Here is a 280,831-nt window from a genome sequence, read left to right on the forward strand (position 1 = left end):
CACTGGCCATCCACGACATCCCTGTACCCACTGGCCATCCACTACAGCTCCATCCCTGTACCCACTGGCCATCCACGACATCCCTGTACCCACTGGCCATCCACGACATCCCTGTACCCACTGGCCATCCACTACAGCTCCATCCCTGTACCCACTGGCCATCCACGACATCCCTCTACCCACTGGCCATCCACGACATTCCTGTACCCACTGGCCAATCCACTACAGCTCCATCCCTGTACCCACTGGCCATCCACGACATCCCTGTACCCACTGGCCATCCACGACATCCATGTACCCACTGGCCTTCCACGACATCCCTGTACCCACTGGCCATCCACTACAGCTCCATCCCTGTACCCACTGGCCATCCACGACATCCCTGTACCCACTGGCCATCCACGACATCCCTCTACCCACTGGCCATCCACGACATCCCTCTACCCACTGGCCATCCACGACATCCCTCTACCCACTGGCCATCCACGACATCCCTGTACCCACTGGCCATCCACTACAGCTCCATCCCTGTACCCACTGGCCATCCACTACAGCTCCATCCCTGTACCCACTGGCCATCCACGACATCCCTCTACCCACTGGCCATCCACGACATCCCTCTACCCACTGGCCATCCACGACATCCCTGTACCCACTGGCCATCCACGATATCCCTGTACCCACTGGCCTTCCACGACATCCCTGTACCCACTGGCCATCCACTACATCTCCATCCCTGTACCCACTGGCCATCCACGACATCCCTGTACCCACTGGCCATCCACGACATCCCTCTACCCACTGGCCATCCACGACATCCCTGTACTCACTGGCCATCCACGACATCCCTCTACCCACTGGCCATCCACGACATCCCTCTACCCACTGGCCATCCACGACATCCCTGTACCCACTGGCCATCCACTACAGCTCCATCCCTGTACCCACTGGCCATCCACTACAGCTCCATCCCTGTACCCACTGGCCATCCACGACATCCCTCTACCCACTGGCCATCCACGACATCCCTCTACCCACTGGCCATCCACGACATCCTCTACCCACTGGCCATCCACTACATCCCTCTACCCACTGGCCATCCACGACATCCCTCTACCCACTGGCCATCCACGACGTCCCTCTACCCACTGGCCATCCACGACATCCCTGTACCCACTGGCCATCCACTACAGCTCCATCCCTGTACCCACTGGCCAATCACGACATCCCTCTACCCACTGGCCATCCACTACAGCTCCATCCCTGTACCCACTGGCCATCCACTACAGCTCCATCCCTGTACCCACTGGCCATCCACTACAGCTCCATTCCTGTACCCACTGGCCATCCACTACAGCTCCATCCCTGTACCCACTGGCCATCCACTACAGCTCCATCCCTCTACCCACTGGCCATCCACGACATCCCTGTACCCACTGGCCATCCACGACATCCCTCTACCCACTGGCCATCCACGACATCCCTGTACCCACTGGCCATCCACGACATCCCTGTACCCACTGGCCATCCACGACATCCCTGTACCCACTGGCCATCCACGACATCCCTGTACCCACTGGCCATCCACGACATCCCTGTACCCACTGGCCATCCACGACATCCCTCTACCCCCTGGCCATCTACGACATCCCTCTACCCCCTGGCCTTCCCTGTATATTCACCAGGGATGTAGAGATATAAAAAATATAAAAAAACCTAATACAAAAAAAATACGTATTAAGTGGGAAACTGCTATTCACAAAATAAAATGTGATTAATCTGAGTTAACTTGACTTTACAGTCCACTATACATACCACTGATTTCCACATGGGAGTATCTTCACGGACAGGTAAAGCCGACAGAGAGATGGATAGAGCCAGAATATAGACATACCACCTTTCTACCACCACTCAAAAATGAAATTTGCTAAAGTCACTACGACGAGGAGAATAGCAGGCATTTATCAAATCTGCACTAGCAGAAAAAGACATACATAGAATTGATATTCACTGAGCGCTGCTATGGAGTTAATCTCAGAAATAACGAGAGGCTAGCTGCTTCTCTCCTGCTCCTCTCCCTCTCCGCTGTGGCCCAACTGTATATTTGATGAAAAACCTGCCAGAGCCAAGAGGTCCTTGTAGCAGTAGGCGAAAAGCAGACCTGACCCGGCACTTAAACAATCTATTCCAGCACTTTAGCCTCTTTATCTGCTTGGAAAGAAGGGGTCTCTCACCACAGTATGACCACCCATGGCACAACTAAACTAGGGGCACCGAGGGGAAACACACACACACACACACACACACACACACACACACACACACACACACACACACACACACACACACACACACACACACACACACACACACACACACACACACACACACACACACACACACACACACACACACACACACACACACAGCGTCGTTCAGCAGGATGAACCATGGCTGGCTACTGCTTTTCACTGCAGCTTTGTGGAGAGAAGTAGGTACTTGTAGGAGCCCCTCAGTGGTAACATCAATTCCTCTCCTCCTTCCCAATTGGAGGAGACCTGGAGCTGGTCTGGGTGTACTTTTAGCTGCGGTGCCAGAGGCAGCAGGTGCACTCTTTATTTGCACTTATGGCATCAATATAAATGACAGATAATTAATTTTGTGACAATGTGCCAATTAAATCAGTCTCAGTAAAACAACATAATGGCGATTTGTTATGCTCTAGAGAGCAATAACAAACCAATCATAATCAGCAGCTATGGCTGCACAGAAATCTGCATGTTGTTCCAAACCCAATTCAATTCCTCATTTAAACTTTCCGCCCACGCAAACTATATCTAACTGGTTAAACATGTTACGTGGTTAGAGAGAGGGGAGGGCTAGTTGGAACTGTGTGAATAAATGATGATGTTGTTGTGTATGAGGGGAGAGCTAGTCATTGAGAAATAAAGCAGTACATGTTAAGATCTGTATAACCTTTATCTCTCTTTATCAAGAATGAGACAGAACAAAAACTGTGCTTTTGGCTTTGAAATGGTTACAGCTCTGAACAATCAGCAATTACCTGACTAGGGAGGATGTGATGTTATCCAAACTGAAAACATACACGCATAACTTTCCAAAGCCTTCCATTAAAATGAATGCCTGTGTCTCTGTATAAAGCTTGGCACACAGTACAGTCTGACAAAGAGAACAAAGAGCCCAGTGGTGTATTGTTAAAGAAATGTCAACATTGAGTCTGGCAGCAACATACTGTAACAGTTCCCTTAAAAACAATCCTTCTCTGGTGCTGCTTATTAGCTCATTACTGCATCCAGCTCCCATTCTTCCCACCACGCTGTCTCTTGCTTATAGCCTGCAGTAAGCTGCAGCTACAGTCAAAGGCTCTTGCTGCTACAGTCTGGTTTCTTACTTATTCTTTTCCCCAAGTTTGCTGTTTGCAAATGTGGTGGCAGTTCGCTAATGGATGAACAGGGAGGGGAGGGGCTCTGGATTCTGTGGTTTTGAGAGATGTGTGTGTGTTACGTCCTGACCTTAGTTCCTTTTTTATGTCTCTATTTTGGTTTGGTCGGGGCGTGACTTGGGGTGGGCATTCTATGTTGTTTTTCTATGTTTTCTTTTCTATGTGTTTGGCCTGGTATGGTTCCCAATCAGGGGCACCTGTCTATCGTTGTCTCTGATTGAAAACCATACTTAGGTAGCCTTTTCTCACCTGGTGTTTGTGGGTAGTTGTTTCCTGTTTTGTGTTTTCACCTTTCAGGACTGTTTCGATTTTCATCTCTTACATTCACTTTGTTATTTTGTATTTTTGTGTTCTGGAATAATAAACAATCATGGACACCACGCTGCACTGCTTACCTTGGTCCGATCCTTCCTGCTCCTCCTCCAAAGAAGACGAAGATCATTACTTTGTGTGTGTGTGTGTGTGTGTGTGTGTGTGTGTGTGTGTGTGTGTGTGTGTGTGTGTGTGTGTGTGTGTGTGTGTGTGTGTGTGTGTGTGTGTGTGTGTGTGTGTGTGTGTGTGTGTGTGTGTGTGTGTGTGTGTGTGTGTGTGTGTGTGTGTGTGTGTGTGTGTGTGTACCGTGGCACTCCAGCTCTCCAGGATGTGATGATACCCCAGGTTAGAGTGTCTCAGAGCCCCAGACATGGTGCTACACTACACTCACAGAAGAAAAGGTGCTATCAAGACCCTAAAAGGGTTCTGCTGTCCCCATAGGAGAACCCATTCAATAACCCTTTTAGTTCCAGGTAGAACCCTTTTGAGTTGCATGTACAGTAGAACCCTTTAAACAGAGAGTTCTATATGGAATCCAAAAGAGTTCTACCTGGAACCAAAAAGGTTCTCCAATGGGGACAGCCGAAGAACCCTTTTTTCCTGAGTGTATACCCAAGCTGCCCTCTCTCCACCACCAGGCATGGTGCTACAGTATATAGTGGGGCGGCCAGTAGCCTAGTGGTTAGAGCGTTGGACTAGTAACCGTTGGACTAGCGAAATAAAGGTAAAAAAAAACAAAACAAAAAAATATACACCCAAGCCGCCCTCTCTCCACCACCAGGCATGGTGCTACAGTGTATACCCAAGCTGCCATCTCTCCGCCACCAGGCATGAACTAAAGTAAATACCCAAGCCGCCCTCTCTTCACCACCAGGCATGGTGCTACAGTGTATACCCAAGCTGCCATCTCTCCACCACCAGTCATGTTACTACAGTATTATACCCAAGCTGCCATCTCTTCACCACCAGGCATGTTACTACAGTATTATACCCAAGCTGCCATCTCTTCACCACCAGTCATGTTACTACAGTATATACCACAAGCTACCATCTCTTCACCACCAGTCATGTTACTACAGTATATACCCAAGCTACCATCTCTTCACCACCAGTCATGTTACTACAGTATATACCCAAGCTACCATCTCTTCACCACCAGTCATGTTACTACAGTATATACCCAAGCTACCATCTCTTCACCACCAGTCATGTTACTACAGTATATACCCAAGCTGCCATCTCTTCACCACCAGTCATGTTACTACAGTATATACCACAAGCTACCATCTCTTCACCACCAGGCATGTTACTACAGTATATACCACAAGCTACCATCTCTTCACCACCAGGCATGTTACTACAGTATATACCACAAGCTACCATCTCTTCACCACCAGTCATGTTACTAGAGTATATACCACAAGCTACCATCTCTTCACCACCAGTCATGTTACTACAGTATATACCCAAGCTGCCATCTCTTCACCACCAGGCATGTTGCTAGAGTATATACCCAAGCTGCCATCTCTTCACCACCAGTCATGTTACTAGAGTATATACCACAAGCTACCATCTCTTCACCACCAGTCATGTTACTACAGTATATACCCAAGCTGCCATCTCTTCACCACCAGGCATGTTGCTAGAGTATATACCCAAGCTGCCATCTCTTCACCACCAGTCATGTTACTACAGTATATACCCAAGCTACCATCTCTTCACCACCAGTCATGTTACTACAGTATATACCCAAGCTGCCATCTCTTCACCACCAGGCATGTTGCTAGAGTATATACCCAAGCTACCATCTCTTCACCACCAGTCATGTTACTACAGTATATACCCAAGCTGCCATCTCTTCACCACCAGGCATGTTGCTAGAGTATATACCCAAGCTACCATCTCTTCACCACCAGTCATGTTACTACAGTATATACCCAAGCTGCCATCTCTTCACCACCAGGCATGTTGCTAGAGTATATACCCAAGCTACCATCTCTTCACCACCAGTCATGTTACTACAGTATATACCCAAGCTGCCCTCTCTTCACCACCAGTCATGTTGCTAGAGTATATACCCAAGCTGCCCTCTCTTCACCACCAGTCATGTTACTACAGTATATACCCAAGCTGCCCTCTCTTCACCACCAGTCATGTTGCTAGAGTATATACCCAAGCTACCATCTCTTCACCACCAGGCATGTTGCTAGAGTATATACCACAAGCTGCCATCTCTTCACCACCAGTCATGTTGCTAGAGTATATACCCAAGCTACCATCTCTTCACCACCAGGCATGTTGCTAGAGTATATACCCAAGCTACCATCTCTTCACCACCAGGCATGTTGCTAGAGTATATACCACAAGCTGCCATCTCTTCACCACCAGTCATGTTACTACAGTATATACCACAAGCTACCATCTCTTCACCACCAGTCATGTTACTACAGTATATACCCAAGCTACCATCTCTTCACCACCAGTCATGTTACTACAGTATATACCCAAGCTGCCATCTCTTCACCACCAGTCATGTTACTACAGTATATACCACAAGCTACCATCTCTTCACCACCAGTCATGTTACTACAGTATATACCCAAGCTACCATCTCTTCACCACCAGTCATGTTACTACAGTATATACCCAAGCTGCCATCTCTTCACCACCAGGCATGTTGCTAGAGTATATACCCAAGCTACCATCTCTTCACCACCAGGCATGTTGCTAGAGTATATACCACAAGCTGCCATCTCTTCACCACCAGGCATGTTGCTAGAGTATATACCTAAGCGACCATCTCTTCACCACCAGGCATGTTGCTAGAGTATATACCCAAGCTGCCCTCTCTTCACCACCAGGCATGTTGCTAGAGTATATACCACAAGCTGCCCTCTCTTCACCACCAGGCATGTTGCTAGAGTATATACCACAAGCTGCCATCTCTTCACCACCAGGCATGTTGCTAGAGTATATACCACAAGCTGCCCTCTCTTCACCACCAGGCATGTTGCTAGAGTATATACCACAAGCTGCCCTCTCTTCACCACCAGGCATGTTGCTAGAGTATATACCACAAGCTGCCATCTCTTCACCACCAGGCATGTTGCTAGAGTATATACCACAAGCTGCCATCTCTTCACCACCAGGCATGTTGCTAGAGTATATACCACAAGCTGCCCTCTCTTCACCACCAGGCATGTTGCTAGAGTATATACCTAAGCTGCCATCTCTTCACCACCAGGCATGTTGCTAGAGACAAAACCACAAGCTGCCATCTCTTCACCACCAGGCATGTTGCTAGAGTATATGTTCTTTACCACCAGGCATGTTGCTAGAGTATATACCACAAGCTGCCATCTCTTCACCACCAGGCATGTTGCTAGAGTATATACCACAAGCTGCCATCTCTTCACCACCAGGCATGTTGCTAGAGTATATACCACAAGCTGCCATCTCTTCACCACCAGGCATGTTGCTAGAGTATATACCACAAGCTGCCCTCTCTTCACCACCAGGCATGTTGCTAGAGTATATACCCAAGCTACCATCTCTTCACCACGAGGCATGTTGCTAGAGACAAAACCACAAGCTGCCATCTCTTCACCACCAGGCATGTTGCTAGAGTATATACCCAAGCTACCATCTCTTCACCACCAGGCATGTTGCTAGAGTATATACCCAAGCTACCATCTCTTCACCACCAGGCATGTTGCTAGAGTATATACCACAAGCTGCCATCTCTTCACCACCAGTCATGTTACTACAGTATATACCCAAGCTGCCCTCTCTTCACCACCAGTCATGTTGCTAGAGTATATACCACAAGCTGCCCTCTCTTCACCACCAGGCATGTTGCTAGAGTATATACCACAAGCTGCCATCTCTTCACCACCAGGCATGTTGCTAGAGTATATACCACAAGCTGCCATCTCTTCACCACCAGGCATGTTGCTAGAGTATATACCACAAGCTGCCCTCTCTTCACCACCAGGCATGTTGCTAGAGTATATACCCAAGCTACCATCTCTTCACCACGAGGCATGTTGCTAGAGACAAAACCACAAGCTGCCATCTCTTCACCACCAGGCATGTTGCTAGAGTATATACCCAAGCTACCATCTCTTTACCACCAGGCATGTTGCTAGAGTATATACCACAAGCTGCCCTCTCTTCACCACCAGGCATGTTGCTAGAGTATATACCACAAGCTGCCATCTCTTCACCACCAGGCATGTTGCTAGAGTATATACCACAAGCTGCCATCTCTTCACCACCAGGCATGTTGCTAGAGTATATACCACAAGCTGCCATCTCTTCACCACCAGGCATGTTGCTAGAGTATATACCACAAGCTGCCCTCTCTTCACCACCAGGCATGTTGCTAGAGTATATACCACAAGCTGCCCTCTCTTCACCACCAGGCATGTTGCTAGAGTATATACCCAAGCTACCATCTCTTCACCACGAGGCATGTTGCTAGAGACAAAACCACAAGCTGCCATCTCTTCACCACCAGGCATGTTGCTAGAGTATATACCCAAGCTACCATCTCTTTACCACCAGGCATGTTGCTAGAGTATATACCACAAGCTGCCCTCTCTTCACCACCAGGCATGTTGCTAGAGTATATACCACAAGCTTCCCTCTCTCCACAACCTCATGCCTGCTCCATCTGTCAAGAGCCCCTTTTCTATCATTATTTAGAAATAAAGATTTTGGTGGAAGTTAGGCACAGAGAGAGGCTAAATGAGAGACTTTAATGTGCTGCCTGGGCCTTGAGAGCTCTCCAGGCCCGGTCCTTTTCAAGCTTAATCGTGAGCTCTGATGAGATTTTAAAAAGCGAGCATAAGCCACTGTATGCAATTTACGCTCATTAGGACGCCATTTCACAAGGATTCATTATCAGGCCAATTATTTTGAATTGTATCATGCGAAAGGTTAGCTGTAGGTGACAGGGGAGAGGGAACAGCCTGGGGGGGAGCAGAGGGATGCAATGCAGCCCAGAGCGAGCCTGTGCATTTTAATGCCGTCTGAAATGAACTAGCCTGCAGAGCAAATTACATTGACCTGGATCACACACGTCGACAGTGAGGAGGCAGAACCCAGCAGGAAACCTTTTAACCCTTTACCCAGTCATGGACACAGTCAGCCTGCCAATTCTACTTGCAGACAGACATGAATAGAGAGACAGCCTACCAACACCACTACATGAGTTTTTAGAATAATCCGAAAATCGTGCGAAATGCATCATTAAATGTCTAGATGGCACAATGCTGCTCATTTAAGCTTCTGACGAAGTTCTCCAATGAAAAAGATGCACAAGCCACGGGGAAATAGAACTGCGGAGAGATTGTACTATAAGACCAGCAGTACAAGAAACATGACCTTATTTGTTTGGAGCTTGTCCTCGAGTTATGGAGATTTGGTCTCACGCTTAGACTCCCAGCACAGATAAATAAATAAACAATAAACAAACAGACAAGCAGGTTCCAATCAATACCCTGACCAGTACACACACTGGTCTAACAGTCTTTCTTCCAAGCTGCCTGAGCTGCTTGCGGAGGAGTAAGACAAACACGGTTTGTGAAAAGGGCTCTAACCCCCAGAGGAGCCAACCTGCCATTGATTATGGTGATGTCCTTTACTGTCCGGGTGACAGAGACGAACCAGAACCAGCGGTCCTCTTTGTTTTGTCTTCAGACACTGCATGCTTGCAGAATGATATAAATAAGCGTTCAACATTTTATTCAAGGGACACTTCACCCAAATGACAAAATGTATCTTACCATAGTTAGGGTTATTGGTTTCAAACCACAGACAAACAACCTCCGTTACACATGTACTGTAGGCCTGGTGTTGTGAACACATACAGTACCTTCAGGAAGTATTCACACCCCTTCACACTTTCCACATTTTGTTGTGTTACAGCTTTGAATTTAGCCTGAGCTTAACAAGTCACATATAGCATTGCATGGGCTCACTGTGTGTGCAATAATAGTGTTTAACAATATTTGTAAATGCCTACCTCATCTCTGTACCCCACACATACAATTATCTGTAAAGTACCTCAGTCAAGCAGTGAATTTCAAACACAAATTCAACCACAAAGACTAGGGAGTTTTTTAATGCCTCACAAAGAAGGGCACCTATTGGTAGATGGGTAAAAAAAGAAAAGAAAAGCAGACATCAACTATCCCTTTGACAATGGGGAATTATTACACTTTGGATGGTGTATCAATACAACCAGTCACTACAAAGATACAGGCGTCCTTCCTAACTCAGTTACGGGAGAGGAAGGAAACCGCTCAGGGATTTCACCATGAGGCCAATGGTGACTTTAAAACAGTTACAGAGTTTAATGGATGTGATAGGAGAAAACCTTGTAGTTACTCCACATTACTAACTTCATTGACAGAGTGAAAATAAGGAAGCCTGTACAGAATAAAAATATTCCAAACACATGCATCCTGTTTGCAATAAGGCACTAAAGTAAAACTGCAAAAAAACGTGGCAAAGAAATATGTCCTGAATACAAAGCATTATGTTTGGGGCAAATCCAACAAAACACATCACTCTTCATATTTTCAATCATGGTGGTGGCTCTATCATATTATAATTGTCATCGGCATGGACTGGAGATTTTTTTTATGATACAAAGAAACAGAATAGCACAGGCAAAATCCTAGAGGAAAACCTGGTTAAGTCTTCTTTTTTCAAATTCATCTTTCAGCAGGAAAATAACCTAAAACACAAGGCCAAATATACACTGGAGGTGCTTACCAAGATGACATTGAATGTTCCTGAGTGGCCTAGTTACAGTTTTGACTTTAAATCGGCTTGAAAATCTATGTCAAGACTTGAAAATGGCAGTCTAGCAATGGCCAACCAACTTGACAGATACATTTAAAAAATATATATAATATGCAAATAATGTACAATCCTGGTGTGCAAAGCTCCACCTCCGTTACACATGCATGCTTGCAGAATGAGATTTACCCAGAAAGACTCACAGCTGTAATCTCTGCTAAAGTTAACTCAGGGGGTGTCATGTTCGTCATAAGGAGTAGACCAAGATGCAGCGTGGTATGTTTCCATCCTTTATTTTGGAATAGAAAACTTCAAAGAACAAAACAACAAAGCAAACAAACGAAACGTGCCACTATAATAATGCTCACATACATAGACAAGATCCCACAAAGCACAATGGGGAAATGGCTACCTAAATATGATCCCCAATCAGTGACAACGATAAACAGTTGCCTCTGATTGGGAACCATACCAGGCCAACATAGATATACAATTCCCCTAGATAACCCACCCTTAATCACACCCTGACCTAACCAACATAGAGAATTGTCACGTTCGTCGTAAGGATCGGACCAAGGCGCGGCGTGGTATGCGTACATTCTTTATATTATAAGAATGAACACTGAACAAACTAACCAAAATGACAAAATTACACGTGAAGCTATAAAAAATTAGTGCTGACAGGCAACTACACATAGACAAGATCCCACAAACACCAAAGGGAAATGGTTACCTAAATATGATCTCCAATCAGAGACAACGATAAACAGCTGCCTCTGATTGGAAACCATCACCCTAGTCACACCCTGACCTAACCAAAATATAAAGAAAACAGAGATATCTCAGGTCAGGGCGTGACAAGAATAAACAGCTCTCTATGGTCAGGGCGTGACAGGGGGTTGAATAATCAATATATATTAGTGTTTTATTTGTCATTAGCTTTTTACAAATGTTATACTTTTTCTTCCACTTTGACAGAGTATTTTGTGTAGATTGTTGTCAAAAAAAATACAATTAAATACATTTTAATCCTACTTTGTAACATAACAAATTATGGAAAAAGTCAAGGGGTGTATATACTATCTGAAGGCACTGTAAGGTCTAACGCAAGACAGTTAAAATACTTTAAGGTATTTATCAATGATCAGATGGAAATTTCCCAGATTGTATTTTTAATATATCAATAACCAGAGGTGTGGACTAAAGTCACATGACTTGGACTCGAATTCAGATGGAGCCCTTGGAAAGATGATACCCAAAATTATTATTTTTGGATATAAAGACGACACTGTACCCATCAAAAAACGGATTGCAACTTGCAAAACATGCGGTAAGAAAATTACAGACTGAGGCACAACAACTTCCAACTTTGTTCCACATTTGAAGCTGCTTAAAGAACGGTCATGGCTAATATACCCGACAGCTATATATAACTTTGCTAGTGTAGCATGTAGGCTAATGTAACGTTAAATCAATGAGCCTCCACAGTCAGTCAGTGCGGGAACGTGATCATTGCACCCAAGTTTGTGCTACAACTGGCCAGGCAGTTGGAAGCCTAAATCCTGCCCGATGTTACTGCTGTTCCTAAAACCATTGACATATGTTGGCCTAGTGTAATACACAGAGGGGTGTGTGTGTATGTGTGTGTGTATGTATGTGTGTATGTGTGTGTGTGTGTGTGTGTGTGTGTGTGTGTGTGTGTGTGTGTGTGTGTGTGTGTGTGTGTGTGTGTGTGTGTGTGTGTGTGTGTGTGTGTGTGTGTGTGTGTGTGTGTGTGTGTGTGTGTGTGTGTGTGTGTGTGTGTGTGTGTGTGTGTGTGTGTGTGAGAGAGAGAGAGAGAATGTTGGACGATATCGTCCGATTGTGATCCTCGATAGTCAATTGCAATGGGGAGGGGGGGCATTCATGATTTGCGTAAATGTAATATACTAACTATTACTCTTGTTATTGAAATGGGATTACATTTGGTGAAGAGCACATTATGACTTGTTTAGGACTCGAAACTCAAAGTTTAGGACTTGAGCCTCAACTTGAGTTGATTTGAGACTTGACTCGGACTTGCCAGTCTTGACTTGGGACTTGACTTGGGACTTGAGTGCTAAGAATTGAGACTTACTTGTGAGTTGAAAAACAATGGCTTGGTCCCATCTCTGTCAACAACCCAGGTGGACAATAACCCAGATGTCTAAAACTTCACCACAGCCAGCCACAGAGTTGAGGCTCTGAATTGAACATCTCAGCTCTTTGAATGGCTGGCTCTCTGGGTTGGAGTGTATGTGACTACTGTATTTGCATAATACATCCTGTGGCATTTGTCGCAGTAAATGGGGATGAAAGGAGCAGGCGGCATTTGTTCCTCTTCAGTTGTCATGGGTACTCGGCTGATGTGTTCACTCTCCCGTTTTATCTGGGTTTTGTTTGGAGGGGGCAAGACACCGCAAATCCAACCCCTTAAAATGTTCTAATTTAACCTGATCTCCCTCCTTCTTCCTCCCTCTCCCTCCCCCTCTCCCTCCTTGTCGCCCTCCCTCTCCCTCTCTTTGAGCGACCGTTCCGCTCCTCTGAATTTACTACTTTCACGCCTCTTATTGTCTGTCTGCACCTGGGCCTCTGCGATGAAGGACTTCAGCCCTGATGCTAGCCAACCTCACACACTACCAGCAACTTAACTTTCATTCTAAGACAAGGGTCTAAATATGAGGACAGAGACATATTTACAAATGCACCCACAAACACAGACATACACAGACAGACATACACACCGGTACAGAGTTAATTGAAGTATGTCCCTCATATGTCGAATTAAAGAAAGCTGCCATTCAGACCCATTTTTCACTGGTGAAAATACACATTCATTAAATTGCAATCAACATACAATTTGTTACTCTCCACCCATTCCACTATTGGATTAGTGCTTGCTTGAACAACTAGACTGATGTGAACAAGGGTGGTATTGGACATGTCAAAGATGAATGCTTCCCAGTTGCCCGGTAGGAGATGGTTGTTGCACTCAATCAACATGATGTGTGCACATAGAACCAGGGCAGTAGCACTAAGGAAGAGAGAATGCTCTCCACACACTGAAAAAACAAGTCTTTGAACTTAATTCATATTCTTTTACATATCGCATAGTGGTTTTGTCGAAAAATAACAATACAATTCAGGTGCAGGTTTAAGAGCCAGGTCAAGCAAACTGTTCAGTGTGACAGACAGGGTTGTCATCCAAGCCCACCCAGTTTCCCAGTTGGTCTAATGTAACCTAGTTAATGGAACACCGAACATTACTGTGCTAAGGGACTGTGTCGGTCTTTATTATAATTAGAAACTCAGTGGCTAATGCCAGAATCTAGTCCTTTTGCACGTTCATATACGGTATGTGGCCTCATACTGTATGTAGTCTCGTACTGTTTTGCATGTTATATTGGCATTAATACGTGTCACATATCAGTTTGCAAACAATGTAATATATATATATATCATCGAGTTAATAAAGCTGCATACATACATGGTCTCTTTTCTGTTTTCTTGAGTAAGTGCTTTCTGTGGTGGGGCAAGCCAGCAGAAAATAAGGAGCGTTGTGCCATGATTGGCTCAGTGTTCTGTCACTCATGGGGACCCTACCTCACTGCCAAGTCTAAGGGTAGAAGCTCTAAAATTCTAGCACCTTGGGTGCTGCCATAGAGTTACATTACAAGTGCCCATCCAAGAAGGTTCAAGGTCATTGGCCACAGATAAAATTATGTCAAATCACATCATAAACTCAGCAAAAAAAGAAAATTCCCACTTTCAGGACCCTGTCTTTCAAAGATAATTTGTAAAAATCCAAATAACTTCACAGATCTTCATTGTAAAGGGTTTAAACACTGTTTTCCCATGCTTGTTCAATGAACCATAAACAATTAATGAACATGCACATGTGGAATGGTCGTTAAGACACTAACAGCTTATAGACGGTAGGCAATTAAGGTCACAGTTATGAAAACTTAGGACACTAAAGAGGCCTTTCTACTGACTATGAAAACACCAAAAGAAAGATGACCTGGGTCCCTGCTCATCTCCGTGAATGTGTCTTAGGCATGCTGCAAGGATGCATGAAGATTGCAGATGTGGCCAGGGCAATAAATTGCAATGTCCGTACTGTGAGACGCCTAAGAGGACACTATTCCCAAGATGGCGTAGCAGTAAGTCGTCCTGTCGTATCGTGTCCCTTGTATATATCGTTTCTTTTTCGTTTTTACATATTTTTCTTCGCATATCTTTAAAAACATTTAGCTAAACCTAAGCTTCCAAATACTCTCCTGCAACCCGCCTCACCCAATGTAGCTACTTTTTCCTAAAGTATTTATATTTACTTCGGAACCGGAACCCCTCAACTGAAGCTAGCCAGCTAACCACCAGCTATGCTAGCGGTCTTCAGCTAACCGGTCATCAGCTAACCTTTAGCTCGGAAATCTCTCGCCAGTTCAAACAACGCGACGCTAACCAGAGCATGGACCTATTTATTTTTTATCCCCGGATTCCCAACACAAACAGAAAATTTTTCATCTGGATCTTCACAACTAGCTATCTAGCTAAACCGCAACCCCGGATGATTACTCCTGGCTAGCGTTTCCACCCACTTAGCTTGAAGCTAGCCCGGCCAGAGCACCTGTGCCTACCACCGTAGCATACTCCTGGGCTACAATACCCGGGCCCACTACCGGTCTATCGATGTCACCGCATGAAGAGGAATCGTCCCCCAATCATCGTGACGTCCCCCAAAGGCTAACTCTCTAGCCCTTGCTATCTCCTTGCTTGCTAATTTGGCCTGCTAACTGCTAGCTTGTTAGCCCTGGTCCGCTAACTGCTACCTTGTTTACCCCGGCCTGATAACTGTTAGCTTGTTAGCACAGGCCTGCTAACCGTCTGCATCGCCGCGTCCCAAGCACTCACTGGACCCATATGTACTTTCTATCTCTTTCCGATTTTTAATTTGTTTATACCTTCCGGAAACCTGCCTCACCCAATGTGATACGGAATCGCTATTATTTTATATTTTTAGAACACACTCAAGAAACTCCAGAAGCTAACCAGCTAACTAGCTACAAGCTATTTAGTCATTGTTAATTTTTTAACCTGGATAACACTCGCCAGTCCAGCTTCCCTGCCCCATCCACCGCTGCCCCCTGGACACTGATCACTTGGCTACATAGCTGATGCACGCTGGACTGTCCATTAATCACGGTAATCCATTCTGCTTGTTTGTTTTATCTGTCGGCCCCGTTGCCTAGTCAACGCCATTTTACCAACTGTTGTTGTGCTAGCTGATTAGCTGTTGTTGTCTCACCTACTGTTTTAGCTAGCTTTCCCAATTCAAAACCTGTGATTACTGTATGCCTCGCTGTATGTCTCTCTCAAATGTCAATATGCCTTGTATACTGTTGCTCCGGTTAGTTATCATTGTTTTAGTTCACAATGGAGCCCCTAGTTCCACTCTTTATACCCCTGATACCTCCTTTGTCCCACCTCCCACACATGCGGTGACCTCACCCATTACAACCAGCATGTCCAGAGATACAACTTCTCTCATCATCACCTCCGCTGTACCCGCACCCCATCATACCCCTGTCTGCGCATTATGCCCTGAATATATTCTACCATGCCCAGAAACCTGCTCCTCTTATTGTCTGTCCCCAAAGCTCTAGGCGACCAGTTTTGATTGCCTTTAGCCGCACCCTCATACTACTCCTTCTCTGTTCCGCGGGTGATGTGGAGGTAAACCCAGGCCCTGCATGTCCCCAGGCACCCTCATTTGTTGACTTCTGTGATCGAAAAAGCCTTGGTTTCATGCATGTCAACATCAGAAGCCTCCTCCCTAAGTTTGTTTTACTCACTGCTTTAGCACACTCTGCTAAGCCTGATGTCCTTGCCGTGTCTGAATCCTGGCTCAGGAAGGCCACCAAAAATTCAGAGTTTTCCATACCCAACTATAACATCTTCCGTCAAGATAGAACTGCTAAAGGGGGAGGAGTTTCAGTCTACTGCAGAGATAGCCTGCAAAGTAATGTCATACTTTCCAGGTCCATACCCAAACAGTTCGAACTACTAATTTTGAAAATCACTCTCTCCAGAAATAAGTCTCTCACTCTTGCCGCCTGCTACCGACCCCCCTCAGCTCCCAGCTGTGCCCTGGACACCATTTGTGAATTGATCACCCCCCATCTAGCTTCAGAGTTTGTTCTGTTAGGTGACCTAAACTGGGATATGCTTAACACCCCGGCAGTCCTACAATCTAAGCTAGATGCCCTCAATCTCACACAAATCATCAAGGAACCCACCAGGTACAACCCCAACTCTGTAAGCAAGGGCACCCTCATAGACGTCATCCTGACCAACTGGCCCTCCAAATACACCTCCGCTGTCTTCAACCAGGATCTCAGCGATCACTGCCTCATTGCCTGTATCCGCTACGAAGCCGCAGTCAAACGACCACCCCTCATCACTGTCAAACGCTCCCTAAAACACTTCTGTCAGCAGGCCTTTCTAATCGACCTGGCCCGGGTATCCTGGAAGGACATTGACCTCATCCCGTCAGTTGAGGATGCCTGGTCATTCTTTAAAAGTAACTTCCTCACCATTTTAGATAAGCATGCGCCGTTCAAAAAATGCAGAACTAAGAACAGATACAGCCCTTGGTTCACTCCAGACAATGACTGCCCTCGACCAGCACAAAAACACCCTGTGGCGGACTGCAATAGCATCGAATAGTCCCCGCGATATGCAACTGTTCAGGGAAGTCAGGAACCAATACACGCAGTCAGTCAGGAAAGCTAAGGCCAGCTTCTTCAGGCAGAAGTTTGCATCCTATTGCTCCAACTCCAAAAAGTTCTGGGACACTGTGAAGTCCATGGAGAACAAGAGCACCTCCTCCCAGCTGCCCACTGCACTGAGGCTAGATAAAACGGTCACCACCGATAAATCCATGATTATCGAAAACTCCAACAAGCATTTCTCAACGGCTGGCCATGCCTTCCGCCTGGCTACTCCAACCTCGGCCAACTGCTCCGCCCCCCCCCCCGCAGCTCCTCGCCCAAGCCTCTCCAGGTTCTCCTTTACCCAAATCCGGATAGCAGATGTTCTGAAAGAGCTGCAAAACCTGGACCCGTATAAATCAGCTGGGCTTGACAATCTGGACCCTCTATTTCTGAAACTATCCGCCGCCATTGTCGTAACCCCTATTACCAGCCTGTTCAACCTCTCTTTCATATCGTCTGAGATCCCCAAGGATTGGGAAAGCTGCCGCAGTCATCCCACTCTTCAAAGGGGGAGACACCCTGGACCCAAACTGTTACAGACTTATATCCATCCTGCCCTGCCTATCTAAGGTCTTCGAAAGCCAAGTCAACAAACAGGTCACTGGCCATCTCGAATCCCACCGTACTTTCTCCGCTGTGCAATCTGTTTTCCGAGCCGGTATCATAACCGCCATCGATAACAGACAGTAAGTACTGTGCAGCCATCTTCATCGACCTAGCCAAGGCTTTCGACTCTGTTGGCAGACTCAGTAGCCTCGGTTTTTCGGATGACTGCCTTGCCTGGTTCACCAGTTTACTTTTCAGTGTGTCAAATCGGAGGGCATGCTGTCCGGTCCTCTGGCAGTCTCTATGGGGGTGCCACAGGGTTCAATTCTCGGGCCGACTCTTTTCTCTGTATATATCAATGATGTTGCTCTTGCTGCGGGCGATTCCCCGATCCACCTCTACGCAGATGACACCATTCTATCTAACCTCCAAACGAGCTTCAATGCCATACAACACTCCTTCCGTGGCCTCCAACTGCTCTTAAACGCTAGTAAAACCAAATGCATGCTTTTCAACCAATCGCTGCCTGCACTCGCATGCCCAACTAGCATCACCACCCTGGATGGTTCCGACCTTGAATATGTGGACATCTATAAGTACCTAGGTGTCTGGCTAGACTGCAAACTCTCCTTCCAGACTCATATCAAACATCTCCAATCGAAAATCAAATCAAGAGTCGGCTTTCTATTCCGCAACAAAGCCTCCTTCACTCACGCCGCCAAGCTTACCCTAGTAAAACTGACTATCCTACCGATCCTCGACTTCGGCGATGTCATCTACAACACTCTACTCAGCAAACTGGATGCAGTTTATCACAGTGCCATCCGTTTTGTCACTAAAGCACCTTATACCACCCACCACTGCGACGTGTATGCTCTAGTCGGCTGGCCCTCGCTACATACTCGTCGCCAGACCCAATGGCTCCAGGTCATCTAAAGCTCCGCCTTATCTCAGTTCACTGGTCACGATGGCAACACCCATCCGTAGCACGCGCTCCAGCAGGTGTATCTCACTGATCATCCCTAAAGCCAACACCTCATTTGGCCGCCTTTCGTTCCAGTACTCTGCTGCCTGTGACTGGAATGAATTGCAAAAATCGCTGAAGTTGAAGACTTTCATCTCCCTCACCAACTTCAAACAACAGCTATCTGAGCAGCTAACCGATCGCTGCAGCTGTACATAGTCTATTGGTAAATAGCCCACCCATTTTCACCTACCTCATCCCCACACTGTTTTTATTTATGTACTTTTCTGCTCTTTTGCACACCAATATCTCTACCTGTACATGATCATCTGATCATTTATCACTCCAGTGTTAATCTGCAAAATTGTAATTATTCTCCTACCTCCTCATGCCTTTTGCACACATTGTATATAGACTCCCCTTTTTTTCTACTGTGTTATTGACTTGTTAATTGTTTACTCCATGTGTAACTCTGTGTTGTCTGTTCACACTGCTATGCCTTATCTTGGCCAGGTCGCAGTTGCAAATGAGAACTTGTTCTCAACTAGCCTACCTGGTTAAATAAAGGTGAAATAAATTACAAATTTAAAAATTTAAAAAAGAGATAGCTACAGGGAGACAGGACAGACAGCTGATCGTCCTCACAGTGGCAGACCACGTGTAACAACACCTGCACAGGATCAGTACATATGAACATCACACCTGGGGATAGGTGCAGGATGGCAACAACAACTTACCAAGTTACACCAGTAACGCACAATCCCTCCATCAGTGCTCAGACTGTCCGCAATAGGCTGAGAGAGGCTGTACTGAGGGCTTGTAGGCCTGTTGTAAGGCAGGTCCTCATCAGACATCACGGGCAACAACGTCGCCTATGGGCACAAACCCACCTTTGCTGGACTGATAAGTCGCGGTTTTGTCTCACCAGGGGTGATGGTCGGTTTTGTGTTTATCTTCAAAGGAATGAGCGTTACACCAAGGCCTGTACTCTGGAGCGGGATCGATTTGGAGGTGAAGGGTCCGTCATGGTCTGGACGGTGTGTCACAGCATCATTGGACTGAGCTTGTTGTCATCGCAGGCAATCTCAATGCTTTGCGTTACAGGGAAGACATCCTCCTCCTTCATGTGGTACCCTTCCTGCAGGCTCATCCTGACATGACCCTCCAGCATGACAATGCCACCAGCCATACTGCTCGTTCTGTGCATGATTTCTTGCAAGACAGGAATGTCAGTGTTCTGCCATGGCCAGCGAAGAGCCCAGATCTCAATCCCATTAAGCACGTCTGGGACCTGTTGGATCGGAGGGTGAGGGCTAGGGCCACTCCCCCCAGAAATGTCCGGGAACTTGCAGGTGCCTTGGTGGACGAGTGGGGTAACATCTCACAGCAAGAACTGCCAAATCTGGTGCATCCAGCTGGTGGCCAGACCAGATACTGACTGTTACTTTTGATTTTGACCCCCCCCCTTTGTTCAGGGACACATTAATCCATTTCTATTAGTCACATGTCTGTGGAACTTGTTCAGTTTATGTCTCAGTTGTTAAATATTGTTATGTTCATACAAATATTTACACGTTAAGTTTGCTGAAAATAAACGCAGTTAACAGAGAGAGGACGTTTCTTTTTTTGTCTAGTTTATCTACAGTAGCTTTGACTGGACTGATCATGTCAACATCATACTTTCAAAATCTTAGCTAGCAGTCATCATCATGAATCAAGTTGACAATCTACTGGCAAATCCTTTTCAACCCTTGTCATATGAAGAGAAATAATGAAGAGAAAGTATAGATAAAACGTATCGGTGCTCATCATCCATTGAACATAAACATTACACAACAAGTTGGAAATCGCAAATTCAACAATGAGTGGTTCGGAAGGAATCAGTGGCTAACTGCAAGCATTGCAAAGCAATCATTAGCCTGCTATTCATTGGAGTGGGTGTGTGGTCCCAAGTGAAAGATGAATGTTCTCTTTTCCTAGTTTAAAATTATAAACATTCAACATTGGCCATGCTGTCAATGAAGCATGATTGTGTCGCGCTCAAAACAATTGTTAACTCGGATCTGCAAAATCTGACTTTAGTGAGTTCTAGGAACTTGGGGAAAACGATATACGACTGAGAAAATAGGTATTGAACTTTCATCTAACTCGGAATTGTAAATCGGGAACTCGGGCATCTTTCTAGAGCTACGACCTGAAGATCACTGAAGTCATCATGATTTAAAAAATGGAGTTCCCAGTTGTCTTGAAAGCAACACAAATCCAGAGAAGACTAAATTTACCCACGAAGGACCACCTCACCACCTTCCTGTTCAAGTGAGCACAGCACAACAAGGTGAGTCCAAACATGTATTGTATGCTGCTGTATAAATGACGTAATATGACAGGGAGATATGTATACTGTAGCTAAGAAAGTAATACTAAGTGTATGTTGTGTAGTAAGCTGTTAGTAGCCCTTGTGCCTCACCCTAATAATTTGGTCCATTTTCACCTTTTAATTTCCTACTGTTCTGACTTGGTGCAGCCTATAGCCTATAGCCTTTTTTTGAGAAATGTAATCATCGAATATTGAAAGAGCTTTCATTGTCTGCTTAGATGCCCCCTTTATTTATCCTACGGTTATGACATGTTGTACAGGGAGAACACTGTAAAAATGGCCCATGTTCTGAATTCTGTCGCAATACATTTCAAAAGTGCTGGACGAATAGCTACATCGACTACGTCTGTCCTAGCTCGCTCACTAATGTCTTAATCACATTTACGGATTGCCTGTTATCTGCTTGTTGTTCCCTTATGCCATAGTTTGCACATCTCAATTGTCATTAGAAACCACATTTGTTTAAGCAAGTCAGCCATATTATCTATGTTTTTTTAAAGGCAGTAAATGAGGCTGAATGAACTGTTTCGCTGCAAGACAAGGCTCCGCTGATAGCCAGGTGTAGCAGTGTTATAGTGCAATTAATGTATTGTTTAGTGTTGTGTTGTGGCTTTGCTGGCATGCATCCCACTTTTTTCTTGTTTTTGCCCCATTAAGATTTACATACTAAAATCGCCCTGGCTGGGTATTGCCAGGAAATAACCTCTCCCTCAATTTCAACTAAATGAAGAAGCTGATTGTGGACTACAGAAGACAGCAGAAAGAGCACCCCCCATCCACATCGACGGGGCCTTAGTGGAGAGGGTGAAAAGCTTCATGTTCCTTGGTGTACACATCACTGACAACCTAAAATGACCCCTTCACAGACAGCGTGGCAAAGAAGGCGCAACAGCGCATCTTCAAGCTCAGGAGGCTGAATAAATGTGGATTGCATGGTATGGCAATTGCACCGTCTGCAACTGTAAGGCACTCCAGAGGGTGTTGCGGTCAGCCCAACACATTACCGGGGGCACAGTGCCTGCCCTCCAGGACAACTACAGCACCTTGTGTCACAGGAAGGCCAAGAAGATCATCAAGGACCTCAGCCACCTGAGCCACAGCCTGTTAAACCTGCTACCATCTAGAAGGTGGAGACAGTACAGGTGCATCACAGCTGGGACAGAGAAACAGCTTCTATCTCCAGGCCAACAGACTGTTAAAACAGTCACCACTAGCCGGCCTCCATCCAGTACCCTGCCCTGAACCTTAGTGAGTGCTGAGGAGATTTTTTGTGGCAAAGTTTTTTAAATTCATCTTATACATTAGTAATAAAGGCCCAGTTCATTAATTTGTTGGATTTTTTATTTATTCTCAGTTTTTTTTATTGATTTATCAGGGGATGCCGTAGCACCTTCAGCAACCCTACATCCCATGGCTATGCTCTCTGGCAGAGGAGTTATGGTGCCTTGGGGAATGAAATATAGATGGCTGTCTATTGATGGATAACTGGAGAAAATGACCTTAAAAAGGATGCTGCGACTGAAGTAAACTGAGAAAAGGCAGTATTTCCAAGGAGGATGTCTTAAAATGCCTGCTATACATACACAAATGACAGGCATGCTCTCCCACATTAGACATTTTGTGAACCCTTCTCCCTTGCAAAGTACTTATACTGTGAATAATGCAACAAAAGATCAATCAGGTGTCTTCATTTTTCTCATATTCATTATATATTCACTAAATCCAAACCCAGTCACAGGTAGGGGGAGGAAAACCAAGGCCTCGTAAAAAAATATTGACGAGATAATTTAAATAGAAAGTATGGTGGAACAAGCATCTGCCCTTCAATTTGCCACAGATGACAATTACTCACTGAACTGTGTTTTGTGTGTGTGTGTGTGTGTGTGTGTGTGTGTGTGTGTGTGTGTGTGTGTGTGTGTGTGTGTGTGTGTGTGCGTGTGCGTGTGCGTGTGCGTGTGCGTGTGCGTGTGTGTGTGTGTGTGTGTGTGTGTGTGTGTGTGTGTGTGTGTGTGTGTGTGTGTGTGTGTGTGTGTGTGTGTGTATATGAGGTAGACCCCAAAAACAAATAAATACTTGGGATGCCACCCAGTGGCTGAGGAGAAAGCTATCTCTCTCTCTCTCTCTCTCTCTCTCTCTCTCTCTCTCTCTCTCTCTCTCTCTCTCTCTCTCCTCTCTCTCTCTACAGTTGGTGAAATCCTCATAACCCTGGGTTATTATTCAACAATGACACTTCTCAGCCAATCAATATCTCATCATTGGAGTCTACACAGCTCTAGGGGTATACTACGAAGCAAGCTAGATCTACTGAGGGTTTTCTAACGCTAGCCAGCTCCAGGTAGTTTCCCATTCCAGCTCAGGCTTCATCCGTAGCCTATTACAATGGCGGATATTGCTCATCAGCTTGCCGCTAACTCTAGCCAATAGGGTCCAGCTGCGACGTCATCTCTCAGAGCAGTCTTTCCTCTGGAAAAGTAGGGGTGTCAAAAGGAACCGTATAAGGAGAAATTGGGGTTTCAAAATGAACCATATGAGAAGTAGGGATTTCGAAAGGAACCGTAGGAGAAGTGGGGATTTTGAAAGGAGTCTTTTAACTTGGGGCGGCAGGTAGCCTAGTGGTTAGAGTGTTGGGCCCATAACCGGAAGGTTGCTAGATTGACTCCCGAGCTGACAAGGTGAAAATCTGTTGTTCTGCCCCTGAACAAGGGGCACTGTTCCTAGGCAGTCATTGTAAATAAGAATTTGTTCTTAAATTACTTGCCTAGTTAAAAAATACAAAAAACCACTAGAACCGCCATGACGTGATATTATTATTTGAAATTGTATTAATAAATAATACATTGTAAAATGAATGCCTTTTTTTTATAAGTTATGGTAGCTAATGTTATCTACCATTTACATTATGAAAAACTTCACAGTGAGTTAATATACTGTTTTTTGCATTACTGACATTTCTTACCGTTATCTTTGCATCCATGAAATGTCTTACCATGACTACTGTTCGAAAATCCAAACCATGTCTTGAATAGCACCTTTTGAAACCCCACTTCTAATTATATAGTTCCTTTCGAAACCCCCACTTCTCCTTATATGGTTCCTTTCGAAACCCCCACTTCTACTTATATGGTGCTGTTAACCCCCACTATTCCTGGGGGCTGATTGCTGAGAGATGATTTCGCAGCTGGACCCATCTCACTCCAAGATTGTAACTGCACATGCATGTCGCATGTGGCTAGTCGAACGCTGAACTCGTTATTGAGATGATGCTAAAACATCAATACACATGGGTAAATCAGTGCCACATTTTAATTTGTGCCGAAATCAAATTTAAAGAAAAGTTATCCTGCAAATGAAGTAGGCTTTAGTATTAAATAGACTTTTAAACGTGCGGTCTCTATTTTACTACTTTGGTGTGGTTATCAATGCGCAAAATATTTTTTGCCCACTCCCATTGATAAAATAATAGTATTAATACTGTAGCGACCCGCACAGACAGCTGTGTGTTATGTGTTAGGCTAGGAGGTGGTTGTGTTGTACTGACCAGTACACGGTGTTCGCGGGGTCCAACCTGTCAATCAACCTGCTATCTGCCAATCACGGGAATGCCTGGAATGTTCTGATGCCGGGCATCCTGGTGGTTGGTGGAGTGGCGTGGAGGGGGGTTGGGCAGGGGGGTGGAGCATTGGAAGTTAAGACCAGGTTCAGCTTTTGTTCTCTCTCTCTTACGTCTGGGCTTCACAAGAGAAGGTCACGATTGGCTTGTGTCATCTATTTGGCGTGTGCTACGGCCCAAACAGTAGCCTGTGTAAAGTTGGTGTAATAAACTGTCAATTCGTAAACTCAAGCCTCTGTCTGGACAATTGTTCCTTTATGATCTAGTCGGGTCATTACATTGGTGTCAGAAGTAAAAACGTTGATACAAGTTAGCCAGCTAGCTAGCTGACTTATGTGGCTAGCTACCGTAGGTGAGAACGGAGATGGAAAATGCTTCGAGGAATCCGAAAGTGAAGGTGGAGGTAGGGGACGATTATGGCCAAGGAACTGCATGTGAATGGACGTCGGGGCTCTGTCTGAGGAGATCGCCAGGGCGTCGGAGCGCAGAGGCCGCTTGAGGGAGGACGTTAGAGCGATGGCGGCTGAAGCGGGCATGAGTGCTTCGTCGAATGTATTTGCGCGGATTCTGGTGGGCGGACCGAAGTGGTGACGTCGACGCGGCGTGATGAGGAATCTGGGGCTCAGGATGTAAACAAACATGGCGGCGCCCAGTTCCCGGCTGCGTCCGTATCTGTTAAGACCCCGAAGTATTCCGGTAAGGCGGATTGGGAAGCTTTTCATGCTCAGTTTGAACTGTTAGCTCATTTTAGGGGGTGGTCGGATGAAGAAAGGGCACTGCAGTTGGCTTTATGCCTCACGGATGAAGCTCTGGCCTGTTTGATATTGATTAGCCCCGAGGACAGGCATGATTATGGGGCTTTAGTGGGAGCACTGAGGAGGCGCTATGGACAGTGTGTACAGCCCGGGCTACTGCGCTCCGAACTGAGTAATAGACGCAGGCAGCCTGGAGAGCCTCTACGGGTGCTAGCTAATGACATTGAGAGCCTCTCTCTGCGGGCATATGCTCACATGCCCCCCCTCCGTGCAGAGCGAGCTAGCACGGGACCAGTTCATACAGGCGCTCTCTCCTACGGAGCTGCGCATACAGACCCAGCTGGCTCATCCTGAGTCATTGCAGACAGCCTTGGAGATGGCTTTGGAGAGGGAGCTGGTGTGGGCTGGGGCTTCAGCTGGGGCTTTGGTGGGGGTGCAGGGAGACACACCCTCTGTGCGAGCTGGGGGGGCAGAGCAGCCCGGAGCCGGAAAAGCCTGCTTGGGTGGCCGAAATGACAAAACTCATTCGTGCTGTGTCGCTACAGGCGGAACGAAACACACGCCCTGGTCACCGGGTCTGCTGGGGTTGTGGCCAGCCAGGCCATCTGCGCCGAGTTTGCCCCATGTCCCCCAGAGCTCAGGGAAACGGCTCGGGGTCCGCATAGACCGGGTAGTGCGGACCCCTGGCTTTCTATCCCAACCACCATCATCTTCTGGAGGAGCCCACCGGCACAGACGGGGAAGCAAGGCTCCACTTCCCCCAGAAGCAGACGAGGGCAAGCGGATGGAGCCTGTTGTTGTGGTGGGCCGGACCTGTGTTGGGGACTTTTGTCATGTCCCTGTCACTGTGGAGGGGGTGCCCTGCTCCGCCCTGGTGGACACTGGTTCCACAGTAACCCTGGTGAGGCCAGATATTGTGCCAGGTTGGACTCAGTGTGAGCCTACAACTGTGCAGCTCCGCACAGTCACAGGTGAGCTGGCACCCATGAAAGGGAAGGGAATAATGACTCTGACAGTAGGGGGCAGGACTGTGCGTCATCCTGTGTGGGTGGCGGCTGTGCAGGACCCTTGTATCCTGGGGTTGGACTTTCTTAGGAGCACAGGCTGCCAGTTAGACCTAAATAGGGGCACACTGAGCTTCCAGGGAGGGACGGAAGTCACCATGGCCCCCCTAATGTCACATTCACTCAACCCAACAAACCCTTTACTCCAACAGTTAAAGCAGCAGAGACTCATGGCTGCGCCCCTCCCCCACAGCTGTGTGTGACTTTTCCCCAGTCCCCCTGTCACCTACAGCGGTGTGTTACATTCCCCCAGCTACCTCCATGACACAGCCCTCTGTGAGCCCGGGTCGCATCCCCCAGCCCAGCTACCCCAGATGGGAGAGGAGAGGACACTGTCTGCAGTGAGGGAGATATGGGGAGGAACTGTGTTGGTCTTGACCCTGAGCAGCAGGAACGGTTGTGGCAGTTGCTGTTTGAATTCAGAGACAGCTTTGCGTTGAGTGAGGAAGAGGTGGGTCAGACTCATCTGGTGCAGCATGAGATCGACACAGGTGATGCTCGACCCATCAAGATGCGTCCCCGCCGTATCCCGCTGGCACGCCAGGAGGCGGCAGACAAGGCTGTGTTGGAGATGCAGCGGGCAGACTTCATTGAGCCCTCAGACAGCCCCTGGGCGGCGCCAGTTGTCATGGTTCCGAAGAAGGGGGCAAGCTGAGGTTCTGTGCGGACTACAGGCGGCTGAATGAGGTAACCAGGAAGGACTCATACCCCATACCACGTATCGATGAGTCGCTGGACCTGGTTAGGGGTCCTCCTGGTTCTCCTCACTAGACCTCCGCAGTGGCTACTGGCAGGTGCCCCTCTCCCCAGAGGCCAGAGCCAAAACTGCGTTCTCCACTAACAGAGGACACTGGCAGTTCAAGGTCCTGTGCTTTGGCCTGTGCAACGCTCCAGCTACTTTTGAGCGTTTGATGGACAGGGTGCTGGATGGCATCCCCCGACAGCAGTGTCTGGTATACCTCGATGACATCCTGGCCCATGGCAGCTCCTTCCAGTCAGCCCTGGGGGCGCTACGGCGTGTGCTGGAGAGGGTGGCTGCCGCAGGTCTGAAGCTCCACCCCGAGAAGTGCCACTTCATGAGGAGAGAGGTGTCCTTCTTGGGCCACCGAGTGGGGAAGGAGGGGATCAGCACCATGGAGGACAAGGTAGGGGCTGTCAGAGACTGGCCCACCCCCACCGACCAGCGTCAGCTGAAGAGCTTCCTGGGCCTGGCCTCGTACTACAGGAGGTTTGTACGGGGCTTCTCAAGCGTTGCTGCTCCACTGAACCGCCTGCTGCCGAAGGACAAGGCTTTCACTTGGACAGTGGAGTGTGAGGAGGCGTTCAACACCCTCAAACGTGCACTGATCGGGCCCCCGTGCTCGCCCCCTGACCTCACCTTGCCCTTTATCCTGGACACAGACGCGAGCAATGTGGGCATGGGTGGGGTGCTGGCCCAGGTGGGGCCAGAGGGGGAGAGAGTGGTGGCGTACTTCAGCAAAACATTTGACAAACATGAGCGCCGCTACTGTGTCACCCGGCGGGAGCTCTTGGCTGTTGTGGCTTCCGTCAAACACTTCAAGTACTACCTGGGTGGTCTGCCCTTTACTGTAAGGACTGACCACTCTGCTCTCCAGTGGCTCATGTCTTTCAGAGAGCCAGAGGGGCAGGTGGCACGCTGGTTGGAGGAGCTTCAGCCGTATGACTTCACGGTGGTGCACAGGGCAGGGGCACGCCACTCCAACGCCGACGCCATGTCCCGTCGGCCCTGTACTGCAGACGGCTGCCGCCACTGTGAACGGAGAGAGGGACGGGAGAGAGAGCTGCGGGCAGAGGAGGGTGTCTGTGCCACAGTGTGTCGGGCGAGCGGGCCTGTCTGCTGTGAGCTGCAGACTGTCGACGTGGCTGAATGGCGGCAGCAGCAGGGACGGGACACAGACCTACAGCCAGTGCTACAGTGGGTAGAGGCGCAGGTGAGGCCACCATGGGAAGAGGTGACAGCGCTCTCACTCGCGACCAAAGGGTTGTGGTCGAAGTTTGAGAGACTGCGGCTGGCTGATGGCGTGCTACAGCGGGCATGGAAGGAGTCAGCTACGGGAGAGGAGAGGTGGCAGGTGGTGGTCCCAAAAGCATTGCGGGAGGCTGTGCTCCAGAGTACTCATGGGGGGTTGGGGACTGGACACTTTGGGGTCACAAAAACACTGCGCCGTCTCCGTCAGGGCTTCTACTGGGGGCAGCACAAGAGGGATGTGGAGGACTTTTGTCACCGCTGTGACAACTGCACAGCGAGAAAGGGCCCCCCAGGCCGCTCTCATGCTCAGCTACAACAGTTCCCAGTGGGGGCTCCCATGGAGAGGGTGGGAGTGGATGTAGTTGGGCCGTTCCCCACCACAGACAGTGGAAACCGCTGGGTGCTCACGGCCATGGACTATTTCACAAAATGGCCCGAGGCCTATGCTCTGCCTGACCAGGAGGCAGAGACCATCGTCGACGCCCTGACAGCGGGGATGTTCAGCAGGTTTGGAGCTGCAGAGTCCATCCACAGCGACCAAGGCAGAAACTTTGAGTCCCGTGTGTTCGCCACCATGTGTGAGAGGCTGGGTATGCACAAGACCCGCACTACTCCTCTCCATCCTCAAAGTGATGGCCTTGTGGAGCGCTTCAACAAAACGCTTGGACAGCAGCTGGCCATCGTCTCTTCCAAACACCAGCGTGACTGGGACAAGCACCTGCCTATGGTCCTCATGGCATGCCGCTCCGCTGTCCAAGACTCCACTTCCTGCACGCCTGCCCTCCTCATGCTGGGGAGAGAGATCCGCACCCCTGCGGAGATGGCGTTTGGTCGGCCCCTGGATAGCCCTCATGTTCCTCCGGGGCCGGAGTATGCCCGGAGACTCCAGGACCGCCTGGAGACAGCCCACACCTTCGCCAGAGAGCAGCTGGTGAATGCAGGTGTGAGGCAGAAAAGGAACTATGACGTGCACACCCGGGAAGGCACTTTGTGGCTGGGGAGCTGGTCTGGGTCTACAGCCCCCTAAGGAAAAAAAGGCAGATGCCCCAAGTTGGACAGTCACTGGGTGGGACCCTGCAGTGTCCTGGAGAGGGTAGGGGAGGTTGTGTACCGGGTGCAGCTTCCTCCCAGGGGAGAAAGGTGGCACTGCACCGGGACAGGTTAGCCCCATACAGAGGGGCCTCTTCTCCTCAAACCCCAGGAACCCCCACAATTCCCCTCTCTGGCAATGACATTCTCCAGGCACCCACCCTCAGGTGCCGCAGACAAGGCTCCAGACAGCCCACTCCCCCTGTCTCCCCCCCTGTGTCACCGCGTGGTTCCCCAGAGCCACGGACTGTATTACCCGTTCCCGCTTCCTTGTCACCCATACCCCTGCCTTCATCCCCTGGGTCCCAGAGGGGCACTCTGCGACCATCACGACCACGCAGGCAAAGGAGACCTCCGGGTCGCTTCAGAGACTTTGTTTGTTCCCTCGGGGACGAGGGACTTTGTGGTGGGGGGGCTGTGTAGCGACCCGCACAGACAGCTGTGTGTTATGTGTTAGGCTAGGAGGTGGTTGTGTTGTACTGACCAGTACACGGTGTTCGCGGGGTCCAACCTGTCAATCAACCTGCTATCTGCCAATCACGGGAATGCCTGGAATGTTCTGATGCCGGGCATCCTGGTGGTTGGTGGAGTGGCGTGGAGGGGGGTTGGGCAGGGGGGTGGAGCATTGGAAGTTAAGACCAGGTTCAGCTTTTGTTCTCTCTCTCTTACGTCTGGGCTTCACAAGAGAAGGTCACGATTGGCTTGTGTCATCTATTTGGCGTGTGCTACGGCCCAAACAGTAGCCTGTGTAAAGTTGGTGTAATAAACCGTCAATTCGTAAACTCAAGCCTCTGTCTGGACAATTGTTCCTTTATGATCTAGTCGGGTCATTACAATACTAAAGTTTTACTGACGTAAATGTGTAATGTATTTTAACACCCAAAACATATTTGATTAAGGATGTAATAAGTTATCTTCCTCAAATGAAGTGGATGATGATGCAATCTTTGCTAGAGGAATGGAATCTGATTTAGGCTAATTGGTCCTCAACTCAAGGCTCAGACACTAAATTCAGGATAAACATATACTGAACAAAAATACTAACACCAAGATGTTACTGAGTTACGGTTGATAGAAGGAAATCAGTCAATTGAAATAAATTTGGCTCAAATTTAGGGATTTTACATGACTGGGCAGGGGCACAGCCATGGGTTGGCCTGGGAGGGCAGAGGCCCACACATTGGGGAGTCAGGCCCAGCCGATCAGAATGAGTTTTTCCCCACAAAAGGGCTTTATTACAGACAGAAATAGTCAGCCCCCCCCCCTCCTCAGATGATCCCGCAGGTGAAGAAACCGAATGTGGAAGTCCTGGGCTGGTGTGTGGTTACACATGGTCTGCGGTTGTGAGGCCGATTGGACGTATTGCCAAATTCTCTAAAACAAGCCTGGTGGAGAAATTAACATTAAAATATCTGGCAACAGCTCTGTTGGACATTCCTACAGTCAGCCTGCCAATTGCATGCTCCCTCAAAAGTTGAGACATTTGTGTCATTGTGTTGTGTGACAAAACGACATTTTAGAGTGGCCTTTTAGTGTCCCCAGCACAAGGTGCACCTTTGTAATGGTCATACTGTTTAATCAGCTTCTTGATATACCACACCTGTCAGGTTGATTAATTATATTGCCAAAGGATATGAGCACTAGCAGGGATGTAAACAAATTTGTGCACAAAATTTGAGAGAAATAAGCTTTTTGTGAGTATGGAACATTTCTGGACTCTTTTATTTCAGGTCATGAAACAAGGGACCAACACTATACATGTTGTGTTTATATTTTTATTCAGTATAGATAGCCCTGAGTTAACCTGTCCCGGATCAAGTTAGCTCTTAAGGATTCATTGCCATAGAAATGTACCTGGCTACAAGGTGAGCCACTTTCATGCTACCGGTTATCCCAAGTTTAGCCAAAGTTACCTGCTAACTCTTCAAACTACATTCATAGTATAGGGCTCTGATTCTTGGTCCTAGAAAAAGTGAGTGTGAGCTACCGACATGCTCCAGTGTGTTTTATACATGCAGCTGTCAATCTGCCGGTCCACAAACAGAAGCAAAGTACATTTATTACGCTTGCTGTCCGAGTCCATTTAAATTTGATGACCACTGAAATTGCATTGCCGATTTGAATTCTGGATGTTTGTACACCTATTCTTAAATGTTTACATACCCTTCATATGCAAGATGAACATATGAATGCATTATGAGTATGAACTGTTGTAGTGTTAATTGTCCAGCCCAAATCAATAGCTCTTCCATGTAAAACTACACATCAGCTGAAAAACTGTAAAACTTTCATCCAAGCTCAAGAGGGATTTTTCCTAGCATAGGCTAGGCTGTTTAAAGGTGGAAAATGATTGTATGATAAGGACATCATAATGGCTACTGGGTATGCAGGATATCAAATTGAAAAATAAAACATGACATAAAAAAAAAAAACTCCCTCACCCACTGTGATTGACAAGCCTGGCTTTATTGTAAGCAATAGAAAGGCAAAAACAATTAAGGCTCTTTCAGACACTGACTGTATAATGCCAAAGAGATTAGATATCTTTGTGACAGCACTGCCATAGAGCAGGAAGACAAAGACAGAGTGGGATAAAGAATTGAAGAGAAAGACATTTCCATTTCGATCCATTTATGAATATGGAAAATGTTAAATACAGACATTGAATGGCTTCTTGAATGTTCCATTGTATATAGGCTATGGTGCAGTATGTACATTGACTATATACATTCTACAGCCTCTTACAAACCAGAATTAAAACACAATCAGTTTTATATTTTACTGATCTACACAACATTTCAAGGAGAGAATACTTTACTACATATTTCATTAATTCAGTTTTATTTTCTATCACTGACCATATTGACAACCAGCCAGGTGTACATATACACAGAATATACAAATACACAGAACACTGCCCTAACACAGCACACTCAACCCAAACATTTTTCACATACAGAATTCACCCTTAAATGCTGTTGCTGGCATCTAGTCTCTCCTCCACAGCCCAAAAATGGTGCTTCTTTAGAAATCTATGCCAGAAGCAGTAAAATGTTATCCACGCTCACACTCCAGTGACAGAGAGAATGGCATTTTGATCAATTAAATTCCAGCCCATGCTCAATTGGAATCATTTGTATCCAGAGATCCTTGCCAGGAAAAAAGTTAATTACCTGCCTGAAAATACACTTTGAAAGAAAGAGAAATCTTGGGGGTGCTGCCAAGAAGTCATTTACGCAGACAGTGTTTCTCCAGTCTTTAAAGGCCTCCATCGTAAAGTTCATTGTATTAATTCAATCTTAAAACGAAGATTGCTCTTCACATTTCTCCACCTGGAACTTACAAACACAAGCATGCAACACATACAAAAAGCATGTCAGAATATTAAGCAGGCTACATGCTCACCCACCCCTATACAGAAACTATACTTAACAAAAATATAAAGGCAACATGTAGTGTCGGTCCCATGTTTCATGAGCTGAAATAAAAGATTACAGAAAACTTTCAAACGCACAAAACATTTTTTTTTTTTTTTACATCCGTTAGTGAGCAATTCTCCTTCGCCTAAGAGAATTCATCCACCTGACAGGTGTGGCATATCAAGAAGCTGATTGAACAGCATGATCATTACAGGTGCACCTTGTACTGGGGGACAATATAAGGCCACTAAAATGTGCAGTTTTGTCACAACACAATGCCACATATGTCTCAAGTTGAGGGAGCATGCAATTGGCATGCTGACTGCAGGAATGTCCAACAGAGCTGTGGCCAGAAAATGTAAGCCTCCAACATCATTTTAGAGAATTCAGCAGTACATCCAACCTGCCTCACAAACACAGACCACGTGCAACCTCACCTGCCGAGGACCTCCACATCCGTCTTTTTCACCTACGGGATCATCTGAGGGGGTGGGGGTGCTGAAGGTATTTATGTGTGTAAAAAAGCGCTTTGTGGGGAAAAACCCATTCTGATTGGCTGGGCCTGGCTCCGAAGTGGCCATTGCCCATTCATGTGAAATCCATAAATTAGGGCCTAATGAATTTATTTCAATTGATTTCTTTCTATGAACTGTAACAGTAAAATACTTGAAATAGTTTACATTTTTGTTCAGTATATATGATTTAACACTTAAAATAAGATAAAGGAACACAGTGCAAAATCACCACCTTTAAGGATTGCGTCAAGCCACAGGTTTTGCCAACACACCCCACTGAGTGTCCGTTTCTCCCCTCAGACTGTGGACACGGCAGACAAAGATTGTTTGTCTGATTCCAAACTTGACTCTCTCCCTCCTCCCCAATTCTTTCCCTCCTCTACATCTCTCCCCAATTCTATCCCACCCTCCTGTTCATTAGGCCCTCAGACAGTCTTGCCAACCATCCACCAAAGAATTGCTTTCGCTTTGACTGTGTCCAATCACCCATTCCATTATGGTGTTGATATCATTTCTCCTCTGTGCGAGCGCAGAATAGACTGTGAGACGGACAGTTTTCCCTTTCGATAAACAGAAAGACAGCTGATAATGAGAAACACCGCCAAGGTCATCTTTTTGAAAAGACGATGGAGGAAAGAGAAGGGGGAACTGTGGTACTGTGAAAATGCTCATGGATGCTAGCTTTTTCCAGAGCAAATAACCCCGACCAGTGCTGTTCCACATCAAAGCCAAGGCTCTAGATATAAGCCCTCTTTAGATTTATTTTCAAATGGCAGTTGAACTGCAGGGCTGCTAGGTCATATAGTGAAGCAATGCCCCTACAAGTGGTGAGAACAGGAAGAATGATGATTATCCTGATTAGAGAGAAAAGAAAGGGTAACCTGCAGAAGTTATAACTGGTTACTGTTTAATGTTATTCTGGTAGTTTGAGATACGTATTGAAAAATACATATATATGCCAAGATTATGTTCAGAACAGGATGCAATGTTGGTGCGGTGCTTATTTGAATTGTGGCAGTAGACACTAACATAAAATATAGTTTTGTACAGTTGAATTATTAATCATTCAGTGTATAGGTGTTGTCAAAACTTTCCTATCTGGTGGAATACCTTCCACAGATGTTACCCTGCATTTCTTTTAATATGGCACCTGTGATGCTTCTTTACTCACATTCTCATCTCCAGTCGGCTGATGTGGTTATGTGATCAGTGGTATTTCTCTGTGAAGCAATACGCCATTAATATCTCCATTTCATCCCAGATGCTCAGGCAAGCAGGCACTACCGAATTACACCGTCACAGCAGCAAATGGAGAATGCAATATCAACTTTCACTCACAGCCTGCTTGTCTTGCATGAATGTTCTGCAGCGCGATGGAAACATAGAGGATGAGCGGAAAAAGAGGCCTCATTCTAGAATATAGAGTTACTTTACCCATCACTCACAATGCTAATTGATCATATCAACAGGGATGGCCTGTCGTAAGTCTGAAAACAGACTGCAACGTAACCAGTTGGATATACAGTGCTTGTATGTACACACACACAATATACATTTACAGCCTTATGCAGAACACCAATCTTAGAAGTTTCCAGCCCAAAAATGTACAATAACTTGGACTCCTACACACCACCACACAAAACCCTGCAGTCAAGACGGACGGTCGTGAAAGCTGCCCAGGTACACCCATAACAAGTAGTCTTTCTTGTTAATCCACATTGTTCAGAAAGTCTGGACTGAGGAGTATGTCTTGTGTTGGACAGATACTGAAAGTCCTCTTTTTAGTCGGTGGAGATGGATGATTGGTTCCATCTAGGTGAAGAGTGTGGTTGAAGCCATGCTGCAGAGGCCTACTGTGGATTCAATGGTGCTTGTGTTGGCTTCTCTTTTCCCGGTGCCCGTGTTCCACCAGGTGCATCTGCCTGCTGTTCTGCCAGCATGTCTGTCAGCTTCATGCCCAACACTGGATTCCTGGTCTATGCCGCCACCTGCAGGTCAAGCGGCAAATGTGCAGCCAGTCAGTTTAACAGAAGGTCCCATGATTGTAAGTGATTAGTACATATCTGTCTATACAGTATTTGGGAAAAGGGCAGCCAGCATTACAATTAATAAGTTGATCATTTAAACAGTCTACTCACCGCAGGAATACCCCTCCTCCTCAACCCCAAGCCCTCAGCAAGGAGAGCCTTCCCAGTCTCCTCAAACAGAGACTGTTTCTCCAGTTCTCCCTGGCTCTCAAACTCCCGTGTACTTCTCCACAAACCTACAAAAAGGAAAAAAAAAGAGAAACAATAACCCACATACTTGTGTGTAATTATTTATATTTATATATATAATTTTCACAAGTAATCACATTGTTGGTTTGTTAAGTTTTGAGATTCCACATGTCTGTAATGCTGGATCCTAACTACTGCAATTCTATTCTTATGAATAGGATCCGGCATTACAGACATGTGGAATCCCCAAAACTTAACAAACCAACAATGTGATTACTTGTGAAAATTTGCCCATACCGTTGGCATGTTGAAACAAAGCTGGATTTGGAGAGATCAAAAGCTCTGGGCCCTGTTCCATACACCTCATAAAATTTCCTGGAAGAGAGACTGGTGCTGATCAACAAATTGACATTTCCATTCCTAACAGCTTTTGAATGACAGTAAAAAGTTTAAGGCAAACCGTTTAATTAGCTTACGCTCTGATTTCATCCTCTCTGTAGAAGACAGCCTCTTCTTTCTTCCCATATCTCTTGGCCACTGGTCTGACATAAAGTGGGTCCTTCATGGGTGGAAAGGTATTGTAGACATCATACCAAATGGGCTTGTCAAATGCATCCCATGCACTCTCAATGTCTCAATTGCAAAGAGCTAGCTAACGTTAGCATTCATTTATATTATGCGGAACCATAGGCTAGATAACATTGGCTACAAGTTGCAGAAAAGTCACTCAACCATCAAAGAAAATTGTTTCTACCGAACATTAGCTAGATAGCGAACTCTAAAGGGTCTACAAAACTAGATAGTATCCTCCAGTAATCTTGACAACAAAATGATGCTAGCTAACATTAGCAACATGACATTTGAACCTACCGCGTGAACACGGTCCCGAATTTTTCAAGTCGACTTCCAGCCATAATGGACTTGAATTTAACTACACTATGCGTGTAAAATGCAGCTAGGTATTTATACAGTAAACTCAAAGATCATAGTCAGCAACCACCAACAACAGAGCCTATTTTCACCAGTATGGACGACCACCACTTCCCTTTGTCATTTCTGCAGGGACAAACTGCACCGAAAGCGCACTGTAAAAACATGGGCCGGGTTCCAGATCGTCTGCATTTTAAGCGCTGCGGTCACTGACACTGAACAAGAGGCTTTCAATAAGGCATCAACGACAATCCGTGGCGACCCGTCATTCAGGGCAGGTGGACCTGTTTAGCAACATTATTATGCCCGTTTTGCATGTTATTTTGGCATTAATACGTGTCACATATCAGTTTGCAAAAAAACATGTTTATAAAGTCGCATTGAAACAAGGTCTCTTTTTTGCTTTCTTGAGTAAGACAGATCCAAAATGCAGGTGTTTTAGCCGAGCTCAGTGCTTTCTATGGAGATGGGGCGGCCAGCAGAAAATAGTGTTGGGGTTGGTAATGGTCTCTCGTTGTACTGTGATTGGCTCAGTGTTCTGTCACTCATGGGGAAACTAGTCACCCCAAAATCTACTGTACAAGGAGAGCTCGAAAACTCAAGCCCCATGGGTGCTGCCATATAGTTACATTAGAAGTGCCCATCCAAGAAGGGTCAAGGTCATTGGCAAGAGAATAAATTGAAATCATGTTATATCTTGATTGGACTGATCATGTCAACATCATATTTTCAAAATCTTAGCTAGCAAGAAAGCTGTCTTCATCCGTGAATCAAGTCGACAATCTACTGGCAAATCCTTTTCAATCCTTGTGAAGAGAAATTGTGAAAATAGATGACAGATAAAACGTATCGGTGCTCAAGGGCCATTAGACATAAACATTACACAACAAGTTGGAAATCTCAAATTCAACAATGAGTGATTTTGAAGGAATCAGTGGCTAACTGCAACCACTAGCCTGCTATTCAGTGGAGTGGGTGTGTGGTCCAAGTCTATGTTTAAGGGTCTTTTTTCCAAGCTTAAATGGATAAACATTCAACATTGGCCATGATTTCAATCCAGCATGACATTTGCCACGTTCAAAACAACTGGAAACTTAGAACGGGGAAATATCAGACTTCAGTGAGGTCAAGACAACTGGGAACTCTGACAACAAGCTCCGACCGGGCAAATACGTTTTGAACGGTCATCCAACTCGGAATTCCGAGTCGGAAACTTGGACCTCTTTCTAGAGCTCTGACCTGAAGATCACTGACGTCATGATTCAACCGTGTTTTTTTTAGAGTTCCCAGTTGTCATGGAAGCACCATAAATCCAGAGAACGCCAGACTTGATGACAGAGTTTGATGACAAAATTTGTCTATGAAGGACTGCCGCACCACATTCCTGTTCAAGTGAACACAGCACAAGGTGAGTACAAAAATGTATTGTATGCTGCTGGATAAATGATGTAATATTATTATTATTATTATATTATAGATATGTATACTGTAGCTAAGACAGTAATACGAAGTGTATGTTGTGAAGTAAGCTGCTAGTAGCCCACGTGTTTCGCCCTAATAATTTAGTCCTTTTTCAGCCTACTCTTCTGACTTGGTGTACAGGGAGTTTTACTGTACAGGGAGTTTATTATCCAATAGGGCCCCCTAGGCCCTGTCCTATCCAAGGCCACTACTACCCAACAACTACCCATCCCCCCTTTGATACCTGACTCTGCCCAGGTAACAACCTTGCCGCATCTCTAAACAATGACTTAGGTAAGATTAGTAAATGATCCTTATGTCTGACATTATCATGTAGGAGCGCCCCTTTCGTTCTCCACATGTCCAATTCTCCCTTGGGCGTCCGTTCATGTCTATCCTGTATCAATTCTCTGTCAAGTGTCTTATCTACTTTAAGAGTTATCTGTGCTGCTTTGTATGTTCTTAGATGTATATGTGCTTGCCTATTTAAACAGTAACCTTTCTCTCCTTTCTTATTTCACAGGCACTAGTCAATGCTACTCTTTCGACCTGATTGTGCAGAATCATTTCTGGGCAATGTTTCCGTGTTTAACACCTTAGTTCCTGAAACCAACTAAGCTTTCATTCCCCTTTTTACTCCAAAATTTAAACGTACCATTGCACTTTGCTAAATGTATAACGTATGTCAGTCAATCCATAAGAATAATAACATTTCGATGGGCACAACTCTATCGTAATTATCTCTTCGTTATTATTTAGAATTCATTAGATTTAGGTAACTGTCTCTTCTATGATTCAGCATTTTGAATACGACTCCCAAAACTTTATTCCAGAGGACTATGTAAGTCGCTCTGGATAAGAGCGTCTGCTAAATGACTTAAATGTAATGTAAATATTTAGGCAAGACAGCGTATTCCAACGACATCGCCCCGCTATTATTTAGAATGGATTGGTCTTTCAATTTAACCTAAACAAGCTATTAAAACATTCAGTTTCTATCCTAAACAAACACTAACTAACCGTATCTCTCCCGGCAAAACATATCAGTATTTGAATTACATTCAGTTTATATCCTAAACAAACACTAACTAACCGTATCTCTCCCGGCAAAACATATCAGCATTTCAATTATAATCAGAATACATTTTAGTCTATCGGTGCCGTGGCTGAGATACAAACCCTAGTCTCCCGAGTTGTAGGCAAAAGTTTTACTGCTGAACCACCAACGCTATTGGAATGATTGAGAAAAAAATTGCCCGTTATTTAACCCTCGACCTGCTGTTTTCCTTGACTATCTACACCTTTCTTTTGACTGTCTCTATACACTTTTCTTGACTTTCTCCCTTTCTCTACCTCTATTCACTTTCTCAATAAGTTTGCTAAATCCTGTCCTAGTTTCGATTAAATCTTCCCTGACTTTCCCTAGGGCAGCTAGCCCTATCCTTTCCTCCTCCTGCAGCTTGCTACTTACATCTTCCTTCTTTTTGACTTCCTTTTTCTTTCTCTCTGCTCTTTATCTACAGCCCACTGTAAAACAACCGCTGCCCCCTGTCCTGGGGTTCCCCTTTTCCTTTTACAGCCGCCCAAACCGTCTCATCTTATTCTATGTGTATGTGCTTTTTACCTTCTATGTATGTGTTCTTTTCTACCGCTATCCAATTACTATAGTTATCTTCTACAGTATATTTTTACAATCTAGGTGTATGTATTTCTATGATCTATATATGTGCTGTTTACCATTACCTAATTACTATAGTTGCTCTCCTGACTGACTGTGTGTGTCTCTTTAATGCTCACAATCTATGGGTATCTCTTTAACCTATGTGTATCTATAGTTCTGTTCTAGGGTATATTTACACAATATATGTGTATGTGATGTTTAACTTTTTATGGCTGCAGGGGCAGTATTGAGTAGCTTGGATGAAAAGGTCCCCGTTGTAAACGGCCAGCTCCTCAGTTGCTAATATATGCATATTATTATTAGTATTGGATAGAAAACACTTTAAAGTTTCCAAAACTGTCAAAATATTGTCTGTGAGTATAACAGAACCGAGATTGCAGGCAAAACCCTGAAGAAAATCAAAACAGGAAGTGGCTTCTATTTTGAAAACTTCATGTTCCATAACCTCCCTTTGTTGGATTTAAAGGCATATGAACCAGATTCCTTTTCCTATCGCTTCCTCAAGGTGTCACCAGTCTTCAGACATAGTTTCAGGCTTTTATTTTGAAAAATGAGCCAAAACAATAACATCGCGTCAAGTGGTCACATGAGTTTTGCTCGCGCAACAGACTTTGGATAGTTATTGCTTTTCCCTCTCCTACTGTGAAAGACATTTGCGGTTGATATATTAGAGATTATATATTTTTAAAACAACCTGAGGATTGATTATAAAAATAGTTTGACATGTTTCTGTGGACATTATGGAAACTATTTGGAATTTTCGTCTGCGTTGACGTGACCGCTTTTTCCTGTGGATTTCTGAACATAACGCGGCAAAGAAACGAAGGTATTTTGGATATAAATATAATCTTTATGTAACAAAAGGAACATTTGTTGTGTAACTTGGAGTCTCGTGAGTGAAAACATCTGAAGATCATCAAAGGTAAATGATTAATTTGATTGCTTTTCTGATTTTTGTGACCAAGCTACCTGATGCTAAGTGTACTTAATGTTTTATCCTGCGATCGATAAATTTACACAAACGCTTGGATTGCTTTCGCTCTAAAGCATAATTTCAAACAACAAAAGGCTAAGCTGTGTTTTCCTATATTGCACTTGTGATTTCATGAATATAAATATTTATAGTAATATTTATTGAATGTAGCGCTATGCTATTCAGCGATTGTTGATGACACTTATCCCATTAGTGGGATTGCAGCCATAACAAGTTAATGTGTGTTTCTCCTTTCTGGAAACGTTATCTATAGAGTTGAATGTCAATCGGACATTAGGTCTCACCCAGACAACTATAAGCTATTACCCAGGGGTCGTAAATCCCTAGTTAACCTTCTATTTCATGTTGCGTCAGAGGACTTTTAAAGTTAACATCTCGTATCTCACTCCGCTATATTAGGCTTCCCTCTCCTACTTTTTGGACCCTATCCATGTGTTGAATAGGTTTAAGTTATCCTGTCACTTACTGTTTGTACAAAATGACCGTCCTATCTAACAACACCTATTTAGTATCCCTGTCAGGATTTGGCCAGGGTTGTTCCGGTTTTTGGTCACTAGATGCCCCCATTGTGCCTTTTGACCTTTTGTTTTCCTTGATCCCCATTATTATTTGCACTTGTGCCTCGTTTCCCCTGATTGTATTTAAACCCTTTGTTTTCCTCAGTTCTTTGCTCTGTGTTTGTATGTTAGCACCCAGCCCTAGTACTATGTGAACTCTTGTTGATCCCGGTGGACTCTCTTGTGGAATTCTGTTTTTTATTCTTGTTTGTTTGTTTTTGAGTATCTTTTGAGGCTTTTTGTGCTTTACCTTCCACCTTGTGGATTTACCTTTTTGTCTTGGAGGATTACCTTTGTTCTTGTGGAATTCCTTTTGAGGTTGTGGAGTTACATGTTTTCCTGAAGAACTTCACTTTTTACTTCATTAAATACACCGTCTCAAGTACTGCTGTGTCTGCCTCATCTTCTGGGTTCTGCCGACTATTCGTGGCTCAGTTGGTTAAGTGACTGTTTCTCACTCCGGAGACCCGGGTTCGTAACCAGGCCCTGACAATCCCTGCTTACTCTCGGGTATTCGGACCTCTGTTATTAAGTTTAGTTTTATTTATGGCAGTGCACCTTACCTCAGGTCATCGGGGACCTGCTTGCCTGTCTACAAAGTAGAATTCCTGTGTGAATCTCTTTGGAATACTCAAGCTCCTATTATTGAGCAATTCTAAGCATTTTAGAACATCAAATCAAAGATATCTTCAATTATTCCCCCCAAATCCAAGAATAAAGACTACTGACCTTGTCTTGCAGACTGGGAAAATCAATGTAGGTTGGATCTCGTCATCTCTGTCATGTACCAGTTCACCACTGGCCTGAAATAAACCCTCAATTCAGAGGTCAGCTCTTTGTCTTACGGATCCTAGATCGCCCGTGCACGGTTTTCAGCAGTTCCTTGGGACGACAGAGGCAGATTTTGAGATCCGGCTCGAAGGACCAATTGTCAAGAGAATTTTGTTCTTATGTTCATTTTCCAATGCAATTAATACACTCTGTCTGTTTCTAATAATTTGTAAGGTTCTTATTTAAATGAAACGGACAGAGATCAGTCAGTTTAGCCAATAGCGTTTATTCACGAGAGCTCTGCTCATAATACCATGTACATTGGTTTATATACCTCACATTTCGTCAAAAATGTCCCTCCTCTCAGATACAATGGCAATATAGTTCACAAGCCTTCTCACATTGTCTGCCACCTGTTAAACAATCTACTACAAGCCCAAGGTCTCTCCCCTCCCTGGGTGGGGACAGAATGTCCGGTAAGGAACACAGTATTCTAGCCGGTCTGACGATAGCTCCATTCGTTTCTAACAAGGAACAGAAAGTCCTTGTTCTAATTCTTGACTAAAACTACACACATTATATTCAGTATTTTGATTATAATAAGATTCATACATTCATACAGCGACAGGGTAGTATTCCGTTTAGTTATAGTTCTACATTAAATGTATACATCATTTAGTCATTATTCATAACAATGGGGAGCTTTGCGGCACAGCTATTTTCAGGTCTCACCAGAGACGTTTGATCGGGTTCAGGCTCTGGCTGGGCTACTCAAGGACATTCAGAGACTTGTTCCGAAGCCAACTCTTGCCTTGTCTTGGCTGTGTGCTTAGGGTTGTTGTCCTGTTGCAAGGTGAACCTTCACCCCAGCCTGAGGTCCTGAACACTCTGGAGCAGGTTTTCATCATGGATCGCTCTGTACTTTGCTCCGTTCTTTGCCTCTATCCTGACTAGTCTCTCAGTCCATGCCGCTGAAAAACATCCTCACAACATGATGCTGCCTCCACCATGTTTCACCGTAGTGATGGTGCCAGATTTCCTGCAGATGTGATGCTTGGCATTCATGAAAAATAGTTCAATCTTGGTTTCATTAGACCAGAGAATCTTGATTCTCATGGTCTGAGAGTCTTTATGGGACTTTTGTCAAACTCCAAGTGGGCTGTCATGTGCTTTTTACTGAGAAGTGGATTTCGTCTGGCCACTCTACCATAAAGGCCTGATTGGTGGGATTGTGTCGAGGCACAGATCTGGGGAAGGGTCCCAAAGCATTTCTGCAGCATTGAAAGTCCCCAAGAACACAGTGGCCTGGTCTCCATCATTCTTAAATGGAAGAATTTGGAACCACCAATACTCTTCCTAGAGCTGGCCGCCTGGCTAAACTGATCAATCAGGAGAGAAGGGCTTTGGCAAGGCTGGTTTCCAAGATTCCGATGGTCACTCTCCCAGAGCTCTATAGTTACTCTGTGGAAATGGGAGAACCTGCCAGAAGGACAACAATCTCTGCAACCCTGTCTCGGAGCACTACGGACACTTCCTTCGACCCCATGGCCTGGTTTTTGCTCTAATATGAACTGTCAACTGTGGGACCTTATATAGACAGGTGAGTGCTTTTCAAATCATATCCAATCAATTGAAACATCTCAAGGATGATCAATGGAAACAGGATGCACCTGAGCTCAATCTCAAGTCTCATAGAAAGGGTCTGAATACTTATGTAAATAAGGTATTTCTGTTTTTTATTTTGCATAAATTTGCAAACATTTCTAAAAGCCTGTTTTACTTTGTCATTATGGGGTATTGTGTTGTGCTGTAGATTGCTGAGGAGTTTTATTATTTAATACATTTTGGAATAAGGCTGTAATGTAACTGTTAGATTAATTTAGTAACTATGTGTTCATTAACCAATTCAATTAAACTTCTCCGTCTGCTACATCATAATTTGTAGGATACTGATTGAAATGAAGACAGACAGAGGCCCAGTCTACAATAGTACAATAGTGAAATGTTTATTCTCGGGAACGTTGTGGTCATAATACTATGTACATTGGTTTATATACCTCACATTTCGTAAAAAATGTCCCTCTTCCTCTCAGATACAATGGCAATATAGTTCACAAGCCTTCTCACATTGTCTGCCACCTGTTAAACAATCTACTACAAGCCCAAGGTCTCTCCCCTCCCTGGGTAGAGACAGAATGTCCTGTAAGGAACACAGTATTCCAGCCGGTCTGACGATAGCTCCATTAGTTTCTAACAAGGAACAGAAAGTTCTTGTTCTAATTCTTGACTAAAACTACACCTTATTTTCAGTATTATGATTATAATAAGATTCATACATTCATACAGTAACAGAGTAGTATTCTGTTTAGTTATAATGTATACATAATTTAGTCATTATTCATAAAAATCCCATAACAGTAACAAAATGTGGAAAAGTGAAGGGGTACATGCTAAAATCACCTCTGACTACAATGATTATGTAATGTGATTTTTAAAAATTAATGTTCACAACATGTAAAACACATTCTGATTACAAGCATATTAAACATTTTCATAATACAGATTCAACAATCCCACATTCCGTTATATTGTACAAACACTACATAGACTTAAAACCTATGCATCTGTAATCAATCTTTAATATCATCATGTGAATATAAATGTTATAATCATCTCTTTGAAATATACTTAAAGTGACATTTTTCAGGCAGAGGGCCAAAGGATGGCTAGGTGGTATGCTCGGGACCACCAACAGCTACAAACATTTTCCAAAGTGACAATCCTAATCTATCACCAAAAACAAAAACAGGGCATCTTTCTCCATCCATTGAGTTTATTCCCACAAGCCAGCAGAGCCCGACCACCTCACTTCTGAAACTGGGCTCCGAAAATGTCCTCATGGTACCTTTTCTGGATCTGCAAATAAAGAAACAAACAAACCATAAAAGCTTGGTAAAGCACTGTCCGCTTACTACAGTATTGGAACTAGATTAAGAGGCATCATGGCATTCATATTAGTTTTCATATTAATGATTGAGAGGAAAGTGAACTAACCTTTAGTTGGGTCAGGTATTCTCCTGCCTGGGTGAGGGTGATGCCAAGCCGGCTGCTCAGAATCTCCTGTACTGCTAGAGTAACTCCCTGGGCCATGTTCACACCCCCACACACATAGAAGTGACCCTCCTTCTGGTGCAACACACTCAGCACCTCCTCTGCCATCCTCTCCCTCAGGACATCCTGGACATAGACCTGCTCACACACAGAGGCTAAAAGTTAGGAATAGGAGGCACAGTACAGGGAAATAGGAACAATTTTAAGCTTCAATCTTCCATTGAATCTCAAGCCAATCTGATTCAATCAAGCTTTTCAAACGATCACTAAGTACATGATTTGTTTCAAAATGATGCAACAGTACCTTTGGGAGACCTGGCTGGCGGGAATATGCGTTGGTAACGCTCTTCAGAACCCCTCGCCTTCTCATCTCCAGTGTCTCCTCTTTGTATAAATGGTCGGTCTCCGAACTCTGGCAGCCAAACACCAGGCTCATAGGACTTCCAGAGAACTCTGTCAAGACAAAACCATAGCCCTTAAGGTTAGAGAGCTTGTATCAACAGACACAGAAAGGCACACAGACAGGCACACACACACTACCTGGGTGTTTCATGTCGTGTAGCCGTTGTTGCCAGAAGCTTCGAAAAGGCGCGATGCCACTGCCAGCCCCCACCAGAATGACTGGAGTGCTGGGCTCTGCTGGGAGGTGGAACCCACCTGAACTGTAAACAATAACACAATCAGTTAGCTTCACTTTAAATAATAATCTCAATTAATTTGACTGGGGATAGGCTACAACCTAGCATTTTGTGCAATTGAAGAGTGTACCAGCCTAGTCACATACAGTATGTTACAATATGTTCTATACCTGTAGATAAAACATGGTACCAGGTCTCCTTTCTTAATGGTATCCAGCCAGGTGCTGCAGACCCCGTGGTGAAGAGGACCCTGTCCATCTAGTGTAAGACCATTACAGAAAAATACAGTACAGTTACATTCCCAGCCAAGAGATAGCAGTTCAAATTCCTTTCAAAGCATTTGATAAGTTTACTAAGTTGATTTGCCCTGTCCTGTACCTTGGATGAGAGTGTTTACTGAATGTAAAATAATGTCAAAACTAATGTTCTGTACCTTGTGTGTGATAGTTGAGCACTGTCAGAGTGAGATGTAGCTCGTTGGGGTGGAGCTGAGGGGAGGAGCTGATGGAGTAGAGGCGGGGCTTGAGCAGAGGCAGCTGGCTGAGGAGGAAGGCTGCAGAGGGTTCTAAAGACGGGAACTCCTCCAGGACTTCCAGGAAGTTGGGAACACGGAACATCTTCCAGGTCGTGTACTCCTGAGAGTCCTGACGGCAAATGAAGACAGAAGCTAAATAACTTGCAAAATATCTGTTGATATAATTTTTTGGAAAGAGCATAGGCTTACACAATGATTTTTACATTTTCTTCAATTCCAATAGGTGGTACGTCAAAACCTCTTCTTTCATGATATATTTAATTTTTATTTCAAAGACAATAATGAACACCAGTCCTGGAGACAAACAGAAGTTACCTTTGCCAAGGTCAGTAGACGCTGTCGGTGCTCTTCCTGTTTCGCCAACTGAGAGAGCTTGTGGAGGAGGTTCTGAGAGGGGGGCGTGTTCACATCTAGGAAGTAGGTGAGTGCCTGAGACAAAGGGCATGCTGGGATGCGTCCAACAGTCTGCCAGTTTTTCTCATCATCTTTTGGGAAATAGAAATGCAGAGTACTCTTAATAGCGGCAATCTTTCGAAGACGTGCCTTCCTCACAAAAATCAGATTTTACCGTGGTTACCTCAATCAGCACCATTATTAATGAATAGTGTTGTACCTCGGCAGGTGTCAGAACGGTATTCCAGTCGTAGGCACTGGTTTGTTGGGGGCATATGGGGAAGGAACTTTAGGATGCCAGCCACCAGTTGAGGGAGATTCCCTGGGAAAACCCCAACATGGTCTCCTGGAGCAAAGTTCATGACCTCTGCACTTCTCTCCCTCTCCAACTCCACCAAAATGGTGGACCGGCTAGAAACAAGAATGACAATGCTGAATTAAACCCTGTCAAAATTGAGTCCTGTAAAAAACATTGAAAGAATTGCAATAATAACATGCTAGATGACAAGAACTGAAACCTTGAATGGGGGCTCTGTAGATTATGTTTGCTCTTCAGTTTCATAGGGAAGACAGTTTTAGAGTGAATGGCTGAAAGTGCTGTGAAAGAGACAATGAAAATCATCACATACAACTGGCTGACTGAAATACAAGACAAGTTTATAATGCTTTATATTGCTACACCAGTCCCTTGTCAAATGTCCATCCCCTGGTTCATGTGTAGTACCTGTGATGCGGTCCTGGGGGCAGCTCTCCACTGCTACGCGGTGTCTCAGTGGGTCCCAGGCCTCGCAGAATTGCTCTGCCCCAGGGAGCTGCAGACTCAGCTGTCCCTGGATGTTGAACTCCTTATAAGCATCCTGGAAGCAGAGAAAGGGTCCTTAGGCTCAATGATTCAAAACACTACGTAGATCAATATGATATGCAAATGCTTGTGAGAGTAAAGATCATAACAGGTCTTTTTTGTAATGATACTTGAGCATATACTGTAGTAGACGTACCAGGAGTATGTTAATATGTATGCTATAAAATATACTGCAAACAGGATCGTTGACATGTAGCTAAGATCCACTTTTAAGAGTGTGACATCCTCCCTTTTCCGCCTACCTTGAGAGCGGTGAGAGCCCAGGCAGAGAAGGCCTCCTCCTGTCCATTCAGTTCATCCCCCTCTCCAGTGGGCGTTACCCGCTCTGCCCCCAGCTCCTCCAGCTTGGCATCCACGGCATGGGCGAATGCACAGAACTGTGGGTACATCCTCGAGCCCAGCCCAAACACACAGTACCTGGGGGAGGAGAGGGGACATAAGACCAGTTTCAAAACTAAAGAGGTGTCTGAGAAACTGCAACTTCATCAAATGAGTATATCTTAAAGATATGTACGTGCCTTCGGAAAGTATTCAGTCCCCTTGACTTTTTCCACATTTTGTTAAGTTAGCCTTATTCTAAAATGATTAAATTGTTTTTTCCCCCCTCTATCTACACGCAATACTCCATAATGACAAAGCAAAAACGGTTTATTTTTTTGTGCTAATTTATACAAAATTTAAAAACAGAATTATCACATTTACATAAGTATTCAGACCCTTTACTCAGTACTTTGTTGAAGCACCTTTGGTAGCAATTACAACCTTGAGTCTTCTTGGGTATGATGCTACAATCTTGGCACACCTGTATTTGGGGAGTTTCTCCCATTCTTCTCTGTAGATCCTTCCAAGCTCTGTCAGGTTGGATGGGTCGCGTTGCTGCATAGCTGTTTTCAGGTCTCTCCAGAGATGTTCAATCAGGTTCTAACTCTGGCTGGGCCACTCAAGAACATTTAGAGACTTGTCCCGAAGCCAGTCCTGCGTTGTCTTGGCTGTGTGCTTAGGGTCATTGTACTATTGGAAGGTGAATCTTTTCCCCAGTCTGAGGTCTTGAGCACTCTGGAGCAGGTTTTCATCAAGGATCTCTCTGTTCTTTGCTCTGTTCATCTTTCCCTTGATCCTGACTAGTCTCCCAGTTCCTGCTGCTGAAAAACAGCATGATGCTGCCACTACCATGCTTCACCGTAGGAATGGTGCCAGGTTTCCTTCTGACGTGATGCTTGGCATTCAGGCCAAAGAGTTGAATCTTGGTTTCATCAGACCAGATAATCTTGTTTCACATGGTCTGAGAGTCTTTAGCTGCAGAGATGGTTGTCCTTCTGGAAGGTTCTCCCATCTCCACAGAGGAATTCTAGAGCTCTGTCAGAGTGACCATCGGGTTCTTAGTCACCACCCTGACCAAGGCCCTTCTCCCCTGATTGCTCAGTTCAGCCGGCCGGCCAGCTCTAGGAAGAGTATTGGTGGTTCCAAACTTCTTCCATTTAAGAATGATGGAGGCCACTGTGTTCTTGGGGACCTTCAATGCTGCCAAAATGTTTTGGTACCCTTCCAAAGAACTGTGCCTCGACACAATCCTGTCTCGGAGCTCTATGGACAATTCCTCCGACCTCATGGCTTGGTTTTTGCTTTGACTGTCAACTGTGGGACCTTATATTGACATGTGTGTGCCTTTCCAAATCATGTCCAAACAATTGATTTTACCACAGGTGAACTCCATGGATGATCAATGGAAACAGGATGCACATGACCTCCATTTCAAGACTCATAACAAAGGGTCTGAATACATATGTAAACAAGTTATTTCTGCATTTCTTTTTTTGTTGTTGCAAAAAAGTCTTAACCTGTTTTTTCTTAGTCATTATTGGGTATTGTACGTAGATTGCTGAGGATTACAAAATACAAATCATTTAGAATAAGGCTAGAACGTATCAAAATGTGGAAAAAGTCAAAGGGGTCTGATTCCAAAGGCACTCTACATGTACAGCCCAATACGGAGAGGACAATGCAGAGAGAAATGCTCGAGATACTACTTACCTTAACTTGTTCCTGAGATACTGCAAGGAGAAAAGCTGTTTCTTAAAACTCTAGAGAAAGAAATATTAACATGTGTTGAATATTGAGACATTACATTTTATAAATGTGGGGGAAAATACTTGTTAATATCTTCAAAATACAGAAACACAAAAACACACCTCTCCATTTCCAGGGGAGTCTCCATTCCCAAAGGTGCTAGCTACCACAACCAGAAGGCTCTCCTGTTCCATGTCACTGAAGTTATAGTCCTCCATACAGAGCAACTTTAAAGATATACAGAGCAGCTTTAGTTAACTTTGTAAACATTCTGGCCAATTTTGAGGACATTAGTGACTTAAGACATCAGATTGTACATTATACAAGCATTATACATTATACAAGCATTATACAAGCACATCTACTTGCTAACTCCCCGTTACGTGTTCTGTAAATTAACTCTTACTGAGCTCAATAGTCCTCACATACATATAGATTCCAATTAAACTAGAGTTTTACATTTATTCACAGTGGTTAACACACACAAATGCCCTGAAGCACATTAGACTGAGGCAGTAAGCCCTGTATCAGCCTTAATAGAGATGAGATAGATCTCCTACCCTGGAGTTGAAGGCACCGTTTAGCATGGAGTTCAGTCTCTGGGCCAATGTCTGTGATTTCCCTGTTTCAGTAGCGTACAGAACAGTGCAACGCACCCTTTTAGCCAGCACTCTGCTCATGAGGGTGGAAGAAAAGAGCGCCGCCCTATAGGAAGGAACCAGACATGAATAATAATACTTTGTAATATATTATGAGTATAGCTTAGCTCAACCTCAACCATTATATGAATTTACAATGGCTGGCGAAAGTTCACCTCCCTTGGCATTTTTCCTTTTTTGTTGCCTTTACAACCTGGATTTAAAATAGATTTTTGGGGGGTTTGTATCATTTGATTTACACAACATGCCCACCTATTTGAAGATGCAAAATATTTATTGTGAAACAAACAAGAAATAAGTCAATACTCTGTAGAGCCACCTTTTGCAGCAATTACAGTTGCAAGTCTCTTGAGGTATGTCTCTATAAGCTTGGCATATCTAGCCACTGGGATTTTTGCCCATTCTTCAATGCAAAACTGCTCCAGCTCCTCCAAGTTGGATGGGTTCTGCTGGTGTACAGCAATCTTTAAGTCATTCCACAGCTTTTCAATTGGATTGAGGTCTGGGCTTTGACTGGGCCATTCCAAGACATTTAAATGTTTCCCCTTAAACCACTCGAGTGTTGCTTTAGCAGTGTGCTTAGGGTCATTGTCCTGCTGGAAGGTGAACCTCCATCCCAGTCTCAAATCTCTGGAAGACTGAAACAGGTTTCCCTCAAGAATTTCCCTGTATTTAGCACCATCCATCATTCCTTCAATTCTGACCCATTTCCCAGTCCCTGCCGATGGAAAACATCCCCACAGCATGATGCTGACACCACCATGGGTTTGTGCCAGACATAGCGTTTTCCTTGATGGCCAAAAATATCAATTTTATTCTCATCTGACCAGAGTACCTTCTTCCATATGTTTAGGGAGTCTCCCACATGCCTTTTGGTGAACGCCAAACGTGTTTGCTTATTTTTTCTTTAAGGAATGGCTTTTTTCTGGCCACTCTTCCGTAAAGCTCAGCTCTGTGGAGTGTATGGCTTGTGGTCCTATGTGGTCCTATGAACAGATTCTCCAATCTCCGCTGTGGAGCATTGCAGCTCCTTCAGGGTTATCGTTCGTCTCTTTGTTGCCTCTCTGATTAATGCCCTCCTTGCCTGGTTCGTGAGTTTTGGTGGGTGGCCCTTTCTTGGCAGGTTTGTTGTGGTGCCATATTCTTTCCATTTTTTAATAATGGATTTAATGGTGCTCGATGTGATGTTCAAAGTTTTGGCTATTGTTGTATAACCCAACCCTGATCTGTACTACCCAACCCTGATCTGTCCACAATATTGTCCCTGACCTGTTTGGAGAGCGCCTTGGTCTTCATGGTGCCGCTTGCTTAGTGGTGTTGCAGACTCTGGGGCCTTTTAGAACAGGTGGATGTATACTGAGATCATCTGACAGATCATGTGACACTTAGATTACACACAGGTGGACTTTATTTAAGTAATTATGTGACTTCTGAAGGTAATTGGTTGCACCAGATGTTATTTAGGGGCTTCATAGCAAAGGGGGGGAATACATATGCACGCACCACTTTTCAAACATTTATTTATTTTTTGCATTTTTGAAAAAGTAATTTTTTCATTTCGCCAATTTGGACTATTTTGTGTTTGTCCATTACATGAAATACAAAATAAAAAATAAATTGAAATTACAGGTGCAATGCAACAAAATAGGAAAAATGCCAAGGGGGATGAATACTTTTGCAAGGCACTGTATAGCTATGTCAATGATATGATTAGGACTGCATTATAATTTATAACTCGTCATGAATGTGTTTATAAATCATTACAGATATGGTTGTCATAGTCCATGGAAGTTTACCTGGCCACCGCTTTGAAGCTGACCTGTTGCTTCTTCAGGCACATCTCTCCATTTCTCCAGACATGGCTCATCCAGGCGTCAGGCTTTGAACAACAACAGTCACAGACAATCGTATAGCAACTGCCCTGTAATTCTGTAAGGTGGACCTTAACCAGATGAATTATATAGCCTATATTATGCACAATACAGGATGGTGTCTCGGAACCTACCTGGTAGTAGAAGAAGGGAGAGAGGATGTAGTTGACCATCTCCTGGTGGAAGATGGGGGTGAGAGAGCCAGACATGGGAGGAACCAGCCAGGCCCAGTCTGCAGGGCAGCCACCACGTAGCCGGAACTCTGTCTCCAAGTGCTTCATGAAGGACTCGGCTGCAGAGTGGTGGTCTGTGATGGTTACCTTGTTTTTCTGCAGTGTACAGTAAAGGAGTGCATTTATCTCAAGGAAAACTCCAGATGACGGCTGAACCATTGTCATTGTAGTGTAGCATCCTTTGGCAAAATAGCATTAATACTTTAATGCAGGGAAACTTAAATCAGTTTTACGTCATTTCTCCCAGCATGTTACATGTGCAACCAGAGAGAAAAAAATTATAGACCACCTTTACTCCACACACAGAGACGTGTACAAAGCTCTCCCTCACCCTCCATTAGCAAGTCTGACCAGAACTCTATCTTCCTGATTCCGGCTTACAAGCAAAAACTAAAGCAGGTAGTACCAGTGACTTGCAAACTATTACGGACTACAATGGAAAGCACAGCCATGAGCTGCCCAGTGACGCAAGCCTACCAGATGAGCTGAAGGACTTTGAGTCGCAATTCGAGGCAAGCAACACGGAAGCATTCATGAGAGCAACAGCTGTTCCGGACGTCTTTCTGATCACGCTCTCTGTTGCCGATGTAAGACCTCTAAAAAGGTCAACATTCACAAGGCCGCAAGACCAGACGGATTACCAGGACGTGTACTCTGAGCATGTGTTAAACCAGCTGGTAAGTGTCTTCACTGACATTTTCAACCTTTCCCTGACCGAGTCTGTAATACCAACATGTTTCAAACAGACCACCATAGTCCTTGTGCCCAAGAACACCAAGGTAACCAGCCTAAATGACTACTGACCCGCAGCACTCACGTCTATAGTCATGAAGTGCTTTCAAAGGCTGGTCATGGCTCACATCAACACCATTATCCCAGACACCCTAGACCCCCTCCAATTTGCATACTTCCCCAACAGATCCACAGATGACGCAATCTCTATTGCAATTCACACTGCCCTTCCCACCTGGACAAAAGGAAGACCTAAGTGAGAATGCTGTTCATTGACTACAGCTCAGCGTTCAAAAACATAGTGCCTACAAAGCTCATCACTAAGCTAAGGACCCTGGGACTAAACACTTCCCTTTGCAACTGGATCCTGAACTTCCTGATGGGCTGCCCACACACAGGTGGTAAGGGTAGGTAACACCACATCTTCCACGCTGATCCTCAACACGGGGGCCTCTCAGGGGTGCGTGCTCAGTCCCCTCCTGTACTCCCTGTTCACCCATGACTGCATGGCCAAGCACGACCCCAAAGCCATCATTAAGTTTGCTGACAACACAACAGTGGTTGTTATCCTGGACGTGTGGTGCCAGGATAACAACCTCTCCCTCAACATGATCAAGACAATGGAGATGATTGTGGACTATAGGAAAAGGAGGACCGAGCACACCCCATTCTCACCGACGGGGCTGTAGTAGACCAGGTTGAGAGCTTCAAGTTCCTTGGCATCCACATCACCAACGAACTGTCATAGTCCAAACACACCAAGACAGTCATGAAGAGGGCACTACAATGCCTATTGCCCCTCAGGAGACTGAAATGATTTGACATAGGTCCTCAGATCCTCAAAAAGTTCTACAGCTGCACCATCGAGAGCATCCTGAATGGTTGCATCACTGCCTGGTATGGCAACTGCTCCGTCTCCGACTGCAAGGCACTACAGAGGGTAGTGCGTATGGCCCAGAACATAACTGAGGCCAAGCGTCCTGCCATCCAGGAACTCTATACCAGGCGGTGTCAGAGGAAGGTCCTAAACATTTCCAAAGACTCCAGCCACTCTAGTCATAGACTGTTCTCTCTGCTACCGCACGGCAAGCGGAACCGGAGCGCAAAGTCTAGGTCCAAACTGCTTCTCAACAGCTTCTACCCCCAAGCCATAAGACTCCTGAACAGATAATCAAATGACAACCCGGACTATTTGCATTGACCCCCCGATTTTTACACTGCTGCTACTCTGTTTAATTATCTATGCATAGTCACTTTACCTCTACCTACATGTACATATTACCTCAATTACTTCAACAAACCTGTGCCCCGCACTTTAAGTCTGTACCAGTACCCCTGTATATTGTCTCGCTACTGATATTTTAGTTTTGCTCTTTAATTATTTGTTATTTTTCTATTTTTGTCTATTTTTCATTTTTATTTGTATTTATTTATTGATTACTTCAGTTTATCTAGGAAATACTTTCTTAACACGTATTTTTTTCTTAAAACTGCATTGTTGTTTAAGGGCTTGTAAGTAAACGTTTCACTGTAAGGTCTACAATTGTACCTGTTGTATTCGGCGCATGTGACAAATTAAAATGGATTTGATTCGAAAATTGTAGGTATTTAAACATTTTTTAAACAAAACAGCAACAACAAGAACATAACTTGGGATTTCTACTGGGAATAACATCATTCAAAAGACACTCGTACATCTGAGCTATCTTTTTTTGCAGGCAGGCGCATGGTAACAGTTGAATAGGATGAGAAAGAAGAATAACCCTGCATATGTGAAGGTTACCTGGAAACTGTATATGACTGCAACATTGATGGTCACCAAGGCCTGGTCCTTCCACAGTGAGGACAGCTTGTGTGTCTCCAGGCCCATCCTGCGACCCACTTCCTGTACGGACAGGAAGCCAAAACATTCTCATCCATTGCATCATTGTCAAGTCAGCCAGAATTGTGTTGCAGAAGCGTGAAACAAGTAAACATTTTTAAACAGAAAATTCGATTTTTGGTTATTGCTGATGAAGTTTCCTCCTCCATTTCAAAACATATGCTAATCCTGATGAGCACAACCCTGTGCTGTAGCCATAGTGATTGATTACCTATGAAAGTGAGTCTCACCTCCAAGATGTTATAACGCTGATAGTCACAGAAATCCCTCACGCCAATCTCAGTGCCCATGTACCAGCCATTAAAGGGACAGGCTGGGAATTCAAGTCCACCAATCTCCATCAGCATGTTGGACACCGCAGGCAGAGCATACCACTTCAGTCCTAGGTCTTGGAACCACTTATGCCTAATGACAAAAGATCAACACAATATATCTGATAATAATATATAAAAGAACATGCCCAAAAACACCACCACTAGGATAGATGTGGTTAGTTACTGCAGTGAATCATTCAGTCCTCAATGTGACATCTTTTTCATACACAATGAGTTACATACACACAGTTGTGCTCACTCTACCAAAGGTGCTTGAGACACTTCACTCAATTCAGTATTGTGTCCAGTGAAACGCATGAAGGACCACTTTGGAGTGGTTAGACATTTAAATAAAAGAAAATGGTACAGTTCATTGGGCCCTCCGAGACCTGGCTTTGGGAAACTATTTGGATAAAGGAATGTTGCCTTGCAGACAAGTTCTATAGAGCTCTTCACTCTCTCCCATTCAGCTCCGTTCCTCAAGAGCTCCAGACGGCTGATTTAAAAACAACCATTTTCTAATTCAAGCTCTTGAGCAACTGTGGGCAATGGTTTAAATTGACCCAGGCAGCTACATAACACATTGACTTAATTAGATAACTTTTACTTAAAAACAGCACCATGGCTATGGAGGCGTGATGGTCTGAGTCCTATGTATCTCTGATGAATGCAATCAATGGCAAATCTAGTATGGAATCAAACGTATTTGCATACACGCGTGTCATAACATAACTGTTATGTAGTGGTATCGTAACCAAGCAACATCTCTTTGCCAATGAAAGTCATTGTATGTAGTGGAATAGCTATGATAACTCTGCAGACTTGACCTTGTTTTTGTTCTCAAAAGTGTGTTTAGATAACCATCCAATAGAAACCATCCAATAGAAACCATCCAATAGAAACCATCCAATAGAAACCATCCAATAGAAACCATCCAATAGAAACCATCCAATAGAAACCAAACAAGTCACTCACTGGGGGTGTTCCATGGAAACCTCCAGGATCAGGTGTGGAGGGATTTCATAAAGGTCTGGGTCCTCCCCGTTGACCTGTAGGACTAGTGGCAACACATCGAAGAGGCCGTATTGAGGTTTCCATCCAAGCTGGATACAGATCTTTAAGAACACAGGACAAAAGTAACTAACTTTTAAAAATGTATGTTTTCAAATGAACACATACAGTATCTGAGCTCTATCTTAGATGTTTGAATGGACATAGCTGGACATTGAAATAGCTGGGGTAGAGCATGGTGGCTATAGCTACTAGATATAGTACCGTAGTGAATTCTACACTGGATGGGTCTCCCTGGATACTGCCATCAGGCATCTGGTAACCTGCATACTTCAACAACTGGCTGTTCCACACCCGGAAATCATGCCCGTCTTCCTTTCTCGGAGGAAAGACGGTAATCGCAGACCTGAAATAAATAAGACACAAGAAGAAGATATATATAAGATATATATATATAGATCTTATATATATATAAGATCTGTAATAACATATGGACAAACTAAAATACTCATGGAAGGACCTTGAAAAACTGTCCTTTAACAAAGTGAATGACCTATAGCAGGGTTCTGTAACGCTTGTCATCTGGGGAAGGAGAGGAGGACCAAGGTGCAGTGTGGTAAGTGTTCATATTTTAAATATTTTAATGAACACTGAAAACAAAACAATAAACAACCAACGAATAGTCCTGTAAGGTGCAACACAACACTAAACAGAAAATAACCACCCACAAAACACAATGGAAAACAGGCTACCTAAATATGGTTCTCAATCAGGGACAACGAATGACAGCTGCCTCTGATTGAGAACCATACCAGGCCAAACACAGAAATAGAAAATCATAGACAAATTAACATAGACAACCCACCCAACTCACGCCCTGACCATACTAAAACAAAAGACAAAACAAAGGAACTAAGGTCAGAATGTGACAGGTTCCCCAATATGCAGCCCATGGGCAATTTGATTTGTTTTCTGAGGAAGAAATGTATAAATAGCCTAATCATTTTTGTTGTTGACATAAAAGACTAATACAGTCACTAGGAAATCAGCTCAAATCAGCTTAATGAATAAATAGAGAGGTATATGTGATCGTATCCCAATGTAATCAAGGTTTGAAATGATTCTGTTTTTCTCAAATACTATATCAGTTTGGGATTCTTACAGTCAATATGCAGCGTACAAATGATTTATAACTATGTTCTGGCCCCCCCGACCATCCACTCAAGGGAAAATCAGCCTATGGCTGAATATAATTGGGGACCCCTGACCTACAGTATTGCCCTCACGGAGTAAAGGGTTGAAGGTTCAAGTCAAGGGCAAGAAATAACATGTGATACAGGTGTTTTAGCAGAATGTATTTTACAAATGTACATTTACATTTTTGTATTTTAGCAGACACTCTTATCCAGAGTAACTTACATTTAGTGAATGATTTACAGTTAGTGGAACAAACCTGTAGTTTACATTTTACACATTTCTAACTTCACACAAAGTCAGCTGTGTAAAGTACTTAAGTAAAAAATAATACGTAAATACTTAAGTTGCTTTTGGGGGTATCTGAGCTTTACTATTTATATTTTTGGCAACTTATACTTTTATTTCACTACATTCCTAAAGAAAATAATGTACTTTTTACTCCATACATTTTCCCTGACACCCAAAAGTACTTGCTACATTTTGACAGGAAAACTTATTGAGAGGACATCCCTGGTCATCCCTACTGCCTCTGATCTGGCAGACTCACTAAAAACAAATGCTTCTGCATAAATTATGTCTGAGTGTTGTCAATAAAAAATAAAAAATAAAATTGTGTCACCTGGTTTGATTAATATAAGAAAGTTGAAATTATTTATAATTTTACTTTTGATACTAAAGTAACGTTACATTTGAGTAATTCCATTTACTTTTGATACTTAAGTATATTTTAAAACAAATACTTTTACACTTTTACTAAAGTAGTATTTTACTTGGTGACTTTCACTTTTACTTGAGTCATTTTATATCAAGTCATCTTAACGTTTACTCAAGTATGACAATTGAGTACCTTTTCCACCACTGCACCGAGTTGGGAGTTTTCCTTTGAAGAGATTATCTTGGTGTTTTCTGCCCTCTGCCTATGATCTCATACTTCCAATCCTTTCACGTTTTACGAGGAATGCTGCATTAGTTAGGCTACCTCAGAAAGTAGGGCTGTCGGTCACCTAGGACTAGATTCAATCAGTGCGTCTAAAATGCACGCTATAGCCAAATTTAAATTGAAAGCCAATGTTGCTGTGTTCGCTGAGACTTCATTCACGTTAACGCTGCATATGATGGCTCAATAGAAAATGAACTTTCATTTACAATCGCGCTATAATGCGGATGTTCCACGCAGCGGATTTAATTTAGCCCCTTTTCTTTCTGTTTACCTTAGGTTTCCTCCATTTGTGGCAAACTGTAAGTGTTCGCACAGAAACTGGAACATTTCCTGAGTAGTCTTGCACTTTCTGGCATCAAACAGCTGCAGAACAATCCAAGAAACATGTATCATTAATTAGGTGAACCTACACATAGAACACACAAGCCCATGTGCATGCATGAAAAACAAAAACAACAATAGATGCTGAGATTGATACCCAATAGATAATGAGTAATATAAATGTATCTCTTCTGCCTTGTATGTTTTCTTACTTGTAAATTGGACCACTGAATCCTGCCGATGCATCTTGGGGCGTTCCTCCATGCTTGCCGAGCACCAAACGCTAATTCCTCAACAGTCAATTGATAGGTTCCTGTGGAATCTATCTCCATAGTAATTTCCTCCAATCTGGCGAGGTGGTGTTCAATTTTGGGGCTATGCATTTGGGATTAAATTAGGATATGTGTAAATCATGGAAAACAAACAAATAGTACAATATAGAGGGGATAAAATATTTTTCCATTACAAACCTTTTGTAAGGCCCACATAGGTGCTTCATAAATAATCTATAAACAAATTCGTACAATAGGCTATAAAGGCTAACTGGAGTAAATATTTTCCCATACAGTCATAATTTATGAATCATCTACGAAGGCCTTGTACAATAAAGGGTTTATAAAGGCTCTTAAATGAACGGCAGAAAATATAGGCTACAAACTATAAATGCCTATAAGGCATTAAACAATATTGCATTATTAACCAACAGTGTGTATTTGACAGATGCTACACTTAGTGGTGTCAGGCAATGGGTTGAACATATTTGGAATAATAATAATAATCGTCATCGTCTTTAGAGAACAATTACACATTACTTACATTTTGAAGGACTTGTAGTATTGGTTGATTAGGTCGATAGCCTGAGGTAGGATTTCAAGAGTAGAAACTTTGGGACCGCGCACTAGAGCCTTCGGAGTCATGACAGAACCTTCACAAACTTTTGATGTGCATGGTTGGTTCTGTATATGAAATTAAATAAGAGCGTTTCAATTAAAAGCCATTGCTTTATTTTATAGTGTTCAATATTTTATGAAATAGAAAACACTACAATTCAGGCGCAGCTTCATATTTTGAGCAAAAGAGCTAAACAAATAAATTGCGGTACAATACCACGCCACACACAAAGCATCATAAACTGTAAACGCACCTTGACTGCCTGGTGGTGCAGCATGTCTTTGAGACTTGAGCCATCCTTCACGTTACGCACGGGTATAGAAAACGGACACCTGTTGGCTCTCGTTTCCCACTATATGATGAAAATACAGGAGAAACGGGTTAAACTTATGTCGCTTGCTTTAAGCACATTTTCTACATTTATTTCGTCTGTAATCTCAATTCTTACCTTATTTGGTTTAGTCTGGTGAGACAGTTTGGTTTCATCATCCTGAAGCAGCTTCATCTTCATAATTGTAAAATAAATGCAGTTCATTATCATATTTGGAAATGCCATTTATCTAAATGATTCAAAATGTAAGTTCTTATAGGTTATTTTACTTTGAGTTAAATCATTTTAAGTTCATTGAGTAACAAACAAATATTAATATTTTGTTTGATTTAAAGTAAAAAAACAAATGTTAAAGTTCAAATGTGCTCAATAGCTTTCAGTGTTGTGGCATAAACTCTTAAAAACGTTTGAATTTAAATTATATAGTAATCCCGGTATGTATTCTTACCTTGAATTCAAGGTGAGGTGAGCATCAATTCCTCTCTGAAAATTTTCCTCCTGAGTTTTTTCCATTTATACCTGCCTGTAACGAAACTTGGGCAGGCTTATAGGGACCTGCCCCTGTTGTGTTACAGGCAGGTAGACTATCATGATTTACAAATAACATTTTTGTGGCCAGTTTGTTTTTGAGGTAGGTCTAATTGAATCTGGCTTGGTTTCAACACATTGTTTGGCAAACCCCATTAGAAATGAAAGACTGTAACAAACAGGTGGGAAAAATCCCTTTAGAAATACAATATTGAATTCCCACAGATCTGTTGAGGCATTCATTAAATATGCAGTACATTCATTACATGACAAGACACAGCAGATGGATCAACGGAAATGCTGTGTTTTTGCAATAAATTGCATTTTTGTAAGACATTTCTCACACAATTTCACGTTTTCTAGTTTTGGATGACAACTGCAAAGCGTAGACATCAAATCCAAATAAAATGTTATTTGTCACATACGCCAAATACAAGCCCTTAACCAACAATGCAGTTCAAGAAATAGAGTTAAGAAAGTATTTACTAAATAAACTAAAGGAAAAAGGAAAATAAAAAAGAGCACAATAAAATAATAAGAGTCTATATGCAGGGGGTACCAGTACTGAGTCAATGTGCTGGGTTACAGGCAATGTAAATAGGCCACTATGTAACAGAATATAACATCATAAAAAGGGTAAATCCACATGAATTCAATCACTTTTTGAAAGCATCCTTTCATTACAAGTTTGCCCTGTAATCAGGCCAGGGATGATGTCCAGATGTATGGTTGTTTACCGGAGCATCGGGGAAATAGAGTTATGCGTTTGATGTTATGGAAAACAAGACAGCTTCCTGGGTTGCATCACCTACACGTACAAGGTACCAGGAAAGGGAGGGTGTATTTGAGAATAGTATTTCCTTCTGATTTGGAGCCAGGCCTGTACAAGGAAGCACTTGGGTGTCAAGTGCTTCTCTCACAACCCTACACAATATTTAACTTTGTGGCGTGAGTATATTTTCGGAAAGGAATCAAGGAAGTTGGACAACATCCCATATCTCCATTCCTGAACTCTGAGAGTTATTCTGATACAACCTGATCACCTGCATCGTGTTGGTGTGTGAGTCAAGACTGAAGCCTCTCCAGATGAGATATACCTGAAGGAAGACAAGAGAGCGAGGAAAAGCTTCCTTTCTTATTGGAAATATACTGTACAGTCATCATGCTCCACAGAACAATGTAGCGGTGGTATTTTATATATTGAAACTAGCTCAACCCCAATCGGTCTGTCAAAAGTTATACTCCTCTGAACTGTATTGTACCTAAAAAGTCAGACAAGTTGCACCCAAGTGCCTTTATTTATTTACCACTGTGTGCTTTGTTTTGCTGTAATTATACATCTATACCAGTAAATAAAATGGTTGTTGCTGGAATATTCAGGTTTATTGTATTCAGGTTTAAGTTATATGTATTTGTACTTTGTACCCAAAGTGTGGATATACCCATGTACCCAAGAACTGTTAGGATTCTTATTATAGTTTTGTGATTTAATTCATTTTTATTTGTATTAGTTTAAAATAGTTTTATTTAGTTTCATTTTGATAAAAACATGTTTACTTTTTAAAATATTTTTTTTTATTGTTAGGGACAGAAAGTATCCTATGCGTGGGAGTTTAGGGGGTGGGGGGCGTCGTCACTTCTTGCCACTGAGGGAAAGTGATAAATATATAAGGTGATGGGCCAGGACAAAAGTTTGGTTCATTTTAAATTATCAATCAATCAATCCTAATGTGACTTGGATTTAAAAGCGCCTAGACTGGTGCAAGAAATATGGTGGAAGGAAACTCTCGTTCATGTTTATTTTAATTAAATTTTTTATTTTACCTTTATTTAACCAGGTAGGCTAGTTGAGAACAAGTTCTCATTTACAACTGCGACCTGGCCAAGATAAAGCATAGCAATTTGATACATACAACAACACAGAGTTACACATGGAATAAACAAAACATAGTCAATAAAACAGTAGAACAAAAGAAGACAAAAAGTCTATATACAGTGAGTGCAAATGAGGTAAGATAAGGGAGGTAGGCAATAAATAGGCCATGGTGGCGAAGTAATTACAATATAGCAATTAAAAACTGGAATGGTAGATGTGCAGACGATGAATGTGCAAGTAGAGATACTGGGGTGCAAAGGAGCAAGATAAATAAATAAATAAATAAATAAATAAATACTGTATGGGGATGAGGTAGGTAGATAGATGGGCTGTTTACAGATGGGCTATGACAGCTGGTGCTTAAAGCCAGTGAGGGAGATATGAGTCTCCAGCTTCAGAGATTTTTGCAGTTCGTTCCAGTCATTGGCAGCAGAGAACTGGAAGGAAAGACAACCACAGGAGGAATTGGCTTTGGGGGTGACCAGTGTGATATACCTGCTGGAGCGCGTGCTACTATGGTGACCAGTAAGCTGAGATAAGGCAGGGCTTTACCTAGCAGAGACTTGTAGATAACCTGTAGCCAGTGGGTTTGGCAACGAGTATGAAGCAAAGGCCAAATGGTGGGTAGTGTATGGGGCTTTGGTGACAAAACGGATGGCACTGTGATAGACTGCATCCAGTTTGTTGAATAGAGTGTTGGAGGCTATTTTATAGATGACATCACCGAAGTCGCGGATCGGCAGTATGAGTGAAGGATGCTTTGTTGCGATATAGGAAGCAAATTCTAGATTGAATTTTGGATTGGAGATGCTTAATGTGAGTCTGGAAGGAGAGTTTACAGTCTAACCAGACACCTAGGTATTTGTAATTGTCCACGTATTCTAAGTCAGAGCCGTCCAGAGTAGTGATTCTGGACGGGCGAGCAGGTGCGGGCAATGATCGGTTGAATAGCATGCATTTAGTTTTACTTGCATTTAAGAGCAGTTGGAGGCCACGGAAGGAGAGTTGTATGGCATTGAAGCTCGTCTGGAGGTTAGTTAACACTGTGTCCAAGGAGGAGCCAGAAGTATACAGAATGGTGTCGTCTGCGTAGAGGTGTACTAGAGAATCACCAGCAGCAAGAGCAACATCATTGATGTATACAGAGAAGAGAGTTGGCCCGAGGTTGAACCCTGTGGCACCCCCATAGAGACTGCCAGTTCCGGACAACAGGCCCTCCGATTTGACACACTGAACTCTATCAGAGAAGTAGTTGGTAAACCAGGCGAGGCAATCATTTGAGAAACCAAGGCTGTCGAGTCTGCTAATAAGAATGTAGTGATTGACAGAGTCGAAAGTCTTGGCCAGGTCAATGAATACGGCTGCACAGTAATGTCTCTTATCGATGGCGGTTATGATATCGTTTAGGACCTTGAGCGTGGCTGAGGTGCACCCATGACCAGCTCTGAAACCAGATTGCATAGCGGAGAAGGTATGGTGGGATTCGAAATGGTCGGTAATCTGTTTGTTAACTTGGCTTTCGAAGACCTTAGAAAGACAGGGTAGGATAGATATAGGTCTGTAGCAGTTTGGGTCTAGAGTGTGACCCCCTTTGAAGAGGGGGATGACTGTGGCAGCTTTCCAATCTATGGGAATCTCAGACGATACGAAAGAGAGGTTGAACAGGCTAGTAATAGGGGTTGCAACAATTTCGGCAGATCATTTTAGAAAGAGAGGGTCCAGATTGTCTAGCCCGGCTGATTTGTAGGGGTCGAGATTTTGCAGCTCTTTCAGAACATCAGCTATCTGGATTTGGGTAAAGGAGAAATGGTGTGGGCTTTGGCGTGTTGCTGTGGAGGGTGTCAGGCTGTTGACCGGGGTAGAGGCAGCCAGGTGGAAAGCATGGCCAGCCGTAGAGAAATGCTTATTGAAATTCTCAATTATAGTGGATTTATAGGTGGTGACAGTGTTTCTTAGCCTCAGAGCAGTAAGCAGCTGGGAGGAGGTGCTCTTATTCTCCATGGACTTCAGTGACCCAGAACCTTTTTCAGTTAGTACTACAGGATGCACATTTCTCTTTGAAAAAGCTAGCCTTAGCTTTCCTAACTGCCTGTATATGTTTGTTCCTAACTTCCCTGAAAAGTTGCATGTCATGGGGGCTATTTGATGTTAATGCAGAATGCCACAGGATGTTTGTGTGCTGGTCAAGGGCAGACAGGTCTGGAGTGAACCAAGGACTATATTTATTCCTAGTTCTACATTTTTTGAATGGGGCATTCTTATTTAAGATGGTGAGGAAGGCACTTTTAAAGAATAGCCAGGCATCATCTACTGATGGGATGAGGTCAATGTCATTCCAGGATACCCCAGCCAGGTCAATTAGAAAGGCCTGCTCGCAGAAGTGTTTTAGGGAGCGTTTGACAGTGATGAGGGGTGGTCGTTTGATCGCAGACCCATTACGGATGCAGGCAATGAGGCAGTGATCGCTGAGATCTTGATTGAAAACAGCAGGAGTATATTTGGAGGGCGAGTTAGTTAGGATGACATCTATGAGGGTGCCCGTGTTTACGGATTTGGAGTTGTACCTAGTAGGTTCATTGATCATTTGTGTGAGATTGAGAGCAGCAAGCATGGAGTGTAGGATGGATGGGGTGTTAAGCATGTCCCAGTTTAGGTCACCTTGTAGCATGAGCTCAGAATATTGATGGGGGGAAATCAATTCACATATGGTATCGAGGGCATAGCTGGGGGCAGAGGGAGGTCTATAGCAAGTGGCAACAGTGAGAGTCTTGTTTCTAGAAAGGTTCATTTTTAGAAGTAGAAGCTTGAATTGTTTGGGTACAGACTTGGATAGTAATACAGAACTCTGCAGGCTATCTTTGCAGTAGATTGCAACACTGCCCCCTTTGGCAGTTCTATCTTGGCGGAAAATGTTATAGTTAGTGATGGAGATTTCAAGGTTTTTGCTGGTTTTTCTAAGCCAGGATTCAGACACGACTAAGACATCCGGGTTGGCAGAGTATGCTAAAGCAGTGAGTAAAACAAACTTAGGGAGTAGGCTTCTAATGCTAACATGCATGAAACCAAGGCTTTTACAGTTACAGAAGTCAACAAATGAGAGCACCTGGGGAGTGGAGCTAGGCACTTCAGGACCTGGATTAACCTCTACATCGCCAGAGGAACAGAGGAGAAGTAGGATAAGAGTATGTCTAAATGCTATACGAACTGGCTGTTTAGCACGTTCGTAACAGAGAGTAAAAGGAGCAGGTTTCTGGGCACGATAGCATAGATTCAAGGCATAGTGTACAGACAAAAGTATGGTAGGATGTGAGTACATTGGAGTTAAACCTAGGCGTTGAGTAATGACGAGAGAGATATAGTCTCTAGAGATGTTTAAACCAGGTGATGTCACCACATATGTAGGAGGTGGAACAACATGGTTGGTTAAGGCATATTGAGCAGGGCTAGAGGCTCTACAGTGAAATAAGACAGTAATCACTAACCAGGACAGTAATGGACGAGGCATATTGATATTAGGGAGAGGCATGCGTAGCCAAGTTAACATATGGGTCCAGTAAGTGGTTGGGCTGACTGGGAACACGGCGATTCAGATAGTTAGCAGGCCGATGCTAACACGCTAACAGTTAGTAGGCCGGGGCTAAACAAGCTAGCAGTTAGCAGACCGGGGTTGGCAAGCTAGCAGTTAACAGACCGGGTTAGCAAGCAAGCAGTTAGCATGGGCTAGTAGTTAGCAGACCAGGGCAGGCAAGCTAGCAATTAGTAGACCGGGGCTAGCAAGTTAGCCTTTGGGGGACGTCGCGATGGGGGTAAGTCTATTTTTGCCTCTTCGTGCGGTGTAGTCGATAGACCAGTCGTGGAGTTAGTAGGGTTCCAAGTAGCTCTTGGTAGCTAGCAAGCCTAGCAGGTTAGCAGAATGGGCATTCAGCGGGCTTCGCGCCTGAGGGGCCTGTTGGAATCCTCGGGCAGATATTGTCGGTATTCCAGTCGAAGAGGATCGGCGGGGTTCCGTGCCCCATACCGGCTGTAGAAGGAGTCCGGATATTGTAGCCCAGGAGTGGGCTTCGGTGGTAGCACAGGAGCCCTGACTGGGCTAGCTTCAGGCTAGTTGGTGCTTGCTCCGGGATGGAAACGCTAGCCAGGAGTAGTCACCCGGGATTGCAATTAGCTAGTTGCGAAGATCCAGATGAAAATGTTCAGAGTTTGCGATAGGAATCCGGGGATATGGAAAGAAATAGGTCCGTTATGCTCTGGTTTGAGTCACGTTGTTCGAACTGGCGAGAGCTTTCCGAGCTCAAGGTTAGCTGATGACCGCTAGCAATGGTTTGCTAACTGATAGCTGGTAGGTAGTTAGCTGGCTAGCTTCAGTTGAGGGAGTCAAGATCCAAAGTAAATAGAAATACTTTAGAAAAAAGCAGATCCACGCCACATTGGGTGATGGAATTTACGACCTCTGACCACAGCAGCCTAGTTGAAGGAGGCAAGGGGGAGGCAGGGAGAGGGGGATGGGGTTGCTATACCCAAAGAGGCCAACGTCATGACACAGGTATGCTAGATTAGGGTTGGAGTGAAAACCTACAGGACAGCAACCCTCCAGGAACAGGGTTGGAGAGCCCTGAATTATAAGGTTCTAGGATCCTGGGCCACACCAACACAGACATCAGAGGGTCAGAGGAAAGTAGAAAATTACAATGTTTATTTTAAATGATAATAATAAAATCTCTTTTAACATAGAACCCAGTCTAGTCCATTATGAGCTGTTCCAGGGTTTGCGACCGAATCTGCCAGGGTGTGGGAACTAAAAACTCAGTCCAGTCATTAGTGAGCGGCTAGAGAATATTTCATTTGGCAGACTCCAGTCCTGTTTTTGTCTCCAGTCACAAGCTTCCTCGAGCCCTCACTGCATGCAGATACTGAAATCAAAAAAGAGGAGGAAACCTCCAGTGAATTATGTTTCTTGGAATTCTGTTGACTAATCACAAAAACGTTTTGTTGTCATACAAAGGCAGAGCGTTGAATGTTAATTACCTGTTCAGGTGCTCTTTGAAGGATCTGTCCTTCAGAGATGTCTCATCACCTACGTCTTGCCTCAATCCCCTCTCGGTCTCCGGTGTCACCTTCCAAATCACCAACAAGTACACCACCCAGTCTAGGGAACAATCTGTACAGGTCAGGGATACAGACAGGGGTCCTCAGTACCACCCTCTTAATCAATCGTTGGATCACATTCACACCAACTTGTGTGATTATTTTTACTTCCCTTTTCATAAAAGAAGACAAGCTCATCACAATCAGAAGAGTCAGACTTCCAGGTTGTCTGGACCTGTCAGACTGACTGTAGAAGATTTTAATTTTAATTTTACCTTTATTTAACCAGGCAAGTCAGTTAAGAACATATTCTTATTTTCAATGACGGCCTGGGAACAGTGGGTTAACTGCCTGTTCAGGGGCAGAACAAAAGATTTGTACCTTGTCAGCTCAGGGGTTTGAACTCGCAACCTTACGGTTACTAGTCCAACGCTCTAACCACTACGCTACGCTGCTGCAGTTGGTGGCTGCCTACCAGGAAGGAGGCAGTCGACAGGGTTTCCACCCCCAAATCCAAGAGCCCTCGGGTGTGTCTGATAGTCTCTTTTTATAGGCCTGTAGGAACGGCGTTAGCAAATGGCTTTGGAGGTAGTTAATGCAGTGGGAGGTGTCATCAGGAAACAGTTCAATGTCCAAAGAAAGTTCATGCAAACAAATAGCCATCACACTCAATCATGTAATACAATAGAAATAATCAACCTCATAGAAAGCACATGCAATATACAATAAATATGAAAATACTGTTCACTCCGTTACTCTTCTCACCCCTTTGTTTTTGGTGTCGTCCTGATTAGCCATGTTAAAGACGAGTATTTATTCCTTAGTGGCCTCTCACCTCTAGTTTGTTTTGCAGAGCGTCTAACTGGGGCTTGTTTCTCCTCTACCTCATCTGCTTCTTGGGCTAACCCTGGTGCTGCGGGCTGCTCAGCTGCCAGCTCAATTGGCTCTAGGGCTGTGGGCAAAAGACATACCGGAAACCACATAGGTCTACTCATCCCTCCCAATTCTTTCTACCTTCCCTGTGTCATGACGTTGGCCTCTTTGGGTATAGCAAGCCCATCCCCCTCTCCCTGCCTCCCCCTTGTCTCCTTCAACTAGGCTGCTGTGGTCAGAGGTCGTAAATTCCCGAGAAGACCTCATGGACACATAGTTATAGAGAGTAGTTTTTCATGGAGAACAAAGGAAATCCTTCCACCTCACAGAACTTGAGGTACGAACAAATTTCATGTTCCGGAGAAGGTATAAAAGATCGGTGAAGAATCCAGCTACGAACTGGTCCGTTTGTCACAATTTGGGGAAGCTCATGGGAGACGGTGTGGCCACATTACCATAACGCTGTTTATATAATAGCCCCAGATATAAGGTTTACATCTAGTTGTTGTATAAGATGAATGAGTGAGTATGATACTGTTTACACAATTTTACAATGTGATTTTGGACTGTTTAATGAAGGAAAACTCAAAAAGGAATTGGATTTGAACTAAATCAGAGGACCACCTCTGATCCAGACATCCTGGGACAGCCCATTTCTGCCATTCCGAATAAAATCCAACTTTGAAACATTATCACCAGACCATGTTTCTCTCAATCACGGGAGTACAAAGGTTGTAGACCATTGCTGAATATTTTAACCATACCACGTGGTTAAACTCTTAGACTATTGATACCGACAGAATGAGAACAAGTCTTTGATATTAATTAATAGTCTGCAGCTAGGAATTCGGCATCATTGAACGCGAAGAACGACAACCGCCGAAACGTCCATTCTATAACGAATGTCACTTTGAACTATCCCCTCTAACCAAGACAGAGAGGGAGAGAGAGAGACGGACAATTCTACGAAAGACACAAACTTTTCACCAGTGGTCAAGACGACACACTGAGCGTAAATAAATATATTGATTGCAATTGTTCCCAAATGAGTGAGCATTCATGTGTAAAGGATTAGCATTTCAATTGTTATAGTTATCACTCTGTAGTGACTTCTTAATCGACCCCCACTTCCCTTTCGTCTAACAAGCCACCATGCCGGTTTAGCCCACTAGGGCACATTCTCATTTCATTACATTTATCTTGTTTGTTTGTTTGTTTGTTTATGCATTTCTGTGAATTACTTAGTTAGTAATAAATAAATTATTTAAGACAATTGATGTATCAATGACTCATAGTGAAGACTGGGTTCGTGCAGATAACCAACAATTTACGACGTTTGGAATGAGACTAACGTGAGGTAAAGTAAATCATTCATTCATTCGAAGACTAATTGATCAGATAAAATCATTTGTAATCTGAATATTTTTCCTTGGTGCCCCGAATTCCTAGTTAATTAGTTACGTGATTAATCAGTTGATCGTGTAATAACTAATTACAGTGAATCTTTGATGTGGTCCTTCTGTAGCTCAGTTGGTAGAGCATGGCGCTTGTAATGCCAGGGTAGTGGGTTCGATTCCCAGGACCACCCATACGTAGATTGTATGCACACATGACTGTAAGTCGCTTTGGAGAAAAGCGTCTGCTAAATGGCATATATATTGATAAAAACTATCAGTCTTCAGTTAATGATAGTAAAGACAAAACATTTATGACACCCCGTTGCGAGGAATCTAATATAGAATTAGACTTTGCTGTGGAATTCTATATATCAATTGTGCAAACAGAAGTGTACGAACAGAAGTGTGCAAACAGACTGCTTTGTATACATTCAAATTGGTTGTATGTGTTTTCCCATTTGAAGAGGCTGCAGTGCGCCTCCGGTAGTATTCTTTAGCATAAGAGCAATGAGTGATAAATCCCAGATTTAGTCCGTTAGGCCAAACGGTACTATTTTCTGCCGGTTAATATTAACTTCTAGAGCCAGAAAGGTTAGAAATTAGAGTATAGATCTTCGGCATTCGAGCCAAAGTATTTCTGTCCGCCTACCACAGTAAACCAGTGTGGACTGACTAGAGGCATACCCATATTATGTACCGTGTCGCTCTGGTCAACATAACGCTAGCAAAGTATGCCGAATGGGTTAATGTGAGACGTCACTAGTAAACCCACCCTTTCCATAGATAAAGGGACCCTATTTTGTGCTTAGAACGTGATATAGCTGGCACGAGAGGCTAAGCTAACAGAGAGGGAACATTTTTCACTTCCTGTGTTCCGTTTAAATTATTTCAGCATTCAGCATCACTGGTGGTGAAGAATCGCAAGTACATCTCTTTTTAAAAAGTGTTGGAAATCCAAACGTGGATCACGTTAAAATAATCCAGCAATCTCAATTGCTTGGGTATTATCGTCTCATTCAATTTATTTATTTAAATTGTCAGACATACCTTTCTAGGTTCTTCCAATTAAATGAGACACCTTAAACTTTGCAATAGTAACCTAGAGGAACCAACTTCCCAGGTTAATTTAAAGTTTAATTCCCAGATAGCCTATCCAGGTATGATTAATCATTATCATTGATTAAATCAATTTGCTTTTGCAAATTCATTCACGTCCAACTTCCACAGTACTGTCCAGTACTGATGGTTAATTAACGTCTATAAATAGATTAAAATCGTCTTTGCAGCTCCCAATATATTCTAAAACCAAACTTTGGAAAATTAGGAAAAACATTTTTTCCTTTCAAAATGTTCTAATAATGGGCAAGCTATCAGAGGGGGTAGTCCCCACTCGCCTGCTAATTAGTGAACCTCCACCCGCAAATGGATTGATCTCTGACCTCAGCAGCTATACCAACCCTAATTATACCATTAGTGGAAAAGCAGACAACAACGCTTTCCAAAATAAACCATCGGGCACAGGCCTCGTAAAGGTTCTCTCCAGTCTAGCCCTGATGTCTTGCCACCCAAGATTGGCATCTGTCCAATACCGCAGTGCACAGCTGAAGCATGAGTAGGTAATGGGAGACATAAAGGGACAGAGGGAGAGAACTGGGAAAGCAATGACAAATGCAGAAAAGGGAAAAATTATGCTAGCTATGGAACTGCTCTTGAAAACTGAACAATTAAATGTAATTGCAAAAATGTAGGACGATGAACAAGCACAAGCTCTTCAACGAAATTGTCTTCTACAGGAACAAAATCATATGGCGAGTGTAGAGAGTATAGAGATATTGTTATCCACGTCGGCACCAACGATGTTAGGATGAAACAGTCAGAGGTCACCAAGTGCAACATAGCTTCAGCATGTAAATTAGCTAGAAAGATGTGTCGGCATCGAGTAATTGTCTCTGGCCCCCTCCCAGTTAGGGGGAGTGATGAGCTCTACAGCAGTGTCTCACAACTCAATCGCTGGTTGAAAACTGTTTTCTGCCCCTCCCAAAAGATGGAATTTGTAGATAATTGGCCCTCTTTCTGGGACTCACCCACAAACAGGACCAAGCCTGGCCTGCTGAGGAGTGACAGACTCCGTACTAGCTGGAGGGGGTGCTCTCATCTTATCTACCAACATAGACAGGGCTCAAACTCCTCAAGTTCCACAATGAAATAGGGTGCAGGCCAGGCAGCAGACTGTTAGCCAGTCAGTGTAGTCAGCTCATGTCTGTACCTCGACCTGGGTTGGGCAAAACTAAACATGGCGGTGTTCGCCTTAGCAATCTCACTAGGATAAAGACCTCCTCCATTCCTGTCATTATTGAAAGAGATTGTGATACCTCACATCTCAAAATAGGGATACTTAATGTTAGATCCCTTACTTCAAAGGCAATTATAGTCAATGAACTAATTGCTGATCATAATCTTGATGTGATTGGCCTGACTGAAACATGGCCTAAGCCTCATGAATTTACTGTGTTAAATGAAGCCTCACCTCCTGGTTACACTGGTGACCATATCCCCCGAGCAAATGTCAATTTACAAAAAAAATGACATTTTCCTCTTTTGAGCTTCTAGTCATGAAATCTATGCAGCCTACTCAATCACTTTTTATAGCTACTGTTTACAGGCCTCCTGGGCCATATACAGCGTTCCTCATTGAGTTCCCTGACTTCCTATTGGACCTTGTAGTCATAGCAGATAACATTCTAATTTTTGGTGACTTTAATATTCACATGGAAAAGTCCACAGACCCACTCCAAAAGGCTTTTCGGGGCCATCATCGACTCCGTGGGTTTTGTCCAACATGTCTCTGGACCTACTCTCTGTCACAGTCATACTCTGGACCTAGTTTTGTCCCATGGAATAAATGTTGTGGATCTTAATGTTTTTTCTCATAATCCTGGACTATCGGACCACCATTTTATTACATTTGCAATTGCAACAAATAATCTGCTCAGACCCCAACCAACCTGTCTGGGGGTATCATCGGGATGAGGCCACAGTGTCTCCTGACCCCTCCTGTCTCAGCCTCCAGTATTTATGCTGCAGTAGTTTATGTGTCGGGGGGCTAGGGTCAGTTTGTTATATCTGGAGTACTTCTCCTGTCTTATCCGGTGTCCTGTGTGAATTTAAGTATGCTCTCTCTAATTCTCTCTTTCTCTCTTTCTTTCTTTCTCTCAGAGGACCTGAGCTGTAGGACCATGCCTCAGGACTACCTGGCATGAAGACTCCTTGCTGTCCCCAGTCCACCTGGCCGTGCTGCTGCTCCAGTTTCAACTGTTCTGCCTGCGGCTATGGAATCATGACCTGTTCACCGGATGTGCTACCTGTCCCAGACCTATTATTTGACCATGCTGGTCATTTATGAACATTTGAACATCTTGGCCATGTTCTGTTATAATCTACACCCAGCACAGCCAGAAGAGGACTGGCCACCCCTCATAGCCTGTTTCCTCTCTAGTTTTCTTCCTAGGTTTTGGCCTTTCCAGTGAGTTCTTCCCAGCCAACGTGCTTCAACACCTGCATTGCTTGCTGTTTGGGGTTTTAGGCTGGGTTTCTGTACAGCACTTTGAGATATCAGCTGATGTATGAAGGGCTATATAAATACATTTGATTTGATTTGAATTTGATATGCTACAGGAACAACTCCATTTAGCCAAAATTAAATACGATGATGTCTACGCCAAACTAGATAAATCTGAAGAGTTATCTACAAACAGGAGCGCACAACTTGATAACATGCATGCAGTTCTGTTGAACGTTACTCAAAGTAATACGGTTCTAAACAAAATGCTACAGACCAAAGACGATCAGTTAATGAACACAATGACGAAGTTGGATGACAAATCAGCAGAACTCATTGAAGTCGCTGACCAAATGAATGATTAGAGAACTCAGGTGATGAAGATGGAAATATTGATTTCTAAGCAAGCGGAGGAAATCTCATCATTGGATCTCTCGCTCTGTACTCCAGACCTCTATCTGCAAACCATGACAGATAAGTTTGAGACCGAAAGGAGCAAGTGTGACACTCATGTGTCCAAAATCAGTACTCTAAGCGCTCAAGTGGACTCTGCAATGCAGCAGAATACCACCCTTAGGTACCATCTCGAGGAAGTCCAGAATGGTCACGCTCTACAGCGTGACTACCAATCCAGGCAACCGGAGCCCTGTACTCACAGGAGTAAAGACGATAGGTTTCAGACCTTGCCTCCCTCATGTGACCCTCAGTCTTCTCCTCTTGGCCATTCGGCACTGAGTAGTATTGCGCCTCTTGGCCAACAACAACAAGGCTTGGCTTCTCCTCTTGGCCTTTCGGCCCCAATCTCTCCACAGGATGAAGCCAACCCTCTCCGCCCGCTTGGCGCGGAATACCTTGACAAACTCATCAAGAATTTACCCACCTTTGACCCCGTTCCAGGTCAGCCAAACGATACTGAGGCGTTCCTAGCTGACATAGAGGACCCGTTGGATGGCTACCCGAATGCTACGGGGTTGACAGGGTTTACCTGTTGAAGCGAACATCGAATAGACAAGTGACAAGGTTAATTCGTCTACAACAGCAATACTTGCTAAATGACTACGCTAAACTTGCCACAGCTTTGAAAGTAGAATTCAGTGGTGCTGCGACTCGGAAACACGATATCTCACTGGCTAACACCGTCAAACAAGCTCGGAACGAACACCCACAAGGTTACTATCATAGGCTTCGTTCAGCTTACTTTGGCCTACTCACTGAAACAGGCATGGAAGACCTGTTACCATTTAAACAAATGTTCCTGTCGAACATGTATCCTACCTTCATTGCCTCCTTGGCTCTGCCGCCCACGTTGGCTTGTCTATCTTGCAAGTACAGCTTTTGAGGCATCAAAAGTTCACAACGCTAACAGCCCTGACCACTCGATTTCGAAGTTTGACCAGGAGCACTCACTCCAGTTAGAGGGTGCATTATCAGGTATTGGAGCGTTGAGAGATGACGCACAACAACAGTTTCTACCACGAAACCATGATTCCAATAACCTCTGCAGTCGAAATAACTGTAAAGTAAGTCACCATCAAAACGACTACCGCTACAATCGACCTGTTCACTACGTTCTTGCAATCAACCCACAAAAAGTGGGAAGTCCGGTGGACTTGTCCACCTCCAAAACAAATGGCAACAATAATCATTCCTTGCCATGTGTAGGTTCAACTACAATACAACTAGTAAAATGCTCCAATCATGTGTTCCGGTAGTATAATATTTCAGAATAAATCGGTAGGATAACTGGTCCCTTTGAGCACCAGTACCAATACCAGCGACAGTCAATCTAGCTACAATCAGTAAGAAGGTTAGAGACCTAACCAATCAAATTACCCTTGACAATAGCGACATTGGAGTCACTCAGAGTGCAACACGTGGAAGGGAATCTCCAGTACACTCTTCAAATGGTTAACACACATGTTACTAATAAATAGAATCCTCCATTCAGGAGGAAAATTACTAGAATCATTAACCACGATCACACCACGTATGACTGGTCCAAAACTTAAAGAGTACTTCCGTGGTGAGGTTAGCTCCTCCGTGGAAAACATAGCTATGAACTGGTCCGTCAACTAGTTAGTTGATCCATCATCAGTTTTTCCTCCTATCATAGCCATTAAACTCTGTAACTGTTTTAAAGTCAACATTGGCCTCATGGTGAATCCCTGTATCTTTCTAGTGACTGGGTGTATTGAAACATCATCCAATGTGTAATTAATAACTTCATCATGCTCAAAGTGATATTCAATGTCTGTTTTTCTTTTCATTTTGTACTCATCTACCAATAGGTGCCCTTCTTTGCGATGCATTGGAAAACATTTCTGGTCTTTGTGGTTGAATCTGTGTTTGAAATTCACTGCTCAACTGAGGGTTCTTACAGATAATTGTGTGTGTGTGTGTGTGTGTGTGTGTGTGTGTGTGTGTGTGTGTGTGTGTGTGTGTGTGTGTGTGTGTGTGTGTGTGTGTGTGTGTGTGTGTGTGTGTGTGTGTGTGTGTGTGTGTGTGTGTGTGTGTGTGTGTGTGTGTGTGTGTGTGTGTGTGTGTGTGTGTGTGTGTGTGTACAAGGATGAGGTAGTCCTTCAAAAATCATGTTCAACACTATTATTTCTAAGTCGCTCTGGATAAGAGCGTCTGCTAAATGACTTAAATGTAAATGTAATTATTAAACACAGAGACCATGCAACTTATGTGACTTGTTAAGCACCCTTTTACTACTTATTGAGTCAAGACATTCCAGCTTCTCATTTTTAATTAATTTGTAAAAGTTTTGAAAATCATAACTCCATTTTGACATTATGGGGTATTGTGTGTAGGCCAGTGACAAATCTCAATTTAAAACATTTTTAATTCAGGCTGTAACACAACAAAATGAGGAAAAAGTCAAAGGGTGAAAGAGTAACTTAGGTCCACACTCTGGTCAGTTGTAGTAATTCTGTAAAGTTGGTGGCCAACCGCCAAATAAAGTCCAAAGAAGAAAAAGAAGCCTGAAGGAAGGAGGAGGGACGAGGAAAAACACATTCGGTTTCATCTGTGGATTAATTGTCGAAGTAGAGGACCTTGTGCATTTCAGGTAAAATAGCAACTCAATGTTTTTATCCCAGGACAAATTAGCTAGCAATAGCAAGCTAGCTAAATTGCCATAAATGTTTATATACAGTGCATTCGGAAAGTATTCAGACGACTTGACTTTTTCTACATTTTGTTTTGTTACAGCCTTATTCTAAAAAAAATGTATCAACAAAATCTACACACAATACCCCATAATGACAAAGTGAAAACAAATCTAAACAGAAATATCTTATTTATTCAGACGCTTTGCTATGATACTCGAAATTGAGCTCAGGTGCATCCTGTTTCCATTGATCATCCTTGAGATGATTCTACAACTTGATTGGAGTCCACCTGTGGTAAATTCAATTCATTGGACATGATTTGGAAAGGCACACACCTGTCCATATAAGGTACCACAGTTGATAGTGCATGTCAGAGCAAGAACCAATTGTCTGTAGATCTCAGAGACAGGATAGTGCCGAGGCACAGATCTGGGAAATGGTACCAAAAATGTCAGCAGCATTGAAGATACCCAAGAACACAGTGGCTTCCATCATTCTTAAACGGAAGAAGTTTGGAACCACCAAGACTCTTCCAAGAGCTAGCCGCCCGGGCAAACTGAGCAATCGGAGGAGTAGGGACTTAGTCAGGGAGGTGAACAAGAACCCGATGGTCACTCTGACCCATTCAAAGCTTTACCCTTACCTTAACTTTACCTTTGCAGGCTGTTCTGGGATTGATTTTCACTTTTTGCACCAAAGTACATTCATCTCTAGGAGACAGAACGTGACTCCTTCCTGAGCGGTATGAAGGCTGCGTGGTCCCATGGTGTTTATACTTGCGTACTATTATTTGTACAGATGAACGAGGTACCTTCAGGCATTGAGAAATTGGTCCCAAGGATGAACCAGACTTGTGAAGGTTTAAACAAAATCATTCCGAGGTTGGAGAAAGTTGCATTCATAGTTTCTGTGTTTGAGCTCCGTGTTTTAAAAGCAGTTGAAAATTAGGTGGATATCTAACGCTTGGTCACTGTTCTTTCGGCTTCATACTGCAACGTGGGTAATAACCACTACAGTTACGGTTACGTCGGAGTTAAAACAGGAGTTGAAACAGTTGTATGAAGACTAACTTGAGCTAGTCGGGGCAGACCTTCAGTACTTTTCTCAGTAGTTCGTCTGGACCCGGGGCTTTGTGTTGCTTGAAATTTCACAAACATTATGTGGCCACCTCATTCTCTGTTATCTGGACAGGAGATGATTTGGGGATGCTGTCACAGATTTGTTCACATTCATCTTTAAATTGAAGGTGTTAAATCTTTCATAAATCAGTTAAGGTAATTTACAAAGGATGAACAGTCGGTAATTTTAGTGTTGTCTCTTTTCCTTTCTCTTCCCATCATTGCATTAAGCCCTTCCCATGCTCATCTTGGATTCCCTGTACAGAACCTCTGTTCCACTGTAAGAGGTGTGTGACTGGCTGCAGGGAAGTCAGGCGCAGGAGAGCAGAAATGGGTAACAACCGGAGCAGTTGAATTTAGGCTAAACAAACTGCACCCAGAAACAACTAAATAAGGGTTTAAATAACCAGTCAAAACCCAGTTAGAAATGCACAACCCTTTACAACAAACAATTCCACACATGGACATGGGGGGAACAGAGGGTTATATACACGTCAAATAATGAGGGAATGTAAACCAGGTGTGTGGGAAAACAAGACAAAACAAATAGAAAATGAAAGGTGGATCGGCGATGGCTAGAAAACCGGTGACATCGACCCCCGAACGTCGCCCTAACAAGGAGAGGAACTGACTTTGGCGGAAGACATGACATCCACTTTATCCTTGATGTCCTTTTTAGCTTTCCAAACTTTTGACCTGAATTAATTTTCTTTCTCCTTTACAGCATCTCCTTTCAGGAAAAATCTAACTTTCTTTAATTGAAGCACATTTTCAAGTCCTTAGACACCCAGGGCTTTTTGTTGGGAAATACACTGACAGTTTTTGTGTTAATAACAGTATACTGATAGAACTGGATGTATGATGTGAAGCTGTCTGTCAACTTGTGGGGATCCCTGCATGAGTCAAAGAACACCTCAGAGTGTGTCACATCAAAGCAGACCTTGAGCTCCTCCCTTCTTTTTGTCCATACCTGAATGGATTTCTCTTCAGGTTTTTCACGTTTCACCTTCTGCCTGTATCTCGGTAGGAGATGGATAACATTATAGTCTGATTTCCCAATGGGTGCTCTGCACACTTCCTTGTATGCATCATCTACATTGCCATAACACTGGTTCAGGATGCGAATTGAGAAAGTCGGACAGGTAACATACTGTTGCAGAGTGTAGAGGTGCAAGGGGAGGGAGAGCATATTAAAATCCCCAAGCACAAATACTGGCTGGTCATACAGTCATTGAAATCGTCTGTAATCCTGTCAGCAGCTTCCTTAATGTTAGGTTCAGGCACATAGACCAGAATAATGGTAATCTGTACAAACTCTCATGGTAGATGTGCAGCGCGGCCTCATGCAGAGCTACACATCTCCTTCGCATCGAGGTGATCAGACTGTTAATTGTGGCCTGTGGAATGTTGTCCCACTCCCTTCAATGGCTGTGTGAAGTTGCTGGATAGTGGGGGGAACTGGAACACATACATGTCAATACAGAGCATCCCAAACATGCTCGATGGGTGACATGTCCAGTGAGTATGCAGGCCATGGAAGAACTGGTACATATTCAGCTTCCAGTAATTGTGTACATATCCTTGCGAGATAGGGCTGTGCATTATCCGCCACCATGATAATACTGAAATGAGGTGATGGCGGCGGATGAATGGCATGACAATGGGTCTCAGGATCGCACCATGGTATCTCGGTGCATTCAAATTGCCATAGATAAAAATGGAATTGTGTTTGTTGTCCGTAGCTTATGTCTGCCCATACCATAACCCCACTGCCAACATGGGGCACTCTGTTTACATTGACATCAGCAAACCGCTTGCCCACACAACGCCATACATGTTGTCTGCGGTTGTGAGACCGGTTGGCCGTACTGCCAAATGACAAAGGCGGCTTAAGGTAGAGAAATGAACATTTTATTCTCTGGCAACAGCTCTGGTGGACATTCCTGCAGTCAGCATGCCTATTGTAAACTCCATCAAAAATGTAGACATCTGTGGCATTGTGTGACAAAACGCCACATTTTAGAGTGCACTTTTAGTGTGCCCAGCACAAGGTGGACCTGTGTAATGATCATACTGTTTAATCAGCTTCTTGATATGCCACACCTGTCCCGTGGATCTTGGAAAAGGAGAAATGCTCACTAACAGGGATATAAAAAAATCTGTGTTTATGGAACATTTCTGGGATCTTTTATTTCAGCTATTTCAGCTTATATTTTTGTTAAGTGTACATAGCCCTCCACCTATTGATTTATGTGATGTTGTTTTTTCTCGATCTGCTCTAATAACGGTGTATCCATCAATGTTCACATCAATATTGTCGTGCTTGAGCCACATTTCTGTAAAGCAGATTAGATTGGATCTCCTCCTCTTCAAATGTAGCCTTTGCCGGTAACTCATCCAGTTTATTATTAGATGACCGCACATTTGACAGGGTGATCATCAGGTGCGGGGGACGGCTTCCCCGCCTCCACCTCCGTAGTCTGTTCATAACACCACCTCGAGGCTTGTTTCTGCTTAGCTTCCCTTTTTGACTTTGTAGAACAACCCTCAGGCAAGGCAATGCTGTTTTGGAGAGTGTGAGCTTTATCTCAGAAAGAGAGATACTCACGGCAGTACGTGATGGTGGTTCATTTACTCACTGACTCCATATATCCTCCGGTTGTGATTGTATTTTTTTTGTTGCATATTACAGCAGTTAGGATTAAGAGAGTCACACATGCCACATACAATACACTTGGATTTAGACAAAACAAAACAAACTTGAGTGATATAACTATCAACAAACAAATCATGCAGGTAAGATCAGGGTCTGGCAGCAGTGCCGCGCCCCTAGTGTTTCCTCTCATGAGATGTTAATGCACAGTAAAAAAGTGTGACAAAAAAATGGGCAGTTTGACACTAAAAAGTATTACTATGCAGAGAAGCATGGAAAGAAGAGCCCAGGAGAGCAGTGCAAAACCAAAGAAGTACAAAGATACATGGACTTCTCTTAAATTTGTCACAGACTATTTTCTTTGTCTCCCCTATCCATCAATGCTAATGTGGGCTGTAATCTCTAAAGTACAGAGCTTTATCTTAGCTGTATGTTTTTGTACCAGCAATGCAATGAAGGTGAAAGTGAGCTAATTAAAAGCATGTGTTGCTATGTTTGAGGTAAGGACTAAAATAAATGACCATTCTATCAGCTATAAGAATGAAATGAATGATGACTCAAATATATGACCCTTTTCAAATTTCAGAATGGAGGGCTAGGAACTCCATAAGAACAGTGGAGACGTAGTGAAGTCCAGAGTTAGGGATGTTAATCGAAACGGAATCTAAGGGAACAACAGGGAGGGGAAGGAACAGCAACAGGGAGGGAAGAAACAGGGAGGGGAAGGAATAGGAACAGGGAGGGAAGAAACAGGGAGGGAAGAAACAGGGAGGGAAGAAACAGGGAGGGGAGAAACAGGGAGGGAAGAAACAGGGAGGGAAGAAACAGGGAGGGGAAGGAATATGAAGGGAAGAAACAGGGAGGGAAGAAACAGGGAGGGGAAGAAACAGGGAGGGAAGAAACAGGGAGGGAAGAAACAGGGAGGGGAAGGAATAGGAACAGGGAGGGAAGAAACAGGGAGGGGAAGGAATAGGAACAGGGAGGGAAGAAACAGGGAGGAGAAGAAACAGGGAGGGAAGAAACAGGGAGGGGAAGAAACAGGGAGGGAAGAAACAGGGAGGGGAAGGAATAGGAACAGGGAGGGAAGAAACAGGGAGGGGAAGGAATAGGAACAGGGAGGGAAGAAACAGGGAGGAGAAGAAACAGGGAGGGAAGAAACAGGGAGGGGAAGAAACAGGGAGGGAAGAAACAGGGAGGGGAAGGAATAGGAACAGGGAGGGAAGAATCAGGGAGGGGAAGGAATAGGAACAGGGAGGGAAGAAACAGGGAGGAGAAGAAACAGGGAGGGAAGAAACAGGGAGGGGAAGAAACAGGGAGGGAAGAAACAGAGACGGAAGAAACAGGGAGGGGAAGGAATAGGAACAGGGAGGGAAGAAACAGGGAGGGGAAGGAATAGGAACAGGGAGGGAAGAAACAGGGAGGGGAAGGAATAGGAACAGGGAGGGAAGAAACAGGGAGGGGAAGGAATAGGAACAGGGAGGGAAGAAACAGGGAGGAGAAGGAATAGGAACAGGGAGGGAAGAAACAGGGAGGGGAAGAAATAGGGAGGGAAGAAACAGGGAGGGAAGAAACAGGGAGGGGAAGGAAGAGGAACAGGGAGGGAAGAAACAGGGAGGGGAAGGAAGAGGAACAGGGAGGGAAGAAACAGGGAGGGGAAGGAATAGGAACAGGGAGGGAAGAAACAGGGAGGGGAAGGAATAGGAACAGGGAGGGAAGAAACAGGGAGGGAAAGGAATAGGAACAGGGAGGGAAGAAACAGGGAGGGAAGAAACAGGGAGGGAGGAAACAGGGAGGGGAAGGAATAGGAACAGGGAGGGAAGAAACAGGGAGGGGAAGGAATAGGAACAGGGAGGGAAGAAACAGGGAGGGGAAGGAATAGGGACAGGGGGGAAGAAACAGGGAGGGGAAGGAATAGGGACAGGGGGGAAGAAACAGGGAGGGGAAGGAATAGGAACAGGGAGGGAAGAAACAGGGAGGGGAAGGAATAGGAACAGGGAGGGAAGAAACAGGGAGGAGAAGGAATAGGAACAGGGAGGGAAGAAACAGGGAGGTGAAGAAACAGGGAGGGAAGAAACAGGGAGGGACGAAACAGGGAGGGAAGAAACAGGGAGGGAAGGAATAGGAACAGGGTGGGAAGAAACAGGGAGGGAAGAAACAGGGAGGGGAAGGAATAGGAACAGGGAGGGAAGAAACAGGGAGGGGAAGGAATAGGAACAGGGAGGGAAGAAACAGGGAGGGAAGGAATAGGAACAGGGAGGGAAGAAACAGGGAGGGGAAACAGGAATAGGAACAGGGAGGGAAGAAACAGGGAGGGGAAGGAAGGAACAGGGAGGGAAGAAACAGGGAGGAGGAAACAGGGAGGGAGGAAACAGGGAGGGGAAGGAATAGGAACAGGGAGGGAAGAAACAGGGAGGAGAAGGAATAGGAACAGGGAGGGAAGAAACAGGGAGGGGAAGAAATAGGGAGGGAAGAAACAGGGAGGGAAGAAACAGGGAGGGAAGAAACAGGGAGGTGAAGGAATAGGAACAGGGAGGGAAGAAACAGGGAGGGGAAGGAAGAGGAACAGGGAGGGAAGAAACAGGGAGGGAAGAAACAGGGAGGGAAGAAACAGGGAGGGGAAGGAATAGGAACAGGGAGGGAAGAAACAGGGAGGGGAAGGAATAGGAACAGGGAGGGAAGAAACAGGGAGGGAAGAAACAGGGAGGGAAGAAACAGGGAGGGGAAGGAATAGGAACAGGGAGGGAAGAAACAGGGAGGGAAGAAACAGGGAGGGAAGAAACAGGGAGGGGAAGGAATAGGAACAGGGAGGGAAGAAACAGGGAGGGGAAGGAATAGGAACAGGGAGGGAAGAAACAGGGAGGAGAAGAAACAGGGAGGGAAGAAACAGGGAGGGGAAGAAACAGGGAGGGAAGAAACAGGGAGGGAAGAAACAGGGAGGGGAAGGAATAGGAACAGGGAGGGAAGAAACAGGGAGGGAAGAAACAGGGAGGGAAGAAACAGGGAGGGGAAGGAATAGGAACAGGGAGGGAAGAAACAGGGAGGGGAAGGAATAGGAACAGGGAGGGAAGAAACAGGGAGGGAAGAAACAGGGAGGGAAGAAACAGGGAGGGGAAGAAACAGGGAGGGAAGAAACAGGGAGGGAAGAAACAGGGGGGGAAGGAATAGGAACAGGGAGGGAAGAAACAGGGAGGGGAAGGAATAGGAACAGGGAGGGAAGAAACAGGGAGGGGAAGGAATAGGAACAGGGAGGGAAGAAACAGGGAGGGAAGAAACAGGGAGGGGAAGGAATAGGAACAGGGAGGGAAGAAACAGGGAGGGGAAGGAATAGGAACAGGGAGGGAAGAAACAGGGAGGGGAAGGAATAGGAACAGGGAGGGAAGAAACAGGGAGGAGAAGGAATAGGAACAGGGAGGGAAGAAACAGGGAGGGGAAGAAACAGGGAGGGAAGAAACAGGGAGGGAAGAAACAGGGAAAGGGGAAGGAATAGGAACAGGGAGGGAAGAAACAGGGAGGGGAAGGAATAGGGGAGGGAAGAAACAGGGAGGGGAAGAAAGGAACAGGGAGGGAAGAAACAGGGAGGGGAAGGAATAGGAACAGGGAGGGAAGAAACAGGGAGGAGAAGGAATAGGAACAGGGAGGGAAGATCAGGGAGGGGAAGAAATAGGGAGGGAAGAAACAGGGAGGGAAGAAACAGGGAGGGAAGAAACAGGGAGGTGAAGGAATAGGAACAGGGAGGGAAGAAACAGGGAGGGGAAGGAAGAGGAACAGGGAGGGAAACAGGGAGGGAAGAAACAGGGAGGGAAGAAACAGGGAGGGAAGAAACAGGGAGGGGAAGGAATAAACAGGAGGGAAGAAACAGGGAGGGGAAGGAATAGGAACAGGGAGGGAAGAAACAGGGAGGGAAGAAACAGGGAGGGAAGAAACAGGGAGGGGAAGGAATAGGAACAGGGAGGGAAGAAACAGGGAGGGAAGGAATAGGAACAGGGGAGGGAAGAAACAGGGAGGGGAAAGGAATAGGAACAGGGAGGGAAGAAACAGGGAGGGGAAGGAATAGGAACAGGGAGGGAAGAAACAGGGAGGGAAGAAACAGGGAGGGAAGAAACAGGGAGGGGAAGAAACAGGGAGGGAAGGAACAGGGAGGGAAGAAACAGGGAGGGGGAAGGAATAGGAAGAAACAGGGAGGGAAGAAAGAAACAGGGAGGGGGGAAGGAATAGGAACAGGGAGGGAAGAAACAGGGAGGGAAACAGGAAAGAAACAGGGAGGGAGGAAACAGGGAGGGGAAACAGGAGGGAAGAAACAGGGAGGGAAGAAACAGGGAGGGAAGAAACAGGGAGGGAAGAAACAGGGAGGGAAGGAATAGGAACAGGGAGGGAAGAAACAGGGAGGGGAAGGAATAGGAACAGGGAGGGAAGAAACAGGGAGGGGAAGGAATAGGAACAGGGAGGGGAAGAAACAGGGAGGGGAAGGAATAGGAACAGGGAGGGAAGAAACAGGGAGGGAAGAAAGGAACAGGGGGAAGGGGAGGGGAAGGAATAGGAACAGGGAGGGAAGAAACAGGGAGGGAAAGGAATAGGAACAGGGAAGAAACAGGGAGGGAAGAAACAGGGAGGGAAGAAACAGGGAGGGAAGAAACAGGGAGGGAAGAAACAGGGAGGGGGAAGGAATAGGAACAGGGAGGGAGGGAAGAAACAGGGAGGGAAGAAAAGAAACAGGGAGGGGAAGAAAGGAACAGGGAGGGAAGAAACAGGGAGGGGAAGGAATAGAACAGGAGGGAAGAAACAGGGAAAGGAATAGGGGGAGGGAAGAAACAGGGAGGGAAGAAACAGGGAGGGAAGAAACAGGGAGGGGAAGGAATAGGAACAGGGAGGGAAGAAACAGGGAGGGGAAGGAATAGGAACAGGGAGGGAAGAAACAGGGAGGGAAGAAACAGGGAGGGAAGAAACAGGGAGGGGAAGGAATAAACAGGGAGGGAAGAAACAGGGAGGGAAGAAGGAAAGGAACAGGGAGGGAAGAAACAGGGAGGGGAAGGAATAGGGAGGGAAGAAACAGGGAGGGAATAGGAACAGGGGAAGAAACAGGGAGGAAGGAATAGGAACAGGGAGGGAAGAAACAGGGAGGGGAAGGAATAGAAACAGGAGGGAAGAAACAGGGAGGGAAGAATAGGAACAGGGAGGGAAGAAACAGGGAGGGGAAGGAATAGGAACAGGGAGGGAAGAAACAGGGAGGGGAAGGAATAGGAACAGGGAGGGAAGAAACAGGGAGGGGAAGGAATAGGAACAGGGAGGGAAGAAACAGGGAGGGAAGGAAGGGAGGGAAGAAACAGGGAGGGAAGAAAAGAAACAGGGAGGGAAGAAACAGGAGGGACAGGGAGGGAAGAAACAGGGAGGAAGGAAGGAAGGAATAGGAACAGGGAGGGAAGAAACAGGGAGGGGAAGAAACAGGGAGGGAAGAAACAGGGAGGGAAGAAACAGGGAGGGAAGGAATAGGAACAGGGAAGGAATAGGAACAGGGAGGGAAGAAACAGGGAGGGAAGAAACAGGGAGGGAAGAAACAGGGAGGGAAGGAATAGGAACAGGGGGAAGAAACAGGAGGGGAAGAAACAGGAACAGGGGGAAGAAACAGGGAGGGGAAGGAATAGGAACAGGGAGGGAAGAAACAGGGAGGGGAAGGAATAAACAGGAGGGGAAGGGAAGAAAAACAGGGAGGGGAAGGAATAGGAACAGGGAGGGAAGAAACAGGGAGGGGGAAGGAATAGGAACAGGGAGGGAAGAAACAGGGAGGGGAAGGAATAGGAACAGGGAGGGAAGAAACAGGGAGGGGAAGGAATAGGAACAGGGAGGGAAGAAACAGGGAGGGAAGAAACAGGGAGGGAAGAAACAGGGAGGGGAAGGAATAGGAACAGGGAGGGAAGAAACAGGGAGGGGAAGGAATAGGAACAGGGAGGGAAGAAACAGGGAGGGAAGGAATAGGAACAGGGAGGGAAGAAACAGGGAGGGGAAGGAAGAAGGAGGGAAGAAACAGGGAGGGAAGAAACAGGGAGGGGAGAAACAGGAAAGAAACAGGGAGGGAAGAAACAGGAGGGGAAGAAACAGGGAGGGAAGAAACAGGGAGGGAAGAAACAGGAGGAACAGGGAGGGAAGAAACAGGGAGGGGAAGGAAGAGGAACAGGGAGGGAAGAAACAGGAGGGGAAAAACAGGGAGGGAAGAAACAGGAAAAGAAACAGGGAGGGAAGAAACAGGGAGGGGAAGGAATAGGAACAGGGAGGGAAGAAACAGGGAGGGAAGGAAACAGGGAGGGGAAGAAACAGGGAGGGAAGAAGGAAAGGAATAGGAAAGAAACAGGGAGGGAAGAAAAGGAGGGGGAGGGAAGAAACAGGAAAGGAATAGGAACAGGGAGGGAAGAAACAGGGAGGGGAAGGAATAAACAGGGAGGAAGAAACAGGGAGGGGAAGAAAGGAACAGGGAGGGAAGAAACAGGGAGGGGGAGGAAGAAACAGGGAGGGAAGAAACAGGGAGGGAAGAAACAGGGAGGGGAAGGAATAGGAACAGGGAGGGAAGAAACAGGGAGGGGAAGGAAGAGGAACAGGGAGGGAAGAAACAGGGAGGGAAGAAACAGGGAGGGGAATGGGAACAGGGAGGGGGAAGAAACAGGGAGGGAGGGGAAGGAATAGGAACAGGGAGGGGAGAAACAGGGAGGGGAAGGAATAGGAACAGGGAGGAAGAAACAGGGAGGGAAGGAATAGGAACAGGGAGGGAAGAAACAGGGAGGGAAGGAATAGGAACAGGGAAACAGGGAAGAAACAGGGAAGAAACAGGGAAAGGAATAGGAACAGGGAGGGAAGAAACAGGGAGGGGAAGGAATAGGAACAGGGAGGGAAGAAACAGGGAGGGGAAGGAATAGGAACAGGGAGGAAGGGGAGGGGAAGAAATAGGAACAGGGAGGGAAGAAACAGGGAGGGAAGAAACAGAAACAGGGAGGGAAGAAACAGGGAGGGGAAGGAATAGGAACAGGGAGGGAAGAAACAGGGAGGGGAAGGAATAGGAACAGGGAGGGGAAGAAACAGGGAGGGAAGGAACAGGAACAGGGAGGGAAGAAACAGGGAGGGGAAGAAACAGGGAGGAAGAAACAGGGAGGGAAGAAAGGAACAGGGAGGGAAGAAACAGGAGGGAAAGAAACAGGGAGGGGAAGGAATAGGAACAGGGAGGGAAGAAACAGGGAGGGGAAGAAACAGGGAGGGAAGGAAACAGGGAGGGAAGAAACAGGGAGGGAAGAAACAGGGAGGGAAGAAACAGGGAGGGAAGAAACAGGGAGGGAAGAAACAGGGAGGGAAGAAACAGGAAAGGAACAGGGAGGGAAGAAACAGGGGGAAGGGAAAGGAATAGGAACAGGGAGGGAAGAAACAGGGAGGGAAGAAAGGAACAGGGAGGGAAGAAACAGGGAGGGAAGGAATAGGAACAGGGAGGGAAGAAACAGGGAGGGAAGGAATAGGAACAGGGAGGGAAGAAACAGGGAGGGAAGGAATAGGAACAGGGAGGAAGAAACAGGGAGGGGAAGGAATAGGAACAGGGAGGGAAGAAACAGGGAGGGAAGGAATAGGAACAGGGAGGGAAGAAACAGGGAGGGAAGGAATAGGAACAGGGAGGGAAGAAACAGGGAGGGGAAGGAATAGGAACAGGGAGGGAAGAAACAGGGAGGGGAAGGAATAGGAACAGGGAGGGAAGAAACAGGGAGGGGAAGGAATAGGAACAGGGAGGGAAGAAACAGGGAGGGGAAGGAATAGGAACAGGGAGGGAAGAAACAGGGAGGGGAAGGAATAGGAACAGGGAGGGAAGAAACAGGAGGGAAGGAATAGGAACAGGGAGGGAAGAAACAGGGAGGGAAGAAACAGGGAGGGGAAGGAATAGGAACAGGGAGGGAAGAAACAGGGAGGGAAGGAATAGGAACAGGGAGGGAAGAAACAGGGAGGGGGAATAGGAACAGGGAGGGAAGAAACAGGGAGGGGAAGGAATAGGAACAGGGAGGGAAGAAACAGGGAGGGGAAGGAATAGGAACAGGGAGGGAAGAAACAGGGAGGGGAAGAAACAGGGAGGGAAGAAACAGGGAGGAAAGAAACAGGGAGGGGAAGGAATAGGAACAGGGAGGGAAGAAACAGGGAGGGGAAGGAATAGGAACAGGAACAGGGAGGGAAGAAACAGGGAGGGGAAGAAATAGGGAGGGAAGAAACAGGGAGGGAAGAAACAGGGAGGGAAGAAACAGGGAGGGAAGGAATAGGAACAGGGAGGGAAGAAACAGGGAGGGAAGGAATAGGAACAGGGAGGGAAGAAACAGGGAGGGAAGAAACAGGGAAGGGAAGAAACAGGGAGGGGGGAAGGAATAGGAACAGGGAGGGAAGAAACAGGGAGGGGAAGGAATAGGAACAGGGAGGGAAGAAACAGGGAGGGGAAGGAATAGGAACAGGGAGGGAAGAAACAGGGAGGGGAAGGAATAGGAACAGGGAGGGAAGAAACAGGGGGGAAGGAATAGAAAAGAAACAGGGAGGGGAAGGAATAGGAACAGGGAGGGAAGAAACAGGGAGGGGAAGGAATAGGAACAGGGAGGGAAGAAACAGGGAGGGAAGGAATAGGAACAGGGAGGGAAGAAACAGGGAGGGGAAGGAATAGGAACAGGGAGGGAAGAAACAGGGAGGGGAAGGAATAGGAACAGGGAGGGAAGAAACAGGGAGGGGAAGAATAGGAACAGGAAGGGAAGAAACAGGGAGGGAAGAAACAGGGAGGGAAGAAACAGGGAGGGAAGAAACAGGGAGGAAGAAACAGGGAGGGGAAGGAATAGGAACAGGGAGGGAAGAAACAGGGAGGGGAAGAAAAGGGAGGGAAGAAACAGGGAGGGAAGAAACAGGGAAGGGGAGGGAATAGGAACAGGGAGGGAAGAAACAGGGAGGGGAAGGAATAGGAACAGGGAGGGAAGAAACAGGGAGGGAAGGAATAGGAACAGGGAGGGAAGAAACAGGGAGGGGAAGAAACAGGGAGGGAAGAAACAGGGAGGGAAGAAACAGGGAGGGAAGGAATAGGAACAGGGAGGGAAGAAACAGGGAGGGGAAAACAGGGAAGGAATAGGAACAGGGAGGGAAGAAACAGGGAGGGAAGGAATAGGAACAGGGAGGGAAGAAACAGGGAGGGGAAGGAATAGGAACAGGGAGGGGGAGGGGAAGAAACAGGGAGGGAAGAAACAGGGAGGGGAAGAAACAGGGAGGGAAGAAACAGGGAGGGGAAGGAATAGGAACAGGGAGGGAAGAAACAGGGAGGGGAAGGAATAGGAACAGGGAGGGAAGAAACAGGGGGAGGGGAGGGAAGAAACAGGGAGGGAGGGAAGAAACAGGGAGGGGAAGGAATAGGAACAGGGAGGGAAGAAACAGGGAGGGAAGGAAAACAGGGAGGGAAGAAACAGGGAGGGGAAGAAATAGGAAGGAAGAAACAGGGAGGGAAGAAACAGGGAGGGGAAGAATAGGAAAGGGAGGGAGAAACAGGAGGGAAGAAACAGGGAGGGGAAGGAATAGGAACAGGGAGGGAAGAAACAGGGAGGGAAGGAATAGGAACAGGGAGGGAAGAAACAGGGAGGGAAGGAAAGGAACAGGGAGGGAAGAAACAGGGAGGGGAAGGAAAGAAACAGGGAACAGGGAGGGAAGAAACAGGGAGGAAGAGGAACAGGGAGGGAAGAAACAGGGAGGGAAGGAATAGGAACAGGGAGGGAAGAAACAGGGAGGGAAGGAATAGGAACAGGGAGGGAAGAAACAGGGAGGGGAGGGAAGGAATAGGAACAGGGAGGGAAGAAACAGGGAGGGGAAGGAATAGGAACAGGGAGGGAAGAAACAGGGAGGGAAGGGGAAGGGGAAAGAAACAGGGAGGGGAAGGAATAGGAACAGGGAGGGAAGAAACAGGGAGGGGAAGGAATAGGAACAGGGAGGGAAGAAACAGGGAGGGAAGGAATAGGAACAGGGAGGAAGAAACAGGGAGGGAAGGAATAGGAACAGGGAGGGAAGAAACAGGGAGGGGAAGGAATAGGAACAGGGAGGGAAGAAACAGGGAGGGGGAAAGAAACAGGGAGGGAAGAAACAGGAGGGAAGGAACAGGGAGGGAAGAAACAGGGAGGGAGGGAACAGGGAGGGAAGAAACAGGGAGGGAAGAAACAGGGAGGAAGAAACAGGGAGGGAAGAAACAGGGAGGGAAGAAAGGAACAGGGAGGGAAGAAACAGGGAGGGAAGGAAAGAAACAGGGAGGGAAGAAACAGGGAGGGGAAGAAACAGGGGGAAATAGGGAGGGAAGAAACAGGGAGGGAAGAAACAGGGAGGGGAAGGAATAGGAACAGGGTGGGAAGAAACAGGGGGGAGGGAAAGGAAAGGAATAGGAACAGGGAGGGAAGAAACAGGGAGGGGAAGGAATAGGAACAGGGAGGGAAGAAACAGGGAGGGGAAGGAATAGGAACAGGGAGGGAAGAAACAGGGAGGGGAAGGAATAGGAACAGGGAGGGAAGAAACAGGGAGGGGAAGGAATAGGAACAGGGAGGGAAGAAACAGGGAGGGAAGGAATAGGAACAGGGAGGGAAGAAACAGGGAGGGGAAGGAATAGGAACAGGGAGGGAAGAAACAGGGAGGGGAAGGAATAGGAACAGGGAGGGAAGAAACAGGGAGGGAAGGAATAGGAACAGGGAGGAAGAAACAGGGACAGGGAGGGAAGAAACAGGGAGGGAAGAAACAGGGAGGGGAAGGAATAGGAACAGGGAGGGAAGAAACAGGGAGGGAAGGGAGGGAAGAAACAGGGAGGGAAGAAACAGGGAGGGAAGAAACAGGGAGGGAAGAAACAGGGAGGGAAGAAACAGGGAGGGGAAGAAACAGGGAGGGAAGAAACAGGGAGGGGAAGAAACAGGGAGGGAAGGAAGAGGAACAGGGAGGGAAGAAACAGGGAGGGAAGAAACAGGGAGGGAACAGAAACAGGGAGGGAAGGAAACAGGGAGGGAAGAAACAGGGAGGGGAAGAAACAGGGAACAGGGAGGGAAGAAACAGGGAGGGGAAGGAATAGGAACAGGGAGGGAAGAAACAGGGAGGGAAGGAATAGAAACAGGGAGGGAAGAAACAGGGAGGGAAGGAATAGGAACAGGGAGGGAAGAAACAGGGAGGGAAGGAATAGGAACAGGGAGGGAAGAAACAGGGAGGGGAAGGAATAGGAACAGGGAGGGAAGAAACAGGGAGGGGAAGGGAAAGGGAGGGGAAGAAACAGGGAGGGAAGAAACAGGGAGGGAAGAAACAGGGAGGGAAGAAACAGGGAGGGAAAGAAACAGGGAGGGAAGAAACAGGGAGGGGAAGGAATAGGAACAGGGAGGGAAGAAACAGGGAGGGGAAGGAATAGGAACAGGGAGGGGAAGAAACAGGGAGGGGAGGAAAAATAAACAGGGAGGGAAGAAACAGGGAGGGGAAGGAATAGGAACAGGGAGGGAAGAAACAGGGAGAAGAAACAGGGAGGGAAGAAACAGGGAGGGGAAGGAATAGGAACAGGGAGGGAAGAAACAGGGAGGGAAGAAACAGGAAAGAAACAGGGGGGAAGAAACAGGAAAGGAATAGGAACAGGGAGGGAAGAAGAAACAGGGAGGGAAGAAACAGGGAGGGGAAGGAATAGGAACAGGGAGGGAAGAAACAGGGAGGGGAAGAATAGGAACAGGGAGGGAAGAAACAGGGAGGGAAGGAATAGGAACAGGGAGGGAAGAAACAGGGAGGGGAAGGAAGGAACAGGGAGGGAAGAAACAGGGAGGGAAGGAATAGGAACAGGGAGGGAAGAAACAGGGAGGGAAGAAACAGGAACAGGGAGGGAAGAAACAGGGAGGGGAAGGAAAGGAACAGGGAGGGAAGAAACAGAAAATAGGAACAGGGAGGGAAGAAACAGGGAGGGAATAGGAACAGGAGGGAAACAGGAAAGGGAAGAAACAGGAGGGAAAGAAAAACAGGGAGGGAAGGAATAGGAAGAGGGAGGGGAAGAAACAGGGAGGGGAAGGAATAGGGGAGGGAAGAAACAGGGAGGGAAGAAACAGGGGAGGGGAAGGAATAGGAACAGGGAGGGAAGAAACAGGGAGGGGAAGAAACAGGGAGGGAAGAAACAGGGAGGGAAGAAACAGGGAGGGAAGGAATAGGAACAGGGAGGGAAGAAACAGGGAGGGGAAGGAATAGGAACAGGGAGGGAAGAAACAGGGAGGGAAGAAACAGAGGGAACAGGGAGGGAAGAAACAGGGAAGAAACAGGGAGGGAAGAAACAGGGAGGGAAGAAACAGGGAGGGAAGAAGGAAGAAACAGGGAGGGAAGAAACAGGGAGGGGGGAGGAAGAGGAACAGGGAGGGAAGAAACAGGGAGGGGAAGAAACAGGGAGGGAAGAAACAGGGAGGGGAAGGAATAGGAACAGGGAGGGAAGAAACAGGGAGGGAAGAAACAGAAGGGGAAGGAATAGAAACAGGGAGGGAAGAAACAGGGAGGGAAGAAACAGAAAGAAACAGGGAGGGAAGAAACAGGGAGGGAAGAAACAGGGAGGGGAAGGAATAGGAACAGGGAGGGAAGAAACAGGGAGGGGAAGAAATAGGAACAGGGAAGGAAGAAACAGGGAGGGAAGAAACAGGGAGGGGAAGAAAGGAACAGGGAGGGAAGAAACAGGGAGGGGAAGAAACAGGGAGGGGAAGGAATAGGACAGGGAGGGAAGAAACAGGGAGGGGAAGGAATAGAACAGGGAGGGAAGAAACAGGGAGGGGAAAAACAGGAGGAAGAAACAGGGAGGGAAGAAACAGGGAGGGAAGAAACAGGGAAAGGAACAGGGAGGGAAGAAACAGGGAGGGAAGAATACAGAAACAGGGAGGGAAGAAACAGGGAGGGAAGAAACAGGGAGGGAAGAAAACAGGGAGGGAAGAAACAGGGAGGGAAGAAACAGGAAGAAACAGGGAGGGGAAGGAAGAAACAGGGAGGGAAGAAACAGGGAAAGGAAGAGGAACAGGGAGGGAAGAAACAGGGAGGGGAAGGAATAGAAACAGGGAGGGAAGAAACAGGAGGGAAGGAAACAGGGAGGGAAGAAACAGGAAAGAAACAGGGAGGGAAGAAACAGGGAGGGAAGGAATAGGAACAGGGAGGGAAGAAACAGGGAGGGGAAGGAATAGGAACAGGGAGGGAAGAAACAGGGAGGGGAAGGAATAGGAACAGGGAGGGAAGAAACAGGGAGGGGAAGGAATAGGAACAGGGAGGGAAGAAACAGGGAGGGAAGGAATAGGAACAGGGAGGGAAGAAACAGGGAGGGAAGAAACAGGGAATAGGAACAGGGAGGGAAGAAACAGGGAGGGGAAGGAATAGGAACAGGGAGGGAAGAAACAGGGAGGGGAAGGAATAGGAACAGGGAGGGAAGAAACAGGGAGGGAAGGAATAGGAACAGGGAGGGAAGAAACAGGGAGGGGAAGGAATAGGAACAGGGAGGGAAGAAACAGGGAGGGGAAGGAATAGGAACAGGGAGGGAAGAAACAGGGAGGGGAAGGAAAGGAACAGGGAGGGAAGAAGAAACAGGGAGGGGAAGGAATAGGAACAGGGAGGGAAGAAACAGGGAGGGGAAGGAATAGGAACAGGGAGGGAAGAAACAGGAGGGAAGGAATAGGAACAGGAGGGAAGAAACAGGGAGGGGAAGGAATAGGAACAGGGAGGGAAGAAACAGGGAGGGGAAGGAATAGGAACAGGGAGGGAAGAAACAGGGAGGGAAGGGGAATAGGAACAGGGAGGAAGAAACAGGGAGGGGAAGGAATAGGAACAGGGAGGGAAGAAACAGGGAGGGGAAGGAAGAAACAGGGAGGGAAGAAACAGGGAGGGGAAGAATAGGAACAGGGAGGGAAGAAACAGGGAGGGGAAGGGAAGAAACAGGAGGGAAGAAACAGGGAGGGGAAGGAATAGGAACAGGGAGGGAAGAAACAGGGAGGGAAGAAACAGGGAGGGAAGGAACAGGAACAGGGAAGGAAAGAAACAGGGAGGGAAGAAACAGGGAAAGGAATAGGAACAGGGAGGGAAGAAACAGGGAGGGAAGAAACAGGAAAGAAACAGGGAGGGAAGAAACAGGGAGGGAAGAAACAGGGAGGGAAGAAACAGGGAGGGGAAGGAATAGGAACAGGGAGGGAAGAAACAGGGAGGGGAAGAAACAGGGGGAGGGAAGAAACAGGGAGGGAAGAAACAGGGAGGGAAGAAACAGGGAGGGAAGAAACAGGGAGGGAAGAAACAGGGAGGGAAGAAACAGGAAAGAAGGAATAGGGAGGGAAGAAACAGGGAGGGGAAGGAATAGGAACAGGGAGGGAAGAAACAGGGAGGGGAAGGAATAGGAACAGGGAGGGAAAGAAACAGGAGGGGAAGAATAGGAACAGGGAGGGAAGAAACAGGGAGGGGAAGGAATAGGGGAACAGGGAGGGAAGAAACAGGGAGGGGAAGGAAGAAACAGGGAGGGAAGAAACAGGGAGGGGGAAGGAATAGGAACAGGGAGGGAAGAAACAGGGAGGGGAAGAAACAGGAACAGGGAAGGAATAGGAACAGGGAGGGAAGAAACAGGGAGGGAAGAAACAGGGAGGGGAAGAAAGAAATAGGAACAGGGAGGGAAGAAACAGGGAGGGAAGAAACAGAATAGGAACAGGGAGGGAAGAAACAGGGAGGGGAAGGAATTGTAAACAGGGAGGGAAGAAACAGGGAGGGGAATGAATAGGAACAGGGAGGGAAGAAACAGGGAGGGGAAGGAATAGGAACAGGGAGGGAAGAAACAGGGAGGGAAGGGAAGAAACAGGGAGGGAAGAAACAGGAACAGGGAGGGAAGAAACAGGGAGGGGAAACAGGGAGGAATAGGAACAGGGAGGGAAGAAACAGGGAGGGGAAGGAATAGGAACAGGGAGGGAAGAAACAGGGAGGGAAGGAATAGGAACAGGAGGGAAGAAACAGGGGGGAGGGAAAGAAACAGGGAGGGGAAGGAATAGGAACAGGGAGGGAAGAAACAGGGAGGGGAAGGAATAGGAGGGAAGAAACAGGGAGGGGAAGGAATAGGAACAGGGAGGGAAGAAACAGGGAGGGGAAGGAATAGGAACAGGGAGAGATGAAACAGGGAGGGGAAGGAATAGGAACAGGGTGGGAAGAAACAGGGAGGGGAAGGAAGAGGAACAGGGAGGGAAGAAACAGGGAGGGGAAAACAGGGAGGGAAGAAACAGGGAGGGAAGAAACAGGGAGGGAAGAAACAGGGAGGGGAAGGAATAGGAACAGGGAGGGAAGAAACAGGGAGGGGAAGAAACAGGGAGGGAAGAAACAGGGAGGGAAGAAACAGGGAGAGGAAGGAATAGGAACAGGGAGGGAAGAAACAGGGAGGGGAAGGAATAGGAACAGGGAGGGAAGAAACAGGGAGGGGAAGGAATAGGAACAGGGAGGGAAGAAACAGGGAGGGGAAGGAATAGGAACAGGGAGGGAAGAAACAGGGAGGGAAGAAACAGGGAGGGGAAGAAACAGGGGAGGGGAAGGAATAGGAACAAGGAGGGAAGAAACAGGGTGGGGAAGGAATAGGAACAGGGAGGGAAGAAACAGGGAGGGGAAGGAATAGGAACAGGGAGGGAAGAAACAGGGAGGGGAAGGAATAGGAACAGGGAGGGAAGAAACAGGGAGGGGAAGGAATAGGAACAGGGAGGGAAGAAACAGGGACGGGAAGGAATAGGAACAGGGAGGGAAGAAATAGGGAAGGGAAGAAACAGGGAGGGAATAAACAGAGAGGGGAAGGAATAGGAACAGGGAGGGAAGAAACAGGGAGGGAAGAAACAGAGAGGGGAAGGAATAGGAACAGGGAGGGAAGAAAAGGGGAGGGAAGAAACAGAAAGGGGAAGGAATAGGAACAGGGAGGGAAGAAACAGGGAGGGGAAGAAACAGGGAGGGAAGAAACAGAGAGGGGAAGGAATAGGAACAGGGAGGGAAGAAACAGGGAGGGGAAGAAACAGGGAGGGAAGAAACAGAGGGGGAAGGAATAAACAGGGAGGGAAGAAACAGAGAGGGAAGGAATAGGAACAGGGAGGGAAGAAACAGGGAGGGGAAGCAAGAGGAACAGGGAGGGAAGAAACAGGGAGGGGAAGGAATAGGAACAGGGAGGGAAGAAACAGGGAGGGGAAGGAATAGGAACAGGGAGGGAAGAAACAGAGAGGGGAAGGAATAGGAACAGGGAGGGAAGAAACAGGGAGGGGAAGCAAGAGGAACAGGGAGGGAAGAAACAGGGAGGGGAAGGAATAGGAACAGGGAGGGAAGAAACAGGGAGGGGAAGGAATAGGAACAGGGAGGGAAGAAACAGAGAGGGGAAGGAATAGGAACAGGGAGGGAAGAAACAGGGAGGGGAAGAAACAGGGAGGGAAGAAACAGAGAGGGGAAGGAATAGGAACAGGGAGGGAAGAAACAGGGAGGGAAGAAACAGAGAGGGGAAGGAATAGGAACAGGGAGGGAAGAAACAGGGAGAGAAGAAACAGAGAGGGGAAGGAATAGGAACAGGGAGGGAAGAAACAGGGAGGGGAAGGAATAGGAACAGGGAGGGAAGAAACAGGGAGGGGAAGGAATAGGAACAGGGAGGGAAGAAACAGGGAGGGGAAGGAATTGTAACAGGGAGGGAAGAAACAGAGAGGGGAAGGAATAGGAACAGGGAGGGAAGAAACAGGGAGGGGAAGGAATAGGAACAGGGAGGGAAGAAACAGGGAGGGAAGAAACAGAGAGGGAAAGGAATAAGAACAGGGAGGGAAGAAACAGGGAGGGGAAGGAATAGGAACAGGGAGGGAAGAAACAGAGAGGGGAAGGAATAGGAACAGGGAGGGAAGAAACAGGGAGGGGAAGGAATAGGAACAGGGAGGGAAGAAACAGGGAGGGGAAGGAATAGGAACAGGGAGGGAAGAAACAGGAAGGGGAAGGTATAGGAACAGGGAGGGAAGAAACAGGGAGGGGAAGGAATAGGAACAGGGAGGGAAGAAACAGGGAGGGGAAGGAATAGGAACAGGGAGGGAAGAAACAGGGAGGGGAAGGAATAGGAACAGGGAGGGAAGAAACAGGGAGGGGGAAGAAACAGGGAGGGAAGAAACAGAGAGGGGAAGGAATAGGAACAGGGAGGGAAGAAACAGGGAGGGAAGAAACAGAGAGGGGAAGGAATAGGAACAGGGAGGGAAGAAACAGGGAGGGAAGAAACAGAGAGGGGAAGGAATAGGAACAGGGAGGGAAGAAACAGGGAGGTGTTAGTATAATTTAATTATGCCAATGTGCTTTCATCAATTGAAAGCCCTTCATCTATTTTATGAGAATTTGTAAGATTTCTTGTTGCATAAAATAGACGCAGACCTGTCTTTAAATAATAGGTAATAGAATTTATTATTGGAGCGCGCTACCACTCAAAACAAAAGCATCAGTTTAAATACAGATCATGACGTCATTTCACTGTCTTAAACGAAACCCCCCCCCCCCTCTCGACAGGACAACGTAAGGTGAAGAGTTCATTCTAACTTACTAACACACTCCCAGATAACTTTTGACCCCTCAACATTATCAATCACCACTGAACTGACAGGTTTAATTAACAGAAACCCTAGGAATGCACTCACTGCCTAATCTAAAAACCCCAGAGCTAAGTTTCAGGTTGGGTCAACCATAGGCTAAAGACCTTATGTGTTTACACAGTCCACTACCCATTTGTTCCTGCCCAGTAGAAATGGTGTTCATTAACATTCTATTCCTCCTTGTCCTGTCACACAATTTCTTCTTATGAACTCATATTGTTAATCAGATATAATATAACAGAGTATAAGTTTACTTACAGTTCCATTTAAAATGATTTGTTCAGTCATATTAATCATAATTTCCTAACAGGAGGGGAAGAAACAGGGAGAGAAGAAACAGAGAGGGGAAGGAATAGGAACAGGGAGGGAAGAAACAGGGAGGGGAAGAAACAGGGAGTGAAGAAACAGAGAGGGGAAGGAATAGGAACAGGGAGGGAAGAAACAGGGAGGGAAGAAACAGAGAGGGGAAGGAATAGGAACAGGGAGGGAAGAAACAGGGAGGGAAGAAACAGAGAGGGGAAGGAATAGGAACAGGGAGGGAAGAAACAGGGAGGGGAAGGAGTAAGTCGCTCTCCAATTTGTAAGTCGCTCTGGATAAGAGCGTCTGCTAAATGACTTAAATGTAAATGTAAATGAATAGGAACAGGGAGGGAAGAAACAGAGAGGGGAAGGAATAGGAACAGGGAGGGAAGAAACAGGGAGGGGAAGGAATAGGAACAGGGAGGGAAGAAACAGAGAGGGGAAGGAATAGGAACAGGGAGGGAAGAAACAGGGAGGGGAAGGATTAGGAACAGGGAGGGAAGAAACAGGGAGGGAAGAAACAGAGAGGGGAAGGAATAGGAACAGGGAGGGAAGAAACAGGGAGGGAAGAAACAGGGAGGGGAAGGAATAGGAACAGGGAGGGAAGAAACAGGGAGGGGAAGGAATAGGAACAGGGAGGGAAGAAACAGGGAGGGGAAGGAATAAGAACAGGGGAGGGAAGAAACAGGGAGGGGAAGGAATAGGAACAGGGAGGGAAGAAACAGGGAGGGGAAGGAATAGGAACAGGGAGAGAAGAAACAGGGAGGGAAGAATAGGAACAGGGAGGGAAGAAACAGGGAGGGGAAGGAATAGGAACAGGGAGGGAAGAAACAGGGAGGGGAAGGAATAGGAACAGGGAGGGAAGAAACAGGGATGGGAAGGAATAGGAACAGGGAGGGAAGAAACAGGGAGGGGAAGGAATAGGAACAGGGAGGGAAGAAACAGGGAGGGAAGAAACAGGGAGGGGAAGGAATAGGAACAGGGAGGGAAGAAACAGAGAGGGGAAGGAATAGGAACAGGGAGGGGAGAAACAGGGAGGGGAAGGAATAGGAACAGGGAGGGAAGAAACAGGGAGGGGAAGAAACAGGGAGGGGAAGGAATAGGAACAGGGATGGAAGCAACAGAGAGGGGAAGGAATAGGAACAGGGAGGGAATAAACAGGGAGGGGAAGGAATAGGAACAGGGAGGGAAGAAACAGAGAGGGGAAGGAATAGGAACAGGGAGGGAAGAAACAGGGAGGGGAAGAAACAGGGAGGGAAGAAACAGAGAGGGGAAGGAATAGGAAGAGGGAGGGAAGAAACAGGGAGGAAGAAACAGAGAGGGGAAGGAATAGGAACAGGGAGGGAAGAAACAGGGAAAGAAACAGAGAGGGGAAGGAATAGGAACAGGGAGGGAAGAAACAGAGAGGGGAAGGAATAGGAACAGGGAGGGAAGAAACAGGGAGGGGAAGGAATAGGAACAGGGAGGGAAGAAACAGAGAGGGAAGGAATATGAACAGGGAGGGAAGAAACAGGGAGGGAAGGAACAGGGAACAGGGAGGGAAGAAACAGGGAGAAACAGGAAGAAACAGGGAGGGGAAGGAATAGGAACAGGGAGGGAAGAAACAGGGAGGGAAGAAACAGAGAGGGGAAGGAATAGGAACAGGGAGGGAAGAAACAGGGAGGGAAGAAACAGGGAGGGAAGAAGGAATAGGAACAGGGAGGGAAGAAACAGGGAGGGGAAGAAAACAGGGAGGGAAGAAACAGGGAGGGGAAGGAATAGGAACAGGGAGGGAAGAAACAGGGAGGGGAAGGAATAGGAACAGGGAGGGAAGAAACAGGGAGGGGGAATAGGAACAGGAGGGAAGAAACAGGGAGGGAAGAAACAGGGAGGGGAGGGAAGAAAGGAACAGGGAGGGAAGAAACAGGGAAGGGGAAAGGAATAGGAACAGGGAGGGAAGAAACAGGGAGGGGAAGGAATAGGAACAGGGAGGGAAGAAACAGGGAGGGGAAGGAAAGGAACAGGGAGGGAAGAAACAGGAATAGGAACAGGGAGGGAAGAAACAGGGAGGGGAAGGAAAGGAACAGGGAGGGAAGAAACAGGGAGGGGAAGGAATAGGAACAGGGAGGGAAGAAACAGGGAGGGGAAGGAATAGGAACAGGGAGGGAAGAAACAGGGAGGGGAAGGAATAGGAACAGGGAGGGAAGAAACAGGGAAGAATAGGAACAGGGGAAGGGAAATAGGAATAGGAACAGGGAGGAAGAAACAGGGAGGAATAGGAACAGGGAAAGAAACAGGAGGGGAAGGAATAGGAACAGGGAGGGAAGAAACAGGGAGGGGAAGAATAGGAACAGGGAGGGAAGAAACAGGGAGGGAAGGAATAGGAACAGGGAGGGAAGAAACAGGGAGGGGAAGGAATAGGAACAGGGAGGGAAGAAACAGGGAGGGGAAGGAATAGGAACAGGGAGGGAAGAAACAGGGAGGGGGAAGGAACAGGGAGGGAAGAAACAGGGAGGGAAGGAATAGGAACAGGGAGGGAAGAAACAGGGAGGGGAAGGAATAGGAACAGGGAGGGAAGAAACAGGGAGGGGAAGGAATAGGAACAGGGAGGGAAGAAACAGGGAGGGGAAGGAATAGGAACAGGGAAAGAAACAGGGAGGGGAAGGAATAGGAACAGGGAGGGAAGAAACAGGGAGGGGAAGGAATAGGGGGAGGGAAGAAACAGGGAGGGGAAGGAATAGGAACAGGGAGGGAAGAAACAGGGAGGGGAAGGAATAGGAACAGGGAGGGAAGAAACAGGGAGGGGAAGGAATAGGGGGAAAGAAACAGGGAGGGGAAGGAATAGGAACAGGGAGGGAAGAAACAGGGAGGGAAGGAATAGGAACAGGGAGGGAAGAAACAGGGAGGGGAAGGAATAGGAACAGGGAGGGAAGAAACAGGGAGGGGAAGGAATAGGAACAGGGAGGAAGAAACAGGGAAAGAAACAGGGAGGGAAGAAACAGGAGGGGAAGGAATAGGAACAGGGAGGGAAGAAACAGGGGGGAAGGAATAGGAACAGGGAAGAAACAGGAGGGGAAGGAATAGGAACAGGGAGGGGAAGGAATAGGAACAGGGAGGGAAGAAACAGGGAGGGGAAGGAATAGGAACAGGGAGGAAGAAACAGGGAGGGAAGGAATAGGAACAGGGAGGGAAGAAACAGGGAGGGGAAGGAATAGGAACAGGGAGGGAAGAAACAGGGAGGGAAGAAACAGGGAGGGAATAGGAATAGAACAGGGAGGGAAGAAACAGGGAGGGAAGGAATAGGAACAGGGAGGGAAGAAACAGGGAGGGAAGAAGGAAAGGAATAGGAACAGGGAGGGAAGAAACAGGAGGGAAGGAATAGGAACAGGGAGGGGAAGAAACAGGGGGAGGGAAGGAATAGGAACAGGGAGGGAAGAAACAGGGAGGGGAAGGAATAGGAACAGGGAGGGAAGAAACAGGGAGGGAAGGAATAGGAACAGGGAGGGAAGGAATAGGAACAGGGAGGGAAGAAACAGGGAGGGAGGAAGGAACAGGGAGGAAGAAACAGGGAGGGGAAGAATAGGAACAGGGAGGGGAAGGAATAGGAACAGGGAGGGAAGAAACAGGGAGGGGAAGGAATAGGAACAGGGAGGGAAGAAACAGGGAGGGAAGAAACAGGGAGGGAAGGAATAGGAACAGGGAGGGAAGAAACAGGGAGGGGAAGGAGGGAAGAAAGGGAGGGGAAGGAATAGGAACAGGGAGGGAAGAAACAGGGAGGGGAAGGAAAGGAACAGGGAGGGAAGAAACAGGGAGGGAAGAAACAGGGGAGGAGGAATAGGAACAGGGAGGGAAGAAACAGGGAAAGGAATAGGAACAGGGAGGGAAGAAACAGGGAGGGAAGGAATAGGAACAGGGAGGGAAGAAACAGGGAGGGAAGGAAAACAGGAGGGAGGGAAGAAACAGGGAGGGGAAGGAATAGGAACAGGGAGGGAAGAAACAGGGAGGGGAAGGAATAGGAACAGGGAGGGAAGAAACAGGGAGGGGAAGGAATAGGAACAGGGAGGGAAGAAACAGGGAGGGAAGAAACAGGGAGGGGAAGGAATAGGAACAGGGAGGGAAGAAACAGGAGGGGAAGGAATAGGAACAGGGAGGGAAGAAACAGGGAGGGGAAGGAATAGGAACAGGGAGGGAAGAAACAGGGAGGGAAGGAATAGGAACAGGGAGGGAAGAAACAGGGAGGGGAAGGAATAGGAACAGGGAGGGAAGAAACAGGGAGGGAAGGAATAGGAACAGGGAGGGAAGAAACAGGAGGGGAAGGAATAGGAACAGGGAGGGAAGAAACAGGGAGGGGAAGGAATAGGAACAGGGAGGGAAGAAACAGGGAGGGAGGGGAAGGAATAGGAACAGGGAGGGAAGAAACAGGGAGGGGAAGGAATAGGAACAGGGAGGGAAGAAACAGGGGGGAAGGAATAGGAACAGGGAAAGAAACAGGGAGGGAAGGAATAGGAACAGGGAGGGAAGAAACAGGGAGGGAAGAAACAGGGAGGGGAAGGAATAGGAACAGGGAGGGAAGAAACAGGGAGGGAAGGAATAGGAACAGGGGGGAAGAAACAGGGAGGGAAAGGAATAGGAACAGGGAGGGAAGAAACAGGGAGGGGGAAGGAACAGGGAGGAACAGGGAGGGAAGAAACAGGGAGGGGAAGGAATAGGAACAGGGAGGGAAGAAACAGGGAGGGGAAGGAATAGGAACAGGGAGGGAAGAAACAGGGAGGGGAAGGAATAGGAACAGGGAGGGAAGAAACAGGGAGGGGAAGGAATAGGAACAGGGAGGGAAGAAACAGGAGGGGAAGGAATAGGAACAGGGAGGGAAGAAACAGGGAGGGGAAGGAATAGGAACAGGGAGGGAAGAAACAGGGAGGGGAAGGAATAGGAACAGGGAGGGAAGAAACAGGGAGGGGAAGGAATAGGAACAGGGAGGGAAGAAACAGGGAGGGGAAGGAATAGGAACAGGGAGGGAAGAAACAGGGAGGGAAGAAACAGGGAGGGAAGAAACAGGGAGGGGAAGGAATAGGAACAGGGAGGTAAGAAACAGAGAGGGGAAGGAATAGGAACAGGGAGGGGAGAAACAGGGAGGGGAAGGAATAGGAACAGGGAGGGAAGAAACAGGGAGGGGAAGAAACAGGGAGGGGAAGGAATAGGAACAGGGAGGGAAGAAACAGACAGGGGAAGGAATAGGAACAGGGAGGGAATAAACAGGGAGGGGAAGGAATAGGAACAGGGAGGGAAGAAACAGAGAGGGGAAGGAATAGGAACAGGGAGGGAAGAAACAGGGAGGGAAAGGAATAGGAACAGGGAGGGAAGAAACAGGGAGGGGAAGGAATAGGAACAGGGAGGGAAGAAACAGGGAGAGGAAGGAATAGGAACAGGGAGGGAAGAAACAGGGAGGGGAAGGAACAGGGAGGGGAAGGAATAGGAACAGGGAGGGAAGAAACAGGGAGGGGAAGGAATAGGAACAGGGAGGGAAGAAACAGGGAGGGGAAGGAATAGGAACAGGGAGGGAAGAAACAGGGAGGGGAAGGAATAGGAACAGGGAGGGAAGAAACAGGGAGGGAAGAAACAGGGAGGGGAAGGAATAGGAACAGGGAGGGAAGAAACAGGGAGGGGAAGGAATAGGAACAGGGAGGGAAGAAACAGGGAGGGGAAGGAATAGGAACAGGGAGGGAAGAAACAGGGAGGGGAAGGAATAGGAACAGGGAGGGAAGAAACAGGGAGGGAAGGAATAGGAACAGGGAGGGAAGAAACAGGGAGGGGAAGGAATATGAACAGGGAGGGAAGAAACTGGGAGGGGAAGGCATAGGAACAGGGAGGGAAGAAACAGGGGGGGGAGGAATAGGAACAGGGAGGGAAGAAACAGGGAGGGGAAGGAATAGGAACAGGGAGGGGAAGTAATAGGAACAGGGAGGGAAGAAACAGGGAGGAGAAGAAACAGGGAGGGGAAGGAATAGGGAGGGGAAGGAATAGGAACAGGGAGGGAAGAAACAGGGAGGGGAAGGAATAGGAACAGGGAGGGAAGAAACAGGGAGGGAAAGAAACAGGAACAGGGAGGGAAGAAACAGGGAGGGGAAGGAATAGGAACAGGGAGGGAAGAAACAGGGAGGGGAAGGAATAGGAACAGGGAGGGAAGAAACAGGGAGGGGAAGGAATAGGAACAGGGAGGGAAGAAACAGGGAGGGGAAGGAATAGGAACAGGGAGGGAAGAAACAGGTAGGGGAAGGAATAGGAACAGGGAGGGAAGAAACAGGGAGGGGAAGAACAGTTATGACTGATGTTATTATGCAATTTGTATTTGAATTTATTAGAGATCCCCCATTAGCTTCTTCCGTGGGTCCAAACACATTCAGGCACTTACATCCCAAATGAAACAAAAGATGAAACAGTACATCATACAGCATAACAGTATTACACCCCTACATACGGGGCATTTGGAAATATGTTACAGCCTTATTTTTAAAATATATTAAATAGTTTTTTTCAAATTGTTAAAAAATGTTCAACTGAAATATCACATTTACATAAGTATTCAGACCCTTTGCTCAGTACTTTTTTTTGCACCTTTGACAGCTATTTTAGCCTCGAGTCTTCTTGGGTATGACGCTACAAGCTTGGCACACCTGTTTTTGGGGAGTTTCTCCCAGTCTTCTCTGCAGATCCTCTCAAGCTCTGTCAGGTTGGATGGGAAGCGTTGCTGCACAGCTGTTTTCAGGTATCTCCAAAGATGTCCGATCAGGTTCAAGTCCGGGCTCTGGCTGGGCCACTCAAGGACATTCAGAGACTTGTCCCGAAGCCAGTCCTGCATTGCCTTGGCTGTGTGCTTAGGGTCATTGTATTATTGGAAGGTCAATCTTTTCCCCAGTCTGAGGTCTTGAGCGCTCTGGAGCAGGTTTTAATCAAGGATCTCTATGTTCTTTGCTCTGTTCATCTTTCCCTCTATGCTGACTAGTCTCCCAGTCCCTGCCGCTAAGAAACATCCCCACAGCATGATACTGCCACCACCATGCTTCACAGTATGGATGGTGCCAGGTTTCCTCCAGATGTGATGCTTCCCATACAGGGTAAAGAGTTCGATTTTGATTTCATCAGACCAGAGAATTTTGTTTTTCATGGTCTGAGTCCTTTAGGTGCCATTTGGCAAACTCCAAGCTAGCTGTTGTGTGCCTTTTACTGAGGAATGGCTTCCATCTGGCCTGAATGGTGGAGTGCTGCAGAGATGGTTGTCCTTCTGGAAGGTTCTCCCATCTCCACAAAGGAACTCTGGAGCTCTATCAAAGTGACCATTGGGTTCTTGGTCATCTCCCTGACCAAGGCCCTTCTCCCCCGATTGCTCAGTTTGGCCGGGCAGCCAGCTCTAGGAAGAGTCTTGGTGGTTCTAAACTTCTTCCATTTAAGAACGATGGAGGCCACTGTGTTCTTGGGGATCTTCAATGTAGCAGAAATGTTTTGGTACCCTTCTCCAGGTCTGTGCCTCAACACAATCTACAACATTGTAGAATAATAGTGAAGACATCAAAACTATGAAATAACATATGGAATCATGTAGTAACCAAAAAAGTGTTAAATCAAAATATATAAGTATCCACCTTTTGCCTTGATGAAGATTAGCACACTCTTGGCATTCTCTCAACCAGCTTCATGAGGTAGTCACCTGGAATGCTTTTCCAACAGTCTTGAAGGAGTTCCCACATATGCTGAGCACTTGTTGGCAGCTTTTCCTTCACTCTGCGGCCCAACTCATCCCAATTGGGTTGAGATCAGTTGATTGTGGAGGCCAGTTCATCTGATGCAGCACTCTATCACTCTCCTTCTTGGTCAAATAGCCCTTACACAGCCTGGAGGTGTGTTTTGGGTCATTGTCCTGTTGAAAAACAAATGATAATCCCACTAAGCGCAAATCAGATGGGCTTGAGTATAGCTGAAGAATGATGTGGTAGCCATGCTGGTTAAGTATGCCTTGCATTCTAAATGAATTACCAACATTGTCACCAGCAAAGCACCCCCACACCATCTTCTCCATGCTTCATGGTGGTAACCACACATGCAGAGATCATCCGTTCATCAACTCTGCGTCTCACAAAGACACGGAGGATGGAACCCAAAAATGTCAAATTTGGACTCATCAAACCGGTCTAATGTCCATTGGTCGTGTTTTTTGGTACAAGCAAGTCTCGTCTTCTTATCGGTGTCCTTTAGTAGTGGATTCTTTGCAGCAATTCGACCATGAAGGCCTGATTCACGCAGTCTCCTCTGAACAATTGTTGTTGAGATGTGTCTGTTAATTGAACTCTGTGAAGCATTTATTTGGGCTATAATCTGAGGTGAAGTTAAATGCCGATTTCTGAGGCTGGTAACTTAATGAACTTACCCTCTGCAGCAGACGTAACTTTGGGTCTTCCTTTCCTGTGGCGGTCCTCATGTGAGCCAGTTTCATCATAGCTTGATGGTTTTGCCACTGTACTTGAAGAAACGTTCAAAGTTCCGTATTGACTGACCTTCATGTCTTAAAGTAATGATACTTATTTGAACTGTTCTTGCCATAATATGGACTTGGTCTTTTACCAAATAGGGCTATCGTCTGTATACCAACCCTTCCTTGTCACAACACAACTGATTGGCTCAAACGCATTAATACTTAAAGAAATTCCACAAATGATCTTTTAACAACACACACCTGTTAATTGAAATGCATTCCAGGTGACTACCTCCATGAATCTGGTTGAGAGAATGCCAAGAGTGTGCAAAGCTCTCATCAAGGTCAAGGGTGGCTACTTTGAAGAATCTCAAATATAAAATATATTTAGATTTGTTAAGCACTTTTTTGGTTACTACATGATTCCATATGTTATTTCATCGTTTTGATGTCTTCACTATTACTCTACAATGTAGAAAATAGTAAACAAAGAAAACCCTTGGAATGAGTAAGTGTTAGGAATATCAATTACATCTTCACCAATGTCATTCTATTGTGGTGAAAAATGATATTAATACCTAAATAAAGCTGGACTGCATCACCACATGCCAATTCAACGTTTGAATTAGTGCTTTTTGAAATGGGTTTTGCAGTCATCAAGCTTGGAATGTGGTTCCAACATTATTTAATAGGGAGCCTTCATGTCATATGGAGTTTGGATATGTCTGGATATGTTAATCTGTTCTTGATTTACAAAGCCATGTTTGGAGGGGTGGCTCAACACACCATGGCCACCAGCGGTATTGCACAAATATGTCTGATTAATCCCAACGATGTTTTGTGCCAAGCCACAAATCTGAACTGCAAACATTTTTATTACTTTACCTTCATTTAACTAGGCAAATCAGGGGGGGGGGGTGTATATATATATTGGGGGGGATTCCATGACCAAACATGGCTTGTTACAATAGAGTTTCTGGTAGAGTTTCATGCTTTAAAAGGCAACGTCGATAGCGCGTTGGACTTCGGGCTAGAAGAAACTCTTGCATGCTCGAAGTTTCTATTGCTTCACAGTGTAAGTATGTAAATTATTATAAAAAATGTTATATTGATATTGGAGCATCTATAATCTCATAAATACTATGTTTAAACATTATACACCTTTTATGTGACAATTCAACACCTATACCCATTACCCGCATAATGGCCACAACCGCACCTGCCTTGCAATGGACTTCTGCACAGCATATTTCTGACAGGGATGCACAGAATTTCTCACCACCTATCCAAATTGAGCAGCTGTGCCATTATTTGGCTTTCACCTTCAGAAAATACAGTATTATGCCGCAAGAAGCCAACAGAACCCATGCAGAAAAACGCACCTGTTGTCTCAATGCGCAAAACAGATCGCAAGTCAATGATGCCGGGGTAGCCTACAGAAAAAATGCAGTTAATGTAATAAACGTAATAGCATGGTATACATAGGCCTATATGTTTTTGTCGATATATATGTAGACCTATAATTTTATCTATAGGTACTCCTAGCCTATTATGCATTTAATAAACTTCCATATGAAAAGGAGGGAAGCGCCCTCTACCAAATTATGGCTCAGTGAATTGGCAAACACTGTACACTTAGAAAGAATTAGATATATTCTGAACAATAAATTATCAACATTTGATAAAATCTGGCAGCCTTTCCTCTCCTACTTGGACGAGTCGGCGCTGTGAATTTGTACTTATTAACGCACACTCAATGGTAAAATTTTAATCTACCTTTGGGCAGCGTGTGCTGGCCCTACCACCCGAGCAGTTGGGAGGGGGGGGGGGATTTCTTTCTACGTGTCCTTGTTTTGTATGTCGTGTTCTGTATTATTTGTTCTGCACCCAGAACTCTGGGTCTTGTTGTTCCTGTATGCTCTTTTATGTTTAGATAAGAATTGTATACCTGTCATGTATACCTATACACCATTCGTGTGTGTGTTTAATAAAAATATTTGAAATAAACTTCCATATGAATACACGCTTATTATCGCATAGGCCTATATTGCGCAATCCTCATTGACGGTCAGTCGGCCATCATAAACTCGACTGTAGTTTCCTGCAACAAATCAATCAATTAAACACTTAAAGTAGGCTGTTTCTAGAAGTAATACAATGTTAAGTAGACAGTGGTTTGCTGTTGTGCAGCTGCATGATGTCAAGCCGATGAACTCGTCGTCCTTTTTTCCCACGTTGCTTAGGCTACTTACTGCATCTTTCTCTGACTTCTTGTCTGTCTGCCATAACCATAAAATGTATTCTGGGTAAAGTAAAAGCGCGTTCAAAACATTCACCCGACAACCCTCACGCAGGTCCACATTTTTCGGAATCACTCTTTCAATGTGCCTTTTCATTGAATGTACAAAACATTAAGAACATCTTCTATGACAGACTGACCAGGTGAAAGCTATGATTCATTATTGATGTCACTTGTTAATTCCACTTCAATCGGTGTACATGAAGGAAACAGGTTAAATAGGATTTTTTAAAGCCCTGAGACAATTGAGACATGGATTGGGTATGTGTGCCATTCAGAGGGTGAATGGGCAAAACAAAATATTTAATCAGTTGAAACACAGACACTTGTTAGTGTTGAATGCATTTGTTTATTTTACTATTAACATAATTTGTCAACATATTGTGATATGGAATCAACTTGTAAAATATATTGAATTTGCACAAATTTAGGTTTAACAGAGCAAGATAAAAGACATAATTGTGATATGATACTATTAGGCTAAAGCATTTGCAAAAAGCTATCAAAAGCTATTGTTTCAACTTAACCCAGAATTCAACTAAAATAGACAAGAGGTATAGGCCAGGGTTTAAAGATTTCAAATTGCATTGCAGTTTGTTGACAAGTTGATGAATGTTTGTGGGATTAATGTCCCCATCCCAACCAAAAATAGACATTAAAGAATATGACTAAGCCACTGGCTATCCAGGCTGTATACATCTCCCTCAAATGTTGATATTTGGTTTGCAACCAAACAATTCAATATTACTTTTGCAATACAGTAAATAGCCTAAAGTAAATGTAATCTTCCAAACATCCATGGCCACATTTTTGGGGTTACTGTAACTACAAATGTCTTCTTATGTGATCATAGAACACGTGCATGTTCAAGATAGCATGCAAATGTTGCAGGTCTGTGGAGATATTCACAATTTCTATAATAATCTGTGCAGACTCTAGAACAGCATTGAAACAAATGAAACTTTATTTGTCACATGCACTGAATACAACAAGTGTAGAGCTTATCGTGAAATTCTTACTGACAAGCCCTAAACCAACAGTGCAGTTCAAGAAGAGTTAAGAAAATATTTACCAAATAAACTAAAGTAAAAAAAAATCATAAAAAACAACACAATAATGAGGCTATTTACAGGGGGTACCGGTCCCGAGTTAGTGTGCGGGGGTACAGGTTAGTTGAGGTAATTTGTACATGTAGGTAGGGGTGAAGTGACTTTGCATAGATAATAAACAGCTAGTAGCAGCAGTGTACAAAACAAATGGAAGGAGGGGATCAATGTAATAGTCCGGTGGCCATTTGATTAATTGTTCAGCAGTCTTTTGGCTTGAGGGTAGAAACACTTAAGATGCCTTTTGGTCACCATCAAATCAAAGTTTATTTGTCACGTGCGCCGAATACAACAGGTAGACCTTACAGTTAAATGCTAATTTACAGGCTCTAACCAATAGTGCGAAAAGAATGTGTGTGTGTGTGTCTGAAGGTAAGTAAAAAAATAAAACATAGAAAACAACATAGAAAAAAGAACATAGACTACCCACCACAACTCACGCCCTGACCAAACTAACACACAGACATAATAAAGGAACTAAGGTCAGAACGTGACAATAACAGTAGCAAGGCTATATACAGACACTGGTTAGTCAGGCTTATTGAGGTAGTATGTACATGTAGGTATGGTTAAAGTGACTATGCATATATGATGAACAGAGAGTAGCAGTAACGTAAAAAGAGGGTTTACAGGTGGTGGGACACAATACAGATAGCCGGTTAGCCAATGTGCGGGAGCACTGGTTGGTCGGGTCAATTGAGGTAGAATGTACGTGAATCTATAGTTAAAGTGACTATGCATATATGATAAACAGAGAGTTGCAGCAGCGTAAAAGAGGGGTTGGGGGGGTGTGGCACACAATGCAAATAGTCCAGGAAACCATTTGGTTACCTGTTCAGGAGTCTTTTGGCTTGGGGATAAAAACTGTTGAGAAGCCTTTTTGTCCTAGACTTGGCGCTCCGGTACAGCTTGCCGTGCGGTAGCATTGAAAATGACTAGGGTGACTGGAGTCTGACAATTTTATGGGCTTTCCTCTGACACTGCCTATTATTTAGGGTCTGGATTGCAGGAAGCTTGGCCCCAGTGATGTACTGGGCCGTACACATTACCCTCTGTAGCACCTTACTGTCAGATGCCGAGCAGTTGCCATACCAGACGGCGGTGCAACCGGTCAGGATGCTCTCGATGGTGCAGCTGTATAAATTTTTGAGGACCTGGGGACGCATGCCAAATCTTTTCAGTTTCCCGAGGGGAAAAGGTTTTGTCGTACCCTCTTCACGACTGTCTTGGTATGTTTGGACCATGATAGATCGTTGGTGATGTGGACTCCAAGGAACTTGAAGCTCTCAACCTGCTCTACTACAGCCCCGTTGATATTAATTAGGGTCTGTCGTCCAAAATCAGCTCCTTTGTCTTAATCACATTGAGGGAGAGGTTGTTGTCCTGGCACCACACTGCTTGTTCTCTGACCTCCTCCCTATAGGCTGTCTTATCGTTGTCGGTGATCAGGCCTACCACTGTTGTGTCGTCAGCAAACTTAATGATGATGTCAGAGTCGTGTTTGGCCACAGTCATGGGTCAACAGGGAGTATAGGAGGGGACGAAGTACACACCCCTGAGGGGCAAGAGTCAGCGTGGCAGACATATTGTTGCCTACCCTTACCCAGCCCATCAGGAAGTCCAGGATCCAGTTGCAGAGGGAAGTGTTTAGTCCCATGGTCCTTAGCTTAGTGATGAGCTTTGTGGGCACTATGGTGTTGAACGCTGAGCTGTAGTCAATGAACAGCATCCTTTTGTCCAGGTGGGAAAGGGCAGTGTGGAGTGCGATTGAGATTGCGTCATCTGTGGATCTGTTGGGGCGGTATGCGAATTGGAGTGGGTCTAGGGTATCCGGGGGGATGCTGTTGATGTAAGCCATGACCAGCCTTTCAAAGCACTTCATGGCTACCGACATGAGTTCTACGGGGTGTTTTTCATTTAGGCAGGTTACCTTTGCTTTCTTGGGCACAGGGACTATAGTGGTCTGCTTAAAACATGTAGGCAATACAGACTCAGTCAGGGAGAGGTTGAAAATGTCAGTGAAGTCACTTGCCAGTTGGTCCACGCATGCTTTGAGTACACGTCCTGGTAATCCATCTGGCCCCGCGGCTTTGTGAATGTTGACCTGTTTAAAAGTCTTGCTCACATCAGCTACCGAGAGCGTTATCACATACAGCCGGTGCTCTTCTGCATGCGTCAGTGTTGCTTGCCTCGAAGTGAGCATAAAAGGCATTTAGCTCATCTGGTAGGCTCGCGTCACTGGGCAGCTTGCGTCTGGGCTTCCCGTTGTAGTCCGTAATAGTTTTCGAGCCCTGCCACATCCGACAAGCTTCAGAGCCGGTGTAGTAGGATTCAATCTTAATCCTGTATTGAAGCTTTGCTTGTTTGATGGTTCGTCTGAGGGCATAGCGGGATCTCTTATAGGCGTCACTGTGGGGACGTCGTCATCGATGCACTTATTGATGAAGCCGATGACTGAGGTGGTATACTCCTCAATGCCATTGGATGAATACCGGAACATATTTCAGTCTGTGCTAGCAAAACAGTACTGTAGTGTAGCATCCATGCGATCTGAGCACTTCCGAGTCACTGGTACTTCCTGCTTTAGTTTTTGCTTGTTAGCAGGAATCAGGAGGATAGAATTACGGGCGGATTTGCCAAATGGAGGGCTGGGGAGAGCTTTCTATGCATCTCTGTGTGGAGTTAATGTGGTCTAGAGTTTTCTTTCTCCATTTGCACCTGTGTTTGCACATGTGACATGCTGGTAAAAATTTAAGTTTGCCTGCATTAAAGTCCCCGGGCCACTAGGAGCGCCACTTGGTTGAGCATTTTCTTGTTTGCTTATGGCCATAGAGTTGGTTGAGTGCGCTCTTAGTGCCGAGTCATTGGTCGGTGGTGGTAAATAGACGGCTACGAATAATATAGATGAGAACTCTCATGGTAGATAGCGTGGTCTACAGCTTATCATAAGGTATTCTACCTCAGGCGAGCTATACCTCAAGACTTGTTTAATATTGGACATTGTGCATCAGCTGTTATTGACAAAAAGACACACACACCCACCCCTCGTCTTCCCAGACGTAGCTTCTCTGTTTTGCCAGTGAACATCCCTGCAGCTCTATATTGTCCGTGTCATCATTCAGCCACAACTTCATGAAACACAGGATATTACATTTCTTAATGGTAGGACAATCGTGGGTCATCAATTTCATTTTCCAATGATTGCATGTTAGCAAGTAGAATTGATGGCAGTGGGAGTTTACTCGTTTGCCTACGGATTCTTAGAAGGCAGCCCGATCTGCGTTCTCTTTCCGCCGTCTTTTCTTTACGCAAATGACGGGGATCTGGGCCTGTTCTCAGGAGAGCAGTATATCCTTCTCGTCAGACTCAGGAAAAAGCTTCTTCCAGTTTGTGGTGAATAATCGCTGTTCTGATGTCCAGAAGTTATTGTCAGTCATAAGAGACGGCCGCAGCAACATTATGTCAAAAAATAAGTTACAAACAACACAAAAAACGAACAGTAGCACAATTGGTCAGGAGCATGTAAAACGTCAGCCATTCTCTTCGGGCGCCATTTACCTTGAGTTCTTTCAAGAAGCAGCATCAGACAACTGTTGATAGTGGGGAGACATTACAAAAAACTGAAAGTTCAAGTGTGAGAGGTAGCATTATTACATCATCAGTAAATAACAACAGTAGGCCCATAAGCATAGCATAATGGCTATACACAGCACTGGGGAAGAACTACTTAAAGTGACTGATGATATTATAGCACTCAAGTTTATTACATCTACAGTATGATCGTGAGTTGTTCCTGACTGCTGCTGATAGCACAAATCAGTGTGTATGAGCACCCTAACCATTTATTATAATCTAAGTTTGTCAAGATAATTTCTAAAGACAGTAAATGTTATACAGTACATACCAACTGTCTTGGGAATACTGGTCCAGTCAGTGGTGGTATTGAAAATATCTGTAAATAAAACACGACAAATAAGTGAATAGATGTGTCAGAATTGAACCATATTCATAAAAAAGTCAGATTAAAAAAAAAAATACTACAGAGTGCATCCAGATTGTGTCATAATTGTCCAAAAGGGAGTCTATTCAAATTTACACTTGAGGACCAAAATACTTCTGGCTCGCATTCCTTCCTTCTAATCAGGTAAATTACATACATAAGTGACATCAGTGACATACATAAATCTTTACATCCTGATAGAAAACTTGTCTCAGTAGAAAATCCTCATCCAAGTACTTGAGGGCAATGGTCAGATTTAATGGTGATATCTAAAAACTGACCCGGTACAGACCCCTTTGCATGCCTTCTTGCTGATCTGGGTTGCTGGATTGCCTTTGCGGTCCCTCTTCTTCCAACTGACAGTTGAAACCGGAGGTAGAAGGATTTTTCTCCTTTGGTCCTCCTTTCTCTAAACATTTAATCAAAAGTCAAGTAAGTCATATGCTAATATGCTAGTATAGCTATATATCAACCTGTTAGCAAGCTACTGGTTTGATCGACACCAGATCCGGATATGCGTGTGTGTGCGAAAACATGTCCCCACGTCTTTGTTTAGTGCCCTTACCATTGGACGATGTCCATTCGTCAGGTTTAGATGCCGAGGGATGAGAACATGATGATCACCTTGATTACTCAAATTTTGCTTGACCTGTGCACCTACGTTGTAAACTTTTATTCATAGGTTATGTTGTAGCAACCTCATGATGGGTATAGGGAGCATTTGAGTTGGATGAATGGAATGACTGTCATCCAATATGCTGGAATAGAAATAAGGCCATGCGCATAAAAAAATAAAAATTTACGCCACCAACTGCCACTGGCACAGGGGCATGTGCCCCCTCAGATTTGTCCTGTCAAAAATATATACATAATGATCTAAGCCCAGGTAGGTTCCCAATCTCCCAACCTCATTACCAAGATGCCATTTCAGGCCATCAATCAAGTTAGAGTAGCTAGCTTGTCTAACTATCTTAGGTATCATGCCTGCTGGCAAGGTTGGTAGACTTTAGAAAAGTAAGCAATAACTAAATGTACTGAATAAGAAATTCCTATCAATCTTTTACACATTTTAGCAGAGATGCAGAGAAGCATATTTAGTTTCTTTAAAAAAAGAAACAACAGTCGGGGGGGATACAGACGGCTCCAGTATTGTTAGACATGCAGTAATGTGTAATTTTTAAAAACATAGAATTACGCATAATGACTATGGCTCTAGATTGCAGGAAGAAGCTGTTTCAGGTGTTTGAAAAATGCTAAATTCGCCAACATACAGAAGGGGGACATAGCCCCCCCCCCCCTACAGACCACCCCCAGCCATCCCCACATACTTTGTGCCCCCTCAGTGAATTGATGAACCCATTGATGAACAACAGTCCCATTGCCTCTTCTATTGATTCCCTACTTACAGTGGAAACGTACTGTATCACGTTCCACAGAACAATTTACAGGTGATATTTTGTTTTACTTGACTTAGCACCTTGTGCTTTACTTGCATATAAAGGTTGGATGGAAACCTGGTTAATTAAGCAAGGTGGCTTGTAACTGCAAGTGTGATATATGGCCAATATACCACAGCTAAGGGCTGTGTCGCAACGTGGAGTGCCTGGATACAGCCCTTAGCTGTGGCATATTGGCCATATAACACAAACCCTTGAGGTGCAGTATTGACATTAGAAACTGGTTACCAACGTAATTAGTTTTGTCACACCCGTGTTATTCTGTCTGATATACCATAGCTGTCAGCCAAGCATTCAGGGTTTGATCCACCCAGTTTATAATGAAGAGTTTGGCGTTCGCTATAAACTTGCAGTTACAAGCTGCCTCGAATTAACAGCATTTGTACGATCAATATCCACCTTCATAACATGGATGAAGCCTGAGCTGGAATGTGAAGTTAACTGAAGTTAGCTAACTTCAGAAAACCCTTAGGAGTACACTATAAAGCTAGCTAAATGCACTCAGGCTTTTTAGACATTAGCTAGTTTCACATTTCACCTCAGGCTTCATCCAGGTAGATATTGATCGTGCACCCGCCACTTGCTCGAGCGCCAAACTATTGCTTGAGACAATCCATGTTGTCTGTGCCACATTTTCATTTTTGCTTAAATCAAAAAGGGAAAAGTTAACCATCAAATTCATCAGGCTATGGTGTAACGTGGGCCATTACAAGTGTAGTCTTTCTTACACATATCATTTCTTTGGTGTGCTTATCAATGCACAAGATCCTTTCCCCCCAACTCCTATGATCAAATACTTGTAAGCTAATATTAAGTCATGAAAGCTTTACTGCAAGTTAAGTTTCAAATGAATCAGTCTATGGTACAAATATATTTTTGGTATTTCCTCAAATATGGTACAGGTGATGAAGGGATGATGACACAAACTTTACAAGAGGGAGGGAATCAAATTTGATTGGAAACACATTAAACTTTATATTTTTATTTGGTACATGAAAACTTAAGCAAAATAGTACATTGATTTGTATCCTCAACAAGTAAATTTGGTGGAAAAATTGAAAAAAAAAATGCAGATTTTAGAATATTCGCATGAAAATCTTGGTTTACATACGATAAATACAGACTCAACATAACTCTCATCCTGCTCCTCTATTGTAACATTGCCGGATATACAAACATATTTTTGTCGTAACAATAAATACACATTAGTAAGTGGACAGCATGTGCAAATCTTGCTTTGAGGACCAGAAGTGAGGACTACACTTTTGTCAGTGTTTCCCAATCCTCTACTTCGGGACTACAATACAGCCCACATTTTGGTTCAAGCCCTGCACTAACATATCTGAATAAACAAATCAAACCACTTGACTAGGTGAATCAGGTGTGTAGTGCAGCACTAAAACACAAATGAGGACTGTTCGTTGGTCCCTCAGTAAAAATGTTGGTAAACATCACTTCTCTTATTGCTACATTGATTGATGTATCTGTCCCTGGGATGTTTCTTGCATGGCAGAACAGGCAAAATCCTGTTTTGATCAAGGCTTGTTCCACATGGAAGTCCAATAGAGTCAGCAGTCTTGTCCTCTTATTTCACACATCTCATTTCTTATTATACTGGAAAACACAACAGATTGAGAACTTATCAAAGTTAGTCTTTCCACATACTGTTGTGTGATTTGTCAATTAAAATGAGTTTGAAAACAACAAAGGCAATGCTCACTTTATCGAGAATCCAATCTGCATCTGATATAGTTCTTTGTATGATCAGTTGAATCCTCTCAGGATCGTCTTCGTCTGTGTGACTATTGTAACCCTAGTTTGATACGAAAAAGTGAATTGTTGACCAAGTTTGGCCATTATAACCTAGCTCTTTGTAACATTCAATACCATCAGATATGTCTAAATTATACACTACGTAGCCTATGCTGTAACAACTGTAATGGGCTACAATCAAACTGTACCTGTCTTATAGCATGTTGATAATGTTGCTGCATTGCACGGGTTGGCAATTGCTTGCAACATCTAAGAAGGTAACGGTACAGATGAACCGGTGTACGAACCAACTCAGCGCCTGGTAATGGGGGCATACTGCCCGTGCAGAATGACTTCCTCCTCAATATGCTCCTGTGAATAGCAAGACAATTAGCTGGGCACATTTCAAGTAGTCTTAATTGCAGTCGCACATTGATATTGTCAGAGCTCACAACGCCTAAAGAAATGTTTAATGTTCCAAGAATAGCATTAACATGATGATCGATCGAGCAATCTGCTGAGAAACGCAGCCCGACTGCAAAAAAATACGATATGCAACGCTCCTGCCCTACAAGACGTTAATAAATGAGATGTGCTTGCCTATTTGGAAGCGTATATCAATTAATTTTATGTGATCAATATCAATTGATACTATCGTATAAGTTAACGATCTGATTCAGAATGAATGTTAAATTGTGACTGTAGACTTACAGGTAGCTTGCGGTTACTGTACTTTTCCACGACACTGGTGGCCAGACAGGCAACTTCCGTTTTTCTTTGAATTAGCCTACTGTTCAAAGTAAAGTAGCGTTATGTCCACTGTCATTTTTAAAACAATATTAGTTAGTAAATAAAGCCTTGTAAATGAATAGGCATGCGGTAAAACTGTAATTGGCAAGCATAAAAGTCGTCCATAAATCGAGGTCGAGTTATAAAATATTTGTGTACTCTTTAAACCAACACTGACGGAAACTTAGAACATATAAACAGTTCCTGAATGAATATGGATATTCTGTCAATGATATTTTAATGTAGGAAATTCATTCTGAATACATTTTTTGCTCATTCTAAAATATTCCAGATAAATATTCCATTCATAAATCAGAAAACATAGTCTCGGGGATTGGAACTTGCAACCTAGTCCAATGCTCTAACCACAAGGCTACCCTGCCACCCCAGTAGCCTAATTTAGCAATAATCTCTTCAGGAATCTAAACCTTGGAATAACCCAACACCCACAACATGTTGACACAGGTGCTTTCCACATACGTAACAACGCAAACCACAAAACCCCCACTGAATAACCGCATAAATCGTCTTGCTCTTCAACTGAAGCTTTCATCCTCAGGTTTCAGATGGCACTGTGCCGTCTACAGAGAAAATCCTACTCTGTATCATAAAAGTTTAGTTTAATAGCTGTTTGGTGCAGTGTGAGGTGGTGATTGTGAGTCAACTTGACTGTCCACACCCCAGTCCTGTTGGATGAGTCACAGGCGTCCAGCTGGTTTGCCACAAGCCCCTTGTTTCAGGGCACCTACTAGGCAAAGGTTTTCACAGTTCTGCTGTGTGTGCTGATGAATGGCCTCATTGTGAAGGGGAGAGAAAAACAGCAATGGAATGATAGAGACTGGCCACTTCAGGGAAACAAGAATCACCCCCGCCTGGCTGTCTGTGTGCCCTCTGCAGCACTGCTGACACCTGACCCATCCACTCCATCAACACAGTCACTCCCACAGGATTCCCCTTTACCTCAGGTGAACACTCATGTTGCTGTCCCTTTTGACCCCCTGCCAGCCAAAATAAAAGGATTCTTGACAACAACCATGATAATTGACATTTTCTAAGCTATGAAATGACCTTTGAATACAAGGGTACACTGTAATGAACAAAATGAAAAGTATGTGGTCTAATCTAAACATCTCCATGTTTTCCTTTGGAAACAACGCAGATGCTAATAGTGACTAGGAAATACCTGTTGTCTGTACTGACTAGACCACCATATGCAGTGGGGAGTCAAAGAGCATCTGAGTGAGCAAAACAGCGGCCCTCTGTCTCCATGTGTAGGCCATCTATCTGATGCTGTCTGGTCATGAAGAGTATGACATTGTTGCCACCCTAGCATTGAATGCAAGGGAAGCCAGCGAGCATTTGGCCTCCCTTGATAAAAAAGGTATAAAATAATAGCCAATCAGCACTGAGCTAAACTGAGTGAACTCACCTGTGAATGCTCCTGTGCACTAGACGAAAAAGAAAGAAAAGTGTCAGATTGGATTTGAAAAAAAAAGCCAGATTGGATTTGGCTTCACTCCGATCTCTTCGCATCAAGAGAAATATGTCATTTGAATTGTTTAATCTCATTGTGTAGTCCTCTGGTGGCTCCTTTGTACAGCAAAAAATAAAACATGTACTGTATGACAGAGTCATAGGTCGGTTCGTCAACATGAAAGAAAGGATGGCGTTGGCATTTCTCTACAAGAAGAGTGAGCAAGTATGTGTTTTTCTATTTGTATGAATGCACACACACAAACTCAGTCTTGTATAGCTAACCTTGTGGATATACAATTTATTCCCATTCAAAATCCATTTTTCCCTAACCCCTAAACCTAGCTCCTAACCATAACCCTAATTCTAAACCCCTAAATTGTTTTTGGTATCTTTTAGTTGTCACTAGTATACTTAGCATAGGTGATTTGATGATGTTATAATGGTGCTGGAATAGTGGAGGCAGCTCCTGATTTCTTTGTGACTTGCGGTAACTCTCCGTGGTTCTAGATCAATAGTTGTTTATCAGGCCAAAAATGTCAGAAACATTAAGGATAACTAGTCAGTTGTCCAACTGAATGTATCTTCTGCATTTAATCCAACTTCTCTGAATTAGAGAGGTGCGGGGGACTTCCTTAAACAACATCCACAGCTTCAGCACCGAGGGAATGGTGTGTTAACTGCCTTGCTCAGGAGTAGAACAACCAATTGTTACCTTGTCAGCTCAGGGATTCGATCCAGCCACCTTCCAGTTACCAGCCCAACACCCTAACCACTAGGCTACCTGCTGCTTGACCATGTAAATGTTTGTTACATGAAATATACTTTGTGGACTTCACCTGACAGAGGTTACTCTCCAGTTTCATTATGAAAGAAAGGTGCGGTTGAATTTATTCTGCCACTGTCATATTGTCTCGACCTTACATCATGGTCACAAGGCGTATGAACTAACAGGTTATAGAGTAAACAATGCAATTATCGCAGCACTAGGTGGAATTTGGCCATTTCTTTCTGGCTTGGTTCCACAGTGATTTTATCTACGCACTGTGACTGGCGCTGACGTTTCACCACTGTACTTCAATTCTATACTTTTCTAAAGAACTGACATTTTTTCTAACGCACACAAGCACATCCGAGGAGTCTATATTCAGATCTACATTCCTGTAAATCTTAGAGACGATCTAATGTTAAATACTGTTGAAGTAATGTGGCTACAGGTTCATCTGCCTCACCTAAAGCCCATTCTTGCGGGAAACTGCTATAGACCACCAAGTGCTAACAGTCAGTATCTGGATAATATGTGTGAAATGCTTGATAATGTATGTGATATAAACAGAGAAGTATATTTTCAGGGTGATTTAATTATTGACTGGGTATCATCAAGTTGCCCACTCAGGAAAAAACTTCAAACTGTAACCAGTGGCTGCAAAACTGGATCAGGTTGTCAGTCAACCTACCAGGGTAGTTACAAACAGCACAGGAATTAAATCTACATGTATTGATCCCATTTTTACTAACTCTGCAGATATTTGCTTTAAAGCAGTATCCAAATCCACAGGATGTAATGATCACAATATAATAGCCATATCTAGGAAAACCAAAGTTCCAAAGGCTGGGCCTAATATAGTATATAAGAGGTCATACAAGAAGTTTTGCAGTGATTCATATGTTGATGATGTAAAGAATATTTGCTGGTCTGTGGTGTGTAATGAGGAGCAACTAGATGTTGCACTTGACACATTTATGAAAATACTTATTCCAGTTACTAATAAGCACCATTAAGAAAATGACTGTAAAAGCTGTTAAATCCCCTTGGATTGATGAGGAATTGAAAAATTGTATGGTTGAAAGGGATGAGGCAAAAGGTATGGCAATTAAGTCTGGCAGCCCAAACGTACTGCTAATGAAGAAATCATGTTACTAAACTAAATTAAAAGATACTACACTATTAAACAATATAATGAATGATAGTTAAAAGCTTTGGGGCTTTTGACATATTGATCATAGTCTGCTGCTGAAAAACATTTGTGTTACACCCCCTGCTATAATGTGGAGAAAGAGTTACTTGTCTAACATTAATCACAGAGGGTGTTCTTTAATGGAGTTTATCAAATATAATCCAGTTAGAATCAGGAATTTCCTAGGGTAGCTGTTTAGGCCCCTTGCTTTTTCACTTTTTACTAACGACATGCCACTGACTTTGAGCTGCAGTTAGTTTCAGAGTGGGTGGAAAGGAATATGTTAGCCCTAAATATTTCTAAAACTAAAAGCATTGTATTTGGAACAAAACCCTAAACCTCATCTAAACTTTGTAATAAATAATGTGGAAATTGAGCATGTTGAGATGACTAACTGCTTAGAGTTAGATTGTAAACTGTCATGGTCAAAACATATTGGTGCAGTAGTAGCTAATAAGATGGGGAGAAGTCTGTCTATAATATAGCGATGCTCTGCCTTCTTAACAACACTATCAACAAGGCCGGTGTCACGCCTTGGTCATTGTATTTTGTGTTTTTGTTATATGTTTGGGTAGGCCAGGGTGTGACATGGGTTTATATGTTGTGTTTCGTATTGGGGTTTTATTAGCATTGGGATTGTGTATGACTAGGTGTGTGTCTAGTTAGGCTTGGCTGCCTGAGGCGGTTCTCAATTGGAGTCAGGTGATTCTCGTTGTCTCGGATTGGGAACCGTATTTAGGTAGCCTGAGTTCGCTTTGTATTTTGTGGGTGTTTGTTCCTGTCTCTGTGTTGTAGTCACCAGATAGGCTGTAATTAGTTTCATGTTCCGTTCTGTTGTTTTTGTATTTAGTATTCAGTTATTTCATGTACCGCGATTAATTTCATTAACGTCATGAGTAACCTACACGCTGCATTTCGGTCCGACTCTCTTCTTTCAACAGACGAACGCCGTTACAGAAACACCCACCTCTCACGGACCGAGCAGCGTGTAATTGGCAACGACGTAGATAACTGGCAGGAGCTAAAGAAGGACATTATGGAAGGTAAAGGCATGGAGTATACGACGTGGGAAGAAATCGACAGGTGGGCGGCCGACCCAGAGCGAGTGCAGGAGCCCGCCTGGGATTCGCTTCAGCAGTGCGAAGAGGGCTATAGACGAATGGAGTCTAAAAGGAAAACACGGCGACGCAGAGCGAAAACCGAAAGTAACCCCCAAATATTTAATGGGGGAGAGCGCAGAGAGAGAGAGTGGCTGAGTCAGGAGTCAGACCTGAGCCTACTCTCCCTGTTAATTGTGAGGAGCAGCAATATAAGGACTTCTGGTCATGGGAGATGATATTAGACGGAAAAGGACCCTGGGCGCAGCCGGGAGAATATCGCCATCCCAAGGAAGAAATAGATGCAGCTAAAGCGGAGAGGCGCTGGTATGAGGAGGCAGCACGGCGACGCGGTTGGAAGCCGGAAAAGCAACCCCCAAAAATGATTGGGGGGGGCTAGAAGGGAGAATGGTTATGCCAGGTAGGAGACCTGCGCAAACTCCCTGTGCTCACCGTTGGGCTAGAGAGACCGGGCAGGCACCGTGTTATGCTATGGAGCGCACGGTGTTTCCAGTGCGGGTGCAGAGCCAGGTGCGGCACATACCAGCCCTTCCTATTGGCCGGGCTAGAGTGGGCATCGAGCTAGGTAAGCTTGGGCAGGCTCGGTGCTCAAGAGCTCCAGTGCGCCTGCACGGTCCGGTCTATCCAGAGCCACCTCTACACACCAGTCCTCCGGTAGCAGCTCCCCGCACCAGGCTTCCTGTGCGTGTCCTCGATCCAGTACCACCAGTTCCAGCACCACACACCAGGCCTCCAGTGCGCCTCGCCTGTTCAGCGCAGCCAGCGCTTTTCTCCTCTCTTGCGCTGTCGGAGTCTCCCGCCTGTTTAGCGCAGCCAGAGCCTTTCTCCTCTCCTGCGCTGCCGGAGTCTCCCGTCTGCCCAGCGCCGCCAGTGCTCCCAGTCTGCCCAGCGCCGCCAGTGCTCCCAGTCTGCCCAGCGTCGCCAGTGCTCCCAGTCTGCCCAGCGCCGCCAGTGCTCCCAGTCTGCCCAGCGCCGCCATTGCTCCCAGTCTGCCCAGCGCCGCCAGTGCCGCCAGTCAGCCCAGCGCCGCCAGACAACCAGTCTCTTCCAGATCTGCCAGACAACCAGTCTCGTCCAGATCTGCCAGACAACCAGTCTCTTCCAGATCTGCCCGACAACCAGTCTCTTCCAGATCTGCCCGACAACCAGTCTCTTCCAGATCTGCCAGCCAGCCAGGATTTACCGGAGCCTACTACGTGCCTGAGCTTCATCTCAGTACTGGGCTTCATCTCAGTACTGGGCTTCCTCTTAGTACTGGGCTTCCTCTCAGTACTGGGCTTCCTCTTAGTACTGGGCTTCCTCTCAGTACTGGGCTTCCTCTCAGTACTGGGCTCCCCCTCAGTACCTGGCTTCCCCTCAGTCCCGGGCTGCTTCTGTCCCGAGCTGCCCCTCTGTCCCGAGCTGCCCCTCTGTCCCGGGCTGCCCCTCTGTCCCGAGTTGCCCCTCTGTCCCGAGATGCCCCTCTGTCCCGAGATGCCCCTCTGTCCTGAGATGCCCCTCTGTCCTGAGATGCCCCTCTGTCCCGAGCTGCCCCTCTGTCATGAGCTGCCCCTCTGTCACGAACTGCTCCTCAGTTATGTGGGGATCTGGGTGAGGACTATTAGGCCATGGCCGGCGGAGAAGATGGATTATCCCAAGACGCGAAGGGGAGGAAATAGGAATTTAATGGAGTGGGGTCCATGTCCCGAGCCAGAACCGCCACCATGGACAGACGCCCACCCGGACCCTCCCTATGCTCTTGAGGTGCGTCCGGGAGTCCGCACCTTAGGGGGGGGGTTCTGTCACGCCTTGGTCATTGTATTTTGTGTTTTTGTTATATGTTTGGGTAGGCCAGGGTGTGACATGGGTTTATATGTTGTGTTTCGTATTGGGGTTTTATTAGCATTGGGATTGTGTATGATTAGGGGTGTGTCTAGTTAGGCTTGGCTGCCTGAGGCGGTTCTCAATTGGAGTCAGGTGATTCTCGTTGTCTCGGAATGGGAACCGTATTTAGGTAGCCTGAGTTCGCTTTGTATTTTGTGGGTGTTTGTTCCTGTCTCTGTGTTGTAGTCACTAGATAGGCTGTAATTAGTTTCACGTTCCGTTCTGTTGTTTTTGTATTTAGTATTCAGTTATTTCATGTACCGCGATTAATTTCATTAAAGTCATGAGTAACCTACACGCTGTATTTCGGTCCGACTCTCTTCTTTCAACAGATGAACGCCGTTACAGCCGGTCCGATTGGCCCTAGTATTGTCGCACCTAGACTACTGTTCAGTCGTGTGGTCAGGTGCCACAAAAAAGGGCTTAGGAAAATTGCAATTGGCTCAGAACAGGACAGCACAGCTGGCCCTTGGATGTACACAGACAGCTAATATTTATAATATGCATGTCAATCTCTCCTGGCTGAAAGTTGAGGAGAGATTGACTTCATCACCACTTTTATTTATGAGAGGTATTGACATGTTGAATGCACCGAGCTGTCTGTCTAAACTATTGGCACACAGCTCGGACACCCATGCATACCCCACAAGACATGCCACAAGAGGTCTCTTCACAGTCCCCAAGTCCAGAACAGACTATGGGAGGCACACAGTACTACATAGAGCCATGACTACATGGAACTCTATTCCATATCAACTAACTAATGCAAGCAGTAAAATTAGATTTAAAGTAGTAGCAGAGTACCTATACAAAGTACCTGCCCAATATCAGTTGTAGAGTACAAGTTAGTCCCCCTCTCTAACAGCACCACCATCCATATTTCTGTCTGCTTTATTATAATTTTATACATCTACAATTAGCATTGGAGATATATTTGAAATATTAGTTGTTAGTATTGAATGAAAGGACTAACAAATACCTAAATATATATAGCATTACGATTTGGCACTGATTATTAAAAAATATATGCCCTTTTTTATAGTGAGTGTGACTCCATTAGCACATGGATTTTCCCAGTGTCATTGGTTTGAAGTTATGTCAATCATGAAGGGGAAATGCTCCACCTGTCTAATGAAAAGGTGACCAGAGAGTAAGGAGATATCTTTGGGGGAGACATGACGAAGAGGTCCAGAGGGGAAATGCTCCACCTGTCTAATGAAAAGGTGACCAGAGAGTAAGGAGATATCTGTGGGGGAGACATGACGAAGAGGTCCAGAGGGGAAATGCTCCACCTGTCTAATGAAAAGGTGACCAGAGAGTGAGGAGATATCTGTGGGGGAGACATGACGAAGAGGTCCAGAGGGGAATGAGGCTTCTGGGCTTAGCAATGTTCCCTGCAAGCTTGATCTTAACACAAGCTTCATTATTTTGTGTTGAGTTCAGCTAGACGGATGTAAAAGCATTTGAAGAAATGCTTAAGATTAAAACTGCACACATTCTTATGTTGAGAACATTTAACTCTGTTATCATTAACAGAGGTAAAAGAAAAGGTCATGGATGCTGAGTGTCCATTAAATATATATTTCTTTGCATATTGAACTTGCTAATATGCTTTCTTTAAGAAATGTTCAAGTTTTTAGAACAGATACTTTCTTATATAAAAAAAGATTTACATGAATTAAATCCTTTACATGAATTAAATGAATTAAAACTTTTAAATTGTCCAATTATCATATAAAAAGGGTCATGTTTATAATGTCCATACTGGAGACGCCATTTCCTGTGGGAATAAAAAGGGGAAAACTTGTCAAGTCGTGCTTACAGAGCAACACTATGTTTAAACCATCATAACTTCTTACAGGATACAGGTAAACATTTTTCATTTATTTAGATTAATTTAACCTTTATTTAACTAGGCAAGTTAGTTAAGAACAAATTCTTATTAACAATGACTGCCTAGCTCAGCAAAACCCTACCTTAACCCGGATGAAGTGTACTCCAGAAAGGACATAAATAATTGAAGTAGATGCTAACCATTACATGACAGTCACCATCAAATCAAAGTTTATTTGTCATGTGCACCGAATACAACAGGTGTAGACCTTACAGTGAAATGCTAATTTACAGGCTCTAACCAATAGTGCGAAAAAAACGTGTGTGTCTGTAGGTAAGTAAAGAAATAAAACAACAGTAAATAGACATTTGAAAATAACAATAGCAAGGCTATATACAGACACCAGTTAGTCAGGCTTATTGAGGTAGTATGTACATGTAGATATGGTTAAAGTGACAATGCATATATGATGAACAGAGAGTAGCAGCAGCGTAAAAGAGTGGTTGGGGGAGTCACACAATGCAAATAGTCCAGGTAACCATTTGGTTACCTGTTCAGGAGTCTTATGGCTTGGGGGTAAAAACTGTTGAGAAGCCTTTTTGTCCTAGACTTGGCACTCCGGTACCGCTTGCCATGTGGCAGTAGAGAGAACAGTCTATGACTGGGGTGGCTGGGGACTTTGACAATTTTTAGAGCCTTCCTCTGACACCGCCTGGTGTAGAGGTCCTGGATGGCAGGCAGCTTTGCCGCAGTGATGTACTGGCCGTACGCACTACCCTCTGAAGTGCCTTGCGGTCGTAGGCCGAGCAATTGCCATCTCTGATCTCCTCACTATAGGCTGTCGCGTCGTTGTTGGTAATCATGCCTACCATTGTTGTGTTGTCTGCAAACTTAATGGTGTTGGAGTCGTGCCTGGCCATGCAGTCGTGGGTGAACAGGGAGTACAGTAGGGGACTGAGCATGCACCCCTGGGGAGCTCCAGTGTTGAGGATCAGCCTGGCAGATGTTTGTCAGGACCCGGTTATGAACCCGGGTCTCTGGAGTGAGAAACAGTCACTTAACCAACTGAGCCACGAATAGTCGGCAGAACCCAGAAGATGAGGCAGACACAGCAGTACTTGAGACGGTGTATCTAATGAAGTAAAAAGTGAAGTTCTTCAGGAAAACAGTGTAACTCCACAACCTCAAAAGGAATCCTACAAGAACAAAGGTAAACCTCCAAGACAAAAAAGGTAAATCCACAAGGTGGAAGGTAAAGCACAAAAAGCCTCAAAAGATACTCAAAAACAAACAAACAAGAACAAAAAACAGAATTCCACAAGAGAGTCCACCGGGATCAACAAGAGTTCACAGAGTACTAGGGCTGGGTGCTAACATACAAACACAGAGCAAAGAACTGAGGAAAACAAAGGGTATAAATACAATCAGGGGAAACGAGGCACAGGTGCAAATAATAATGGGGATCAAGGGAAAACAAAAGGTCAAAAGGCACAATGGGGGCATCTAGTGACCAAAAACCGGAACAACCCTGGCCAAATCCTGACAGTTTTGATACCTACCCAAAACCCATCAGTCGGTTTTTGTAATTTATTTATCCAACACAACACTTCATTTCAACCAGCTTTGTCCTTGGGGGTCATGAATGGGTTAAGACATTTGGTAAACTTCTGATAAGATAATCGGACGATACATTATTATAATACATGCCTAACAACTGAATTTGTCTTCGTATTAATATTTTCCCAAAACAAACTATGCCAATCCCCACCCCTCATGCACTTATCTTATCTCACAACATTAGACCTGTTAATACTCTAATCCATCAAGGTCTCACTGTTATGAATGCAATAACCAGACTACAGATATTGTTGGACTCTCTTTGTCTAATGGTCCTTGGCCTAATTACATGGTCTGTAACCTGAATGAATGTGTGCATTTTTTGTCAGCATACAGTTTGTGCCTAGGGAGACAGCAACCTTCCAGGGCCAGCTCTGTCTCTCTTGACCTCATGGTCAGCCAGTCGAATCAGATTATTGTTGGTTCAGATGGTGACTAAACATGTACAAAAAGGAAAAACCCAAAAGACATTTAGACATGCCCAAACTAAAGATTCAAAAGCCAAACGAAAGGCCTTACGGCCACCAAACAAACCCAAAAGACTCACAGCTTGCCAACTGGTACACTGGTTGAATATCACCCTACTTGGCAGCACCTGATTTGTTTATCCACCATGTTCAACACCTGGATAAGGTTGCTGCTGCCCCCTAGGGGAATGGAGTGTGGAAGTATATCCTGGACGGTGTTCGTCTACGTCCTAACACAAACCTTGTACCTACAAGTCTTACATTCCATGACCTCTCTCTCTCCAACCCTGCTGGAAAACACAATTTGACCAACTGAAGCTGGTGACCAGTTTGACCATCCTCAATACCATATTATAGCCTAGAATTAAAAAATATCCTACACGTGGATTCATTTGTCCATTTAAGGAGGGTTCAACATTTGATCTATAATAATTATATTATGCTCTAGTATCCTCCAGACCTATTCAATGAATAAACAACTATAGCTTCAAACAATGTTCAACATTCTTTATTTTTCTCAAGAAATTGTCTTCATTTACTGCTTCAGACATACAGTATCATAGACAATAAGGTGTGTTGTGGTTGGACTTGCACAGAGCACCTATCATATGGACAATAATTGAGATTCTGTCTATATTGATATACACTTTCCCTCAATGGAACATAAAAGGGTCAAATCCAATGTGAAAGCAATGAGTGATTTGATTGTATATCAGTGTGCTCACAAGTTTTGGAATTGCTTAGACTGTTAAAGCTAATGTACTCCAGTGGGTGGCAGTAAAACTCATGAAATAATCACACAATTTTACATTTTGGTCATTTAGCAGATACTGTAAGTTGCTTTGGATAAGAGTAAGAAGTAAGTCGAACCTACAACCTTGGCCTTGCAAGATCAATGCTTACCAACTGAGCAACACAATCAACCAGAATGAATTCAGACATTACGTATAACACATGATGTACATAACAGTCTAGGTCTATACTGAAGTTGGAAGAAGAATAACAAGAGCCACAGCACTGAAGTTCTTTAAAATGTCACATTTAATGAGTTTCACCACTGTACTTCAAATCTACACTGTTTGAGACCGGACATTTTTCCCAACACACACGTGAGCACATCCGAGGAGTCATTTCCGGTCTCAACTTCACATTGGCTTTTAAGGTCCTTGTAAGCAGAGCTTTATAGATATATTTATCATAAATTGTATTCAAATTATATTACCTCTGAGTATAAACTTCAAATGTCTTATAAAAATGTGTGACAGCACAAGTGGTACCTATCCAAATTTTGCCCAAATATCAGTTGCAGAGTTCAAGTTCGTCTCTCTCACAGCACCACCATCATATTTCTGTCTGCTTTGTTATTATTTGTGTATATCTAAACATTTGTATCAGTGGGTTTTTGTACTTCATTTCAACACAAAATCTCTTCACACACAGATATTACACAGGGAGACGGGGAGGGTCATAGCCTATCAAATATATGACTCAACGTCAACTAACAGTCTGGAATTGCTTGGCTATTGATAGGGTATTTTAATACGACATGATGAATCCTACCTCTGGAAAATTTAAAAGTTTTTCAAATGAGTGAAAAAGAAAACTAGCTGTTTTATATATTTATATAAAAGCTGTAAGGGACATTCAAGTTTTATTTTTAATTCTCCACATGAAATGATACATTTGTGGAGGTAAACAAACCAAGTAATAGAGCTCAAGAGGTAGAGAGCAACATTGTAATTCTTTATATACATATACACACAATAGTAAAGTGTTTCTCTAAGGTAGAAATAATAATAATAATAATAATAAGAAAAAAGCCTTCTACTTCAATATAGCCACAGCTCTGCAGTGCACACAAGACACAATTAACATAATTGGTTATGTGTTTTTTCATTTTGTTTTCTGAATCATTTTTGGGGGGATTATTTATGTCTTCTACACGCTCGTGTACAAGGGAAAACATAAAAAAAGGCCAAATAAAATATATACATTTATATGCAAGTCTCAAAAATAAAATAAAATACACAACCCTAAAAATGTGCAGGCTAATACACCTATACAGCAGTATTGTTTTGAGGTTTCATTTATTATTATTTTTCCTCCATTGTAGATTTAGTTTTAAATCCATTTGTTTTTCACCTATTGACATATCATATTCCATTGACTGAAATAAATAGAAAAGAATCATCTAAAAATATATGAAATAGTTTTCTTCTGCGAGTTTATTTTATTGTGTAGGTGACATGAAACATCGCTATGGGGAGTGAGGCTTAAAGTAGACCTGATATTACTGGCTAAATTATTCATTCACCTTATTCATGGATGGGAATATCTCTCTCTTTGACACCATTCCCTTGATAAGGTGACACCCCCTCACCAAAGAAAGTCACTGTAGTTAGTTAAACATATTAATTAATATAATAATAATAATAATAATAAGCACGCACCCCCCCACTTGTTGGGACCCTATGGAATAAATCAGCATCTTCCAGATGGGCAGCATCCCCGTATCATCAAACATCTAGATTTTAAAAATCTTGGTTTCACTTTCTCTTCAGAATAATGAAATGATTTTGGTTTGGCTGATCTTCGTATCATTCTGCTTGTCTGTCTTTAACTAGGTATTGACAGAACATGGACACGCAGTGTTTGGTAGGACTATATATTCAGAAGACATGGCAGGGGAACCAGTGAATATCTGTATCCCTTACACTCTTAACATGCCTGTTCATATGGTACAGGACGTTCAACAGCAGATTCATTCGGTCTCTCAGAGTCTCCAGAGAGAAAACGCAACGACCAAGTAGCACCCCAACAAGGCCTTCTTGTTCCTGTAGCACAAAATCTGTGCTGAATACCACAATGTCAATATGTACCCGAAACTACTTTCTCTCTGTCATGTTACTGTACCCAGAGCGGAGGCTCTCTTCAGCTCTCAGTGGCGCTTCTTTCCCACTAATAGCCTATTTTTTGATGCAACCACATTCCAGGGTTACCACATTTTACCCAGCTAATACTGACACAGCACCATACTTCCACATGCCCATATTTGGGTTAGTCATGCGAGTGTGTGTGCCGGATGAGGGGTTCTCGCCATACGTATCGCAACCAGGTGGCATGCAGAGCACACATCTCTTCACAAATACTGACTTCTAACCCAGGGGACAGCAGGCATAGAACAAACAGCAATAGAGCAGGATTTTTGGGGGACAAAACAAACAATGAAACCCTCTGACTAAACTGTTTAACAGTACACCACAAATAAATAAAAAGCATCATCTCTAATTGAACGTTATGATTCCTGAGGGAGGGGGGGTTAACTAGCGTGTCTTAAATCCTGTGCTATATATAAAAAGCATCATCTCTAATTGAACGTTATGATTTCTGAGGGAGGGGGGGTTAACTAGCGTGTCTTAAATCCTGTGCTATATATAAAAAGCATCATCTCTAATTGAACGTTATGATTTCTGAGGGAGGGGGGTTAACTAGCGTGTCTTAAATCCTGTGCTATATATAAAAAGCATCATCTCTAATTGAACGTTATGATTTCTGAGGGAGGGGGGTTAACTAGCGTGTCTTAAATCCTGTGCTATATATAAAAATAACACCCTTTCCAGAACGCGTCTCCCTCCTTTAATAAATAAGTGATGACTATGTATGTATGGAAGTGGACGGGAGCTGTACGTTGCCCTCTGGGACTGCAGGCAGAGACTACGAAGACTCTCTGCAGAATACTGTCTCATCCCTGGCTTTACACACACACTTTCAAGCCCACGAGTTTGGCCCTTATACCAGCTCTGCACAATGTTTGTATGCACATGTGTGTGTGCATCCATTTGTGGCTTTGCGTCTACAGAGCAGTGTGGGCAGACACTTGCATACATAGCACACTGTAAAAGTCCCTCCATAACCCAGTCAGCAGTGGTTGGTTGGGTTCATTCTAAAACTTCATAGTTAGTATTACAGTACACACACAGTGGACATTGCTAGTCCTAGACTCCAGTGAAATGCTACACAGGTTGGAGTTTCTTGTTGTTGTCCTCAGTAGTCCAGCGCGGGGCCGGATCGTGGCACAGACAGCAGCTATTCCCACACCAGGGGGGGACGGGGGCATCTCAGAGGGCTGGGCTACAGTGGAACTGTCAGGGAGAGACGGGGGAGAGAGAGAAACATTGAGGGAGACAAGTGAAAGAAAGAACAAAAGAGGAGACGGAAATAGATGAGGGGACAGGGAGAGATGGAAAGATATGGTCAGTCACTGTCACTGCCGCAGCACCACTTTCTGTTTAATGAGCAGCAAGCATCTACTGCAGAGGACCTGCAGAAAAAGATATTAACTATTGCACCAAATCCTTCACAATAACTCTCAGCATGTTGGCTGGCAGGCTGGAGGTAGGAGGAAAACTCACAAATCAGATGTTTTAGGCCGGTAATAACAAACTACAAGGAGAAAGAGACTTTTATTGGTTGACAGTGAGGAAAGCTGGCCAATGCAATGGACTGTTACTGTTCTCATTGTGACACAGAAGGACACAGGTATCAAGGTGTGGCAGGTAGATTATGGTAAGGGAAGGTGAGCGGACTTGCTCACAGGACCAGGTCAAGTAGGGTCAATGTCATCTAACAAGCTATCAAGTTTCTAAGAAGTGGCTAGCTTTCAAACTACTGTAGCTTAAGTACAAAAATCTAAACAATGAAGAATCTGGTGGTATCCACCGGCAGAGGCCTCTAGTTTTACCTGATAAAGCTTTTGAAAGCGGCTGACTGGGGGTTGATGCAGAGCGGCACTCTGTTCCCCTTCTGCTGTTCCAGGATGAACTGGTGAATGATCTCTGTGAAAGACAGAGACAGAGTCAGACTCAGGGAGATGGACCGAACACATTCTCTACAGTTACACAGAGTTTCAAAGTAAGCCTTTTAACCGGGGCTAACTTACTGTGTTATACAGTATTTAGGGCTTGCGTTTTAATTAGGTAAAGAGCTATTTTGAAGTGTAGATTTTCACTTATAAACACATGGTATGTACAGTCAGATGTTTACATAAACCTTTGCCAAATAAATTTAAACTCAGTTTTTCACAATTCCTGACATTTAATCCAAGTAAAACATCCCTGTTTTAGGTCAGTTAGGATCACCACTTTATTTTAAGAATGTGAAATGTCAGAATATGAATTATTTATTTCAGCATTTATTTCTTTCACCACATTCCCAGTGGGTCAGAAGTTTACATACACTCAATTAGTATTTGGTAGCATTGGCAAAGGAGAAATGTTCACTAACAGGGATGTAAACAAATTTTTGCATAACATTTGAGAGAAATAAGCTTTTTGTGCATATAGAAGATTTCTGGGATCAGCTCATGAAACATGAGACCAACACTTTACATGTTGCGTTTATATTTTTGTTCAGTACAAGATAACATTTATGATAGATTTCTTGAGTTGACTTTTTGCAGAGGAGAACTTAGTCGTGTAATTTTACATCTAACTAAATGTTTGGTGCAGTATTTCTCAAAGAAAAACATGTGCATGAAAATGAGTCGTCTCATTGAAGAATCGACTTTATTGAAGAATCCCTACTATTGACCAATCACCAACGAAGGGGCGTAGACTTCGGCTACTTTCGAGAAAAACAATGTGGCGGCTGAACAGCTGAAAAAAATCCTTCACGAATTCTAAACTAACAAAAAAAAAAAAGACTCACAAAATGTCATCATAATATATGCACGAACCCACCATGTATGCAAAGGATGGATGTCTATCTATCACCCATTGAAACGAATTAACTTTAGCTAAAGCTGCCTCTCTTTGCAAACCCAGTGGAAAAACAGAACCCAGTAACATGAAGGGGATAAAAACAGATGAGACAGATAGGCCTAAAACAGAGGATAAAATCATCAAAACAACAAAACTTGAAAAGGCTAGTTCCCATAGTACAACTCTGTCCTCTGCTGGTTGGTCGACAGACTGACCTTTGACCTGTCTGACGGAGGTCAGATTCTTCTCGAAGCCATCGTCGAACTTGGGGTTGGTGACGGGCTCGAATTCGCTGGTGTAGACACGACCAGAGGAGGTGGTGTAGCAGCACTTACACATACAGGTGTGGTACCTCAGTCTGCCCTCGTCCAGGTAGGGATGGGCCAGGGCATCCTTCGCTGAGATCCGTTTAGACTGGGGGAGGGCCAAACACACACTGATGTATACAGACTACACACACACACACTGATGTATACAGACTACACACACACACTGATGTATACAGACTACACACACACACACATGTATACACAGACTACACACACACACACACACACAGACACACACACACACACACATGTATACAGACTACACACACACACACACACAGACACACACACACACACATGTATACAGACACACACACACACATGTATACACACACACACACACACACACACACACACACACACACTGATGTATACAGACTACACACACACACACTGATGTATACAGACTACACACACACACTGATGTATACAGACTACACACACACTGATGTATACAGACTACACACACACTGATGTATACAGACAGACTACACACACACACAGACTGATGTATGTACACAGACTACACACACACACACTGATGTATACAGACTACACACACACTGATGTATACAGACTACACACACACACACACACACTGATGTATACAGACTACACACACACACACACTGATGTATACAGACTACACACACACACACACTGATGTATACAGACTACACACACACTGATGTATACAGACTACACACACACACACACTGATGTATACAGACTACACACACACACACAGATGTACAGACTACACACACACACACACTGATGTATACACACACACACACACTGATGTACAGACTACACACACACACACACTGATGTATACAGACTACACACACACACACTGATGTATACAGACTACACACACACACACTGATGTATACAGACTACACACACACACACACTGATGTATACAGACTACACACACACTGATGTATACAGACTACACACACACACACACACTGATGTATACAGACTACACACACACACACACACACTGATGTATACAGACTACACACACACTGATGTATACAGACTACACACACACACACACTGATGTATACAGACTACACACACACACACACTGATGTATACAGACTACACACACACACACACAGATGTACAGACTACACACACACACACACTGATGTATACAGACTACACACACACACACTGATGTATACAGACTACACACACACTGATGTATACAGACTACACACACACACACACACACAGATGTACAGACTACACACACACACACACTGATGTACACAGACTACACACACACACACACTGATGTATACAGACTACACACACACTGATGTATACAGACTACACACACACACACACTGATGTATACAGACTACACACACACACACACTGATGTATACAGACTACACACACACACACTGATGTATACAGACTACACACACACACTGATGTATACAGACTACACACACACACACACACTGATGTATACAGACTACACACACACACACTGATGTATACAGACTACACACACACACACACACAGATGATGTATACAGACTACACACACACACACTGATGTATACAGACTACACACACACACACTGATGTATACAGACTACACACACACACACTGATGTATACAGACTACACACACACACACACTGATGTATACAGACTACACACACACTGATGTATACAGACTACACACACACACACACTGATGTATACAGACTACACACACACACACTGATGTATACAGACTACACACACACACACTGATGTATACAGACTACACACACACACACTGATGTATACAGACTACACACACACACACTGATGTATACAGACTACACACACACTGATGTATACAGACTACACACACACACACACTGATGTATACAGACTACACACACACTGATGTATACAGACTACACACACACACACTGATGTATACAGACTACACACACACACACACACTGACACACACACACACTGATGTATACAGACTACACACACACACACACACACTGATGTATACAGACTACACACACACACACACTGATGTATACAGACTACACACACACTGATGTATACAGACTACACACACACACACACACTGATGTATACAGACTACACACACACACACAGACTGATGTATACAGACTACACACACACACACACTGATGTACAGACTACACACACACACACACTGATGTATACAGACTACACACACACACACTGATGTATACAGACTACACACACACTGATGTATACAGACTACACACACACACACACACACAGATGTACAGACTACACACACACACACTGATGTACACAGACTACACACACACTGATGTATACAGACTACACACACACTGATGTATACAGACTACACACACACACACTGATGTATACAGACTACACACACACACTGATGTATACAGACTACACACACACACACACTGATGTATACAGACTACACACACACACACTGATGTATACAGACTACACACACACACACTGATGTATACAGACTACACACACACACACTGATGTATACAGACTACACACACACACACTGATGTATACAGACTACACACACACTGATGTATACAGACTACACACACACTGATGTATACAGACTACACACACACACACACACTGATGTATACAGACTACACACACACACACACTGATGTATACAGACTACACACACACACACACACACACACTGATGTATACAGACTACACACACACACACACTGATGTATACAGACTACACACACACTGATGTATACAGACTACACACACACACTGATGTATACAGACTACACACACACATGTATACACACACACTACACACACACACTGATGTATACAGACTACACTACACACACACACTGACACACACACACTGATGTATACAGACTACACACACACACACACACTGATGTATACAGACTACACACACACACACACTGATGTATACAGACTACACACACACACACACACACACACACTGATGTATACAGACTACACACACACACACACTGATGTATACAGACTACACACACACACACTGATGTATACAGACTACACACACACTGATGTATACAGACTACACACACACTGATGTATACAGACTACACACACACACTGATGTATACAGACTACACACACACACACACTGATGTATACAGACTACACACACACACACACTGATGTATACAGACTACACACACACACTGATGTATACAGACTACACACACACACTGATGTATACAGACTACACACACACACTGATGTATACAGACTACACACACACACTGATGTATACAGACTACACACACACACTGATGTATACAGACTACACACACACACACACTGATGTATACAGACTACACACACACACACACTGATGTATACAGACTACACACACACTGATGTATACAGACTACACACACACACTGATGTATACAGACTACACACACACTGATGTATACAGACTACACACACACACACACACACTGATGTATACAGACTACACACACACACTGATGTATACAGACTACACACACACACTGATGTATACAGACTACACACACACTGATGTATACAGACTACACACACACTGATGTATACAGACTACACACACACTGATGTATACAGACTACACACACACTGATGTATACAGACTACACACACACACTGATGTATACAGACTACACACACACTGATGTATACAGACTACACACACACACACACACTGATGTATACAGACTACACACACACTGATGTATACAGACTACACACACACACACTGATGTATACAGACTACACACACACTGATGTATACAGACTACACACACACACACACACACACACACACACACACACTGATGTATACAGACTACACACACACTGATGTATACAGACTACACACACACACACTGATGTATACAGACTACACACACACTGATGTATACAGACTACACACACACACACACACACACTGATGTATACAGACTACACACACACACTGATGTATACAGACTACACACACACTGATGTATACAGACTACACACACACACACTGATGTATACAGACTACACACACACACACACACAGATGTATACAGACTACACACACACACACTGATGTATACATACAGGACTATGAAATCCCTCCAAATCAAATGGTCTGTTTGATAAAGCATTTGCTGGCTCTCAAACAGCAGTCTACTGCACATTCTCTCTCTTTTGAGGACACCCCACATTAAAACTAGACCTTGGAATCAAACCAAATCAGCCTCAACTGAATAACCATCTGACTAGTCAGCAATATCCCACTTAGATGTGCCAGATTGAAACGAGGGGGGAGAAATACTGCCCTCTGGTCTGGAAGAAGACACCCGAAAAGAAAGGTTGGCTTATTTCCACATTACAGATCTCAATGAGACAACCCTGTATACAGTAGGCCTCAATAACTCAATGTATTTGGCCACCATCATTACCATATGTCAGATTCCTCCTAATCTGTTAGTGACAGAGCCTCAGAATCATTACAGCACACATCTTATTTCCCCAGTCAGTCAGGAGATGCCAATAAACACAACCGCCTGTGTTCTGTCAACGCTAGATGCTAGTAGGGTTTCTGCACACACACACACACACACACACACACACACACACACACACACACACACACACACACACACACACACACACACACACACACACACACACACACACACACACACACACACACACACACACACACACACACACACACACACACCGGATGTAGGACAAGCATGCAACATTGTTTGGTTTTAATCATCTCCTAAGTGTATGAATAAGTAAACGTGTGGGTCGGGGAGAGAAGATGGCATAGTTAATCAACCTCCCTTTGTTGCATAAGACAGTGAATAGCCATCAACTTGTCAACCTAACTCATGATAGGAGGATATTGTTGCAGGGCAGTAGGGTCAAGGGAGTGCACTTTAGGGGTTAGACTTGGAGACATATGCACTGGGGGAACAGTCTTACACTCTAGCTGTTCATCTTTCTGGATTGGCCACTGGCCAGAGGTGAAAGCCTGCCATTGAAGATGTTGAATTTATATCTTCCCAATGTGTAGTGTAGTTGACTGTACATAAATTATGTAAAAACTGTCTTCGTACCATAAGGTATACTTGCACGTTTTAGGAAAATAAGATCTGTTATTTAGACAGAAAGCCAAAAAGCTGCTTCCGTCTGTTAGCAGGAGCCAAAACTCTTGAGTAGTCTTTTTTACATCACTAGATATGGTGTCCAATCTGCAGGTCATTTAGCCTTTGAACCATTACTTGTAATGAGGATATTATTTTTGTTTCTTTTCTTTGGTTAGGCAGAAATGGCATCCTATTACTGTGGAGTATAATGATCTATTTCCCAATAGGCAGGCAGACAGGCAGACAGGCAGACAGGCAGGCAGGCAGGCAGGCAGGCAGGCAGGCAGGCAGGCAGGCAGGCAGGCAGGCAGGCAGGCAGACAGACAGACAGACAGACAGACAGGCACACTCTCTCTCTCGTTTACCAAAGCTTGTCAGGACACACAATTGATTCCCATTCAAAATCCAATTTTCCCTAACCTTAACCCTAAACCTAACTACTAACCCCCCTAGAAATAGCCTTTTTCCTTGTGGGGACTAACAAAATGTCCCCAAGTAGGTCACATTTCTGTTTGTTTACTATTCTTGTGGAGGCTTCTGGTCCTCACAAGTACAGCTGAACATGACAACACAAAAACATACACAAACACTACTCACCGGATCGAATACAAGCATCCTGCACAGGAGGTGAACAGCTTCATGGGTAGCCTGGCTGGACAGGGTGTACAGGACAGGAAGGGATGGCTGCAGAGACAGGAAATTACATACAGTCAATCAAATAGTTACACGCACAGTCAATTTAACCAAATAAAGCTATTTCAATGCTGGCCTTGTTTTTATTACATGAGGATTAAAACAATTGTGAAAACATCTTGGATGATATCATGTACTGTACATTCAACATGACATTTTTGACATTCAGAAGAAGCATCTACCTGTGAAGGCAGTGTCTGTCGATGGTAGTACAGTTTTTGTACAGCAGTCAAGGGCTACTGCATACATATTGCAATGTGGATTCAATTGAATCCTACAGTAGATCTTATCTGTGGCATCAAAGCCAGCCACAGCCAATGATTTTACATATCTCTCCTTCACCTCCAATGGTCTTCCACGCTGCCGCAAAAGAGATCCTTCAAATGATTGCCCCGCTGTGTGCCTCTATCTCTCTCTCTCTCTCTCTCTCTCTCTCTCTCTCTCTCTCTCTCTCTCTCTCTCTCTCTCTCTCTCTCTCTCTCTCTCTCTCTCTCTCTCTCTCTCTCTCTCTCTCTCTCTCTCTCTCTCTCTCTCTCTCTCTCTCTCTCTCTCTCTCTCTCTCTCTCTCCAACCCCCCCCAACACACACTACACTATGCCCAAAGACAGTACAGTATGAAGACACACTACCGGTCAAAAGTTTTAGAACACCTACTTACTCAAGGGTTTTCTTTACTTTTACTATTTTTTACATTCTAGTATAAAATGAAAGACATAAAAACTATGAAATAACGCATATGGAATCATGTAGTAACCAAAAAAGTGTTAAACAAATCAAAATATATTTTATATTTGAGATTCTTTATAAATCTTCTTAAGGCTAGGGGGCAGTATTCGGAAGTTCGGATGACTGATGTGCCCGAAGTAAACTGCCTGTTACTCAGGCCCAGAAGCCAGGATAAGCATATAATTGGTAGCGTTGGATAGAAAACACTCTGAAGTTTGTGGAAATGTTGAAATAATGTATGAGACTATAGCATAATTGTTATGGTAGGCGAAAATCCAAAGAAAAACAAACCAGAAATATTATTTTCTATCTCCCAGATTGCAATTCCTATGGCTTCCACTAGATGTCAACAGTCTTTGTACAAGGTTTCAGGCTGGTTTCTTCCAAAACGAGTAAGAATTTTGAGTTATTACACAAATAGTCTCAGGGGAAAATCAGTTTGTTCGCACGCGACAAAGAGGACGTGCGCATGCTAATTTTACATTTCTATTTAACATACTTCTTTCCATATGAAATATGATAGTTTATTTACATTTTAGGGTACCTGAGGATTGAATAGAAACATAGTTTGCCTTGTTTGAACAAAGTTTAGCTGCAGCCTCTTGGATTCCTTTGTCTGGATGTTGAACGAGTGGATTACAGAAATCGATGGTGTCTACTAAACTGACATTTTGGGATATAAAGAAGGATTTTATCTAACAAAACAACCATTCATGTTGTAGCTGGGACCCTTGGGAATGCAAACAGAGGAAGATTTTCAAAAGTAAGTGATTTATTTAATCACTATTTGTGATTTTATGAAGCCTGTGCTGGTTGAAAAATGTTGATGTGGGGCATGAAGGTCAGTCAATAAGGAACATTTCAAGAACTTTGAAAGTTTATTTTAAGTGCAGTCACAAAAACCGCGCTATGATGAAACTGGCTTATGAGGACCGCCACAGGAATGGAAGACCCAGAGTTACCTCTGCTGCAGAGGATAAGTTCATTAGAGTTACCAGCCTCAGATATTGCAGCCCAAATAAATGCTTCACAGAGTTCAAGTAACAGACACATCTCAACATCAACTGTTCAGAGGAGACTGTGTGAATCAGGCCTTCATGGTCAAATTGCTGCAAAGAAACCACTACTAAAGGACAGGAATAATAAGAAGAGACTTTCTTGGGCCAAGAAACACGAGCAATGGAAATTAGACTGGTGGAAATCTATCCTTTGGTCTCTAGAGATTTTTGATTCCAACCGCCGTGTCTTTGTGAGACGCGGTGTGGGTGAACGGATGATCTCTGCATGTATTTCCCACCGTAAGGCATGGAGGAGGAGGTGTTATGGTGTGGGGGTGCTTTGCTGGTGACACCGTCTATGATTTATTTAGAATTCAAGGCACACTTAACCAGCATGGCTACCACAGCATTCTGCAGCGATACACCATCCCATCTGGTTTGGGCTTCGTGGGACTATCATTTGTTATTCAACAGGACAATAACCCAATACACCTCCAGGCTGTCACATCCACCTGTGCTATTTTACACCAGGGGCAGCCAGGGCAAGCTGCTTGCCTCTCCCACACCCTCCCCTCAAACATTGCCCTCTCTCTCTGCCCCCATCAATCTGCCCAGAGCACAACAAACAAGTTGTACATCAATCTGCCATTCAACAACAAAGCATTCCCAGGCTACAGCAGGGCACTGTGAAAGGAAGAGTTGCACCTGGGGATGTATGGTGGTGTGGACAAGTGGATGTGATTCCACTGTTTACTCATGCAAACCTGCTACTAACGCTAGCTAGCCTCCTGGAGCTAAGAGATGAGACTGGTGAAAAATGGGATGGGCCGATAAAGATGTAGGTAATTACTTGAACAAACCGCCAGAGACTAGGGTCCAACCAGCATGTCAACGCCATATTAGACTGTTCTGTACAAAGATTTGGAGAAAGAGGAAGGCGGGTTTATTTGGATTGTGTGTGTGTGTTGTGTGTGCTCCAGCAGCAGAGTGGAGTGTGTGAGTAGCAGCCTCTGGTAACTTCTCTACCCAGATGAACAGCCCAGGTAACAGCAGACTGGCAGTGAGGCTTCCTGATTCAGCAGAAAACCCTTCACTGTGCTTTGCCGTGGTTCCAGGGTAGAGCAGAGTGGTTGGGGGGGGTGTGCGTGCGTGTTTGCATGAGAGAGAGCGAAAGAGAGGGAGTGACACATACACAGTGTGCGTGCGTGCGTGAGAGTAGCGAGGGTGTGCTTAGCAGCTTTCAATCCCTTCTCTTATTTCTAAACTCATTTGGCATGGGGTATTGACCTGTCTGAGCCTCCATATCAGGGTGGGTGAGGGCTAGCAAACTGGTGTGTTCTATTTTCCCCTCAAAACATGGTTATTTCATTAGACTATATGAGAACAAATCACAACTAAAGAATCTAAGGGCCGCATTCCTTCAAGTTCTCTATACATCTCATATGACTGGACCAGTTATTGCAGTCCTTTTCTGGATGACTCAGGGTGCATCCCAAGACTCTAAAGCGGTGTCCTCTTCTCATCTCCTCTCTCCCTAATCTACAGCTTGCTCTGAAAACAGACTAGGGGTGAAGGGATATGGTGGATGTCTACCTGGAATTTGCGCTTGCCGGTCCTGTTCTCTCACACCAGTACAGATGAAAGAGAGCAGGTGAGGACAGGAAGCTCCATTAGAGTAGTGAGAAGGAGAGGAAGCTTCATTAGAGTAACGAGGAGAGGAAGCTCCATTAGAGTAGTGAGAAGGAGAGGAAGCTTCATTAGAGTAATGAGAAGGAGAGGAAGCTTCATTAGAGTAGTGAGAAGGAGAGGAAGCTTCATTAGAGTAGTGAGAAGGAGAGGAAGCGCCATTACAGTAGTGCGAAGCAGCTAGGACACGAGAGGAGAGGGAGCTCCATTAGATTAGTGAGAAGGAGAGGAGAGAAATCTACATTCGGTTAGTAAGAAGAAGAGGAGAGGAATCTATATTAGGTTAGTTCTACATTAGGTTAGTGGGAAGGAGAGGAGATGAATCTACATTAGGTTAATTCTACATTAGGTTAGTGAGAAGGAGAGAAATCTACATTAGGTTAGTGGGAAGGAGAGGAGAGGAATCTACATGAGTTTAGTTCTACATTAGGTTAGTGAGATGGAGAGAAATCTACATTAGGTTAGTTCTACATTAGGTTAGTTGTACATTACGTTAGGGAGATGAAGAGAAACCTACATGAGTTTAGTTCTCCATTACGTTAGTGAGAAGGAGAGAAATCTACATTAGGTTAGTGAGAAGGAGAGATATTCTACATTAGGTTAGTTCTACATTAGGTTAGTTCTACATTACACTAGTGAGATGAAGAGAAATCTACATTAGTTTAGTTCTACATTACGTTAGTGAGAAGGAGAGAAATCTACATTTGTCACGACTTCCGCCGAAGTCGGCCACTCTCCTTGTTCGGGTGGTGTTCGGTGGTCGACGTCACCGGCTTTCTAGTCCCCACCGATCCATGTTTCAGTTTTGTTTTGTCTGTATTACACACACCTGGTTTCAATTCCCATATCATGTTCCTTATTTAACCCTCTGGCATACATTTCTGTTCTGTCCGTTATTGTTGGTGTCTTTAGTGGTTGTTGTATGTGTTAGTGTGTATGTATGTTCCTATTTGGACATTTTTGCTTGACTGTTTGAGTAAACTCCGCTGTGTTGCTAAAAACCTGTGTCCTCCGCCTAACTCCGCTACATCTCTGCACCCAATCGTTGACAGAATCACGGACCGGTCAAATGGAGTCAGCAGGTGCAGCCAGCCCTTCTCTCCCAGTAGAGGAGCGCGTCCAGCAGCACGCGACCATGTTACAAAGTCTAGGGACAGCCATGGATCGCGTGCTGCAAACAATGGACAGATGGGAGAGAGGAGGCTTTCCTGTCATTCCTACATCACCTCCACCCGCACCTCAACCTGCTATGAGGGGGACCAGAGGGGGGACCATTCCCTGTACTAGCTATGGCCGCAGAGGGCACACTGCTGGTCGGTGCTGGGGTGGTTCTCCAGGAAGTCGAGGTAGCAGGCAGAGCACTGGTGGGTCATCCCAGGTGAGTAGGCACACAACTCACCCAGAGCCCTCTGTTGCACACATGTGGTTACCTCCCCACATTCCCAGCATAAGGCGCTAGTAGATTCAGGCGCAGCTGGGAACTTTATTGACCGTTCCTTAGCACATAGATTAGGGATCTCTATTGTTCCTGTTGATGTGCCCTTTCCTGTACATGCCTTAGATAATCGTCCTTTGGGGTCGGGGCTAATTGGGGAGGTCACAGCGCCCATTGCTATGCAGTTGGTAGAGCATGGCGCTTGTAACGCCAGGGTAGTGGGTTCGATCCCCGGGACCACCCATACATAGAATGTATGCACACATGACTGTAAGTCGCTTTGGATAAAAGCGTCTGCTAAATGGCATATATTATTATTATAGTCTCTTCCTGATCGACTCTCCTGCGTTTCCTGTCGTGTTGGGTCTTCCCTGGTTGGCCTCTCATGATCCTATTATTTTGTGGCAACAGAGGGCTCTCAAGGGATGGTCCTGTCAGTGTTCAGGGAGGTGTGCAGGTGTTTCCTTAGGTGCCACTACGGTGGAAAGTCCAAACCAGGTTTCCACCATGCACATTCCCCCCGAATATGCCAATTTGGCACTCGCCTTCTGTAAAAACAAGGCGACTCAATTACCACCCCATTGACAGGGGGATAGTGTGATAGATTTCTTGTTAGAAGCTGCACTTCCCAGGAGTCACGTGTATCCTCTGTCACAGGAGGAAACGGTGGCTATGGAGACATATGTCACCGAATCTCTGGGATAGGGATACATTCAGCCTTCCATCTCACCTGTCTCCTCAAGTTTCTTTTTTGTGAAGAAGAAGGATGGAGGTTTGCGCCCGTGTATTGATTATCGAGGTTTAAATAAGACCACGGTAAAATACAGTTACCCGCTACCACTCATAGCCAGTATGACCGAGTCATTACACGGGGCGCGCTTCTTCATAAATTTGGACCTCAGGAGCGCTTACAACCTGGTGCGTATCCAGGCAGGAGATGAGTGGAAGACAGCATTTAGCAGCACTTCTGGGCATTATGAGTACCTCGTCATGCCGTGCGGGCCCTGATCGACCACTACAGGTGTAGTTTACGAGAGGACGTTCGTAGGGAGCTAGCCTGCAGGGACACCGCTCTCAACCTGGACCAGCTGGTGGACTTGTCTATCCGGCTGGATAACCTGATGGCCTCCCGCGGACGTCTGGACCGCTGGGTCCGCGGTTTGTGGGGCCATTTAAATGCTCCATCAGTCTTCCAATCCTTTGTAGATGACATTCTAATATACTCCGCTACACGCGCCAAGCATGTGTCCCTGGTGCGCAGGGTGCTTGGTCGACTGTTGGAACATGACCTGTACGTCAAGGCTGAGAAATGTCTGTTCTTCCAACAGTCCGTCTCCTTCCTAGGGTACTGCTTTTCAGCGTCAGGGGTATAGATGGAGAATGACCGCATATCAGCCGTGCGTAATTGGCCGACTCCAACCATGGTAAAGGAGGTGCAGCGTTTTTTGGGGTTTGCCAACTACTATCAGAGATTTATCCAGGGTTTTGGTCAGGTAGCGGCTCCCATTACCTCACTGCTGAAGGGGGGACCGGTGCGACTGCAGTGGACAGCTGGGGTGGACAGGGCTTTTGGTCACCTGAAGGCTCTGTTTACCTCAGCTCCCGTGCTGGCTCATCCTGATCCCTACTTAGCGTTCATATTTGAGGTGGACGCGTCCGAGGCAGGGATAGGGGCTGTGCTGTCTCAGCGCTCGGGTACGCCACTAAAGCTACGCCCCTGTGCATTATTTTCGAAGAAGCTCAGCCCGGCGGATCAAAACTATGATGTGGGGGACCGGAGTTGTTGGCTGTTGTCAAGGCTCTGAAAGCGTGGAAACATTGGCTTGAGGGAGCTAGACACCCTTTTCTCATTTGGACTGACCACCACGACGTGCAGAGCCCACCCCCCCTGAGTGTCGAGCTGGGCGTCTGTACGTTCCGTTTGATGTCCGCGATCGTTTGATCTGTTGGGCTCACACGTCACCCTCCTCTGGTCATCCTGGCATCGGTCGGACGGTGCGCTGCCTTGCTGGGAAGTACTGGTGGCCGAATTTAGCTAAGGACGTGAGTGTTTATGTTTCCCCCTGTTCGGTATGCGCACAGTGCAAGGCACCTAGACATCTACCCAGAGGGAAATTACTACCCCTTCCCGTTCCACAACGACCGTGGTCACACCTATCGGTGGATTTCGTAACTGATCTTCCCCCGTCGTGGGGTAACACCACGATCCTGGTCGTGGTGGATCCGTTTTCTAAGTCCTGCCGTCTCCTTCCTTTGCCCGGTCTCCCTATGGCTCTACAAACTGCGGAGGCCCTGTTCACCCACATATTCCGGCACTACGGGGTGCCTGAGGATATAGTTTCTGATCGGGGTCCCCAATTTATGTCTAGAGTCTGGAGGGCGTTTATGGAATGCCTGGGGGTCTTACCTCAGGTTTCCACCCCGAGTGTAATGGGCAGGTGGAAATAGTCAACCAGGATGTGGATAGGTTTCTGCGGTCCTATTGCCAGGATCGTCCTGGGGAGGAGGCGGTTTACATCCCCTGGGCGGAGATGGCCCAAAACTCCCTCCACCACTCCTCTACCAACCTATCACCGTTTCAGTGTGTGCTGTGTTATCAGCCGGTCCTGGCATCATGGTATCAGAGCCAGATTGAGGCTCCTGCGGTGGATGAATGGTTTCGGCACTGAGAGGAGACATGGAACGCTGCCCATGTGTGGCTACAATGGGCCATCAGGAGGCAAAAGGCGATTTCCGACCTCCACCGCAATGAGGCCCCGGTGTATGCACCGGGGGATCGTGTCTGGCTTTCGACCTGAAATCTGCCCCTTCACCTTCCCTGCCGGAACCTGGGTCCGCGGTTTGTGGGGCCATTTAAAGTCCTGAGGAGGGTGAACGAGGTGTGTTACAGGTTACAGCTTCCCTCCGATTACCGTATTAACCCCTCGTTCCATGTGTCTCTCCTCAGGCCGGTGGTGGCTGGTCCGCTCCAGCAGTCTGAGGCGCGGGAGGTTCCTAAGCCCCCTTTGGACATCGAGGGGGTCCCGGCGTATACCGTACGAGCCATCATGGACTCAAGGCGTCGGGCAAGGGGCCTTCAGTACCTCGTGGAGTGGGAGGGGTACGGCCCGGAGGAGAGATGCTGGGTACCGGCGGAGGACATCCTAGATCCTTCATTGCTCCAGGAGTTTCACCGTCTCAGTTTCGTTTTGTTTTGTCTGTATTATTACCTTATTTAACACTCTGGTATACGTTTCTGTTCTGTCCGTGATTGTTGTTGTCTTTAGTGGTTGTTGTATGTGTTAGTGTGTATGTTTTTTCCTAATTGGAATTTTTGCTTGACTTTTTGAGTAAACTCCGTTGTGTTGGTCAAAACCTCAAAACTCCGCTACATCTCTGCACCCAATCGCTGACAACATTAAGTTAGTGAGAAGAAGAGGAGAGGAATCTACATTAGGTTAGTGAGAAGAAGAGGAGAGGAATCTACATTAGGTTAGTGAGAAGAAGAGGAGAGGAATCTACATTAGGTTAGTGAGAAGAAGAGGAGAGGAATCTACATTAGGTTAGTGAGAAGAAGAGGAGAGGAATCTACATTAGGTTAGTGAGAAGAAGAGGAGAGGAATCTACATTAGGTTAGTGAGAAGAAGAGGAGAGGAATCTACATTAGGTTAGTGAGAAGAAGAGGAGAGGAATCTACATTAGGTTAGTGAGAAGAAGAGGAGAGGAATCTACATTAGGTTAGTGAAAAGAAGAGGAGAGGAATCTACATTAGGTTAGTGAGAAGCAGCTCGAGTGCCTGTACTTCTCTGTGGACGTTCTCGCTGTCTGGGAGAACAAACAGATGTAATGCCGTTGCTGATGCAGCTCGGAAAACCTTTCAAAAATGGCACTCGCTCCTCCTCCTGCCATGTTTCATTTCTCTCTTCCCCCCATCCCTCCCTCCCAAGCTCCAAAACCCCAGACCCCCATTGCGTAAAAAGGAACCCCTTCTTCCCTCTTCAAAGCTCCTTGGTCAACCTCTCACCCTCTCCTCTGCCCTCTCATCCTCCTCTCGCAGGTCCTTCACTTCCTCCAGAGCGAAAAGAATGGGGGGGGATGAGAAGAGGGCAGGGGCTCTCTGTGATGCTTCATTCTCTCCACCTCTCTTATCTTCACAAAGAGCCTGTCCTCTTACGTGAATACGTAGCTCCCCAAACTCTCCACAAAAACTCCAAGAGTGTGTTGACCTCTGGCTGCATCTTGTAAGCGTTGAACTTGCACCTGAAGGAACAGCTAAAACCAGGGCTTTTACAGAGATGTTATGTACTGAATGAGGTCAACTTGTGAATAATCATCCACAGAAAGATGCAAATCAGCCACTGAACAGCCACCCTGCAGGTAGAGCATGGTTGGTAGTAATGGGGGGGAAAATCCAGTTACATTACAGGATATTCTTTTTGATGATATACTGTATCATATTGTTTAGACAATATCACAATATTATTTTTATGGTAGTTTGCTGTACCTCCACCAAAACTCAAAGCTTGTTCTCCATATTCTTTTAAATAGAGAGCCAATTTGTTTTCATGACTCTCTCGTCACTCTGCAGCAGACATATGGTGAGCAATATTTTTGCAACATCAAATCATAATAAATACACAGTATCAAATCGCAATACATATAGAATTGTGAGAATCAGGGAGAGGGGGTTCAGATGAACAGCCACCCTGCAAGTAGAGGACCAGCATGGTTGTTGGGGGTGTAAGATTAACCCCAGATGTTAATATATTTCCTACCACTGCATTTCTGTGAGCGTCATACACTTTTTGAGACTACCGTCAAGCCCCCCTCCCTCCAACTTCAACCGCAAGATGGCACAATGTGTCCTGGGACTGCACTGGTGGCAGGAAACATGATCCCTTTTGGCTTGGACCCCACCACCATCCTCCAACCCACATCCCCCATCACTCCCCTACCCCTCCCTCCTCTCCCTATGCTGTCCCTATCGGCCCCAGGTCTGTAATCTAAACGTCAGTCGATAGAAATGATTAAAACATCCTGCTCCACGCATTGCCTAGCCTGCAGGAGACACACACATGGGAGGGAGCGTCGAGTGACAAGGTCATCCAAATGTCAGCGTTTGCTTACAGTGATGGTGGGTGGTGGCCGTGTGCATGTACACACACACACACACACACACACACACACACACACACACACACACACACACACACACACACACACACACACACACACACACACACACACACACACACACACACACACACACACACACACACACACACACACACACACGACGTAGGGAGATGGCAAGGAGGTAGAAGAGTGGGCTGGCGTGTGGGTCGATGGGAGGCAGGGGGCAAAGCCACAGTGCTTGCTCTGTAGTTCCTGTTTCCTGCAGGATACCATCTGCCCAAATCAGACATGGAAGACGCACAGAACACACATCAAATACCAATCAACCATTGGCTGGTTACTGGCTATCTCATTCCTTTCACAGAGACCCGACCCACTTACACAAATCTGTCGAGCCTTAGTAATGAAGACATGAGCTCCAGAGGACTGTAGGATCACACTCACACACACCAGGGCTGTCCCCGACAAGACAAATCTTGGTGACCGAAAGTAATCAGTTCTTTCAACCAATTGATTGGTCGAAATGTTTAAACGTATGTGTTTTAATAAAATCAACTATATACGCATTGAGCTGGTCTGATACGTTAAACTGACTGTTGAAATAAGACACAAGAGAGAGCCAGATATCTAGATAACCAGAGGGGAAAAAATAACCTGACCTAACCATTCTCCTCCCGCTCCTGCTGGATTCTGCCATTGCTCTCCTGAAGTTGCCGGTAATAGGCTACATGGGGAGTCGGCAACCTTTCTCATGTGGAATGTCAATTTATTTCACAATTTCTACTGATCTGCGTGCCCGTTATGGTTTCATATGCAGATTTTTGTGGAACAGTTTCATTTATTTATAATAATGTCTTCATATCTCAAAATCATTGTCATGTGGTTAATCAAAATACTAATCTAAATGAAAATGATACAAACCTAAAAAGTTACTTTTTATTCCCATTGTCAACTATGTAAAAATAGCCTACATAAAGCCAACAAAATAAAAACTGCAGCCTCCAGGTAGAAAATATCATGATAAAAATAAATATCCTATAAATCACATTGGCGAAGCTTGGCTTGTCTGCAATGAACTTTAATCATTGTATCAACTATTAACTTGGGTCCAGTCAGAAGCTTGCGCTAGCGAACTTGTAGCATTGGATAAAATATTCAGGTTCCTCAGAGTTTCCCGCGCCAGTGAGCTTGGGACAGACACAGCTGTAGGCTACTTGCGAAAGGGATAAGAAGCAGTGCTTGACTTGGGCCGGAGCTCACCAGAGCTGAGTACAGACACCTCAAATGTTCTACTGTTTGAGCTAATGTTCCTCTTTTAATTGTTATTATTCTTTTTTGTGTATTTTGCCCCCTTTTTCTCCCCAATTTCGTGATATCCAATTGCGATCTTGTCTCATTTCTGCAACTCCCCAACGGGGTCGGCCGAGACGAAGGTCGAGTCATGCGTCCAGCATAACCGCGCTTCTTAAAACCCGCCCGCTTAACCCGGAAGCCAGCCACACCAATGTGACTGAGGAAATACTGTTCAACTGACAACCAGAGTCAGCCTGCAGGTGCCCGGCCCGTCACATGAAGTCGCTAGAGCGCGATGAGCCCCCCCCAGCCAAACCCTCCCCTAACCCGGACGATGCTGGGTCAATTGTGCACCGCCCTATGGGTCTCCCGGTCGCGGCCGGTTGTGACACAGCCTGCAGTGCTTTAGACTGCTGCACCACTCGGGAGCCCGAGCTCCTGATCCTCATACAGAATATTATATCAAATGGACTTTTAGTCGAGGTCTCCACAATGGATTAGTTCCCTGAGATGGGCACAAATATATACAGTACCAGCCAAAAGTGTGGACACACCTATTCATTCTAATGTTTTTCTTAATTTGGACTATTTTCTACATTGTAGAATAATAGTGGACATACAAACTATGAAAAAACACATGGAATTATGTAGTAATCAAAAAAGTGTGAAACATATCAAAATAGATTTTAGATTCTTCAAAGTAGCCACACTTTGCTTTGATGACAGCGGGAGCTATGAGGTAGTCCTACCTGGAATGCATTAATTTAATTAAAAGGTGTGCCTTGTTAAAAGTTAATTTGTGGAATTTCTTTCCTTCTTAATGCATTTGAGCCCATAAGTTGTGTTGTGATAAGGTAGGGTTGGTATACAGAAGATAGCCTTATTTGGTAAAAGACCAAGTCCATATTATGGCAAGAACAGCTCAAATAAGCATCATTACTTTAAGACATGAAGGTCAGTCAATATTAGAGGTCGACCGATTAATCGGAATGGCCGATTAATTAGGGCCGATTTCAAGTTTTCATAACAATCGGAAATCTGTATTTTTAAATTTTTTATACCTTTTATTTAACTAGGCAAGTCAGTTAAGAACACATTCTTATTTTCAATGATGGCCTGGGAACAGTGGGATAATTGCCTTGTTCAGGGGCAGAACGACAGATTTTTACCTTGTCAGCTCGGGGGATCCAATCTTGCAACCTTACAGTTAACTAGTCCAACGCTACAACCACCTGCCTCTCATTGTACTCCACGAGGAGCCTGCCTGTTACGCGAATGCAGTAGAAGCCAAGGTAAGGTGCTAGCTCGCATTAAACTTATCTTATAAAAAACAATCAATCAATCAATCATAATCACTAGTTATAACTACACATGGTTGATGATATTACTCATTTATCTAGCGTGTCCTGTGTTGCATATAATCGATGCAACGCTGGGGGATGATTTAACAAAAGTGCATTTGCGAAAAAAAAGCACAATCGTTGGACGGGTTAGCAGGCAAAATTTACCAGGTGAAATTGTGTCACTTCTCTTGCATTCATTACACACAGAGTCAGTGTATATGCAACAGTTTGGGCTGTCTAATTTGCCAGAATTTTACGTAATTATGACATAACATTGAAGGTTGTGCAATGTAACAGGGATATTTAGACTTATGGATGCCACCCCTTATGTAAAATATGGAACGGTTCCGTATTTCACTGAAAGAATAAACGTCTTGTTTTCGAGATGATAGTTTCCGGATTCGACCATATTAATGACCTAAGGCTCATATTTCTGTGTGTTATTATGTTATAATTAAGTCTGTGATTTGATAGAGCAGCCTGACTGAGCGGTAGTAGGCACCAGCAGGCTCGTAAGCATTCATTCAAACAGCACTTCCGTGCCTTTTTCCAGGAGCTCTTCATTGTGCTTCAAGCATTGAGCTGTTTATGACTTCAAGCCTATCACCTCCAGAGATTAGGCTGGTGTAACTGAAGTGAAATGGCTAGCTAGTTAGCGGGGTGCGCGCTAATAGCGTTTCAAACGTCACTCGCTCTGAGACTTGGAGTAGCTGTTCCCCTTGTTCTGCATGGGTATTGCTGCTTCGAGGGTGGCTGTTGTCGATGTGTTCCTGGTTCGAGCCCAGGTAGGAGCGAGGAGAGGGACGGAAGCTGTACTGTTACATTCGGCAATACTAAAGTGCCTATAAGAACATCCAAAAGTCAAAGGTTAATGAAATACAAATGGTATAGAGACAAATAGTCCTATAATTCCTATAATAACTACAACCTAAAACTTCTTACCTGGGAAAATTGAAGACTCATGTTAAAAGGAACCACCAACGCCCAGGGGTTAAGGGCGCTGTACTGCAGCGCCAGCTGTGCCACCAGAGACTCTGGGTTCGCGCCCAGGCTCTGTCATAACCGGCCGCGACCGGGAGGTACGTGGGGCGGCACACAATTGGCATAGCGTCGTCCGGGTTAGGACGGTAGGGATATCCTTGTCTCATCGCGCACCAGCGACTCCTGTGGCGGGCCGGGCGCAGTGCACGCTAACCAAGGTTGCCAGGTGCAGGGTGTTTCCTCTGACACATTGGTGCGGCGGGCTTCCGGGTTGGATGTGCGCTGTTTTAAGAAGCAGTGCGGCTTGGTTGGGTTGTGTATCGGAGGACGCATGACTTTCAACCTTCGTCTCTCCCAAGCCCGTAGGGCAGTTGTAGCGATGAGACAAGATAGGATACCACGAAATTGGGGAGAAAAAGGGGTTAAAAAAAAAATATTTTTAAAAGGAACCACAAGCTTTCATATGTTCTGAGCAAGGAACTTAAGCATTAGCTTTCTTACATGGCACATATTGCACTTTTACTTTCTTCTCCAACACTTTGTTTTTGCATTATGTAAACCAAATTAAAATAAGTGTTCATTCAGTATTGTTGTAATTGTCATTTTTACAAATACATTTTTAAAAAATGGTATCGGTGTTGAAAAATCATAATCGGGGGGACACGTCTGGCACTGCAGGATTTGAGTCCCTGGCGGCGTTGTGTGTTACTGATGGTAAGCTTTGTTACTTTGGTCCCAGCTCTCTGCAGATCATTCACTAGGTCCCCCCAAAAATCCCATGTTCTGGGATTTTTGCTCACCGTTCTTGTGATTTTGACCCCACGGGGTGAGATTTTGCGTGGAGCCCCAGATCAAGGGAGATTATCAGTAGTCTTGTATGTCTTCCATTTCCGAATAATTGCTCCCACAGTTGATTTCTTCAAATCAAGCTGCTTACCTATTGCAGATTCACTCTTCCCAGCCTGGTGCAGGTCTACATTTTTTTTCTGGTGTCCTTTGACAGCTCTTTGGTCTTGGCCATAGTAGAGTTTGGAGTGTGACTTGGAGTGGTCCTTCTGTAGCTCAGTTGGTAGAGCATGGCGCTTGTAACGCCAGGGTAGTGGGTTCGATTCCCGGGACCACCCATACGTAGAATGTATGCAGACATGACTGTAAGTCGCTTTGGATAAAAGCGTCTGCTAAATGGCATATATTATATTATATTATATTATTCAAACAGGTGCCATTAATACAGGTAACGAGTAGAGGACAGAGGAGCTTCTTAAAGAAGAAGTTACAGGTCTGTGAGAGCCAGAAATCTTGCTTGTTTGTAGGTGACCAGATACTTATTTTCCACCATAATTTGCAAATAAATTCATTAAAAATCTTACAATGTGATTTTCTGGATTTTTTTTCTCTCATTTTGTCTGACATAGTTGAAGTGTACCTATGATGAAAATTACAGGCCTCTCTCATCTTTTTAAGTGGGAGAACTTGCACGATTGGTGGCTGACTAAATACTTTTTGCCCACTGTATATATACACACATACAAAAATATATACACACACATACATAGTTGAAGTTGGAAGTTTACAAATACTTAGGTTGGAGTCATTAAAACTCATTTTTCAACCACTGCACACATTTCTTGTTAACAAACTATAGTTTTGGCAAGTCGGTTAAGACATCTACTTTGTGCATGACACAAGTAATTTTTCCACAATTGTTTACAGACAGATTATTTCTCTTATAATTCATTGTATCACAATTCCAGTGGGTCAGATGTTTACATACACTAAGTTGACTGTGCCTTTAAACAGCTTGGAAAATTCCAGAAAATGATGTCATAGCTTTAGAAGCTTCTGATAGGCTAATTGACATCATTTGAGTCAATTGGAGGTGTACCTGTGGATGTATTTCAAGGCCTACCTTCAAACTCAGTGCCTCTTTGCTTGACATCATGGGGAAATCAAAAGAAATCAGCCAAGACTTCAGAAAAACAATTGTAGACCTCCACAAGTCTGGTTCATCCTTGGGAGCAATTTCCAAACGCCTAAAGGTACCTCGTTCATCTGTAACAAACAATAGTACGCAAGTATATACACCATGGGACCACGCAGCCGTCATACCGCCCAGAAATGAGACGCGTTCTGTCTCCTAGAGATGAACGTACTTTGGTGCGAAAAGTGCAAATTAATCCCAGAACAAACAGCAAAGGACCTTCAAGATGCTGGAGGAAACAGGCACCAAAGTATCTACATCCACAGTAAAACAAGTCCTATACCGACATAACCTGAAAGGCCGCTCAGCAAGGAAGAAGCCACTGCTGTAAATCCGCCATGAAAATGCCTGACTATGGTTTGCAACTGCACATGGGGACAACAATCATACTTTTTTGGAGAAATGTCCTCTGGTCTGATGAAACAAAAAGCGCTGTTTGGCCATAATGATCCATGTTATGTTTGGAGGAAAAAGGGGGAGGCTTGCAAGCCGAGGAAACACTATCCCAACCGTGAAGCTCGGGGGTGGCAGCATCATGTTGTGGGGGTGCTTTGCTGCAAGAGGGACCGATGCACTTTACAAAATAGAGGATGGAAAATTAGGTGGATATATTGGATATATTGAAGCAGCATCTCAAGACATTAGTCAGGAAGTTAAAGCTTGGTCGCAAATGGGTCTTCCAAATGGACAATGACCCCAAGCATACTTCCAAAGTTGTGGCAAAATGGCTTAAGGACAACAAAGTCAAGGTATTGGAGTGGCCATCACAAAGCCCTGACCTCAATCCTATAGAAAATGTCTGGGCAGAACTGACAAAGCGTGTACGAGCAAGGAGGCCTACAAACCTGACTCAGTTACACCAGCTCTGTCAGGAGGAATGGGCCAAAATTCTCCCAACTTATTGTGGGAAGCTTGTGGAAGGCTACCCGAAATGTTTGACCCAAGTTACACAATTTAAAGGCAATGCTACCAAATACTAATTCAGTGTTTTGTAAACTTCTGACCCACTTGGAATGTGATGAAAGAAATAAAAGCTGAAATAATTAATTATATCACTATTATTCTGACATTTCACATTCTTAAAATAAAGTGGTGATCCTAACTGCCCTAAAACAGGGAATGTTTTACTAGGATTAAATGTCAGAAATTGTGAAAAGCTGAGTTTAAATGCATTTGGCTAAGGTGTATGTAAACTTCCGACTTCAACTGTACATACATGCATGCATACATATACAGTTGCTACTGCTCGACTAACAAAATATTGGTCGAACAACAGCCTATCAACCAAACAATCGACCAGTCGACTAATTGGGGTCAGCCCTAACACACACACAAACAGCTGGATCTTTTCTCAGTGAGGTGTGAAACCTATGTTCTTTAAATAACTAGAGTCAATACAAAAGTCAATGAAACAAAGAGGTGGAACAAAACCTCAACAAAACACCATCTTTCTGTCCAAGAGGACCATTCATCACTGACTCCTGTCATTTGTAGGACTTCTGAAAACCTTGCTCAGGAGACTCATCTGCTGTCCTGCTCCAGAAAACATACACCGCTCATATGTGTCCCTACCTGTTTGTGTGGTCCTCTGAGGATGTGGGCCCTGGCCCCCTCACACGCCGTCCTCATGGCCTCCAGAGAGGGAGTTCCCAGCAGGTCCGTGATCAGATCCAGCTTCAACACAGAAGAACACCATGCAGCTTATGTTACTGTGCTTGAGACATGCATGCATGAACGCACTCACACAAACACACGCTATGGCACATATGCAGTAAAGGCAAAGTAGTTGAGAGAGGCAGGCTAAGTAAATGACTCCAGGGAGCTGTACTGTATGTATTTTGTGTACTGACGTATTGCTCCAGAATACAATTTTGCAGTGTATTGTGAACCTACAGTATCTGTGAACACATGTCATTTTAGACATGAGCCATTTGTGTCGATATCAGAAGTGAAAGGGAGTAGTGTGTGCTGAGACATAAAACTGCATTCATCCCTCCCCAGCTAACTCAACATGTCATCTGTATTTTAGTTTTTTTACCCCGCCTGGCCCACCACAAGAAGTCGCTAAAGCGCAATGCCCCCCTGGCCAAACCCTCCCCTAACCCGAACAACACTGGGCCAATTTTGCGCCTCCTCATGGGTCTCCCGGTCGCGGTCGGCTGGGACACAGCCTGGGATTGAACCCAGGTCTGTAGTGACGCCTCTAGCAATGCGAAAACAGTGCCTTAGGCCGCTATGCCAATCGGGAGGCAACATGTAATTTCTGAAAGGGATGTAAATGATGCAGGACCAGAGCCCAAGGTCTGGAGACACGGGCACTAAAGATTCAAGGATGATGCAGGACCAGAGCCCAAGTTCTGGAGAGACACGGACACTAAAGATTCAAGGATGATGCAGGACCAGAGCCCAAGGTCTGGAGACACGGACACTAAAGATTCAAGGATGATGCAGGACCAGAGCCCAAGGTCTGGAGAGACACGGACACTAAAGATTCAAGGATGATGCAGGACCAGAGCCCAAGGTCTGGAGACACGGACACTAAAGATTCAAGGATGATGCAGGACCAGAGCCCAAGGTCTGGAGAGACACGGACACTAAAGATTCAAGGATGATGCAGGACCAGAGCCCAAGGTCTGGAGACACGGACACTAAAGATTCAAGGATGATGCAGGACCAGAGCCCAAGGTCTGGAGAGACACGGACACTAAAGATTCAAGGATGATGCAGGACCAGAGCCCAAGGTCTGGAGAGACACGGACACTAAAGATTCAAGGATGATGCAGGACCAGAGCCCAAGGTCTGGAGAGACACGGACACTAAAGATTCAAGGATGATGCAGGACAAGAGCCCAAGGTCTGGAGAGACACGGACACTAAAGATTCAAGGATGATGCAGGACCAGAGCCCAAGGTCTAGAGACACGGACACTAAAGATTCAAGGAAACTCTGTTCTGTTTTCAAATACAAACTTGATCTCTGAAAGCTCTGCTCAAGCTGAAAGTGCTCAGTGAAGTCTACAGACTAACACAACTAAGGATAGCGAATACCTTTTTTTCTCATGAAATAAGCCCAGAAATGCTCTGCACTGACTACTAGATCAGCAAGTATTCCAGATGACAGATCAACATGTCCCCAGTGTTTACAATATTGGTTACCTGCTGGATGGGGCTTTGTGCCTGGAACAGGATGCGTCGGCCCAGTAGCTCGGCGAAGATGCATCCTACAGACCAAATGTCGATGGCGTTAGAGTAATGGTGGCTGCCCATGAGGATCTCTGGCGCACGGTAATACTGGGTCACCACCTCCTGAGTCATGTGACGAGACTCGTCAAGCTCCTCCACCCGCGCCAGCCCAAAGTCACAGATCTGGAGAGGGATGAAGGCAGAGAACATGTTCACATTAATACATCCATCAATACCAATATACAAATAGACTAGTCCTCCCAACCCAACCTAACTCAAGGTTCAGATGCATGCAGCTTCTTGTAAGATACACTATTTATTATTTGGCAGCTTACTGTGACTGTTCTGAGTCAATTGTTACATAACTGAATGACAACATCGTCCGATACGTCTAAAGACACAAAAGAAAGGAATACTTGGATTGTTCATAAACGGACGAATTTCTTTGTTCCCTCATCGCTTTTCCCCCCAAACTCTTCAAGGGATGAGCAGCTTTTTCAGAAATGCATGGCACATCACTAATTATATTTTCCAATGAAAACACTCACTGAAGTTGATTTTACCAACCTTTTCTATGGTGTCCCTACAGGAACACACTTCTGTCTCGACCCCCTCTCAATGTATTTTTTTTGCTCTGTTAGCTAAATATACATTCTGGTCAGAATGACAGGAAGTGAAGGATTGGGGAGCCACATTAGTGTCGCACTGCTACGGGTCACATTACTCCAGACGATTGCTCCCCACCAGCTTGTACACAACTAAATCAAACTGCTTGAGTAGCTGATGCTGCTGAGGGAGATTTTTGGAAGGGGATATTTATCAGAAATTGAATGACCACCTCTCTAAAATAATGGCAGACTTGGTAGAGAAGGAACACAGCGATATCAAGGGCAGACAGCACCCAATCATATGCAGGGAGCCTCACAGAGGCAGGCAGGGATGGGTTTTTCTGAAAATAGCCCAGAATGTGTAGGGAAGGTTTTTGGGAAATTAGAATTAGTAGCTAAATTAGTAAATGTCTGCGAGAGACAATCTGTTCTCCAGAGTCAGCCAGAGAATCACTGTCCTCCACCCTCTCCTCACTTTCTCTCTCCCCCACCCGTGGATTAGCACCCCTCCCAGTTGTCTGTGAGGGAGGAGGGGGAGCTAAGGGTAGAATAAGCCCAGGCAGGGCCTCCATTACTAGACCCCAGGATGAAGAATCCCACTGGGGCGTCAGACCCCCAGTAACACAGGCTACAGAGACTCGGGGCGCCAGACAGCAAGTGAGAGCAGGAGTCAGGAATGTGTGTGTGTGTGCGTGCGTACGCATTTCAGATACTGTACTTCCACAGGTCAGATTCCAACCCCGAGTTGACCTCATAAATATCATAGTGTAGATCTCAGTTGAGTAATACATGTCATCACAGGAGGATTCAGATGTTAGATAGGAGAGGACAGTAGATCAACCTTAAGCACACAGTTGCTGTTGACCAGGAGGTTGCCAGGTTTGATGTCTCGATGTAGGATGCCAGCTGAGTGCAGGTACTTCAGTCCTACAGACAAAACACACACCGGGAAGGATTCAGTTCCTTGTGTGAAGGTCCCACCCCGTTTTTTATCATGACGATTCAAACTGATATGTGTGTGAATATCACGTTTTAATGTTTGCAATGTGATCTGGGAGTGTGTGAGCGTGTCGGAGAGGTCTTACCTCGGAGGATCTGATAGAGAAACACTTTGACGTGGTCTGAGCTGAGGGGCTGAGGTGACACGATGATCTTATGGAGGTCACTCTGCATCAGTTCTGTCACCACATAGCTGGATGAGGAGTGGTCAAGGAAAACAACACCACAAAGACTACACAAATATTCTGCAGAGAAGAGCTAGCTAGGTAGTGAAGAGGGGTTAATGGAAGTAAGTGGGAATAGGTAGAGGAAAGACTATTCACAGTGTATTCTGTTACATTCTAACCTACATAAAATGTTTCCAACCTAAATGGATGTTACTGACAGAGGTTGTTCCAATTCCTCTGCAAGTAGCAGCAGTACGGTATCGATCCATTGTCACAATGGGCTCCTGCTGTGAGTTTTAATAGACCTCTATGGTGGGGTCTCTATTTCCTTTCTTTCTGCCCCTTTCACACTCTCCTGGGAAGGACATTCAGGCAGCCCTGTTGTGCTCTCCCTTCTCAGTCATTCTGGCAGGGTAGACACATAATACATTACATGTGGCATACCTGAACCACAGCCCATAGAAACGTCTCTGATAGAAACAACTTAATCCTGCCATCTAGCACTGTCAGCAGGCAGACCAACTCCCGTAGCACACAGGCATCCCAGCCCAGCCATGTGTGTGTGTGTGTGTGTGTGTGTATGAGTGAGAGAGTGAGAATGGTTAGAGCTGAGGGTGCGACACTGCCTCATCGATCCTCCACAGCTCATGCAGGGACTTCTAACAAAAGCGCACGCACGCACGCACGCACGCACGCACGCACGCACGCACACACACACACACACACACACACACATCAATAAAGATGGAATTAAGCTACTTGTGTCATGAAATCAGAAGAGGAACAGAAAAGACCGTGCACACACCACACCAGGAAGGCTGAGGCTACATACCCGCTCGTGCACATGCCTGAAACACACTCACACACAGCCGCAGCCAGTTGGAGAAGGCTGAGGACACTGGGTGCCTTGTGCTCCGTTGGGTCCTCGCCTCCCTGCAGACCACCCCCCATGTCAGCTGCTCAACAACTCCCACTCTTTCACAGCCACTTTCACAGCCACTTTTTGTCGCCATTGGCGTCAGCTAGACCTCCTGGGGTCTGACACATAACGAAAAATACATTACAGAAAAAAACACTTTACAATTTACATACATTTTAAAACAATAACATAGACATTACAGACATACACAATTTCAGTGCATTCGGTAACTATTCAGAGCCCTTCCCTTTTTCCACATTGTTATGAAAGACTTTTTCTAAAATGGATAAATATAAAATGTTCCTCAGTAATCTTCACACAATGCCCCATAATAACAAAGCAAAAACTGTTCCTTAGAAAATGTAAAAAATGTATTAAAAAAAAAAAAAATGGAAATACCGTATTTACATAAGTATTCAAACCCTTTGCTATGAGACTCAATAATTGAGCTGAGGTGCATCCTGTTTCCATTGATCATCCTTGATGTTTCTACAACTTGGAGTCCACCTGCGGTACATTCAATTGATTGGGCAGGATTTGGAAAGGCATACACCTGTCTATATAAAAAGGTCCCACAGTTAACAGTGCATGTCAGAACAAAAACCAAGTCATGAGGTAGAAGGAATTGTCTGTAGAGCTCCGAGACAGGATTGTGTCGAGGCACAGATCTGGGGAAGGGTACCAAAAGATTTCTGCATTGAAGGTCCCCAAGAACACAGTGGCCTCCATCATTCTTAAATGGAAGTTTGGAACCACCAGGACTCTTCCTAGAGCTGGCCGCCTGGCCAGACTAAGCAATCAAGGGAGAAGGGCCTTGGTCAGGGAAGTGATGGTCACTTTGACAGACCTCCAGAGTTCCTCTGTGGAGATGCGAAAGGGCAAACATTTCTGCAGCACTCCACCAATAAGGCCCTTCTGGTAGAGTGCCAGACGTATGCCACTCCTCGGTAAAATGCACAACAGCCTACTTGGAGTTCGCCAAAAGGTACCTAAAGGATTATCATACCATGACAAACAAGATTCTCTGGTCGGATGAAACCAAGATTGAACTCTTTGGCCTGAGTCACCAAGAGTCACATCTGGAGGAAATCTGGCACCATCCCTATGGTGAAGCATAGTGGTGGCAGCATCATGCTGTGGGGATGTTTTTCAGTGGCAGGGACTGGGAGACTAGTCAGGATCGAGAGAAAGATGAACGGAGCAAACTACAGAGAGATCCTTTATGAAAACCTGCTCCAGAGTGCTCACCTTCCAACAGGACAGCGACTCTAAGCACACAGCCAAGACAATGCAGGAGTGGCTTCAGGGAAAAATCTCTGAATGTTCTTGACTGGCCCAGCCAGAGCCCGGACTTGAACCCGATCGAACATCTCTGGAGAGACCTGAATATAGATGTGCAGCGACACTCCCCATCCAACCTGACATAGCTTGAGAGGATCCGCAGAGAGGAATGGGAGAAACTCCCATTGAAGCATGCTGCCAAACGTGCTTCAACAAAGTACTGAGTAAAGGGTCTGAATACTTATATAACTGATATTTCTAAAAACCTGTTTTTGCTTTGTCATTATGGGGCATTGTGTGTAGATTGATAATACGATTTTGGAATAAGGCTGTAACGTAACAAAATGTGGAAAAAGTCAAGGGACTGAATACTTTCTGAATGCACTGTACATACATATACTATACTACATATACATGTGCCTTAACCCGTCACCCCTCCTTGTCTTATCACTCGCCTCACACACACACACTCCCTCCCTCTATCACAAGGCCTCTCCCTTGCATACTACGATCCCATCCCCTCTGCTAGCGTCTCTCACACATGGAGAAGATAAGTGCCAACCGGACACACCACAGTGGAGAACATGAGGCCCAGGGGCCGACCCAACTATCTGGCCTTGGCACAGCTCCCGATGCTTCCTTTCTGCTTGATAAAACGAAACGCTTAATTACCACTCAGCGTCTCACCGACAGCACTGTGTGCATGTCTACTTCAGCAAGAGACATGCACTGTTTAGCCTTAAACATTTATTAATAATTCATGTTTTGTTACATTGGTCTAAATTTAGAGCCAAGCCAAATTGGGAGCAGATTGCATTTCGCTATGCATCCAAGTCATCTCAAAGTGACAGTGACTAATAACGACAACATATATTTTCCATAATAGTTGTAAAATCCCACGCAATAGATATTCTGACAATCCATGGATGAAACAACTCATTGCCAATTGCAATTTGCCAAATTGTCAGGAAAATAACCCAGCAAAGCCCAGGAGTCCCTTAATTGTATCAGTGACAAGGCAGGGAACAGATTACTTTTGTCCTGCCTCTAATACTGTATAATTATCCTCACGCAAATCATCTGCATGCTTGATTCCTCCACTGAAATGCAAACTACACTCTTTCCTCTGAGTCCCATGCTTGATTCCTCCACTGAAATGCAAACTACACTCTTTCCTCTGAGTCCCATGCTTCATTCCTCCACTGAAATGCAAACTACACTCTTTCCTCTGAGTCCCATGCTTGATTCCTCCACTGAAATGCAAACTACACTCTTTCCTCTGAGTCCCATGCTTGATTCCTCCACTGAAATGCAAACTACACTCTTTCCTCTGAGTCCCATGCTTGCTCAGTGGTGGATGACGCTCTCTCTCTGCTCTGGTGACAATAACAAGGCTCTCTCTTTCTCCGGGTAAAAAGGCATGCCCTGATGGTGAGTGAGCGAGCAAACGAGTGCGAGAACACCAGCCACTGGGGCTCTGGACACCTCTAGTCATTCAGAGGAGTGATGGAGATGGAGCAGAGAGACATGTGAAGAGAGGAATGGTTTGGAATGTGGGGATCAGTTTCTGTTATAAGAATGGAGTGTGCAACATATCCAGTATTATTGTGTGTATGGACTTTAGTTGGGTTAATCTGTGTAGGGTATGGCACCTCTGGCCTGCCCACCTGTGCGCAATCATTCCCCTTTTAACCATGTGACATGGCGCTGAACACACTCCCAGAGGGCTCTGGTTACCTGTTATTATGCCAACCAACACATCCAAGAAGTGGGAAGTGGCAGAGAGGCACCTGAGATCTGCTGTATGTCAGGGAGCCAACCCTCCCCCTCCCTGCATGACTAACCCACAGAAGAGAGGATGTGGAGCAAGAGGCAAAGTACTAATGTAAACACACGTTGGCAAGGTGAGGTAAGGGGAAACCTAAGAGACATTTTAAGACCTCTTGTGGTTTTCCCTGTTTAAATGACAGTAGGCAATTAAGGTCACAGTTATGAAAACTTAGGACACTAAAGAGGCCTTTCTACTGACTGAAAAACTTCAAAAGAAAGATGCCCAGGGTCCCTGCTCATCTGCGTGAACATGCCTTAGACATGCTGCAAGGAGGCATGAGGACTGCAGATGTGGCCAGGGCAATAAATTGCAATGTCAGTACTGGATCGGTACATCGGTACATCCGAACTTCGCACCTGCAGGACAGGTACAGGATGACAACAACTGCCCGAGCTACACCAGGAACGCACAATCCCTCCATCAGTGCCCAGACTGTCCGCAATAGGCTGAGAGAGGCTGGACTGAGGGCATGTAGGCCTGTTGTAAGGCAGGTCCTCACAAGACATCACCAGCAACAACATCGCCTATGGGCACAAACCCACCGTCACTGGACCAGACAGGACTGGCAAAAAAGTGCTCTTCACTGACGAGTCGCGGTTTTGTCTCACCAGGGGTGATGGTCGGATTTGCGTTTATAGTCAAAGGAATGAGCGTTACACCGAGGCCTGTACTTTGGAGAGAGATCGATTTGGAGGTGGAGGGTCCGTGATGGTCTGGGGCAGCGTGTCACAGCATCATCGGACTGAGCTTGTTGTTGTTACTCAGTGCGTTACAGGGAAGACATATTCCTCACTCATGTGGTACCCTTCCTGCAGACTCATCCTGACATGACCCTCCAGCATGACAATGCCACCAGCCATACTGCTCCTTCTGTGCATGATTTCCTGCAAGACAGGAATGGCAGTGTTCTGCCATGGCCAGCAAAGAACCTGGATCTCAATCCCATTGAGTACGTCTGGGACCTGTTGGATCGGAGGGTGAGGGCTAGGGACATTCCCCCCAGAAATGTCGAGGAACTTGCAGGTGCCTTGGTGGAAAAGTGGGGTAACATCTCACAGCAAGAACTGGCAAATCTGGTGCAGTCCATGAGGAGGAGATGCACTGCAGTACTTAATGCAGCTGGTGGCCACACCAGATACTGACTGTTAATTTTGATATTGACTGCCCCCTTTGTTCAGGGACACACTATTCCACTTGTTAGTCACGTCTGTGGAACTTGTTCAGTTTGTCTCAGTTGTTGAATCTTATGTTCATGTAAATATTTACACGTTAAGTTTGCTGAAAATAAACACAGTTGACAGTGAGAAGACATTTCTTTTTAAAATTTTTATATATATCGCTCGGTGCATTGGGATGAGTCATTTTTATATATATCGCTCGGTGCATTGGGATGAGTCATTTTGTTTTATGATGAAAAGTCAAGCACATCCATTTATTTCATAAAGCACCTGCAACGTCTTCCTGAATCCAAATGTACATTTAATCTAATTGCCTGTGAGAGTCTCTCCATCCCTTATTGTTGCCGTGCATCAGGCTGTAATCATCACATCTTCCTGTGTGTCACGTTCTGACCTTAGTTCTGTTGTTATGTCTTGGTTTTAGTATGGTCAGGGCATGAGTTGGGTGGGTTATCTATGTTCCTTTTTCTTTGTTTTGGGATTTCTGTGTTTGGCCTGGTATGGTTATCAATCAGAGGCAGCTGTCAATCGCTGTCCCTGATTGAGAACCATACTTAGGTAGCCTGGTTTCACTTTTGAGTTGTGGGTGATTGTTTCCTGTTGTAATGTTTGTTTCACATTTCAGGACTGTTTCGGTTTTCGTTTGTATCATTCACTTTGTTATTTTGTATTCAGTTTAATAAACTAAAATGGACACTTACCACGCTGCACATTGGTCCGATGTAACGAAGTTCGTCTGTTGTTTGAAGAGAGTCAGACCGAAATGCAGCGTGTAGGTTACTCATGACTTTATAAGAAGATAATGCGGTACATGAAATAACTGAAGAAGAAAACAACAAACGAGTGAAACTAATTACAGCCTATCTGGTGACTAACACAGAGACAGGTACAATCACCCACGAAATACAACGCGCACTCAGGCTACCTAAATACGGTTCCCAATCCGAGACAACGAGAATCAGCTGACTCCAATTAGGAATCGCCTCAGGCAGCCAAGCCTAACTAGACACACCCCTAATAATACACACTCCCAATTAATACAAACCCCAATAAGAAATACAACATATAAACCCATGTCCTACCCTGGCCTACCCAAACATATAACAAAAACACAAGATACAATGACCAAGGCGTGACATCCGATCTCTCCTACTCCTCCTCAGAGGAGGATGAAAAAACCCGTTACACTGTGTCAGGAGCAGTTTAATCATTATCAGGCTGTAATCATCATGTCTTCCTGTGTCAGGAGCAGTTAAATCATTATCAGGCTGCATTATCAGGCTGTGTTTGTATAGAAGAGTGTATTCAGTTTAATATGCTACCTGATTAAAAACACCCCCTCTACATAATAACCAGCGTGTAGATCTGGGGAGATGACATTCATATTCCTGTTCTGACAGAGCAGACCAAGACGGAGAACAGACCGGCCTACAGTACTCTGCCGTGGGTGCTTAATAAACACATATGCATGCACAAACAGATACACACACACACAAAGACAGCAGGCGTGTCAGACCTCTCGCTCCCGCTCATTCATAAATGCACGCAAGCAACTTCAGCAGAGACCTTAATAGTAAAATAGGTACAGTCACTTCCGGAACAGCAAATGACTCACTATATCTGACACATGGATGCAGTCAGTACTGAGTCAAACACACCACACACTACTCTGAGATAGAGAGCCTATTCAGATTAGCCACCATTTCCAGACTCTGTATTTCAGCAGGATCATTTCATTTTCAGAGGGGGTATTTATAGGAATCCGAAGAAATAGAAAGAGCAGTGGGCAACCAAACCTAAGCACGGTGATTGTGGATACTCAGTATCCAAGTCATTTCCTGACAAAGTGTAACTCCCCATAACAGACTTCTCAAAAGCAGGCAGGCATGTGGTTTCCCTGAATGTGCTCTCTCTTTCTCTTGGTAGGTTGTGATAGCCCCATGCCATGTTACATCGAGGGCTATATACAGCCTGTTGTTGTGCCAGTAATTCACTAGCCTTCCTTGATGTGTGTGTGTGTGTGGTAATGAACATAGGAGTGCCATGGTAAAGATATGGAGACACGTTGGCTCAGATAACTCTGGAGATAACACTCAGTGGAAGACAGTGAAGTAGTTGTTAGTCAGGACTAGTAGGGGTGTTGGTAGGTGGTAAAATGTTAACCTCTCAAATCAGGCTGGAAAATGAGATGAGGGGACGCTAACCCCCTACAAAAGTACACCCAAGAAAAACAGCGTGCACACCAAAACCCACAGAGGAAATGCTTACAAGTTAGCAGAGCTACCGGCCTCAGGCCCTCGGCCCCTACCAGGGCTCAAACTACAACCAATTTGGTGACATTTGTGATAATTTTTTCTGTGCGACCAAGCTCATCATTAAGCTCCGGACCCTGGGACTGAAAACCTCCCTCTGCAACTGGATCCTAGATTTCCTAACAGGTAGCACCCAGGTGGTGAGGGTAGAAAACAACACATCCGGCACGCTGACCCTCAACATGGGGCCTCTTGGGTGCGTGGTTAGTCCCCTCCTGTACTCTCTGTTCACCCAACCCCATCATTAAGTTTGCTGACGACACAACGGTGGTAGGTCTGATCACCAATGACGATGAGACAGCCTTTAGGGAGGAGGTCAGTGACCTGGCAGTCTGGTGCCAGGACACTGACCTTTCCCACAACGTCAGCAAGACAAAGGAGCTGATCGTGGACTACAGAAAACGGAAGGCTGAGCACACCCCCATCCACAGGACTGTAGTGGAGCCGGACGTTCCTCATATCCACATCACTAAGTATACATACAATGTCAGAGGCTGACGCATGCTGAACGTGGAACTAGAGAGAGCTCGGTTGTTTTTGAAAATTTCTGGAAAAGTTTTTTCTTGAGAAAACAAATATTTACTAGCCTACCTGTTTCATGTAGATCCCGTGACGTGGTTATCCTCAGTTTCTGGAACCACTACTATCTGTCCCGGGATACTGCCAAACCCTAAAAACCTGCTGCTTGGTAAAGTGGTTAGCTTAGCTGCTCGCTATGAAGCTAGCCATGTTTCCTTGACAGTTTGAACACCACCCTCGATACGGTTAGCCCTTGCGGCTGGTACTGCAGATAGTTCCGGGCTTGTGGCTGTTTAAATCCCAGCTGTTTGTTGTCGTTTCCGTCGGCCCTGAGAGCTGTGCTGGCTGGAACTGCGTTGAGTACCGGTGTTAGCCTACGCTGCTACCATGACAAAGAACAAAGCCTAAAATCATAGAAATTGTTGCATGTTATTTTAGATTTTTGTTCAGTGTAGAATGACTATGTATATGGATGATTAAACACTCTACATGTCAGTACCCAAAGCCAGTGAGCTCACTGAAATTAGAAATAAGCATTTCCCTGTTTGTATACACCGGTTGTTTATGAAGCATTTCCCTGTTTGTCTACACCGGTTGTTTATGAAGCATTTCCCTGTTTGTATACACCGGTTGTTTATGAAGCATTTCCCTGTTTGTATACACCGGTTGTTTATGAAGCATTTCCCTGTTTGTCTACACCGGTTGATTATGAAGCATTTCCCTGTTTGTCTCCACCGGTTGTTTATGAAGCATTTCCCTGTTTGTCTCCACCGGTTGTTTATGAAGCATTTCCCTGTTTGTCTCCACCGGTTGTTTATGAAGCATTTCCCTGTTTGTCTACACCGGTTGTTTGTCTACACCGGTTGAAAGCATTTCCCTGTTTGTCTACACCGGTTGTTTATGAAGCATTTCCCTGTTTGTCTACACCGGTTGTTTATGAAGCATTTCACTGTTTGTCTACACCGGTTGTTTATGAAGCATTTCACTGTTTGTCTACACCGGTTGTTTATGAAGCATTTCACTGTTTGTCTACACCGGTTGTTTATGAAGCATTTCACTGTTTGTCTACACCGGTTGTTTATGAAGCATTTCACTGTTTGTCTACACCGGTTGTTTATGAAGCATTTCACTGTTTGTCTACACCGGTTGTTTATGAAGCATGTGACAAATACATTTGATTTGATAATAATTGTTGTAATGATAAGGCTTCACTTTACTGTTATTTCCAGTGGTGGAAAAAGTACTCAAATGTCATACTGTAGTAAAAGTAAACATAACTTAACAGAAAATGACTCAAGTGTAAGTACAGATACCCCAAAAACGACTTATGTAGTACTTTAAAGTATTTTTACTTAAGTACTTCACACCACTGGTTATTTCCAAGCACCAAAAAGATATGCACCATTAATCCTGCAAAAACAGTTTGCTTCTAGCCCAACCAGGTCCAAATCTGACCCATATTACCGGGGTAAACATTTTTGTCTTCCTATAGTGGATCGCCGGGACTGCATTTTACATTCATAAACCATGTCGTGGGCCATTCTAAAACGACTCGTACTTATTCAGTGATGTTACCTGGTGTTGTACCGGAAGGCCTGCCGGCTTGAAGTGCTTCCTACTAGTTATCACGATCGGTAGCTAACGTGGCCTACATAAGAAATTATTCATATTGTCAGCCATCTAGATGTGCCCTTAATTAATTGACCAAAATTGGCAACCAGTTTAACTTGAGGACCAGAATGTTGACCGCGGCGCCATACAAGTAGCAAAATAGTTGGCAAGAGATTTTTTATGTGCCAATTCTGTGGCACGTGGTTTATGAACTGACACATAAAACAACGCTTGCGAGTTTTTCAATTTAAAATATTATTTAAAATTCTTGCCACAAACAGAATGTTATGTATTTGGGACATTCAACCATCTCAGCTCTGCAGATTTTGCTACGAAGAGAAATAATTATTAGATCCCTTATTTTGGTATTGACCCTATGTAGCTTGTTTCTGGTCACAGGTTCAGGAATGGCTGATAAATCACAACATATATCTAAAATTAACCCTACAAATAGCACTGTCGAGAGATTTGGAAAACCATAGTCAATCAATCAACAATATAACAATACTTTTAGTAAAAATATTTATCTTTAACTTACAATCTGTAGATACTATGTAATTTGTCAGGTTCGGAATTTCTGTTAAACATCACAGCAGTTTAAAAATATATGGAACATGGAAATCATAAAGAGGGCAGTTTACAGATATAGTGGTGATGGACTAGAGTAGCTGAGGGGTGGGTTTATGGAGATAGGTGGGCTGGACTAGAGTAGCTGAGGGGTGGGTTTATGGAGATAGGTGGGCTGGACTAGAGTAGCTGAGGGGTGGGTTTAAGGAGATAGGTGGGATGGACTAGAGTAGCTGAGGGGTGGTTTTATGGAGATAGGTGGGCTGGACTAGAGTAGCTGAGGGGTGGGTTTACGGAGATAGGTGGGATGGACTAGAGTAGCTGAGGGGTGGGTTTATGGAGATAGGTGGGATGGACTAGAGTAGCTGAGGGGTGGGTTTATGGAGATAGGTGGGCTGGACTAGAGTAGCTGAGGGGTGGGTTTATGGAGATAGGTGGGATGGACTAGAGTAGCTGAGGGGTGGGTTTATGGAGATAGGTGGGATGGACTAGAGTAGCTGAGGGGGGTGGGTTTACGGAGGAGATAGGTGGGATGGACAGAGTAGCTGAGGGGTGGGTTTATGGAGATAGGTGGGATGGACTAGAGTAGCTGAGGGGTGGGTTTATGGAGATAGGTGGGATGGACAGATGAGGGGTGGGATGGACTAGAGTAGCTGAGGGGTGGGTTTAAGGAGATAGGTGGGATGGACAGAGTAGCTGAGGGGTGGGTTTATGGAGATAGGTGGGATGAGGGGTGGGTTTATGGAGATACTAGAGTAGCTGAGGGGTGGGTTTACGGAGATAGGTGGGATGGACTAGAGTAGCTGAGGGGTGGGTTTATGGAGATAGGTGGGATGGACTAGAGTAGCTGAGGGGTGGGTTTATGGAGATAGGTGGGATGGACTAGAGTAGCTGAGGGGTGGGTTTATGGAGATAGGTGTGATGGACAGAGTAGCTGAGGGGTGGGTTTATGGAGATAGGTGTGATGGACAGAGTAGCTGAGGGGTGGGTTTATGTAGATAGGGTTTTATGGAGATAGGTATGGACTGAGGGGGTCCATCACACCTGAGGGGTGGGTTTATGGAGATAGGTGGGATGGACAGAGTAGCTGAGGGGTGGGTTTATGGAGATAGGTGGGATGGACTAGAGTAGCTGAGGGGTGGGTTTATGGAGATACGTGGGATGGACAGAGTAACTGAGGGGTGGGATGGACTGGAGTAGCTGAGGGGTGGGTTTATGGAGATAGGTGGGATGGACAGAGTAGCTGAGGGGTGGGTTTATGGAGATAGGTGTGATGGACAGAGTAGCTGAGGGGTGGGCTTATGGAGATAGGTGGGATGGACAGAGTAGCTGAGGGGTGGGATGGACTAGAGTAGCTGAGGGGTGGGTTTACAGAGATAGGTGGGATGGACAGAGTAGCTGAGGGGTGGGTTTATGGAGATAGGTGGGATGGACAGAGTAACTGAGGGGGGTGGGATGGACTAGAGTAGCTGAGGGGTGGGTTTATGGATGAGTAGCTGAGGGGTGGGTTTATGTGGGATGGACAGAGTAGCTGAGGGGTGGCTGGACTAGAGTAGCTGAGGGGGGTGGGTTTATGGAGATAGGTGGGATGGACTAGAGAGTAGCTGATGGGTGGTTTTATGGAGATAGGTGGGATGGACAGAGTAGCTGAGGGGTGGGTTTATGGAGATAGGTGGGATGGACAGAGTAGCTGAGGGGGGTGGGTTTATGGAGATAGGTGGGATGGACAGAGTAGCTGAGGGGTGGGTTTATGGAGATAGGTGGGATGGACAGAGTAACTGCTGAGGGGAGGGGTGGGTTTATGGAGATAGGTGGGATGGACAGAGTAACTGAGGGGTGGCTGGACTAGAGTAGCTGAGGGGTGGGTTTATGGAGATAGGTGGGATTGACAGAGTAGCTGAGGGGGGAGATTATGGAGATAAGTGGGATGGACAGAGTAGCTGAGGGGTGGGTTTATGGAGATAGGTGGGATGGACAGAGTAGCTGAGGGGTGGGTTTATGGAGATAGGTGGGATGGACAGAGTAGCTGAGGGGTGGGTTTATGTAGATAGGTGGGATGGACAGAGTAGCTGAGGGGTGGGTTTATGGAGATAGGTGGGATGGACAGAACTGTAGCTGAGGGGGGGTGGGTTTATGGAGATAGGTGGGATGGACAGAGTAGCTGAGGGGTGGGTTTATGGAGATAGGTGGGATGGACAGAGTAGCTGAGGGGTGGGTTTATGGAGATAGGTGGGATGGACTAGAGTAGCTGAGGGGTGGGTTTATGGAGATAGGTGGGATGGACAGAGTAACTGAGGGGTGGGATGGACTGGAGAGCTGAGGGTGGGTTTATGGAGATAGGTGGACAGAGTAGCTGAGGGGTGGGTTTATGGAGATAGGTGGGATGGACAGAGTAACTGAGGGGTGGCTACTAGAGTAGCTGAGGGGTGGGTTTAGGAGATAGGTGGGATGGACTGAGTAGCTGAGGGGTGGGTTTATGGAGATAGGTGGGATGGACAGAGTAGCTGAGGGGTGGGTTTATGGAGATAGGTGGGATGGACAGAGTAACTGAGGGGTGGGATGGACTGAGTAGCTGAGGGGTGGGTTTATGGAGATAGGTGGGATGGACAGAGTAGCTGAGGGGTGGGTTTATGGAGATAGGTGGGATGGACAGAGTAACTGAGGGGTGGGTTTATGGGATGGACAGAGTAACTGAGGTGGGATGGACTGGAGTAGCTGAGGGGTGGGTTTATGGAGATAGGTGGGATGGACAGAGTAGCTGAGGGGTGGGTTTATGGACAGATAGCTGTGGGATGGACAGAGTAGCTGAGGGGGTGGGGACTAGAGTAGCTGAGGGGTTTATGGAGATAGCAGAGTAGCTGAGGGGGGTTTATGGAGATAAGTGGGATGGACAGAGTAGCTGAGGGGTGGGTTTATGGAGATAGGTGGGATGGACAGAGTAGCTGAGGGGTGGGTTTATGGAGATAGGTGGGATGGACAGAGTAGCTGAGGGGTGGGTTTATGGAGATAGGTGGGATGGACAGAGTAACTGAGGGGTGGGATGGACTAGAGTAGCTGAGGGGTGGGTTTATGGAGATAGGTGGGATGGACAGAGTAGCTGAGGGGTGGGTTTATGGAGATAGGTGGGATGGACAGAGTAGCTGAGGGGTGGGTTTATGGAGATAGGTGGAATGGACTAGAGTAGCTGAGGGGTGGGTTTATGGAGATAGGTGGGATGGACAGAGTAGCTGAGGGGTGGGTTTATGGAGATAGGTGGGATGGACAGAGTAACTGAGGGGTGGCTGGACTAGAGTAGCTGAGGGGTGGGTTTATGGAGATAGGTGGGATTGACAGAGTAGCTGAGGGGGGGTTTATGGAGATAAGTGGGATGGACAGAGTAGCTGAGGGGTGGGTTTATGGAGATAGGTGGGATGGACAGAGTAGCTGAGGGGTGGGTTTATGGAGATAGGTGGGATGGACAGAGTAGCTGAGGGGTGGGTTTATGTAGGTGGGATGGACAGAGTAACTGAGGGTGGGTTTATGGAGATAGGTGGGATGGACAGAGTAACTGAGGGGTGGGATGGACTGGAGTAGCTGAGGGGTGGGTTTATGGAGATAGGTGGGATGGACAGAGTAGCTGAGGGGTGGGTTTATGGAGATAGGTGGGATGGACAGAGTAGCTGAGGGGTGGGTTTATGGAGATAGGTGGGATGGACAGAGTAACTGAGGGGTGGGTTTATGGAGATAGGTGGGATGGACAGAGTAACTGAGGGGTGGGATGGACTGGAGTAGCTGAGGGGTGGGTTTATGGAGATAGGTGGGATGGACAGAGTAGCTGAGGGGTGGGTTTATGGAGATAGGTGGGATGGACAGAGTAACTGAGGGGTGGCTGGACTAGAGTAGCTGAGGGGTGGGTTTATGGAGATAGGTGGGATGGACTAAGAGTAGCTGAGGGGTGGTTTTATGGAGATAGGTGGGATGGACAGAGTAGCTGAGGGGTGGGTTTATGGAGATAGGTGGGATTGACAGAGTAGCTGAGGGGGGGTTTATGGAGATAAGTGGGATGGACAGAGTAGCTGAGGGGTGGGTTTATGGAGATAGGTGGGATGGACAGAGTAGCTGAGGGGTGGGTTTATGGAGATAGGTGGGATGGACAGAGTAGCTGAGGGGTGGGTTTATGGAGATAGGTGGGATGGACAGAGTAACTGAGGGGTGGGTTTATGGAGATAGGTGGGATGGACAGAGTAACTGAGGGGTGGGATGGACTGGAGTAGCTGAGGGGTGGGTTTATGGAGATAGGTGGGATGGACAGAGTAGCTGAGGGGTGGGTTTATGGAGATAGGTGGGATGGACAGAGTAGCTGAGGGGTGGGTTTATGGAGATAGGTGGGATGGACAGAGTAACTGAGGGGTGGGTTTATGGAGATAGGTGGGATGGACAGAGTAACTGAGGGGTGGGATGGACTGGAGTAGCTGAGGGGTGGGTTTATGGAGATAGGTGGGATGGACAGAGTAGCTGAGGGGTGGGTTTATGGAGATAGGTGGGATGGACAGAGTAACTGAGGGGTGGCTGGACTAGAGTAGCTGAGGGGTGGGTTTATGGAGATAGGTGGGATGGACAGAGTAGCTGAGGGGTGGGTTTATGGAGATAGGTGGGATGGACAGAGTAGCTGAGGGGTGGGTTTATGGAGATAGGTGGGATGGACAGAGTAACTGAGGGGTGGGTTTATGGAGATAGGTGGGATGGACAGAGTAACTGAGGGGTGGGATGGACTGGAGTAGCTGAGGGTGGGTTTATGGAGATAGGTGGGATGGACAGAGTAGCTGAGGGGTGGGTTTATGGAGATAGGTGGGATGGACAGAGTAGCTGAGGGGTGGGTTTATGGAGATAGGTGGGATGGACAGAGTAGCTGAGGAGTGGGTTTATGGAGATAGGTGGGATGGACTAAGAGTAGCTGAGGGGTGGGTTTATGGAGATAGGTGGGATGGACAGAGTAGCTGAGGGGTGGGTTTATGGAGATATGTGGGATGGACAGAGTATCTGAGGGGTGGGTTTATGGAGATAGGTGGGATGGACAGAGTAGCTGAGTGGTGGGATGGACTGGAGTAGCTGAGGGGTGGGTTTACAGAGATAGGTGGGATGGACAGAGTAGCTAAGGGGTGGGTTTAAAAGCTCATGTTCTATAATAGCTAGATGTAATGTAACTACCGTAAAAAGTCAAATGTGTCCAGAATGTACATGTAACAAAAGAAAAAGCAGTAAAATTAATCTAGTTCCATAACATCTTTATTTTTGTCCCCCAAAAAATTTGATAATGAAACCGAATAAAAAGAACACAGCTGAATCAACACCGTCCAACCTATAGCAGAGCGCTTTCCACACGCCCACTCCTTACCTTTGACACACCACTTTCCCATACTCAGGTCGCTTAATTGGGATGCAGCCAACGCCTTCTCCATCTCAACAAGAAAATTGTGCTTTTACACAATGTCCAAACCTTATATTCTGCTAATTACTTTGTAATTTCATTGACAGGTATTCATATCAACATTTTAGTTTTTCTAATAAAGTAATGTCTTTATGATATTACATATTCGTTTCTAGGGCACAACAATATAGGCTGTATCTAAATCAATAAAAAAAATATATATTTTCTGATGCTCCTAAATTTCATGTGGTGCTCCTAACTTTTTAAAGTTGGGAGCACCAGTGCTACCAATGATTTTTGCATCCGTAATGGCAGCCTTCTTCCTTCGCAGGATGCAAGCAGCAGCAGAGTAGTGTGTGTGTGTTTCTGTCAGGGGACAACCTCAGTGAATTTCATAAAAAATGTCAATTGTAAAACATTTAAAAAGTAAACCTTTTTAGATAAAACTATACTAAATATATTCATGTCACCAAACAATTGATTAAAACATACTGTTTGCAATGAAGGTCTACAGTAGCCTCAACAGCACTCCGTAGGGTAGCACCATGGTGGAGCCGGAGGACAGCGAGCTTCCATCCTCCGAGTACATCGACTTCAATACAAAACATAGGAGGCTCATGGTTCTCATCCCCTTCCATGGACTTACACAGGAATTATGACAACTTCTGGAGGACGTCCTCCAACCTTTCAGAGCTCTTGCAGCATGAACTGACATGTTGTGCATCCAATCAAAGGATCAAATTAATCAATCTAGTACTGAAAGCATAAGATATAGCTAGCTAGCAATGCAGTGCATAAAATGTGATGAGTAGTTGACTCAGAGAGAAAAACAATACTTTTTTTCACTTTCAGTTTTACTTACTTAGCTAGTTTAGCCTACTCAAACACCCTGTTCAAAAAGAGGGATGCTATGTTAGCCAGCTGGCTATGACTATCCAACACAACACAAAAAAAGCTTCCAAGTTAAGGTAAGCGTTTGGTTTTACAAATGTATTGCCACCAGGGCCTGCCGGTGTTAGTTCTAAAACGCCTACTGACTGTATACTGTAACGTTTCTGCATGATTGTAGCGGGTTTAGTAACACGTTATTTCTATTAGCTATGTTGCCTATGCTATTACTTTAGCAGATATGATGACAACGATGGAGGCTGTGTGTAGCAGTTATGATATGGTTTGGAAAGTTTTTTTTACCTGGTCACATACAGCTGATGTGATGTGCATTGAAGTTCACAAGCGAAGGGAAAAGGCGAGAGGAGGAGAGTGCATAGATGCGAGAAGGAATACAATGTGGCTGTTATGAAAGTGAACTGTGTTTACAGGTGATCAGGGGTGTATTCATTCCGCTGATTTAAGTTGAAAAGCATTTCTTAAACGGAATGAAGTGGGGATAAACATACCTGAATTTGTCCAATGGAAACTCGTTTGCAACTGTTGGACTAATGATTACACCCTAGATCAGCTAGATGCAGGCAAGAGTGTGCAAAACGGTATTGAATGTGTCACTGTCTGTCCATGTGTTACTGTCTGTCACCTCAACTTTTTCTCTCGACATGTGTGCATCTAGGTTGTAGACTAGGTTCTAGTAACATCAGGTATCACTGTTACATTGAACTGGGTGAATGGAATATGAATGACAGTCATCCAATATGCTGTATTAAAAACAAGGCCATGCTCATGGGAAAAAAATAATTGTCCTCCCTCATCTTAACCTCTTGACGCCAGGGAGCACTATTTTTATGTTTGGAAAAATAACGTTCCCAAAGTAAACGGCCTATTTCCCAGGACCAGATGCTAATATGCATATAATTGACAGATTAGATCCAAAACTGTCAAAATATTGTCTGTGAGTATAACAGAACTGACATTGGAGGCGAAACCCTGAGAAAAATCAAACCAGGAAGTGGATTCTATATTTTGAAAACTCCATGTTCCATAGCCTCCCATTGCTCCATTTAAAGGGATATCAACCAGATTCCTTTTCCTGTCGCTTCCTCAAGGTGTCAACTGTCTTCAGACATAGTTTCAGGCTTTTATTTTGAAGAATGACCGTGAATGACCACATTACGTAAGTCGATAGGTAGGGACTCTCAGAGTGAGTTGTGCGCAAAAGAGAAAGGCGGCCATTGTTACTCCCGGTCCTAGTGAAAAGCCAACTGCCCGGTTGATATATTATCGAATAGATATTTGAAAAACACCCTGAGGATTGATTATAAAAAACATCTGACATGTTTCTTTGGACATTATGGATATAATTTGGAATTTTTGTCTGCGTTGTTGTGACCGCTCTTTCCTGTGGATTCCTGGGCATAACGCACCAAACTAAACGGAGGTATTTGGATGTAAAAAGATATCTTTATGGAACAAAAGGAACATTTGTTGTCGAACTGGGAGTCTCGTGAGTAAAAACATCTGAAGATCATCAAAGGTAAAACAATTAATTTGATTGCTTTTCTGATTTTCGTGCCCTGATGCTAAGTGTACTTGTTGTTTTGTCGAGCGATCGATAAACTTACACAAACGCTTGTATTGCTTTCGCTGTAAAGCATCATTTCAAAATCTGAGACGACAGGTAGATTAACAAAAGGCTAAACTGTGTTTTCCTATATTGCACTTGTGATTTCATGAATATGAATATTTTCTAGTAATATTATTCGACTATGGCGCTGTGCTATTCAGTGTTGCTGATGACAATTATCCCGGATCCGGTATGGGTGGTTCAGAGAGGTTAAACAGAAACGGAACCGACCGCCACTGGTGTGTGTATATGTGTGTGCCCCCCAGGATATACACAGAACAGGATAGTTATATCACAGAGGCCCAAGCTCCAACCCTACGCCTGAAGGACTCATTCTACCAACGACACTGATTTATTCATAGCTTTAGTGTTACGCTACTAAACAAAACATGAATGTCGTTTCTCACTCAAATGAAAAATAAACACAGAAAAATACAATTGAATTGGATTCATAGTGGAAAATCTACATCAGCAAAGGGAAAGTGGAGAAAAAGGGGCAGAGAGAGAATGAGAGAGAGAGAGAGAGAGAGAGAGAGAGAGAGAGAGACACAGAGAGCGAGCGAGAAAGAAACAGAGAGAAAGAAACAGAGAGAAAGAGAGAGAGAGAGAAAGAAAGAGAGAGAAAGAGACACAGAGAGAAAGCGAGCGAGAAAGAGACAGAGAGAAAGAGAGAGAGCGTAATAAAGAGGAAGAAAATACAGATGACATACCTATTTCCAGGGCCTATTCCTGGTTTCCCTGCCTTCAAATAGACCGCTGCCTGAGTTCAATATGCCACCACTCCCCCAACACTCTCAAAGGCACAAATTGTCATGCACGTGAGCGCACAGCATATATTCCAGTTGTTGTTTATTCTAGTATCAAAAAGCACACAGAAATGCTGCTATACAGTACACTCATTAGGGCCTTCCATTGTGTGCTTTAAAGCGAGTCCAAAAGCAGCAGAATGTCACACAATTAAGAGTAAAGGGAATAATCACTCTGCCGAATGAGTAACAGCTAAAAATACAGAGGTAAATAAATCTCTCAGCTAAGTGGGTTTTGTTGCTTTTCTTTCTTTATTAATGAGAGATCAATTTCTCTCATAATTCACTAGAAAGACTGCCAAGACAGAACTAAAGAAAGTCCACTTGGTTTAGAGAGATGTAAACTAGAAATAAAGAAATGTAGTGAAGGGTTTATAAGAGCATATGGAGTGACCGGGAGCCAGTTCAATACAGGGGAGCAATGTGTAATTTGTATGATTAAATTATATGATAGATTACAGAGAAAGCTCGGAAAGCCTCGAGCCTCATTCATCCAATTCCAGTCCATAAAGGAAAGATTAGAAATAAGAATGAAAACTAAATGCGACATCTCAGCATTTTACACTCCCTCCTTACCGCCCTCCTCATCCTCCTACACCCAAAAATAAACCAAGATAACTAAAAGGTGTCGGTGAGAGGCTTGTGCCTTTCCCTTCACCCTGAACATGCAAAATAGGAGCAGACCCAAATCATTTTTCCAAAGCTACAGTATTCAGTCAGTCACTAGATACCAACTGATAGTGCTGTCGACTGATGAGGACCAATATGGGGGATAGCAGTGGGTAAACAAACAGCCAAATGACCCCCCTCCACCCAAACCACCTGTAAGAGTGAAAACACAAGACTGAGAAAGAGGTAGACGCCACCTGCCAGTAGATCACCCACCCATCTATCTCCCACTGAATCAGAAAGCTCAGCTCCTTTCCTCCTGTCTCCTCCCACGCCCCAATCGTCACTCCTGGAAGCAAAATAATGTCAATGAGACAGGTCAGTAAAAACCTCACCATTTTAACAACCCCAGCAGACATAGACTTCCCTGGGCATAGGCGATAGAGAGAGTTTCTAAATCTGATAGGGGCCTTCCAGCAGGTAGCATAAGAATGGATCTGGACTGACACCATACAGGCAGAGCCCACTTAGCAGCAATGACACAACACATCCCATCTAAACAACGCAAACAGATCAGATTTAATATACAGCAGACAAGTCTGTCCACTTTAACCTGTGGAAGGAGCCAGCAGCCAGGGAGATTCACTGATAGCTAACATAGCTGCTTAAACAAAATTGCATGGAATATGTGTAAGAAGTGGTTTTAAACTCCTACGATTGTGAGACTGGAAGGATGGGGTTTGATGAATACAGGCCACATAGACGGGCCACTGTCATCGTTTAAGGATACATTTCCTCAAAGTAGTCGATGTGTGGAGGCTGTAGGATGTCGAGAGCCGAGAGCACCTGCGGAGAGGAGAGGAGGTCAGGCACATCCGCAGGGAGGGATGGAGAGAGGGATCAGAGAGAGAGAGAGAGAGAGAGAGAGAGAGAGTAAAGAGAGAAAGAGAATAGAGAGTAGGAAAGGACAGAGAGGAAGAGATGAGGGTGGGAGGTGACAGGGGGAAGAGAAAAATAGGAACCAAGAGAGGGGAGGGAGGCTAGCCATCCACTCACATTATCATGTTTGAAGAAGCACAGCATCTTCAGCTCACGGAAGACCCTCTTACAGGAGACGAGGTTCTGGAAGACGTTGGGCATCTTTTTGAGGGCGACTCGCTTTCCATCCCGGGGGTCCGTCACTGACCTGGAGTGGAGGGAGAGGATCAGAGAATGAGACAAGAACCTCAGACATCACACAGCAAGCTCCTGTCATAGCCCTGTAGTTGATGCCCAGCCATATTTTCAGAGTGAGTGGCAATACAGGAAATTATTAAAAACATGAAAAACATACCATGAAAAAACAAGCAGTCTAAGAAATAATCAATATTAACAGTGCTAAGAGAGAAATAAGTGCAGTTCAGGTTAAAAACTGCTTTGCTTACGCTACTGAAGGTACTATCATCTTAGCAGGGTTGAAATAACTGCAAACCCAGAAATACAAATACATCTCACACCAGGAAGGTCACATTCAGTGGTGTTCCTGTATTAAATAACAATATTTATTTACATTTTCCTTGAAATGAAATGTCTTCATAACAACCACCTAACCCAAGCCTTAAGAGGAAGATTAGTCCAAAGCATTTTACAATATCCATTAGCATAAAACAGAAAGGTTGTGAAATAGAGGTTATGTATTTTCACCGAGACGGTGGTCATTGAGGCACACTGTGTAGTTTGTCAACATGCATCTAATGTAACATGGACCAGAACATCCTGAACCCTTGACACACACACACACACACACACACACACACACACACACACACACACACACACACACACACACACACACACACACACACACACACACACACACACACACACACTTAAGTATGTACAGTACCAGTCAAAAGTTTGGACACAACTACTCATTCAGGGGTTTTTCTTTATTTTTACTATTTTCTACATTGTGTAATAATAGTGAAGACATCAAAACTATGAAATAACACATATGGAATCAAGTATTAACCAAAAAAGTGTTAAAATCAAAATATATGTTATATTTGATATTCTTCAAAGTAGCCACCCTTTGCACACTCTTGGCATTCTCTCAACCAGCTTCATGAGATAGTCATCTGGAATGCATTTCAATTAACATGTGTGCCTTGTAAAAATGCTTTTGAGCCAATCAGTTGTATTGTGACAAGATAGGGGGTATACAGAAGATAGCCCTATTTGGTAAAATACCAAGTCCATATTATGGCAAGAATAGCTCAAATAAGCAAAGAGAAACGACAGTCCATCATTACTTTAAATCATGAAGGCCAGTCAATCTGGAAGGCCAGTCAATCTGGAAAACCATCAAGCGGCTATGATGAAACTAGCTCTCATGAGGACCACCACAGAACTGGAAGACCTAGAGTTACCTCTGCTGCAAAGGATAAGTTCATTAGAGTTACCAGCCCCAGAAATTGCAGCCCAAATAAATGATTCAGAGTTCAAGTAACAGAGACGTCAACATCAACTGTTCAGAGGAGACCGCATGAATCAAGCCTTCATGGTCAAATTGCTGCAAAGAAACCACTACTAAAGACACCAATAATAAGAAGAGACTTGCTTGGGCAAAGAAACACGAGCAATGGATATTAGAACTATGGAAATCTGTCCTTTGGTCGGATGAGTCCAAATTTGAGATTTTTTGTTCAAACAGTTGTGTCTTTGTGAGATGCAGAGTAGGTGAACGGATGATCTCAAAATGTGTGGTTCCCACCGTAAAGCATGGGGGAGGGGGTGTTGTGGGGGTGCTTTGCTTGTGACAATGTCAGTGATTTATTTAGAATTAAAGGCACACTTAACCAACATGGCTACTACAGAATTCTGCAGTGATACACCATCCCATCTGGATTGCACTTAGTGGGAATATCATTTGTTTTTCAACAGGACAATGACCCAACACACCTCCGGGCGGTGTAAGGGTCATTTGACCAAGGAGTGATGGAGTGCTGCATCAGATGACCTGGCCTCCATAATCACCTGACCTCAACCCAATTGAGATGGTTTGGGATGAGTTAGACCGCAGAGTGAAGGAAAAGCAGCCAACAAGTGCTCAGCATGTGGGAACTCCTTCACAACGTCAGACAGGCCAGACCTCCCTTGGAACCCACTACTCACTTAAAGGACACAGACACGCACATAGTCACAAACACACACACTTATGTACACTACAGCACCCCGCACAGTCACACATAAACTCACATTCACCAACATACCCATTAACCCGCTCACTCAGACACACACACTTCCAGGCCGAGACATGAGAAGCAGTAACCACCTTGAAGATCTCGCAGACCCTCACAGTTTTTAATCAGCAAGCCTTTTAGAGATGAAACGCTTTTCCAAAATAATATTATCCCCCACTTCAAACAGAGCAGGAAAAATAAACCCTAAAACCACAAGAGTTTAATCTAAGAAGAAAAGCCTGGTTCCACATATTATTTCCTTCCAGAATGGCCAGGAGTGAAAAATGTAAATCAAAAGTGGTTTGATTCAAACCTACAGCCAGATACCAAGCAGCAAGCCTTCTGATGTGGGTCGACAGGGTACCTGCTGGGAGAGTACAAGGAGGTGGGGAGGGGTGGGGCCGTCTACGCACCAACAAGTTCAGAAGAGAGCAAAGGGAACCCCAGTTAGAACTCAGTGCTGAAGCCTGTCTGACCAACCAGATCTTGTCATAAATACAACATACAGCGGACACTGCTGCTGAAACAGTCTGCATCTCTGGCAGAACATTGATCTGTGTGGTTGAGACCTGTGTGCTGTGCCGCCTGCTATCCACTGCTCAAATCATGCAAGAATCCAATTCAATACTGCACGTCAGTGAGCGTAACATGTTTTTATAGTTGGCATTTTTAGGACAATATGAATATTTGAAATGTACCATATTGCTTTCACGGGAGTATTGAATTTGAATGAATTTGCTAAAGCAACCTACACACCTCCGTGGAGTAACCTACACACCTCCGTGGAGTAACCTACACACCTCCGTGGAGTAACCTACACACCTCCGTGGAGTAACCTACACACCTCCGTGGAGTAACCTACACACCTCCGTGGAGTAACCTACACACCTCCGTGGAGTAACCTACACACCTCCGTGGAGTAACCTACACACCTCCGTGGAGTAACCTACACACCTCCATGGAGTAACCTACACACCTCCATGGAGTAACCTACACACCTCCTCGGTTTCCTGTTTTAAAATATATTTGGAGATATAGGTTTTAACACCAGCCTGGGCTCTCTCATGCGTCAGCTTTACAGGGAATGTACTAGCTAATGTGCCACAGTTCCTCTTGTCCCATCGCTACATTACGACAACTACAGTAGGGCCATCCCTGACTGAAATAAAATATTGGCTCGACCAATTGACTGGTTGAAATTTTAAAACATGTATTTTTCTATATACAGACACAACGTATGTATTTTAATAAAATCAACTATATGTAAGCTACTGAGATTGTCTGATGCTTTAAGCACACTGTGAATTAAATAATTAAGACACACAAATGACTCAAGAGGGAGCCAGAGATCGCCATTACACTCCCGAAGTAGCTGGTAATAGGCTACACTAGGGGTCAGCAACCTTTTCCATTTAAAGTTCCTAATTTATCTTACCATTTCTACCTATCTGCGTGCCAATTATGATCTTCATCTCAACCTGGTCCAGCCCCTAGTTTGCTCTAACAAACTTGCAACATTGTATAAAATACTCTGGACCCTCAGTTTCCCACGCCAGTGAGATCCAGACAGACACAGCTGTAGGCCTACTTTATGACCTTTCCACCTGCTAAAAGCATGACATTGTTTTTGCCTATCACGCGAGTGGTTATAGAAAGGGAGCTGGAAAGATTTTTCAAATAGATGTACAGTACCAGTCAAAAGTTTGGACACACCTACTCATTCAAGGGTTTTCTTTATTTCCACTATTTTCTACATTGTGGAACAATAGTGAAGACATCAAAACTATGAAATAACACATATGGAATCATTTGGTAACCAAAACAAAAGTGCTAAATCAAAATATGTTATATTTGACATTCTTCAAAGAAGCTTCATGAAGTAGTCACCTGGAATGCATTTCAGTTAAAAGGTGTGCCTTGTTAGCAGTGGATGTATTTCCATCGTAATGCTTTTGAGCCAATCAGTTGTGTTGTGACAAGGTAGGGGTGGTATACAGAAGATAACCCTACTTTGTAAAAGATAATCATATGGCAAGAACAGCTCAAATAAGCAAAGAGAGATGACAGTCCATTATTACTTTAAGACGTGAAATTCAGTCAACACGGATCATTTTATGAACTTTGAATGCTTCTTCAAGTGCAGTCGCAAAAACCATCAAGTGCAATGATGAAACTGGCTCTCATGAGGACTTCCACAGGAAAGGAAGACCCAGAGTTACACCTGCTGCAGAGGATACATTCACTAGAGTTAACTGCACCTCAGATTATAGCCCAAAAACATGCTTCGGAGTTCAAGTAACATATATCTCAACATCAACTGTTCAGAGGAGACTGTGAATCAGGCCTTCATGGTCAAATCGCTACTAAAGGACACCAATAAGAACAGACTTGCTTGTGCCAAGAAACATGAGCAATGGACATTAGACCGGTGGAAATCTGTCCTTTGGTCTGATGAGTCCAAATTTGAGATTTTTGTTTCCAAACACTACATGTCTTTGTGAAACACAGAGTAGGTGAACGGATGATCTCCGCATGTGTGGTTCCCACCGTGAAGCATGGAGGAGGTGTGATGGTTTTGGGGTGCTTTGTTGGTGTCACTGTTGGTGATCAATGAATGTAAAAACAGACTTTGTTTATTTGCTGTTTGAGGTGAAGACATTTTTTATTTCAGAAGCTTCACAACTCATTAGTGGTGGTGAGTTAAGCCAATCAGAAATACTATCAGATCCCCAAATGGGCACATTCATACGCAGGCTTGGTAACCTAGGCCTACTTCTATGTGTAATCATCTGCGTGTACTTACGCAACATTGATAGAGCACTTCAAACAAAACACACTGAATAAATTGAGTTTCAACTGTTCTGCCTTATTATTATTTGACCATGCTGGTCATTTATGAACATTTGAACATCTTGGTCATGTTCTGTTATAATCTCTACCCGTGTAGCCCGGTTCCTCTCTAGGTTTCTTCCTAGGTTTTGGCCTTTCTAGGGAGTTTTTCCTAGCCACCGTGCTTTTACACCTGCATTGTTTGCTGTTTGGGGTTTTAGGCTGGGTTTCTGTACAGCACTTTGAGATATCAGCTGATGTACGAAGGGCTATATAAATAAATTTGATTTGATTTGATTTGAATAAATTGACAACTTGTAAATGAAATTAACCACAAGTGTAGCCTAGGTTTTGCGCTCCGCAAACAACGGGTCCACTGAGAACTGTTAAAGGCAGTAATAGTAAAATATTGAATGCATTAACAGAAATTATGTTCATCAAACAAACATTGTACATGACAAATTATGATCAAACAATCGACCAAAATGAGGTCAGGCCTAAATTACAGTGTCATATTTAGAAGATTCAAACAAAGGTATGTTTGAAATGTCAATAATCATGTTATATTTTGCCTCTCACGGTGGTATGGTGAGTTTACTGACAGAAACAAGCCTTCGTTCCACCGCAAGGTTAATGCATCATAATGCATTTTTTACAAGGTGTATTTTAGATCCAAAAAAGGGGAGGTGGAAGGTATCTCATCTGTTCATTATTAATAGATGTGTGTTTCAGGCAGCTAGAGAAGGATCTGCAGTCACATCAGCAACACTGTGGTTTCTAGGCCCTCTGTCTCCCCCATAGAGCAGCACAGACCGCAGCTGCCTGCCCTCCTCTCCCCCAGCCAGCATGCTCATCATGACCAGTGTCACTCTCTCGCGTCACAAACACATGAATGCTTTTATTATTGTTGATGTGTGTGTCCTGGCCAGAAGGAATATTTTACTATATACCAGTATTGATGCATGGACCGGTTTGGGTTTTTACATTACCTTCTATTACGGTATTTGAATGTTTGGTTTGTTAAATGTAATATGCCGTGTGTAACTTCCATTTGTATAGTTTACTCCGCTACTTGAGTCATCCCTCTCATCTCCCTCTCTCCACACCCCCTGTCACTCAAGGAGCACATTTTTTGTTACTTGACCACGAGACACTTATAATAACACTTGCGTTCAGTTTGCATGGTCAATGCAGCACATGCAACAATGGTGTTTCCTATTTGATCTTCACATTAATCCACAAGCGTTCTATAATTACAAGATTAGTTTGTGTTTCTTACATCTGCAAACAGCTAGTTTGTATAGCAAGTTAAGGTAAATCGTGTTAGCCACTAATGCTATTCGCTAGTTAGCTAATAAAAGTACTGAGTCAGAGCAATCGTATCTAGCCTAATACAGCATGTTGTTTGTACAGCAGTATTTTCTAAATCAAAGAGGAATAGGCGAAGCATGAATATATATGTTGGCTATATGAATAAAGATCTAATGTAGCCAAAGTAACACAATAACTCATCCATTGATTTTTTACCTTTATTTAACTAGGCAAGTCAGTTAAGAACAAATTCTTATTTTCAATGACGGCCTTGGAACAGTGGGTGTACCTTGTCAGCTCGGGGGTTTGAACTTCCAACCTTTCAGTTACTAGTCCAACGCTCTAACCACTAGGCTACCCTGCCGCCCCATCCATTGCATTTTCATTTGTTGTCATGTCAAACAATGTATTCAAAGTGCCCACGATTATTTATATTTTAACTATAGAATAATAAACACTATTTCCATGATTCCAAAAGTTCAGCCAAGTGTTTTGATTTAAATCACAATTGCAACATTTGGTTAAAAATATCGTAGCAGTGTGGAAATGATCGCAAATAAGAGCAGGAAATGCATATATATATATATATATGATATTTTGGCCATAGACTCCAGCAGCTAATGGAAAAATTGTGCGGGTGATAAAACCTTTTATTTTTTATTGAACCTTTGTTTAACTAGGCAAGTCAGTCAATAACTAGGAACAGTGGGTTAACTGCCTTGTTCAGGGGCAGTACCACAGATATTTACCTTGTCAGGATTCGGTCTAGTAACCTTTCGGTTACTGGCCCAACGCTCTATCCACTAGGCTACCTGACGCCACAAACATGTGACAACAACAAACACTATATAATACCAGCACAGAGACCAGCACAGTACCAGTCGTCCTCTACAGGCAGGATCAGTTTGTCCCAACCTTTGTTAAAGAGAAGAATAGCAAGTTTAGTCACACAACAGCCACAATAATCACAAAACAAATGCCTGTTTGTGTAATGTGCTACTCAGACAAAGGCAGTAGTTTAGATTAGAGGTCGACCAATTAAATTGGCATGGCCGATTTAACTAGGGCCGATTTCAAGTTTTCATAACAATCGGTAATTGGACTTTTTGGATGCCGATTATGGCCGATTACATTGCAATCCACAAGGAAACTGCGTGGCAGGCTGACCACCTGTTATGCGAGTGCCGCATCAAAAGTACCTTGTGGCTGCAAGAAGCCAAGGTAAGTTGCTAGCAAGCATTAAACTTATCTTATAAAAAAACATCTTCACAATCACTAGTGAACTACACATGGTTGATGATATTACTAAGTTAACTAGCTTGTCCTGCGTTGTATGTAATCAATGCGATGCCTGGTCATTTATCATCAAATCACAGCCTACTTCAACTCCGCCAAACGGGTGAGGATTTAACAAAAGCGCATTTGCAAAAAAAAGCACAATCGTTGCACAAATGTACCTAACCATAAACATCAATGCCTTTCTTAAAATCAATACACAGAAGGATCATTTTTGTAAACCTGCATATTTAGTTAAAAAATATTAATGTTAGCAGGCAATATTAACTAGGGAAATTGTGTCACTTCTCTTCAGTGCAAGCAGAGTCAGAGTATATGCAACAGCTTGGGCCGTCTGGCTCGTTGCGAACTGTGTGAAGAGCATTTCTTCCTAACAAAAATCGTAATTAATTTGCCAGAATTTTACATGATTATAACATAACGTTGAAGGTTGTGCAATGTAACATCAATATTTAGACTTAGGGATGCCACCCATTCGATAAAATTCTTTCACTGAAAGAATAAAATGTTTAGTTTTTGAAATTATAGTTTCTGTATTTTACCATATTAAATCAAATCAAATCAAATCAAATCACATCAAATTTTATTTGTCACATACACATGGTTAGCAGATGTTAATGCGAGTGTAGCGAAATGCTTGTGCTTCTAGTTCCGACAATGCAGTGATAACCAACAAGTAATCTAACTAACAATTCCAAAACTACTGTCTTATACACAGTGTAAGGGGATAAGGAACATGTACATAAGGATATATGAATGAGTGATGGTACAGAGCAGCATACAGTAGATGGTATCGAGTACAGTATATACATATGAGATGAGTATGTAGACAAAGTAAACAAAGTGGCATAGTTAAAGTGGCTAGTGATACATGTGTTACATAAGGATGCAGTCGATGTTGTAGAGTACAGTATATACATATGTATATGAGATGAATAATGTAGGGTAAGTAACATTATATAAGGTAGCATTGTTTAAAGTGGCTAGTGATATATTTACATCATTTCCCATCAATTCCCATTATTAAAATGGCTGGAGTTGGGTCAGTGTCAATGACAGTGTGTTGGCAGCAGCCACTCAATGTTAGTGGTGGCTATTTAACAGTCTGATGGCCTTGAGATAGAAGCTGTTTTTCAGTCTCTCGGTCCCAGCTTTGATGCACCTGTACTGACCTCGCCTTCTGGATGATAGCGGGGTGAACAGGCAGTGGTTTGGGTGGTTGATGTCCTTGATGATCTTTATGGCCTTCCTGTAACAACGGGTGGTGTAGGTGTCCTGGAGGGCAGGTAGTTTGCCCCCGGTGATGCGTTGTGCAGTCCTCACTACCCTCTGGAGAGCCTTACGGTTGAGGGCGGAGCATTGCAAGGCGGTGATACAGCCCGCCAGGATGCTCTCGATTGTGCATCTGTAGAAGTTTGTGAGTGCTTTTGGTGACAAGCCGAATTTCTTCAGCCTCCTGAGGTTGAATAGGCGCTGCTGCGCCTTCTTCACGACGCTGTCAGTGTGAGTGGACCAATTCAGTTTGTCTGTGATGTGTATGCCGAGGAACTTAAAACTAGCTACCCTCTCCACTACTGTTCCATCGATGTGGATAGGGGGTGTTCCTCTGCTGTTTCCTGAAGTCCACAATCATCTCCTTAGTTTTGTTGACGTTGAGTGTGAGGTTATTTTCCTGACACCACACTCCAAGGGCCCTCACCTCCTCCCTGTAGGCCGTCTCGTCGTTGTTGGTAATCAAGCCTACCACTGTTGTGTCGTCCGCAAACTTGATGATTGAGTTGGAGGCGTGCGTGGCCACGCAGTCGTGGGTGAACAGGGAGTACAGGAGAGGGCTCAGAACGCACCCTTGTGGGGCCCCGTGTTGAGGATCAGCGGGGAGGAGATGTTGTTGCCTATCACCACCTGGGGCGGCCCGTCAGGAAGTCAACCCAGTTGCACAGGGCGGGGTCGAGACCCAGGGTCTCGAGCTTGATGACGAGCTTGGAGGGTACTATGGTGTTGAATGCCGAGCTGTAGTCGATGAACAGCATTCTCACATAGGTATTCCTCTTGTCCAGGTGGGTTAGGGCAGTGTGCAGTGTGGTTGAGATTGCATCGTCTGTGGACCTATTTGGGCGGTAAGCAAATCAAAAGGGTGTCAGGTAGGGTGGAGGTGATATGGTCCTTGACTAGTCTCTCAAAGCACTTCATGATGACGGAAGTGAGTGCTAAAGCTCAGTTACCTTAGCTTTCTTGGGAACAGGAACAATGGTGGCCCTCTTGAAGCATTGGGAACAGCAGACTGGTATAGGGATTGATTGAATATGTCCGTAAACACACCGGCCAGCTGGTCTGCGCATGCTCGGAGGGCGCGGCTGGGGATGCCGTCTGGGCCTGCAGCCTTGCGAGGGTTAACACGTTTAAATGTCTTAATCACCTCGGCTGCAGTGAAGGAGAGACTGCATGTTTCCGTTGCAGGCCGTGTCAGTGGCACTGTATTGTCCTCAAAGCGGGCAAAAGTTATTTAGTCTGCCTGGGAGCAAGACATCCTGGTCCGTGACTGGGCTGGATTTCATCTTGTAGTCCGTGATTGACTGTAGACCCTGCCACATGCCTCTTGTGTCTGAGCCATTGAATTGAGATTCCACTTTGTCTCTGTACTGACGCTTATTGTTTGATAGCCTTACGGAGGGAATAGCTGCACTGTTTGTATTCAGTCATGTTGCCAACACCTTGCCCTGATTAAAAGCAGTGGTTCGCGCTTTCAGTTTCACGCGAATGCTGCCATCAATCCACGGTTTCTGGTTAGGGAATGTTTTTATCGTTGCTATGGGAACGACATCTTCGACGCACGTTCTAATGAACTCGCACACCGAATCAGCGTATTCGTCAATATTCCCATCTGACGCAATACAAACATGTCCCAGTCCACGTGATGGAAGCAGTCTTGGAGTGTAGAGTCAGCTTGGTCTGACCAGCGTTGGACAGACCTCAGCGTGGGAGCCTCTTGTTTTAATTTCTGCCTGTAGGCAGGGATCAGCAAAATGGAGTCGTGGTCAGCTTTTCCGAAAGGGGGCGGGGCAGGGCCTTATATGCGTCGCGGAAGTTAGAGTAACAGTGATCCAAGGTTTTACCACCCCTGGTTGCGCAATCGATATGCTGATAAAATTTAGGGAGTCTTGTTTTCAGATTGGCTTTGTTAAAATCCCCAGCTACAATGAATGCAGCCTCCGGATAAATGTTTTCCAGTTTGCAAAGAGTTAAATAAAGTTCGTTCAGAGCCATCGATGTGTCTGCTTGGGGGGGATATATACGGCTGTGATTATAATCGAAGAGAATTCTCTTGGAAGATAATGCGGTCTACATTTGATTGTGAGGAATTCTAAATCAGGTGAACAGAAGGATTTGAGTTCCTGTATGTTTCCTTCATCACACCATGTCCCGTTAGTCATGAGGCATACGCCCCTCCACTCTTCTTACCAGAGAGATGTTTGTTTCTGTCGGCGCGATGCGTGGAGAAACCCGTTGGCTGTACCGCCCTGGATAGCGTTTTCCTAGTAAGCCATGTCTCCGTAAAGCAGAGAACGTTGCAGTCTCTGATATCCCTCTGGAATGCCACCCTTGCTCGGATTTCATCAACCTTGTTGCCGAGAGACTGGACATTGGCAAGAAGAATACTGGGAAGTGGTGCGCGATGTGCCCTTTTTCGGAGTCTGACCAGAACACCGCCGCGTTTCCCTCTTTTTCGGAGTCGTTTCCTTGGGTCGCTGCATGCGATCCATTCCGTTGTCCTGTTTGTAAGGCAGAACACAGGATCCGCGTCGCGGAAAACATATTCTTGGTCGTACTGAATGACCAAAGGCTCGTATTTCTGTGTTTATTATATTATAATTAAGTCTATGATTTGATATTTGATAGAGCAGTCTGACTGAGCAGTGGTAGGGAGCAGCAGGCTCGTAAGCATTCATTCATACTGTGTTTGCCAGCAGCTCTTAGCAATGCTTGAGGCACAGCGCTGTTTATGACTTCAAGCCTATCAACTCCCGAGATTAGGCTGGCAATACTAAAGTGCCTATAAGAACATCCAATAGTCAAAGGTATATGGAATACAAATGGTATAGAGCGAAATAGTAGATGCGTCATAATTCCTATAATAACTACAACCTAAAACTTCTGAACTGGGAACATTGAACCACCAGCTTTCATACGTTCTCATGTTCTGAGCAAGGAACTTAAACGTTAGCTTTTTTGCACTTTTATTTTCTTCTCCAACACTGTTTTTGCATTATTTAAACTAAATTAACCATGTTTCATTATTTATTTGTGACTAAATATATTTTATTTATCTATTATATTAAGTTAAAATAAGTGTTCATTGTTTATTCAGTATTGTTGTAATTGTTATTATTACAAATATATATATATATATATATAGTCTGATTAATCGGTATCGGCGTTGAAATATCAGTCGGTCAAATTCTAGTTTATATTACTGTAGACTACGGACGTGTTTAGATTAAAGTTTGCGTTCAGTGCTGAGAGTCGTCAAGCAGTGTTTCGCCTATATTCATTTAGTGGCGGGCTGCCGCTGCTAAATTGTTACCGCCACTACAAATTCACTTTTTTGAAAATAATTTTCAAGATGGTAAAACGTTCAGTGTAAACTTAGACTAAAACCAGATAAAGTATTTAGAAAAGACTAGTCAAAAAATATCAAGGCATAGATTTAGTTTTATTTGAGTCACTCAGATAGTTTATGCTGTGCTCTTATGCTATGGCAAAATGAGTTGCAGGAAAATTGCTCTAAAACTAAAAATGTTCTCACCCCCTTTTGCCACTGCTGCTGAGAAGAATCGTAGGGGAAACACTGTCTAGCCAAGCAGAACTAAGCAACTGCTAACTTTGTCTGGAACATTTCAATGCCTACCTATTTAAAACAACCCCTTTTTTGTAAGAATAAGTATGTGCTAGAATATATCCCAAATGGTATGAATCAACACATAAACCAAACAGGGCTAGGGCTTGGAGTCTGGTAGCTGCAGGCCTGGTACTGCGAGGTGGACCACAAAAGGCAGCTCCTTTGAAAGTGAGGCCTGAGAGGATACAGAGGCAGTACTGTGCTGGCACTGGCATCTAGTTAGCCATTTTCCCGGCCTCTTTCATTTCCCTAATTAAGCAACAAAGCCTGTCCTCCTCACCCATGCTCCCCCTTCAACCCAGGGACCAAGGCCATCACCTCAGGAAACTTCACAACAGTAGACACATGCCTGTTGGGCCCAGCCTGCTCCACGTACCACCTGGCTCCTGGGGAGTCTCAGAGAGGGGGTCACCAGGTGTTACCAAATGTCGGACGGGATGGACGTGCGAGTTTGGTCGGTTTGAGTCACACTCATAAGTAGGCTTGGGCGGTATACCGTATATACCTTATACTGGTGTATTTGGCAACAGCCAAGAGATGGTTTTTCAATACCGTCAATACTGATGAAACTATTTATTTGAAAGTATTTTTTTATCCATTTGAATATTTGTATATACTTTTTAAATAAATAGCTGCAGTCAACTTGTGCAATACGTTAGGAGGTAAAGCAGATGGCGTTGTTCATTTCACCGGTCACATTATTTTTTATTATGATGCTTACCGGTAGTCCCTAGTCACGTGGTGTTTGTTTATGTTGTGCAGCACACACCAGGTGATATAGTTACAGTACAGAATTCACAACTAAATGTTAGCCAGCAAGATTTCTTATAACTAAGAAACTATTAACTATCTATATTTTTCAAAATGCTCTGCAGTTGTGCATTTAGTAGGTAGTTATCTAAGTGGTTAGCTTCTTGCAAAATCAAGCTTCTCTTGGTAAGCAGAGAATCCCCTTCTGGGTTAAGAGCCTTGCTGTCTAATATTTGTTTTGTGAGTGCAGCAAAACTGAGTAGCATTCTTTTGTTACTTGCATAACTTTATGAGCTGGGGGTGTCTGTCCTGCAAATAGTTTGTCAGAGATGTTCGCAATGTGCTCATTAGCATTTAGCTGGCATTCGCTATGGGATTTTACATGTACTTGTTAGCATTGCTAACTTTCAGATTACAGAGGCTCAGTGGGGTTTGAAAATAGCTGCCCTTGTATTCAGTGTATTACTGAATATCCCGAGATGGCACAAGGTTGGAATGAAGGTATGACAATCTGGATACCTTCCAAGCCTATTTAGAAGAACTGATTCTTTCTGTTAAAAAGCTCAAACCTCACCACGGGAATCTGGTTAAATACATTTGTATTTATCTATTTATCTCTATTCCAGATGAGACTTGTTTTGCAGAATAAAACATATCAAAATATAATATACACATTAAAATACACAACAATAGTATGGGGGAGAATTAGCATATGCTTGCATGGCAGCAGTGAGGGGTGATGGGGACAGCATGCGAGGCCCCTCTCGTTTACATGACACACTTCCACGTCTACCTCTTACTAACCTGGGAACCCAGAACCAAAACTGGCTAGCGCTGGCCAGCTCGACTGTTACAAGAGACCAACCTCCTACAATCACAATACCCAGAAACAGTTATTGTGCTGCAAACAGCAGCATCTGCTGTAGCCATTAGGAACCTCTCCAACAATTAGCTGACAAATTAAGAAGAGTGCTGCACAGAAGAGTGCTGCAGGGATGGCACCAGAGAGAGGGAGACTCCACATTATGGCCAGCCATTCATTTCCTGCTAACTGAATCCCATTTGCCTCACTGGAGAAGTAGGGCTCTAACACTTATTCACATCTAACAAAGTGCCTGTGGGAAACAGATATTTATTGAGGAGCACTACTTCAAAATTCTTAACAGCTATGAGATGGCTTTTTCATAGTTTAGCTTGAGTTTCAATTATTTTTCTGGAAGAAAGAATGTAGTAGTTTAATTTATAGTAGAACTACATATCCCATTGGGTTCACGTCACAATTGTTTTTTTAAAAACTTTTGAATTAGTCTATGGGAGAAGAACACATCAATGCTAAATTGTCAGAAACAGGAGCAACAGACGTAATAGTGAGGCCTTTAAAGAAGTTCAGCACAGCCTACTGTAGTGGTCATGCTCGCATACACCCATGCATGTGTTAGTGTCAAACAACCTATGGCTAGCTAGCATAGCGCTCCCTCAGCTTGTTTCAAAGCTCTGTAGGTGTCAACGACCTAGTTATTTAAAGATAAAAAGTGTTATTATAGTTATTCTTAAAAAGTGTAATTACAGTCACAGATGCACAACAGAAGCATTTTTAACATGCCCAGGGCAGAGAAGAACATGGAGGACGAAAAGTGACAGACACAAGAAGTTTTAAGAAATTGTTTTAGGGAGAGAGAGACACAGATCACAGCACCACCGGGTCACTTTCTCCAGTCTATTCTCGCCAGATAATCAGATTGGGAGGAGTTGGTGACAGCAAGAGAATAGGAAGATGATTGAATGTCTGTGGTGAGAAAGAGTGGCCTACGACATGTCTTGATTATTTTTGTGTCAATGCCAATTGCATCATGTAGTCCATTTATTTTATCTCAACAGAAAGATTGAGATACAAAAAATGGTGTGATTTGAATTAACAAAGAGGAGGCAAAGGTCTGTGAGACATGGTTTTGATTTTAGACACATGAAAAGTGGGATGTATATGGAGGGTACGGGGCAACAGAAGACAGTAGAGGGGCTAATGACTTTGGAGATAGGGAACGGGCCGATAAACCGGGGAGAAATTTGTCGGACTCCACCCGAAGTGGCAGATCCCGGGTGGGCAGCCATACCTTCTGCCCGAGCTGATACTGGGTCCTGTGACAGGCCGCTTGTCGTCAATACCTAGAGGTGGTCTTGAGAAGGGCTGACTGGGCTCTCTTCCAGGTATGATGACAGCAGAGGACAAACATCTGGGGCGACAGTATGACAATCTCTTCCTCTTGCTCAGGGAAGAGCGGGGGCTGATAGCCCAGAGAACACTCAAAAGGTTGAGAGACCCGTGGGGTGTATTTGACCCACACTAGTTGCTGGCTTCAGGTGGTGTGGTTGGCGGACACCAGGCAGCGCAGAGTCTTGGTTGGCTCGCTCCGGCTGGTCGTTGGACTGACTGGGGGTGGAACACGGAAGACAGGCTGGCCGACAAACCAATGAGCGTGCAGAACGCCTTCCAGAACCGGACTGAGGACCCTGGTCGGAGACAGTGTCCACCGGGAGTCCATGGATCCGGAAGACGTGCTGCACCATGAACTGGGCCGTCTCTTTGGCAGAGGGTAGCTTGGGAGAGGAATGAAGTGGGCGGCTTTGGAAAACCAGTCCACTAATGTCACAGGATGGTGGTGTTGCCATCAGACGGGGGAAGATCCGTGACAAAGTCCAGGGATATGTGAGACCAGGGACAGTGAGGGACATGCAGTGGTTGAAGAAGACCAGCTGGTGCTTGCCGGCGAGTCTTGTTCTGCGCACAGACCATGGAGGCAGCGATGAACGCAGAGATGTCCGGGACCATGATAGGCCACCAAAAGCGTTGTCGCACAAAGGCCAGGGTCCGACAGGAGCCCACTCCAGGACCGAGGAGCGGACACCATCAGGCACAGGCATCCGGTTATCTACAAACCACAGATGTCCCACTTCCTGGTTGGATCTTTCTCTGGGTTTCGCCTGCCATATGAGTTTGGTTATACTCACAAACATCATTCAAACAGTTTTAGAAACTTCAGAGTGTTTTCTATCCAATACTAATAATAATATGCATATATCAGCATCTGGGACAGAGTAGGAGCCAGTTCACTCTGGGCACGCTATTCATCCAAAACTGAAAATGCTGCCCCCTATCCCAAAAAGGTTAACAGTCTGATGGCCTTGAGATAGAAGCTGTTTTTCAGTCTTTCGGTCCCTGCTTTGATGCACCTGTACTGACCACGCCTTCTGGATGATGGCGGGGTGAACAGGCAATAGCTCAGGTGGTTTTTGTCCTTGATGATCTTTATGGCCTTCCTGTGACATCGGGTGGTGTCAGTGTCCTGGAGGGCAGGTAGTCTGCCCCCGGTGATGCGTTGTGCAGACCTCACTAGCCTTACGCTTGTGGGAGGAGCAGCTGCCGTACCAGGCGGTGATACAGCCCGACAGGATGCTTTCGTTTGTGCATCTGTAAAAGTTTGTGAGTGCTGTTGGTGACAAGCCAAATTTCTTCAGCCTCCTGAGGTTGAAGAGGCGCCTTCTTCACCACACGGTCTGTGTGGGTGGACCAATTCAGTTTGTCTGTGATGTGTACGCCCACGTAGTTCTTCTCCGTGGGGATGAGAGAAGGTGGCGCAAGGATGTAGCTTGTGGTCCAGGGAAGAACGCTGGGACAGGACAGGGTCAGGAAGAACCAAGATAGGAGCTGTGGGGAAATGGTGTTTGAGATCCCGGGAAACCTGGTCAGCAGCTGGGGACCACGTGAACGAAACGTTAGGAAAGTGCAGCCAGGGGGAAAGCCACGGTTCTGTAATAAAAGTTGGCGAATCCCAGGAAATGTTGCAGCTGCACCATGGACATAGGCTGGGGCCAATCCACCACTGCTCTCACCTTCCCGGGATCCATCTGTACACTCCCTGCAGCGATGATGTAACCCAGGAAGGGGATGGTGGAGCGATGGAATTCATACTTCTCCGGAGAACCTGTTGGGTGGAGCGGGGAAGACGCTGATGTTGTTGAGGTTGACGAAGACGAACTGGTTCAACATGTTGCGGAGAAGATCATTAACCTGTTGCGACTCTAGGGGCAGTATTTTCATTTTTGAAAAAAAACGTTCCCGTTTTAAAACGGGATATTTTGTCAGGACAAGATGCTAGAATACGCATATAATTGACAGCTTTGGATGGAAAACACTTTAACGTTTCCAAAACTGTAAAGATATTGTCTGTGAGTATAACAGAACTGATGTTGCAGGCGAAAGCCTGAGAAAAATCCAATCCGGAAGTGCCCCATATTTTGAAAGCGCTGCGTGCCAATGAGTCCCTACTGAGCTGTGAATGTGCTATGAACCAGCTTACGCTTTCTACGTATTCCCCAAGGTGTCTACAGCATTGTGACGTAGTTTTACGTATTTATGTTGAAGAATACCCGTAGGAGGCTACATTGTGCAAGTGGTCACATGATGCTCCCGGAGAAAGTACAGAGGTAGCCATTATTCCAATCGCTTCTACTGAGAAACCAATTGTCCCGGTGGATATATTATTATTAATAGATATTTGAAAAACAGCTTGAGGATTGATTCTAAACCATGTTTGCCATGTTTCTGTTGATATTATGGAGCTAATTTGGAATATTTTTCGTCGTTGTCGTGACCACAATTTCCGGTCGATTTCTCAGCCAAACGTGAAGAACAAACGGAGCCATTTCGCCGACAAAAATAATATTTTGGGAAAAAATTAACTTTGGCTATCTACCTGTGAGTCTCGTGAGTGAAAACATCCGAAGTTCATCAAAGGTAAAAGATTTAATTTGATTGCTTTTCTGATTTTCGTGATGAGGTTGCCTGCTGCTAGACTATTGATAAACTTACACAAATGCTTGTCTAGCTTTGGCTGTAAAGCATATTTTGAAAATCTGAGATGACTGGGTGATTAACAAAAGGCTAAGCTGTGTTCCAATATATTTCACTTGTGATTTTCATGAATAGGAAGATTTTCTAGGAAGATTTATGTCCGTTGCGTTATGCTAATTAGTGTCAGATGATGACGACAACGGTCCCATTTACGGGATGGGGTGTCACTAGAGGTTAACCAGAGCCTGGAACACAGCTGGGGCAGCTAGACATTCAACGACATTCTGTAGGTTCGGCTTGGAGAACACAATGGCCCCCTGGAGTGGCTCGAAGGCCGAGGAGATGAGTGGTAATGGGTAGCGGTTCTTCAACGTGATGTCGTTGAGGCCCCGGTAGTCAATGCACAGGCGCAGGGTTTTGTCCTTCTTCTCCACAAAGAACCTTGCACTGGCAGAGGAGGCAGACAGATGGATGAACCTTGCAGCTAGGGAGTGCTCAATATAGCGCTCCATAGTCTTGGTCTACCAACCCGACAGAGAGTACAGTCGTCCCCGGGACGGAGTGATGCCTAGGAGAAGGTCAATCCCACAGTCATATGGCCGGCAAAGTGGCCTGGGCCTTACTGAACACCCGCCAGAGGTCCTGGTACTCAGTGGGAATTGAAGAGATCCGGGGCAACATCCGAGCCCACGGGAAGACATCCCAGGCAGGATGTGCTGACTTCAGACAATGGGCGTGGCAGAACGGGTTCCAGCCCTTAATGGCACCAGCAGTCCAGTCAATGATGGGATTGTGTCGCTCGGAGCAAAGAGAATACCAGAGGAGTATGTCAATCAATGATGGTTGCGTAACACGAGCTGTGAAAGCTGAAGACAGCGGCCTCCCGTAAAGCAGTCTACACTCCCAACGAAAGGCCCGGAGCGGATACAAACAACGAATAGTTCTGGCGCCCTGAAGCCTGATCTTCCTGCATCTTCGTCACTGGGGGTACCTTTGTCTGCAGCCGCTGTACATATTCCTACTCTTTCCCCTAAGATTTTGAAGTCGACAACATTCTATCCCTGCTCTGGATTGAGTGGGGCTTCTCTATCCGTCGGAGGCCTGCACCATCCTGTGAAGCATGGGAGTGGACTGATTTCCTTGTCCTCCCCAGCCGTGATTTTGGGCAGCTCAATGGTAAGAAATGTGACTGTTCCTTGTGCAAAAACAATGTCCTATCTCGGAGCTCGAGTAAATTACATTACTAAGCTGCTCCCAAATGTACAACGCCAGGACATGGACATCGATTCTATCGTAGTCCATGTGGGTTTTAATGACATTATGAAGGGCATCTCTGAAAAAGAGCTAATTGACGCTCTGCTAGACACTAATAAAATACCCATCATATCTGGCACTGTGCCCTCTCTGAATCGTGGCATTGAATGCTTTAGCAGGATTCTTTCTCTTCACAACTGGCTACGTGATTATTGCAGCTTAACCTTTTGGAAACAAAATACATTTTATAAGAAGGATAGGATCCACCCAAATCATTTGGGTTCCTCGATCCTTTCACAGCATTATAAGGCTGCAATGAGACAATGACTTATCAATGACCCAAGCCCAGCTCAGTTAATCCCTACCGTTGTGTCGCTGAGTCATCATAATGCTTTAGCAAATGTACATTATACCAGGGGCATTGGTAGACACAATGTAAGTAACCTAATCTATGTCCCTCTAACTGCCCTGAATGCCTCTGCTCATCCTACAGCTACTGTATGCAGCAAGCATGTGCCTATGAACCGGATTTATGCTGTTAGCACTGAGGCAGTGTGCCCTAGTAGGAAGTTCAGTGTGCAGCTCACCCTGCACTAACATAAATAACATGAGAAAACGTGGCTCGGTGGCAGCTAGAAAGCTGGTGACAACGACCGCCGAATGCCGCCAGAACAAGGAGAGGCACCAACTTTGGCGAAAGTCGTGACAGGTTATCAGTCAACTTACCAGGGTAGTTAAACAGCACAGGAATGAAATCATCAACATGTATAGATCACATCTTTACTAATGCTGCAGAAATGTGCTTGAAAGCAGTATTCAGATCCATCGGATGTAGTGATCACAAAATAGTAGCCATATCTTGGAAACCTAAAGTTCCAACGGCTGAGCCTAATATAGTGTATAAGAGGTCATACAATAAGTCTTGTAGTGATTCCTATGTTGTTGATGTAAAGAATGTGTTGGTCCGTGGTGTTTAATGAGGAGCAAACAGATGTTGCACTTGACACATTTATGAAATTGCTTATTCCAGTTACTAATAAACACCATTAAGAAAATGGCTGTAAAAACGGTTAAATCCCCTTGGATTGATGAGGAATTGAACAATTGCATGGTTGAGAGTGACGAGGAAAAAGAAATGGCAAAGAAGTCTGGCTGTACAACCGATTGGCAAACATACTGCAAATTGAGAAATCATGTGACTAAACTGAATAAAAAAAGAAACTAAACTATGAAACAAAGATAAATGATATAAAGAATGATAGTAAAAAGCTTTGGAGCACCTTCAATTAAATCCAAGTATATCTCACTAAATTATGAAAGACAAGAATTGTAATTTTGAATTATGTAAAGTTAGTGTGAAAGAGGTGAAAAAAATATTGTTGTCTATCAACAAGTTGGATGGAAAATTACAGAGGATAACAGTTGACGATATTGCCACTCCTATTTTCCATAATTTAAGCCTACTAGTGTGTGCCCTCAGGTTGAGGGAAGCAAGTCATTCCGCTACCTAAAAACAGTAAAGCCCCTTCAAGTAGCTGACCAGACTGTTACCAACCCATAGAAAAGTTTTGTAGAAAAAAATAGCGTTTGACCGGATACAATGCTATTTTACAGTAAACAAATTGACAAACTTTCAGCACGTGTATTGGGAAGGACATTCAACAAGCACAGCACTTACATGTGATTGACTGAAAGAAATTGCTGATAAAAAGATTGGGGGGGCTGTCATTAGACTTCAGTGCAGCCTTTGACATTATCGACGATAGTCTGCTGTCAGAAAAATGTATGTGTTATGGCTTTACACCCCCTGCTATATTGTGGAGAAAGAGTTACTTGTCTAGAAGAACACAGAGGGTGTTGTTTAATGGAAGCCTCTCCAACATACTCCAGGTAGAATCAGGAATTCCCAGAGCAGCTGTCTAGGCCCCTTACTTTTTTCAATCTTTACTAACGACATGCCACTGGATTTGAGTAAAGCTATTGTGTCTATGTATGAGGATGACTCAACACTATACACGTCAGCTACTACAGTGACTAAAATGACTGCAACACTTAAAGAGCTGCAGTTAGTTTCAGAATGGGTGGGAAGGAATAACTTAGTCCTAAATATTTCAAAAACTAAAAGCATTGTATTTGGGACAAATCATTCACTAAACCCTAAATCTCTAGTAAATATTGTAATAAATAATATGGAAACTGAGCAAGTTGAGGTGACAACTGCTTGGAGTAGGGTAGCCTAGTGGTTAGAGCGTTGGACTAGTAACTGAAAGGTTGCAAGTTCAAATCCTCAAGCTGACAAGGTACAAATCTGTCATTCTGCCCCTGAACAGGCAGTTAACCCACTGTTCCTAGGCCGTCATTGAAAATAAGAATCTGTTCTTAACCGACTTGCCTAGTTAAATAAAGGTTAAAAAAAATATTTTAAAAATAAAATAAACTGTCATGGTCAAAACATATTGATACAACAGTAGCTAAAAAAGGGAGAAGTCTGTCCATAATAAAGCGCTCCTCTAACTTCTTAACAACACTATCAACAAGGCAGGTCCTACAGGCTTCGGTTTTGTGGCACCTGGATTACTGTTCAGTCGTGTGGCCAGGTGCCACAAAGAGGGACTTAGGAAAATTGCAATTGGCTCAGAACAGGACAGCATGGCTGGCCCTTGGATGTACATAGAGAGCAAACACTAAAAACATGCATGTCAATCTCTCCTGGCTCAAAGTGGAGGAGAGCTTGACTTCATCACTACTTATCTATTTTTAAGCTACTAGCACACAGCTCAGACACCCATGCATACCCCACAAGACATGCCACCGGAGATCTCCTCACAGTCCCCAAGTCCAGAACAGACTATGGGAGGCGCACAGTCCTACATAGAGCCCTGTCTACCCAGGTAACTGATGCAAGCAGTAGAATCAGATTTTAAAAACAAAAATACACTTTATGGAATAGCGAGGACTGAAGCAACAAACATAGGCGCAAATACATGCACACACACGATAACATACGCACTATACACACACGTACACATGGATTTTGTGTTGTATGTGGTAGTGGAGTAGGGGCCCGAGGGCACACAGTGTGTTGTGAAATCTGTTATAAAAATGTATTGTAATGTTACTGCCTTAATTTTGCCAGACCCAGTAAGAGTAGCTGATCCATAATAAATACAAAAATAATGGAATATTTTGATTTGTTTAACACTTTTTTTGGTTAATACATGATTCCATGTGTTATTTCATAGTTTTAGTGTCTTCACTATTATTCTACAATCTAGAAAATAGCTAAAATAAATAGAAACCCTTCAATGAGTAGGTGTTCTAAAACTTTTGACCGGTAGTGTACATGTGTGTGTGCATGCTTGTGTGTGTGTTTGTGTGGGGTCAGTAGAAGAAATGTGATGTGTCTGTCAAGCCTCAGCACTTTATTACGGTGTTCGTGGCAGTAGTCTTTATGGTGGTTGTTTGTATGGTGGTTGTTTGTATGGTGGTTGTTTGTATGGTGGTTGTTTGTATGGTGGTTGTTTGTATGGTGGTTGTTTGTATGGTGGTTGTTTGTATGGTGGTTGTTTGTATGGTGGTTGTTTGAGCATGTTAGCAGCACTTGAGTGTTGGAAATGGATCAGGGGTTGTTGATAGCACACATATTATAAAAGGCCTCCAATCCCCTGCCTAATTCATATTGGCTCTGCCTCTATCAGTGAGGATGCATGGCTGCTGTGGCTTGGGCTAGCCTGGAAGGCATTGGGGTAATGGATGGCAGGGGGGATTGCAAGTGGACGTGGTAGAATTGATACTGTATGTGCTGCAAATATGTGCTAAAACAAAAAGCCCTCGCGCTCTCTTATTAAAGCAGTTCAGTTATCACATCGAGAGAGGCATTATACAACTGACTAGTTCTTAATGAGTTTTCATACATATGAATATTCCACCGCACTAGGGAGAAATATTCCCTCTAAACTGCATGCTATGCAGAAGAATTGCCAGCCCGCGCAGAGACGCACAAGACTGAATTTCTCTAAAATGTACACCATCTTTCTGGCTTTAAACAGATCTTATTTTACCTCTACAGTGGAAATGGGTATTGAATCAACATAAGAACAGCCCCTTTCAACACAACAAACTAAATCTCACTTCTAGACTGAGTTGGTGATTTTGTTGTAGGCTGAGGAGAGCGTCGGAGTATTCGCCAGCAGCTTGGTCGATCCAGCATCTGCATTGGCGGTACAGCATTTACTGTGATGCCGCCTCTGCAGAAGTCAGGGCATTCATACTTCTTGCATTTCGCGGAGCATAGCAGAACTGTTGTGAAGGAAGTTATCAAGGAAGGGAGTTTGTGTTTATACCGGACGTACCGCCCCCACATCATGTCAGTGCGGATCTATAGAGTTACATGGAGCAGTCCGCATTGTTACAAAATTTGGAAGTCACACGGCATCTTCGTACAGAGCTTGATTTGGCCTCCGCAGACTCCGCGATTGCGTCACCTGCCCTCCGTACGGAGCCTCAGATCCACATTAAAGGATCAACCATAAATTGGCTTTTATTCTATTATTCTATTTCACAGGCACAAGTGTTTTTGGGGTTTCGGGGAGAGAAGCCTATATGCTCACTTGAAATCACTAACCAGAGTTGTGTGTAGCCGCGTGTGCACATTTGTTGATATTCTTTACTACATTGTTTATAACTAATTTTGGTCAGCAATGCGGGAGGGATTGCTTCCGAAAAGAGCACAAAACTTATACATATTGTACAGTGCATTTGTAAAGTATTCAGACCCCTTTACTTCTTCCACATTTTGTTATGTTACAGCCTTATTCTAAAATTGATTAAATAAAAATATTCCTCAATCTACACACAATACCGCATAATGACACATTTGATTAAAAGTAGTGAGACCTTCTGCTATGAGACTTGAAATTTAGCTCAGATGCATACCGTTTCCATTGATCATCCTTGAGATGATTCTACACCTTGATTGGAGTCCACCTGTGGTAAATTCAAATTATTTGACATGATTAAGAAAAGCACACACCTGTCTATATAAGGCCCCACAGTTGACAGTGCATGTCAGAGCAAAAACCAAGCCATGAGGTTTAAGGAACTGTCTGTAGAGCTCCGAGACAGGATTGTGTTAAGGCAAGATCTGGGCAAGGGTACCAAAACATTATAAAGCATTGAAGGTCCCTAAGAACACAGTGGTCTCCATCATTCTTAAATGGAAGTTTGGAACCACCAAGACTCGTTCTAGAGCAGGCCGCCGGGCCAAACTGAGCAATCGGGGGGAAAGAGCCTTCATCAGGAATGGCATCCATGAGAAACAAGATTTTGTGGTCTGATGAAACCAAGATTGAACTCTTTGGCCTGAACGCCAAGCGTCACATCTAGGGGAAACATGGCCCCATCCCTACGATGAAGCATGGTGGTGGCAGCATCATGCTGTCCAATCTGAAAGAGCTTGAGAGGATCTGCAGAGAAAAATGGGAAAAATTCCCCAAATACAGGTGTGCAAAGCTTGTAGTGTCATACCCTGTAATCAATGCCAAAGGTGCTTCAACAAAGTACTGAGTAAAGGGTCTGAATACTTATGTAATTTCGATATGTTTTTTTATTTTAAAAAAACATTTACAACATTTCTAAAATATGGGATATTGAGTGTAGATTGATAAAGAAAAAAAACTACAATTTAATCAATTTTAGAATAACGTTGTAACGTTAAAGAAATGTGGAAAAAGTCAAGGGTCTGAATACTTTCCAAATGCACTGTATCCATGTGGAAATGTTATGGAATTTGTTTCATCGGTTTTGTTGATAGGCCTACATTATGCTTAAATAGCCACAATAGCCTATTGACCACTGTCTGAAACGGTAACAAAGTGAGTACACCCTCAGTGTTCACAGTTAATTATGCGCGCCGAAAGTCGCACAGAATGCTGGTAAAATAAAGTACCCACTCACAAGACCTGAAATCTGCTTTTGACAATTTCTTTACATTGCTAAGGGGTGACACCAACTGCTGTTTCTAAACAGAAAATGACTGACTGGATGTCGTGTTTTCCCAAAGCTGGGACAACTATACTGACAGCTGTTCTGATGGATAGCTCGATCAACATCTACAGTGTCTCACTGCTTGTTACTGGACTTCCCCTCACATCAACTGTGACCCATCAAACATGTTTGTACACCAGTCTCAAGGTATTTCTTTTACCTTGGACAAGCGGCAGGTTAAATGCTCGGTTTCATCTTTTGACCAGTTGATTGGGCCCCTGGCTCTTTTCAATGATAGGATCCAGGTTGATTGGATGACGATTGATTTAAAGCACCATAGAATGTGTATGGCAACCATCTTATGCCACATTGGATTCCCATTTGCTGGGTGTTAAACAAGGTCAGTTCATTTCCGTTGACAAATTGATGTGTTCATGCTATCAGTCCCAAAGAAGCCACTTGAATTTGAGAGGCTTGAAATGGACTGAGGGCATTTTGTTATGTAATTGGATTAGATGTTCAAGTGAAAGGACTGAGGTAAACTCTCTCATGTTTTTGTTGCCATTCTCCCACAGTTGCCTCGCTCATCTTCTAATACATCAACTGCCTGTGACATCATCCCCTTGTTCATCCCAAAAATAATGGAATTGTGTTAATTAGAAATGTTAATGATCGTACAGGCTAATATTAGCAAATCCCTCCAGGCACGAAACACTAAAGAACAGGAGCTATACACACACAGTTTTGTACAGCTGACCTTGTGGGGACACACAATTCAGTCCCATTCAAAATCCTAATTTCCCTAACCCCTAAACCTCACCCTAGCTCCTAACCCTAATTCTAACCCTAAACAACCTAAAAATACAATTTGACCTTGTGGGGACTAACAAAATGTCCCCAGTAGGTCAAATGTCTGTTTGTTCACTATTATTGTGGGGACTTCTGGTCCCTAGAAGAATAGTTAAACACGTCCACACAGACAGAATATTGAACACAACGACACAAACTTATACATTCACACACACTGACGCACAAATAATCACAGAATAATAAATTCAGATACCAGTGCACACACATTTTAACACACACACACACAAAGAGTGCACCGCAGCAGCTATGTCAGGATCAATCAGCCATAGACAGTGGAGGCCCAGGGGAAAGATGGCAGATAGTGGTTTATAGCACAACTCGTGTCCCTCCTGGCTCACAGTCAAAAACACAGGCACACAGTGGAGTGCCAGCCTGCCTGTATGCTGCAAAGTGTGTGTGTGTGTCTGTAAAGTGGATGATTCTCTATAACTGCTTCTTTTCTCTTCCAACAGAAATCAAATATTTCATTTCATCTCTCTTCAAAGTACAATAGAGGAAGAATACACAGCAGACACATGTGAAGTTCCCTGTAGACACAGAGGTTTGAGCACCTGCCTCTTCCCTCTGTTCTGTTCGTGTACTGCTTACACACCCAGCACAGTACATTCAGCCTGGCTTCTCCTGCCTTCTTTACCTGCTCTCTGACATAGAAGAAGCTCTTGGTAATGTAGGAATAAGAGGCCCCATTAACTGTATTCATTGGTATTATGGTGGGGTTACAGAGTTTAAAAATATGTATGTGTATGTGCAAGGGCCACTGGGGTTCAACCAGCCTAGGCTCTATAAGGTGAAGAGGCTGCTGTAGCAGAGGCTCAGTATAGCCAGGGGCAGAAGGGCAATCCTGGGTCATTAGCAGAGAGAAGCCCTCTCAGCCAGCTACACACACACTACCCCCCATGGTAAACCCTTTCAAATAGGATCAGGGAGCCAACCATATGGTTGCCGCCTAACAAAGGAGGATCATTGGGAGAGGGATGTGCTTGGCTGGCTGGCTGGCTGGCTGGCTGGCTAGGAAGGACATAAGCTTGTCAGTAATGCTGAAGGAAACTAGGTAGCAGCCACAAGAAAAACTATGCCCACTACAAGGAAAACAAAATCAACATTAATGGCAGAAAAGGAACAATTACATCCAGTGCAGCTGCTTCTCTGAAGGACATGATTGAATAATGTGTTAGTTGCAGAGACCCCGAGTCAGCAACAACCTGGGTGAAGAAGCTGTGGAGGGAACACACTCTAACTGAAAGTTAGCCGGGCTAATTGAGAGCGAGATACCGGTCCATGCAGTTCACTGTGTGATCTCTCCAGGGCAGCCCTTAACTGGACGTCTGCAGGTAGTGGTGAGTGGCAGCCTGGACTGTGCCAAGAGGAAGGTGTTACACACAGATAGCACGGCCTACAGCAGCAGACACACCCAAGGTCCCCCTTACCAACCCACAAGCCAAGCCACCCGTGACATCTCAGGCTAGCCACCCAGAAAAAAGCTTTCCCACTCTACGGAAAACAAGTCACAGTAAATGCTAGTCAACTGCTGCATCTGTGTCAAAACCTCTGGCTGTTGATGACACTACCTTGCAGATTAGGTGAAAGGAAACTACATCAAACCATTGTATGGTTCGTCATGGTTTATCAACAGTAGAGGAAAGGGTTCAGGGTTACAGTCTGGGGGGAGATGCACTGAGTACTATGTTGGGGATAACATGTTAAAGTGAAATTCACTTGTTTGAACATGGTCCCCTGGTTTTGGGACCGTCCTGCCAAAACACATTCAACAGTTGAATAGATTCTCAAAGGACACCTGATTCTCTGACATCCGCAGTTCTGATATGTCTAGGCCATTCAGGCAAGGAGAAACTCCCCCTCCTTCATTTGTGGGAAGTGTGGCCTTCCTCTGAAATATCCACATGCACTTTACTGCATCACCATTAGTTTCAAGAGGCAATTTAAAGTAGGAAAATTCAACTTTAAATCACATAAAGCAATACAATTTGAATTAATTTACTTTGACAACTGAACATAGAGAGGATAGAATTCGTCACGCAAATGATTGGAAACACCAGTTAATAAATGCATTTTAAAGTACCATATTATTAGCAAATGTTATGCTAGTGATTTTTTTACTTTCATCGCAATATAAGCTACCGTAATTTTAGTTATGCAAATGATATAAGTAGCAGTCACTGTTCCTGTTGTAACAAAAATGCAATTACTAAAGTACTGTATAACAATATGTTAATACTACAATGTTACTGCATAGTTATAATAACAATTTCAAGCTCAAGTGTTACCCATTCTTCTTTCAATGCGTCACTAAAAAGCTATTATTGAGTTTGAGTTTATTTTTACAGGGACAGTGCACATTAATCAACGTTTCGGTAAAAGTGCCGGTTTTAGCCAGCCGTCTAATTTTCAACCGCAGTCCCTGGGCAGGTTATTAAAAACAAATACAATATAGACAATCATTGAGCAGTGAGCACACGCAGAGCAACATAGGACAAGCAAGACATAGCATACAGACAGAGCAACATAGGACAAGCAAGACGTAGCATACAGACAGAGCAACAGAGGACAAGCAAGACGTAGCATACAGACAGAGCAACAGAGGACAAGCAAGACGTAGCATACAGACAGAGCAACAGAGGACAAGCAGGACGTAGCATACAGACAGAGCAACAGAGGACAAGCAAGACGTAGCATACAGACAGAGCAACATAGGACAAGCAAGACGTAGCATACAGACAGAGCAACAGAGGACAAGCAAGACGTAGCATACAGACAGAGCAACAGAGGACAAGCAAGACGTAGCATACAGACAGAGCAACATAGGACAAGCAAGACGTAGCATACAGACAGAGCAACAGAGGACAAGCAAGACGTAGCATACAGACAGAGCAACAGAGGACAAGCAAGACGTAGCATACAGACAGAGCAACAGAGGACAAGCAAGACGTAGCATACAGACAGAGCAACAGAGGACAAGCAAGACGTAGCATACAGACAGAGCAACAGAGGACAAGCAAGACGTAGCATACAGACAGAGCAACAGAGGACAAGCAAGACTTAGCATACAGACAGAGCAACAGAGGACAAGCAAGACGTAGCATACAGACAGAGCAACAGAGGACAAGCAAGACTTAGCATACAGACAGAGCAACAGAGGACAAGCAAGACGTAGCATACAGACAGAGCAACAGAGGACAAGCAAGACGTAGCATACAGACAGAGCAACAGAGGACAAGCAAGATGTAGCATACAGACAGAGCAACAGAGGACAAGCAAGACGTAGCATACAGACAGAGCAACAGAGGACAAGCAAGACGTAGCATACAGACAGAACAACATAGGACAAGCAAGACGTAGCATACAGACAGAACAACATAGGACAAGCAAGACGTAGCATACAGACAGAGCAACAGGACAAGCAAGACGTAGCATACAGACAGAACAACATAGGACAAGCAAGACGTAGCATACAGACAGAGCAACATAGGACAAGCAAGACGTAGCATACAGAGCAACATAGGACAAGCAAGACGTAGCATACAGACAGAACAACATAGGACAAGCAAGACGTAGCATACAGACAGAACAACAGAGGACAAAGAACAAAAAACAACAAGACAAAATCCATAAAAGCAACAAAGTTCAATGAGCATACAACTCATATGCAAGAAGTATTGCCCAACTGGCATTTCAAGTATAATATAACTTTACTAGTAGCACAGTGGACATTATTAACTGCCAGTTGGTCTCAATTGACAAACACTAGCTAATGTGGCCTATTGCTACAGAGAATTGAGCATAATTGTTTAGAGCTTCATTCAGATTCAATAATTATTCTTAAAAAAACACTTCAATGAATGACTATTTGCACCGTTTCCTGTATTGAGCCACTTATGGAGCCAGATAATGCTTTAGAAAATGTGTCCGTGCCGCCCCGGGAGGGACTGTAGTGGTAGAAGCGGGAAGAGTAATGGAGGACGACAACACATGGTTTTCCTGCTCCCTGTCAGAGAGGCAATCAAACGCTGTCATGCAGGGGTCTAGGGGGAGGTTCTACTGAGAATGCCTGCAAACATCTTTTTCTTCATAGACACCTCCCCTCTCTGCTCTGAGAGGACAGGGGAAAAACATGTGCAGTGTGTGTGTTTATGGAAAAGGAGGTTAGAAAGTTTTGGTAATTTAAGGTGCTTTCAGACCATTTCTGTGAACTTCGTGAGGTTCGCTTAATTTTTTGTGCTGTGAGAACACTCCAAAAGGCAGTCAGACCCCTCAAAAGAGCCCCTGAAGCGAACCAAACCCTCTCTATGAGGTGGTCTGAGTTTGATTTGCTTGATGTCCGCAGTCCGATTACGTTTTTTAGTGCTACGTGAACACAAAGCTCTCCAGGATTGATTGCCATTATTCCAGCACCACACACTAGCCTACTGCAACACTGTTTCCTTGCCATAACCCTTAGTATTGGTGCCACAAACGAGAGAAGATGTGCAGGCAGGTTGGCATAAAAACGTGCTGTTTCTGGACATTGAGTAGCGACTGTCAAGGATGCACAGATATTCCAAAAAAGGTTTGTACTGACACAATGTATAGATTATTTGTTTGCGACATGTGATCTATAGCTACGAAGGAGCTTCATTAGCTATTTATTTGAATGCGTGGTTTAAATCATGTGAGAAAACAACATATTTGGTGAGAACCACATCATAGGGGTACAACATCAATGCAAGCTCTTAAAGCTGCAATAGCCTACATTGAGTGTACTTTTCAATTATAGCATTATTCAATCTGCAGTTTTTCTTCGGCTATTTCTCCTGTTACAAGTAATATTTACATGTAAATATTATATATGGATTATAATTATGTATTATCTTGTTAACTAAAAGCAATCTACTAGCTTCCTAAACGGTATGACTTGTCCTGAATGATGTAAGCATAGTAATGTGAATAGAAAGGAGTAGGGCAACATTTTCTTAAAGTGATCTGGCAAAAGAGAGGAGTCCTCATTCAAAGGCAAGGGTAGTGTGAATACAAAGATAACAGATTTATTTAACTTTTTTTCACTGCAAATTTTTTTCACGTTAAAGAGGACTGAGATTAGTTATTTTAAAAGAGGACTATATGTGAAAACACCCTTAGACGCTAGGCTCCCCTCTCCCTCCCCTTTTCTCACTTCCTGTTCCTCATAAGCCTTCTAAATTGATGGCCTTATCTGCCCATCTCCCACATTTCCTCAGGATGCTGTAATCAGCAAAGTCTCTACCTCTCCCTCCGTCCAGTGGGCCAATGTCCAGGGATATAAGTATTACTTTAGCTCTAGCATTCATGGATCACAGAGCACACTGGGCTAAGCTGGCACGTTAGTCATGGGCATTCCCGGCCCTCCTCCATGGAAATTCCACAAGTGACAACCAAACACTGAGTCACGCCAGCTGGTCACCAGAGGTGACCACAGGTGGTACGTCTTGCTGTATGTGAAGTAGAGGTAGACCAATTAAATCGGAATGGCCGATTAATTAGGGCCAATTTCAAGTTGTCATAACAATCGGTAATCTGCATTTTTGGACACCGATCATGGCCGATTACATTGCACTCCACGAGGAGACTGCGTGGCATAATCACTAGTTAAACTAGTAATATCAACAACCATGTGTAGTTATCTAGCTTGTCCTGCGTTGCATATAATCGATGCGGTGCCTGTTAATTTATCATTGAATCATAGCCTACTTCGCCAAACAGGTGATTTAACAAGCACATTCACAAAAAAAGCACTGTCGTTGCACCAATGTGTACCTAACCATAAACATCAACGCCTTTCTTAAAATCAATACACAAGTATATGTCTTTATACCTGCATATTTAGTTAATATTGCCTGCTAACATGAATTTCTTTTAACAAGGGAAATTGTGTCACTTCTCTTGCGTTCTGTGCAACAGAATCAGGGTAGATGCAGCAGTTTGGGCCGCCTGGCTCGTTGCGAACTGTGAAGACTATTTCTTCCTTACAAAGACAGCCAACTTCACCAAACGGGATGATTTAACAAAAGCGCATGTGCGAAAAAAGGATAATCGTTGCACGAATGTACCTAACCATAAACATCCACGCTTTTCTTAAAATCAAAACACAGAAGTATATATTTTTAAACCTGCATATTTAGTTAAAAGAAATTCATGTTAGCAGACAATATTAAACTAGGGAAATTGTGTCACTTCTCTTGCGTTCATTGCACGCAGAATCAGGGTATATGCAACATTTTGGGCCGCCTGGCTCATTGCAAACTAATTTCCCAGAATTTTACGTAATTATGACATAACATTGAAGGTTGTGCAATGTAACAGGAATATTTAGACTAATGGATGCCACCCGTTAGATAAAATACGGAACAGTTCCGTATTTCACTGAAAGAATAAACGTTTTATTTTCAAAATTTTAGTTTCCGGATTTTACCATATTAATGACCTAAGGCTCGTATTTTTGTGTGTTATAATTAAGTCTGATTTGATAGAGCAGTCTGACTGAGTGGTGGTAGGCAGCAGCAGGCTCATAAGCATTCATTCAAACAGCACTTTTGTGCGTTTGCCAGCAGCTCTTTGCAATACTTCAAGCATTGCGCTGTTTATGACTTCAAGCCTATCAACTCCCGAGATTAGGCTGGTGTAACCGATGTGAAATGGCTAGCTAGCTAGTGGGGTTCGCGCTAATAGCATTTCAAACATCACTCGCTACGAGACTTGGAGTAAGTAGCTGTTCTCCTTGCTCTGCAAGGAGCGATGGGTAACGTGGATTTTGTGGAGCGATGGGTAACGCTGCTTCGAGGGTGGCTGTTGTCGATGTGTTCCTGGTTCGAGTCCAGGTAGAGGCGAGGAGAGGGACGGAAGCTATACTGTTACACTGGCAATACTAAAGTGCCTATAAGAACATCCAATAGTCAAAGTGATTTGAAATACAAATGGTATAGAGAGAAATAGTCCTGTAATTCCTATAATAACCTCAACCTAAAACTTCTTACCTGGGAATATTGAAGACTCATGTTAAAAGGACCCACCAGCTTTCATATGTTCTCATGTTCTGAGCAAGGAACTTAAATGTTAGCTTTTTTTTTTTTACATGGCACATATTGCACTTTTACTTTCTTCTCCAACACTTTGTTTTTGCATTATTTATGAAACCAAATTGAACATGTTTCATTATTTATTTAATGCTAAATTAATTTGATTGATGCATTATATTAAGTTAAAATAAAAGTGTTCATTCAGTATTGTTGTAATTGTCATTATTACAAATAAATAAATAAAATAATTAAATACAATTTATTAAAATTAAATACCATTTTAAAATAAAATTGGCTTTTTTGGACTTTCAATAATCGGTATCGGTGTCGACCTCTAATGTGAAGACAGGTTTATGTGTGGAAGAGTCTAGAGTGACTACAAGAGGGACATATGGGGCACGGAGGTCTGTCTGTAACAAACCAGTAAGAACAGTTGATTTGCAGGTAAATATGAATCCCTAGATCCCTATTCTCAGCATAGGAGTCCCGAGGAGGCCGATGGAAAATGTGCTCACAACCAAATGCAGCGACTACTAGAGAAGCTAAAAATAAACATGAGGAATGTGTTAAGTGCCAGGCCTTTAAATCAAGATGTCGTCTTTGGCAGTGCATTTTTAATTAACACGTTAATTTTCCCAGGATGAGAGGGACATTGTGTCAAGTATTTGTCATCCCTGCTTTAGCAAAGCTAGAGACTCTCCGATTTAGTATTTTAACATTCATTTGAGTTCTGCTTCATCCTCAACAATTACATTTGAAAAAAAATACAATCTAGTGCCGACCAATTGCTCCGATTAAAAAACATTCACACAAGACAACTGACATCAGACAGTGTGTTCTCTCGGTTGTGAGGCTTCTTTCTCTTTGCCCGTTTCTCAGCCAAGATCGGCTAAACTAAGCAAACAAACAGGGAGAGTTGTTTTTAAATTTCATTTGAGCAGCATGTTGTTTATAGAAGCCAAACCCCCTACATGACCACCACAATCTGGACCCCGGCTGCCCTACTAGGAACATTCTGAAACAGCTGTTGATTGCTGTTATGAAGTGTGGAGCTGTGGACAGGGTCAACGAGGCCTGGGATAAGCTGCCAGTCGCAGGTGACTGTAAGGTTAAACAAGCATACATCCATAACAGTATTTCCCTCCATCCACCCCAGCAGTACTTCAAAAGGTAAGTCCTGCGCTCGCCGCTGTTCTCAGTCTGTGCATCTGCCAAACGCAGGCCTCATAAGAGCTGCTTCTGACTGCCACGGCTGCTGCTACTGTAGAGAGAACTGGCTGTCTGAGAGCCTTTCATGCTCAAGGTACTACAAGCCTCAGGCAGCCAGTCTACCGGCTTCATAATTATCCCAAAAAACAAAGACATTACAGTGAATGAGGCTGGCAAGTCAATGGCTAACGTAGGTCATCTGTAATGGGAAAGGGGTGTTTTGTTTTTGACTAGGACACAACACGATACACACAACCTTTGAAATGATGATGCTGTGTTGGTGAACTTTAAAGTTGATATTAAGCTGCAGGTATGGTGGTGTGCCAACCAGCCTCTTTTCAACCAATAAAACAGAAGGATAGATATATATAATCCTTCTGGTTTATTGGTATGCATATATATGTGTGTGAGAGGGCTATTAGGCGGATGGGGCTACTCTTAACACCTCAAACCCCACTCATCTCTCTGTGACCACACAAACACATCCCACACAAGGATCAAACCACAGCTGCAAGCATGGAAACCAACTACTTAATAATAATATATGCCATTTAGCAGACGCTTTTATCCAAAGCGACTTACAGTCATGTGTGCATACATTCTACGTATGAGTGGTCCCGGGGATCGAACCCACTACCCTGGCGTTACAAGCGCCATGCTCTACCAACTGAGCTACAGAAGGACCACGGGATAGTTCACCCAAATTACATGTTGGTTTCCTTACCTTGTAAGCAGTTTATGGACAAGGTATGACAGCAATCCATGCTTTGGTTTCATTTCCATGGCACTGTTCCAAATGCTAAAGTTTTAGCATTTGAGGCACAACTCCCATGATTTGAACATGATGCACGAAAAATGCTAATATCAATCCCATAACCTGAATGGGATTTGTGCCACAAATGCTCAATTCTAAATAAGGTTGTGTGCCACAAAATGCATTTGGAAACATTGGGCCCTATGAAATCTGCATTGTGGAGAATAAGGACTGATTCACGGAATCCAGACAATAAAATGTCATTCAACAATATTCAAAAGCTATTAAACTTAGTAGGAAATCAACTAAATGTATTGAACTAAAATTTGCCCAAGTTAATCATAAGACATGAACACAATGCATCAGTGGTTAGATATTTCCCTGCAACTTTCTGAAAGAGCACAGGAAGGCCCATGGGGCGGCAGGTAGCCTGGTGGTTAGAGTGTAGAGGAGGCAGGTAGCCTAGTGGTTAGAGTGTAGAGGAGGCAGGTAGCCTAGTGGTTAGAATGTAGAGGAGGTAGGTAGCCTAGTGGTTAGAATGTAGAGGAGGTAGGTAGCCTAGTGGTTAGAATGTAGAGGAGGCAGGTAGCCTGGTGGTTAGAGTGTAGAGGAGGCAGGTAGCCTAGTGGTTAGAATGTAGAGGAGGTAGGTAGCCTAGTGGTTAGAATGTAGAGGAGGTAGGTAGCCTAGTGGTTAGAATGTAGAGGAGGTAGGTAGCCTAGTGGTTAGAATGTAGAGGAGGCAGGTAGCCTGGTGGTTAGAGTGTAGAGGAGGCAGGTAGCCTGGTGGTTAGAGTGTAGAGGAGGCAGGTAGCCTAATGGTTAGAGTGTAGAGGAGGCAGGTAGCCTGGTGGTTAGAGTGTAGAGGAGGCAGGTAGCCTGGTGGTTAGAGTGTAGAAGAGGCAGGTAGCCTGGTGGTTAGAGTGTAGAGGAGGCAGGTAGCCTGGTGGTTAGAGTGTAGAGGAGGCAGGTAGCCTTGTGGTTAGAGTGTAGAGGAGGCAGGTAGCCTTGTGGTTAGAGTGTAGAGGAGGCAGGTAGCCTGGTGGTTAGAGTGTAGAGGAGGCAGGTAGCCTAATGGTTAGAGTGTAGAGGAGGCAGGTAGCCTGGTGGTTAGAGTGTAGAGGAGGCAGGTAGCCTGGTGGTTAGAGTGTAGAGGAGGCAGGTAGCCTGGTGGTTAGAGTGTAGAGGAGGCAGGTAGCCTAGTGGTTAGAATGTAGAGGAGGTAGGTAGCCTAGTGGTTAGAATGTAGAGGAGGTAGGTAGCCTAGTGGTTAGAATGTAGAGGAGGCAGGTAGCCTAATTGTTAGAGTGTAGAGGAAGCAGGTAGCCTTGTGGTTAGAGTGGAGGAGGCAGCTACTTACAACTGTGTTATTAACAGAAGCAAATTGTATGGTTTTGTAATTGCTTTGATAACAACAAATACCCGTAGGACTTTAGATGAAAGTTTGGTTGAGAAGTTAGAGTGGAGGAGAGAGCGAGAGAGACTGTGAGAACAGAAGCAAATTGTAGGTTTTGAATTGCGAGAACAGCAAAGAGAGGACTTTAGATGAAAGTTTGAGAGAAGAGAGCGAGAGAGAGCGAGAGAGAGCGAGAGAGAGCGAGAGAGAGCGAGAGAGAGCGAGAGAGAGCGAGAGAGAGCGAGAGAGAGAGGCGGGCGGACGGACAGACAGACAGACGGACTCAGAGTGGAGCCAGCTTCTCAACAGGTGTTGTTTTATAGGCTGCTATCCTAATCTCCTTTTGTACACTGATCTGAAAACACAGGATGGGTGAAAGAAAGGTGGTTGATAACTACTGAGATTTTCATTTCCAAAGGGATGAATACATGTTTTTTTTATTCAAATAAAATGTTTTCCCTTTTCTAGAGTTAAAAGAACACAGGCAGTGAATGAGTTTGAAATTAATTTCTAAATAAAGATTTTACTGATGATCTTCGTGAAGTAGGCCAACTATTGGAAAAGAGATTTGACTCTCAATCATGTGTTGCTGATGACCTTTGTTGTTTTTCTAAATTAATTTCTGCATCTGCTGATATGAATCATTGTTTTTCATTACTGATGTTTCCATGACATTTATAAACCATCTATAAGTATTTTCATGACTTTAGAATTCATGAATGTAATGAACATGTTTGGCCAAAAGTCTTGATGAAGTTTGCAACATCCATAAGTCATGACATGAATAACCCAACTAATGGATAAACACTCAATGCAAGACAAAATACTCTCCTTGCCCGTAGGAAGGGATTTAGCTACACTGCCATGTGCTGTTAGTTTTAGAGCCCTTGGCTTAAGCGTACAGTTAATGAGAGATAGCCAAAGGAATTAAAATTTAACCTGAGAAGCCAAATTCCATCTGGACTGTATGCAGTTGAGCACATGACACAAGCTCTCTATGCCAGGGCAAAACCAATTTACTTCCCGTTTCACAGCTGCACGCATCGCTGAGCACTTACTGCACTGGAGGGCACTCCGAGAGAGATGGTCCACTGATAACTAATAACCCCCTTTGCAGGTTTGCTGCCCTGTATTTTGGCACTGGTCTGGAATGGATAGCCATGCAGTTACTTATGCCTTTAACCAGACTTCTAACATGGTGTTGAAGGGAGCCACCACTGCTTCGGGAGATCCCCGATCATGTGACTGCCAGACCAGCACTGGTGTTGGTCTGCTCACATGCAGCCTATATAGTCCGTTTCTATAGATTTTTAGGACAATTATAACTTAAATAAACACAACCATTCCTTGAACACCTGGCTGGAAAACTGACATAGTGCAATGATGTATTAATAATTGGAATTTAACCAATAGAAAACCATTAAATTGCTGACGTTTGCCACACACCAACCTTTGAAAACACCCTCCTCATTCTGAAGCTGTATTTTCAAGATTCATATTTAGTGCTGAAACCACATTGGACTGAGTCTGAGTGGAAGTTTGTTTTTCATATGAGAGGCCTAGAGAGCTCAGCTGGATGGGTCTCGGAGGGAGTGGCGAGCTCCTGAAAACCTCTGTGCCTTCAGTGAGTGCCAAGCTAGAAATATCCAGGCGGGCAGCAGCGGTGCAGATTAAAAATCAGACAATGAGCAACAGGAAGTGATCTTGAGGAAAGGTCAGGCTAAGATTACAGAGGCAGTCGTAGCGGGGTGGGTCTGGTGTTGCTGGGGATGCACTGAAGAGGAGGAGCAGGAGAAGGAGGAAGATGGTGACCCTGACCACTGTTGTGCGCAGCAAAAAGAATACAACATGCAGACCACCTCACCCTGCCTACCTATAGGACAATTCCATGCCAGAAGAAAATATTTTTGGAATCTCAGATTATTCAGGCAATTCTCACATAGAAACTTAATTGGGAGGAAGGATGTTTGAAATGCTTTTTACATTTGTACAACACATGTTATTTTTTAAATCATGATGAAAGTGGCCCTTTTTAGACATATACACTGAGTGTACAAAAAATGAGGAACGCCTTTTCTTTCCATGACATAGACTGACCAGGTAAAAGCTATGATCCCTTACTGATGTCCCTAGTTAAATCCACTTCAATCAGTGTAGATGATGGGGATGAGACAAGTTAAAGAAGGATTTTAAAGCCTTGAGACAATTTGGATTGTGTACGTGTGCCATTCAGAGGGTGAATGGGCAAGCCAAAAGATTTAAGTGCCTTTGAACAGGGTATGGTAGTAGGAGCCAGGCGCACCGGCTTGAGTGTCTCAAGCACTACAACGCTTCTGGGTTTTTCAAGCTCAACAGTTTCAAGAATGTATCAAGAATGGTCCACCACCCAAAGGACATCCAGCCAACTTGACACAACTGTGGGAAGCAATGGAGTAAACATGGGCCAGCATCCCTGTGGAACACTTGACACCTTGTAGAGTTCATGACCCAACAAATCGAGGCTGTTGTGAGGGCATAACGGGGTGCAACTAAATATTAGGAAGGAGTTTTGTACACTCAGTGTGCCTCCTGTAAGAACTTATGATCCGTGAACCATACATGATACAGACAACATCTTGGTATAATTATAGTGTGCTCTAACATATGGATTATGTCTAGATTCTGAAATACACGTTTACATTCAATTATTCAACATTAAAACTATTAATATGAGTATCTGAAAACTCCCCTTTTTGATTTTGCTTATTTTTTAGACATATTATTTGGAACAATATACTCTTCAAAACGCATACAATTTCCAGAGTAGGTTCTCTGGTACTTTTAATGATATGACCCATTTTATAGATAGAAATTGATATTATAGATCATTAACCAATCACAACCATCCCTTAGGATTGCACATTCAGCAAATCACCAGAAGAGAGAGTGCCATTTAAATACATTTACCATTCACTGTGTTGGTGGTGCTCATTGATCAGAATTAGCAGAGCCCACTCTGGAAATTTGATGTACTTGTAGAGTATACTGTTCCAAACAATAGCTTTTAAAATTAACCAAATCGAAAATGGCTGTTTTGAGATATTAATATTTGTAATGTTTAATAAATTTGTGAAAATGTGTATTTCAGAATCTGGACATGATCCATATGTTAAAGCACACTATAAGGAGTATAATGACACTAGATGTTGTCTGTATCATGTATGATTCACAGGTCATAAGGTCTTACAGGAGGCAATTATAGGGTTAAAAAAGGGCCTAAAATGGCAACTTTCATCATTATTCAAACGTTAAAAGCATGTCAATCATTTTTATGTGAGAATTGCCAGAACAATCTGGGATCCCAACATGATTTTCCACTCCCACTGGCATGGAGTCGCCCTATATGGCCCCTGGAGATGGGCAAATACAGAAAGGGTAGCTTAAGGAAGTGTTTGGGTTGATTATAGAGGGGAGAAAAGAAAAAAGGCAGGTAGAGTTTGACTGAGGTGAGAGATGACTGACATGTTCGGAGACACACAGGACATTTACTGAGTGATAACAGTGCTACTGTAATACTGTAGTAGTAATAACAATGTTTTGCACAGGTAGCAACTTCAAGGCCCACCAGAATTCACAAGTGCTCTGTACTTCAAAGAAGTGAAGAGTGCAATGTGGTAATATTGGCCAATTTCCAAAACTAAGGCCCTTGAACATGGCCAGGTTGAGAGCCCCTTGATGAGAGCCCAGAAACAGATGAAAGCATAATCCCAAATCTTAAAAACAGATCAGTTAAATCTGTGGATGTTACCCCCAGGACAGATCCCTGGAGCAGAGAGCTTTGTATCCAATTAATTTACCAAAATGTTGAATAACTAACTGTTACTGACATAATCACAACATAGGCCTACATATTGATTCATATCTAACTTCGAAGCCTACTAAACAAGGTCAGTACACGTGCACACGGCATCACACATTCTTAGACTAATCCAGCAGAGAGGTAAACATATTTGTAACACTTACCAGACCACCCCAAAAGCTCCATAGCCGATAGGTCTGTCGGGCTCTATGTCCAGCTGCGGCTGTAAGTGGTGTGAGTGTTGATGGTGGTGGTGAGCTTTGACAGCCGCAGCTTGAACTTGGGCAGGTGCGGCAGCCGCTGCCGGACCGGGGGCTTGTCCAGGAGCTGGCGAGGGAAAGTATGGTTGCTGCTGGCTCGGGTTCAACATTACCGCGGCAGCCGCTGCTGCTGTAGAAGCGTGCTGTTGTACAGGGTGAACAGCGGCGGCAGAGCCAGGGTGTTGCAAGTGATGCTGGCCCGGGTGGTGATGGTGGTGGAGATGGGGAGGTGGGAGATGTGGTAGTTGGTGGTGATGGTGCGGGTGATGGGCAGAAACTGCCGAGGCGCCACCGTTGTATGCAGCCATCATTTTTGCGGCATTGGCTGCCGTTGTTCCGCACAGAGCCATTCACTCAATAACAATCAAAAAGAAAGGAAAAGGAGGGAAATATGGCCGTTTATTTTACGCGAAAATATCCCAGTTAAAGATATGCTATGGGATTGGGCAGATGGTGTTTAACTGATCATTTGGTTGTGACCCGATGCATAAAAGAAATCAAAAACTCTTGAAACGGTTGGAATTAAATAAACATGTCAGCTATAATTCTGAGAGCAGCCTCACTCTACCTAACAGCCTCATCATTACACGGATCTGACCTACTTATTGTAATGCAATTTATTTCCGCATGCACTGACAGCAGATAGGCTACCAAACTGTAACAATAATTCATATGTAAATGCAGTGCACCTTGTCAAAAATGTCAAATAAAAATGCGACAGAAAATAACCCGCACCCCCCACAATAAATAAATGATCCGCGGCCCTAGATCTCCCTCATGTTGGAAGTGGCGGCACCCTCTCCACTGACGAAACTCAAGTCAATTTCCCCTAATTGATATGAAAAGCGAAACCGATATGTATCACATGGGAAATAGCACAGCATTCATCTTTCAAATGTACTCAAGTTTTCCATATTGTCTGGTCCACCACCGCTGATGTTCCACAGCCTTTGCTGCATGCAATTTGCAGAAGTTATTCGGCTTTTAGGTCACGCTACAGTTGCTAGCTTGATAGCCACTTGTATTCGGCGTTGCAAGAACAGTATGGTATACTTCAAACGTTCCGCATATAACAACAATTCCCATATTATGGAGCAGTAGACTGTGAGAACAAATATACCTAATCAAAGCGAGAACGCGAACGAGAGGTGTTATACAATGTTGCCGTTTACGACGTCTTGTAGAAATGGGATATGGACCGTTGTCCTCCCTCAGTTGTCACATTTCCCGTTACCCCAGACTCCAGAAATCTAAATCACGTTGGTAAAATTAGCTATCTTTTTTTCCTGGAACGAGAAAAACAAATTATTCCGACAGCACAGTCAACTTATTTTCCCTATTGGATCCAGTGTGTTCAGTTTGTTCCGCACACTATCTCCTTACGCAGCACACACATACATCCATTAAAGGAAAATATGAATTAAAAACTAAAAATATCAAAAAGTCCCTTGTATTTAGAAAACAGGCTTCCAGTTGACTCCCTTAAGCCGGATGGTGCTGCCCGGAACTAAGAAGAAACAAGCACAGTCAGTGATGGAAGGATGTCCAATCAAAAGAAGAGTCTGACGTTCTTTATGTTGTTCAGCCAATCAGTTGGATCCAGATAGCAACCGAGGAATTACCACAAAAGTCAAAGCCTGTGACACTAGAAACTATCGCCATTGTGGAGATCTAGACTTGTAGGTGCAGTGAAATATGAATGGAACAATTGAACCCGAATGGAGAACACGAGCTCCAGTTGCGAATCGAGATTACGTGAGGAGCGCGACCCAATCATTATCCTCTCAAAAAGGACGTACTCTTTTACGCACAGTGATAGACATGGGATGTAACCAATAACTCATTACGTCTCTTCATATAGGCTAGCCTATATGCTATCTATGCATACGCCCCCAAAAAGCTTTCATTATTTCATAGCCTACATGTTGTGATTATATACTCTTACTAACAGTATTACACGTCAAAATGACAGTCATACAAAACAAATTTGTCCATGACTCCCCCTGACAAAACATTATTAATAAATAAATACAAATCGCAGCACCCCTACCCCCAAACTACTTCCCATGGCTATAACTATGGTCTCTCTCTGTGTCTGTGGAGTAGGTTTACTATAGTCTCTCTCTGTGTCTGGGGAGTAGGTTTACTATAGTCTCTCTCTGTGTCTGGGGAGTAGGTTTACTATAGTCTCTCTCTCTCTCTGTCTGTGGTGTAGGTTTACTATAGTCTCGCTCTCTCTCTGTCTGTGGAGTAGGTTTATTATAGTCTCTCTCCCTCTCTGTCTGTGGAGTAGGTTTACTATAGTCTCTCTCTCTCTCTGTCTATGGAGTAGGTTTACTATAGTCTCTCTCTCTGTCTGTGGGGTAGGTTTACTATAGTCTCTCTCTCTGTCTGTGGAGTAGATTTACTATAGTCTCTCTCTCTGTCTGTGGAGTAAGTTTTCTATGGTCTCTCTCTCTCTGTGTCTGGGGAGTAGGTTTACTATAGTCTCTCTCTCTGTCTGGGGAGTAGGTTTACTATAGTCTCTCTCTCTCTCTGTCTGTGGAGTAGGTTTGTTATAGTCTCTCTCTCTCTCTCTGTCTGTGGTGTAGGTTTACTATAGTCTCTCTCTCTCTGTCTGTGGAGTAGATTTACTATAGTCTCTCTCTCTCTGTCTGTGGAGTAGGTTTTCTATGGTCTCTCTCTCTCTCTCTCTGTGTCTGGGGAGTAGGTTTACTATAGTCTCTCTCTCTGTCTGGGGAGTAGGTTTACTATAGTCTCTCTCTCTCTCTGTCTGTGGAGTAGGTTTACTATGGTCTCTCTCTCTGTGTCTGGGGAGTAGGTTTACTATGGTCTCTCTCTGTGTCTGGGGAGTAGGTTTACTATAGTCTCTTTCTCTCTCTCTGTGTCTGGGGTGTAGGTTTACTATGGTCTCTCTCTCTCTCTGTGTCTGGGGTGTAGGTTTACTATAGTCTCTCTCTCTCTCTCTCTGTGTCTGGGGAGTAGGTGTACTATAGTCTCTCTCTGTGTCTGGGGAGTAGGTTTACTATAGTCTCTCTCTCTCTCTGTCTGGGGGAGTAGGTTTACTATAGTCTCTCTCTCTCTGTCTGGGGGAGTAGGTTTACTATAGTCTCTCTCTGTGTCTGGGGAGTAGGTTTACTATAGTCTCTCTCTCTCTGTGTCTGGGGAGTAGGTTTACTATAGTCTCTCTCTGTGTCTGGGGAGTAGGTTTACTATAGTCTCTCTCTCTCTGTGTCTGGGGAGTAGGTTTACTATAGTCTCTCTTTGTGTCTGGGGAGTAGGTTTACTATAGTCTCTCTCTGTGTCTGGGGAGTAGGTTTACTATAGTCTCTCTCTCTCTGTGTCTGGGGAGTAGGTTTACTATAGTCTCTCTCTGTGTCTTGGGAGTAGGTTTACTATAGTCTCTCTCTGTGTCTGGGGAGTAGGTTTACTATAGTCTCTCTCTGTGTCTTGGGAGTAGGTTTACTATAGTCTCTCTCTCTCTCTGTGTCTGGGGAGTAGGTTTACTATAGTCTCTCTCTCTCTGTGTCTGGGGAGTAGGTTTACTATAGTCTCTCTCTCTCTGTGTCTGGGGAGTAGGTTTACTATAGTCTCTCTCTGTGGGAGTAGGTTTACTATAGTCTCTCTCTGTGTCTGGGGAGTAGGTTTACTATAGTCTCTCTCTGTGTCTTGGGAGTAGGTTTACTATAGTCTCTCTCTGTGTCTGGGGAGTAGGTTTACTATAGTCTCTCTCTGTGTCTGGGGAGTAGGTTTACTATAGTCTCTCTCTCTCTGTGTCTGGGGAGTAGGTTTACTATAGTCTCTCTCTGTGTCTTGGGAGTAGGTTTACTATAGTCTCTCTGTGTCTGGGGAGTAGGTTTACTATAGTCTCTCTCTCTCTCTTTCTGTGTCTGGGGAGTAGGTTTACTATAGTCTCTCTCTCTGTGTCTGTGGAGTAGGTTTACTATAGTCTCTCTCTCTGTGTCTGGGGAGTAGGTTTACTATGGTCTCTTTCTGTGCCTGGGGAGTAGGTTTACTATAGTCTCTTTCTGTGCCTGGGGAGTAGGTTTACTATAGTCTCTCTCTCTGTGTCTGGGGAGTAGGTTTACTATAGTATCTCTCTCTGTGTCTGGGGAGTAGGTTTACTATAGTCTCTTTCTGTGCCTGGGGAGTCGGTTTACTATAGTCTCTCTCTCTGTGTCTGGGGAGTAGGTTTACTATAGTATCTCTCTCTGTGTCTGTGGAGTAGGTTTACTATAGTCTCTCTCTCTGTGTCTGGGGAGTAGGTTTACTATAGTATCTCTCTCTGTGTCTGGGGAGTAGGTTTACTATAGTCTCTTTCTGTGTCTGTGGAGTAGGTTTACTATAGTCTCTCTCTCTGTGTCTGTGGAGTAGGTTTACTATAGTCTCTCTCTCTGTGTCTGGGGAGTAGGTTTACTATAGTCTCTCTCTCTGTGTCTGGGGAGTAGGTTTACTATAGTATCTCTCTCTGTGTCTGGGGAGTAGGTTTACTATAGTCTCTTTCTGTGCCTGGGGAGTCGGTTTACTATAGTATCTCTCTCTGTGTCTGTGGAGTAGGTTTACTATAGTATCTCTCTCTGTGTCTGTGGAGTAGGTTTACTATAGTATCTCTCTCTGTGTCTGTGGAGTAGGTTTACTATAGTATCTCTCTCTGTGTCTGTGGAGTAGGTTTACTATAGTCTCTCTCTGTGTCTGGGGAGTAGGTTTACTATAGTCTCTCTCTCTCTCTCTCTCTCTCTGTCTGTGGAGTAGGTTTATTATAGTCTCTCTCTCTGTGTCTGGGGAGTAGGTTTACTATAGTCTCTCTCTCTCTCTGTCTGTGGAGTAGGTTTATTATAGTCTCTCTCTCTGTGTCTGTGGAGTAGGTTTACTATAGTCTCTCTCTCTCTGTGTCTGGGGAGTAGGTTTACTATAGTCTCTCTCTCTGTGTCTGTGGAGTAGGTTTACTATAGTCTCTCTCTGTGTCTGGGGTGTAGGCTTACTGTAGGCTCGCTCTCAAGACTGGATAATCCCTCTGTCAGAAAAATACCCTACAAGGATGTTCCACCCAGAATATTAATTTTCTAAATTTTATGGACACTGGGAAAATGATCTAAAAACTGAGAAGATAGCAACCCAGAGAGTTAGCAACTCGCGTTTTAGGTTTGTTTACGTGGCTTGAGTGTCAATAGGCCTATTGCAAATGAAGCTCAGTTGTTCAGTATCTTTCACCTCAATACAGGGCCTCTATGTCTGGCTGGGCCCAATTAATATATAGAATTCTTTGATTTTCTAAACCTGAACTCACATGAGAAAAGTGTAACATAATTATTGAAAATCAGTCTCCAGCTTTATTTTTACTGTGGGGATGTCCTCTGGCCTCTACAGCAGAGCTGAATGACCCAACTATGAGGACTCTAATGGGGAGCAACCACCCAATTAGTTTTCAACATTGACAGACAGTGCTGCAGGAGGCACAGGAGCGGAGGGGTTGGGGTTCACAGCACAGGAATGCTGGGGGGAATGTGCCTGGGAGAGTTTGTAATTGGAGCAGAAAACAGATGGTCAGCAGCACACACATCATGATAAAAATGAAATATTGGTGAGGATGGCAAAAGGAGACACAAATATGCCTCATTGTTGACCACTCCAATAAATCAATAAATCAACTTTCAGTTATATTAGTGCTGTCTTTCGGCATTAGGTAATGCTGCTCTCATTTAGACTTACCACACATAGTTCTGCCAAAAATGTTATAATTGTGAAAATTGATATACTGCACTTTCTAATAAAAAGGAATTGTACAGATGCCGTATCTTAATTTGATCGCTCAGTTGTTGCTAAGAATTTCTGTGCCGAAATTCAAATGAGCCTCTTGATTTACATATAAATTCTCTCACTCGCTCAAATGCGAAAGCACCAGACAGACTAAATGTCCCACTACTGTAGGTCCTACTACTGCGACATTCAAATGTACAAAAATGTATCTGAAATGCCGCAATACCCATCAACAATCATCGTTTTCTATACAGTTGAAGTCAGAAGTTTACATACACTTAGGTTGGAGTCATTAAAACTTGTTTTTCAACCACTCCACAAATTTCTTGTTAACAAACTATAGTTTTGGCAAGTCGGTTAGAATGTCTAATTTTGTGCATGACACAAGTCATTTTCCCAACAATTGTTTACTGTATCACAATTCCAGTGGGTCAGAAGTTTACATACACTAAGTTGACTGTGCCTTTAAACAGCTTGGAAAATTCCAGAAAATTATGTCATGGCTTTAGAAGCTTCTGACAGGCTAATTGGCATAATTTGAGTCAATTGGAGGTGTACCTGTGGATGTATTTCAAGGCCTACCTTCAAACTCAGTGACTCTTCCCTTAACATCATGGGGAAATCATAAGAAATCATCCAAGACCTCAGAATTCTTATTTTTAGACCTCCACAAGTCTGGTTCATACTTGGGAGCAATTTCCTAAAGTCTGCAGGTACCTCGTTCATCTGTACAAACAATAATACGCAAGTATAAACACCATGGGACCACACAGCTGTCATACCACTCAGAAAGGAGACGCGTTCTGTCTCCTAGAGATGAACGTACCATGGTGCGAAAAGTGCAAATCAATCCCAGAACAACAGCAAAGGACTTTGTGAAGATGCTGGAGGAAACAGGTACAAAAGTATCTATATCCACAGTATAATGAGTCCTATATCGACATAACCTGAAAGGCCGCTCAGCAAGGAAGAAGCCACTGCTCCAAAACCGCCATAAAAAAAGCCAGACTACAGTTTGCAACTGCACATGGGGACAAAGATCGCACTTTTTGGAGAAATGTCTTCTGGTCTGATGAAGCAAAAATATAACTGTTTGGCCATAATGACCATCGTTATGTTTGGAGGAAAAAGGGGGGCACTTGCAAGCCGAAGAACACTATCCCAACCGTGAAGCACGGGGGTGGCAGCATCATGTTGTGGGGTGCTTTGCTGCAGGAGGGACCGACCACTTCAGCACATGAGGAAGGAAAATGACGGGTATATATTGAAGCAACACCTCAAGAAATCAGTCAGGAAGTTAAAGCTTGATTGCAAATGGATCTTCCAAAAGGACAATGACCCTAAGCCTACTTCCAAAGTTTTGGCTTAAGGACAACACAGTCAAGGTATTGGAGTGGCCAACACAAAGCCCTGACCTCAATCCTACAGAAGATTTGTGGGCACAACTGAAAAAGCATGTGCGAGCATGGAGGCCTACAAACCTGACTCAGTTACACCAGCTCTTTCAGGAGGAATGGGCCAAAATGCACCCAACTTATTGTGGGAAGCTTGTGGAAGGCTACCCGAAACGGTTGACCCAAGTTAAACAATTTAAAGGCAATGCTACCAAATACTAATTAAGTGTATGTAAAATTCTGACCCGCTGGGAATGTGACGAAATAAATAAAAGCTGAAATAAATCATTCTCTCTACTATTATTCTGACATTTCACATTCTTAAAATAAAGTGATGATCCTAACTGAACTAAGACATGGATTTTTTATTATGATTAAATGTCAGGAATTGTGAAATACTGATTTTAAATGTACTTGGCTAAGGTGTATGTAAACCTTCGACTTCAACTGTAGCTTAATAACACAGAAAAGATATTGGTCTCCACTATGACATATAAGTGTATCCGAAATGCTGACGTTGTCACGTTCTGACCTTAGTTCCTTTGTTTTTTATTTTGTTTTAGTATGGTGAGGTTGTGAGTTGGGTGGGTTGTCTATGTTAGTTTTTCTATGATTTTCTATTTCTGTGTTTGGCCTGATATGGTTCTCAATCAGAGGCAGCTGTCTATCGTTGTCCCTGATTGAGAACCATATTTAGGTAGCCTGTTTTCCATTGTGTTTTGTGGGTTGTTATTTTCAGTCTTTGTGTTTCTGCATCAGAACTGTTTCGGTTGTCACTTTGGTTTTTTTTTTATGTGTTCAGTTGTTTATTAAAAAGATGAACACTAACACTTTGGTCCTCTCCTTCTTCCACCGACGACAACTCTTACAGACATAGGCTACAGGAAGATATAGTGTGGGTGTAGCCTATCAAAACAAATTTCCATTAGAAATTCTCTTTTTTTTACTCCTGCAACAAAACTGGTCAAATTAAAAACCATTTATGTCATTTAACACTTACATTTAGCGACTTACAGGAGCAATGAGCAATATTTTTCACCTAGTCAGCCAGGGGATTCAAACCAGTAACCGAAAGCCAATGCTCTTGTTAACCGCTAGGCTACTTGCCGATCGCAGACCTATATATCAATAAACAAGGTATGACATTATACAATCCTATATACTACAAAGTAAAATATGTGCATTGCTATGAAGAATAGTACCAACATTACTTTCAGAGTTAATGGGGTACAATGGCAGAGTTTCACCGTTTCCCTGTCTTCTCTCTGTCTCCCTCTGTGGAAGGCAGGTCTATTTAAAGCAGCAGGTCATTTCCGCCCGAGTCTGTTTTTAGAAGTTGGCTTTCTTAAGAGATTTCACAGGAGAGGAAATTAGATATAAATTATGACAAAATCTATCACACTGGAAAATCAGAAGCTCCCCTGTCGCCCATTTATTAGACAAGTCAGTCACAGTGCCACACTGAAAATGATTTTTTATGGAAAGTGGGGAAATGGTGGATGCTCATTAAGAGCAGGCTGTATGTGGAAAATATTTGCTGAGGTGTGACTCCATATCTGTATGTGGACTAGCTTTGCTGAGGTGTGACTCCATATCTGTATGTGGACTAGCTTTGCTGAGGTGTGACTCCATATCTGTATGTGGACTAGCTTTCCTGAGGTGTGACTCCATATCTGTATGTGGACTAGCTTTCCTGAGGTGTGACTCCATATCTGTATGTGGACTAGCTTTGCTGAGGTGTGACTCCATATCTGATTGTGGACTAGCATTCCTGAGGTGTGACTCCATATCTGTATGTGGACTAACTTTCCTGAGGTGGGACTCCATATCTGTATGTGGACTAGCTTTGCTGAGGTGTGACTCCATATCTGTATGTGGACTAGCTTTCCTGAGGTGGAACTCCATATCTGTATGTGGACTAGCTTTCCTGAGGTGTGACTCCATATCTGTATGTGGACTAACTTTCCTGAGGTGGGACTCCATATCTGTATGTGGACTAACTTTCCTGAGGTGGGACTCCATATCTGTATGTGGACAAGCTTTGCTGAGGTGTGACTCCATATCTGTATGTGGACTAACTTTCCTGAGGTGGGACTCCATATCTGTATGTGGACTAGCTTTGCTGAGGTGTGACTCCATATCTGTATGTGGACTAGCTTTCCTGAGGTGGAACTCCATATCTGTATGTGGACTAGCTTTCCTGAGGTGTGACTCCATATCTGTATGTGGACTAACTTTCCTGAGGTGGGACTCCATATCTGTATGTGGACAAGCTTTGCTGACGCCTGACTACAGTCCATATCTGTACTGCTCAACTCTTCATCATTTAAAGGTTCTCAGAAGAGAAGGCTATCTCGGCCGCAAGCTCTGCAAGTCTGGGACAATGATCCATTCATCACTAATGCATTTCAGAGCACTCTCTCCTGATGCATGGAGTACTAGCATGAGCAGAAACATCGGCCACTGAATGTTTTATAGTAGGATAGTATACTATACTTTTGAGATACAATTTTTGTAAGGCCACGGTAGACTATTGGCTATCTATAGCTTGAGCTTCCTAGATAAATGTGAAGAAAAACTTCCATCATTTGTGCAATGTACATAAAGTAAATATTAACATTTACAATGTGAAGAGTATCATCAGCTAAGGAAATTTAAAGGGTCAGTCTTAACAATAATTTGGGTGAGTGTTAAATTCAGAGAGAATTCACATTTTGTATGCATTTAAAAAGTGCGGATGAATTCAAAGTATTAAAACAGACACCTGTGAATAGAAAAAGGATGGAATTTATTGCAAAATTAAACTAAAATTAAACTTAAAAGGATTTACATATAAAATGCAGATTATTGGTGTGAATGGTTGTTAACAAAGGTTGCCAGGTGCACAGTGTTTCCTCCAACACATTGGTGCTGGCTTCCGGGTTGGATGCGCACTGTGTTAAGAAACAGTGCAGCTGGGTTGGGTTGTGTATCGGAGGACACATGACTTTCAACGATCGTCTCTCCCGAGCCCATACAGGAGTTGTAGCGATGAGACAAGATAGTAGCTACTAACAATTGGATACCATGAAATTGGGGAGAAAAAGTACATAAAAAACATATATATATATATATATAATGTATTTTATTTGTGGAAATAAAAATAACTAATATAACAACATTCTAAAATATGAGTCTTTAAAAAACATGATTTATACTAATTCTCATAAAAGTGAGATTTGCAAACTGCATAACCTACATTTATTTAGCTCCCACGTAACAGTACTCAAGGACATGCTCAAACAATATAAACCAACATGCATGCTTTAATCACCACACTTTGACCTAAGTCATCCTGAGAACATCTAAAAGCACAGCTGGAGGGCAGGGTCTTTTCCTATATATTATATTATTATTATTATTATTATTTTCCTGTTCAGAGCCCCTTCATGGTGGAACAGCTTGCCAGTCCATGCCCCGGTTTCTGCCTCTGCTAAAATCAGGAAAATCATGTTGAGCTATGGGTAGTGTATAGGTTAATCTCCCACATTCTTGTCACCCTATAACACCAGATAGAACAATGAGACAGATATTTCACCAGATGTAGAAATGCCAATTATGGTAGTGAGAGGAATCCCAGTGGCCGCAGAGGGAGAAGATGGAACGATATTGATTTTGGCCGAGATTCTGTTAAATTTCTCATCGATTAAGCATTTTATCTCAATACAGTCTTCTGTTCCCAAAACTACAATATGTCATGAACATAATGGACTAAGTTTTGTAGACTTTACCCTTTGCTTTGTTTAGAAGGAGTGCAAAGGCGAATTTAATTATTACACACCTGCACTTCAGAGTGCAGGTCGTCCCCAAACGGAAATTTGCAAACGCCGGCTAGAACGTGACAAAAGGATCTCGCTAGCTCGTGCTTGCCTCTGCCCACCTCCTTGCTTGTTCTTCCCACTATGACTAATTTGTTTCCATTTAAAATGACAGACTGTGATCTATCTTGGTTTAGTTATAAAAAATCTTTGCTCTAACTGTTTTTGAAAGATGGCGGCAGCTTTACACTATTGCGTTGTTTCAGTGTATTTTCCCCCACCTACTGGTAGGTTAGATTTATTACATTATTCTGGGTACGTAATATCCAGACAATCCACTTACCACATTTACTCTCCTCCCCTCTTCGCAATACTGAGGTCAGAAGAGGCATAGTTCCTGAGGCCGTCAAACATGTGCCGTGTCCTGGAAAGAAAGTAGGACTTGTGAGTTGAACCCCGGAAACTATGGTATATATGTGACCGGTGGAATGCTCCATGTATTAGCAGTATGATAGGATGAAGTTGGGATAGAGAAACTTGCATTCAAGGGCTTCCAAAAATGTAAAAAGACACACCCTCTCCCCTCAGCCCTCAAATTAAGTGGATACTTCTGATGACGTCTGACAAGTTGACACTTGCAGGGAGAGGGAAGAATTAATTATTTTTTTAAATGCCTTCTTGCCTGGAAATGTGTCACTTGTCCGTCCCATGGTTGTGTTTTCAGTCATAATGGAACCCATGGTAGTTGTGTGTGCTACAGTCAATTATGATTGCATTTCATATCTTGGCTAGAAGACAACGCATTCGCAGACATCGAATATTAGCTATCCGACCATATCAGGTAAATTGAAAATTACAATGTATAAGTGTGGTGTCAGGGAAAGTTGTGCAAGCTAAAATTTTCAAAGGCAAACCAAACAAAAACATAATTACTTTTACGAGCCGTTATGTGCATTAGTAGCACCATTGTTTTTACTTACACTTGTATGTTGACTTCTTCATATCAATGTTTATTTGAGGTTTTGTGGACTTTTCTTCGTGGATGTACAATCATTGCGAATTTAATTGTGGCGCAGCGGTCTAAGGCACTGCATCTCAGTGTTAGAGGCATCCCTACAGACCCTGGTTTGTTTCCAGCTGTGCTTGCAAGTCCCATAGGATGGTACACAATTGGCCCAGCATCGTCTGTGTTAGGCTGGTGTAGTCCGCCATTATAAATATGATTTTTTTTCTTAACTGACTTGTGTGAGGATTTATGTCCATGTTTTATAACCCACTACTATATCACGTAAGATTGAATTGTTTGAAAAGCAGTTGTCTCTGTGTGTGTGTGTGTGTGTGTGTGTGTGTGTGTGTGTGTGTGTGTGTGTGTGTGTGTGTGTGTGTGGACCGAGCAACATGCTGAGACTGCTGCATGTTGCAAAACTGTAGATAACAGCCCAGCAGATGCTGCTGTATCTTACACATTTGTGGTTAATCAGGTACAGGGGGAGCTCATCACAAGGTTTGATTGAATTAGAAAACACTGAATAACACAATAACGGGAACTGAGTAGTTGCAGTAACTAGGGTGTGATACCAGAACAGTGAATCTATACATCGACAGAGGGTGGACTCCAAGAAGCGCCAACAGGTGGGGGACCAGCCTGAGATAGGCTGGGCAAGTCTAAACCACACCCAGCCTCTGTGATAGGCCAACAGACAGGTTGGAACTATATTTTGTTATTTATCTGTTATTTTACCAGGTAAGTTGACTGAGAACACATTCTCATTTGCAGCAACAACCTGGGGAATAGTTACAGGGGAGAGGGATGAATGAGCCAATTGTAAACTGGGATTTATTAAGTGACCGTGATTGTTTGAGGGCCAGATTGGGAATTTAGCCAGGACACCAGGGTTAACACCCTCTTACATAAGTGCCATGGGATCTTTAATGACCTCAGAGAGTCAGGACACCCGTTTAACGTCCCATCCGAAAGACGGCACCCTACACAGGGCAGTGTCCCCAATCACTGCCCTGGGATATTGGGATATTTTTTTAGACCAGAGGAAAGAGTGCCTCCTACTGGCCCTCCAACACCACTTCCAGCAGCATCTGGTCTCCCATCCTGGACCAACCCTGCTTAGCTTCAGAAGCAAGCCAGCAGTGGTATGCAGGGTGGTATGCTGCTGGCAATGTCACAGTATAAGAACAACTGTTTACGTACATCCTGTCAATTCTCTGTTTGCCCTTGTAACAGTATAATTTTAAACCGTCCCCTCGCCCATACCCGGGCGCGAACCAGGGACCCTCTGCACATATCAACAACAGTCAACCATTTCACATCCGTTACACTCATCCTTCCTTACCCCAGTAATCCGGGTCCACACCAATGTAACAGTATAATTTTAAACCGTCCCTTTGCAGAGCAAGGGGAACTACTGCACTATCAAGGTCTCAGAGCCCATCGTGACGTAACCGAGAGCAAGAAACTACTACTTCAAGGTCTCAGAGCAAGTGACGTAACCGATTGAAACGCTATTTAGCGCACACCGCTAACTAAGCCAGCCGTTTCACATCCGTTACATCCTGCGAGGTGGGACAGAGAGCCTGTATATACGAAAATTGCATTTACCATTTATTGCTTGAATTTAATTAAAGATAATTAACGACAGATTCTGTCTTTTATTCCTCCTGATACCGGATTTGAAAAACGCAACTCTAACACTTGCCTACTTAAATAAAAATTGGGCGTTTCAGGCTCTGGAGTGAACATAATTGAACACTCAAACTCTACCAAAAACTAGGGCTGTGGGGCTTACGTTTCCCTTTCTTGGCTAATCATTTGGACCAAAGACCAACGACAAAGATGGCCGTGGGGATTCCCCCAAGGGCATAAGGCAAGGGTATGTGTTTAAAACGTGACATTTGAAACGACATGACATTTGATCACATGATTTTTGTAAAAAACATGTAGGCGCAAGTCATATACTTAAACCTAATGCAACACACTGAAAGACCGTGGCCTATGATGGTGACTGACTTGAGAAAATTGATCGACTCGAACAAGCCCAACGACATTCACGAAATGAAGTCATGGGCGTTGATTGGGCAGGCCGAATGTTTCCTCTATGCCACTGGCTAGCTAGTTAGCTTACTAGGGGAGGCAGCCTTCGTGTATTTGCATTACACTTCAATGGATGACCGGCGCGATGGACGGATGTCTGAGGGATGTTTGAAGCATGTAGACGAGAGTCGCCCCGGTCCCCCGAACGCATGGGTAGAAGATGATCAACACCAGTACGAGGAAGCGCAGACGGAGAAAACGGGTCCGAATGTCCCTCCATAATCTATTAGCAACAAACTTTTGAGCATTCACTAGCCAGCTTGCTGCTAGGTTACTAGCTAGCTATCATATCAAACATGAGCTAACTCGTTGGCTAATTAGGGGCTTTTTAGAGAGCGTTGTTAGGGAGTGTCTTGTTCGTGGTTAGTTAGCTAACAGTAGCTAAAGATTGGTACGGTTAGTGAACGTTGGCTAGCCGTTAGCTAGCTAACGCGACATGATTCGCGGGACATTGACCTTGTTCACTGGCTAATAACCAGCCAGCTAGTTAACTAGCTAGTCAGTTAGCAGTAGTGCCAGCCAGAAATTATTTTAAGAAGTGCACCAGCCAACAAGTCCGATGTAATTACGTGAAACTAACGTTAGTCAGCTGAGTGGCACTTTTGCAAACGTTATCCTTTGTGAATGTAGCTATCTCAACACGAACCGGCTTCTCTGGAATGTTCCGCTGAACGTTTGTTAGTTAATTATTAACTTAGTTACGGCACACAGCGTATACTCCCCCCCCCCCCACGGTCCGCCAGAAATAGTTTATTTCTGTAATTGTAATAGTTATGGTCTTGAGTATTGACACAAATAGTAATCGTTAGCTAGCGAAACTCTATCGTTATTTTTGGGCCTGTTGCTCGTGTCACTAACTCGAGTCTACTCTGGCATTGGCATAGCCAGCAGATTTGACCTACCTGCTTACAGAGCTGTACTAGGGTCAGAAAGTATTCCTCTGTATATTAAGACCCCCAAGGAGTCGGCACAGGATATGGCTCAGAAACGTACCTCAATCCAGGGATGAGAAATGCGTTTTACTTAGTTCTACCATTATCCTAACTATTACACAGAGAAGGTTTAACGGCTGTTAGTTTTTTGCAGTCATTTAATCTTGTTAGCGTAACAGTTGGGATAATGGTACAATTTAGAGTACAAGGCATTTTTCATCCTGAATTAAGGTATGTTTTCTGAGCCATATCTTGTGCCGACTCCTTGGTGTCTAATTATACACAGAAATGTTGTCCGACCCTAGTACAGCTGTAAGCAAGTGGGTCGGATCTGCAGGCTAGCATTGGCAATGACATGTATCTAGTCATGTGAGAGGGCCTTACTGTCTCTTTCGAATGTATTCACATTTAATATTTAAAATTAACACTATTTCAATATCAGATTTTGCATTGTCTGCAGGAAATATGGCAGGCACATCAGAGTGTATCCATATGACTTCATTGGATAGCCTGTATCGTTATGGACCAAAAAAAACAGGCGTGTATTCAGTTGGGTGAAGCTAGTTAAACAAATCTAGGCCTACTCTATGCAAGTACAGTGTGTGTGATTGTAGTTGTTTTCTTGTCATGTCATCAGGTAATGGAAAAATAAATGGAACCCTAGTGGAGCGAGAGGACACCCCTTCTGCCCCTATTCCTGTGTCTGCCCTTCATTACTCGAGCAGCAGGCAACATGAAACTTCTAACTTGAAACCAAAACCTCCTGGGAAGCTCCTCGCCATTCACTCAAAAGGCAGTCGTAATAGCCATTTTAAGAACAGTATGAACTGCAAAAATGACACTCCTTCAGAGTTGAAAACACGTGATAGCAAGAGCAAGTCCATTGCTTTACCAAATGGCGTTGTGCTCCTCAACCCCGGTCTGTATGCTAACGGCTACCCCAGCAAGACTGGACCAGACAGTGGTGGCAGTGGTTCTGAGAGTGGATACATCACTCCCAAGAAACGCTGGGCTCAGAGGAGTGCAATGGCTGAGGAGAGTGTGACTGCTGGGCAGGAGAAGGCTGTTATACAGGCAGTTATGGTCCCTAACAAACATGAGATGGAGCCTCATATTCCAGAGGCTGCCAAAACAGCTGCAGGCTCTCTGTCTCCCACCTCCATCAAAGGTGTCCCACCTGTGGCACAGGCCCCTGTGGATCAGGTTGGTGAACTACAGTGTAGGACCTCTGAGGAAAAGGCTGCAGCATGCTCTGTTAAAAAGCTCGAAGACAGGCTGGGCAAAACCAAGCTTACCTCCAAAAAAGAGGACTCATGGACCCTCTTTAAACCACCCCCTGTCTTTCCTGTGGACAATAGTAGTGCTAAGACAGTGCCCAAGATTAGTTATGCAAGTAAAGTGAAAGAGAATCTAAACAAAGCAGCAGTCCAAGCTGCAGGTGATTCCTTACCTCCCCAGTCCCAGGTGCCCACCAGACTCTCCCAAGTCCCCATGTCTGCTGTCAAAACCATCACCTCCCCTAGCTTCACCAATGGACCCCTATCTGGAGAGGGGAGTAGCTGCCCTCTCCCTGTGCCCCTTTTTACCTCTACTGTTTGCACTGCCCCAATGCCTGTCTCCCCTGCTAGCAAGTGGGAGAACGAAGCATCCTTGTCCAGCAACGGCACTGATATGTCAGGCACCCCCTCCATGATTACTAGAGAACTGAGAAAGGCCAGCCTCCTTGTTTATCCCCTGGGGACTTCAAATATGCAACCTGCCCTCTCCAGCGCCTGCCAAGTGGACTCACCTGCCACTAAGACAAATCCCAAATCTCTGGTGGACATTTTCCAGAACCAGTGGGGGCTGTCATTCATCAACGAGCCCAGTGGAGGGCCTGGGGTGGGGCCGGCATTAGTGGGGCAGCCAGCCCGGAAAGGCCAGATCGTGGAGATCACCTTTCAGGGAGGTGGCCCTGCAGCCTTGCCTCTACAAGTCTCTGCTACCTCCACTCTGAGACCCGACAATCCCCTCTTCCCAAAGGCATACGAACAGGACAGACTCACTATCTCCCAAGCCCTTAGCAGTGTTGGTAAATCAGGCCCTCCCTTGGCTCCTGGCCCTGGTGCTGGGCTGGGAGGCCAAGCCCCTTGCCCAGACCCTTTGAGGGGTGAGGCTGGGAGTAGAGGTGCCATAATGTCCTCTTTTAAGCACCCTGGTACTGAGCTGCCTCTTGCCTCCCCTGCTCAACCTGTGTCTGTCCTGGCCAAGGAGCCCTGCCACCCCAAGGGTTGCGACCCAGGATCTTGCTGGGGGGCATTCGATCTAAAAGCTGCTGTTATTTATCACACTAAAGGTAGGTAGCTGTTCCATTCAACATTCATTCACAAAGTTAAATAATTGACCTGCTATGGCTGGTCCTTAGAACAGAAAGAGAACAGTGCATGTAATAATTATGAATCTCTCACACTACTAAATATGTTTTATATTTTTACAGAAATTGAATATATTCAGAATTTACAAAAACAAGGTGAGTTAGTAATTCCTGCCATATAATTGTAGAGAACCTGAAAAGCCTTGTCTTTTATATTGGTATAGTATGTCTTGGCTGAGCAAATCTGACGTGTCCTACTTCCCTCCCTCTAGATTCAAATGGAGTTGTGTTCTATGATCAGTCCAAGGATGGGCCTGTTCAGTTAAGTCATGACTGAGCGCTACACCCTCTCCTGGCTGCTGCCTCATGAAACAGTGCCCTGGAGGAACTGCTCCCTCTGCTATCTTAGATTCATGTTGCAGGATTCCTTTGATGTGAGCAGCTTGTGCCGTAGAGGGAACACAGTACAGCAGCACAACAGACAGACCACACTGAGCCCCTTACAGGGATGCTGTCATTCGGGAGATTACAGGATGGTTGAACAATGGGGGAACAAGCCTTTTGACGGGAAACGTGTCCACAAGAGTGACTGCTACATTTCTCCCTCAATTTCCATTTTCAGAGACAGGCTTGTAGAGGACATCATGTGGTATAATCAGTCACCACCTCTGCATTCCCACCCCATCTTTGGAATCACAGGATACTGGAGAGAGATGGCCCCTCCTCTCTTAGCCTGTCATGGAAGACAGGAATTCCAAATGTTCACATTTGAACTGTAAGGTATCATAGATGCCTCAATTTGTATTTTGACCGAAAACAAATGGGAAAGACTTGGAACGCTTTAGAATGGTTGCCTTCTAGATGTGAAAACAGTGTGGAAAGATGGGGTTTTCTGCTCCAATTCTAGTTTAGATGAAACCAAATATCATGGGGAGGCTTTTGTAAGCCCATGTAAAACAAATGGGAAAGACTTGGAACGCTTTAGAATGGTTGCCTTCTAGATGTGAAAACAGTGTGGAAAGATGGGGTTTTCTGCTCCAATTCTAGTTTAGATGAAACCAAATATCATGGGGAGGCTTTTGTAAGCCCATGTAAAAGAAATGTTTTCATTTTGGATTATGGAGGGGTTGTTTCCCATTTTAACCGAATTACACTAATTAGAAATCCCAGGTCATTGGCTGGACAGATGGATGGAATTTATTTGTGTTCAAGGTTCAAATCATGAGAACATGCATCCCTCTCCCACCGAGGCCTAGTGTGTTTGTTGTGCCTCAAGGTACGGTCTCAAGACTTTGGACTCTGTTAATACTGGACTCTTTTTTTGGGGGTGGGGGGGGGGGGGTCCTCAGGATGTGGTGGTTACCAACACTGTGCAGAGGCTATACTTTTTCCCCTTATCTTTTCATTTTCTGTTAAATCAACCAGTTTATAATGACAGTTTATGCTTTACATGCTACCTCTACTTACCATCTCAATGCTCAAATGAATGCCCCATATTTGCATACCTTTTCTTTTTAAGATTTTGTTTTTAAAAGTTCTGGGCAGTCTTTTTTTCTCATTGCACAGAATAGGCGCTTTGGCAGTGTTCACTTTTTTTACTGTAGTAATGCTTTAGAATGAGAGATTCATGCAGGGCAGTATTTTAACCAGAAATATGCAAATGTTCATGTTACAAGTCTCCTATTGACATCAATGCAGGATTTAACTGAAACTTAGGACTGTTTCATGTCCTTTTCACCTCCAGAGGAGAATTGTTAAATTCATATGGAAAGGAATTCTTGGCCTCTTTGACCAGGTTAGGCTGCTCCTTTCTGAGACTGTTAATGTTTCTCTCTCCTGAGTCACCATAAGTGAATTTAATTAGCTTACATTGACTGATCAGCACTTTAAATCTAGAATTAAAGCATAAAATGTACTAAATTTAAATGTCTATTTATCCCAGCGAACTCTGGCTCCTAACAATCACTGCCATTTTCAAATAGGACAGCCTGTTTATGACCTAATATAGGTGTTGCCAAAAGTTGTTTGGCAATGTTGATCATTAACGTGGCCAAACTAAGCCAGGGGACATCTTTTGAACATTCTGTTTGTCAAGGTTAATGTGAAAATGAATCTTGATTTTGATAATGGCTAATTTATGGCACCTTAATTCCTTTTTTTGTCCCTCTTAATTGCAATTAAAATATTGGAAAACAATCAAATATCTCTGACCGTTGCATTGGGTACTAAAATAATACTACAGTGTATTTAGAAGACATCAGCGACTGGCGTATTAGAACGTACTGAAAAACCCAGTTCAAGGACTGCTGTCTTCTGTTATGACAGACAAATAGCCTGTGTGTGTGTGTGTGCGCATGTATGCATGATGTGTATCTTCACAAACATGGTCAAGGGTCAACGCAAAATACAGGGTGCTTTTTATAACAAGAACATTGGAATTCCGTCTGCTTCGTCAAGTATGTCTCTACCTGCAAGTTGTGCCATGTCTCGACTGTTCATGCTGTCTTGTATTAAGTTATGTTAGTTTGTTCCTCACTTTTCTTTTCCTGCTGTAGTTATGGTAATAATTAACAATCTATTAAAAATTACAGCTCATTTGCTGAGAGTACCTGTATTCTTGTTATTTAAATGACTTACAGCACACAATTAAATCTTTAACTGTCCCTTAAATGAAATCAGTCCGAATCATTCATTTCCATATATTAGTGGTTGTTTGACAAATCTGAGGTTTGAATGGATCAAGAGATATACACAGCCAGAAATGTATAGAATAATACTAGTGGACCTAATAGATTCTACACATGCTGCGAGCGTGCACCTACAGTTGCTAGACAAGGAGGTGGTATGTGTGTTTTGAGTCATTGCTCAACACCGCCCTTTTACCAATATAATGAGTGTATCAGTGAGCAGAAAGAGGACAGACATGTCTGAAGAGAGATGTGTACAGTATGTTGACTGAAAATAGAGATGAGGTACTACCTCTTTAACGCAAAATGTGATGCTTTATTTCCTTCTGTTTCCTCTTGCTGTCAGTGTCTCCTGGAGACTAACATGCTGGAAATTGTAGAACTTAACAGGAGATTAAAATAAGGGAAATAATTTGTTCCACATTTGTATTGATAAAACCTTGTGGAAATTATTTGTATGCAGTCAGACATTTTGGTAAGGAAGTGAAATATCAGATCAACATCAGAGATGTAACAATGACCAGACAAAAATAGACCGATTTTATTATGATATACACAGCATTACATATCTGACAATATAAAAACATATCCACAGCATTCAAAATGCTTTTTTTACTGGTCAATCAATAACAGGAAATAAAAAATAATCAATCTAGTAGTCAAACATTAGGCTACATAAAATAGTGAGATGTGAAAGGGTCTCTTTTCCAAGCTTAAAAGGATAGACATTAAACATTGGCCATGCTGTCAAGCCGCGCTCAAAACAACTGGAAGCTCGGAGTTGGGATATCTGACTACAGGGAGTTCAAGACAACTGGGAACTCGGAAAAAAATGAGCTCCGACTGGGAAAATATGTTTTGAATGGTCATCCAACTCCGGAATTGCAAGTCGGGAACTCGAGCCTCTTTCTAGTACATGCTAAACATATTTCATGTAGTCCTCGTATCCTGTTTTAGAGAAATGTAACCATCGAATATAGAGCTTTCATTGTCTGCTTATTTGCCCCGTTTATTTATCCTACGGTTCTGACTTGGTGTACAGGGAGAATATTGTAAGAACAGCCCATGTTCTGAATTCTGTAGCTGTACATTTCAAAACTGCTGAGCAAATAGTCATATTGACGACATCCGTCCTAGCTTACTCATTAACTTCTTGGTGACAGGGGGCAGTATTTTCACGTCCAGATGAAATGCATGCCCAAATTCAACTGCCTGCTACTCATCCCCAGAAGATAAGATATGCATATGATTAGTACATGTGGATAGAAAACACTCTGAAGTTTCTAAAACTGTTTGAATCATGTCTGTGAGTATAACAGAACTTATTTAGCAGGCGAAACCCCGAGGACAAACCATTCAGATTTTGGTTTGTTTGAGGTCACTCTCTTTTCAATGAGTTTTCATTGGGAATCCAGATTTCTAAGCAGTTCCTATCGCTTCCACTTGATGTCAACAATCTTTAGAAATTGGTTGAGGTTATTCCTTTGTGTAATGAAGAAGTACAGCCATCTTGAACGAGGGTCACTTGAAGTATACTGTTAGATAGAGGCGCGTGACCAGAAAGCATGCTTCAGTTTGTTTTCTTCCTGTATTGAACACAGATCATTCCGTCTGAAATGTTATCGATTATTTACGTTTTTTTTTTAAACTAAAGTTGTGTCACAAAAGTAGTTTGAAATGTTTTGGCAAGATTACAGGTAACTTTTGAGATATTTTGTAGTCACGTTGAGCAAGTTGGAACCGTTGTTTTCCTAGATCAAACGCACCAAATAAATGAACATTTTGGATATATATTGACAGAATTAATCGAACAAAAGGACCGTTTGTGATGTTTATGGGACATATTGGAGTGCCAACAAAAGAAGCTCATCAAAGGTAAGGCACAAATTTTATTTTTATTTTAGCGTTTTTGCCTGCAGGGTTGAATTATGGTTACTCTCTTTGATTACAGAGGTGCTATCCTCAGATAATAGCATCGTTTGCTTTCGCTGAAAAGCCTTTTTGAAATCTGACATGGTGGCCGGATTCACAACAAGTGTAGCTTTAATTTGCTATCTTGCATGTGTGATTTAATGAAAGTTTGATTTTTATAGTAATTTATTTGAATTTGGCACTCTGCATTTTCCCTGGCTTTTGGCCAGGTGGGACGCCCACATATCCCAGAGAGGTTAATGTCTTAATCGAAATTACAGATTGCCTCCTATCCACTCATCGTTCCCTTATATCTGAGGCTGGTAACTTATCCTCTGCAGCAGAGGTAACTCAGGGTCTTCCATTCCTGTGGTCGACCTAATGAGCGCCAATTTCATCATTGCGCTTGATGGTTTTTGCGACAACACTTGAAGAAACTTTCAAAGTTATTTACATTTTCTGTATTGACTGATCTTGTCCCGCTAGCGAAACAACTTCTGGTGAAACTGGAGGGCGCACAATTCAAATAAATAATTAACATTTAGGTACAATAAGTGTCTTATATCGGCTGAAAGCTTTTATTCCTGTTAATCTAACTGCAGTGTCTGATTTACAGTAGCTATTACAGCGAACATGCCATGCGATTGTTTGAGAATGGCGCCCCACATCAAAATATTTTTCCACCAGCACAGGTTTCATACATTCACATATAACAATGAACTATTCACTTACTTTTTGAAAATCTTCCTCTGATTTGTCATCCAAAGGGTCCCAGCTATAACGTGTAGTGTAATTATGTTAAATAAATCCTTCTTTATATCCCAAAAAGTCAGTTTAGTTGGTGCCATTGATTTGAGTAATCCACTTGTTCAACATGCAGAGAAAGAAATCCAAAGATATACCCCTAAACTTTGTTTCAACAAGTCATAATACATTTCTATTTACTCCTCAGATACCATAAATGTAATCAAACTATAATATTTCTTTCAGAAAGTTCAATAGGAAAACGATTTTAGCAGGTGCATCATTTCTTCAAGGTGCGCTCAAACACACATTTCCAAGACCGTGTCCTTCTACTTAAACTGTTATTTCTTATTAGTTTTTGAAGTTACAAGCCTGACACCTTGAACATAGACCGCTGACACCCGGTGGAAGCCATAGGAACTTCATTCAGGGAGCTAATTTACAATATGACCTTTCTCTTGCATTTGTAAGAGGATGGTCTCTCTGAAAAAAAAGATTCCGGATGGTTTTCTTTGGATTTTCTCCTACCATATCAATTGTGTTATATTCTCCTAAATTATTTTAACATTTCTACAAAGGTGTTTTCTTTCCAATGGTATCAATTATATGCATATCCTGGCTTCAGGCCCTGAGCTACAGGCAGTTTACTTTTGACACGTCATTCAGACAGGAAATGGAGAAAAAAGGGGCCTATACCTAAGAAGTTAAAGAAATGATGGACTGTTGTTTCTCGTTGCTTATTTGAGCTGTTCTTGCCATAATATGGACTTGGTCTTTTATCAAATAGGGCTATCTTCTGTCTACCCCCTTACCTTGTCACCACACAACTGATTGGCTCAAACGCATTAAGAATGAAAGAAATTCCACAAATGAACTTTTAACAAGGCACACCTGTTAATTTAAATGCATTCCAGGTGACTCATGAAGCTGGTTGAGAGAATGCCAAGGGTGTGCAAAGCTGTCATCAAGGCAAAGGGTGGCTATTTAAAGAATCTCAAATGTAAAATATATTTTGATTTGTTTAACACGTTTTGGGTTACTACATGATTCCATATGTGTTATTTCATAGTTTTGATGTCTTCACTATTATTCTACAATGTAGACAATAGGAAAAATAAAGAAAAACCCTTGAATGAGTCGGTGTTTTAAAACTTTTGACCGATAGTGTAGGTACAGCAGATCACCTTATCGTATGGGACACTTTTAAATGTACTTTTAGAGGACATTCAATACAACACTCATTATTAAAACAAAAGCAGTTTAGGTCAAAGTAGATTAGACTAATAAAGGAAATAACAGCACAGGTAGATGGTAATGGTACTTTACTATAGAGGGACAAAATAGTTTGGAGGAAAAACTAAAATAATTGGAAGTACTTACTCAAGAACGACCAAGTGTAATTTATTACAAGAATAAAGCGAATGGGATGGAAAATTGTGGAAAATGCACTACATTTTCTTGAATCTTCAACATAGAAATGCTACCAAAAATAATTTACAGAAACTAGTTACAAATGATGGAGTTATCCATGACTCACCAAATTATATTTTGAAAAAGGAAGCAAAAAAATGTAAGCATGTGTTTTCATATCAATCCCCTCCATTTCCACTGAATGATGTTAACTGTAAGGAAGGATTTCTTTCCTAATAATAATACTGTAAAATTAACAAATTTACAGAAAGACCTGTGTGAAGGACAATTTACAGTGGAGGAACTTTTTGAGAATATTTTCAGTCTGGGCTAAAAACAGGGCTTGATGGTATATATTATGGTATGCCAGTAGAGGTATATCAGACCTTCTTTTTTTGTACACAAAGATCCACTATTAGCATGTTTTAATTACTCCTATAGAAATGGTGGACTTTCAGGTGCTCAACAAGAAGGTCTGATTTCATTACTACTGAAACAGGACCCAGATGGTAAGTATAAAGATCCAGTCCATTTAAAAAACTGGATGTCTTTAACACTGCAAAAATCCTGCCGAAATGCATAGCATATAGATTAAAAAGGTTTTACCAAATATTGTTCTTCCTGATCAGACAGTTTTTTTACATAAATGTATGATATATTGGAGATAATATAGGACAATTACTTGAAACAATTGAACATTATGAAACATCAAAGATACCAGGCCTGGTCTTCATAGCAGATTTTTAAAAGGTGTTTGATAAAGTAAGACTGGAATTTATATATATATATATATGCCTGGATTATGTAAATTTTGGTGAATCTCTTATACAATGGGTTAAAGTTATGTACAGCAACCCCAGGTGTAAAAGAGTAAATAATAGTCACTTTTCAGAATGTATTGAGCTTTTAAGAAGAGTAAAACAAGGCTGTCCGTTGCCTCCTTATCTACTTATTATGGCAATTGAAATGGTAGCTATTAAAATTAGATCCAACAAGAACATCAAGGGGATAGAAATCCAGGGGATATAAAGTAAAGTGTTAATGCATGACGATGACTCTGGATCCCTGCACAGTCTAATTGAAGGTCTTGATCACTTTTCTAGGCTCTCTGGACTAAAACCTAATCATAACAAGTGTACCAAATTACGTATTGGCTCGTTAAAAGACACAGTATACACTACCTTGTAGTTTACCAATAAAATGGGCGGATGGTGAAGTAGACATAGAGTACTTGGTATTCATATCTCAAAAAATATAAATGAACGTACCGCAATCTATTTCAATAGAACGTTTGCAAAAATAGATAAGATTCTGCAACCATAGAGAGGACTATTTCTTGTCTATTTCTGAACAAATCACATTTGACTAACTCTTTGGTCCTATTACAGCTGACTTATTCAATAATGGCACTGCCTACTCCAGACAACTCGTTTTTTAAATCATATGAGCAAAAAATATTTCATTTTATTTGGAATGCTTAGCCATACAAAATTAAATGTGCCTATTGATATAATGAATATGAGTTTGGGGGGCTAAAATTATTAAATATTAAAGCTTTAAACCTCTCACTAAAATCTTCACTCATACCTAAGTCATACTTAAACTCAAAATAGTTCTCCAGTAGATTATTAAGAAAGGTTCATCCTTTGTAAAAATATAAAAATGCCTTCTTGCCTTTACACAGACGTCTCATTTCCGACTTATTGAAAATGACATTTTTTAAAAGTATTTCCCTTTCTTAAACAAGCCATACAAAGCTGGTTTGAATTTCAGTTTTATCCCCCAGAAAAGATGGAACAAATATTACAACAAATATTATGGTTAAACTCAAATATACTGATGAATAAAAAAACATTCTTTATGGACCCCCCCAATGGAATTATATTTATTAATAATATTATGAACAGAAACGGTAGAGTTATGTCACATATCCAGCTATAAAAGGAATGTCTGCTCAATCCAAACTTACAACCAACTGATTGCAGCATTGCACCAAAAATGGAGGAGGCAAGTGGAATAGGGAGAAGGTAGGGAACTTGTTTGTCTGCCATATACAGTGGGCTCCAAAATTACTGGCACCGCTGACTGGCAATGCACAAACAATACTTAAAAAATATAAACAATGTAATTATAGAAATGAGCTCAAAATACCAATGTGAGAAATACTGTACTTTATTAATGTTTCAGTGGAACCAACCACAATCATACAATTATTTAATACAAAATACATTTAACCAATATCAAGGTTTCATAATTATTGGCACTCCTCATTTAGTACTTAGTGCAAACACCTCTGGCAAGGATAACAGCGTGCAGTCTTTTCCTGTAATGTTTGACAAGGTTAAGGAACACATTTGGAGGGATTTTGGACCATTCCTCTATGCAGATTCTTTCAAAATCCTTAACATTCTTGGGTTTGCGCTTATCAACTGCCCTCTTCAACTCAGCCCACAGGTTTTTGATTGGATTGAGGTCCGGCGACTGAGATGGCCATGGCAGAACATTGATTTTGTTGTCACAACCATTTCTGTGTGGATCTTGAGGTATGTTTTGGGCCATTGTCTTGTTGGAAAGTCCACCTACGGCCAAGTCCCAGACTTCTGGTAGAGGCAACCAGATTGTCAGCCAAAATTGCCTGATACTTGGTGGAATTCATTATGCCATCAAGGTATTGGACTGCATTGTCGGAACTAGAAGCACAAGCATTTCGCTACACTCGCATTAACATCTGCTAACCATGTGTATGTGACAAATAACATTGGATTTGATTCGATTTGGCCATTACAAAGCCCTGACCTCAATCCTATAGAAAATTTGTGGGCAGAACTGAAAAAGCGTGTGCGAGCAAGGAAGCCTACAAACCTGACTCGGTTACACCAGCTCTGTCAGGAGGAATTGGTCAAAATTCTCCCAACTTATTGTGAGAAGCTTGTGGAAGGCTATCCGAAACGTTTGACCCAAGTCAAACAATTTCAAGGCAATGCTACCAAATACTAATTAAGTGTATGTAAACTTCTGACCCACTGGGAATGTGATGGAAGAAATTAAAGCTGAAATAAATCATTCTCTTTACTTCAAGATGATGTACATCATCCTTTTGGGAAAATTCTAGGAAGTGACTAACACAGGTAGTCCAAATACCCTAGGATTTATATGGCATAATGCTAGATCTAGACCAACTAGATCTTTTGGGATTATTTGTGGCCACACCTACAGGAGCTAAGGAGAGATAATTTAACTTGACTATTTACTCTGTAAATTCACTACAAGTTTCATTGATACATATCTAAATTCCTATGAGCATTGTTTTGCAATAGAGAAATTATGCAATTCAACAGTATAGGGGTCACTACTAGAATTAATATGAATTATGCTGATACAGTCCTAGGACTAAGAACAAGGTGCAGATGAAACCTACTGTTGTTTTTTTGCTGCAAAACATTACTCAGTGGCTAGGTTTCCATCCAATTTGCGACAGATTTTCATGCGAATAATATAATAAACAATAAAAAATCACTCCTTGCTCCGCTCCGCTCCGCTCCGCTCACATACTCTGCACCAGACCGAGGTCGCGTCCTCCGTTCAGACGTTTCATGCATAAACCTATGGTTGCGTACTACGTCATGGACCATTTTATCGGCTGACAGATTGCTATAACATATGATATGGTTAGCTAATACTTACAATACCCATCCAGCTGTTGTAGATTTGGCATCCATCAACAACACATGGGCAGAGAAACGCCCCCTGACTTTGTTGCGGGTTTAAACACGAGTTTAATGTGTTATCATTGTATTTTCGACTCTACCAGTAGTTTTGCCACAAACTGTCGCGATAAATGGCAAACTTGCTCTCGAGACAACAGTTCGCTGATAAAGTGTACACTGGACAAGTTATAGGCTATATGATGAGATAAAAGCAAGATCATTATGTCACTAGCATACAAATAATACCCTCAATTTTAATTGGAAAGCAGCATCAAGCTCATCACTGTGTACTTTCATCATCACGTAGCTTAAACTGTGCATGCTTTTCCAAGTCGCACTGGAAGGACCACACAACATAGCATCGCGTGACTGCACATTTACCTCGACATGATGGTTATTCTACCAACAATTGCGCAAGAAATCGTTTCCACCGCTATGTGTCGCATAATACATTTTACAGACACAAAAGATCCCATCATGTCGCACGAACAAATTGTGGATGGAAACGTATTTACAGTATTGGACCATCCCTTTCATCTTTGCCCAGTGTTGATAAAAGGTTATGTAGAAGGATGAGCCGGTTAAGGATCGATTCAGACAAGGTGGTAGATTGTACGACAAGCGACAGGTTTATTCAGAGTGAGAATATCTGGTACACGTATATACGGGCCCCACTGTTAGCTCATCACAGACTAGCAGAAAAAGGCACTTGCTAACAGTGAGTACAAGCTTCATATACACAACAGAAAGTAGGTTGATTTCTAGGAGATCTGATCTTCGGATTGGATCAGGCTGGGGTGTAGTCGTCCGGCATTGGCTCTGTTGTCTGTCCTTCATCGTAGAATCCTGCCATGCCTGTTCTTGGTCGTCACACCATGTTCAGCTGAAAAGGGGATCTGGTGTGTGCGCTATCTTCAGTCACACAATGTTCGGCTGGGAGGGAGATTATGTGTGTGTGCTAGTTTGTCTGCAAGTCAAGGCTGTGTCTCTTCTTCCCTCTGTGTGGGTGTATGTCTTATCTGTGTGTCCTCGGCAGTTAGTGTGTATTGTATGTGCGTCGTCCCTGTCTTCAGAGGAGTCAGTGTGTAATGTGTGTGCGTCCCTATCTTCAGAGGAGTTATGGCCGAACTCCCGGCCAGCACCTGTGGCTAGGAGTATCCTGTATGGGGCCCAACCTGTTTTACTATGAAAATACGTTGTTATGTGTTGTCTCAGTTATAACAATGCAATAGCAGTAATGTCACCTATATAAGAATTAGCAGTCCTCTACACCAGGTGTTTGGCCACGTCTATCAGCGCTCCTGAAGCCCTCTTTGGATCTGGCAGTGTTTGCTTGGCTCTGGAAGAACATTCAGGAGTTAGTACTGGTGTGGTCTTGGTTATAGAACCACAGAGAGGAGGGAGAAAGGAGGAAGACCATTTACCTTGTCTCTGTGGCCTAGTAGTTCTGAAGAGGACCAATAAAGAAGGTGAAAATCAGTCTTACCAATAAAATAATCAGTAAATAATAATCACTATATACAATATCTACTCATAAGATCAGTTGTTTTACTGTACCTGCAAGAATGAGATGTCTTCAATGCTCAGCTTTTGTTAGGTGGCTTTGATTGTGTATGAAAGTGATGATATCTCTCTGCTCATCTCTGTTATCTTGTGTTTCATCACCTGACTCTTCCGCACCTCTTCCATTCTCACTGCATCTATCCATCTATCTTCCTTTTGCAAAAACAGGTACAATTTTTTAAACTGCCCCTTAATCTGCCTCTCTGTATCCTGGGCTTGGATCTGGAGAGAGTGCAAGGAATATCTCAGACATACTGTATCTCTCCTGTTATAATTTTCTGTCACCAATTTAACCTCCTGGTTCTTTCTGTCATTATTCATACTATTTCCTCCCTCATGGCATCCAATCAAAATTGCTTCACCTCAGTCTTCCTGTAGGGCATGATCTTCCCTTAGATTAGAACAGAGTAGACAATAAAGAACACAAACTAGCCAAAATGCATACATTGTTGTTGCATCAATACTTAAATGTCATACCTCAATATGTGTTCCTGTATTATCACAGGTGAGTTTGACTCCCTTAAAGAGCCTCAGTTTATCCTTAATGCAGTCTTGAGTTTAACCTGAAAAGAAAGCAACATGGTATTCACAAACTTGACCTGTACATTACTGTGTGAGATTGCTGTGTAGGAAAGATTTGTTTATGAGTAAAAAAAGAAAAAGATTAGACAGGCCCTATCTTACCACCAACTATTGTAAAGTACCACAAACTGGTTGCTAAATGTTCAAAATGATCCACATAGAAACAGCTACTGCAATAGTTTGTTTTTCCGGGGAAGTTTGTGGAAACAATCTATCCAACCTTATGTTCCTGTACAGCTTCCTGTATGAGGATGCAGTCATGCTTTTTATGCTTCCTTGAATCACGACACACCAAACAGATGAGCTCTTTATCCTCCAAACAGATGAGCTCTTTATCCTCCAAACAGATGAGCTCTTTATCCTCCAAACAGATGAGCTCTTTATCCTCCAAACAGATGAGCTCTTTATCCTCCAAACAGATGAGCTCTTTATCCTCCAAACAGATGAGCTCTTTATCCTCCAAACAGAAGAGCTTGAATTTCTCACTATGCAGACTGCAGAGAACCTCAGACCCTCCTGAAGCCCTCTGACATCTTTCCTTTAAGACAGCCTCACACAGGTTCTTTAGAGCCCGGTTACAGGAAGGATTACCCATTGAAAATACTTCCCTACAAACTGGACATTCCCGAAATCCTCTCTGTCTACAGCACTCCTGCAGACAGGCTTTACAGAAGCTGTGGCTACATAATAAGATGACAGGATCACTGAAGGTGTTTAAGCATACAGGACAGGAAAGATCCTCTTCTGGGAGAGACAATCTGGAGGCCATTTTCTCTCTGTCACACTTCTCTCCCTCTTTTGTAATGGCTTAAGAAAGCAGTTTACTTTCACTTTTAAAGACTCACCCCTGTTTTGTAGCAGCTACAAAATACTATAAACTAAAGGATGTCCTCATCTCCTTCAGTAACCGCTCTGAAATGTTGATATTAACAAGCAATATAGCTCCTGTGTCATGTACTTTGCCCTTAGTTGAACAGAACAAGCAAACAAAACGAGGTTGCAGCAAGAGCAGACTTACAGTGTTGTGCTGTGTGTCATCTCCCGTCAAAATACTTCCTGCATTCTGTGTATTACATGTGTATGAGGAAAGGAACTACTGTGTGTTTGAAATACACAGATACCACAAAGGTCTGTGCATAATATATTATTATCATAGCAAACAAATTGATAGTTTAATGTTTCTTGCTTCAATCATTGTGACTACCTTTTAAACTCTGTTAGTGGAAAATGTGTTCTTTTCCAAGGTAACCACTGGAGGGCAGTCAAGGTTTTGCAAATCTTGTACTTGAAGACACACTTCCCTTACAAGGAATGATTTACACGATTTGTGTACTTTTTGTGTGTACAAGAACCATATTAATTCCAACAATTATTATTTCAAGTCATCTGTAATTTCAAGTAATTTTATGCCATGATAGCAAACACCAAAATAGTCATATAATGGGGGACATGACCATCGCTAGGATGAAATCATCTGTAAAGGAATATCTCAACAATAAACTCTTTATTTCTCTAGAGCAAATTGTATTTTTGCTTCATGCAATTCTAGCAATTTGATTAGAGATTAGTTTATTCAGAGGTCACATGTTTTTGTAGTTTTATTTGCAGGATGTCAACTGCATATTGTCTCAGGGTTGTCCCACTGTACATAGAACCATCTTCAGAGTGACACGTCTCCTAAGTGTCTGTGTGAGAAGAGAACAAGGAGCCCCTGGCCCCTTAACCTTGACCGCCATGTAAGTGTTTGAGGCCATAATGACTACTGTGTGTAATTATGGTGTGAGGCAGGCTGGAATGTGACTTCAAAGCGTCTCCCTACTCTGTCGCCCTATTCTTGTCATGTTGAGGGTGGAGAAATTGTGAAAATATTTCTTTAACAATTCTTTATTATTTATGTTGTCTTTTTTCCAATGGGCGGGTCTGCATGTAGAGGCACATTTTGTGTGTGAATTTGGAAGGACATAAAGCACAACTATAGTGGCTTGCAAAAGTATTCACCCCCTTTGTATCTTTCCTATTTTGTTTCCTTACAACCTGGAATTAAATATATTTTTTGGGGGGAGGTTGTATCATTTGATTTATACAACATGCCTACCACTTTGAAGATGCAAAATATTTTTATTGTGAAACAAACAAGAAATAAGACAAAAAACTATTCACCCCCCCCCCAAAGTCAATACTTTGCAGAGTCACCCTTTACAGCTGCAAGTCTCTTGGGGTATGTCTCTATAAGATTGTCACATCTAGCCACTGAGATTTTTGCCCATTCTTCAAGGCAAATCTGCTCCCGCTCCATCAAGTTGGATGGGTTCCGTTGGTGTACAGCAATCTTTAAATCATACCACAGATTCTCAATTGGATTGAGTCATTCCAAGACATTTACATGTTTCCCCTTAAACCAATCGAGTGTTGCTTTAGCAGTATGCTTAGGGTCAATGTCCTGCTTGAAGATGATCCTCCATCCCAGTCTCAAATCTCTGGAAGACTGCATCAGGTTTCCCTCAAGAATTTCCCTGTATTTAGCGCCATCCATCATTCCTTCAATTTTGACCAGTTTCCCAGTCCCTGCTGATTAAAAACATCCCCACAACATGATGCTGCCACCACCATGCTCCACTGTGGGGATGGTGTTCTCGGGGTGATGGGAGGTGTTGGGTTTGCACCAGACATTGCATTTTCCTTGATGGCCAAAAAGCTCAATTTTAGTCTCATCTGACCAGAGTACCTTCTTCCATATGTTTGGGGAGTCTCCCATATGCCTTTTGGTGAACACCAAACATTTTTTTCTTGAAGCAATGGCTTTTTTTCTGGACACTCTTCTGTAAAGCCCAGCTCTGTGGAATGTATGGCTTAAAGTGGTCCTATGGACAGATACTCCAATCTCCACTGTGGAGCTTTGCAGCTCCTTTAGGGTTATCTTTGGTCTCTTTGTTGCTTCTCTGATTAACGCCCTCCTTGCCTGGTCTGTGAGTTTTGGTGAGTGGCCCTCTCTTGGCAGGTTTGTTGTGGAGCCATATTCTTTCAATTTTTTAAATAATTAATTTAATGGTGCTCTGTGGGATGTTCAAAATTTTGGATATGTTTTTGTAACCCAACCCTGATCTGTACTTCTCCACAACTTTGTCCCTGACCTGTTTGGCGAGCTCCTTGGTCTTCATAGTGCCGCTTGCTTGGTGGTGCCCCTTGCTTAGACTCTGGGGATTTTCAGAACAGGTGTATATATACTGAGATCATGTGACAGATCATGTGACACTTAGATTGCACACAGGTGGACTTTATTTAACTAATTATGTGACTTCTGAAGGTAATTGGTTGCACCAGATCTTATTTAGGGGCTTCATAGCAAAGGGGGGTGAATACATATGCATGCACCGCTTTTCCGTTTTTTTTTTTTTTTAGAAACAAGTCATTTTTCATTTCACTTCAACAATTTGGACTCTGTTGTGTATGTCCATTACATGAAATCTAAATAAAAATCCATTTAAATTACAGGTTGTAATGCAACAAAATGGGAAAAACGCCAAGGGGGGGTGAATACTTTTGCAAGGCACTGTACTTCAGACCATCGTCATTAACATAGCTACAGTATCTGCAAGTATAGATTCAGTCCTGAACACAAGGTTGCTAAATGATTCTATACCTATATTACATTAATGTTTCTATGCCTATATTACATTAAATATTCTATGCCTATATTACATTTATGATTCTATGCATTTACATTACATTTACATTTAAGTCATTTAGCAGACGCTCTTATCCAGAGCGACTTACAAATTGGTGCATTCACCTTATGACATCCAGTGGAACAGTCACTTTACAATAGTGCATCTAAATCTTAAAGGGGGGGGTGAGAGGGATTACTTATCCTATCCTAGGTATTCCTTAAAGAGGTGGGGTTTCAGGTGTCTCCGGAAGGTGGTGATTGACTCCGCTGTCCTGGCGTCGTGAGGGAGTTTGTTCCACCATTGGGGGGCCAGAGCAGCGAACAGTTTTGACTGGGCTGAGCAGGAGCTGTACTTCCTCAGTGGTAGGGAGGCGAGCAGGCCAGAGGTGGATGAACGCAGTGCCCTTGTTTGGGTGTAGGGCCTGATCAGAGCCTGGAGGTACTGAGGTGCCGTTCCCCTCACAGCTCCGTAGGCAAGCACAATGGTCTTGTAGCGGATGCAAGCTTCAACTGGAAGCCAGTGGAGAGAACGGAGGAGCGGGGTGACGTGAGAGAACTTGGGAAGGTTGAACACCAGACGGGCTGCGGCGTTCTGGATGAGTTGAAGGGGTTTAATGGCACAGGCAGGGAGCCCAGCCAACAGCGAGTTGCAGTAATCCAGACGGGAGATGACAAGTGCCTGGATTAGGACCTGCGCCGCTTCCTGTGTGAGGCAGGGTCGTACTCTGCGGATGTTGTAGAGCATGAACCTACAGGAACGGGCCACCGCCTTGATGTTAGTTGAGAACGACAGGGTGTTGTCCAGGATCACGCCAAGGTTCTTGGCGCTCTGGGAGGAGGACACAATGGAGTTGTCAACCGTGATGGCGAGATCATGGAACGGGCAGTCCTTCCCCGGGAGGAAGAGCAGCTCCGTCTTGCCGAGGTTCAGCTTGAGGTGGTGATCCGTCATCCACACTGATATGTCTGCCAGACATGCAGAGATGCGATTCGCCACCTGGTCATCAGAAGGGGGAAAGGAGAAGATGAATTGTGTGTCGTCTGCATAGCAATGATAGGAGAGACCATGTGAGGTTATGACAGAGCCAAGTGACTTGGTGTATAGCGAGAATAGGAGAGGGCCTAGAACAGAGCCCTGGGGGACACCAGTGGTGAGAGCGCGTGGTGAGGAGACAGATTCTCGCCACGCCACCTGGTAGGAGTGACCTGTCAGGTAGGACGCAATCCAAGCGTGGGCCGCGCCGGAGATGCCCAACTCGGAGAGGGTGGAGAGGAGGATCTGATGGTTCACAGTATCGAAGGCAGCCGATAGATCTAGAAGGATGAGAGCAGAGGAGAGAGAGTTAGCTTTAGCAGTGCGGAGCGCCTCCGTGATACAGAGGAGAGCAGTCTCAGTTGAATGACTAGTCTTGAAACCTGACTGATTTGGATCAAGAAGGTCATTCAGAGAGAGATAGCGGGAGAGCTGGCCAAGGACAGCACGTTCAAGAGTTTTGGAGAGAAAAGAAAGAAGGGATACTGGTCTGTAATTGTTGACATCGGAGGGATCGAGTGTAGGTTTTTTCAGAAGGGGTGCAACTCTCGCTCTCTTGAAGACGGAAGGGACGTAGCCAGCGGTCAGGGATGAGTTGATGAGCGAGGTGAGGTAAGGGAGAAGGTCTCCGGAAATGGTCTGGAGAAGAGAGGAGGGGATAGGGTCAAGCGGGCAGGTTGTTGGGCGGCCGGCCGTCACAAGACACGAGATTTCATCTGGAGAGAGAGGGGAGAAAGAGGTCAGAGCACAGGGTAGGGCAGTGTGAGCAGAACCAGCGGTGTCGTTTGACTTAGCAAACGAGGATCGGATGTCGTCGACCTTCTTTTCAAAATGGTTGACGAAGTCATCTGCAGAGAGGGAGGAGGGGGGGGGGGATTCAGGAGGGAGGAGAAGGTGGCAAAGAGCTTCCTATGGTTAGAGGCAGATGCTTGGAATTTAGAGTGGTAGAAAGTGGCTTTAGCAGCAGAGACAGAGGAGGAAAATGTAGAGAGGAGGGAGTGAAAGGATGCCAGGTCCGCAGGGAGGCGAGTTTTCCTCCATTTCCGCTCGGCTGCCCCGAGCCCTTTTCTGTGAGCTCGCAATGAGTCATCGGGCCACGGAGCGGGAGGGGAGGATCGAGCCGGCCTGGAGGATAGGGGACATAGAGAGTCAAAGGATGCAGAGAGGGAGGAGAGGAGGGTTGAGGAGGCAGAATCAGGAGATAGGTTGGAGAAGGTTTGAGCAGAGGGAAGAGATGATAGGATGGAAGAGGAGAGAGTAGCGGGGGAGAGAGAGCGAAGGTTGGGACGGCGCGATACCATCCGAGTAGGGGCAGTGTGGGAGGTGTTGGATGAGAGCGAGAGGGAAAAGGATACAAGGTAGTGGTCGGAGACTTGGAGGGGAGTTGCAATGAGGTTAGTGGAAGAACAGCATCTAGTAAAGATGAGGTCGAGCGTATTGCCTGCCTTGTGAGTAGGGGGAAGGTGAGAGGGTGAGGTCAAAAGAGGAGAGGAGTGGAAAGAAGGAGGCAGAGAGGAATGAGTCAAAGGTAGACGTGGGGAGGTTAAAGTCGCCCAGAACTGTGAGAGGTGAGCCGTCCTCAGGAAAGGAGCTTATCAAGGCATCAAGCTCATTGATGAACACTCCGAGGGAACCTGTAGGGCGATAAATGATAAGGATGTTAAGCTTGAAAGGGCTGGTAACTGTGACAGCATGGAATTCAAAGGAGGCGATAGACAGATGGGTAAGGGGAGAAAGAGAGAATGACCACTTGGGAGAGATGAGGATCCCGGTGCCACCACCCCGCTGACCAGAAGCTCTCGGGGTGTGCGAGAACACGTGGGCGGACGAAGAGAGAGCAGTAGGAGTAGCAGTGTTGTCTGTGGTGATCCATGTTTCCGTCAGTGCCAAGAAGTCGAGGGACTGGAGGGAGGCATAGGCTGAGATGAACTCTGCCTTGTTGGCCGCAGATCGGCAGTTCCAGAGGCTACCGGAGACCTGGAACTCCACGTGGGTCGTGCGCGCTGGGACCACCAGATTAGGTGGCCGCGGCCACGCGGTGTGGAGCGTTTGTATGGTCTGTGCAGAGAGGAGAGAACAGGGATAGACAGACACATAGTTGACAGGCTACAGAAGAGGCTACGCTAATGCAAAGGAGATTGGAATGACAAGTGGACTACACGTCTCGAATGTTCAGAAAGTTAAGCTTACGTAGCAAGAATCTTATTGACTAAAATGATTCAAATGATACAGTACTGCTGAAGTAGGCTAGCTGGCAGTGGGTGCGTTGTTGACACTACACTAATCAAGTCGTTCCGTTGAGTGTAATAGTTTCGACAGTGCTGCTATTCGGGGGCTAGCTGGCTAGCTAGCAGTGTTGTTTACGTTACGTTGCGTTAAAAGAACGACAATAGCTGGCTAGCTAACCTAGAAAATCGCTCTAGACTACACAATTATCTTTGATACAAAGACGGCTATGTAGCTAGCTCTGTAGCTAGCTACGATCAAACAGATCAAACCGTTGTACTGTAATGAAATGAGATGAAAATGTGATACTACCTGTGAATGCGACCGGGTTGTGAGTCTATTCGGTAGACGTTGGCTAGCTGTTGGCTAGCTGTTGGCTAGCTAGCAGAGTCTCCTACGTTAAGGACGACAAATAGCTGGCTAGCTAACCTCGGTAAATTGAGATAATCACTCTAAGACCACACACTCTAAACTACACAATTATCTTGGAGACGAAGACAGCAAAGACAGCTATGTAGCTAGCTAACACTACACTAATCAAGTCGTTCAGTTGAGTGTAATAGTATCTCCAGTGCAGCTAATGAGTGGACGTTAGCTAGCTGGCTAGTGAAGACTACGTTAGGACGGCGAAATACGATAATTACGCAATTATCTTTGATACAAAGACGGCTATGTAGCTAGCTCTGTAGCTAGCTACGATCAAACAGATCAAACCGTTGTACTGTAATGAAATGAGATGAAAATGTGATACTACCTGTGAATGCGACCGGGTTGTGAGTCTATTCGGTAGACGTTGGCTAGCTGTTGGCTAGCTGTTGGCTAGCTAGCAGAGTCTCCTACGTTAAGGACGACAAATAGCTGGCTAGCTAACCTCGGTAAATTGAGATAATCACTCTAAGACCACACACTCTAAACTACACAATTATCTTGGAGACGAAGACAGCAAAGACAGCTATGTAGCTAGCTAACACTACACTAATCAAGTCGTTCAGTTGAGTGTAATAGTTTCTCCAGTGCAGCTAATCAGTGGACGTTAGCTAGCTGGCTAGTGAAGACTACGTTAGGACGGCGAAATACGATAATTACGCAATTATCTTTGATACAAAGACGGCTATGTAGCTAGCTAAGAAGAAATTGCTAAGATTAGACAAATCAAACCGTTGTGCTATAATGAAATGTAATGAAATGTAATGAAAAAGTTATACTACCTGCGGAGCGAAGTGCCGATGCGACCGCTCGCTCCAACCCGGAAGTCATAACGGGTTGGATATGCCTATATTATATTAAAGATTCTATACCTACAGTTGAAGTCGGAAGTTTACATACACTTAGGTTGGAGTCATTAAAACTCGTTTTTCAACCACTCCACAAATATCTTGTTAACAAACTATAGTTTTGGGAAGTCAGTTAGGACATCTACTTTGTGCATGACACAAGTCATTTTTCCAACAATTGTTTACAAACAGATAATTTCACTTATAATTCACTGTATCAAAATTCCAGTGGGTCAGAAGTTTACATACACTAAGTTGACTGTGCCTTTAAACAGCTTGGAAAATTCCAGAAAATTATGTCATGGCTTTAGAAGCTTCTGATAGGCTAATTGACATCATTTGAGTCAATTGGAGGTGTACCTGTGGATGTATTTCAAGGCCTACCCTGACATCATGGGAAAATCCAAATAAATCTGCCAAGACCTCTGGGAGCAATTTCCAAATGCCTGAAGGTACCACGTTCATCTGTACAAACAATAGTACGTAAGTATTAACACCGTGGGACCACGCAGCCGTCATACAGCTCAGGAAAGAGAAGCGTTCTGTCTCCTAGTGATGAATGTTCTTTGGTGAGAAAAGTGCAAATCAATCCCAGAACAACAGCACATGACCTTGTGAAGACGCTGGAGGAAACAGGTACAAAAGTATCTATATCCACAGTAAAACAAGTCCTATATCGACATAACCTGAAAGGCCACTCAACAAGGAAGAAGCCACTGCTCCAAAACCACCATTAAAAAAGCCAGACTACGGTTTGCAACTGCACATGGGGACAAAGATCGTACTTTTTGGAAAAATGTCCTCTGGTTTGATAAAACAAAAATAGAACTGTTTTGCCATAATGACCAACGTTATGTTTGGAGGATAAAGGGGGAGGCTTGCAAGCTGAAGAACACCATCCCAATCGTGAAGCACGGGGGTAGCAGCAACATGTTGTGGTTTTTTTTGTGCTGCAGGAGGGCCTGGTGCACTTCACAAAATAGATGGCTCATGTGGAAGGAAAATTACGTCGATATATTAAGGAAACACCTCAAGACAACAGTCAGGAAGTTAAAGCTTGGTCGCAAATGGGTCTTCCAAATGGGCAATGACCCCAAGCATACTTCCAAAGTTGTGGCAAAATGGTTTAAGGACAACAAAATCAAGGTATTGGAGTGGCCATCACAAAGCGCTGACCTCAATCCTATAGAAAATGTGTGGGCAGAACTGAAAAAGCGTGTGCGAGCAAGGAGGCCTACAAACCTGATTCAGTTACACCAGCTCGGTCAGGAGGAATGGGTCAAAATTCACCCAACTTATTGTGGGAAGCCTGTGGAAGGCTAACCAAAATGTTTGACCCAAGTTAAACAATTTAAAGGCAATGCTACCGAATACTAATTGAGTGTATGTAAACTTATGACCCACTGGGAATGTGATTAAGGTGAATGCACCAATTTGTAAGTCGCTCTGGATAAGAGCGTCTGCTAAATGACTTAAATGTAAATGTAAATGTAAAGAAATAAAAGTTGAAATAAATCATTTTCTCTGCTATTATTCTGACATTTCACATTCTTAAAATAAAGTGGTGATCCTAATTGCCCTAAAACAGGGATTTTTTACTAGGATTAAATGTCAGGAATTGTGAAAAACTGAGTTTAAATGTATTTGGCCAAGGTGTATGTAAACTTCAGACTTCAACTGTATATTACATTAAAGAGGGCGCTAGCTGTCTTATAACCTCAACCTCTGATGAAACATAACTTGACTTCCTCAGAGCCTCTGTGATCAAGGTGTTGTTTGGGGGCCAGTGACTACCCATACAGTGTCATGAAAAAGTATTTGCTGCCTTTCTGATTTTCTCTATTTTTGCATATTTTTCATACTGAATATTATCAGATCTTCAATCAAAACCTGATATTAGATTAGATTAATTTTCAAATAACCAAAAAATAAAAGGATACTTATTTTATTTATTTAATTAACGAAGTCACACAAAACTCAATTCCCCTGTGAAAAAGCAATTGCCCTCTTACACTCAATAACTGGTTGTGCCACCTTTAGCTGCCATAACGCCAACCACACGTTTCATGTAGTTGTTGATCAGTCTCCCACATCACTGTGGAGGAATTTTGGCCCAGTCTGCATACAGAACTGCTTTAAGGCAGTGACATTTGTCCTGCCACAACATCTCATTTGGGATTAGGTCTGGACTTTAACTAGGCCATTACAAAACATCAAATGTGTTGCTTTTAAAAAAAAAGTTTGCCAAAAGCACCTGCAAGCACCTGGATGATCATGAAGACTCTTGTAAGAATGTTCTGTGGACAGATGAGTCAAAAGTATAACTTTTTGGATGACATGGGTCCCATTATGCCTGGTGAAAACCAAACACTGCATTCCACAGTAAACTTCATACCAACGGTCAAGCATGGCAGTTCATGCTTGGAAACCAACAAATATAGCTGACTTAAAGCATTTCTGTATGCAGAGTGGGCCAAAATTCCTCCACAGTGATGTGGGAGACTGATCAACAATACAGGAAGCGTTTAGTTGGAGTCATTGCAGCTAAAGGTGGCACAACCAGTTATTGAGTGTAAGGGAGCAATTACTTTTTCACACAGGGGAATTGGGTGTTGCAAAACTTTTTTAAATAAGTAAAATAATAAACTTTTTTGTTGTTGTTATTTGTAACCTTAGGTTACCTAATTTTAGGTTTGGTTGAAGATCTGATAACATTCAGTATGAAAAATAGAGAAAACCAGAAAGGGGGCAAATCCTTTTTCACAGCACTGTAGATGGGGCAGAGAGGAGGGCCAACATTCCTGCACCACTACAGGGGTAAACTACAGGGCATGTCATGTCGTCAGAGGATCTTGCTGTAGTTCCGACAAAGACAAGCTTTTGTCATGGTATCAGTGAAAGCATAAATCACATGAATCACATCAGGGTTCTTATAGTGTCCTTCAGTGAAAAGCTGCAGGGTTTTAAGTGTAGAGCGCTTGAATGGATAATGCTAGACGAGGGATGTGTAATGCTGGAACATAGCTACTGTAGGCCAGTTTGCCTTGAGCGTAGTGCTTCACTCATAACACCAGTGGGACACTAGTGATTTAACTCTCCTTGTGTATTGATGACAGACTCTCATGTCAGTGGAAGGTTTGTGTTATTAACAGCTCATATTTCACTCTGCTGGAATGCATGGCTGTCTCATTGAAAGCCCTGGCACAGGAGGCCACCTCTAAAACAGTACACTGTAAAGGTAAGTCATTTGTTCAATGTGAAGGCTTTGGCCAGCCAGGTATCACTTTTTTTATGATGCATGCAATTAGAAGGTCATTGCCTCAATCTTTGATATGAGGAAATACTCTTATTTATCTAATATCTATCAGATCTTTATCATTATCTTTGTGTTCTTTTCTTAGCAGATGGGAATGTTTGCTGCATGTTCTCACCATGGAAACAAATTCAACAGAAAGACAACAACACAGCTCACAGTGATGACGACTTGGCTCTGTATGTGCACAGACTGATGTGTCATCTAACCTGATGATAGGCAGACAGACAGTTTTAACGGCCACTCACTGACTGCTGAATCCTAACTTCAGATCTGCGAGCGTTACAAATGTTCGCACAAATCTCCCATTGACATGAATGAATGACTGACGATGACAGGGGATTGATGCTGAAGAACTGTAAATACTGCATTTACAGTAGTAGGTTCTAAACTCAGTCCTTTGGGACCATCAATCATTTCATGTATAGTATTGCATAGAATAACTTAATTTTTTTATGGAGCACAGAGACCTTCATTGGTGTGTGTGTACATCTGTGTGTGTGTGTGACTCAGCCCTGTGCCATCGACTTACTCTCTCTTCCCACAGGTAGAGCCATGCATGCAGACAGACAGCCCCTGGTGGGTGAGTCAGTCTGGTTGAGGAGGCGGGATAGGGAGGGAGGAGGGTTAGAAGAGGGGATCCACCTCCACCAGCTCCCTCCACAGGGTAAAGATCCTGTACAAATATGACATCACTGACCTCCTAAAGGCCAAGCAGCTCTGCCAGTGTATGAAGGCAGAGGGTTGGAGCTGGATGGGGGACAGCGTGTATGTTACAGAGGGTTGGAGCTGGATGGGGGAGAGCGTGTATGTTACAGAGGGTTGGAGCTGGATGGGGGAGAGCGTGTATGTTACAGAGGGTTGGAGCTGGATGGGGGACTGGTTGGGGTTGGAGCTGGATGGGGGAGAGCGTGTATGTTACAGAGAGTTGGAGCTGGATGGGGGAGAGCGTGTATGTTAAAGAGGGTTGGAGCTGGATGGGGGAGAGCGTGTATGTTACAGAGAGTTGGAGCTGGATGGGGGAGAGCGTGGATGTTACAGAGGGTTGGAGCTGGATGGGGGAGAGCGTGTATGTTACAGAGGGTTGGAGCTGGATGGGGGAGAGCATGTACCAACAGGGTCCTCCACCTCTACAGGTTGACAGCTGCAGGGACAAAGGGCCAGGGGGCCCCAGACTACCTGGCTGCTATGCTGACTTTATTTCCATCACACCCAGTTGAACTCCCCCTATTTAACAACATCTTAAGTGAAGCCCATGGAATAACAAAGAGTAAAAATAACATCTCACTTTCCAGACACATTATGTCCATATTCTCAATTACAAGAGTATAGATATGTTATAAGCGTTGCTGTCGCACTCCGTTTTAAAGAGCACAATTACGTTTTCATTGGTTTGACACTTTAATTAAAACAATAGTAGCAGTACTAAATGTCTTCATTGAAAACTGTTTTTATATCATTGCTAGATTACAAATATTAGTCTAAACCTTCTCATTGGAGTGTGAAGATTCAACAACCCCTCTTGCAACTCCCCAGTCAGAAAATTTGACCCCAAGTCACTCTGCTTACTTATTATCTCAAATTACCCAAGAATAAATAGTGTATGTATCTGTAATTTACAAATCTCAGAGCAGAAAGAAATCTTGAGCAGGTTGCTCATGCCGGCCTGCCTTTCAAAATGGTTATGTGAATGGGTGTGAAGTAAAGTTCTTGATTTATTCATGGCGACAGATAATTGCTGGTGTCTTGTCATCTGTCAGAAACACTGGGCCAAGGGATGTTCCAAACTACAGTCAAAGCTTTTTGTGTTCGGACCATAAATCTGTCAAGCTCTGCTGTAAATCTCAGGTCTCTGAGGAAGCCTGTTTGTGCACTATACTGATGTAGGATCTTAAATTGATCACCCTGTTGGAGGATAACGTTTCTGCAAAGCAGGACATTTAAAACATGTAGTGCATTTGAGGTTTAAAAATGCTTCTGAAAATTGTAATTTCCACTTTGAAATTTTCGACTTGATTTCTCCTTACGAAAAATGTATCAACTCCGAAAAAAATGTCAATGAATTATAATCCACATAAAAAGAAAAATAAATTTTATTGAAGCAGGATTATTTTCCTGCTGTAGCAAACTGGCTCAAATTAAGATCCTACAACTGTAGGACAATAGGCTATGAATCAGCACACTGTGCTGTGCTAGCCCCAAAATCCTTTCCGCAACAAATGAATCAAAGACAGTGTTGGACTACCTGATGCTGTAATTACAGATGAAGGGTGTGACGTGCAGACGGAGGGAATTAGATGCTTCCAATTTCTGACGGAGCAAATGAACACCCCACAGGTGGAGGAGGGAATGGAGGGAATGGAGACGTTGGTGCAGAGCATTAAACACTGGCTCTGTCTTAGAATTTAGGATGACTTGGGGCAGCAGCTCCAGTAACTATGTTGACAATGCTCATTCTAACCCCTTGTGAAAAATAAAACACTTGATTGACCATCCTTCGATTGGAGTCCACTTGAATTGGCAATCTCAATTGGTTTAGAGAGCATATACTATATAATACCATGATTTTAGGTGGAACAATCAAGGTCAAGTGTCTTGCTCAAGGGTACCTCTTTTTAACAATCAAAAGGCAAGCTTTGGTCAAAGCCAAGGGCACTATGGCTACGCAAGCTTAACGTTTTATTAGATTTTTTATAAACAGTTGTTGTACACTAAGAAGAGACAAGAGATGTAGAATTAGTATAATTAGACAAGCTTGAAATGACACCACAACTTACTTCACAAGGTTAGGCTACTGCAAGATGCCTAGTTCCCACTGTGTTCTCTCAGACTCCAGAGAGCCAGTCCTGCCAAAACACTGAGCTTCAGTCCCCAGGATCAAAGTCCTCAGCTAGTATTGCATTATCTCCGACTTGTTCATCAGACACTCTACCTGTACAGGTCGTACATCCTCCCTTGTATTTCCTCTCATCCAACGGATTCTCAGTCAGTCCCGGATGTGGCTAACCAAGAACGTTTCATACGTTTTTATCCTTCCCCTCAGATCTTAGAGGACCATCTTGAGAGGAGCCGTGTCTGCAATCAAACCAAGGGACAAGGGAAAGAAATGGGATAGGGTATAGTCTAACATGGTGACTCAGAAGGTCATATTGTTATGGGGATGAATTGATAAGATATGAAGACATGGGCAAAACAGTTACTCTTCACTGTTCTTTCGGGAAAAAGCTCTGACTGGAATTGTCTGGTTGTGACCCACCCACCTTTTCCAAGACACAACCTATGATTAGCATGGAAAGGTTATGGCTTTTACAACTAATTTCAAATTATAGAGAGAATACCATGTCAGAGTGTGTAGACCTGTGTTTAAGAAACCTAGAAATTACGTCCTAATTGCAGAACAAGAAAAAGAAGGGCAATGTTGTAATTCTCTCCTAAACAACTTTTATTTCCAACAACAATAACTCTCTGCCTTTTACTTTAGCGTTGCAATGGGGAAAACACATCGCTCTCACCATGTCAGTGCAGGAAACAAACGGAAAAACACCTTTGCATGACACAAGCCTGGACATGGACATTTCTCTTTCAAATTGTTTATAAGACCAACAAGGCATTCTACATTGTAGGCCTCTACAAAATCGCTCCAAATTAGCACCCCCAAACTGAAAAGCCAAGCTATGCTTATGACAGCAGGTTAAAGGTTAAATGTTGGAAATGCTATCGCTAAATGAGTGCATCAGCTGCTGAGTGGACAACTCATAATAATGTCTGGATTGGATCAAATTCAATTTGATACCATTCCACTTATTCCGCTCCAGCCATTACCACGAGGCCGTCCTCCCCAATTAAGGTGACACCAACCTCCTGTAGTGTGCATAGCCATTCACACCACTTAAGCCAAAGCTGCTAACTGTTGGGAAGGCTCAAAACAAGCACCTTGTACCTCGTAGGCCCAATTGACTTTTTAAGCACCATGCTATAAACCCAGGCAGGAAGGAAACAATGTCTTCAATGACCTCTCAATGAGTGTGTGATAAGAGTGATGACCCCCAGCAGCATTTGGGCTGATATGATCAGCGGAGTCCAGTCTGACAGGTGAAGCTACAGATCCTTAGAGAACAAGTGACGTTGTAAATCTACATTTTTTAAAAATGTTTTTGAAAGCATGCACTCAAGCAGTGTAATGACAGTGCCTTGGAAGTTAAAGAAAAAGAAGGTCAATGTTCTTTTAGGGGAGATATATATCATTCGCCAGTGCGTTTGAACCTAAAAAACAAACATTGTAATGGATATGTTTCATGTTATAGGTATGTGTATTGCTTGAGTTTTGTCTTGTGATCTGTTTCTCATGCGGTATCATCTTAAGATTCTTCCTCCAGGTATGGAGTCTGATATGGCCATGTGTTGCTTCTACATGTATGGGTCAATTATGTGCCTATGCTATACATGCCGCAGTAAATTAGAGGTATGACACATATACAGTACATACAGTAACAGACATACAACACAGTTAGCAGCAGTATGGATATTCAGCTAGCGGGATATACGCTGCACCGGCAGGATAGAACTGCACACTCCGGTAAGACGACGGGGGACGGTCTGTGCATATTTGTAAACAACAGCTGGTGCACGAAATCTAAGGAAGTCTCTAGATTTTGCTCGCCTGATGTAGAGTATGTTGTGATAAATTGCAGGCGAGACTACTTGCCTAGAGAGTTTTCAGCTATACTTTTTGTGGCTGTTTATTTACCACCACAGCCAGATGCGGGCACTACGACCACACTCAGTCAGCTGTATGAGGAAATAAGGAAACCTCTCACCCAGAGACGGCGCTCCTAGTGGCCGGAGACTTTAATGCAGGGAAACTTAAATCAGTTCTACAAAATTTGTATCAACATGTTAAATGTGCAACCAGAGGGAAAAAAATTAGAGATCACCTGTACTCCACACACAGAGACTCGTACAAATCTCTCCCTCGCCCTCCATTTGGTAAATCTGACCACAACTCTATCCTCCTGCTTCCTGCTTACAAGCAAAAATTAAAGCAGGAGGCACCAGTGACTCGGTCTATAAAAAAGTGGTCAGATGAAGCAGATGCTAAACTACAGGACTGCTTTGCTATCACAGACTGGGACATGTTCCGGGATTCTTCCGATGACATTGAGGAGTACACCACATCAGTCACTGGCTTTATCAATAAGTGCATCAAAAACGTCGTCCCCACAGTGACTGTACGTACATACCCCACAGACCGCAAGAAGCCATGGATTACAGGCAACATTCGCACTGAGCTAAAGGGTAGAGCTGCCGCTTTCAAGGTGCGGGACTCTAACCCGGAAGCTTACAAGAAATCTTGCTATTCCCTGCGACGAACCATCAAACACGAGCTAAATCATGAGCTAAATCACTTCTATGCTCGCTTTGAGGCAAGCAACACTGAGGCATGCATGAGAGCATCAGCTGTTCTGAACGACTGTGTGATCACGCTCTCCGTAGCCGACGTGAGTAAGACCTTTAAACAGGTCAACATACACAAGGCTGCGGGGCCAGACGGATTACCAAGACGTGTGCTCCAGTCATGTGCTGACCAACTGGCAGGTGTCTTCACTGACATTTTCAACATGTCCCTGATTGAGTCTGTAATACCAACATGTTTCAAGCAGACCACCATAGTCCCTGTGCCAAAGAACACAAAGGCAACGTGCCTAAATGACTACAGACCTGTAGCACTCACGTCCGTAGCCATGAAGTGCTTTGATAGGTTGGTAGTGGCTCACATCAACACCATTATCCCAGAACTCCTAGACCCACTCCAATTTGCATACCGCCCAAACAGATCCACAGATGATGCAGTCTCTATTGCACACCACACTGCCCTTTCCCACCTGAACACTTATGAGAGAATGCTATTCATTGACTACAGCTCAGTGTTCAACACCATAGTACCTTCAAAGCTCATCACTAAGCTAAGGATCCCGGGACTAAACACCTCCCTCTGCAACTGGACCTGGCCGGGTGGTGCCAGAATAACAATCTATCCCTCAACGTAACCAAGACTAAGGAGATGATTGTGGACAACAGGAAAAGGAGGACTGAGCACGTCCCCATTCTCATCGACGGGGCTATAGTGGAGCAGGTTGAGAGCTTCAAATTCCTTGGTGTCCACATCAACAACAAACTGGAATGGTCCAAACACACCAAGACAGTCGTGAAGAGGGCACAACAAAGCCTATTCCCCTCAGGAAACAAAAAAGATTTGGCATGGGTCATGAGATCCTCAAAAGGTTCTACAGCTGCAACATCGAGAGCATCCAGACCGGTTGCATCACTGCCTGGTACGGCAAATGCTCGGCCTCTGACCGCAAGGCACTACAGAGGGTAGTGCATACGGCCCAGTACATCACTGGGGCTAAGATGCCTGCCATCCAGGACCTCTACACCAGGCGGTGTCAGAGGAAGGATCTAAAAATTGTCAAAGACCCCAGCCACCCCAGTCATAGACTGTTCTCTCTACTACCACATGGCAAGTGGTACCGGAGTGCCAAGTCTAGGACAAAAAGGCTTCTCAACAGTTTTTACCCCCAAGCCATAAGACTTCTAAACAGGAAATCAAATGGCTACCCGGACAATTTGCATTGTGGCCCCCCCCAACCCCTCTTTTTACACTGCTGCTACTCTCTGTTTATCATATATACATAGTCACTTTAACAATACCTACATGTACATACTACCTCAATTGGGCCGAACAACCAGTGCTCCCGCACATTGGCTAACCGGTCTATCTGCATTGTGTCCCGCCACCCGCCACCCACCAACCCCTCTTTTACAATACCGTTACTCTCTGTTCATCATATATGCATAGTCACTTTAACCATATCTACATGTACATACTACCTCAGTCAGCCTGACTAACCGGTGTCTGTATGTAGCCTCGCTACTTTTATAGCGTTGCTACTGTATATAGTCTGTATTTTTACTGTTGTTTTATTTCTTTATTTACCTATTGTTACCCTAACACCTTTTTTACACTATTGGTTAGAGCCTGTAAGTAAGCATTTCACTGTAAGGTCTACACCTGCTGTATTTGGCGCACGTGACAAATAAACTTATTTGATTTGAGTAGCACAGTATTTCAACAAGGAGAGTCAGTAGCCAAGTCAGTGCTCTCTAGACCCTAGGAGCTACAGTCGGATGGCACTGACACACATCGCAGGGCATGAGACCCCACGTGTCAAATCCACTGCTTACGAACGTCATCTGCAGGGATATTGATTTATTTGTTGATTATGTTCTACTACTTGTATGGGATATGTACAATTTGTAAGTCGCTCTGGATAAGAGCGTCTGCTAAATGACTTAAATGTAATGTAAATGTAGAGCAAAACATTGTACAAAATAAGCTATCAGCACAAGAGTGTCAGAGAATGTCGTAAAGAGGTAAGTGGCACCTTGGTGAGAGGAAGAAGATTGCTGCTGCCACTAAATCAAACCATGAAAGTTTCTTATTACATTCTTATTCCATTCATTTACACAAATGGTTCCTCTGCTCACATCAAAACTGTCTTTCACCTCTAACAGAGGAAGGGTTGGGGGACGGTGATGTGGAGGAGGTGGGTAGGCCGTGGAGGAAGAAGGGGGAAACAGGGTAGCAAATAGAGGCTAAGCAGCACTTGAGCCAACAGTGATTACAGGTGATAATTGTAAAATATTTTGTGTTCTTTTCCCTCAGCTTTGAAGTCTTGGCCCTTGTCTGTTCAAGTCCTGGTGGCCACTCAAGTTTGATTTATGACAGTTTCACGCTAGACATCCAAATTACACTGTACCTTATTCTAGCCTTGGCAAGGTAAGAATCACTCAATAGAACGTGGCTAATTGTTGCCGTAGAGATATGATGTTCATGTCACACATGATGATAAGTGTTTTTGCTCAATTTTCTCAGCTATAAGGTGTAAAGAGGAGTTTATTGATGTAGCTTACCTGATGAAGTCACTACATGTCAGGCGTGAAACCACAATTAGTCATTATTTTCACCGAACACCCACGATATTATACTTTACAATAAAATAGTGTGTGTAAGAAATAAGTGAACTTTGATTAAGTGATTCTTTGTAAGGTTGATTTCTAACATTGCCATTTGATGATAGTGTTATAACATCCTGATAGCATTTTATAATATTTATTTCCAGGGCAAGTTTATGTTCATCTCTTTCAACTACTGTATGTGCGAGACTTAGTGAATCACAACGGCTGCTACTGCAATGCTTTCTCAGTCATAAAAAAATATCCCTGAGACGTAAAAAGTGACTCATTGTTTTTAAGATAGCATTTCTATCTGTCAGGACATTCATACTCAAAAACTTGCCTACAGGAATTTCACAATGTCTTCTACGCACCATTATTTTTGGGGTACTTATTATTTTTGAGATAACATTTCTACTGAAATATTCCAGGCATGTCTTCCCTCCAACAACATACCATGTTTTGTTTCACAATGTTGTAATGCTGCTGGATATCAATCATCACATGTTCATGTTCCATTGTGACACTGATAATGCTAATAATGCACCTCAGAAGCAGAGGAGATCCTGCATGACTGGGGAGGCTGGGGAGAGGAGAGGAGGGGGTGTGAGTGTCTGAGCAGTTGACTGATCCTTCTCCTGTTTGCCCCCAGGGCCTCGTAAACACATAATACAACTTTGCTTTTAGGTAAGCCTTCCTACAATGTGACACATACAAAAAGACAAGTCTTTAAAAGCACCTCTCACCTGTCAGAGCCATCCAGAGCTATGAACTGACTCACTCGAAGGAACTAAGAGACAGTAGAAGGAGAAATATTTGGGCTTGTGGTATGGCTGAACACTAGCATTGTCTGCCGTTGCATTGGAGTCACGTAGGATAGAACCGGAGCTTGAAACTACCAGCCCAGAGGAGTTTCAACAGTTTTACCTCAGCTAGGAAGGTAAACATCTATAGTGTCTGCAGAAAGAGGCACCAGTGACAGACATGAGCCTGTCTTCTCAGAGTACAGTACCGAGGAGGAGTGTGGGCACCAGGCCAGCCATGAGCAGCCACGCTATTCTCACCAAGTCAGAGTTCTCTGAGCAGGAGCAAGAGGGGATTCTGCTGGGTTTGGATGAGGAGGAGAAGAACAGTGGCAGTGAGGATAGCGAGGCTGGTTCAAAGAAGTCTTTAGAGCGCAAGGGCGGCACGGCCGGCAGCTGCCCTGATGTGAAGAGACGCAGTCGTCCTGTCCGCTCCAAATCCCGCCGTGTGGCCGCCAACGTTCGCGAGCGAAAGCGTATCCTGGACTACAACCAGTCTTTCAATGCACTGCGTATGGTGCTCAAACATGACCTCAACGGCAAGCGACTGTCCAAGATCGCCACTCTGAGACGTGCCATCAACCACATCTCTTCGCTGACCGTCTTCCTGCGCTCCCACCCCTGCCCCAGTGCCCTGCCAGGAGGACATCCACCCTGCACCCACGCAGAGTGCCTCAGAGAGCAGCCCTCGGCTGGAATTGAGGAGGCCATGCTGGTCCTGGGGAAGGAGAGGGAGAGAGAGAGGGGCTTCCAGACCCCGGTGGAGACCTACTGTCTGCAGCATAAGCCGTTGCATTGGAGTCAACACCACCAGCAGTCCCTGCAGGATCCCGGTGCTCACAAGGCTCCCATCATTCTGCCTCCAGAGCTCCAGCTCTACACAGACAACCCAGTAGGACGACACCCCAGCCCTTCGTGCCCGCCATCTCCATCCTATGCTCACTTCTCCCCCACTGAGACCCAGTTCTATACGCCCTCGCACCCTCACGAGGAGTTGAGCAGCCCCCCGTACTACATCAGCAGCGAGTGGAGTGGGGGGTCAGGGTACCCGTTTGGAGTGAGGGCCAACTGTCGCCCGAACCACACTGACAGCTTCTCAGACTCCTCTCCTGCTGTGTCCTTCACGTGGCAGCTGGGTTACCTGCAAGGCTCAGCTGGCTACCAACAGTTCCTCACCATGTACTGACTGAATGAACCCAAGACATGAGCTCTAGTGGAGGGCACCAACCTTAAAGTCTACAATGATGTCAAACAGAGGGAAGCTGACGTGTATATGTCTATGTATGTACAGTATGCATGGGATTGCAATGATGAATTTGGCTATTTGGCTTTGCAAGGGGAATTCTTAGTAATGTCTTACACTTGTTTAAACAGATTGACAAAAGTGTTGATGAAATTAAATGTTACAGCAGAATACAGTATATGTTTTACCTCCAATAGTCCCTAAGAACGAAAGGAATGTGTTTTAACATTTCGTCATGTGTTTGTAATGCAGAATATAATGTGCTAAATATAGCTACTGAATGAGCTGTATGAGTTGTTAGTCTTAAAACAGAGCATGAGGGACTAAACACAATATACATCTATATTTCTGCTTACCTGAGCTATGTATGTTTACATGAGAAAGATGACTGTTTTCTCAATGAGAAATCCAAATGCATTCTTCCCCTGCAGCACAAACCCCAGAAAAGCAACTTGTAGTAATTATTATAGTGTTAGAATTGTGCCTATGCAATTTGTATTTTTGTAAGAATTGAAAAATAATGATGGAATAATAAAGAGAATTAAACATGTTCTGAACATTATGCATCACCCATACTTAAAAATCACCCATACTTAAAAATCACCCATACTTAAAAATCACCCATACTTGAAAAACTAAATGAATACAGGGGTTGATATTGATATACCCCTGCGCCTCTCCTTTACAACCCCCTCCCCCGGCTCTTCTCCTAGACACTGAATGTTCCACTCTGTCTCTCATCCTGTAATTAGCATTGCCAACCACAGTGCCTTTAGGTTAATGAAATAATTACGCATGTAGACATCCTTGCAATGTAATTGACCTTGAATTAAGCTGTTTTGAGAAAATCACATGACCCCGTTTCTGATTCTCACCAGAATATGAAAACAATGTGTGTGGAGGGGGGTTAGAGGGAGGTGTTTATGGTACAGCTATACAGGTCCTTTACATCCCTGATTCAGGAAGGCCTGTGCCATAAAGTTTCTGACCTCTAAGTGCTTGTGAGTAGATGAGCAATTGGCAGCATGCCTTCTCTTGTCACAAAGCAAGAAAACTCACTAGTGAATGAATCCCTGAGGTGTGCAAACAGAGGAAACAGGCCATGGGAGAGACGTGAATACAGTAGGTTGTAGTCAGGATCATAGCAAACTGATTGCAGTAAAGGCCAGACAAATCAGGAAGCTGATAAAGGAGGAGGAACAGAGGAAAAGGGCTTTAGTCGACTGGAGTCAAGAACCCTTCTCCCTTACCACTGTAGTTCCCACCGTTTCCTATTGATGTGAAACACAGTATTTTCCAGACAGACAGACCTAAACTGTGAACTTGTATGCCCGTTCATATACGAGCTGTAATTAAATGTCTCCATAACATGACTTGACAAGCACATTAGATACTTACATCATCTCTAGTTAAAAACCTTATCAACCTTTTCATTTTCGCTGTTAGTGTCCTCCAGAGGGCAGTCACATCATTTATACCTTCTACTTGAAAGACACATGTACAGTAAGTATAAGTCTGAATCCTGAAAATGTTGTGTAGTGTTAGATACAGATATGGAGGGTGAGGTCTCACTTAATATTGAGATGTGATTGAGTAACCTGGTCGGTTGGTTTACTTTTACAGTTCTGCATGGCTGTTGCCCTATCCTCGGCCACCCACCCTGACTTCACTTATATCAACACCACAAGATTTGGAAGGGTGGCCCGCAAGACTACTGTTGCCCCAGAAACCCCCATACCTGTAAGGCTTTATACAACGGGTGGGACTAATCCTAAATGCTGATTGGGTAAAACTTTGTCTCAGGCCTAACAACACCTGTGCCATTATATCCTCCAAACACCAGCTTCTCTACCATTAGAATTTAAAGAAACACTCATACCTACTGATTTGAGTCAAGTTCAACAAGGCTTCTGTTTGCAACATATTTATTTTACACGATCAGAGTCAGAGAGCTTGTTTCAAGAGCAGGGCGCAGCAGGTGTTTACTGTAAAGGACCACAATAGGAGGCAGGTAGCTGGGTCCAGGAGCAGGCAGAAGGTCATACACAGGGGTTCCAAAAAGGCAACAGTACAGGCAGGGAAAAAGCTAGGAACGTCAGCCAGGAGATCAGGCAATAGGTTGATAACAGGAAATCTGATAGGCAAACACTATCATACAAGGGAGGCGTAAATTACGTGGAAAAACAGAGCTCCAAATAGAAGTGTGTCACAAAACAAACAATACCTCACAATGATGGTGTGCAAAGAACTGAAGTAAATAGTGTGTGATAATGACATACAGGTGTGTGAACAGGTGATCAGAATTCAGGTGATTGGGATCTGGAGAGTGAGCTGCGTTCAGGGGATCTATGTGTTTGAGAGTGTGAGTTGGAAGCAGAAGTTACACGATAGTAGTCCTCCTCCTCTGAGGAGGAGTAGGAAATATCGGACCAATGCGCAGCGTGGTACATGTTCATGATGTTTATTTGCCTGAACACTGAAATACAAAATAACAACGCAAATAAACGAAACAGTCCCGTGTAAAACAAACACTGACACAGAAAAAATAATCACCCACAAAACACAGGTGGGAAAAGGCTACCTAAGTATGATTCTCAATCAGAGACAATGAACGACACCTTTCTCTGATTGAGAACCATACCAATCCAAACACATAACCACAACATAGAAAAAGGAACATAGACTACCCACCCCAACTCACGCCCTGACCATACTAAAACAAAGACATACCAAAAGAACTAAGGTCAGAACGTGACACAGCAAACATGTTGCCAGAGTAACAATTTCAGTTTAACGATTTGAATGAACATTGTAAAATGGTACAGTGAAACATCTAACAGCTGCTTTTTATAAGGATTACTGTGGCTTTTTCGTGACAATATTCTGACTGAAAACGACTTAGCTATTCCTTCTAAAAATAGTAGAACTTCTAAAGTACATGGTCACTTGATTATTTTTAGCTGCAGTTTAAAGCCGAAACAGACACTTACTTTCGCCGCACACTATCTTCTCAGACTGTTAGCTAACGGTTGCTGCTAACACAAAACAAATGGAATATGTTAGCTAACTTTAGCGAACTATTTCCATTGTTGGAACGCACCTCAGGTTAGAAGCCAGACACAACAGTGCCACAGGGAAAATACCTGGCCAAGTGTTTAATGGGGATTAAGATGGTAGACACCTGTGAATCAGTCATGTGCCTCCTTGTACTTTGTGACAGCATGCATGCTTAAGCAATGAATAGTTCACGACTATTGACAATCTTGAGAAAAGCTAACTACAAAACCCTCTGACCAGAACATATCAGACAGATGGGTGAGTCTAGAAAAAACAAAGACTGGACCAAAGACACGACGCCCTCAGGCTGTTCCTATCAGTTTTAAAAGAATACATTTGTCACCACAGGATTAGGTACTTGAGCAGACAAATGAGTGACACTGGCTTTTCCCAGACAAGGACAGATAGTGCTATTGTTTATTATCACTCCTGATGAAAACAAAGGCAAACAAAGGGAGTGGAAATATTTCATTTAAGATTTCAAACTGAAATATTTAAAAACAAAACTAACTACATTTGAAGTACTCCAGATTTCGGTCAAATGTGAATGTTACTTGATGTGAATGTTACTTGATGTGAATGTTACTTGATGTGAATGTTACTTGATGTGAATGTTACTTGATGTGAATGTTACTTGATGTGAATGTTACTTGATGTGAATTCCAGGCTGAGAAACACCATTTTTTTGTTTTTACCCCTTTTTAATGGTATTCAATTGGGAGTTACAGTCTTTTCCCATCGCTTCAACTCCCGTATGGACTCAGGAGAGGTGAAGTTCGAGAGCTATACATCCTCCGAAACACCACCCAGCCAAGCCACACTGCTTCTTAACTTTAACAGTAGACTGGTGGTGTTGGGACTGTGCCGCTACTTCCTGCAGCATACTCAAAGTCACTGTCGTCATTTGCCTCTCTGCAGTGACAAATCAGCAGTTGTGCTGGCTGGCTCCTTGTCACTGTCACCCCCAACCCTGATTAATGCTGTGGAGTGTGGCAGTTACACAGCGGAAAGTGCAGAAAAATGCCTGTTCCAGACAATTGTCTCATTCTCTCTTCAACCATTTCCCGCTTTCCCTGACTCGCTAGTCCAGTCATGACAGGTGGGAGACAGGAGGTGATTTTTCACTGTGCCCTGCAGCTTCTCCCTGCCTGCCTGCCTGACGGCCACCCACTCCTTCTCTCCCGTTCTGAATCCTTCACCGGTGTTAAAATGACAGCACAAAGTTGTGGCCGCCCATTGAACCCATTAGCCCTTAGCCAGAACCATAATTCCATGCCATGACCCCTCTCACAGCCTCACCTCACACAGCATTAATAGTGCTGTCAGCTCATACTGAACCTAATAGAAATATACACAGTGGCAATCTTAGCATGTAAATCTTGGTGGGGCAATCCCACAAAAAAAAAATGCAGATGCATGCCAAGAAGTCACTACACAACACAACACTAAACAATACATTAATTGCACTCTAAGGGTGACAAACGGTGCTCACAAACTGTTAGGGCCTACATAAAGCTGTCCCAACAGCAGAGTCCCAATATCAGTCCCAACACCTTATCACTGCTACACCTGCCTATCAGTGGAGCCTTGTCTGGCAGAGAAACAGTTCATTCAGCCTCATTAACTGCCTTTGAAAAAACATAGCTGATATGGCTGACTTGCTTTAACAAATGTGGTTTCTACTGACAATTGAGATGTACAAATTATGACATAAGGGGACGTCGAGAGGATAAGAGGCATTAATGAGCGAGCTAGGACAGACATAGTCAAAATAACTATTTGTTTAGCACTTTTAAAAAGTACTGCCCCCAGAATTCAGAACATGGGCCGTTCTTATAGTATGGAGGTGATATGGTCCTTGAGGTGGTGATATGGTCCTTGACTAATCTCTCAAAGCACTTCATGATGACGAAAGTAAGTGCTAGCTCGTTTAGCTCAGTTACCTTAGCTTTCTTGGGAACAGGAACAATGGTGGCCCTCTTGAAGCATGTGGGAACTGCAGACTGGGATAAGGTTTGATTGAATATGTCCGTAAACACACCAGCCAGCTAGTCTGCGCATGCTCTGAGGACGCGGTTGGGGATGCCATCTGGGCCTGCAGCCTTGCGAGGGTTAACACGTTTAAATGTTTTACTCACATCGGCTGCAGTGAAGGAGAGTCCGCAGGTTTTGGTAGCGGGCCGTGTCAGTGGCACTGTATTGTCCTCAAAGCGGGGAAAAAATGTATTTAGTCTGTCTGGGAGCAAGACATCCTGGTCCGCTACGGGGCTGGTTTTCTTTTTGTAATCCGTGATTGACTGTAGACCCTGCCACATACCTCTTATGTCTGAGCTGTTGAATTGCGACTCTACTTTGTCTCTATACTGACGCTTAGCTTGTTTGATTGCCTTGCGGAGGGAATTGCTACACTGTTTGTATTCAGTCATGTTTCTGGTCACCTTGCCCTGGTTAAAAGCAGTGGTTTGAGCTTTCAGTTTCTCGTGAATGCTGCCATCAATCCACCGTTTCTGGTTGGGGAATGTTTTAGTATTTGCTGTGGGTACCACACTGCTGATGCACTTGCTAATAAACTCACTCACCGAATCAGCGTATTTGTCAATGTTGTTGTTCGAAGCAATGTGGAACATATCCAAATCCACGTGATCAAAACAATCTTGAAGCGTGGAATCAGATTGTTCCGACCAGCGTTGAACAGACCTGAGCGCAGGAGCTTCCTGTTTTAGTCTCTGTCTATAGGCAGGGAGCAAGAAAATTGAGTTGTGGTCAGCTTTTCCGAAAGGAGGGCAGGGGAGGGCCTTATATGCGTCGCAGAAGTTAGAATAACAATGATCTAGGGTTTTACCAGCCTTGGTAGCACAATCGATATGCTGATAGAATTTAGGGAGTCTTGTTTTCAGATTAGCCTTGTTAAAATCCCCAGCTACAATGAATGCAGCCTCAGGATATGTGGTTTCCAGGTTACATCGAGTCAAATAAAAAAAATTCAGTGCCATCAATGTGTTTGCCTGGGGGGGAATATATGCGGCTGTGATTATAATCGAAGAGAACTCTCTTGGTAGATAATGCGGTCGACATTTGATTGTGAGGAATTCTAAGTCAGAAGGGTTTGAGTTCCTGTATGTTGTTATGATCACACCACGTCTCGTTAATCATAAGGCACACCCCCCCCCCCACCCCTCTTCTTACCAAAAAGATGCTTGTTTCTGTCTGCGAGATACATGAAGAAACCAGGTGGTTTTACCGACTCCGATAGCATGTCTTGAGTGAGCCATGTTTCCGTGAAGCAAAGAACGTTACAGTCTCTTATGTCTCTCTGGAATGCTACCCTTCCTCGGATTTCATCAACCTTGTTGTCATGAGACTGGGCATTGGCGAGTAGTATGCTCGGGAGCGGTGCGGTAGGTAGTAGTATGCTCGAGAGCGGTGTGGTAGGTACTAGTATGCTCGGGAGCGGTGCGCGATGTGCCCGTCTCTGGAGCCTGACCAGAAGACCGCTTCAGTTCATCTGTGTATCTCACATATTATGTGCCCAGTATGATAAGGCAAGAAAACTTTTTTAGCAGATATTAACAACATGACACTAACAGTAGCTGTAGATGATGTAATGAAATGTTGGAGGGTGGTTGGTAATGGAGGAAATCAGGTGGATCCACGTCTGGGTATTTGGCAGAACCCCTAGGTCCTGGAGAACAGGAGCAGAGTTAAAGAGCACTGGGTTGGAGACAGATATAAACAATTAAACACACAGGTTACACTTTACCGTGAGAACATGGATTAGTGCAGTGTTATAAATGGAAGATATGTACTTTTCAACACTTTTGGGAGGTATAGCCTACCTCAAGCTGG

At 44.2% G+C, this 280,831-nt stretch overlaps 5 protein-coding genes and 1 long non-coding RNA gene across 14 annotated transcripts; 2 read left to right on the forward strand and 4 right to left on the reverse strand.

Moving 5' to 3' along the window:
* Positions 1-44,334: 44,334 nt before the first annotated feature.
* LOC124005468 (nitric oxide synthase, inducible-like) lies at positions 44,335-60,778 on the reverse strand. 2 transcript variants are annotated; one of them, XM_046314760.1, is made up of 26 exons: positions 60,755-60,778; positions 60,424-60,480; positions 60,229-60,327; positions 59,901-60,040; positions 59,297-59,459; positions 59,035-59,126; positions 56,891-57,032; positions 56,591-56,730; positions 55,532-55,706; positions 55,203-55,304; positions 52,589-52,783; positions 52,380-52,462; positions 50,485-50,629; positions 50,047-50,151; positions 49,889-49,938; positions 48,100-48,274; positions 47,720-47,852; positions 47,514-47,592; positions 47,216-47,406; positions 46,918-47,087; positions 46,501-46,711; positions 46,238-46,325; positions 45,970-46,091; positions 45,734-45,882; positions 45,373-45,567; positions 44,335-45,234 (listed from the first exon to the last, which is right to left on the reverse strand). In XM_046314760.1, the coding sequence occupies exons 2-26, from the start codon at positions 60,478-60,480 to the stop codon at positions 45,184-45,186; spliced, it is 3,252 nt and encodes a 1,083-aa protein (XP_046170716.1). In that variant the 5' UTR covers positions 60,755-60,778; the 3' UTR covers positions 44,335-45,183. The 2 variants fall into 2 exon arrangements, with proteins under 2 accessions (XP_046170716.1, XP_046170715.1); XM_046314759.1 differs by lacking the exon at positions 60,755-60,778 and having other exon boundaries at positions 60,424-60,531.
* Positions 60,779-116,676: 55,898 nt separating this feature from the next.
* Positions 116,677-118,414, reverse strand: lyrm9 (LYR motif containing 9). Its single transcript, XM_046315955.1, has 4 exons — positions 118,174-118,414; positions 117,672-117,834; positions 117,431-117,523; positions 116,677-117,324 (listed from the first exon to the last, which is right to left on the reverse strand). The coding sequence occupies exons 2-4, from the start codon at positions 117,795-117,797 to the stop codon at positions 117,310-117,312; spliced, it is 234 nt and encodes a 77-aa protein (XP_046171911.1). The 5' UTR covers positions 117,798-117,834; positions 118,174-118,414; the 3' UTR covers positions 116,677-117,309.
* Positions 118,415-131,028: 12,614 nt separating this feature from the next.
* Positions 131,029-222,799, reverse strand: LOC124005050 (serine/threonine-protein kinase NLK). The gene is made up of 11 exons (XM_046313919.1): positions 222,315-222,799; positions 181,703-181,832; positions 181,437-181,492; positions 161,011-161,117; positions 160,767-160,852; positions 159,291-159,500; positions 157,709-157,810; positions 140,483-140,569; positions 134,556-134,754; positions 133,323-133,416; positions 131,029-132,723 (listed from the first exon to the last, which is right to left on the reverse strand). Exons 1-11 carry the CDS (start codon positions 222,758-222,760, stop codon positions 132,525-132,527), a joined length of 1,716 nt encoding a protein of 571 aa, XP_046169875.1. The 5' UTR covers positions 222,761-222,799; the 3' UTR covers positions 131,029-132,524.
* Positions 222,800-234,060: 11,261 nt separating this feature from the next.
* LOC124005575 (nuclear fragile X mental retardation-interacting protein 2-like) lies at positions 234,061-242,352 on the forward strand. 3 transcript variants are annotated; one of them, XM_046314969.1, is made up of 4 exons: positions 234,061-234,199; positions 238,034-239,731; positions 239,873-239,905; positions 240,022-242,352. In XM_046314969.1, the coding sequence occupies exons 2-4, from the start codon at positions 238,219-238,221 to the stop codon at positions 240,084-240,086; spliced, it is 1,611 nt and encodes a 536-aa protein (XP_046170925.1). In that variant the 5' UTR covers positions 234,061-234,199; positions 238,034-238,218; the 3' UTR covers positions 240,087-242,352. The 3 variants fall into 3 exon arrangements, with proteins under 3 accessions (XP_046170925.1, XP_046170924.1, XP_046170923.1); XM_046314968.1 differs by lacking the exon at positions 234,061-234,199 and adding an exon at positions 236,099-236,243; XM_046314967.1 differs by lacking the exon at positions 234,061-234,199 and adding an exon at positions 236,382-236,666.
* An 8,462-nt stretch (positions 242,353-250,814) lies between these two features.
* LOC124005673 lies at positions 250,815-253,579 on the reverse strand. 6 transcript variants are annotated; one of them, XR_006833668.1, is made up of 5 exons: positions 253,372-253,579; positions 252,249-252,334; positions 251,766-252,162; positions 251,633-251,655; positions 250,815-251,547 (listed from the first exon to the last, which is right to left on the reverse strand). It is a non-coding gene; the product is annotated as an uncharacterized LOC124005673 (long non-coding RNA). The 6 variants fall into 6 exon arrangements; XR_006833667.1 differs by lacking the exon at positions 253,372-253,579 and adding an exon at positions 253,199-253,357; XR_006833669.1 differs by lacking the exon at positions 253,372-253,579 and adding an exon at positions 252,574-253,192.
* A 19,287-nt stretch (positions 253,580-272,866) lies between these two features.
* On the forward strand, positions 272,867-273,871 carry LOC124004939 (class A basic helix-loop-helix protein 9-like). Its single transcript, XM_046313744.1, has one exon. The coding sequence runs from the start codon at positions 272,867-272,869 to the stop codon at positions 273,869-273,871; it is 1,005 nt and encodes a 334-aa protein (XP_046169700.1).
* Positions 273,872-280,831: the final 6,960 nt, after the last annotated feature.

This window comes from Oncorhynchus gorbuscha, linkage group LG19 (genome assembly GCF_021184085.1).
Source record: "Oncorhynchus gorbuscha isolate QuinsamMale2020 ecotype Even-year linkage group LG19, OgorEven_v1.0, whole genome shotgun sequence".
NCBI classification, from domain to species: domain Eukaryota; kingdom Metazoa; phylum Chordata; class Actinopteri; order Salmoniformes; family Salmonidae; genus Oncorhynchus; species Oncorhynchus gorbuscha.

What these genes read in the sequence shown, in the direction of transcription:
- LOC124004939 (XM_046313744.1), top strand. Translation starts at nt 272,867, where the DNA reads ATGAGCCTGTCTTCTCAGAGTACAGTACCGAGGAGGAGTGTGGGCACC.
- lyrm9 (XM_046315955.1), bottom strand. Translation starts at nt 117,797, where the DNA reads ATGCCCCCATTACCAGGCGCTGAGTTGGTTCGTACACCGGTTCATCTG. An exon ending in ATCAACATGCTATAAGACAG is followed by an intron (nt 117,524 to 117,671) that starts GTACAGTTTGAT and finishes GTATCAAACTAG; the next exon opens with GGTTACAATAGTCACACAGA.
- LOC124005468 (XM_046314759.1), bottom strand. Translation starts at nt 60,531, where the DNA reads ATGGCATTTCCAAATATGATAATGAACTGCATTTATTTTACAATTATG. An exon ending in TGCACCACCAGGCAGTCAAG is followed by an intron (nt 60,041 to 60,228) that starts GTGCGTTTACAG and finishes TTTCATATACAG; the next exon opens with AACCAACCATGCACATCAAA. An exon ending in CCGTTCTGACACCTGCCGAG is followed by an intron (nt 47,088 to 47,215) that starts GTACAACACTAT and finishes ATTTCCCAAAAG; the next exon opens with ATGATGAGAAAAACTGGCAG.
- LOC124005050 (XM_046313919.1), bottom strand. Translation starts at nt 222,760, where the DNA reads ATGGCTCTGTGCGGAACAACGGCAGCCAATGCCGCAAAAATGATGGCT. An exon ending in TCTCTATCAGATCCTCCGAG is followed by an intron (nt 160,853 to 161,010) that starts GTAAGACCTCTC and finishes TTTTGTCTGTAG; the next exon opens with GACTGAAGTACCTGCACTCA. An exon ending in TCAGAGGACCACACAAACAG is followed by an intron (nt 140,570 to 157,708) that starts GTAGGGACACAT and finishes CTGTCTCTGCAG; the next exon opens with CCATCCCTTCCTGTCCTGTA.
- LOC124005575 (XM_046314967.1), top strand. Translation starts at nt 236,534, where the DNA reads ATGGATGACCGGCGCGATGGACGGATGTCTGAGGGATGTTTGAAGCAT. An exon ending in AGCGCAGACGGAGAAAACGG is followed by an intron (nt 236,667 to 238,033) that starts GTCCGAATGTCC and finishes TCATGTCATCAG; the next exon opens with GTAATGGAAAAATAAATGGA. An exon ending in TCAGAATTTACAAAAACAAG is followed by an intron (nt 239,906 to 240,021) that starts GTGAGTTAGTAA and finishes CCCTCCCTCTAG; the next exon opens with ATTCAAATGGAGTTGTGTTC.